This window comes from Tauraco erythrolophus, chromosome 5 (assembly GCF_009769465.1).
Source record: "Tauraco erythrolophus isolate bTauEry1 chromosome 5, bTauEry1.pri, whole genome shotgun sequence".
Taxonomy (NCBI): Eukaryota; Metazoa; Chordata; class Aves; order Musophagiformes; family Musophagidae; genus Tauraco; species Tauraco erythrolophus.
The window spans coordinates 52194565-52415450 of record NC_141469.1 but is presented as its reverse complement, the minus strand read 5'-3'; the positions used below and the strand labels follow the sequence as shown (position 1 = coordinate 52415450).

General features: G+C 39.7%; 6 protein-coding genes across 11 annotated transcripts; 3 read left to right on the top strand and 3 right to left on the bottom strand.

Annotated features, from left to right (window-relative positions):
* Positions 1–5807: 5807 nt before the first annotated feature.
* On the bottom strand, positions 5808–12207 carry EXOC1L (exocyst complex component 1 like). The gene is made up of 3 exons (XM_086612354.1): positions 12087–12207; positions 7889–8019; positions 5808–6071 (listed from the first exon to the last, which is right to left on the bottom strand). The coding sequence occupies exons 1-3, from the start codon at positions 12205–12207 to the stop codon at positions 5808–5810; spliced, it is 516 nt and encodes a 171-aa protein (XP_086468480.1).
* Positions 12208–82551: 70344 nt separating this feature from the next.
* NMU (neuromedin U) lies at positions 82552–100102 on the top strand. Its single transcript, XM_086612321.1, has 9 exons — positions 82552–82693; positions 86350–86408; positions 90209–90256; positions 90355–90414; positions 90948–90977; positions 91084–91134; positions 93197–93271; positions 98719–98772; positions 100067–100102. Exons 1-9 carry the CDS (start codon positions 82552–82554, stop codon positions 100100–100102), a joined length of 555 nt encoding a protein of 184 aa, XP_086468447.1.
* Positions 100103–102480: 2378 nt separating this feature from the next.
* PDCL2 (phosducin like 2) lies at positions 102481–121965 on the top strand. Its single transcript, XM_086612488.1, is given in 9 exon segments — positions 102481–102571; positions 102996–103054; positions 107742–107862; positions 108336–108426; positions 110852–110995; positions 112714–112922; positions 113278–113364; positions 120203–120229; positions 121883–121965. Coding segments are annotated over 9 exon segments (912 nt in total).
* On the top strand, positions 118192–184341 carry CLOCK (clock circadian regulator). 5 transcript variants are annotated; one of them, XM_086612467.1, is made up of 26 exons: positions 118192–118240; positions 128760–128861; positions 130915–130998; positions 133442–133529; positions 136730–136792; positions 150470–150572; positions 153312–153402; positions 154997–155056; positions 155453–155601; positions 160329–160420; positions 161883–161972; positions 163449–163569; positions 164707–164820; positions 168612–168730; positions 172490–172572; positions 172793–172899; positions 173546–173693; positions 173914–173989; positions 174851–174992; positions 175368–175468; positions 176367–176456; positions 177356–177514; positions 179064–179270; positions 179795–180003; positions 180296–180563; positions 182732–184341. In XM_086612467.1, the coding sequence occupies exons 7-26, from the start codon at positions 153383–153385 to the stop codon at positions 182921–182923; spliced, it is 2547 nt and encodes an 848-aa protein (XP_086468593.1). In that variant the 5' UTR covers positions 118192–118240; positions 128760–128861; positions 130915–130998; positions 133442–133529; positions 136730–136792; positions 150470–150572; positions 153312–153382; the 3' UTR covers positions 182924–184341. The 5 variants fall into 5 exon arrangements, with proteins under 5 accessions (XP_086468593.1, XP_086468592.1, XP_086468595.1 ...); XM_086612466.1 differs by lacking the exon at positions 130915–130998 and having other exon boundaries at positions 128763–128861; XM_086612469.1 differs by lacking the exon at positions 130915–130998 and having other exon boundaries at positions 177368–177514.
* An 8968-nt stretch (positions 184342–193309) lies between these two features.
* TMEM165 (transmembrane protein 165) lies at positions 193310–204653 on the bottom strand. Its single transcript, XM_086611795.1, has 6 exons — positions 204471–204653; positions 202776–203001; positions 200099–200274; positions 199057–199239; positions 195888–195993; positions 193310–194377 (listed from the first exon to the last, which is right to left on the bottom strand). The coding sequence occupies exons 1-6, from the start codon at positions 204651–204653 to the stop codon at positions 194301–194303; spliced, it is 951 nt and encodes a 316-aa protein (XP_086467921.1). The 3' UTR covers positions 193310–194300.
* Positions 204654–206739: 2086 nt separating this feature from the next.
* On the bottom strand, positions 206740–213395 carry SRD5A3 (steroid 5 alpha-reductase 3). Of its 2 annotated transcripts, none has more exons than XM_086612068.1 (5): positions 213184–213395; positions 209606–209761; positions 208995–209185; positions 207546–207668; positions 206740–207013 (listed from the first exon to the last, which is right to left on the bottom strand). In XM_086612068.1, exons 1-5 carry the CDS (start codon positions 213393–213395, stop codon positions 206754–206756), a joined length of 942 nt encoding a protein of 313 aa, XP_086468194.1. In that variant the 3' UTR covers positions 206740–206753. The 2 variants fall into 2 exon arrangements, with proteins under 2 accessions (XP_086468194.1, XP_009986232.2); XM_009987930.2 differs by having other exon boundaries at positions 208995–209189; positions 209610–209761.
* Between the last annotated feature and the right edge of the window lie 7491 nt (positions 213396–220886).

Here is a 220886-nt window from a genome sequence, read left to right as displayed (position 1 = left end):
CCCCCCGGGCAGGCTGTGCGCTGTGCCCCTAAAAGCAGTGCCAACCGGCACGTGACACGGTGGGTAGCGCCCCGTGAGGCCTCGGAGCTTCTCCGGTGGTGAAAGGACCCCAGAGGTTGTCTGGCGATGCTGCGGTGAAGGGCACCCGACCGTATCCTGGGCTGCATCCAAAGCAGCGTGGGCAGCAGGTCGAGGGAGGGGATTCTCCTCCTCTACGCCGCTCTCATAAGACCCCACCTGGAATACTGCATTCAGCTCTGGAGTCCCCAACACAAGAAGGGCGTGGAGCTGTGGGAGCGGGTCCAGAGGAGGGCGACGAAGATGATCCGAGGGCTGGAGCACCTCTGCTATGAAGACAGGCTGAGAGAGCTGGGGCTGTTCAGCCTGGAGAAGAGAAGGCTCCGGGACACCTTCCAGCAGCCTTCCAGTACCTAAAGGGGGTCTACAGGAAAGATGGAGAGGGGCTTTTTACAAGTGCACATAGTGATAAGACAAGGAGTGGTGGCTTTAAACTGAAAGAGTGGATTTAGATTAGAACTATCAGGTAAAACCCTTTTCTGTAATTACAAGGTATAAAACAGCAAGAAAAATAATGCAAATATGAACTTCCTGCATTACAACCTGCGAGAGGTGTTTTACATGCCAGTGTGATGAGAGAGCTCTTCCCAACAGAGTTTGTAACAATAGCGAAATGCCATGGGAGATACAACATGGGTTGCACCAAAAGCAAAACGGATGTCAGGTCAACTTGCATCAGATGTCTGTTCTCAGCTGACTTCATGGCAGAGTTACTAAGAAGTTTTATATCTTCTGTGAGACACGTATATTCACAATAAAATGCAAGTATACCTAGGGTTGAAAGATGCATACGATACATTCCAATATGACAGTGTCTTAGAATTTCAAATGACAATGAAGTCCATCTCTCACCGCATGCTTTAATTGAATTTGGCCACAGCATCAGGATTAATATAACTTCTGTGAAAAGCGTTCAGATTTTGGCTTTACCCCTACGCAGAATCACCCTTAGTAACTGACAGTCTTTGACATAAGTGATAATTCAGAGGGAACGGTTACTCTGTGACGAGTGGTCATGAAATTTAGGATTTGGCATCCAACCGTGAGAAATGATTTCCAAATCTGGCTGTAGTGGTTGTAGCCACTGCTGAATTCAGTGCAAACTGGAACTACCTTCCAGTTCAAACTTCACTGTGATGGAGGTTCTCCACATGATTGATACACTTAAACCATTTTTAGCATTATTAATGTAAATTAATATAGTATTTCTTCAATGCCTGCATGCAGAGTTAAGGAAAGGCTGAAATCATTACAGGTTACTTGAACTGTGTGATTTATTCACTAATACATCAGTATGCCTTTAGAGTACGGCTGATAAAATATATCAGCCAGGCCATAACCAATAAAGAACAACAGAAATTTCTTTTCCATGTGACTGTTATAAATTGCAGACTTTTAACATGTAAAACTGTGATTTCATCATTCCTGTATCATTTTTCCACTTGACTGAAAGCATTAAACATTACTGACCAATAGAGCCTTGCTGAAGGTACTTCTATTTTCTGACTTACAAAACAACATGCTGTATACTTCTATAATATATCATTCATGAGGGCCAAGGTTAAAAGAGAAGTTACAGTTTGGTAATTTCTTAATTCAGCCACAAAATGTAACTGTCTCTGGCTAGATCTATAAAGACTGGACAAGGCAGCCATAAAAGATTGGACAAGGTTTCATAAAGCTGCTGTTGTTATTAGTCAACACCCTTCTAGTTTCCTGTCTTTAGCTGTTAGTTCTGCTAAAGGGAAAAAAAACCCCAAAATGTAGTTGTTAATGCTAAATTGTCGTTACACATATTAAAAGTCACATGAAATCATCTTCCAGGATGCACAGTGCCGTTCTCTTCCTTCCTATTTCAGCTTCCCACAGATGCTCTTTAGAAAGGACCTTTGATCTTCCAATAGGGACTTTAGCTCATGACAAAATATTCTTAAATTACGTATTACAAATTATATAACACAATCCTCTGCTTTACTGGAAGAAGATAGATTTATATGCTGAAAGTGGCTGAAAGTATTGGGGAATAGGTAGATGACAGAGGAAGTAGTATAGGCTTCATTGAGGAGAGGTGAGTTACTATACGCATGACTCAAAAGGACAAAGGAGAAGAAGAATGAGAAATAACCCAGAAGGCACAGTCCAGAACAGGCTCCCTGCACTGTTTCACTTCCAGAATTATTTTACAAATTCTGCATTGATCTGTATCTGCTTAATTTAAGATGCAGGAACAGATTAGTTATCCATGAAAGATAAACACACAGAAAAAGAGTCCTGTTTTAAATGGAAGATCATAGATGGTGAAAATTATCTTAAATTCATGAACTCCAGTGGAATTTCACCAGTGTATTTTTTCTTGATATGGAAATACCTTACCTGAATGATGATGTTAAATGCTTTTTGTAGCATGGAGCTGCAAGACACTGATGTATTTTTTTAAGTCCAGAATAAGACAAACACAGTATTGATAAATGCTACATACAAAATATTCTCAAATTATTTTCTTTATTTCTCCCTGTATTCTTCACTCTGATGTTGGTTAAAGACTTTAAAAAACATGCTTCGGAAAAAAACATCTGTCTTTTATGACAGCCTCTATTCTCCTTCTGCCTTTTAAACAAGTGAGCGTGAAGTTCTGTTTGCTCATTATCACTCTTCTTCATTTTCAAGCTGCCATGTTTTTTCTTTTCTCTGGAACAGATATAGCTGATAACAATTCCTGTCTTCTGAAGAAAATCCACATTATATCCACAATCTCAAGTAGTAATTCACTGCATCATTTAGTTGAAACCTTTTATAAGAATGCTACAAATGCATTAGTGATAATCCTTTACTCCTGTAAGTTTCTTCCTGTTCAGTTTTGGAGACGTCTTCCAGGAGAAGCTGATGAATCCCCAGATACTGTATTTAAAACTACATTCTTTATATCCAATGTCAGGAAATGTGACGTAGGAAACAATTCTGCATTAATTGAAAGATGGGCTACTTAGCCTGTCAGGTCTTTTCCATTTATAATTTAGCACGTTCTCTATCGCCTGTGGTGCAGCTGTGCTATACTAACTGTGACAGTCCCCCACACCTCAGGACAAAGACTTTCCACAGTTCGAGCAGGTCAGTCTAGCAATTACACAGTGTCTTGGTGTTTGACATCATACAAAGAACTGTGTAAACGTCAGGAGTCCCTAGATTATGTCCGCAAAGATCTTTTGAAGTATTTTTCGTTTTGATAATAACTGAAATAATTTACCTGGACAATGTCCCTTTTCCTCCTTTCCTTTTATTTAGTCTGATCACTTAATTAAGAATGTCTGAAATATTACGTTATGAGATGGAAGAAACGCCAAACGGATTTTAACTGCATATTATTCCACATAAAATACAGGCTTATTTGTCTTTTAATATAGTCAGTTTAATATTTATACAGTACAAGAATAAAAAGATACAAACTACTGATGAAAGTCCATTAAATATAGTTGAACGTTATAGTAATTTTTAGCTTGTCAGTTTCTAATATTATACAGACAATTATTGGTCAGGAATTCACTATATCTGTACTTCATTTCAAAAGAATGCTCTGAAGTGCTTATTATTAGAGGTTCTATGTGTTTATTACAATGATAAGATGAACGATGGGAGCTTTTCCACACAGGAAATATTTCCTTGTGCCTATTAAGCAAAGAATTTGTAAACATTACAGAAAACACTGTGACCTCCACAGTTAATACACAGTCCAAACAAGTCAATGTATCACAGGTAACTGTAGTCTGAATTATACTTGCTATTGAAGATGGTTTTGTGGAACCTGGATGTTGGGCAAAGAATTCCTGTAGCTATGGTTCAAATGTTACGACACGCACACTTGCACTGGATTATCCCAAAGACATTCTGAAAAGAACAACTGCATTTCATAAAACATTTCTATGGATATAGTCCTTCTCTCTAACAGTATTTAGCTGGCAAATGTAAGACTTAAGTTCTTACAAGTTCCAGAAGATTTGTGTTACCCACATAAACTGCCTTTGCAACTATCAAGATATACAATTACTAAGATTTGGGTTAGAAAGAATGCAATTTACATCATATGCCTAGAATAAACATATAGCTTCTGAAGATTAGCTATTCAGTATGGCCTTTCCTACATACAAGCAATAGGATGACATTTAAAAAGTAAAGTAGAAAGCTGTACATTTTATACAGTTTTTCAAATATATTCTCACTTATTTGATGTTACTTCAATTTTGGATCCAAAGTACATGTACACAAACGTTTTCAAAGGTCAGAGTTCATGTCAAAGACAACAGTGAAGTACGAGTCCCAGTACCCTTGCGTGACTATCCCATTTTACAGATGACAGGTACTTAGAGAGGACATTAACCAGCTCGTGATTTCCTAGGAGCTATATACATCAGTCAGCTTTAGGTACCTAGCTGGTTTAGTCCACAGCTAGTCTCCCTGCACTTCCTTGGCTGCCAAAAGAGAGAGCAAATTTTCTCTTGCAAGACCTTCTGACCAGAAGCTTCTCTTTCTCTGTTGACTATAAGAAAAGCAGCCAGCTAGCTTAGCTGACTGACACTGGGCAATATCACTGTGCTTCCATTGTCAACATCGTTCCTCTTCAGCTCTTGCTCAATACAGCTTTAATTCATCCTCTGTTTCCACTGTAATATAATACTGTCACAAGGTCAGCTGTTATTTTTTGTTACAGGTTTTTGAGATTTTCCAAACCACTTAGTAGACTCCACCCCACGTTAAATATAACTCTTAATATGCATTTAAGTAGTGCACTGAATATGCTAACATATAGCTAGAAAATGGTGAAAATTACTCTCATAATTCTATGAATTTTTAAAAGTCTGTCACTTGCCTACAAAGTAATTGTAGTAGCCAACAACTACTGTTTACATAGTATTCTGTTAACTCTTGGTCCAGAGGTAGAGAAGAGCCATAAACAAACAATTTCTGTTCCCTAACTGGGCCTGTTCATATACACAAGCAACAAAGTGCAAGAAAGATGATGTTAAAGATACAAAAGAAAACATTTCTGAAAGGTCTGACAAATAAAGCAATTCTGCTTCAGAACATTCATTTGCTGTTTCTAAGACAGTACCACAAATTATGGGAAGGCTAAAGGGAGTACTAAATGTTCTGAGAGAAAAAATAATACAACTGCATAGGTGAAAAGTTGGTCCCGTGGTACCTGAATGGAAAACTCCAATTCATCAGGATGAGATTTTGATTCTTGTATTGATGCAGGTGTGATCTCTTAACAGAGTTCTGTATTTCAACACATTTGAAAATGGAAATGTGCATCATTCTCATCCAGAACTCATTTGGTTGCTTTCTTTTTCCTACTTCCAGGATATAAATTAACTGTTAGTGCTCTTAATGCTTTAAAAATATTTCCAGCTATCAATGAAAGATAATTTATACCTCCATGAACATAAGAGCCAATGCTGAACTGTACTGACATAAGCAATCACCACTGACCATGTGAATTACTGGTCCCATGTTGAAGGTCTTATATATTTGTAAGTATTTGCCAGAGTGAGGCCCTCCTAATATATATAAATCAATGGTCAATCGTTTATGTTAAAAGTATGTTCCGTTTTTTACTTATATGTAAAATTAAAAAGCAGATACTGCATATCACTTACTATCTTTTTGATCAGATGATTTATGAAATGCTGGTCAGTGAAAGTCAACCAGTCACCTTAATGTTAGAAAATGCATCTTTAGGACAAGGGACACAGGGAGAGACACAACAGGTTGGAAGCATAGAAGCATATCCTCATAAGTACTAAGCAATCCCTGTTGTTGGATGACCAGATTGAATCATCATTTAGGTAGGTGTCATCAAAGTTGACAATCTTCAAGTCCTTCTTAAGGTATGTTTCATTGAGTTTGTTTAGCGTTCGAGCAAAGGTATATTTAGACGCACAACTATATGCTTCCAGATTGTAGACTTTGTGGAAGTGCATATCAAAATACGGATTATCCTAAAAAAATAGAGAGATAATGAAATTATTACATGCCTTACAGCTGTTAGAATGGCAATCTGTTCTCTGCCCAGCTAACTTTAGGGCTTTTTCTCAGTTCCATGGACTCTAAAGGACTTGCGTATTTCTGCTGTTCATACTAAAGGGTTTTTTAAAACTTTACAAAGTAGCAGTTCATAATTAGCTGCAATTCTTAACCATTAGGAATTTTTCCTGAGTAAAACTTTCAGCGATACGCTGACTTGATTGGGATTATACAATCTTATTTTGAAATGAACCCATTTGTCATGTTGCCTAAAACAAACTATATGAAAAGCACTTGCCTTAGACTATAACTATGTATGCCTGTCAGAAGAAGAATATTGATTGCCTTTCCTGCCTAAATGGTGATTCTCTGTGCTTTTTGGCTCTTTGGCACAATTAATCCTAGCAGCAGCTAAGTTCTGTTGAATTCTGTGGATATGAATAACTATTAGGAATATTTATAGCAGTGTTAATCACCCTGTAATTATGAGTTTGAGGTTCATTTAAGCTTTTCTTTAATCAAAAATGAGACAGATTTTGATCATCCCAGTTGTGGAAGGCTGAATCATCTCTGAGGAATATTTTAGCACAACACTTTAGAAAAAAGCTAAAGTAAATTCATGCAGGCAAGTGATAAGGAAATTCTCTGGCTGCCTTGGCTGGGAAAGGGACAGGAACATCTCCAGAAGCAAGATAACTTGGAGACGGAATGTAAAGGATGGTCAGTTTTGGCTTTTTTTCCCCTCTGGCCTAAACTGCAAAGAGTTCACAGGGCACCGGGATACACTGAACCTGGGCTCACTTCCTCTGTCTCCTGGGTTCCTAGTTTTAGACTTGAGGGCACAGAACAGAAGGAGAGCAACCACAGTTTGTCATTTTCCTTGGACAAGGCTCTGAAACCTTTCTTGTGGTCTCTTGATTTCTGTTTCACTAGGATAATGTAATCTGAATTATATTTTGCATTCATTTGAAAGAACTTTCAAAAGGGAAAAAGTAATTTTTTTCCTGGACTGAGTTTATTACGCCCAGACGACTGTTAAAATGTCTTCTCATACATGCAGTAAGATATTTTCCTTGGCATATTCTTCTGGCTTTTGTAAAATAGGATTTAATTCTACTTTTGGTGTTGTTTTGTATTGTACTACTGCAGCCTCATTTTACCCTTCTGAAGTTGTATCTGAGATATTAGGACTTTTTTTAGCAGTAAGGTCAGCCAGATCTAGCCAAAGCTGTTTTATTTACACACACAAATACTTAATTGATCCAAGCAATGTGAGATTAAGCTACATGAAAGAGGCACAGTTTTGTGAGCTGGTACACCAAACAATGCACTTGCATGGTATTTTACACGTTGTCACAGAGAGAACAGGTTCATACATTCAAATGACAGGGTCACAGTCTCCATAAAAACGTTTAATGAAATTTTGTTTTCAAATACACATTAAAATCTATGGGATTAACTCCAGTTTACACTGGGAGCTGCAGGTAGAGAACTTTTATTCCCAGTTATGATGAACAACTTTGAAAACATCCAGATTGTCCCTCAGATCTCAACTAGAGAGATGAAGAAGATTACAACAAGAAAATCTCTCCTCCCTCCTCCCCCGCAACAATGCAAATGTGATGTGGAGCCTCTCACATGCAATAAAACCAAAATTCCTTGGAGGTTTGATTTATTTTATTCTTTACATAACTTTCTTTTTTAGATAACGTATTTTAATACTTGTATCCCAAATTACAACATGAGAAAAGTATACTCTAATATATGTATTTAATGTATTTAAGATACTTACAGTATCTGCTTCTTTTCCATCAATCATCTCCAGATCTTTCAAAAACCACTTTTCAACTATTTCATATTTCTCCTCTCGATCCACTCGCAAGTGTTTAACCATACATATTTCTACTTCTTCACTTTTAGTCACTGCAAGACAAAAAATAGTTTAGATATATGCAAGCAAGTAATTTCCAAAAGTTCCAATAATAAAAGACTTAATCAAACTATGATTCTATGATTCTATGAAACTACATTTTAGATAATATCTTAAGTGATGACGGGCAGGGCTGTTAGGGCTGTACTGGATTTAACAGTTTTATTTTGTCCAGGTAATAGGAATAGAACCATGTTCTCAGTCCCTGAAACCTGTCGGCTTTTAGTAGATTTAGGACCTACCTTACCTGCCCTGTGAAAAGAGAATCTTGTCTGTGCAAAAGTCTTTCATCTGAATTCACTGGCAATGCAAGGAAAGCATAATTCTGGCAGGGGATCTGTATGGATAATCCACTTATTTTACTTACTTCAAGGGGAAATCTTTTGGGATGCTGGAGTCAGCAAATTGCCAAACCGCTGCCAAGGCTTGGTATTTACATGACTTGTGCTATACTTTCCATTCTCTGGATGGAGTTCTCTTACAAAGACATTACTTTTTTAAAGCAAAACTCTTTATTTCCCAATAAAATATGTTAGTAGGCCACTTAACAAAAATAACATTGAAAATATTTCTTAAAGCTTCAAGTTTCCCAGTGCTATCTCTGTAGAAATTACTACTTCCCAACTTAGGCAGGAAATGAGAGTAAAAAGAGCGCAAAGACACTCTTTGCAGTAACTACCATTATTAATTGATTACATTGAGTGCTGTGTAGAAGATTGGATTTCTGTAACACACAATAATGAGTGTGAAAAGCACCGGAGCCTGAACAATCTCCTGCACATCCAGCATGACGGCTGCAGGGTAGGCCACTTCCCCAAGCCACCCAGTAGCCTAAGGTAAGGGTGAGATGTCACCTCCGTCTGGCAGGGGCATTTCAACGTCACAGCATGAGGCCATAGATGCAGGAGCAAAATTCTTTTGTTTCTAAATACTGCCTCAATTTTTGAAAACCCATTTCAAAACTTGACTAATTTTATCCTATTCCTGTAAAAAGTCTCTTACTTCTCAACTGTTTATAAGAAAACTGTTACTAAATAAAGACAAACAAAGGATATATGTAGGAGATACATCTTGTTTCCATTGCAAAGAAAAACAGTGGAATATATATAAATTTATTATAATCTCCCTCAGTCTATAGCTTCCTTGTCCAGGAAATACAAATCATTGTTGCTTTTTTTTCTGGTCCTATTAGTTATAGTTGCTCGATGATTTTTAACCAAAGGACCACCACTGTGTTATCTTCTATGGAGAAGTTACAATGATTTTTATTTGCAAGCAAATCCAGTAGGCTAATCTTAGAAAGTTCTCTTTGTACTTTCAGTTTCTCCCATTTTGTTTGTTTGTTTGCTCGCTTGTCAGGGAATATGTTGTCTCTTTCAGAGTTAAAACAACAGGAAACAAGCCCAACCTCAAAAGCTCCCAGTCCTGTCAGAAGTACAAGGAGATGTCCCAGTGGCCCCCAGGTCCCACACACTGCCACTTCTCTACCCCTCACACAGGACCAGCAACCGTAAGACATAAGGACAAAGCTCAGATGTGTTAGGAATAACATAGAATCATAGAATGGTTAGGGTTGGAAGGGACCTCAAAGATCATCTAGTTCCCACCCCCCTGCCATGGGCAGGGAAATCCTCCACTACACCAGGTTGCCCAAAGCCTTGTCCAACCTGGCCTTGAACACTTCCAGGGATGGGGCATTCACAACTTCTCTAGGCAACCTGTTCCAACAAAACCGGGAGCAGGTCCTGCCCAATAGTGAAACTTGGGTGGACTGTTTTCAACTGAAAAAAAAATCTTTCTTTTTTTTACTTTTCCTGTATTTTAGATATTGCTGGTTCTTGCACTTAGTTAATAGAGTTAAAGAAAATTTAATTTTTAGTATGAAACACAAGCTCAGATCTACCATGTCATTCTATTAAACTCTAATAAAAGATTTTCTGGCGTCTATGGTGCTATGAGAGCATGGCTATGGCAATGCCTCCATAGAGAACAAACTATTTCTTAAGGTCTTCCATGGACTGAACACCTTTTTCAGATTCTCTGTTGGATAATACGATGTTACCTCTACCATTCTTCTCAGGCATATCAACAGTGGGTTGTGAAAATCCCTAAATGTGGTTACATTTGAGCTTTATGTTCTTATAGGGTTTATAAAGCATTTAGTGAAAGGATGCAATTGCCTTCATGCAAGAAGTCAGACTTGCTTTTGTGAAAAGGAAGGGAAATAATGTTGGGCATATGGCACAAAAATAACATTGTTCAGTTATGCAAAACAAGATCTTTTTGTAATACAAGATTTCAAAAGGCATAGACTTCTACAGTTTATGTCTATAGTTTGACTGATTTTTTTTTTTTTTTTGCTATGGTAATTTGAAATCGACAGCCATATACTGAGTTTGCATTGCAGGGATAAGATTTTAGATAATGTGTTTCACTCCTACAGAATCACAGTAGATTAGAGTAGCTGCTGGCAGCCGGATGCAACGCATCTTTCAGAATCAGGTTTCCACTCTACTCACCACTTACTTGACTGTGCCTGAATATATTAAGAGAGTTTCATATTGGATACTGGAGAGATCCCACTCTTAATACTCCACATAAATTTTCCTTTCTGTCTTCAGAGACTTCCAATCAGCTAATCTGATTAGAGGCTTTCTTTAATGGCTTGTTCTCCTCTACCTTAAAAAGACATTTTTAGTATAGATTTTAAAGGTGCATCATGTTATTTCTCCTCTTTGGATGTTTCGTGACAGTGAACTGTTTAGATCTACCACATGCAACTAAACATGCTTCTACTGGATAGTTTTATAAACTATGAATCAAGCTAGTGTTTCTGTGCATTTAGAAGCTCTGTGACAGTCAGGAATCCATTTCTTAAAACTATTTTCTCAGTTCTAAAATACAAAGCCTGTTCTACTAAAATTACATGAGCGTGGGGAACATAGTTTGCTCTGTATTTCCAGTAATTTGTAAAACGACTTAAATATTCTAAAGCCTTCAGATGTTTAGAAATATAATGATCACAGAATGCAGCTGACATCATCTCATACTGGATGTTAACCCAATCTATGCCTCAAGTACATAGATTATTTCTACCTGTTGTAGGTATTTTGAACCTGGAGAGGAAAGAGACTGGAAGAAACATTCACTTCAACCTAACTAGTTCTGGATGTCAGTACTTCTCTTTTAGAGCATCTTTCAGTGTTGTGAAATAAAAAATAATAATAATTAAAAACCAACCAACCAAACAAACAAAACAAAAAAAAAAAAAAACCAAACAAACAAACCAACCCAAAACCAAACAAGCAAGTTTTTCTCAAACCTTGTTCTAAAAACGTTATGAAACAGATACACTTGAAATCAAATTTAGTAAGGAGCCACATAATTAAGTTTATCACTCACAGCAATCTTGTTTTACTCACTGTTCGTGCTAATTACTAAAGCAAACGTGCGTTTATTAAAACCAGGAGTCTAGCTTATGGTTCCCAAAGTAATCGGGACAATTGTGGGACAGACAGATCGAGACAAGGGATAGTGCAAAAGCTCTAAAAACGACAAATGTTTCCTGCAATGTTAATGTATTGTCATGCTTTCTCATGGGAAACCTAATTAGAACTATACATTAGTTCTAACTAATTAGAACTATATCGCTCTTTTAAAAGCAGATGAGGCACTCGCCGCGCTGCCACGTCCGGAACGCTTCCAGTGCTTGTGCTGGAAGCGTCGCGTTTCTCCGCTGGTATCAAAGCTCAAGCCCGTTATCCATCAGAAATCGGAGAAATCGCCGTTTCCGAAGGCTGCTGGTCGTGCAGGGACAGCGAGCTGGGTTTCGGGCCGTGCTGGGGGAGCTGCTGGAGCTGCGGGCGGCGGGGCGGGCACGGGGCTGCAGCCGAGGAGCTCCCCGCTCCCCGCTCCAGCTCCCCGCTCCCCGCCCCACCACCGCCCAGCCCCGGCCCGGCCCGGCCCCGGCCCCGCTCCCTCGGACACCCTCGCATCCCCACGCACCCACCCGCCCCCCCGCCCGCCTCCCCTCGCACACCCACCCGAGCTGCCCCGGTACCTGCGGCGCACAGGTAGCAGCGCTCGGCGCCCGAGCCCTCCACCTCGATGAACTCGTGCAGCCTCTGCCGCCGGGGGCCGAACAGCCTCCTCGCCAGCTCCTCCTTCACCAGCGAGGACATCGCACCCTTCTACCCACCTCCCCACCTCCGCGGAGCTGCTCAGCGGCGGGTACCGCACCCCCGCGCCCCGCAGCCGCCGCGCCGCGCCGGGCACCGGCGGGGCACCGCGGCCGGGGCTGCCCAGCGGCCGCGCGGGGCCCCCGGGCGCGGGGGCGGCATCGCGGGCGGCGGCCCCCGGCGGGGTCCCGCTCCCCCCCCCGCACCCCTGGCCGGCCCCCTCCTCCGCCGGGGACAGCCGCCGCCGTTAAGGCTCCGGCCGCCGGCGCGGGCAGAGGCCGGGCCGCGGATCTCCCCGCCCCACGCGTGCCCGCCCGCCCTCTCTCCCTCCCTTTCTCTGCCGGCGGGGGCCCGGGGCCGCCCCCGGCGGGACGCTCCGGTCGCAGAGGGCCGGAGCGGGGCCCGAGCGAGGTGCCGGCGGCAGTGGCGGGGCCGACGTGCCGTCGGGGCGCCCGCCCGGGCTGCCTCCCTGCGGGAGGAGGAGAGAACGAACGAGGAAACAAGCAAAGTGATCAGGCTATAGGCGGTTTATGAAAAAAAAAAAACCACAAAACCACAAAAGAAACAAAAAAGAGTTGTTACTGCAATTCTTTTCATCAGTAGATAAAACAGTGAGTAGAAGAGAGTAATTCCTTCTAAAAGAAATCACATAGCCTTATGGCTGCTACTACTGCTACTACACTAATAGCTTTATGGCTATGAATAGAGTTAAGGGGCAAATTACCTTATGCCACTCCTTATAAATAGTAAGTGAAGTCACCTCCATGCAATGGGAGTCATCAGAGGGCAGGTGAAGCCTGGGGACCAGAGGAAGATACCATCTTCATTATATTTATGTATGTGAGGGGCCTGATACGTCAGACATGAGTATATTTGCAGAAATTTTGGGAGTTCCTGCCACTCCGCAGGTGTGTAGGTAAAATTCTCGGGGGCAAGTACTCTTCTAATTCCAATATCTGCAGTAGCTGGTTAGAGTTTTCCCTTTGGACTCGTTCCTGGCTGCTTACAGAAGTTGGATGTTCTCTTCTAATTCTTATGCTTAAGCTTATTATGTGTAAATACCTTATTGGGCTTTTCATTCTTACAGTCTTAATGTAACTTAGAACGGAATCTAACCTTAGAATAAAACTGAGTGCCAAAGTGAAGGTCTACATGGTGCTTTGCTGATGTGAAGCAAAATGGAATCAAGTAAAACGATGTTGATGCAAAATTAGGGAGAATCATCCTCTGCTATAGATACTAAGTAGGTTGACTAGATGAGTGGGAAAGGGACTGAAAAGAAACTAAAAGATTTTGATTTATTCTGTTTCCTTTTGGCTAGTGTGTTTGGAAAAAAAGTTGTGGTTCCTAAGTCTATAAATTTATTTTCATCCCTGCTTTGGGAGAGTAAAGTTACTCTCAGCTTCAAGTTTTGGATATATTTTGTTAGTACAGGGCTTAAGGGCAAATTTAATCCCTTACCTTTAAAGGCTTATTTTAGGAAAAGGGCACAATGCTCACTTCCAAACTGAAACAACTGCATGTTAGGAAAGTGCCTTGGTATGGAGACCTTCCACCAGATAGCTGAGGCTCAGAGATGCCCCGATGCCTGCCCACAACCTTGATGACCTGGCCATGCCTTGAATATGGGGCTGATGTACAAATTGTTTTGCAGTTCACAGTCCCTCTTCTTTTGCCAGCCTTTGGCAGAACCGTCAAGGCCCATGCCCCAGACTTCAGTTCATCACCACCAGTGTTAATAGTGTCATGGCTGTAGGTTTCAGTGTTCGTACTCAGTGCCAGAGTCCTCATTAGGAAACTGGTTTTGACTCAGCCAGGCTGTAGCTCATGTTGCATCTCAGATGCTTGAATGTGTCTGTGCAGTTTTGAAGCAACAAATACACAGACAAAAATATCCTTAGAAAAAAACCTTCAGCTCTGGAAGAATTTTCCATCATTTTTTCCCATGTGAAACATTCATCTGGTCCTGGAGAAACTGCCCAGATGGTGAGTGAAGCATCACTGGCATCTTGGAAGTGATGGAGCTGAGACAAGAGTGGTGTGGAGCTCTGGTCTTTCTTGGGTTAGATTTTTATTTTTCACAGTTTCTTTAAACTCTGAATCATTCTGCTTCAGTTTTCACAACAGTGTGAATATTTGTGTTTGATATAACAATACTCTTAAACTTCTTGTCTTTTTGGGTATTCTTGTGTATTAATATTGTGCCACTCTGGTCGGGGGTACATGACTAGTAGAAATTTGTACATTAACAGAGCTTTACATTGAAAGCCATGATTGGGCTTTAGGTGGGGCTTTAGGGCTGTGTAGCTCCTGTCTGAGCAGTACTAATGAATGTTCAGCTGCCCCTCTACCTCCCACCTTCTTCTGTCTGTGCCTGCTTAGGTTTCCCTGTATGGAAAGAGCATTGCCTGCATACAGACTTGAGCATCTGCTGTACATGCTGGCTCATGGCAAACACATTAATAAATATCTGCGTATTACGTCCCAAACTATGCACTCTTGAAGCACAGACACAGCTAAATTACAGTTTTCATATTTAGAAATCTTCTGGAAAAGGAGCAAAAGTTTTTGATAACATATAATAATTTAAACATTTCTACCTGTCAGATGCAGCTGTCAAAAAAAAAAAAAAAAAAGAAAACTCCTATATGGACTTCGGTAAAAGATTCCTATGGATTTATTTCTGAGCTGTGGTGTAGGCAGATAGTGCTCAGAAGATCCTATCCTGTCATGTAACTATTTTCTTCATACCTCCTTTTAAATCAAATTATATTTCAAAAAGTATTACAGAGATTAAATTACTTCTGCAATATCCTTTAATGTGTTCTCAGATGCTACATTAAACAATCACTCTTGAGTATATAAGTAGAAAGGTGTAATGGTGATTTTGGTGTTGAATATTTTAATAAGAAACGGAAAAATTCTAGTTCACTATTGCTCTTGATTCTTTTGATTCTTTTGATTCTTTTGATTCTTTATCCTCTGTTAGAATGTAACAGAACAGTTTTGGTGCAACTAGTATCAGGACTACCTGTAGTATTTTGGATAATGCCCATAAACATTTTTTTTTTCATATCTACCCTATTCTTCATAGTCTTTTCTCCCTTACTAGATTACAGTGGGGAGAAATGACCGTTCCATTTTGGAGGTGACTCACAAAATCATTTTCTTCCTCTCTATTTCTCTACTACTTTGCTGACTTGGGTGGATGGGAAATAAGGCTTGGTTCCTCTACAGCATGCATAAAGTTAATGTCTCCTTGCTTGCTTGTCAGTATATCAAAAATTTCGAAGGATGATTCTTACAGTAGGTGAAGAGCGCCGGCAGCGCCTGCCCAGAGCTTCTTGCCTACTGCATGTTCTGTCATCTGTTTCCTTGCTCTGTTCCTGTTATCCCTCTTGCTTTTCTTCTGATATTATTACTCTTCTTTCTTTTTTCTTTCATCTTCTGCAACATATGCCTCTTATGGATTTAGAGGCTCTTTTTATGTGACTGATGCAAAAAATAACACAGATTTCAAATACAAAGCTAGAGTTTAACTGAGAGCAGGTAAGCACTGTGTAGGCACCTGTGTAAGCATACTTTCACTGGAAAAGAGGCGTACACAATTTAAGGCTATGATAGGAAATCCTGGTGGTTTGCAATTTGAAGCTCTCCAGGCCACTCAAATTTCTTCCCACTCAAAACCTGCCATTACGTACTTCCTCTTTAATATTTTTTCTTGCTGGTGTGATTATTGCTGAATGGAAAAAAGAAACAGTTTCCTAGAAGCTGAGTGGATATTTTGAGTGATGAGATTTCTGATTCACCTTAGCTGCAATACTGTAAGCCCAAATCCTAACAGTTCATAACTGAAAGCCAACAGCTGGGCAGTAATTTACCCAGCCAGCAAAGACACACTAACCGTAGACCAGGGTCAGCTGCCCATGCTGGCATCCAACACCCAGCTAGCCGTCCCTACCTCAGCTAATTCTGCCCATGAATGTGGATTGTATAGACATAAACCAGAACAAACTAAACTCCTTGTTACCAGGGCCACAGATAAACTTAAATCCAAATTTAACTGGGATTTACCTGTAACTGTCCAGATAGATGAATTACAAATGGTTGTGAAAGCTGCACAACCCCTAAGCCAGGCTCATAGCAGTCTACAAACGAAGACCAAAGGTCTACAACATTTGTTACCAGGGGAGTGTCTTAAACCTCCCTGCTAAATATTAATTACTTCTGGTCCTTTTTGTACCCTGTCTTTTCCCTGCAAACTTTTCCCATGTCCAAATACAGTTTTCCTTACTGTACCCAGGACATTGACTTTAATAGATGTAGTAGCAGGTCCTAAAAGGATAAATCTCTCTAACCTTTGTTGTTTCTCAGTCACACTGTTCTGGTAAAAATCAATTCACCAGCTTTAGAAGCGATATTTATGATGAGTCCCTATACTCCTTTGGATCTACTAATGTGCATTACTATACACGTGTAACTGATTACTTGGAGCTTGATCCAAAACCCATTAAGTCAATAACAGGTTTTCCTTTGATTTTTGTGGGCTTCATTACTGGAACAGCAGAACAGTCACCATGTTTAGGTGAGACTTCACTGCATCCTGCGTGTTGAAGCCCTCCAGAGGATGTACATTTGATATCTCTCTCAAATTCCCAGCAAGAAGCACACCCTTACAAAGCAGTGTTTGCTGGAAGCATCTTTCCCATTGCTCCTTGCTTGACAACGTTACAAAATAAAAAGCAGGAAGGAAAACACAACATTCAGAATGATGTCTCGGAGCCACAAAGGATGCCTGTAGGTTGAAAAACATAATTTACCATTTTATTTAAATTAGGCTTTACTTTCCTATAGCTGTTGTTTCTGTTTGAGGTTTCAGCCAGGCTTGATTTTCTCTATTAACACTTAATTTATTGTGTGTAACTATTCTTCACAGCTTTAGGACTCCAGACTCCTTTTTTTTAACATCATAGGTGAGATTTTAGAATATAAAATAGAAATCATTAAAACCATTCTACAATATTCTGGCTGTATAGAGAGATTTCCGAAGCTGACTTCAGAAAAATCGTTCTGAATGATCATCACCTGTATTTCTCCCTCTTATTATTAATGATTTGCTTTTCTCAGGTCTCTTTTCCCACTGACATTTATAGATGATCTGGCCCATAGTTATGACTAGTTATTTACATGTTCTGATAGCTGTGCCAATAAATTAGATCCTTGTGTAGTGAAGCATAAAACTAGTTAAGTTGTACTGAAAACTCTTTGAAGCAGCAGAGATACCAGTGTTTCACACAGAAGTGCTATTCAGTGAGGTATGGCTTGAGTCACTCAGCTTTAAAGTAGAAGCATAGAAATATGTGCTGGAGAAGACATCAGTTGGTTAAAATGTTTTTGTAGAACTACTTTTCTCCTGAATTCCTTTTGGGATCCCTTTAAAAGAGTCCTCTACCAACCTCAAGATATGGGTGCTCAAACAGAGGATGACTCAAGATCTCGTCAGTTCTGGTAAAGAACACTAAAACCCGAATGTGATTGGTTTCTCTAATAGTATGATGTAATTTCTCAGTTTAAAGAAGTAGTACTCTTCTCTTTTCTTGGAAGAAATGAGATTGAAGAGTTTATTTGATATTTTATTTAACTGAGGCTTGTATTTGTCAGGTTTATACCGAGCACTGTGGTTAATCATCCTCAAAATGTAATCATGACCATCATTTCGATAAATGATGCCACACCATGCCAACATCCCACCAAAAGCTTTCCTTTCAACAGATAGTGCATACTTGTTCTTCATAGGATAGTAACCAGATGCTGTTTGAAGGTTGAAATTTGGAAGCATACTTTGAAATGGAACACATAAGTAGGAAGTATCCAATTCTTCTATGAAGAATTTACACATGTTGAATTTTACACATGTATGAGCTAAAAATTAGGATGAATTAGAGCCATATCTAATTAGTAGCATAAAATCCTGGGTCCAACACTTTGTAATTCAAATATAACCCATTCAATGTCATACAGTTTTCTTTGTGGAGGTAAAAGCCTAAAGACCGTAGTACAGTAAAAAAAAGTTAAAAAAAAATCTTGTCACTTTCTATGCATACAAATAACTGTTAATCTTCTGACAGCTGGAAGCTCTCAAAAGTTTAACTCAGAATTTTGACAGCTCTGTTTAAAACAGTAACTCTGGGTGGTGTGTTTTATAAAAATACAGGGGAGAAAACACAGTAGAGACTTAACGTTGACCAAGAATTCACAAAGTATTTTGATAAATATATTTGAAGTAAATTGGGTTGTGATGCCAACCAAACTACCCTTTTATGTTCACGTTTGCTTGTAAATTTTCTGAAGAAACCCGATTTCTCCTGAAGTATTAGCTGGAGCAACTTTAACAGATAATTCTGTCAAAAGCCTCTTCATGCTTTTTAATAATGATTTTCATCTTTACCTCTGTAGTCTCTAGTAATAAATTTCATTTGTCTTGGCACAAGAACCATTCTCTTCCCTCATAAAAATTGAACATTATTATTAATGTGGATAGTCAATTACTTCAGATTAATGTGGATTTATATTTAAAATCAATACATCAACGTGATGCAAAGCACTCTTAAAACACTATAAACTTCTGCTGGATATCTAATCTATTTTTTAAAAATTCATAAAGAGTCAGGAATCGATACAACTACATAATTTGTATGGATATTGTATTTAGGGGATGAGCACATAGTTGACAGTTGTGTGGCTTAAAATACATTTTATTCTGTAGAGTTCTTTATAAATTCTTACTCTGTCAGTTACTCAAAAAGGTTAATGTCAAATACATTTAGAGAAGAAGTAAAATACAAAAATTTTGAGAGCGATTTTAATCATGAGAAAAAGCTAGTAAGAGAATGGTGGATGTGTCTCCAAATGCTTTCAAAGGTGGATGGCATTGTCAAAGAGTAACTTTAGTCAATTAGAAAGTCCAGGGTACAGTATAAGGATAATTAACTGAAATGAAATGACCTAGCATTTGCAGATTACATGATCTGATCTTAAACTAGTTTCTAGCTTCCTCTTCATAGAGCCAGAAAGATTTTTTGCAATGAATGCAAGTGGCCGTTCTGCATTTTCCAGTTTAGTTCGAGTCCTGGGCATGGAAGAAACTACTCAGAGCTGAAACTATTCACAAGACTAACAGGTCATTCACCTTTCTCAAGGCAGGATCAACCCAATCTAGCTCATTTGTCTGATCCACTTCTAATCAGAGCCACAACTTCTGTAGTGGTTGTAAAGTCTCGTATCTTGCATACCAAACTGCAGCACTTAAAGAACTCTAATACCGCCCTGACATCTTTAGGGCTCTTCAGATGCAGAAAATGAGCATGATTTGATGCAGGGCATTTGAAAGAAAGAGTAGATGTCCAGGGCAAATTCCTGCGTTTTTGACTTGGGAACTTCCTTAACCATTAACCGTCTCCATTTGGTGATGAAAACTTGGATTCATTATGTTTTTTTCTTGGTCTTTATTCAATTCCTAAATATCACCCCATAACTGAAAAAAACCCAAACATATCAGTGTAAGTTCAATAAAATAAAACTACAGGGTTCTTCATCATTTTTCTTGTCTGAATTTTGAGTTAGAACTAGAGAATATTGCACAAAGATGGAAAAAGAGTGGGTCAACCTCTTTTTCTCTCTGCCAGGCCTCAGTTCGTAACCTGGATTACACTTGCAGTATCTATTCCCTCTTGCCTCCTCATGATAGTGAAAGGTCTTGACTGCCTAAGCAATGCTTTTCAGCCTGCTAATCTTACTTACATGCATGGTTAGCATTTTCCTGTAATTATGTTTCATAGCCTCCCTTTCTCTCCTTCTGTGGACAGACATATAATACCTTACTTGTTTTCCTTCCCATTAACATATTGGTTAAGAACTGGATGAAGATATAGAAAGGTCCTTGCCCCATGGAAGTGTAGACACGGATCCTGCACCTGGTTTGGCATGGCTGATCTCTACCCATGAGTGGACACTGCTGATAGCACTGAACCAAATCCATCAACAAGGTGCTGATGGCCTGGGACCATGTAATCAGAAAATCATAGGTCCTGTCCATTGGAAGGTCTGTTACACCTGTGGCATTTACTGTGTGGAAATAGATATATCTGTAAAATCATTATTAAGGAAGAAATTCTTTTGTCCAAATGCGTTTTGTACTGCTACTGGAAAGGCTGCTGCAATCCATGAGACAAAGAGCTTCAGAGAGATCTGCCCTTCAGGAGGCACACCAAAGAGCTACAGCCACAGCTCTAAATTCTTTGGCAAACACGTTTGAATCCTTTTTTTGCTAAGAGACATCCCAAACAGAAAACCCAGCTAGTTTAATCTATCATTGATATGGAAGTTGTTAATGATGCTGTAGTTATGTTACTTCCATTGAAACAAGTACATCTATATTAATTAGTATTAGAAAACACTCACAGACGAGAGCTTTTCTGTAAGAAGCTTGAATGTCCAATTTGGTCATTAAATAATCACCTTGGTTCTCTAGTCTTTATTTCAAGTATATTCAAGTTGTAATAGATGGATGCAGATTTATTGGCCTTACCAGTTTGAGCAACGGGATCAGGTTTTCTAGCTTTCTTCTCTAGTGCGCACAAGTCTCATTTTTCTGCTACTTTGCCTCTTGGGACTCAAAACTATTCAAATTTGTCACCTTTAGAAATACCCACAAATTTGTCATTTTGATGAGAAGGTTCATTGGATTTCACTGTTTAGTCAGTCCAAGCTAGAAACTGCCTTTTTTTTTTTTCATATTTTAGCACATTTTTCCAATAGCCTGGAAACAATACTGAATAAAAATAACAAATACATTCCTCCCTCCATTGCATATTGCAACAGCATAATGAAGTTTCATTGTGTCTGCCAAACAGAAAAACATTTCAGAATCAAGCTTTCTGTTGAACTAATTAAATAATTAATTTATTCTGAAACTAATTAAACTTGTTTTCCAAAGAGCTTCTGCCTAGTGGCTGGTTAATTTTGTAACAGAGTTGCACTGCGGGTGTGTGGAAGCTATTCCTTGCTTAGATGTCAGACCAAGCTGGTGAGAGCTGCTGTGCATGTCCTAACCACAGGAAAAGTTTGGACCGCAATTAATGTCTTATTGGACATCAGAGAATCCACATCACCTCCATTTTGGTTTCTTCTGCAGAAGGTGCTCTGGTAGAGCATGGACTCCTGCTGAAGCACTTACTGGTCTGGATGTGTTCTCTCTTGTGTAGATTTTCAAATGTCTGTCAAGAATATTAACCAAGAGATAGAAAAATCGGGTGTGTGACAATATTGATTGCATGCGTTTGCACATGTGCATTTTGTACGATTGCAGATGCTGCGCTTTCTAGGCTAGAATGTTGCAGGTGGTTATGATGGTTTAAATTATAAATGTACATTTTAAATAATGTACACATAGCAACACACGTGCCTCTGTTTCCTTGGTGTATACAATTTTTTCATTGCTTCATTTTGCTCCCCTCCAGCTGCTTACTCTTGAAACATATAAAAAAATAATCTCATTAGATTAACTGTTCTCATATTTAAAACATATTGAAATTGAGATTTCCCCTTCTTCTCAGTATCCTGCCTCGACTCTGATGCGGAGTATCAGTATGGAAAGAATCTAAGCTGGACCTATGTAGAGTGGTCTTTCCTAAACTCAGCTGACTCCTGGCCATAAATGTCTTAGGAACTTCCTAAGCCTAAGACTGTGTTCAGTCCATTTTCTATTTCCAAACCTGTTGTGTAATTTTATAGGCTTTTATCATATATTTTCCTTTAATCATTTAATTTGTAAACTGAAAGACCCTGACCTGTCTACCCTCTTCTTAGATCTATGGTCAGTCTTGAGGCATTTGCCTCCATTTTTTTCTTGTCCTATCATATGCTTTTGAAGAGGATCTCTCAGCTGAATATAACAGCCCATCAGAAAACCATCTGTTTGTCACTCACTGTCAGCTCTAGATTTGACCAACCTAAGAATTTTTGTTTTCTCAATAAATTTTGTTATCTCATTATTTGTTTCCTTTTCTCTAGCTTGCTTGTCCATATATTGGACAATTTAGGTCCCAATGCAGATCCCTGAAGGACCTGAAGTAACTTTTTTCATCATAAAAACTAACCATATATTTCTGCCTTTTGTTTATTTTCTTTTCCCTGCTCATGGGTCTATGAGAAGAATTCCCTTTTTACCCCATGTCAGCCTTAGCTAGGTCAGTTTTTCTGTTTCTAGTTCCCTTCAGAGACTTTGGTGAGGGCTTGTAGAAATCTCTTTGAAGTCTGTGCGTACTCCATCAGCTGGACATGTCAATATGATTGTTGACTATTTCAGACACTTTAATATGTGTACAACCATGACTTGTCTCTGCAAAGTACATAGTTTATTCCCTAATAGATTGTTTCACCTGTGTTAGTTCTTACTCTGTTAAATATTAGAATTCCTATCAATTTTCATGATATGCAATGTCAGACACAGAACGTTGTCAAGATGTTATCTACTCAAGGAGAATTATTTTTCATTTTACCCATTCAGTCCTCAACTTTGTTGCAATCTGCCTATATGTATTGACCCTGCATACATGTACAGCCTTCTCCACTTACAGGGGATTTGACCAGATGTAGTAATCTGCCTGGACTGATTGCAACACATTCTTTCTGCCTTTTCTTATGTTCTTGAAGTAGCAGTAGAGAAAATAGATCAGACCAGAAAGCTCAACACCTTTCAGATCTGGACTCTGTAGCAGACCAAGCAGGTAGCAAATTAGCTGCTGTACAAAGCTGAAACTCAAAACAGAAGGTTGTAGCTGTTGGCTGTTTTTATTTGTGTGGTAGAAGACATTCAAATAAAACTGTTTTCTGTTAAGCATTTCAGAATCTGTGCATTACTGTATTTTATAAAAAATCTGCTGTATAGATTTAGATGAACTTCAGTACTTTTTCTGAAAAAAAAAAAAAAATTCATATGTCAGATGTTTCCCTATGGCTACTGTAGAAACTTTTGTAATTAAAATATGTTAGGTGTCCACGGGGAAAGATGGCATACAATCCGCATAATTGCAGAGACCATTTGTTTGAGAACAAAGAATTTGACAAGCTTAAGTATTTACTGAATAGTTGCTCCGAGCAAAGAAGTCAGCAAGACTGTAGGCAGGTAAGCAAAATAGATTTCTACTGGTAAATAATTAATCCGGTAATACTGATGCCCCATATACATAACCATTGCATTTATGCAAATATCTTTTAGAAAGAGAAAGAGCACTTGCTTGGAGTGTGCAGCATTATTGATGATTCTGACATTTTAGACTATTTCACTTGAAGCTGTCATTCCTGCCTTGAGTATAAGAGTGCTAATCTAACTGGTATCAGTTTCGTGATCTTGAGGGACCTGCACTTGGCAGTCTTTGCTGTGGTGTGAAAGAAGAGCAGATGACGGTATCGAACACTGGCAATGTGGATACTCTGGGGAAACCTGGCCCTTCAGTATATATTATTAGGCATAAATACTAGAGTACTAAAATATGTTGGTACATTGAGAAAACGGTGACTATTTCTCATATCGAAGCAGAAATTTGAGTTGGGTCTTTGCTATTATTTTACTGGGGGAAACATTCTGCAGAGAGGAAAGAGAAAGAACAAGGGTGACATGAGACAATTAAGGATGCATGAAAACAGTTCTTTGATAACAAGGCAATGAATATTCAAGATTGAATATTTATTTCTGAATACATGAGGGGTTTTTTAGACTTTCAAATTACTTCAAATACAATCTCTATAGAGTTACTGAGTTTTTTCTCACAATTAAGCAGGACAAGAAGGACATAGAGGGACAAGATGTTTTTCTGCATTTTAAGTTTTAATATCCTTATGTAAATAAAGTAATCCTCTTATATACAATAGTAAGAAAAGGAATTTAGATTCCATTTTTTTTTACTGGATACAAAATCAACAGGCTTTTTAGATTTAATAGGTTTTTGTTTAGTTGCAGTAATAGGATAAACCTTTTCTGTAAGCATGAGGCTTGTCTATAGCATTTGACAAATATTGACCAATATTTCCTCCTTTAAGAGACTGCAGCATTGGCTGCCTCATTCATCAGGAAGGTGATTGATAAACTAGATTATTCCTTCTGTAGTGCTGTCAATTTAAAGTTTTTACAAGTCATTTTTTTATCAGTTCATGAAATTGACAGTATAATCACTGTTCTATTCTACTGAATGTTTCTTAATATGGCAAATGTGTTAATGAAGAGAAGTCTCATGGCTCACACTAAAGAGGTAATTTCCAGTTCAGCTCTTGGAGTGTTAGTTAGATAGGCTGCTCTTGGGGATTATTTAGGCTTTTGGACCCGCAAACACTCATTGGAACTCTTTACCTTCAATGTCTGTCATCAGTAACCTGTACTGACAAATGTCTTCATTCCCACAGTAGCAGCCCCACCAGTTTCTTCCTCAGACCTTGGAAAGACTGAGCCTTACTCCACTTTCTTCTTCCAAGAGGCAGACACGGCTGGCATCATCTCTTGTTCCTCTGCTTAGCCATCATGAAGGTTACAACCCTCTTGTTTTCTCTTTTTATTGGAAGGTGGTAGGATGATACGCTCCTGCACTTTGATGAGGGATAGCAATTTGTAGGCTGAATGGCAATGAAGTGGATGTGGCAACAACTATGACAACTGATTCTCCTGTCCCCTTTCACTTCAGATGTGAGATGACCCCTCCCATGGCACCTCGAATCACAGATGGTCAATAATTTCACTGGAAGACCCAGAAGAATAGAACATACTGAGGGTAGTATGAATCCTATTCAAGGAAGCTGAAGGAATGTATGGCGAAAGAGACTTTCAAGAAAGGCAAATGGTTTACTTCTTTATGCAGTGGCTGATATAACAAGAAGAAAAAAAAATAATGAAATGATAGAACTAGCCAAACCTAACACTAACTTTGCAATGGCAGTGACTGAGCCAACAAACATAGCAAAACCAGCGTGCTTTATGGGAGGATATCCTTTAAAATGTTAAAGATGATTATTTAAATTTTTAAATTCTTCAATCTGTTCAAGAAGTTTCCCAACCTCAAGTAGGTTGTCCTACTATCACTCACTTCCCTCCAAAACTTTGTCTAACTTTCAGAGGGTTGTCTTCTTCGGGGCTTATAAAAGCCCATGAATACAGAGCAAAAGCAGTTCTTGCAGTGCAAAAACTAGTCTATTGATAAGCACTGGGAACATGCTAATGAGTCTTGTCTTCAGATCTTGTTTGAGCTCCTTTCTCTCACATTGTGGGATAATATAACACATTTATGCCTAAGCTGTGGTGAGGATAGATGAAGGCTGCATGAGATTGAGCTGGCAGTAAGAGACTGTTAGACTCATAATACCTTCAGACCTAGTAAGTTATTTAATATTTGACATTTTGAATAGCATTTGTGATCCAAGGCATTACAGGGAAACAGATGGGGAGCACATGCCTGCTCTTGCTGCAGACAAGTCACTTCACATTTCTGCTCTGTTCTGCACCAGATAGATCCCAACTGGATCGCTGAGCAACCCCCACTCCACCAGCTATTAACAAATGACTATCGTTAATATTTCTTGTATCATAAGCACATATAATCACGTAATTAACGCTAGTGAATGTCGTGGTTTAACCTCAACTGAAACTAAGCACCGCACAGTCACTCAGTCCCCACCCACTGCAATGGGATAGGGAGGAGAACTGGAAAAAACCTCTTAGACTGAGACAAAAACAATTTAATAGGACAGAAAAAAAACCACCACCAACACCAACGGTAATAAAAGAATATACAAAATAGGTGATGCATAATACGTGCAATACAATTGCTCACCACCTGCTGAATGATGCCCAGCCCATTCTCAAGCAGCGATCGTGCCCATGCCCATGCCCCTGAGGCCAACTCCCCCAGTTTATATACTGAGCATGACATTATATGATATGGAATATCCCATCAGTCAATTTGAGTTAGCTGTCCTGGCTGTGCTCCTTCCCTTCTTCCTGTGCACCAGGTAGAGTATGGGAAGCTGAAAATCCTTGACTGTTTAGCAACAACTGTAAACATCAGTGTAATGTCTGTTTTGTTCTTATACTAAATCTGAAAACACAGCACTATACCAGCCACCCAGAAGAAAACTAGCTCTATCCCAGCTGAAATCAGGACAGAGAATCAGCCTATATCTACCATTCCAGTGTTGTCTAGCCATGAAAAAGTTAAGGTTTGCTTGAATCTGATAAGACTTGAGTCAACAGCCTACTTGCATGTACAGAGTAGCCTGTTTGTGTGTACTTAGATAAAGTAAATATGTACATAATGTTTGAAATCAGGATGATCATCCTTGAATTGTCAAGTAGTCCTCAATAGAAGAACATCCTGGAAAAAATGTATTATTGATGCAAAAATGTACTAGACTTTGTTTCTTTTAAGATAATGAAGGATAGCAGAGGAGCCTTAAAATATACATGAAGAGGAGGACGCACGTCCTTGTGAGTCCAAAACATCTGGCAAGAGTTAATGACTCTGATAGCCGTTAATCACTAAAGAAGGAGTCAAAGCAAGGACTTCAAAGACTGACAAGGAAAACATCTTGTTATGAGAAAGGTTAATGAGATCGGCAGAATACCAGAAATATTAAGTAAGCAAGAAGCAGCGGCAACTGGAGGAAAGGTAATAGTGGCAGGGGGAGATCACAACCACTGCCTCATGGGCCACCTACCCTGAATGTACACCAGACCCAAAGGAAAGGGGCGGAGGCAAAGGACTGAGCATGTGAACTATTTTACATGCTAGCCAAGAGAAAGTTAACCAATTGTTTAAGAGAATAACACTGAACATGCAAATATGCTAATACATACTGTATAAATGTTCATTGAATTTTGGAAGGGGTGTGCTGTATTGGGACAGGCACTCATATTTGCGCAAAAATGTCTCAAAGTGATATCTTGGCTCAATGTGTGCATTGGCTTATTGCACATCAGGTGAATGAACTCTGGTTTTTTTTTGGGAAAACACCAGGATTTATTATGAAAATAAATACATAAGTATACATTTTTAAAGGGTCCATGTATACCTGTCTGCTGATGAGGTCAAAGGGAACTGAGGTGCTCAAGTTCTTTGGAAGACTGCAGTGCCTCCACGATTTTCAGGACCTACTACACTGGAAAATTTGCTCCTTTATAAACATTTCTGAAAGGATGACCTTGCATGTATGACGTGTCAGGACAAAATAAGTTAATTTTGCAATTCTTTGCTATTTCCTTCTTTAGGTCTTTGAAAGATCTTGCAGATCAATTCCTTAGTACAAAAACCAGACTTTTAGAATACTGTGTGCAAAGGTTTTTTTGCGAAAATTGGTATATATGTGTCTAATGTATAATCTCGATTGATGTGTTGGAGAACTGCTCAAGTAAACAGGCATGCAAGTTACTAATCAGGTGCTTTGATATGAATTTGATAGTAATTGTACAGGAGAGGTGCATATGTCAGTGAGTTTGTGAGTTGTTCTGACCCTAGTATGGCATAAAAATAGTCTCACTAGTTGTATAACTCTTCATAAAGTGCCAGTGAGGGAATCTTGTGCTCGATTTTCTAAGAAATGTTCTGATGTTTACATTTTTCTGCCAACATTTTATAATTATTTACTCTAGACGTTGCATCATGTTTAGATTTTTGCTTTTATGTATGTGTCTTTTAGGTGTGAAATTGAAATCATTATTATAAGGCAAGGACACGCACCAAGTGAATACTTTGTAATACTGTTTGGAAAAATCAGAGACAGTGAAAATTTCAAAGCTCAAATTTTGCCTCTGAAATATTATGTAAAGCTGAAGAAGGAGACTTCATAACACTAGGTATGTACATTCAAATTAAAAAAATAATAATTAAAAAGCCCTTAAAATATTTAAGGTTGTGTTTTCAAAGGGAAAGGAGGAAAGTCAGTGTTTTGATAATTATTTGCTATCCTTTTTATTAAAATTTTAATAATATTTACAGTGTCAAAATAGTGGAATCTACACTTCTGTACACGTGAGTGTATGTTGATGATGAAGGATGATGAGTGCTGCCTGATGATTTTGGTGTGCACAGCTTCTATTATGTTGAAATGGAAAACTCATGGAGACAACATTACTGCCTGTGGGACAGCAACATTTGTTCTAAATCTGCAGATATATAAAATATCTATACAGGAAGAAATGGTAAGCTGGGATAGACTTTGTACAAGGAGAAGAAATTTTGAATTTTTCTCATGACAGGAAAAATGCTGTTATAGCAGACAAGGTCTAATTTGAATGCCAACTGCACTACAATTTGTCAAAGAAGTCTTCTTAGAGATAAGGATGAAGATTTAAAATTTTTTGCAAGATTACAGATAGGGAACAATTTTTATTACCCATTCCAGAATTCTTTTTATATTTCTAAACTGTTTACTGAAGACCTAGTCTTCATTCAGAGGATGAGTCCCTGAGGCTAGAAGTCTCTCTAGCTAGTTTTCTAATGTGACTTACTCAGTGTACTCCTGTTCTGATGAAAGCAGTAATTTTATATCATGATGTGCCAGGTACTGGAGTTAATTGGTTACGTTCTCTGCAGGGAACTTTGAAGTAAGAAACTTGATTTCTCTCTGTTGAGAAGGGAGAAATGGGAGAACTTACTGACCCTATTAGAACTTTGCAGCCTGTCTGTAGGATGCTTTGTGGTCTTCAGTGATAGCCCAGAAGTGCTTTTGGTTATTTGTGTGTTTGATGACATACACAGGAAAGCAAGGGGAGACTTCACAGAATTATTTAATGGAATCAAATAATGGTTCTAGATGGGCATAAAAGGTTCTGTATTTTTATTAGACTCTTTTGTCAATACTAAGCAAATAAAAGTCAATATTTAATATTCACAAAGATAGATCAAGCTCTGAATGCTGGTTAAGCTATGCTACTATAATGCAGCTCAAGTTGAAAATGTCAAAGGAAACATTCTGTATGTTTTAGCAAAGTGTAGTGGTTCATGACGGTCATGATTTTGTGGATTTTTTTAAAAAAAAGAACTTAGCCAAAACATCGAAATCTAGTTTCTTGTTCTTTCAAAAACTGCGAAAATAGTAAATGCAAAATAATAATCTTCTGTGCTACCGAATACCCATTAAAGAAATTATGTGTAAGAGTTATTCTATATGTAAATATCGTAGAGAGGAATGGAGAGAGGGAGCACGATTAAGCCACTGACTTGTCTTCACTAGGATGAATAACCAACTACTAATGGTGACAATGAATGAAATGGTTCTGATGTAGACTCTATGTGTGTGATCTCCTACAGGCTGTTATTACTTGGCCTTATCAAGAGATTTTCAATGAGTTTGAGTGGGTATTTATAGGCACAAAGAGTTAGTATCTTATGTAAAGAGTTTCTTTTTTTAACATCGGGAGACTGTATAGTATTCCTAGTAATTAATGGTTCATATAGCCTCTCAATGTATCAATTTTTTTTTGTTTTCACTCTTCCTCTTACTCAGCAGTAGAATTCACATTTTTCAGTGCTGCTAGTTTGTCTATGTGTGTGAATATGTATGGGGAGAAAACAAACAAGTAGATGCAGAAACAGAAAAGTAAGCTGCATCCAGGGGGTGGAAGAGCTTGATGGAAACCCAAAAGAGATCAGAAATTTTGTGAAGACCTTAAGGCACAAAGCAAGCAAACTATCTTTTTCCTTTCCTTCTTTTTTTTTTTTAGAGAAGCAAATTTACATTTTGGAGAATATCATCCTTACTAAACCAGAACATATTTCTCAGTGTTTTGCTCTAAGATTCAAAGTTGTTGGAAAAATTTTTGATTTGAAAAGGCTGGTTGAGACAAAGCTGCTCAAAGGAGCAGAGAATGAGAATCATCTCATTTCAGCATGTAATAGGAATAAGCATGAGAGAGCATCCTGTGTCCTGAGACAAAGGATCATATTTGTATTAATTCACTCCCTTAGTATTAGCTGTTTCAAAGGCGGATAACATTTCTGATTTTACGACCTGAATGCCAAAATCTTTATGCGATCAGCCACAGAAAGAAACATCTCATATACCTTGGAAAACTGGATAGTAAGGGAGAAGTTAATCCAGAAGACAACAGTACTTGCAGAGCTTTCCTTTGCAGATGCCGAGGGTGGGTAAACATCTAGTGTCAAGTAGTGCACCACAGTTAATACTAAAAATGCCTAGTGACTCATTGTCTCTCCAGGCCAACGCAATCTTTCGTCTGTCTTGTAGTACTGTAGCTCCCAGAGGGAAGCTGCCTTGGTTAGTTTTGAGAGCCACATAATAACTCAAAGGCCAGATACTGGCCTGCACAGAACTGTAAATAACTTCCCATGAAGGACAAACTAGGTCTGTATATTTGGAACATAGGTATGGCTTTATTTCTGTGGATCTCTGCTTTGCACTAAGTATATCTGGGAGGAAACCCATCTCCTCAACATCTCCATCTGCTCCTACCCACTCAGTTTTTTCATGTCTGGGTCTAAAAGGCATCTATGCTTTCAGTGGTCCATCTGAGGACAGTGACCATCTTCCACAACCACTGGGATCTCTATCTTCTTTGAAACTCCCATTATGATGAAAGATGCATTTTAAAAGTTTATGTGGCCCTGAGAAAAATCTAACTTTTACAATGTTTTTTTTGTTACATTTATGTAATGTATCTGTTACAGTTATTTAATATGTCTATAGTTAGACAGCAGTATAGCCATTTTAAAGGGATGTTTCCTCTGCTTTCCTTTGCTCCTTATGAATTTCACTATACATATTTTGACTGTGAAGATGGCCTTCAAAACAGAGAGAATGTCTCCTACTCACATGGTAGATGTCCATTTACCTTTTTATGTGTTTTGAATATTATAGAGTCAGCAGGGCTTGTGGTTCTTTGTTTTATAAAGAAAGAGATTGAAGTTTATACACAAATTCTACTTAAGGTAAACTAGGTAATGGAATACAGAAAAAAAATTTAAAAGCCTGCTCAGTTCTTGGGATTTGGCAGTCTAATATGTGGGTAGCTCTTGTAAATGTTTTCTTTTTTCACCTCTTGCATGAATAAACAGCGGCGCAGAAATAAAAAACAAGACTAAACTTCTCCAGTATTTTAGAAACAGCAATTACAGTCAACAGATATATTGTACAGATCCCAAAGCTGTGGCATTTGCTGTAAACTCCCCCTTTTGAAATATTTTGCTACACAATGGTCAGCACTTGGTCAGCACAGGAACAGCTGATACCAATTGCAGTGGAGACTCTGTAATAGTCATAGAATCATAGAATGGTTTGGGTTGGAAGGGACCTCAAAGATCATCTAGTTCCAATCCTCCTGCCATGGGCAGGGACACCCTCCACTTCACCAGATTGCCCAAAGCCTCATCCAACCTGGCCTTGAACACTTCCATGGATGGGGCATCTACAACTTCTCTGGGCAACCTGTTCCGGTGACTCACCACCCACACAGTGAAGTTCTTCCTTATATCTAATATAAATCTACCCTCTTTCAGTCTAAAGAAAAAAAAAAGATTCAGGAAAAGATCAAATTTTGTTTCTTTTATACTAAGTCTCTGTGATAGAAAACTATGTAAAGATTGTTATCACTGAATCACAGAGTAGTTGAGGTTAGAAGGGACCTCTGGAAGTCATCTTGTCCAAATCCCCCAGTCGAGCAGAGCCACTTAGAGCCAGTTGCCCAGGAGTGTGTCCAGACAGCTTTTGAATATCTCCCATGATGGAGACTCCACTACTTCTCTGGAAGTAGTGTCAGTGCTCGGTCATCCTCACAGTAAAAAAGTGTTTCCTGACTTTCAGAGGGAACCTCCTGCGTGTCAGTTTTTGTCCATTGTCTCTGGTCCTGTCACTGGGTACCACTAAAAAGAGCTAGGCTCCGTCCTCTTTGCACCCTCCCTTCATGTATTTATACATGTTGATAAGCCCCCCCGAGCAGCCTCTTCTCAAGGCCAAACAATCCCAGCTCTCTCAGTTTTTCCTTACAGGAGAGGTGCTCCAGTCTCTTAATCATCTTCACGGCCCTTTGTTTGACTCTCTCCAGTATGTCCGTATCTCTTTTGTACTAAAGATCCCAGAACTGGACACAGGACTCAAGATGTGACCTCACCAGTGCTGAGTGGAGGGGAAGGATCATCTCTCTTGACCTGCTGGCAATACTTTCTCTAACACAGCCCAGGATAATATTCACCTTCTTAGCAGCAAGGGGACATTGCTGGCTCGTGTTCAACCTTAAGCAGTGCAAGAACATCCTTTCCTGAACTGTGGTATTCCTGGAGATTACAGGTGCCTGGAGCACACCATCTAGTTTGAGATCCGTATTTGAAGACAAGGAAGGAAAAATCCCAAGGGTCAACAACACTATTATCAGAGATTTAGAAAATCAAATTGTTGAGGAGAAATTTTTTTCACTCTCTCATTGTTTTTTTTTTCTTTGTAGACTAAATAAAACTATCTGCCAGCATATAAAAGCTTTCTGTCAAGACGAGGGTGATGATCTTATTCTTCATGTCATACCTACAATGGATAAAACAAAATGTGCAGCAAGAAGATTTTCATTAAATCGCAAAAACTCACTGTAATGATAGTAAAGCATAAGAACTTGATCCTAGGGAGGATTTTAGAACCAATTTCACTGGATTCTTTTCATAAGGATAAGACAAAACTGCCAGGATGAGCAACTAATTTGATGTTGGAGTTGTGGTGCTGACCACATTGTGATAATGTGATCATTTTCTGCCCTCTGGGTCGATACCCAGAAGCGCTGTATCGTTTGTAATTCTAGATACCAAAGTACTGATCCCTAAACTCCTTCACCCTGCAACCCCAAAGGCAGACCTTTTACTCTTGGCCAAGGCAGTTGCCCAGGGTGTAGGATAGCCTTCTAAAGGGATTTCAAACCATATATGAAATCCTTTTGGGATTAAAATAGAGTATTTCTTAATCCTATTTCAACACCAAATGTTGTCTAAGGAAATTACATGCCTAACTTGGGCTCTGGATTTTCCTGTAGTTAGTCACATGAAGGTCAGACAGTGTCTGTCTCTAGTGTTAAATATCAATCTTCTGTAGCTTTATTTGGCTTATCATTCTTATTACTTCTAAATGTAGTAAGGTATAGAGTATAATTATATTGAATTGACAGTTACTGCAGTAAATGTTTTAACAGTTTATTAATCAGCTGTGTAGATCCCTGAGGTGAATTCTTCAGGAATTCAATTACAAAATTCATAGATGTCTTATGAGATTCATTAAAATAAAACTCTATCATGCTGCCTTAAAATGTAGTTCTGTTTAAAGACATGTAAGAAACATGGAATTTGTAACTCTTGTGCTTTAAATCTCATTTGTAAAGGCATTTCTGGGCCACAATGTCACCTTAACGTACAGTGAATGTTACTTATCTACTGATAAGTAGATAACTGATAAGTTACAAGGTTAGTAACTAGATAACAGACTACATAAGTCACTAGCTTTTCAGTCTTACTGTTGATAAGAACCATCAGCATTTAGCTTAGTTTCTGAATGAAAATGTATTATTTTTTGTTGTCAGTCTTGAAAGTTCTCATGGAAATCTGCATACAAAATTACTTCTTTTTTTGTTGGTATAAGTGTCCCCAATGAAGTTATGTCAATTACAATTATGATCGATATCATAGGTGTGTGATATACATACCTTGTGGTAAAAAATATATGTTTGGAATTTATTTTGAAATACGAACAGGTTGATTCAAAAAAGAATCTTTTATATTCTTCTGTAACTGAATTCATTCGATGGTACTAAAAGCAGTCAAAACATGTTGCCTTTGCATTTTTACTGGTAAGCTGAACAAATGCGATGTAGTAGCTTGCACCAGTACGTAAGATCAGTATCGTGTGATACGAAGGTTTCATTCCTACATAGCCACTTTTCTGACCATAACTGTACTTTAAGTAGTTCCCCACTTGCTGGAAGTGCTGCTGTAATGCATTTTCATCAAGGGGCTTTGAGTTAGACAGCTCATTACTATGTCTGCCTTTTTCAAAATTAGCTCTGATGTGAGATTCTTGCTGCTGTTACCAGAAGTGAATTGTTAAGTCATTATAGGAAGCATTTTGGTTATACTCTCAGCTGCCTGTTTTATGGAGAAGAAACTCCCCTTGCACTGCTTTCTGGGCCTGATGCTGTGAGGGAGGGATGTGCTCGGTATTTTTCAGCCACCGTTAATTTCAGTAGGAGCCGAGAGTTTCAATGCTTTACAGAGCTGGCAAGCTTTTCTCAAACTATCACAGGATTCAGCTTCTTGATTTTGCAAAGAAGGACGTAAATGGGTTTTAAAAATCCAACCTATTGTATGCGTACTTAAAATATATTTATATATTTACTGCAGTACACCAGCCATGATTGGTTCATGGATGTACTACGGGATAACAAAAAGATGCTATAGCATTGAGTCGGTAGGATAATGGCCAATGGCCAATAATGGCCAAGTCTGCACTTGAGATGCATAAGATATGGGTGGTCCATAAAACTTAGGACAACAGCGTTGGTATGTGAGATGAAGAACTGGATCTTTCTGAAACTTGATAAAAGCATTTAAACACAGTGATTATTTTAAAAAGTGAAATTTTTACTATATTATTATTATTATTATTATCTATTTTTACTAAATACAAACATTTATTTCCTTTAATGTCCAGATTTCTCTTTCTAGTTTGGATTAAGTAACGTAATATGGCTGTAACTACTTTAGTTACTTTTTACCCAGATGCTAAGTAATCTGTTTTTTTTTAAAGATTACCTTTTTGAGAAAAAAAATGACAGTTAGCTTGCAATTTCTGGATATTTGGCTGCAGAGCCAGAAACAACAAGGTTCTGGCTCTCTTTCTTTGAAACATTTGGCTCTTCTTTGATCTGCAAAATGCTACTGACTCCTCTTGCTCTGGAAAGAACAGTTCAAGTGCAGAAGCAATTGGAGAATTGTTCTTCATAATCTGTGAATCTTCTAAACTACAGCCAAACCCCACCAGGGAGGAAAAAACTGCCAAAAAAACCCTACAACTATCAATGAGAAATCTTGAAATAAGTCACCCTAGAAAACAAAGTTAAGCAGAATAGAAAACGAATGCAATCTAGAAACTTAAACCCCAAAATCACAAGACAAAAAGTTTTCACTCCTCCAAATGATAAATGCCCCAAACTCCATAAAATTGTTTTTCTTTGTTACTGCTGTTGATTTAATGGCTAAGATACTTGAGTGCTACCACATCTGGCCAAAAGATGTGTTGTGGAACTATGTCTACCTGCTTTACCTTGGTGAGGTTTGGAGACGTAAAATAGGGTTCTCTTCTGCAGTTCTTAGGATGCTTTTACTTAATTTTGCTCAGCTCAGAAGTGAGTTTAGCAAATGGCGTATCTAGCTCAAAATACTTAAATTTAAGATTACAATCTTTGCTGTGAAACCTAACATTTTGTAATGAGTTTAAAGAGAGGATGCCAGAGAGCATTTTCTCTCTTACAAAGTAGGAACCTTCAATAATACATTTTTAAGAGAGTAATTTGTTTAATCCTGAGAGACAGCTACAATAATTTAAGGTCATTTAAGTGAAAAGAAGCTGCAGAGAAAGTCAGAGCAGCGCCACCTGGGTCAGAACAAACATTTAAAGAAGCAGCGTGTTAATACTTAAAGAATTTATTCATGAATTTTTTATAACTTCTAGCTTTTGTAGTTGAATGTAATGAATGGATCTCCAAGAGGTTGAGTCATCATGCCCGTAGCTGATGCCAGTTTCCAGGCATTAACTTTAATTATTGATGCTTTCCCTAATAGACCTGATGGCACATTTTTAAAGTAAAGGTTCTGCCTTACTAAAGGCATGTCCTGCTGCCGGGCACGCTGGCTGTCCCTGGCAGAGGTAATTGTAGAGCTTCCACTTGCTCTTTAAATTAAGACTTTGTTTCTCAGATTTTGTTTTTTAATTACTTGGTGCAGTGCTTTCACCTCTAAGCTAGGTTGTCTTTGAAGAATGTCATAACTGAAGAATCAAACCAAGTGTGAAGGTTTTGAAGGGTCTTTCAAAACCTGTGGAGTTTCTTCAGAAGGCAACATGATGCTCTATTTACGGTTTTGTGAGACTGTTGAGCAGCGGTAACTGAAGAATCAAACCAAGTGTGAAGGTTTTGAAGGGTCTTTCAAAACCTGTGGAGTTTCTTCAGAAGGCAACATGATGCTCTATTTACGGTTTTGTGAGACTGTTGAGCAGCGGTTTCTAGTCTGATGTGTGTGCCCCAAGAATTTTCAGCGACAATGTTCATATGTTTCAGGATTTTTTTAAACTATCTTTTTAGGCAGGTAGCAGGGTGTTCCTTTCATGAGATGGAAGGAACAATGAAGTGAATGGTGCAATGATTCGGATATCAGATTTAGAGGTAAATTTTGAGTTAAAGAATTCTAGGCACAAGTTGAAACCAAATGTATGTCTTAATATATAATTTTACTTAAATCAAAGTGAACTCGCCTGTAAATCCTTTCTTCTTCACCAGCAGCAGAGGTGAGGAGGTGAGAAACAGATGGTGCAGCGTTCTTTCTGGATGTTGCCTGACAACAAATGACTTAATAAAGTAGCTCTTTAATAAAACATAATAAAAAGAGAAATATAGATGGTGAGTAAACACACTTCAGATGCTGGGCATCCCACATTTGTACAGCATCAGACAGATCCTGGATGGATTTTCCCATGGCATGCCATGCAGATCCTCTCCATGGAGAGAGGTTCCTTCTTTCTAGGCATTTGAGCTATCATATACTTTTTTTAAACAAGCTCTATTTATAAAGGGTGTTCACGTGAGAACTTCTTCCTACAGTTTGAGATAAAGGCAAGGTGATGCAGGTGGCATAATTGACAATATCAAGTGGGAGCTGCCTGCAGGTTCAAGTGTTGCAGTGGGGTGGCTGAGGTTGTCCTGCGGCCAAGGGGACACACGCAGCATAGCTCAGCCCAGCCCAGACTGAAGGCCACGCTGGACATCCAGCAGGTTAACTACCTATTCAGGTTTGCTGTCATGTGGATCACTAATTCCTCAATGTAGATTGGTCTCCTGGTCAGGATGGATACACCCTCCTGTCTGGAATAGGTCCTCTTTCAATTTGAGAGTGAATGACCATGTGAAAGCTTTCACCAGCAAGATTCAAAGTGAGTCTCACGTGTTTTGGTTGCAGCATCTTCACGAACAAAACCTGAACCTTGTGTGTAAGCCGTCTCTCTCACTTAGGCATGTTTTTATAAAAGCTGTGAAGAGAAATAGAGTTACAGGAGTATTTTATTGTGTCAGATCAGTCAGGGCACAGTGTAATTTTTTGCTAAAGTTAAAAGTGTGTAGAGAACGGTGATCATGAATGAAATAAGGCAGAAATTCAGCAAAATAAACTGAAAAGGGACTAGATACCCAGGAACTTCCAAATTTTAATCCCAGCATTATACTGTCATCGTAAACAAGCCTTTTAGTATTGTACATCTGTTTCTCATCTTCTTAAAATGAAGTAATTATGGTTCTTCCTTCTGAAAATTGTTGATTTCTTACAAACTCTTCTGGGTACAACTAGTCTACGAGTGGTGGCTACCCAGTGCTGATGAAGGCGTACAATAGCCATGATCTGAGGCTTAATGCATGACACACAGGGATATGTCCACTAGTAATTTAAAATGCACTTCTAGCTGGTTGCAAACAAATGAAAATGGGTAGATTAAGTCCAACTTACAAATATCAGTCACATTAGACTGAATTAAAATTTGCTTTGATTGCATTTTGACTGAACTGGTACAAACTGTTGGAAGAGAAACTTCTATTGGTTTTTAAATGTTCTCATGCCTCTGAAGTTACCAAAAGAAGAGAAGCCAGGTTTTAAACTCAGTTAAGGTTTTCAAGACAACACTTTTCATATTTTTTACCAGAAAAAAAATCCCAATTTTCATTTTCCTTACAGCATAAAGTATACATAAGAAAACAGTCTCTTCTGCACTAATCCATATTCAGAAGTTTTCAAAACTGTCTGTCCTAATATTAAGCCTGTCAGTTCCTGATTTCTGACTTATGCCATCACTTAGGTCTCTACTTTCTTTTGTTGGTTGTGTGAGGGACTCTCAATGAGTAACAGCACTTCCTATTTTTATAATAATATTATGAAAATAAGAATCTGGATACAGTCTACCACATGCCCCTTGTTCCTCTAACTGGGCCTGTGTGCTCTTTTTTACCATAACATCTCGACTACATCACAACATCGTAAACTGCGCGGTATTTAAGACCTGCCGCTCTTCCTGTCACTGAGTGCATCATAAAGGATGGTGCCATTAGCCAGAGATGCCCACAGAAATTTGGTACTAATGTTACGGAATAAATTTGGTTACTCTAATTCTTTTAACTATATTCTTTGTGTTTTGCTTAGAACTGTTAAGAATTGATAGGATTAATAGCCTCGTTTAGCATTAGTAGCAAATTTGCTGAAACCTTAGGCTGCAAGCTGCAAGCTACAACCTAGGAAAGTTGAACTTGAACTCTTGCTTAGTTACATGAAGGGAGGCCCTGAGACCAATGCAAACTGGAAGATAAGGAGGCCATGACTGTTAGCAGAAGCTGCGACTCATCAAGATAAGAAACAACTCACAGCCCGCCTGGAGACAGAGAAAGAATCCAGTAAGGAATAAAGAAGACCCCAGTCCAGAAATTACCATTGGACCAAGAGGTGCGTGCAAGGCACGTGAAGGGTGCATGAAGAATGGGTGCATAGACTGTAAGGGTATAAATGTCCAGGGATTCCTTTGTTCAGGGTCCCTCTCCGGAGGCACCCAGCTCGACCTGTTCTCATTGCTGTACCACTCAATTATTTCTTTTTCTAAATCTGGATTCCTAAATCTGAGACTGCTGCAGGAAACCTAGGACAATGAATTTCTGTAACACTGAGGAGCATGGGTTTTAAATGACAAGAAATACATGGACTCCAAATCTATATAGAAAAAGCAATCTCAAAAAAGTATGTGGCTACCCTAGAGTCAATAATTATTCTTCCTATTTGCTGATGTATTTAGTTATATGCTTTTCAGTTTTTTTCCCCATCTCTTCATTTTTTTAATTCTATATCCCCACATACTACTTTGGTTTGTGCAGTAGCTGCCATAGGTGGCTAACGGTCTGGTTCCAAACCAGTTTTTCCATGTTGTGAAGGCATTGAACTGTGTCTGATGGCAAGATCTGTAAAGCAACAGGATTAGGCAACAAGGTACCAAGGTAACAAAACTGATGAGAAGGTGTTTCCTGAACAACTTCCATGGCCCAACTGCTTGCTTTGGCCTTCAGCTCTTATAGGTAGCTGCTGCTCCTGTTTGATCCCCAAGCACCTCCTTTCACCTAGACAACTGCACCGGCAAATTCTTAGGATGCTTTTATATCCTACAGCATATGCTATGAATCAAAAAGAGTTATGTAGTCTCCGAAGGTGTGAGCCCATTCAGAGTGTTTTTCAAGAGCTAATTCCTGACAATTTTTTCTTTTGCTGAATCTACCTTCTCTTTTTGATACAACTCACCTTCTTTCAGCCTTCTTGAAGTTCGAAATATGTTCTGGACCTTCTTTTGGCAACCTCATATAGAAACGTAGTTGCTGAGGAGCATAAATCACGTCCATCCATAATGCTTAATGTTCCATTACCACATTTGCTCTTTAGTTTTGCTTTTAGATTTAAGCACATTATTAATGTATACTTGTAGATAGAGCCCCAATGTGATGTGGCCTTACTTTTTACAGCTACTCAGTCAACCTTGGCTGAGGGAAAAGGATTTGTTCCCAGCATTATTTTTAGAAATGTGATATGTTGAAACCTATCTTTAGAATTTTTCTATTGTAATTTTTTCTCGAATAGTTCCCTTTTTCTTAAGAAGGTTGGAATATATCAGGCATTTTTGGCAGTAATTTGTGGCTGAACTCTTACATAATTTCTTTTAAAGGCAAAAGATTTGATCAAATAATATTTTGTTTCATGCATAAATATAATTCAAATTCACATTTTATATTAAAAGTAAAATTTTGAAGTAGAATGAAGTCTTCCTTCTTGAATAAGTTTGAGGTTTTTTTGGTATAAGTGATGAAGGATACTAGGAGAGACGCTCAGGTTCTCAGTTGCTGCTGTTACTGATCCATGTCATCCTGTCCAAATTTCTTGACTTGGGTGTTACCAGTATATTTTCCATGTGTAGAGAATTGCTTGTCCTGTCTCTGCAATCTCCCTTGTGCTAGCACAAGTTCGTGTTGGCTGTGCAGGAAACTGAACTGGGGCCTTAGTTCAAGTTGAAGCGGATCCAACATCAGCAGGAAGCAATAACCTCCCCCAACCAGTTTGGCCTCATAGTTGCTTTTGCCAGCAGAAGAAAAGGTTGATGGAGATGCAGGAATGAGCAGCAGCAGCAGGTGAAAAAATTTATTTGATCTTAAAGTAAAAATCTGATGAGCAATCAAGCCCCCAGAAATGGGAGTTTAGAGATTAAATCTTCCGTGTTGATTTGCATAGCACCCTAAACAGAAGAATCCTGACACTTTTAGTTCCTTCTCATTAATGCAAATACATTATATCTTTTGTTTCTTTACTATTTCTAACCACTTTTCCAATACGTTGCCACGTCTTCCGTCCTATTTCCTTCTAGACAACATCAGGTTTATTCTCCTTAGTATTGTTGAAAGATTAAAGAGTTTGAAAAGGGGTTTGTTGCACACTGGGTGTACTCCTTTGTGAGTAGCAAAACAATATTTAGTAGGGGTCAATCTCTTTACTGTGTCTGAACGTGTGTGGGATTCCCAAGAGTTGAGTGGTTTCTTTCCACAAGGTTGCAGTTTTTAATTAGGCAGCTGGTGACATCTGGTGCCGAGATTACAGAAGGGATTTCCCGTGGCAGAGGAAAGCCGGTATCTCTTTCATAACTAGTAAGCAGTGGAAGAAGGCTCATGACTGGAATTATAGCTACGTGTTACAGAATATCCGCAGGCCCTGCTGGGAAGTTCTCTGCTTATTTTTTCTTTACATCTTGTATGTGGTGAAATTTGAGATGGAATGTCTTGTAAATTGTAAAAGGAAATATTCCATGTTTTTTTTCCTCTGTAATTATAATAAACATTAAAATATCACTCTGCACGCTTGTATCTCTTTGCAAAAAGCAGGGCAAATCTTATAATTTTAAGTCAACTTAATTATTTTGAAATAACGCTGTGAAACTGAACAAAAATTAGCTTTACTTGAATCTTAAACTTGTAAGTTGAGGAAAGAAGTTAAATAATTATCCAGGAGACATACTGGGAACTAGCATCAGCCCGGGTCAGAGCCCATGAGAAGCCTTGATCTCACACAGACCTCAGCAAAGTCTGTTCTGCCTTCACCTGGTAGTCAAATTATTTCGGGAGGGGCGGGGGGGGGAAGAAGCAAATCAGTAGCCGAGGTAGGAAATACCCACCAGATGGTGCTACAGGATAGCTAATGGACCCAGGCCAGCGCAGGGAAAGAAAAAACACACCTCTAACTTTGTGAGGTCCTGTTAAAAGGATTACTGATAAGAAAATTACCATGTGTTTGGAACAGGATCCGAAATAATTGCCGAAATGACCACTTTTTTTTTTTTTCTTAGGATTGGCATGGTATTTTATAAGGAAATAATCCAATTTTCTGTGCTTTTTCTCTATTGTCACAAGTCTGCTGGAAGTAGATGTAAACAAAAATGATAACTCTATTGAATAATACATTTAAAAATATTTGCACATTATATAAGCACACAGAAATCTATATTCACTGTTCCATCTCACATCTAAAAGCTGTTATGTATTCATACTTGAGGAGAGAGTTTCTTTCAAAAAAATGTGGCTTATACATGTTTGTATAAATTTCTCACAGGATTTAGCCATTTCAGTATGATAATTTGGACTTGTTAAATCCTAATGATTTTTGTTTAAATACAGATATTCATGTCGATAGCAGAAACCACTGTTGATGCTGGAAGGAATCTGGTGTAATGTATCATCTCAGCATGAACCTTTTAATGTTGCGTTTTGCACCTGCCTCTGCTTTTGACAGATGAATGATGCTGACTCATGTGGCACGTGCCACAGGATCTTACAAGGACCTGAATCAAAAAAAAAGAAAAAACCTTCAAACGCCTCTGGTTAAAAATACCGTCATTTTTCCTGAAGGAAGTAAGAAGAAGGTCATCTGAGGGCATTTTCTATACATCGTCCCTTTCAGATCTCCACTCCCACTTATCCATGGCCTGGTGCTTCAAAGAGACGATGATTTTGCAAAGCTTCAATTTGGAAAGACTTAGGTAGCCTTATACATCCCACTAAAAGCAGGTTGTTGAATTGTTCCCCCTTTCTTTTTTTGTACATAAAGGTCTCATAAAGGACTAGTAAGACCTTGAAGGTTTTGTGATGTCTTGGCATTAACAAGACAAGAAATTGGTAGGCTTGTGGATCTTTTTTTTTGTTGTTGTTCCAAAGAAGTTGGGAGTAACTTTGTCAGCCTTAGACTTGAAAGTTCAAAAATTGATTTTGCAAAATTTCCTCCTTTTTTCCAGTAGAAATTCAACATTCCATGGTAGATTCCTTCATTTTTTTTCAGATTCCCAAATAGTTTTTCTTGCTGAAAGGCACATATATTTGCAAGTCTCTTTGTCACTGATTTTTCATGACATCTGCTTGTGACTAGTTTTTCTCCTGAGGAGAGACATTTTCATTTCAAGATAACTCTTTAGCCTTTTCTCAACTCCCATCACTAGACAGTCAGACTTTCTTTGTCTCCATGTCTACTTTTGCCACGCATTTCTGCGAATTGAGACTTTCCATTTTTTTCAGCACACACGCAAAAAGGAAAGATTTTGACAGTAAGAGTCTTTGTCATGATTAATTTGCCAATCATGTCCTTCCTATCCTACCAAACAAAAAGGCTGCAAAGTTTATCCTTCAGCTAGTGTACCTATATTTAAGTGCTACCGTCTCCCAAGGCTTAATTTTCCCTTGTCCAAAACTTGATTTTCCCTTAACAGTAAGTGTGAGAAAAGAATGTCACAAATTAAGCATTCATTTCATTTATATCCCAAGGCGAATCACTGTATCTGGACTTCCTCCAATCCAACTCTGAATTTTTTGTGAGGTTTTTAATTCTACAAATATTGCAAAATAAAGAATTGAAGAGGAAATCTCACCAAGCTTAATTAATTTTTGAAGTAACTGTGTTGGGTTTAGATAATTTGAAATCAAATCTTCAGTTTAATTTGTTTCTCTAAAATGTTGTCATACTTGGCCAGTCACCCCAAAAACATAATTATTCACACTCTTAGCCATATCTTTTTGCTTTTAGATTCCTTTGACTTTCTTATTTACAATGCACCTTCAGCTTCCTCTTCACCATCCTGCAACTATTTTCTTCTCTACCACCAGGCATCAGCATTGCTCTCACTGTTTTTAGAATACCTCCCAGCTAAGAAATGCTGCTGTTTAACTTCAGCCCCAACAAGGAAATGATTCACTGGTGGAGTCTAAGGCTTCAGTCTGCTTTTCTGTAGCAAATAATCTTGAGGACTCTCAGACCAAAGTTTTAAAGAAAACTCTGGCTGCATAATTAGCTGGTGTCTACTATATATGTGTATTATATTTATAAGATCTGTGTAGTGAAGATACCGAAGAACAGCTGTACTTGGTGGTTTGCAGGGATCAGTTTCCAAAAGTTCAAAACCCAAATGTAAGCAAATTCAAGTGAGGACAGGATTTTAACAGAACAATGAAAATAACAATTAGGAGCCATCCAAGTGCATTTTACAAAACGCTAAACCCGCAATCCAGTGATCAGCAAAACAAAAAAAAAAAAAAGAAAAAAAAGGGTTCTCTGCTATTGTAGAAAATCATAAAGTAAGAATTAAGAAACAATCAGAAAAATATGGGAACATTTCTGGAAAGGTAAAAGGAACAAATCTGAAAGGTCAGAAGGAGTTTTATTTATCTGAATTGTCTGACAATGGTACTGGACCACTTTAGGTGCAATTCATTGAATACTTGATTTTAATCTGGAAAAGGCAGAATTGCTTAGTACGTATTTCTGTTATTTTTTGGGGAAGAGTTCAGCCAGTGGAGATCATAACTTCTGTGATGATGCAGAAATATTTTTCATTCATGGAGTAATTAGGAGGAATTTTAAAAAGAATATGGCCTTGCACCATCACTTCAGAGGTTGTTGGACAACTTGTCTTGACTGAGCAAATGCTAAGGTGTCAACAGAGTCTAAAAATGTTGGAAGAAAGCAAAGAATAACTGAATTACTTGATGATTTGGATACAATTGTTTTATTTTTGTTATAGTACACACACAGCTATGGAGAGCAGGTGGGGCATTTTCAGAGGTTGTTGCGTAGCATCCCAGAAAGTAGCAAAACTGAAGTGCTGCAGCTTTATGATGGATAGCTCACTTATCATGGAATGTCAGGAAGTGTTCCTTAAAATTGAGTGCTATTAATCATTGGAACTACCTGCTTGAGCTCCCTTCTCTGCCAGTGAAAATACTTGCAGCAGAGGTAGAGTTTTTCCTTCTTAAAGATAAGAGTTAATTGAGGCAGGAATTAATTTCCCCATGTGAGAGTTTTTCTATTACAGGTTTTGTTCATTTTGAAAAACAATAAAAGCACTTTAGGTAATTATTTGAAAAACTAAAATATTTGCTCTGTAATTAATTTCTAAATTAAAAAGACTTTGCTTTCAAAAAATTAGTACAATTGTTGTTTTACTAGATATCACTAATGAGTACAAAAATAGACAATTATATTCTCAACACAATAACTGTTTATCATTAAATTTATTCTACTGTTCTTTTCTTTAAATTTACTATTTTGCATGGGAGATGTTTATACTAAGATTTTGTAGTTATTCCACTGTGATTTTTATTGTTATTCCACTGTGATTTTTACATATGTTTAAGTGTAAGTTTTGTCTAATAGTACGTATAACAGTCCTGGTTTTGGCTGAGATTTCTTTTAAGAAATATTTTACTAAGAAACCAATATCTCAGATGATAGTTACATTCTGTCATGTCAACTAATTTTTAGTAATTTGGACAAATTGATTTATGATTTAAAAAGATGGGGTAACTTTAAGCGCAGAAACACTTAAAAGCCTTGACTGAATGCATAGGCAGAAATCTACCTATGCATTAAAACTGACCAGGGACAAGCATCATTCCTTGGTAGATATACAGCCACCAAATACATTTGGTTTGGAAAGAACCTCAATACTTGAATGCACTGTGGATCACTTTAAAGTGTTCATGATAACGGTATTTATGAAAGAATTATGACCTGTGGCACATTTAGCCTTAGTGAATAATGAACTCGTCTATAGGAACTGATGCAGGAACTTGTATTTTCAACCCAACACATCCTCCGCATCGCTCTAACATGTTGTTCCTCGGAAGGATGGTAGCTGTCCATCATAGCACGGCTCTGGGCTTGGGTGGCTATCTGCCCTGCGGGCACAGTCAGTGCTAATCCAGTTACAGGGCTTCTGGACTGCAGTTGGCAAGCAGCTGGCTGGATGTGTGGGCAGAACAAACACTCAGTTGCATCCGTCTGGATAGATTTGTCCTGTGGCACTGAGAAGGGAGGCAGCAGAACAGCCTTCCAGCAGGAGCAGGTGTGGCCAAGCCTTCCCAAACATCTGACTTCACTCTGACTCATATGAAACTTGTTGAGCTGATGACTGGAATGATATGATATCGCTTCCTGATCTTGACGATGAAAGATATCCTCTGTCTTTTGTCCAACAGAATTTGTTCCTATGACTTAGCCGAAGTCAATGGGTTCAAATACAGTGAGAAGAAAGCCTTGGTATTTTTGATGGCACCAACACACATCACAGACTCCCTGCTGCATGATCAAACACAGCTTTTGCTGGAAGCCGGGAAGCTCTTTCAGGGTAACCTCACAGTGGCTTATCAAGGACATGCAAACGTCCAACTAGATTCAGTTACGCACCTAATCGAATGAATTGAATGATATTTTGTTTCTGTATTTCAGAAGAAACCATGGGTAATATTTGTGTATTTATGTGAGAAAGAAAATTAATTTTGCAGCAAAAGGTATGTCTTGAGCTATTCTTTCACAGCAGGCACTTCAAATTTGCCTGTTTCACTGACTACCAAACCGAACATGAAAGTCAAAACACAAAATTACCTCAGTTCAAAAGTCTTGCAGACATAATGGCCTTCTCCAGGGCTGGCTCTGCAGCCCATTTCCACAGCCCGTGAAGGGTGCCTTGGATCACCCTCTCTCTGCACGCTATTTGAAAAGCCTTCTCTGTTCTTCATGCTAAAGCAAGAAGCTTCCCTCTTGTTCTTTCCCACTCTCTCCTGGCTTTTATCTTGCTTTTGGGAGAAAACTGTTTGACTGGAAAGGATGACAGCTTTTCTAACCCAGCTCTTCTGAGCTTCTGATGGTGACACCTTAAAAATAGTCATAGGCTCACTCCTGTTTCCCTCCAGTTGCTACTGTTACCCTCAGAGTCTCCCTTTTTGCCCTATATATGGGGGAGGGATTGCCATGCCATCAACCTTTGCTGATTCCTTTTTGTTCCCATACTGCCAGAAGGACCATTTGTGAAGAATGACACCAGGAAAACTATCAGATTGAGTTGTCATCTCTTTGCAATGTTACACAGTTTTGTTTAGTTAAGCAGCAGATGGATCATGAAATTGGACTTCATAAAGCATTTAGCAGGTCATTTCTAATGTTATTCCATATTTGTCTAATACTTACAGGGAGATTCTCTTCCTTTCCCTGGGTCCAATTTAATTTAGAACAAAAATAGTCTGGATTTTGCAGGACAGAAGCCCTAAAAAATTAAATTTTTTAAGGCTTCTGGATATTAAAAAAAATTGAATCAGTCACCTTATGAGTACATTGGTCCTTCCTCTGCAGATCTCCTTAAATTTGCCATATGACAGTATAATTTCCAGATACTGCTGCTCAGTTGGAAAAGAGTAGATCACATGGAAAACCAACATAGATATAATTATTAACATAGAGAATTTTACTGTGACACCATTACAAAATTTTAATTATAGTCAAATGACTAGGTTTAGCAAATGCAAGCAGTGGAACTTATTATGTTATGCACACAAAGTTTGTGCTATCTATCTCCCCCTTTCTCAGCCTCGTGTTCCCACTGTCCCCCTTCATCCTGACATGGCTGGTTTCAGTAGCAGGGGCAGCTGCGGGGAGCTGTTGGCATCCCAGATCCTGTGCGGAGAGGAGCACGTCTGTGGTGGGTTCTTCCCTCTCACTTCAGGATCTGCTCGGTGTCATTTCTGTACATGCTGTACACCTTCTTCATCCATTCACAAGGCTCATTTTCATCTAAATGAGCTATATAACTGTGTGCTGAGTTGGGTGCTTGGTCTCCTGTAACTTGCACTGCTCCAGGCTGTATTTTTATCCTACAGTCACAGACACTTCTCTCTGCCCAGAGTAACATCTTATTGTCACTATCTGCTAGTTACAGAAATATGTATGTGTTGCACCACACACTGGCACAAAGCAAAAGCTAAAATGAAGTAGGTTATAGTTACCTGGTCATTAGATAATTGCAGCTAGAGCTAGACAAGCTAAAACAGAGCCCCAGGAAGATGAGACAAAGCTGGGGTGGGGTCTGTCCAAATGCCTCTCATGTCTCTGAGCAAAAGCTAGCTGGAGGTGTGGTGAGAGGCATGGTACTGCCTCTGCATTTCAAGCTCAGTTTTTGTTGTTACTTCCTTTATGTATCACGGAAAGACCTGAAGATCCCAATTAAAATGAGTAATTCACTTCTATTTCAGTAAAAATATAAGTTTATCCAAATGCTTCAGAGTACTATGCTCTGAAGGTTTATTAACAAGCATAAAACTCTGTTTTGTTTTTCAACAGAAGGTTCACAGTGCCTTTTACAGACAAAAAAAAAAAAGAGGCTTTCTCATTCACTGCTCCCTGTGGAGATATTACAGACTCTTGTTAGTAAAATGTAACATAACCAAATATTAAAAAAGAATACTTTTTCTTGAAATAGTAGGGAGAATTTAATAACTAGGTGCAACTGTAGCCAGTTCTAATAGTTCAGGAAATCACTGCTCTACAGCATTATTACTGTATTTATCTGCCTTGCTATGCCACCATTACATTGCTAGCATTTTCCTGGATTTATACTGAAGATTCTAGCTTTCCAAGTGCAGTGAAGCTGCTCCTGATTGACGTTGCTCAAAGTGACTGGAGAACAGACTTTTAAAAACTCCACCTGTAACTAAAAAGTGTAACACACAGCTTCTAACACTGCTACACAAGTGAACAGCAGCATGTTTCTAGTCACGAGGCTTCAAATTTTCCCACAAACTGAAAAATATGTTGGAAAAAATAGTTTTCAAGTCAACTTTTTGCAGTCTGCGAAGCACAGAACACATCTCCACGTCTGTGGCATGGCATTGCCCTAAGAAATTTCAGAGATTGCCATCACTGAGGGCTTTGCTTCCCAGAATTTCTATTTTCTCTGCTTTCTTTAGGACAGGAACATGAGTTATCCCAGAAAGCTCAGATGGTCACTGTAGTATCAGTGAGTATATTAAAGATACAGGCTTTCCAGAAGGTACATTTAAGCCATTATTACGCATGGTATTGAGAGCTGCTGTGAGGATGCTAATGAAAAGTCTGACAGCCATGAAACTAAAGAGGGTAATACGTGAATAGAGTAAGCAGCAGAATAGTTACATATTTCAAAGCTCGTGGAAGAGCTTTGCCTCTGCTTGGAAATTGGTAATAAGATGTCGTACCCTTGTTCTGGAGTTCGGGCTCTGGACATGGGCTGTGAGTTGGAGCTTTTCATGTTCTGAGTAGGAGGGGGGAATTTTCAGGGCAATCTGTTGTCTTGGTATCAAAGTGGTGCTAAGCACCCGTTTCCCTAAAGTTTGGGTGCCTTCTGCCAAGCGCAGCCCCAGGGCAGGATCCTGCCCCGCTCCACAAACCACCATGTGAATTAAGTACCTAAACATGACTAGAGGGCTCTGGATTGAGAACAAGGCAGGAGGGAAAGAGGAGAGAAGTGTGCTGAGTTTGCAACTCACCTTCAGGTTTCATAAAGAGTTACTCACTATTTTAAGGCACCACAGACTCAGCAAATCCTACGCTTTCCTGTTCTGTTCCTGGGTGGACTTCTTAAGTTGTGGCTTCTGTTTTACGATAGACCTAAAGCTCCAGCAGGTATACGGAATGTTTATGGTCCATGGTGTGTGTATTCACAGTGACTGGATATTCCCCTTCCCTCTGTCTCTCCTTCCTTCCCTGCACAATTAACTGTTGTGTTGTTGTTATTGTGGGGAACCAAAATCTAAGTGAGCTCTCCAGTCGCATAACGTAGACTGCCCTATGAACTGTCATTTGGATGCACTCCTAGACAGTTGGAGATACAGATTTAAAGTTTCTTAGGCTGAAAGGATCTCCCCTATTTCCATGTTAGTGCATGCACATGAAGTAGCCTCTGCATAGCTCTGTGCAGTCAGGATGCAGGTTTTTGCTCATCTATCCAAAAGCAAAACCACAGGTACTTAGAAGTGTCAGCACGTGGCTACATCTTGCTACTTAGACTTGAAACACTCACTGAAAACTGGCAGTAGATTTAACATCTTAGTAATCAATCGTCAGAGGTTTGTTAACTATGAAGAGTCTTTCAAGGCTGGAAAGATAACTGATGTTCCCTCAAGAGTCATCTGGGAAGCACTGTATGTTTCTAGAGCCAAGACGCATGGCTAAGATTTCATATTCTGATTAAAGGCTGATTAAAGAGCCCAGAGGATGTGAAAGGGAGAGCATCTTCTACAAACATAAAAGTTCTGGGTAATCAGAGCAACCTCAGAATACATTGCTGATACTTGCATGCTATTACTGTAGCTAATATTATACCTTTATTTTCTTCTTCATTTAATTTGTTGAAAAAGAAAGCTATATTCCTTAAAGCAGAACTGTATGGACACCTGCAGTTATTGGGTGAATTCCAACACCTCACAGAGCAGAGTGTCTCATGCAATGTTTTGGGCTGGAGACTCAAATACAAAGCAGAAAGTTTTGTGTTTTTAAAATTGCTAGTAGGGTGCTCGCTTGACCTTCTTGCATGTTGCCACATGAATGCTGATACAATGCATAATTACAATAAACACGATTTATTCAGCTCTAGCCTAGTGCTAACGTGAGCAGTTTGACTGGTTTGAACAGGAAGATGGTCTAGTCAGCTATTGTTGAAATAATGGCTCTTTCTTATGGTGATTGCTTTTTATTGGTTTGCTTCCTTATTTATGTAGAATTGATGTTGTGTATACTGCCAGATAGTGAAAGTGTCTAAGAAATAATATTAAACAAGCAGTACTTAAGCATATTTTGGGTTGGTATGGAAGAATTGTAAAGATGCTAAAGTTGCTAATAAATCTTTAGCCAAAACCAAACAAATACAAATTTTTGGAAAAGAAAAACTTGACTTCAGAAGTCACACAACTATTTGGAATTGATCACACTAATTTTTTGCTTGAATATATAGGGTGAATATATACACCCTATCCTGGTGTTTAAGCTGCAATATTGCACCAAGTTAAATGAGGACATCATGCCTAATTGAAAAACTCATGCCAGAACTTATTTTATTAGAAGCAAATTTAAAAAGTCAGAGAAAATGAATCATTTCCTAAATTGATTAATGCATCACTTGCTAACTGTCATTAAAACCCTGTTAATTTGATCCAGTGACAAAGCTAATTAAGAAGATATATGTGCTTCTAAAAACTAATGAATATTTTAAGCACTTTGTTCCTTTAACATCTTCCTCAATTGGTTTAATAGACAATGGCAGCATCGTGTCATTCTCTGCTGGCCAGAGGAGCCTTTGGTGACCCGGCACAGCGCTGTAATGAGGTGCTGCAGGCAGATCTAATCACAGGCAGCCCTTCTTGGAAGCGACAGCTCTGTTGGAAAGCTGAAGAGTGAAGGCAGAACTTGTGAGCGAGGGCAGATCTTCCTCATCATCATTGGCACATGGCTGAAAGCAGAGACTAGTGATAAGCCTACTAACTTAAATGCAATTATGAAACTATGGAAATAGTGGAAGTCTTGTCGCTCTAATTACCTGTGTAAAATGACCTTGTCAGAGGATTTGTTCTGTTGCCAGCAACACTTTCAACAGGCATGTTTTCATACGGGAAACAAGTTCCTCTCCTGTGCCCAGCCTTATGCTCTTCGATTGCCTTATAAAATATTTCTTTTACCTGTCAAAGTGTACAGTCTGTTTTGGGATGTGTTGTCAGCAATGTAGGTGGAGATTTTACTCTGATATGAATCTCTTTATGTGATTCTTTTCACAAGAATTTTATTATTTTAAAAAACACGAAAAGATCTCATATTCAGTTTCGTAATGTAGCCATGTAGAAATAATACAACTACTAAAAAAAACACAGTCCCCTTTTATTACATTTCTACAATATCTTAAAAGCACATTCCACTATTATTCTTTGCTTACTCTTCTTTTCTTCTCACAAAATAAAAAAAAAAGTCATGTAACCCCTCTCTCCTCTGTCTTAGAAGTGTTACTTATTGCTTCTGGAACCACTTTTAAAAAAGATTGGATATTATTTTGAGCATAACGGTCAAATTGTAGATGTTCTTCACAACATTTTATGTACCCAGAATAGAAGAGAGGTTCTTTCTATACCATATGCTTTCCATCTTGCTGTCATCTTCAGACTCTTAGTCCAAATGGCCTCATTGACACTGACTGTAATGCTTTTTAGCTGGTGGAGATCTCACCACAAAATTTTGTACGTGTGTGTGAGTGTAAGGTGAAGTGGAGGTTTAAGAGAACAGCCTAATACAAAACAGAATAGTATAGGCTGTTCATTATCAAGACAATAATAACAAATTAATATAGCTATTACATATTGAAAACCAGAAAGTTTGGCCATTACTTTACAGACAAAGTCTTCGAGGAAAAAGGTGAATAGTACAACATGATGTAAATAAAATGCAATAGCGAATGGGATCTGAACCCGCTTTGTTGTTTGTGCCATATGACTAGGGCATGGAAACGTCTGACAAATTAAAGTAACTTGACCCTTTTTGGTGTGTCTCACCAGATAAACTTGGAAGTTGCAGAGATGTAGCAGGTCTCTTTGTGCTCTAAATGGAGAGGTCAAGAACATTGCTTCCAAAAGCCAAGGGTAACACCCAGTCAGACTTTGGTCTGACAGTGATCATACTTGTTCTGCTCTCTCTGGAGAGCCTTCCAGCACTTTGCACGCTCGTGGAGGCAGAGGCAGTTCATGAGTAACCTTGCAGAATTAGGGCTTGAACTGTAGGAGCATTCGAGGTTTGCTGCAGACATCGTTTGAACTACAAAGTATATTGTAGGCTATTTCTGTGCTTAGTCATTGGTTTTTGAAAGCACTGGTTTCTACCCCACTAACTTTCTACATTCCACTGTGCAGCATTTTATAAGCCTCTAGAATGCTACCAAGATTGCTGTAAGCCAGAATTTGTGAGATTTTTAGGTTGAAAGCAATTTTGTTTTATTGAGGAGTAAAATAATAAAATGCTTTTTTCCTGCGAAGCTTGTCAGCATGCGTTTAGGCAAATCGGTTTGGAAACTTCTTGGCTCATTAATGGCATGGAAAAAAATGGTTTTAAATGCTCAGCTTTTCATTAATCTGGAGAATCTTTTGTTTTCATGTCATCATAACTGCTTTCACAAAAACAAGTACAGGCTTGATGGATAGGATTTTTAGAGATAATGTCTATGTCCCTGGTGGCTTTAAATGGAAATCTGGCTGCTCTTGGTAGAGCTGAGACTCTGACCACTTCATCCTGCTTCAGAGACTAATACTTCTGTGGGAAAGTAAAGAAAAGAGGCTGGGGTCATACTATTTACTAGACCCTTTATAACATTTGTACACACACACAAGCACAACCACAAATATGCTCAATTTACAAAGACTGAAGTAAAAGCAAATAATATAGTCCTTCTTTTAACAAGCATAAAATAGTGGAGAACAATCACTTCTAGAGACAAAAATTGTAAATAAAATTAATATTTGTTGAATAATTAACATTACATGTATAGAAGGCTGGAAAATAACTGGGTGCCAGACTCACATTATTATGATTGCCATGTCAATCTGTGTATCTTAGCTTTCTTGTTCTCCCTGAGTCTTTTCTGATTTTGTTTTTTGCAATTTTTCACTTTCAAAATGGAAGTGTTTTACTTGCAACAAATCAGCCCTTTCCAACCAAAATAAATATTTGGGGGGGGGAAAAAAAACAAAACCAAAAATAATTGCTTCCTTTCTGATTGTAAACATTTCAGCTATGGAATTTGGTTTTTTGATGCTTATACCAAGTCTTGGACAATTGATCCCTCATCAACAAAAAATAAGGCAGGCTTGAAAATAATAACAGCACATTGAGATACTTCTCCTAAGTCCTCCTGGGTGGGTTGAGGAGCGACTTCTTCAGCTAGTCACCATGACTTCTGCTACCAGTTGTAGGACTTAGGAGAAGTATCTCAATGTGCTAGAGAGAGAGAGGAGCCGGAGACTGTGAATGCTAACTCACACCTTGAACAACACAGCACAAAGCATCATCTGCTGATACATATTTCTTCCTTATATCTAATCTAAATCTGCCCTCTTTCAGTTTAAAGCCATTGCCCCTTGTCCTATCACTACATGCCCTTGTAAAAAGTCCCTCTCCAGCTTTCCTGTAGGCCCCTTTTAAGGACTGGGAATCTGCAATCAGATCACCGCAGAGCCTTCTCTTCTCCAGGCTGAACAGCCCCAACTCTCTCAGACTGTCTTCATAGGAGAGGTGTTCCAGCCCTCGGATCATCTTCGTGGCACTCCTCTGGACCCACTCCAGCAGCTCCATGTCCTTTTTGTGTTGGGAACTCCAGAGCTGAACACAGTATTCCAGGTGGGGTCTCACAAGAGCAGAGTAGAGGGGCAGAATCACCTCCCTCGACCTGCTGGCCACACTCCTTTGGATGCAGTCCGGGATACGGTTGGCTTTCTGGGCTGACAGTGCACATTGCCAGCTCATGTTGAGCTTCTCATCCACCCGCACTCCCAGGTCTTTTTCCTCAGGGCTGCTCTCAATCTATTCTCCGCCCAGCCTGTACTTGTGCTTGGGATTGCCCTGACCCACATGCAGGACCTTCCACTTGGCCTTGTTGAACTTCATTAGGTTCTCACAGGTCCACCTCTCCAGTCTGTTAAGGTCCCTCTGGATGGCATCCCTTCCCTGCAGCGTGTCCACACCACCACATAACTTGGTGTCACTGGCAAACTTGCTGAGGGTGCACTCGATCCCCAAAATAGTGGATTCTTTTCTTGAGAAGTCACTTTAATTCTTTTTTTCCATTAAGAATGATTCCATTCACTTGCCTTAGCAGTTCACTCGAGTTGAAAAGTTATCTTATGGCTACCACCCAGCTGGCCTGTAATTATCTAATTAAGGTTTAGACTCTGCCTACAAAAGGCGGGCCATTTCCTCCTGGCTATGGAAGATGCAACAACATCCTTGGAGACGCAGCCTAGGCTGGTGAGCAACAGTTACCCATCTCACCTGTGGGTTCAAGCCCTGGTGCTTGTGCCCTTCGTGGAAGTTGTAAGACATGAAGCACATGTTGAGTGGTTCTGACATCTGCATAGTTCGTGCATGGAACATAAATAAGTAATGCAGCATCAGACACAGACAGAGGAGTGGCAAAGGGGTTAATTATCTGGTGACTGTCGTTCTCCAAGACACAGTGGGCCAGTGTGTGCTAGTGGCTCCTAGGGATTCAAAACTGGAGCAAGTGGAAGAATAAACGGGAAGCTGATTTCTGAAACCGGCCATTCCCAGCACAATACTGCTGTTTTAACCCTCCCACCGTTGCAGCTGAAAGAGATTGCAGAGTGGACTAAGATTCCAAGTGAGCCTGGAGACTTGCACAGCCCAGCAACCACAAATCAGGCATGAATCACAGCTTCTGGATTCCTGTTGCACCAATCTTCATATCTTTATGTACCTTCAAGGCTCCTTTTTCCTCCTCTGCACTGTGGATGAATAACTGCTCATCCAATTAATGTGGGAAGGGAAATTAAGAACCATCCTACTTCAAAACAACCCTTTCTTTGTTTCCACTCCATCTAGCATTAGCTCAGCCTACCTCTGTAGGGAGCTATAATGCCTTCCTAACCACAATGCCTATGTAAAGTACCTTGCAGTGCTGGTTTAACTTCTCAGATGTTCCACATGCAGTTTGAGATTTCTGTAATGTTGTGTGCTGGATTTCTGAGTTATTTGCTACTTGGCAGGTAAAAATTATTTTGCAATTATATCCCATTTACTATTTTATCTTGTCAGATGTAAAACGTCATTCAAGTGTATTGTAGCCTCTGTCTTCACTGATTCTGACATCCTCAGACTGCATTCTTAGGTTCAGATTCTGTACGTTATGACATTTCAAAGCAGCACTGTGGGAGTCTGGCAATCACTGGGCTATCCTGTCAGAGCAAATTGTCACTGTAATTGGGGGTGTACCTGACTTGCTGAGGTCAGCAACATTTGAGGTAGATCAGAATTTGACCAGAAGTAGTTTGCTGAAATTACTGTAAGTGCACCCATGAAAGCATAGAAGTTGTAAACTGTGATGTGTAGGTATGAACTATGGATAAAATAGTGGATTTTGTCCCAAAATATCTGTGCTATGTGAAAATGCTCATAAAATACCAGTAACTGGAAGTAGAAGCAATTTCTTCCAATGTAAGAAGAGAATATTTCTAAAAAAAAAAAAAAAAAAAAAAAAGACTACTTGTGTGGCTTTCTGAGAGAACACAAAAACTGAAGAGGCTTGCAGTTCAATGTTACTAATACTAGCAGTCCCAATAACAATACAATGAAAATGGAAATAGTAAGAAATGCAAGTAAAAGTTGCCATTTGTGAGGAAACATTTTCAGAATTGGCGAGCTCTACCAAGCCGTCCTGCATCTCACAGGTCAGGCAGGAGACCTGGCAATAGATCATCTGAAATCCTGCTGCACTTGAGCCTGGGAACAAAGGCAGAACAAGAATGTACTCACTAGCATTTTCACACTGGACTGGGATGTCATGGACTGAACAAGTGGGACTCGTTAAGGCCTTGTAATAAGCAGATGGCAGACACAGTGGAGAGCTGGCCTTTGAGGTGCATGCTTTAGTTAACTTTTTTCCTTGAGCACAGACACTGACATTACTTGTTCTAGGTGGAAAAATGCTTTGATTCATTTTGTTTGTGCACCTTGGCTATACTAAGCACCAGAAACTTCACGTTGAAAGATATGAGAGCTAACTGAGGAGTTTATCCACCACTCTGCAGAGACATCCTTTTGCTTCTCATATTGAGCCTATGGTCAGCCCAGCTCGCATCTGTATTAACATCATGGATTAGGCTTTAAGGATTGCCAAGAGTGAAGAAAAAAGGATTACATAAACTTACAAACATTTCCCAAATCTTTAGTATAAGGATGGGAATGCTTGTTCCCCACAGTTGTGGCAATCCTGCAGTTGCAGGGCATATTCACTTGTCTCCTGTAAGCCAAGAACCTACAAAAGGAAAATCTGTGAAGCAGGTCCTGGTTCGTACAATCTGCTTTCCTCAGTCTACTCTGTGATGGATCACTGTAGAGACAACTGATATATAATTCAAGAAGAGGTGAGAGGTGATTTAAAAAAACCCAACAAAACTCTTAACAGTTCCCACACGTCACGTAACTGTCATGTATCGCAAGAGCTGGTTGGAATAGTTGGCTTGAAGAACGACAGAACAAGACAATGGACAACCATCTTCTGATGGCTACAGCACTGGGCTTCTGGCATACTGCCCTGAAATCCAACAGAGCCTAGAGATCCTTGTAGGTAATCCTGGAAATGAAATGCAACCAAGTGGTGTTGGCTCATTTATGAACAAAGCCTGGCCCTGTTTTCCCCTTTGTTTGCTGAAATGTGTAACACGTGCACTTGGGTCTTGTTCTATATGTTCAAAAGAACATGTCTTTCCATTGTTTGGCGGCTTCTTGCACTTCCTGTAGTTTGGCTGCAGTCTGTAGGCCAAGGTTTTTTTTGCGAGCTTGGCTTTAAGTAAGGACAATGCATCTTCCAGCTCAGGGTGGGAGAGGTTTCTGGTCCATCACGGTGAGTGTGAGCATCTTCTTTAGACCGGCCATGAAGGAGGGCTGAGTCCTTCACTGCGGCAGTCCAACTCTGCCCCAAGTTGTGGTCAACAGAAGTACTGGTTTGCTGAGGAATTATACAGCAACCATAGCTCTCAAAATGTATTTGTCTTCTAAAAAAATCTTGGAAAATCTATTTATCCATTTAATTTTCTGCAAAATATTTTTGTCTCTCTCAGGACACAGTAGGGCAGATTCAAAAACGTAAGATACTGAATAAACGAAATTGTTTGTCTTCCTGTTCATGTACTGTCAGTCACAGTTTGAACTAAGTTTTGATTTTGGGGGAAGCTCCTGTCCTTATTTACACCTCCATTTCTGAGGGGCATGTTTTTAAACATGTTGTATCTGGAAAAGATGTAATGAAACAGGTTAGATTTGCAGGAGGAGGAAAGAATAAAAGTCAAATACGTGCTCTAGGTGTAAACTGGAAGGACTTGATACAGCACTATTTAATCTCAGGTAGATGTTTCCAGGATTACATGTTTATTTTAATTATGCTTCAAAGGACAATCAAATATTCTGGTTTTTTAGATTTGAAGGACATGAAGAAAGTGGAAATGCAATGAATTAAAGGTATCCTCTCTTTTTCCAAAACAGGAAAAGAGAGATTTGTGTTAAAATTTGTTGTCATAGAAATGAAGTAGTACTGTAATTAGAATTTGTTGTATAATCTAGATATACAAGAAATTTGTGCATGTTTCTATTTTATTGACGATTTATGCTATTTTCATGGACTATGTATGTTTGTGTGGGGTTTTTTATTTGCTTTACTGTCTTCTTTGAGCAAATCTTCTGCAGCTAGTTTCTCCTGTTGTCAGCAGCTATAATATGACTATAAAATTCCCACACTTGGGAGTTGTCTATACATATATATTCAATGCAATATGTTTATAGTAAGGTGAAAAAATATCCTGAAAAATCATCAGCAAAGATGCTGCGGGGGGTTCCTCTAATATGTTCTGCATAAGCTGTTATTTTATAAAACTTGTATGTATGCTCTCTATACACTGCCTAAATACCATATGTATGCCTTTGAAAATAGTCTTAATTTTTTAGACCTAGTAAACTTCTGTGCGTGCATGTGTATGAAATACAATTTATGAATACAATATTAAATACAACATGAAATACAATTTATGCTAAACTGAGATATAGTTAATAGACCATCATATTTAACTAAAACTCTGGTATTCTTAAACCTGAATAGCCTCTTTTCAGAGCTGAACACAATAGGGTTTTTTTCAGTTATTAATTTTAAACAAACACATGATTTGGAAGGATGCACTGACATAATATTTGCAAGTTGTCTGCACAATTACACCCTTTGTAAAATTCACTCTTCAAAAAAAAAAAGCCTCAAGTGCTATGGCTTGAGTCTCAAAGGCATATACATAAAGATCCTTCCTGGGCTAGGAAGGCACACGCAACTTACAGTTTTCTAATATTCTCAGAAAGCGTGGGATAAACTGCTACCCTGGACGCAGGAACCATGTGAAACCAAGGCTTTTTTATGAAAGGCAGGACAGATACTGGGAGAAAAAACATTCAATTTTCCTCACTGTTAATCAGTCTCTAAAGACTATTACCCCTTAGGAAAGTGAATGAATCTCTTAGCAGCTACTTTATTTTCATTTTTTATGTCATGAAATGAGGACTACAGAGGCTGGAAATGCAGATTCCCTTCCCTCATAATTACCACTCAAAGAATACTCAGATGGAGTTTCAGTTTTTTTAGGCAAATCTACTATCATAGCCAGGGCAAGAGAAAAGTTACATTAAAGGTCCATTAATATGTCCCCAAAGATAATAGCACCACTGAAAAAGAGAGAACTAAATAAAGTCAAATAATTTTTTTTTTCCAATGAGGCACTTGAAGAAATAGACTTAAGGAGTCTAATTCTTTTACAATGTGCCTCTAGAAGTACAAAGTGCCTCTTGAGACTTGTATAATTAAAAAAATTATTCTTACTGTTAAAATATCCCACAGGATCATGCCTGGAATAACAATGAAGAGAGACTGATTGATTAGTGCGATAGCTACTATACTTGCTATGTATGTGTAATGTCCACAGGTGTCTATAAAGAAGACAACCCTAGAGAAAACTATATTAACATATCCAGTCTGCCTGATGGTTTTGTGGTGTATTTGTATCTTGTTTTCGTGTGTGTTTTGGGAAGATATGAGCTGTCTCTTTTGTTAGTGTTGCTTTTGAAGTTGTTTCCCTGCCTGCTTCCGTTGCACTCCATCCTCCTGTAGTCATCCTCTGGTAGTCCCCTCTGTGTCAGAAGTTCAACCACAAAGTGCACCAGTGGCTTGTCCTCCTGTTCAGCTGTGGACTAGCACTGCCATACCTAGAGAGATGCAATAGCTGTGATGGTGCTTGCTGCACCATGGTGTACAACAGGAGGAGGATTTGTGTGGGTACCTCGCTGTTCTTGCATCTTTCCACATTGTGTTCGGTCAGGTCTCATTACAGGTATGGTTTTTGGGGCATCGCACCCAAAATCAGATTGTCCTGTTTGTGTTTTTAAAACAAACCTTTCAGTTAACTGTCTTCAGTGAGGGAATATTAAGAGAATCATAGAATCATAGAATGGTTTGGGTTGGAAGGGACCTTAAAGATCATCTAGTTCCAACCCCCCTGCCATGGGCAGGGACACCTTCCACTAGATCAGGTTGCTCAAAGCCTCATCCAACCTGGCCTTCAACACTTCCAGGGATGGGGCATCCACAACATCTCTGGGCAACCTGTTCCAGTGCCTCACCACTCTCTGAGTGAAAAATTTTCTCCTTAGATCTAATCTACATTTACCCTCTTTCAGTTTAAAACCATTGCCCCTTGTCCTATCACTACATGCCCTTGTAAAAAGTCCCTCCCCAGCTTTCCTGTAGGCCCCTTTTAAGGACTGGAAGGCTGCTAGAAGGTCTCCTCCGGAGCCTTCTCTTCTCCAGGCTGAACAACCCTGACTTCTCAGCCTGTCTTCATAGCAGAGGTGCTCCAGACCTCAGGTCATCTTCGTGGCACTCCTCTGGACCTGCTTCAGCAGCTCCATGTCCTTTTTGTGTTGGGGACTCCAGAGCTGAACACAGTGTTCCAGGTGGGGTCTCATAAGAGCAGAGTAGAGGGGCAGAATCACCTCCCTCGACCTGCTGGCCACGCTCCTTTGGATGCAGCCCAGGATATGGTTGGCTTTCTGGGCTGCAAGTGCATATTGCCGGCTCATGTTGAGCTTCTCGTCAACCAACACCCCCAAGTCCTTTTCCTCAGGGCAGCTCTCAATCTATTCTTCATCCAGCCTGTACTTGTGCTTGGGATTGCCCCGACCCATGTGCAGGACCTTGCACTTGGCCTCATTGAACTTCATGAGGTTCCCACAGGCCCACCTCTCCAACCTGTCAAAGTCCCTTTAGATTGCATCCTGTCCCCACAGTGTGTCAACCACACCGCACAGCTTGGTGTCACTGGCAAACTTGCTGAGGGTGCACTCGATCCCACTGTCCATTTTGCATACAAAGATGATCTTTAAACAAGATGCAGCACAAGGTACTTTGAGAGAGGCTTATCTATTACATATAGTACTTGTTACTGTGCTGTAGTTATTTTTCCATCATGTTTGTATGAGGGAAATTATATTTTAAGTTCATGACTTTAGTCCTCCCAGCTCCCAAAATTAGATATGTATCTCAGCTGTGTCTTGAACCAACAAGGAAAGATAAACTGGCACCGATCCTTCATTTCTGCTGCCTGAGACCTGTGACCTGAGAGAAGCCTGGCCAGGGAGACTGGCAGAGACTCCGACTTCCATAGCCAAGACCAGGACTCTAGTGTTCAAGGGCATAAAGCCAGACTTACACAATTCACAATTGAGATGTCAAAATCCCAAGATCTACCTGGGGAAATTCTCCCAACAGCTAGCTGCACCTTTTTACTCAGCCAATGCTAATAAGAGCTCTACGATTTGACCTTAGGATAGTGATTACATAGCAATTAATTTTAAAGAAGTACTAAAAAGTTCTGCTGAAGTAAAGCTATGAACTCCATGGCTGTGCTTGAGTGTGTTCATGATACAAAACCAATCTTACCTGGGGTCAGATGGACTCTGAGCAGGCTGGCACGGGAGCCGTGCTACAGGGAGCTGCAATGATGACGCCTTCCGAGCTCCAGGGCAAAGCTGGAGAAGTAGGGAAGCATTACAGGAACTTCAATTATTTTGTTCTAATTAGTATTCATGTAATTAGCAAAAGCTCATGCCAGCAGAGTTATTAGAGTGTGGGGTGTGACGAGCGGTGAGCAGTGACAGGAGTGATGGAGGTCCCCACGTGAAGACTGACTGGGTGCTGCTGGGGCAGCTGGTCCTGCTCCTGGGCTTCTGCCATGAAGGGCACCGGGGTCTGCTCCTCTGGCACCCCACAGTGGTGCTCCCACCCAGCGAAATGCTCCCAGCACGGGCACAACATAAGGGAAAGCACAGGAGAGGCTTTCCCAGGCTGGGGAGATGGAAAGCCAGCGGTGAAACAGGTCTCCTTGGGGACCTCTGCACGACAGGCAGGCGGCTGGGTAGCACTGAAACACAGACTTCGGGAGAAAGCTTTTTGAACGTGAACGTTTTACTGCTGGTGCCACGGAGTGTGGATCTGTTATGTTTTATTTGTTTACCGGAAGCAAGTTTATTAGCAGCGACGCAGTGTGTACACAGGAGTGCAACAAAACAGTGAGGGACAAACTGCAAGGGCAAATAGTTCAGGACAACTTTCCTGCTCCGATATGAACCAAACTCTGTTTCCCCCTTGTCATCTTTCTGATTTTCATTATTCAGCACGCTGAGGGCCGTGTTCTGCTCTTAGCTGTAGCAGGAAAAAAAAACAAACCACCAAACCAAGTGTGGGCTGAACTGAAGGCAAAATATTTGGTCTGGATTCTCTGTGCTGTGGTTAGACTCGGGCATAATTCAGCAGAAACCGGCTCCTCGTGTTCTGTCGTTCAGGGCACTTTGCTTCACATGCGAGGCGCTCCTTCAGAGAGAGCTGCGGCACGTTGACTACATGGGTGCATGTAGGGATGCTCCCAGGGGGACAATTCTAGGACTCTCCAGGATTATCCTCCAAGCTGCAGCTCTGGTCAAGTCCTTATATCACTGATTTCTATACTAAATTCACTGCAACCTTTGCTAAATTCTCCAAATCCGGTTGCTTTTCCAGGGATCCTGGACCAGGATCTTTGGGCCCTGAGCCGAAAGCTCTCTAAAAGACATCAGCCCGGCAGACATCTTTAGCAGCACGCCAGGAAAGACGATCTACCCGGTGAACAGGGCTCTCGTGCCCCTAACAGCACATTCGCTGTACGCCATTTCCAATCACTCCGCCCCAGGAGAGCCCTCTTCTCTCTGCCTCCAGGGTCCCAGTAGCTCTTCTCCATCCCACAAATGTCTTTTTTCAGGCTGGTAAGATGTAGGGGCAGTTTTAGGATTTACCATTGCAGTTTTAGGATTACTTCTGCAGTCTGACAGTGACCACACACCAAAGCCTAAAATTTTAGTAGGAATTAATATCTATTGCAGACTGCCATTGATGAAGTATTAAGTATAGAATTGATGAGGCCTTATAAAGCATCTCAGGATGTTCAATGGATAGTTTGCCTCTGAGATACCCTCTCACATGGCATATCAAATTTTCCCTGGGTGTGTAGGGGAATGAGATTTTATTACATTTTCCTCTCTGTGTGAACCTGGAGTTAATTTCATCATCTATAATTTAGAAGATTCTTATCATCATTAAAAACATGTCTGAATATGGCGTAATTTATTTACAAGTTTCAGTGTGGGATTATATTTGTAGGATGGAAAATACCTTACGTTCCTCTCATAAATTAAGTAGTACCCAATTTCTATTCCTTTTTAACCACTTGTCATCTCCAGGACAAAGGGGAAAAGGTGTGAAAGAGAAGCCCATCAAAATCAGTTGAGGAGCATCACACCTCCAAGTATGCTACCTTTTCTAAAAGGATCTGGGGAATACTTATGGTATTAAGCATCACTTGTAGCGTCTCCGCTTCATACATATCATAGTTAGACTGCTTGAAGTAATTTATTAGTAAATTCAGTCACTTGCACCAGTCAGTTTAGGGGAGGCAAAATTTAAGTACTGGCTAATCTTAAAAACCTGGATGTGAGATGCTTGTGGCACAGCGAATTGCAGGAAGATGGTTTTTAACAGTCTAGTTATCTTTGAAGCCAAATTGTACTTAACTAGCTGGGAAAAAGAATCATCACACAGGAAATTTAGGAAATAACAGTTCTTAAGCCAAGTTCTGACATCTGTTGTCCTCTGTTTGAGAAAACTATCTGAAAGAAACTTGGCCTTTATTGCTATATGAAAACCGGCTATTGGAGTAACGTGCAGATGAACTTGTTAGCTGCTGTTCTTGTTAATGATGCACAACTGCTACCACCACACACACAGCATAACAAAAAAGCCATCTTAGCCAAGTGAAGAGAAATTAAATTGACCCATTCTACACTCCTAGTCATTGCACTGTTAAACATTTAGCAGTTTGGTTAGGTGTCATAAAAGGGGAGAACATTAGCCTGGGGAATCATAATGATAGTTTTGAGCTGTTCTTTAGTGTCCTGCAGTTCCAGCTCCAACAACTTAAATTGTTAAAAATGTAAATGGGTTATTGTTAAAATATAAATGTGTTGCTGATATTATGAAATAAAGGAATTCAAAGCAGGCTGAAAATGGTTATTACTTCTATCTGGATCCATTGTTGGTACTACCAAAACCTACAAACAGCCATATAGACAGTCACTTCAGTGTTTGTGCTGCCATACCTGCTTTGTAAATCTTCTCCTAACTAAGCAAGGTAAAGCACACATATCTTTCCTTTCCTTGGAAGTTAACTGAAACCCAGCACAATGCCTTCTGATGGATAACTCTTACTTGCGGTATATAATTTTGTGACATTTGGTTAGAAAAGAGAGGGAAAGCAAGGTTTGCTGGAGAACAAGGAAAGCTCTCCTAGTAACACAGAATTACTCATCTTTGAAGTGTCTTCTGTCACCACAACGTAAGGGGTGTAGGTTGATGCTCTTCAGTGATGTCCTTCATTTACATGCTGACTAACGTGAAGTAACTACTGCAGTACCAGGGTACTGAAAAACAGTGGGGTAGCCTAGTGTGCTGCACAGTCAGAGATGATGCACGTTGGTCTTGTAGTGGTGACCAGTATAAGCACTTCATTTTTCAGCAGAGAGGGAGAGGGTCTCACCTTGCAACTTCATCTGCCTCTGTTTTATTAGTCTGACAGCAGTTCCTGAATGCATAATGCTGAGCATAAATGGTTATTTAGCGACAAATTTACTCCCCTAATCGCAGAGCTGCTGCATCTCTCACTATGTCTCATTTCTACTGACAGCATAAAAACTAGATTGCACGTACCTATGCTGTTCAGTTCCAGTTGGTTTTATTTGACTCTCTGCAGCCCAGAGCATTGGCTCCTATTGCTGGCATCACACCAGAGGTGTCCTTGGAAACTACCTGGTGTGAAAGTGCAAGATTACAGGGCAGTATTAGTTAAAAAAAAAAGCTTTTGGTTTGACAACGGACTAGATTTGGATCTGGTATAAAGGTGCAAAAACAAATATTGGAGTATCCACACTTACTCCATGCATAAATTTAGACCAATTACTCAAGTTTTTTCTTATCTTCTTATCTTTTTCTTTTCAGCAATATTTGTTCTTTTCAATAATAATGCAGTCTTCTTGAAATCAGAGACTTTCACACCTTGCTGTTGTAAACATCACAAGCCAAAAACTGTTTTCTTAATGTCTTAAACATTTATCAGTTATTTGAACAATAAAGATGGGCAAAGTGCTGAGGTTTTCCAACATCCATCTGATTTTGGAGGGAACAGCAGGGAAACTTGTAAAATTAATTCAAGTTCACAAAATTTTGCAAAAAAACAAGAATGTTTTTTCTCATTTCTTTCCTTCCTAAAAGTTATTTATATTTCTTAAAATTAATTTGATTTTTGGAAAAATAAAAAAACTTGTTTTTAAAGTATTAGCAATAAAAAAATCTCATCAGACACATTACACATTATTTTTTAAATGTTCACTGAATTGTTTCCTTAGAACTATATTGAGAATATGAAAGAAAGCAGCTTTTTACTTGCAATAGGTGTGTGGGGTGATTCTCTAGACTGAAATAAAGAGATCACACTTCGTTAACAATATATTAATGGATATTGTCATAATCCCAATTTCCTACTGTTTCTTCCCACAGGTATTACTCACGTATCTGAAATACAATTGAAGTTGAAAAGCCCAATTTAGGGCCGTAGTGCACATCACAAGCCCACAGACCTCGTTTTTTAAATGGCTTGAACACAATGTTATATTCCGTTTCCTTGGGTCTGGACTGTTAACATCCCACTGTCTCCTTGACCAGACAAGGAGTATTAAGCAATGTCCTGCATTCAGAAAGGAAAGCCACAGTGGCAAAGGTGTGTGACAAAAGGCATTTCAAAGACTTAGATCTGCCCAGAGAAATGACGTCAACTCGTGCTTGACTTTTAGGGTCAGCCGAGTTCCAGGGCATAATTTTTAAACTTTTTTTTAATTTTTTTGTAGGATGGAGTTGATGCTGATCACCCTACATGTCTGCAGTAGCAAAAGAAGAAAGATGCGCTTTTACATTGTTACTGCAAGATCAAGAAATTCTCATGACTAATTAGAGGTACCAAGAAAGTAATAGACTTTTTAGAAAATCTAACCTAATTTTTCATATTTCTGGGTACACTTATTTCTAAGACTGTTCTTATTCTAAACAAAGTTTGTCTTCAGATAGTGAAAATTTTTACGTAATGCCTATTGTAGGATGTATTATAATTCAAGATGAATCAGGACCTGTAAACTGAAACAGATAAAGAGGCTGCACAAATCTCTTAAAGCTACTACCTACAATGTATGGAAAATAGTTTGCAGCTATGGAAGACTGTAGCTAGGGACCTATCAAGGGTTCATACATAGCTGGAAACATATCAAAGAATCCCAAAGAGAAGGCTTAGATGTTGGAGACTGGAGAAAGGGATGCTGCCAAGGGGAAAAGGTGGGAATAAAAAAAATCTAAGTAAGGAACATTTATTCTCAAAGAATGAATTTATCATAAAAGAGTATTCCTAGTTTTAGGTATTCTACCTGTTGCACAGGTATAACATACATATTGCAGTTGCTTTATGACAGTTATCAATATATAGATTTAAAAAAAAAAAAAAGAATAAGAGTTTGAGTCATCCGCAGTATATGGAATTAAGCTCATTTGAGCATTAAGATTTCTAAGTGTCCTTCAGCTAGGAAAGATTGTAAGTCTGTCTAATGTACAGAAGCATTTAGAATTTTTCAGAACTCTAATCTGGAAACGTGCGATATGATGTGAATCAATTCAAAATGTCTGGAGGGTGTCAATTTTTGTGGATGATAATATCCCAACTGCTACTTCTGAATCAAACTTGAAAAAGACGGAAAAAGCAGTACTTCAATCCCAAACCAGACCAAAAGAACAAGCCTGACGTTCATGAAATCATGCCCTCCAAAAGGGGAAAATTGCAAATGACAATGATCAGTCGTTCTGCAGAGACAGTCAGGGCATACTAATCACTTGATGTTACCAGGAGTTTCTCATAAGTGCCGCCTGCCCTTCAAACCCTCTTGGAAGTGGCAAAGAGAAAGGTCCTCTCCTCCTTCCTGCATAGGAGCCTCCTGACTGTGTACAGAGCCTTGCACCAGTGGAAGGAAGGAGTTTTTCATCCCTTGTTTCCTTTTTGCCTGCCTGTTTTAGCTATAGCTAACTAACATAGGATGTGTGTTGTGGCTTGTGTCTTCTCTTTTTGTTAATTAGAGGAAGAGTATACACTTGCACGTTTTGAAACAAGAGCCAAGGAATTCAAACCTGGCACAGCTGTCCTTGTTGGCCTTTAGTGAATAATTTCTAGCTTAATTTTCTGTATTTGAGAAAAGTAGGTAATAAATATTCTGTTTACCTTCCTTCTTGGGGGACATCATAAGTAATTAACATTTTCAAGTATCTGTTGCTGTAAAAGTACTATCCTGTATGAACATGTTTGTCACAGACAAAGTTTCAGAAAAATGTAGTCCAGAACAGGAAGCAGAGCATGGCAACATGTCCTTACTCTTTCTTTGAGTGTGTTTGGGTTAAACAGCACTGCTACTTAAGTAATATATTATTAGTAAAGCTTATAAAACTGCCAAATGTGTAACCATGATTCCTTTTTATAAAGGGCTGCTCTTAGTCTTCCCTCAAATATACACCATCATCAATACCTGAAGCCTGTTCCCCATGCTTGGCTGCTCTTTGTAGGCTGATCCCAACTTTCTTCTGCTTCACGTAGAGTTTGACAAATTATATCTCCATTGGAAAGAGAGAAGGAATTAACTTGCAACCTCCCTCAAGGGCCCACTGTCAGCTTGCAGGGTGGAGGAAAAGCAGGGGCACATTAGGGGTGAGTGGGTAGAAGTTTGCAAATGTTTGAGGCGTATGGCCCCGTACTGCACCTGTGCATGGGATGAGTGCACAGGAGATCAGAGGCCAGTTGACTTTCTGCTGTGCATCCTCCTTTGGGGCCTGAACACCAGTCTGTGGGTTGACAGCCCTGTAAATATCTCTTGTGCTGCTTCAGCCAGTGCATTAGTATTATTTGAGTCTTAACTGTATTTGTAATCTTTTAGTAAAAGATCAGATTTACAAATAAACAAGAATTTAATGACAACAGATTGCCCAGGCAATTAGACTACAGAATATTTCCATGCAGCTTCTATGGCATTTGCCTGATACTTTTGTTGGTGAAAAATAATACTTTTAATTTCAGCTTCACAACTTTGGGTTGTTATCACGTTATATAATTTCGTACATGGTGATGACTGCTTAACTAAAGGCTGGTTTGTAATACATGTCAGTTCACCCTGTAGCTGTCCTTGCCCTCGGCTATCTGTCCAACACCTTGGTCAGCGTTAAGTCACCTGCTGCAAATTCCAGTCCGAGACATTAGAGTTGGTGCTGAACACTAAGGAAAGTCAGTGGTGGTGCTCCTTTGCCTTGCTGCATCAGCCTAACAATTTCTGCAGCTATTTGGGAGGAAGATGGAGAAAAACTCTATAGGCAGCATAGAATATTGTATATGCAATATTTAATGAGCAGAATTCTACAAAACCCCTATTGTAAAAAAAAAATACAAAAACTCTATATGAAGCATGTAATATTGTATATGTATCTAGAGAAAAACTCTACATAGATTATTGTATATAGAGCTCAGCCCTGAACAATAGGCATTAAGATCGTCTGGAGCAAAACTTCAGCTAGTGTAAATTCAGATAACTCCACTGATAACTGTCCTCCTTGTAACTGTGTGGTTCATGACAACAGAGCACCTGAAAAAACATTCTCATTTAAATATCTTCAAAAGTCAAACGCTGTCTCTAGTTCAGACCATTCATCACAAAGGACTAATGTCAGGAGCTGTTAGGTCATGTATGTCTAGTGAAATGTCTAGTGAAATGTTAGCTCTCCAACTCCGACATACACTGGAGTGGTAGCTTTAAAATAAAAATGTCCAGAATGGAATATGTTAACTACTGATTGGGCCTCATCGTCTGTTATATCAGTTTCATGTTAGTGTAGCTCCTCTATTTCAGTGCTTCACCTGTGTCACTCTAGATTAACAGAGCAGTGGGTGCTCTTTCACCAGGGACTGACCAACTGATAAATCGATGCCCATATTCTGTGTCTGTCTTCCTAGAACTTCAACTATTTAAGTGGAAATTGTACTCCCATTAAAAAGTCTACTACTGTACTATAGTGCAACAAACATATTTTCATTAATTGCGATCCTCAGTCTCATTCTTTCACTCCTATTGCTTTTTCTTTGGTGACATTTTTTCTTGTCGTGGAAAGGTCATGACATTTCAAGGTGTTCACTTCCTGAAGCATGACTCCTCGAAGTAATGAGATTCGGCTGATCTGTCAGCAAAAATCTGCCATGAATGAAAACAAGGGCAGCAAAAGCAAAGCTCAGAAGCTTCGATTCGTGGTCACTCCCGGTGGGGCTGATGACTGTCCACATCCTCTGTGTTATTACAAGATTGCCCAGAAAGGACAAAAGAAACATGACTGTATGTCACTGAATGCCGTTATTATTTGAACTTTGGTTTTCAAGCATCTTGTTAATTTACATAGTGATTCAAACTCAGACAAACTATGATTTTTTTTAACCTTAGCTAATGTTGCATCAAAAATTGTTGTGAAAAGAACCCTGGTTCTGTAGTGAGCATAAATAGGTATCAGACTGCATATGTTAGGTTGAACTTTCCTGACTGAAATTTTCAGGCCTTTTTAAGGGTAGTTGTTACTCAGGAACGCAACATTGAGGACTTTCATCTCAAAGGTACTTTTTAATGTTGGTGTAGAATCACAGTCATAGAACAGTTTGGGTTGGATGAGACATTAAAGATCATCTAGTTCAAACCCACTTCCGCTACACCAGGTTGCTCAAAGTCTCATCCAACCTGGCCTTGAACACTTCCAGGGATGGGGCAGTGTCATGGGTTAGGCTGAACCTCCCCACACAGCCGGTCACTCCCCCTCCCCCAGCCCCAGGAATGAGGGAGAGAATTAAAGGATAAACGGGAAACCCGTGGGTTGAGATAAGAACAATTTAATACAGATGATTTAATACACAGTGTAGGTGCTCACCACTCCCTCGTATGCGAAGCCCGTCTCGTCCCGAAGCTGCAATCCCGGACGAACACGAGGCCCCGAAATAGAGAGGGGCAGAGAGAGAGAGAGAGTACTCCGAGAGTGGGAGTACTGGGAGAGAGAGAAAAAGAAAAACAATAGAGCAGAAGCGCAGCAAGCACAAAAGAGCAAAAGCGGCGAAAGAGCCAAAGCGCAAAAGCCCTTCTTCCCGGCTGACCCTCACTTTTATACTGGGCATGACGTTGCGTGATATGGAATACTAATTGGCCAGTTTGGCCCTCAATCTTAAGTTCCACCACAAATCACAAGGGGAATTGTGTCCCCCTTGTCCCAGCTATGCTCCCCCCTTATCCTGCCGTGTTTCTGCACTCCGGCCAGGACATGGCACACTGAAAAGTCCTTGGAGTCTCAAACATCAGCTTGCTATCAGCATTCTTCTCAGAGCGAGCATCTGAGTAAAACCAAAACACGGAGCTCTTCTAGCTGTTAAAAACTCTGTCCCAGCTAAAACTAGGACAGGCAGTCACAGCTTCTCTGGGCAACCTTTTCCAGTGCCTCACCACCCTCACAGTGAAGAACTTCTTTATAGGTAATCTAAATCTACCCTCTTTGAGTTTAAAGCCATTGTCCCTTGTCCTATCTCTACATGCCCTTGTAAAAAATCCCTCTCCAGTTTTCTTGTAGGCCCCCTTTAAGTATGAAGGCTGCTCCAAGGTCTCCCTGGAGCCTTCTCTTCTCCAGGCTGAACAGCCCCAACTCTCTCAGACTGTCTTCATAGGAGAGGTGCTCCAGCCCTCGGGTCATATTCGTGACCCTCCTCTGGACCCGCTTCAGCAGCAATATGTCCTTCTTGTGTTGGGGACTCCAGAGCTGAACGCAGTGTTCCAGGTGAGGTCTCACGAGAGCTGAGTAGAGGAGCAGAATGACCTCCCTTGACCTGCTGCCCTCGCTTCTTTTGATGCAGCCCAGGATATGGTCGGCTTTCTGGGCTGCCAGCGCACATTGCCGGCTCATGGTGAGCTTCTCATCAACCAACACCCCCAAGTCCATTTCCTCAGGGCGGCTCTCAATCCATTCTTCATCCAGCCTGTACTTGTTCTTGGGATTGCCCCGACCCACGTGCAGGACCTTGCACTTGGCCTTGTTGAACTTCATGAGGTTCGCACAGGCCCACATCTCCAGCCTGTCAAGGTCCCTCTGGATGGCATCCCGTCCCTCCAACATGTCCACAACACCACACAACTTGGTGTTGTCAGTAAACTTGCTAAGGGTGCACTCAATCCCACTGTCCATGTCACCAACAAAGATGCTAAATAGCACCGGCCCCAGTACTGACCCCTGAGGAACACCACGTGTCACTGGCCTCCATTTGGACATCGAGCCGTTGACCACAACTCTTTGAGTGAGACCATCCAGCCAATTCCTTATCCACCGAGTGGTCCATCTGTCAAATCCATGTTTCTTCAATTTAGAGACAAGAATGTTGTGCAGGACAGTGTCAAATGCTTTGCACGAGTCCAGGTAGATGATGTCAGTTGCTCTTCCCTTATCCACCAATGCTGCAGTCCTGTTGTAGAAGGCCATCAAATTTGTCAGAATGTAAAACCATAGCACAGTAATTTAAAAGTAGATTTGAGCCTGATTCAAATAGTCTATTGATTTCTATCCCAATTTTCTTACTGAAGAAAAATTGCACAGAACTTCCGTTTTGATTTAGCAGTGCTTTGCATTCACTTTTCACCTGGGAAAGGCTGCCTCATGTTACTCTGCAAAACTGCGTTCAGCCCAGGGCAAGTTTGAAACTTTACATCTCTCCTTTGCACCAGTGTATGCAGAAGTGGTAAATCATCTCCTGGAGAAAGAAATGAGCTCTAGCCCTTTTAACCGGTACACAGCCTGCTATCTAGTTGTATTTGTTAAAAAATCCTTGCTGAGAATTTCATTGTGTCTTCTCAAGAAAAGACATAATTCAATTTAATATATATTATAGCCTGTTACGTAGTATATTATATAATATCATAGCCTGCTTCCCTTTTAAATGTTGCACTTTAGACCGATAGTCTTTCTTTTGATTAGTTCCCGTCTGTTTTCAGCCCTTTTAAAAATAAATAAGTTTGCATTTTTAAGTCGGTATTGCTTGAATTAATTTGTTGTTTTGTCTTGGAGCTCCCAATGTCATAGTTTGATTGGAGTAGTTTTGACATCCTCGCTTTCTGCAGTCTTTGTTTCTGATATTCACTGACAGAAATAAATAATAACTTTTTACAAATCTCATGTCACCACTAAAACTGATTTTTTACATAGATTGTGTGTGTGTTTGAGGAGTCCTTTTGCCTGAGAAGACAGCAATATAAAATCAAAAGTCAAAGAATGTAGGAAGGAAAATATCATTAATGTAGATTGGATTGATTTTTCCCTGAAGGATATGACACTGTCATGCTTTTCCTGACAGCTAAAACTTTTGTCCTAAATTTCTAAGTGTAATTAAAGAAAACAAACAAACAAAAAGCACGCCTTTCTCCTGGCTGTCAATTTTCTAATTTTTAAGCTATTAAAGTGTGTTTATCTGCTTTATTCTGCTTCATTCCTTAGTTTTGCCATGTAGCAGGTCTTGATTTTTAGGTGATAGCATGGTGCTCTTTATAATCTCAAATCCAATCCTCTGCTGGGGCAGAACTGCAGCTGGAAGACCACTGCCTGCAGCCTTGATTAACCCACCATGAGTCTCTCCTACACTTCTGCCCATCCTGGGTTAATGTTCTCAATAAATTAACCAGTAGTAGCTTCTCTCATTTGTTTAAATAGTAAGGATGACTAAAATACAGAAAGTGTGCAACATCCGCTGGTAGAGCACAGACAGATGTGATTTTCATGAGCTGGTTACGCATCTGGGAAGTAAAGCCGGAGGCAGACAGCATCTCGCTAAATTGGACTCAGCCTGGAAAACTAATAAAACTGACTGAAAAATCTGGAACCCGCTGCGTTACCTCACTCTTACTTAGCTGAGTGTATGCTTTCTGATGCAAACTGCTTCACTGTGACACACCTGCACAGCAACCAGAAAGCAGAAATGCAAACTGGAGGTACGTTACTGACACTGTTCCCCTTCCACAGCATGATGCCTGCGAGCATCCCCATGTTCTCTGCCAGGAATGTATGCACAACTCGCATCTTATTTGATGTGATGAAAAGCAAACCATGAAATAATTATGAATGTTTCTACTGTCTTTATACGATGTATTTAAACTGGCTAGGCTTCTCTTATCCTAATTAACTTAGAAGAAAATAAAGGAAGATATGAGAATATGAAAGGTCTATTAAATGAGTTGAGTGTGTGTGTGTGTCTGTGTTTTATATATTCATACATACATACAGCTGTATTATGGTCACATAAACCAGACCATAAGTCATTTTTGGAACTTTTACTCTCAATTTTTCATATAAAATGTCTCTAAAATTCTGAAAATAAAAATTTTCTCCAAATGATTTTGACTTTTTCCAGCTGCCGTGATAATTTTGTCTCTTTTTGGCAAGGTATGAAGTTAACAATACCTGCTTTTCTTCGATTTTCTTAGCACTCATGTCAAAATATATTTGTTTCTGTACCAGAATAATCAATTTTGCCATAGCTTTAAGAATAGAAACTTTTAAGTATTTTCCCAAATCCAGCCAACAGTCTTCAGCTCTAGTATGTTCCACTAATACATTACTTATTTAAAGTAATGATCTCAATAAAACACTTTTTTTAAATGAAAAGTACTTGTCTAACTACACATTCCTGCAAAAACATAGTTCTGTGCTCTTAACTCAAACTGCTTGTAAAGGTAAGCACTAGACAGGATCTAATTTTTTTGAACTGAGCATTTGTATGAAAACTCATACCTTTAAGTTTGTGTCGTTTTTATAGCCCTTACAGGCTCATTTCCATAATAAAAATAAGGAATAATAACCCAGGGCTGTCACTTGAGATGTAGAGTGTAACAGTGGTGCAGATAGTTTGGTTTTATTTGCTGTTACAGGGAGAGCTGTAACTCGCATTAGCAGTAATAGCCTGTATTATTCAGCATTCATAACCGTTTTTTTCCTGCTAAAGAGCATTTTTCATGAGGAAAGTAATTTTTTATTTTTCCAGGAGGAACCCAGGTGACCCACCACATATCAGGAGCAGACGGGTTTTTAACGAGAGGATTTTTAACATGCGGTTCATGTAGCTTTCATTTGGACATTTGCTCTGCGGAGTCATTCTTACTACTCATACACTGTAAGTAGTTACGTATATGTCTGCATGTATTTTCGTGCAGATGCTGAAGTACCAGCTAATTATGCAGAGAAAGTGTCCCTTGTTTCTTCCTAAATGTGAGAACTTCCATACAGAGTTAATCTGGCAGCTCTGCTATTCCAGGTAGTCACAGTGCTCAGATGCTATTGAGTAGAGCCAGAAATATGGCTACAGTTTCTCAATGTCAACAAGTGTGGGGTGTCTCGAGTTGGTTGGGGTTTTGTTCTCCTGAATGAAAGAAGAATGAATTATAGCATCATAGAATGGTTTGAGTTGGAACGAACCTTAAAGATCATCTAGTTCCAACCCCCCTGCCGTGGGCAGGGACACCCTTCACTAGACCAGGTTGCTCAAAGCCTCATCCAACCTGGCCTTGAACACTTCCAGGGATGGGGCATCCACAACTCCTCTGGGCAACCTGTTCCAGTGTTTCACCACCTTCATGGTAAAAAATTTCTTCCTTATATCCAATCTATATCTAGCCTCTTTCAGTTTAAAGCCATTGCCCCTTGTTTTATCATTCAATTTAAAGTTTATCACTCCATCTTCCCAATCTGTGATATGTGTAATACATAACCTAAAGAAATACCAGAAATTAGTAGTGTGGTACAGCAAAGAAAGCAATAACTAAGGATAGGGTTGCTACTATGATGTACTTGACATATATATATATATATATATATATATATATATATACCAAGTCCAGGGTGAACAAATCAGCTCAAAGGGCTGCCTCAAACTCTCCCAGGTCAGTCTTGCTCTACTTCTGTAGCTTCTCTTTCTGTTCAAAGACTACTCATAAATTTTGGACTTCTTGTAAATTCATGGCTCCCCATTGCACCGTGGTTCTGGATCACGCTGGGGTCTGAGCGCTAAGCTCACAAGGCATTTGACATGGGACTAGATTCACAAGTCCTGAGTCTTTAAAGACAAGTGTATGTTCCTTGCACGTGGACATCACAAGCATATAGTACTAGAAGGAACTGCAGGGAACGGTGTTTTCAGTTGAATACACACTGTTTTGCAGAATTTAAGTGGATCTGAAGTGAAGCTAGTGACAGCCTGAAGGTCAAAACCTGGCAAAGGGTGGGCAAGGGATGGTGAGCTGATCATCAGTGACATGTTTGAACAGTCTCTACAGAAAGAGATAATTTAAGATTAAAATAATCAAAAAATGTTGTCTATAAAGATCTTTGTCATTTCTAAATTGCTGGTTATCGTTATAAAATCATTGAAAAGTTCATGTGGCAGATCATGCTGTCTGGGATTAGATAGGTAAGGCACATTACAAAACTCTGCTAACGATACTTAATTTTCAAGACATTGCCATATAGGCGTATGACTGCAGTGCAGCTGATCTCAAGAGAAGTCAATAGAAGAACTTGCCTTCCGAAGTCCAACTTTTCAGAGAAAAATGTATTATCTAATAAATTTCAGAGTTAGCACTAGCAATCTCATAAACTCCAAAACTCTAAAACTAAGGAAAGGCAAATTTCTTCAGTTTTGAGATTTGGAGGGCAGGGCTAAAGACTCTACTGATTATTTTTGGCTTTCTTCTGCATTTGGTGATTGGTACAACAAAAAAATAGTAGCAGGCTGTGTCCAGAAATAATGTCCTGTCAGATAAGCTGCATCACTGATTAACCCACAGTAAGAGCAGCTTTGTGGTGCCACGAGAAAAATGAAGGGATTGCTAGAATAGATTTTTGTTTACCATTATTTTGACATGAGAAAACCTATTAATTATTCATCTGTTCCCTGCTCTATTAATAAGCATGACTTCTAAGTAAAATTGAGGTGTACTGAGTGCTCTGGTCTTAGGAAGACAGCAAACAGATAAACAGGCCAAGCAGCAGACTGCTGGGATCCCACTGCTTAACACTTTACACAGAGAATGTCTGAATGATTCAGGCTGGAAAAGACTCAGGGGGTTTTAGTCTATTTTTCCAAACTGTTTCCTTACGTTTTTTTGCTTCAGACTACCAAGTGAATGCTTACATGTTGCATCTATGCAAAGAAATTTCCTGCAGTACAGTCATTTTGCAAATGTTTTCAGCTAAGGTTAAAAAAAAGCCCAGGGCAATATTCAAAAGTGTTTACATCCCTTCATTGTCTTTTTTTTTTTTTCCAGAGAATTATCAGAGTCTAGACAATATATCAAATTCTGTCCTGGTTTGTGATTTTTTCTGAAGGCAATGTGAGTTCAAAACTTTCGGCAAAATATATTGAAGTTTTATGAGCAAAATTTCCAGGATGCCTTTCTTTCCACTGGATTTATGCACATATTGCAAATAAATTAGACTAAGCCACTGCTAGGTCACAGCATCAGTTTGTCTCTCTTTAAAAGATAAATGATCCCATTGTAAAATCGACACGGCTCACAGCTGTGTGGAAGGTGGGATGACATTTTCTAAGTGTCAGTAGTCATCCACCATCATTTCTTTTCTTTCTTGCTTAAGGTCTTTTTAATTATAAAACCTGTAGATTCTGAAAGCAATATCAAGTTTTTATCATTTTATTAATTATGTGTCAATAATCAACAGGGAACTCAAAATCTCGTTTCCCCAGGTACATCTAATCATGCTCTTTTTAAAACAATCATCACGGCTGTTGATGTGGTTTGGTGTGTATTCAAGAAAAGTGAGACATAAGTATCATGAAAATCAGCCTTTTTTGAAACAATTAATATGAACATACCTCTTACATGACTATGATAGTAGGTGATTATTGCATTTCTTTGAATTATTACTCAATTGAATAATATTGAGGTCAATGAATAATATTAAATTATTATTATGGATTATTGCTTTTCTTTAGCTTTTTTTGTACAATCATCAGGACTTAATAAAACAAATAAATGGTTTTGTTTCAAGTCGCGTGTTTTTTATAGAATTAATGAGGAATGTCGGTGAAAAAATCGTAAAATGGTGTAAACAGGGTGGGAAATATTTATCATTTGTGACCAGTTCCACCACTAAAAGAAACGCAAGTCCATGAAAATTACACCCTTCCACTGAGTGTATTTCTTACAAAATCTGCTTACTCCAAAGATGAAGATTAAATATCATGGTCTAGGCAAAGAATGCCTAATGGAATGCAGAGCTTTTTATTTCCATGGGACTGGTTCAGAAAAATCTCAGGATATAATAAATGAGATAGAGTCATGACTTCCAGGTCTCATTCTAAGAATTAGTTAAAAGTAATTCTTCAACTTCTTTCACATTGTTCTTATCTGCAAATGTGTTTATAGAGCTATATTGTATCCCCCTAAAAGTTTTCTCTTTCCACACTGAAGAGTCGCAGTCTTGTCAAATTTACCTTGCACTGAATTTACTACAATTCTCTGCATTTTAATCTTTGTAATTGCAATAGTAGTAATAGTACTTCTTTCCTAGCAATTCGTAACATCTTATTTCACTTTTTTTTTTAGCTTTACTTGGAAGTGAGCTAGTGTCCGTGTAGAAACATCTACGGTGATTCTGGTACCTCTTTTCTACATGCTGGCAGCTCGTATACTGCCTATTGCTGTATAGGTACAATAAGGTACAATTGTATAGGTACAATTTTTCTCCATGTTTATTACTTTTCGCATAGGAACTCTGATCTTTCTGTTAAGACTACAAAAAATGCAGAGATGCAATTCAAAGATCACCTATTCCACCTCTAAGGATTTCTTGCAAACTAGAGGAATGAGGAATTATGCAGTTTGTCCCCGTGCTGTGTGTCTGTGAACAGGAGACTTCGGCCTCACTACACATAGTGAGCCAAATTCAGCCCTAATTTAAACACATATCCACTGTTTCAGAAAGATTATTCCATTTTCACTGAATTTGGTCACTGCCATCTGCTAAGCAAATCCTCTTTAGTCATTAAAGAGCTCAGCCATCTTTCTTTTACACAAAGACCTTTTATACAAAACATTCTGGGACTTTTGAAGAGAGCCCTGAACATTTACTGCAGTCAGGCCCATCACTGTTCTCTAGTGGAGTCTCTCCCAGCCCAGGGGCTGAGGTTTCTGGGCTCATTTCCAGTAGTCCAGTCAAGTTCCCCTCACTAGTTCATTAGAAGCTCCTAAGGTCATTTAAATTTTACTTATTCATAAAGGAAGGGCTGAGGCATTATCCTAGATAAAATAAGAAAAGAATATTCTGAGAAAATAGAGGGCCTATCATGTCTTCTAGGGCTTGGGTTTCGTTATTGCTTGTTTCCTATTTATAGGGAGCTATCCCTAAAGACTTCTACAAAGTCAGCATCTTTTTGGGATAAGTCAACACTAATAAAAGCCCATTCGGAGATGCTGATTCTTGAATTGAGTCTCCAGTGACTTCTCTTTACGGATCTTTTTCTGTTCTGATACAAGCTTCCTGTGCATTATTAGTCAATAATACATAGAGAATACCTAGAAGTGCAATATCTGAACAGGCATTAATTGATTATTGAGACTTGCCTCCCCAAAGTTTTATTCTCCAGAACATCAACAAGTAAGAAGAAAATTTATGTATGCAACTTGTTCATTTCACAGAAGGAGGAAAGATATTAGTGGATCTATCTGAAGCTGTGAGAGACATCAGTATGCTTGCACACACTGACCCGTTTCAAGCACTCTCCAGTAAGCTTGGAATTTTTTGGTGAAGATAGTGCAGTACCGATAAAAAAGCTCTTAGTGCTTAAGTTCAGACGTAGCTGGAATGATTTCTCATCATTTTATTAAAGTCACAGAAAAAACAGTATGCATTGACCTCCTCACAGGCTCTGTGTGTGTGTACGCAGCAAGTGAGTGGATTCAGTGACGTATCTCCAGACCTTGCCTTCGCTGAAGACGAAAGAGATGATGGTTTCACATACTCAACTGTTTGATTTCCTTTCCACTAGTCATAATTACCATTTATTCAAGCAACATTAGGAAGAACATAAATATTTCAAAGAAGCTAATTACAGCATCCAAAACATCCTCCAAGCTATTCGTTTAATGAGGATGCGCTTCGTTCCTGAAACAGTATAACATTAATTTCATCAAGCAATTAAACAAAACAAAACCAGACACAACAGAGAAAGATGTATTCTGTCTCCTGTTTACAAGAACGCTCGCTTACGTTTCAGAGAGTTCCTTGTGTAAAGGTTACCATCATAAGCTCTGTAAACCTCCTATGAACTGAGATTCAAGCTTGGGTGATTTGCTCTGTCAAGATTTGCACAGACTTCAGTAGAAATGTTGTCTTGGTATAATCTTGAGTTTGGGCTGAATGCAAATATACATTTTTCTTAAAAGTTATATTATTTTTTATATTGTTTTTTTCTAGTATATGATTAGGAGGATTACCGTTGTGCCCAAATCAGTTTACCTTATCCATATATCAGGAAATGCAAAACTACACTGATGCTCTTAGTAAAAAGGCATAGTCTATGCAGTTCATACTGGGCTGGAAAACTGGAAAACTGCAGTCTGCTAGGATTCAGATAATGTAACTCAGGACACAAATAGGATTGTGCTTGTGCCCATTAACAGGAATCTGCTGAAAAAAAAATATTCAGGTTTCAGATGAAAGATTATGAAGCAATACAAGTCCAATCATAGAGAGAAGTATTGAATGTTGGATTTTTTTTCCGGTGAATGGAAGACCAGAATTTTTCTACCTGAAAGCTTTTCTCATCATCTTCAAAATCTCTTTTAATATGTTCTCGTGCAAGCAGACTTAGCAAAATTTTTCAGCCTGCAGTATTAAAACACATTGCCCATAAATGCAATTTCTAGGCTAACCAGAACTCTTTCAACCCAAAATAAAGTCTAGTTCAAGATTTATCTTTTTTTTTTAACTATTCTTAAAACACTCTGCATCATTCAATGAGTGCAGAATGTTTATAAGTATCTCACTCTCAAATTATAAAAGACTGTAATTAATTTTATTTCACAATTCACTAAATATTCAACAAGAAGGTAATAAATAAGATGCATAACAAATTAAATTCTTTCTTAGGTCAAGGCTCAGGACACTGATTCATGTATTTGAATTAAGATAGATTAGGGAGATACCTTTCAGCACTGATGACTTCCCGTTTATGATAATGTCTACTGTTTTATTAACAGAAACCAGAACCAAATGCAGTCCCTTGATTTGGATTGTTTTAAAACAACTCTTTTAATTAGGTAGACAGAAATATAATAATACATACAAAATACAGGCTTTAATTTACGTACTGGTCTGGTAACTGGCTTTCCATTGACACAAGGATGGGCTCTGTCCCCAGTTATTTTAAGGGAAGCTTTGCTACCAAATCTGACAGAGAAGATACTTCTGTTGCTAAGAGGATTTTACAGCATCTTATCATGCTGCCTGGCAAAACTTTCGAAATTTTGATGGCCTGTCAAATTGTTGAGAGTGGCAATGCACAACTTGTAGCACATGCAACTGGCAAGAGCAAAGACAAAGAGCAGAGAGCAATGCTATGGTTATAAATCAAAGTTATCTCTTGTTTCACAGTAACGGCCACTGCTCGTCAGGCAGCTTTACTCCACCACCCGCCATTCACCCCTCAGTCAAAACCCACTGAAATGGTCAAAAAGAAATGCATGTTGTTTCGGAAAATAACACTCTAATATTGTACCACTGTCTCATTGCTGAACCATGATGTAGTATTTCTTTTGAAAGTCACAAAAAAAGCAATGAAGCAAAAAAAATAGGAGTGAATGAAAAAAGAAGGGGAAACAAACCATAAAGCTAGACAAAACTGGGAGATTCTGCCCTGAAAGGCTTCCCCATAGCATTTGAGTGCTGGAGCAGCACTTCAGCTGGGCAAGATCTTCCTTGGGGAGATGGTGAAGGAGCAGAGACAGCCAGACACATGCCTTTGGAGAAAGCCATGGTTGCTGCTGAGCTGAGTATGCAGAGCAGGTCAGCACCAGCCTGAGCATCCTGCTGGGAGTGTGCATCTTTGGGTGGCTGGGGCACCCACGGACTTGGGTAGAAGGTCTGGTAAGCCAGGGTTTGCTGTGTTTCAGGGGTGGCTGGACTAAGTTGCCTAAGCATCTTTACGGATTCGGGGTCTGTGTGCTTTTGAATATCTTACAATGTAGTTGCTTTGGCTGTCTACAGGCATAAATAACACTCAAGGACAAGGTCTGCAAATGTATTTTAAGAAAAATTTCTTGCTAAGCACCATATTAGGATTTTAATCCGCAAATATCACTGTATTACCGAGTTCTGTTTCATGGTGTGGCATTTGTGTGTGTGTATTTAAGGCACGGGGAAAGTCAGGAATTGGTCACTCCCCGGCAGCGGGGAGTCCTCCAGAAAACCCAGCAATCTGCGGGTCCCAGGGCACATGGGTGCACGTCCTCAGAGCCCTTTTCCCAGCCACCGACATCCTCTCCCGCATGCTGGCTTGGTAAGTTTTAACTCCCAGGTTCAGTTAGTTGGGGGCAAATCTGCGCAAGATTTCTTCATCTTAAATGATGCCTCTTCTCCCCTCCACGCTGGGGCCAGACAGTGCCTGAACGTTCCCCTTTGCCACCCCCGTGGCCTCACTCTGAACCGTGGAGCACAACGAGGGAGAAGCAGCCCCTTTCATGCCCACCACCGCGGCTGCTACCCGGCTCAGCGTGTTTCACATGTGCGTTTTTAAACCACGGATTTTCCCTATAGAGGGGGCTTAATAAAGGACCTGGCGCCTGCCCAGCCTCTCGCCTCGCTGCCGAGCAGGGGCACCCCCCGCCCCAGCAAGGGTTAGGAGCGGACCTGCCCCCCAGAGCGGGGTCGGCGCTGAGGCGCCAGGAGCCCGGCGGGGGCGGCGGGGGGCGCGGCCCTGCGGGAAGCGGGCAGGGCGGGCCGGGGGAGTCAGCCGGATGCTCGTCCACGTGTCGGGGAGATTTAAAAAGTTTGGACAGGCAGCGAGGGCATGCCCAGAAGAGCGGCTGGCAGGGAGGCGGCACTGGGGACACGGCGGCCATGGGAAACCTCTGCCACCAGCAGCCCCCCGCAGCCACCCCTCGGCGCAGTCAGAGGAAGGCAGCGCACGGCGCGGCGCTGCCGGGGTCCCCGCTGCTCTTCCTCCTAGTCCTCCTCGCCTCCTCCATGTCTGCTTGCAAAGGTGAGGAGCATCCTTCTCGCAAACCCTTCTTGCACTGCCAGCCCTGCGATTATTTTTTTTTTTTGGGGGAGGATGAGGATAGGTGACCCCAGCATCCTGCCAGCCTTGCGAGGGGGCTGCGCAGCAGCCGCTGCCCCGCCGCCGCCCTGGGCCGGGGTCTGGGAGGGATGCAGAGATGCGCAGGGGGCTGCAGCTGCTGGGCACGGGTTGGGGTGGACGGGATGGGGGATGTTGGGGGGCTTCCTCGTGTAGGCTTACTCTGTCCTGGCGAAAACTACACTCCAGCAACTCGGGGAAGTGGCTTTTGTTAAAAGCGATTTAATTTTAAATAGGTTCTACTCTGATTTAAAAGCTCAGAAAAGGGAAATGAGATGTATTGCAGAATTTTAGGGAAATTTAGGACCCTCCGGAAGTCACTTAGCCCAAGCTGAGGCAGTATTTGTTGCATGAGGAATCCCTAGGGTTGAGGTTAAGTGGAAAAGGATAGAGCTGCTTTCAGCACAGAGTTTGATTATCTTGATTTAATTTGAAATGTTGTGTTACACCTGAAAGTTGCCATTTTTTTTAACAGAGAGTGCTTGTCAGAGAAGCACAGTTAATGCACTTCTTAACAAAATATACTCTCTTTCCTATTCTATTTTCCCACTCCAGACAGATTAACTACTTATACCTTGTGAAGTAACATTACAAAATAAATCGCTGTGCAAGGAACAGTTCTATTTTGTTTGTATTATATGTGTGTGTGTGAGTTACTTTCATCAGGAGTTTTTGTTCTGATTCGATGTGTTTTTTTAATATCAAGAATCAAAACATTTAAGTACAGTATATTCTATACTATATTCTATACAGAATATTCCGTTAAAAATAAATTCTGGAGATGTGGAAGAGGAGAGGGAAGGAAAAGGAGGGCAAGGAAGGGCAATGGCACACAGCATTTCATCATTGTTCTTACAGAAATGATTGCCAGGAACTTGTATAGGGAGAGCGGTGGAGGGAAGAGAAGATGTAAGACATGAATCCCAGGTTGAAAAGCGACTGAAACTGTGCAGCTGGCATTCTGCTGCCTTGAAAGAAGTTAAGTTTCTAGAAGTTGGCAGAATTGAAGGATAAGAGAACAAACATATCAAGGACAGTGTCAATTTTGTAGGAGGATTTCCTCCTGTATGTTCCTTTTGGATAGGATTGCTTTCCTCAATAGCACTCTTTCCCCCACACCCCCTTTGGTTATCTTGTGTGAATTACAAAATAACTTATTGTTTCCCTGTATGTGCCATTGTGTATGTGTGTACACGAATGAAATCCTATAGGGACCGCAGCACTGTTCTGGGTGGGGTGATGGAGGGGCACAGCTCGGCACTGGGGGGCACATAGTGCCAGGTGTGAGCACAAAACAGACGGGACTGCACATGAAATAAGAGTTTTGTGAATAAGTGGAGAAGGGTTAAGGAAACTTAGGAGCTGCTGAAATAATTGCATCTTCTCTGTCCAAGAGTTTATGCTGAAGGCAAAAAAAAAAAAAAAAAACAAAACACAACGCAAGCTGTAATATTCAGGCTTTCTTGCTGGCTGCCCTAAACTTTACAGGCTGTTGGGTTTTTTGTGCTTCCCCTGGAAAGCCTTGGGAGCAAGGCAATGGTAGAAACAGTGTTTAGTGACAGGCAGACAAAGGTTTAATGGGGAAAGTGTGTTGATTTGAAGTGTTGCCCAGTTCCACCCTTTGCAACCAGGATACCAGTCCCAGGCAATACTCCAATTTGAATATCCTGATTTAAGAACAGAAAATGGTAAGAGAATTGTAACACCTTTCATTTATTTGGAGTTTTTCCTTGAACTGAAACAAACATCAAAAAAAGCATATTTTTCATTGGAAAACAGTTTTCTTATTATGTGAACCTTCTAGAGATTTCAAAAATACCCCACTTCTGCATAGGGTTACCTCTTCTAATTTTTTTTCCTTTGGGGAAAAACAAGCATTGAAAATAGTTAGCCACCTTAAGTCTGTACCAGTATTGAATTATGGTTTTGGAATCTACCGCTTAATGCCTGGAACTAACTACTATTGTAATTATTGTTATTAGTGGTACTTGTGAAACAAATGGAGATGATGCGCATTCATAACCTGCTCACCTGGCCATTCTAGCTAAGTCTACCATTACCTCTTTTTTGTTTAATTCGGTTCAATTATTTGGAAAAAAAAAAAAGTGACCACAGGTAATTATAGACTGTTTGAGAGGTTATGAAATCTCTATTAGTCTGAAGACTTTAAGTGTATAAACTGGTCAGGCACAGCTCATGGGCAGCAACTTTGGGCAGGAGGATAAATTAGATGACTTTATAGGGTTTCCTGCAGTCCTAGGACTGTACAGATAAAGCACCACCCTCTCCAGCACCAGTTTCCCTCCCAGGTGAGTTACCACACATCCCCACATCAATATGCTTGCATGGTTTCTAATGTACTCACAATTCAGTGCTGCTCATTTCTGTTATTTACAGAGACTCTGGTAACACATTATTATTAGAAATATATTTCCAGATAAAATAACAGTGTGGAAAGGTGGATATTCTGAGTGCTGGGTCAGGAGGGACACAGACACAGTGAATTCCAGGTTTGTAAGCCTTCCAGTACTTAAAGGGGGCCTACAGGAAAGCTGAAGAGGGACTTTTTACAAGGGGGTGTAGTGATAGGACAAGGGGCAACGGATTTAAACTGAAAGATTTAAACTTAAATGGATTTAAACTGAAAGAGGGGAGATTTAGATTACATAAGGAAGAAATTTTTCACTCAGAGGGTGGTGAGGCACTGGAACAGGTTGCCCAGAGAAGTTGTAGATGCCCCATCCCTGGAAGTGTTCAAGGCCAGGTTGGATGAGGCTTTGGGCAACCTGGTGTAGTGGAGGGTTTCCCTGCCCATGGCAGGGGTGTTGGAACTAGATGATCTTTGAGGTCCCTTCCAACCCAAACCATTCTATGATTCTATGTAGCCTGGGTGGGCAGAGATGGAGAAAGGAGTTGCCCCCAAGCCAAGCACCATATCACTGCAGCATTATGCAATTAGTAGCAAATTTAATCTTCAAAGGGACTGAGCTTTTCCACATCGCATAAGCCAGACAGAGGAAACAAAGCCAGTTACACATGTATTGTCTATCACCTCAAAAATGCCATGTTCATGTCACGGGTATTATTCATATGCAAGCATACATGTTTAATTGTTTAACTGTAGCATACAACAAAGCAAGAGGTAGGATCCAGATTCTCAACTTGTGATGCGTGCACTGGAGGTGAGCTGCGGGCTCAGAAAATTCGAGGTTGTAGGTGCTGGAAGGTGTTTTCCTGAGCAGGTCATTGCATTTGAGAGCTGCCACATAAATTTTCTTGCCTGCTGCTTACCGCTGAGAATGGACTAATGCAAGCCTGTCTCCTGGTGAAAGCTGAGTAACTTCCACGCTGTTGATTGCTAAGAGATGTGAGTGTCTGTGTCTGCTGTGAACTTGTGAAGAAACCTCCTGCTGTGTTGCTGACATAGAGCAGGCAGAAACTACTGGACAATGGTAAGTATGCACAATATGTTCAGGGTTTTTATAAAAATCACTGACACAGGATACTTATACAAATGACCTTTGCTGTACAGCATTTCTAAGCACAGTTTGTGCTTCCAGGTGCACCGATGCCATCCCAAGCACTCGAGGCAGATCAGGATTTGCAGCTGTGGAAAGAGGTAAGTATCATCTGCATACTGCCACATGGTATTCTCCATTTCTTCTGTGCCCATCCTTGCTAGTCACACCTCACTCTCCACTACTTCTCTTGCACGAAGTTCAGGTTCTTCTTCCAGTCCTGCTTCTCCTGTACATCTCCTATCCTGACATCAGCATAGAGGGGAAACATCTTATTTTTCAGATTTTCTGAACAGTTGCTCCAGGAGAACATGGAGGCTGGGTGATGAGATGTCGTTCGGGGAAAAAAGCTGTCTTGGCTCAATAGAGAGCTACGTTTGATAAGAGTTGTCATTTCACTGTCAATAACAGTGAAGTGACTCACTGTCCCTGGAAGAAACAGTGTCCCGTCTGGTATTTTTATAGTCTTTACATGACACACAGTAATTGTTTAAACTCGTCCAATCTTACCTTTGGCTGCTTCTGTTCTGCACGCAGGGCCAGGACTCTGTGTTTAATCCTATCCTAGCCTCTCAGTTGACTAAGTCGAGGATAATATATATATATATATGTATAATTATATATATATATATATAATATATATAATTCTATAATGTACTGTGTCAATTAGCCCCTCTAACATTTCACTGCTGATGGCTATCTTAACTTCCACTCTCATCTTTGAAAAGAACATTTGTTTTGGTTCGAGGATGTGACATGTGTGTTAACACAGGCTCTTCCATGCCCTTTTGGAACAGATGGAGTGGCAGGGCATAACACGCAGAGAGGGTTTAGCCTGCAACTCGCATGCCCTGGTGTTGCTGTAACCTTCACGTATTCCCTTGACATTTAATTTTGTAGCTTCTGGTAATGTTAGAAAGCAAGTGACTCACCACGGGTACAGATGTAGAGAGTAAATTTCTTCCTATCGAGGCCATTATAGGAGACACTTCCCTTCCTGCCATTCTCCCCTTAGTTCATTTTGGAAGCGTTGACTCAAATACCAACATTTTCCTAGACTGACACTTGGACAAGCCCTAGTGATATCTATCTGCTGGGAAAAAGTGGCCTCTTGGGAAGTATAAACTCATAAGGCGTTTATGAAATTGAGTTATTTACATTCTGGATTAAAATTGCTGCTTTACACATTTCTGCATTTATTGCTAAGATCTGCTATTTGTAACACAGTATTTGTCCCTACACTGACCGGAGGCAAAGGTAAAGTTTCCAGTGATTTCAGCAAATAAAAAAGTATGCATAAGATACAAAATTCTGGGTAAAATTATGTAACATAAACAATATAACAGTAACTATTATAGCAAGAATAATGCAGGACTGGAGAAAGCCTGAAGAAAGATAATTAGATACATAGGTATATATCCTAAATCAACCTAATTACAGAATCATACTATTTCACCAGAGTTTCTTGGGGTGAAAAGACTCATTTCTTCCCTGTTTGTTACTTTATTAATGGATCATTCAGGAGAAGCCCTGCCTCTAAATTAAACTAGTATTTACCAGGAACAACTCTGAGTTTATAAATATGGGAATTTTGTAACTAAGTATTGTGTTCCTTTCTTTGTCTCTCACATCCTTTCGTTTATGTTATTTAACCACCCCAATGCATCAATGATGATAGGAACTACTAATTCATTATTTTTTTAAAAAAAAATGAATTAACAGAAACTGTGACTTTTCCTCAGCCTTTGCTTTGTCCATGCAGATTTTAGCTGAAAGGCACTGCTTTCTGTTTGACACAGTGCACGGCAAGGTATCTTGTCCTGCTACTGAATTATGGTAGTTCTCTTATTAGTCACCTCCAACTACAAAACAAGCAAATAAACTAAGAAAAAACAACAACAACAAAATCCCTCACCAAGAAGAAACAGTAATTTTGTAACGTAGGCTTCCAAAATGACTTGAGCTTCATTTTACCTCATTCACTACTGATTTCTCCCTCTACATTTTCTTACTCTGGAAGTAGTGAAGCTGAACTAATATACTCGGAGACAAACAAATGCAAGATGAGAGGAGAAGAGAATGTGTTACCAACAAAAGCTATTTGAAAGGAATTCTGTGAGCTATTAGCTTTCCCGCTATCTCTGCGAATGCTTTCTTGTAGATTGTCTCTAGAGAAATGAATCATCTCATGTCTTGAATAACTTGGATATGCATTATTTGTTTATTGCTTTTTTCATTTAATGTTTTCATTGCTGAAGAGTGCCGTTTAGGGCTTTTTACCTGTAATAAAATTGTAAGACCCATTGCATTACTTAGTCTTTATTTAAAAAAAAATTTTTTTAATGCAGTCTATGAACTAGATGATTGGCAAAGCTTTTTGGCATCTAGACAAACAGTATTGAATATTCAATTCCAGAAATGGTGCATACTAGTGCAGCTAGCTATTGATACAATTTTAAAGTTACATAATTAAAAGGTAAGCCTCATTTTTCATTATTATTAAACTATGCAGCTTCTGTTGGAGTACCAAAGATTTTTTTCTTTTCCTTCCAGAACACTTTGAGCTTTCAGTACTGGTAATACTATGTCCATGAATTCAAATGTCCTTCATTCTATTTCTTCTCCCTCCCCAATTAATAACTCCACTAAAAATTATGCAGTCATCTGAGATCTTTTCATCTTGGAAAAGAGACAACAGAAAGAGGATGTAATTAATTGTCTGTACAAGGTCATGAACAGTAGGGAGACGATGGGTAGGAATCACTTATTGATTACTTCTTCCAAGACAAGATCATGATAGCATTGAATGAAGCTAGCTTTGAAAAGACTGATCAAGACAAATGGAAGTGGTATTTCATGCAGTGTTTAGGAAACCTTTACCACAGGACCTTGTGGATGCTAAAAGTTTTCAATAGGTCAGAACAAGCTTGGTCAGATTCACAGCACAGAAATCCACTGTGGTTGGAGAGCATGGGTTTTACTAGACCACTCATCTCTTCTTAGGCTCTTCCCTGGGTGCCAGTGTATGGCCATTTTCGGAGATAAGGCGCAGAGCTAAGCAGACTTTTGTTCTGATCGAGATGAAATGGCTGGTGGGGGTTGGGGCTTCTTGTTTTGGTTTGTGGATTTTTATTTCTGTTTTGGTTTGTGTCTATGTGTGTAACATTCCATTCGTGTCTAAATTCAACAGCAATGACTTCTTCCACAGTGCTCTTTGAGGTTTAGATCTCTTGAAATATATTGACTATATCTCTTACTAGAATTGTGATTTGAGAACCACTTTCTTTAAACAAAATCTTGTAAGGCTCCTCATTTGCCAAAGAAATCAGTGCAAGCCTTGGACATTGGCTGTTTAGTGACTCATACAAATTGACTGGCATGCATAGGATGTGCTGGCACATACCATAATTACTCAAGAGATGCATGTGTCATACACCTGCAGGGATGCTGGAATCCAATTGGAAGAGTGGTGTTTGAGCACTGCTCTTTGAATCACTTGCTTTAGTTTTGTCATTTTGTTCGCAGTTTTGTGTAACCCAAAGATATCACAGAAGAGATGTATGTTCATAGTCTATACCCTAGATGCTTAAAATCATAATTTAAAATACAACTTAGTCTGAGAAGGCTACAAATAGGAGGGACATGAGCGGAGCAAGATAACAAAGGACCCAGATGTGTAGGTGTTCGTTGTGATTAAACATGTATAAGTTTGTTTATTTGGTTAAGGGATTTTTTTTTTTCCTTTAATACAAAATATTTCATCAATGTACCTGTAAGAATTCCTTACAGTAGACAAGCTTGCCATACCTTTGCCTGCACTGAACTGTTTTTGAAAATATACATATTTCACTTGTTTTTATTAATCTGACTTCCTAAAAAAGGACTGTATGAACTTTTACAGGTAGACGATGCCTGTTCTGCTTACCTGTCCACAGATCCTCAGCATCAGGTAAGTCAGATAGAGATTAGTTCATTATTTTGATACTATTTGTTATATGCAGTAGGATTAGAAGTCTGATACGTGAGTTCATGTTTTCTTTGCATTAGGCATCCACTGCACTGGAAGAACTTTGTTTTCTCATCATGGGATTTCTCCAGAAACCACAGGTAACACACATGAAAGACTATTTAGCATTTCTGAAGCTTGATCTCTGTGTGCCAGTGTCCACAATGAATTCTGAGGACCCAGTATCTGAAGTGTCACTCAGTGCTGGAAGAAATACTGTCAGTTCTTACTCTGAAATGCTATGTGTCCTAACTCAACACTGATTCAAGACAACAGTGAGACTCCAATTTTTGGAAAACAATCTCCAGGTTGAATACAAGGTTTCAGGTGTTTTTATTGATTTAGATTAGAAAAATTATGAGCTCTCACTAGAGAAAGAAATTTATTTATGAGAGTCTAGGGATATACAAAGGACCATCCACTAAACCCATCTACTCTTCAGCTGGAGAGTAATCAATGCTCTCTACAGAGTTTGAAAAGAGTCGTTACATTGATCAGCAAAGACATGTAATAGATCTGTCAAGGAAGGATGATATTCCAATCCAGTACTGAAAAGTTTATAATGTAATTGAAATTGTCCATTGCTCTTGTTTTTGACAAATAAAAGCTTCTCTACCGATTATTATTCCTACAGGGTTTAGATGAAAAAGACAACACCAAAAGGGTAAGATTTCTATGTATGTTTTATGATCACACTAAAATTGTCGAGAAAATCATAACACCCGTGCCCTGTTTTGTAGTAAAACCCCACTTTTAATTTTTTTGAACAGTTCTTATTTCATTATTCTAAGACTCATGACTCAGGCAACTCAGACATCATGGTAAGTGGCATAGCACCTCCTTGTGAGTACATGTATGCTTGTACGTAAAAACAAGGTAATGTTCCTTTTTGCAATAGTCTCTCCAACTGTATAGCAAGCTCAGAACTGGCAGTTTCATGTTTAAGATATAAAATGAGTTTAATAACATGGGAGAGGATCATCAATACTCTCCATGTGTGCAAAAAAAATGACCAAACACTCATAGAATACCAGCTGCATCTTAATCTTGTAGTTACAATGCTTAAGCCTAAGATCAAATGCTTGTCTCTGGTACTGGAACATAACACACACAGTGAAACAACGTGGATTTAGAGAAGCTGAGAACATGACCATAAATATCAAGAACTCTTAATGAACTTTTATTAATTATAATTAAATTGTATGTATTTATTTGTGCATGTCATAAATAGGTATCAGGCAAAATAGTATTGAAGTCACACTCAGACTTTGGATTATATTTCAAATGAAAAATATGATTTTAAAAATAGCCTAGTATTGTTGCTATAAAACTATTCTTGTAAGCCAATAACATAAGCCAAACTATGTGTGATCCATCTTTGCTTTTAAAGTGCAAACATAACCTGTTATTTCTGTGCATCTGTGTGTTTTTTTCTGTGCACAATAGGATTTTGAGAAAGTTAAACATATTCATTTTTTCTCATTTCTTAACAATAATTCTTACGTGTTAATGTCCATTTTTGCCTCGTTCTTTAAATTTCCTCAGAAATATGTGATATATTTCCTGGAAAGTTATATTGGTGATATTGAAGTCAGTGTTTTCATGATAGAGTGCTCTGGATGTTTTAATGGTAACCAGGGCATAGTGAAATGAGCTATTTCTGCTGGTGCTCCTGCTTAAGAGGTTACTGCATCTCCCTTTGTCCCCATCCTGAATACCTTTGGCCCTGCCTGCCCCCAGAGATTACTGCTTTCTCACTTCTTCTGGTTTAGCTGTTCACGTGACTATTTTCCAGCATATTATTCAGAGACACTAACTTAGGTGAGATCCATCATTCTTTGGCTTTATGAACCTCTCTGCACTGACTGCAGAGCCCAAGTGGCCAGCCGGGATGCCCTTTAGTTCCTCTGCTACACATCAGACATCTACTTTTTTAGCTACTATGATGCCACATTGCCTACCTTAGGCAGACAGTGCAAAATTGGCTCCACGTAGGCAGGTTCATTTTTACCTATTAAGTACATTAACACTTTGGTAAGTCCAGTTATTCCATATATTACAATTCTCTTCATAGTATTACTTTTCTAAGAAGTATTGTATCAGAAATGCTTTATTTTTGAAATTATATTTATATGAGTTGAAGATTTAAATTGATGAAACATAGTTTTTTCTACTTTATTTCTTATTGTGAACCCCTCTTCACAAGCCCATATGATTGTGTTTTGCCAGGGGGGGCACTAATGCTGTACAAAATGCTACTGTGCTTAACCAGGCTGTCTCCAAGCATCGAGTCTTGTTGAACACAAGGAGTTTTGCAACTCGAGCTTGTCTTTTAGGTAGAGTGACCAGTGCCATGGTTACAAATTTTACTTGAGAATGGAACCCTCCCACACATTGTTTTCTCGAAGGAAAAAAAAAAATCCTGCTGTGATTTAAATTATTTTGAAGTAAAATGAACTTTTCAGTACAATGGAGATTGAAGCTCCTAAATTCCCGTAGTAGATAATCGGCGAAATGTTAGTAGGAGTACTCTGTGGAAATATTCTCTGTACAACTCACAGAGGCTGATCAAAGTCTGAATAATTGCAATTGCCTGGGCAAGAAGTCTGTAAACAGTTCTGAACTTTCAAGGAGTAAAGATGAAAACGCATAGCTTTTCCCTCCATCGCTCTGTGAGTCACATTTGTAATGTAAATATAAATGTTGCTACCTGTTTGTTGTCAAGTCAGGATGTTAAAAAAGTGAGTTTCTCAATTAACATCTTTGGTCCTTTTTTGGTGCATGTTTGGTCCATAAGCCAATACTGCAGGAAGAGACTTTTTTTTTGCATCATAAGGTCGAAATTTCATTGTTGCTCATGTGTCTGTGTTCGTGTCCTCTCAGTCGTCTGTCCTGCATCCTTTGCTGCAACTTGTTCCCCAGCTTAATGAGAGAAGACTGAAGAGACACAAAGTGGACGTATGTAATCTTAAACTCTGCATGCTTGCATTCTCACACTTGGTGATTCGTTAGCTCTTCTAAAAATGTCCTTGTAGACCTTTCTGCTCACAACATATTTATTTTCAACATTTAATATCACACTAGTGTATTTTCATTAGAAATGTGAGGGGTTTATATTCTTAAATGAGTGAAAAATAATCCTGCTGATACTTAATGTTTAAAACAAAAAAAAACACTGATGTGATATATGCCTAACACAGAACAGCAGTAGAACACAAAGCCTATGTATCAAAATGGATCTGTTATAGAACCATAGAATCATAGAATGGTTTGGGTTGGAAGGCACCTCAAAGATCATCTAGTTCCAACCCCCCTGCCATAGGCAGGGAAACCCTCCACTACACCAGGTTGCCCAAAGCCTCATCCAACCTGGCCTTGAACACTTCCAGAGATGGGGCATCCACAACTTCTCTGGGCAACCTGTTCCAGTACCTCACCACCCTCAATGTAAAGAATTTCTTTCTTATATCTAACCTAAATCTGCCCTCTTTCAGTTTAAATCCATTGCCCCTTGTCCTATCACTACACACCCTTGTAAAAAGTCCCTCTCCAGCTTTCCTGTAGGCCTCCTTTAGGTACTGGAAGACTGCTATAAGATCACCCCTGAGCCTTCTCTTCTCCAGGCTGAACAGCCCCAAAATTCTGTTAATTCTTTTATAAAAAGAAAAATACTTTAAATTTTATCTGTACTGTTATATTTCAGTTGAGTTATATTTTCTAAGGAGGGTCTTTTATTCTCCCATTTGGAATTCAAACCATATCTACTCCTTAAATATATATTATTTATGACCTATTGCACTAAGAATTTCCAAGTAATTTTTAGGCAATTTACTGTTTAACTTACAGTGCAGATAAGAAAGTTCTCTGTGGAATTATTTTTCCACAGAAAAATAGTGTGTTTTGGAATAAAAGTTTCACATAGAACAAAATAGCTCAATTGTTTCTAAAATGTCATAAAATTTATATTTTATGGTATATTTGCTGCATATGCAATTTCAAATTTCAAAAATCAAAAAGCAGATGGATAGAAATGTCCATCCCTTTAATGAAGGTGTGCAGAGAAGAGAGAAATGTAGTCTGATATATAAGAATCTTTCTCTATGAGAATACTGAAGATTCCTGTATAACAAAGCGTACTGAAATCAAAGACTCAGACTCTTCCTGTTTTGCATTTACTTCAGCTTAGTTATTCCTTAGATTCATTGATATGATTCCTTATATTCACTAATAAACAATTTAAACTGGGGGTACAAATGTGATACTTATAACCCAGATAGTACCAGACCCAAAAATAGGACTTTTCCTTTATTAATCCAGATAAAGGCTGTGTTTTTAATGCCCAAATTTTCAATGAACTCTTAACCCTATGGTTACGTATGTCAGCTTTCATCTAGTCATGGTTGTGATTGGTAATACTTTCTACTCCTCTCTTTGGATCTCAGCTATATTCCCTAAAACACATTTTTCTTATCCAATGACGGAACCTGGCCACATATAAGAACTTAAAGAGTTGGCATATCTTCTCATGGACTAAAATTGTTATGAAAATTTTAACCCACTACACATCTGAAAGGAAAATACAGGGTAAAATTTACTTTCTGTGATGACATTGATGTGAACTGTATTTATGCTATTGGACTTACATATTGGCAAAGAAAATTCTTGGAATTGCTCTTTGTGCTTTTAAATGGACATACATGTCAACTAAGGCAAAGAATGGGAAGGAAAGTATAAATGAAAGAACACAAAATTGCTGAAAGTGAAAACAAGCTTCCTTTTAATTCCAGTAAAGTCCTTTTGCTAGAATACTTTAGTATCTTGAATTTACTTCCATTGAGGTTGATGGCATAATTAATGGAAATAGAATCCATTAATTAACAGATAATAATCTAAAATTTGTAGCTTATTTGGCATATTCTAACATATTTCAGGCTCTTCATGGCAGTTTTATTTTTAGTGGGCTCAAAAAAGAAAGTATAAAGATATTTTTCCAAGTAGTAATACGAAACTCTGTACAGAGTATATCAGTTAGATCACGTGTCTTTATATATCTATTTAGAGAGTCACTATGCTTATAACAACTCACAAATGAAATTTAATACATCGTTTCTGTTTAAGAGCTGTCAAGCCATCATGTGACAAACAATTTAAGGACTTATATTTTACATCATAGCAACATCAAAGTCCATACTCTACAAATCCTTAGAAAAAAGTTAAAAACTATACTGATATAAAGTGTAAACATATGCTGGTATAAAAAGACCTTTTTTTAAGACAGTGTTTGAAAATATTTCTTCCGAAGGAAAAAAAAAAAAAAAAATTAAAAACCCAGACCAAAAAAATGCTATGGTGTTCGGGAGTGAGCCCAGAGAAGGCTGATATAACTTTATGGCAAAATGCAAACATTTTACCAAGCTTCTTTTTGTAAGGTACCTTATTTTCACCAGATTTTTGAAGTAGAAATGAATGAGTGATGATGAGTATTATGTGTTTCCTTAGTCATCTTTTAAAAACTAGCCACTTGAAAAGATCTGTCTCCTATTATTTGTATTATTGTACTCTTGATAGCAATGGAAATTGCAACAGTTAGAATTCCAACTATTCTGCAGTGTGATAAGTAGTAGTCTTTACTCTGCAATTGTGATGTTATGCATTACGAAGTAATGAAATGGCCAACACTTACAGTATATAGCCATTTAAAAATATTCATATAAATCTAAGGAAACTATGAAAACAGCTCTAAATTGAATTGCATTTTATAGAAAGCAACTTTTTTGGTTTCCTGTTCTCAACTCCTGCTGTGAATACCAGTCACATTGTTAAAGGTGTTATTTACTCCTATACAGTGTACAAACACCAGATGTTTACAAAGTGCTAGCATCTTCTGGAATCAATTTCCTTTGCACACTCTTCTAGTTTTGGTATCTTTGCATGCATTTTATTTGTTTTAATGTCATAATAAATCTTTGAAATTCATTCATATTATATGTATCATATTTGTTTATATGGCAGATTTCAGTGTATTTTAGTATAAGAGTTCAAAATCGTCTCTGACTGTTATTGCTGAGGGCCATACCAGTTTGTAAAAAAAAATACTGAAATAATCTGCCATCCGTAGTAAAATTAGTGCAATTATTCCCTGAATGTGAGAAAGCTATAAATCTATCTTTCCAAGAGACTCTACCAGATGGGCTGATGGGAAAATGGCACAGGTAAACTTTAAAGCCAGCAGAGGATCAGAGCAACCCTGCCTAAGATGTGCAGAGGAGCTCCAATCCTCCATGGAGCAGGAAGCCCTCGTGTTCCCACGGGCTGCCCACCTTTGGTTGGACTATCTGACTCTCGTGTCACTGACTGTGCTTCGGGAAGGGTTAGCTTGCTGCTAATTATTTTTTTCTTTTTCTAATACTGGAAAGAAACCCAGAACCTGCTGTACATAAACACACCCACCTCTCTCCCCAGCGAGACAAGGAATTGAAAAGGTGGATGAGTGAAGGAGGAAACATGCTTTATGAAATTTATGCTTTCTTCCCAGATTGGACTGACACTGGATTTTGTCATGAATTTGATTCCTCTTGAGCTCCATCTTGACTGATATAACATGATCTAAGACAGAAGACACAAGAGCATTTTGTTGGCAAGTCAGTCTAAGAGATTGAACAAGATAACTTTTAGAGGGCAGGCATTAAACTAAATAAACATACTTCTTCATGAATACATGTGTTTCTGTATACATACATACATGCAGGTTTGTGAATATACATGTATGTAGACTACAGAATGTATAAGAGTTTTTTTTAACATCTCCAAACTCTTGGAAGTTATGAGGCAAGTGTTATAATGAAGACAGATTTTAGCTTCAGTCGTCTTCTAATACCAACCTCCTGATATGAAATCAAATCAGGAAACAGTGTAATCTTCTTTAAGAGGTGTCTGGTGCTAAGTAGAGAATGATATACCAAAATGTTGAAAGTCCATAAAATAACTCTTAATTCCATATTACTAATTATACTCTTGACTCCTTAAATGTCCTAGATCAATTTCCTTAACTTGCAACAGCTGCCTATTTTGTTTCTGGTTTTGTATTTGTGCACACATTGAATAGAAAAAGTAGAAAAACAATGAAATATGAATACCTTTAGACACTGTAATGAGAATGTACGGAACTCTACTAAAAGACAAATTTTTAGCCTTTTCAATTTTAAAAAATGTATAGTATTGAATAGATGATAGATCTGAGATGGGTATTTCAAACCTAGGTAATGACAGAATGAGGCAGTCAATAGGAATAAAAATAATTCACGTTTTAGCTACAGTGAAGAAACTGTCTATCATGGTATACCTGATGAAGTGATGTTAAAAATAAATGCAAGACTCAAAAGATAATGTACAATTTAAACCCTACTTCATTTGAAAGCTTTCTTGGATTGAAGCTGCTCCTGTGTTTGGAAGTGATGGGAGCCATCCTGTTTTACACAATTCTTACAGGATTAGAACAGAGCATGGAATGATTGTTTTCTGTGACAACTCTGGGTATAATCATAGCCCAAGAGATCACACAGCCTCAGTTTTTAGTTGAGAAATACCATCATTGCTAAATAAATTCTATCCAAATTTTATGTTCTGCTAAGCACAAGATTAGAACTATTTTGTTTCTGAATTGTCCTATCTCTTCACCTGCAGGACAGACACCTCACCCGTATATCTGGTATTAACACAAGCAGTGAAAATGCTGTCATTAAGTTTGTGTTCTCTGATCACAAAGGTCTCATTAAAGCAACTGGATACTTCATGCTTTGTACTTACTGCATTTAAATGGAATATCTATTTTCCTGATCATTAGTTTCCCCTCCCTTGATATATGGATTAGTTGACAGTTGATTGTCGACGCGTGCAGCACAGACAAGATAAAATATCATAAGCACCGGTCTTTTCTTTGGAAGTTAATCTGAGAAGGACAATCACGATACACCTCTGGAAACAGTCCGAGATCTCATTCCTGGGCTGGAGGCCAAGCATTTCTGGTTTTCGAGCTTCAAAGACCCACTCTGTTTTGTCCACAGAGACTCCGCTACCACGAAGACACTCTGGTTGTGTCTGGGTAATGAAACCTGGAAAGTTGAAGGCAAAGGCTGCTCATTGTTGCTAATACCATTCTAAAGCAATATGAACTGAGCCAAAACTTGAGGTGGAATTTGGCCCTCCTTTGTGTGTTTTCTGCCATTTCTACATGACAATATGAACTTCTTTTTACTGACATGGAGAAATATATATATAAAGCATGCCTTAAGGGGCAAGAATATAGTAGTACTGAACAAATACTTTTATATGTACATAAACAACCTCTCTATATGGATTCACTTACAAGAGCAGATATGATTTAAATTTTTTTTTTTTTTTTCCAGGAAGAACTTCAAGGACCTGGAGGGATTCAAAGTAGAGGCTACTTTTTCTACAGGGTATGGTTTGTTCGACCTTTTTTCTTTTCATTTCATTATGAGTGTTACAAAACAAAAAGTAGAGAAACCAGTAAAAATTACTGTGACGGAGGAAACTTTTTTCAGAAAGAGCATCTTACTGTGTAGAACTACTCAAGATCTGTTCCAGGTATTTTCTTGGATTAAAACAGAATAATAGTAGAAGTTTTTGTACACATCTTAATGTTTGTGTCTAGATGATACCATGCTAAGTGTTAATAAGTCTTTGGTTACTATGTATATCATTCTCGGAGAAAGTTCTAGAAAATATGCCATCTTGGACAACCCTTCTGTTCAATATAGCACTGTTCAATATAGTACGTTCACATGTGATATAAATACAATGCCATGCTTACGTACTGTACCAGAACAGGTACTGGGACTGACCTTCCCATTTTCCTTGTGTTTTGACCAGTAAGATTAGAAACTAGCTACAGAAATTCTCATGAGAACGAAACTACTTTATTCATCTTTGATGCTATAGAGCCTCTTTGTTCCATTTTTGCAAAATTGAGCACGTTAAAGATGGCAAGTCAAACTTAATAATAATTCTCTTGATTTTGGTCAATTTTTTTTTCTGTTTAAATAAGAAAGTGGCTGATGAAAAGAAGGCAAGTTTGTATAGTTATATTTCTTATGTATCAAGAGTGGATCTTTAGAGCTCTTATGACAGGTCAAAGTTATGGGTAATATTAACAACAATGCATTCATGATGCCAGAGTGAAAAGCAAATCCTTATTAAGCCCAGCAAGAGATTTTTTTTTTATCAGCTTTAGTAGACATTGTATCAAGTTCCTTTGTAGTGCAAAATATTTCTGAAATGACCATGGTGAAAAAGGAGAAACTCTTTGCCAATTTTCAAGAACTAAATTTTTTAGTCTAAAAATAAAATCATTGAGTGACATATATTTCTTTGTTAATTACAACAAACATAATGCAATAACAACAACAATCTGGAAGCATATCTTAAGAAAATGCAAAAAGAATGAGGGATAATGGTCTCTTAGAAGGACTTCTTGTGGCTTTCTCCCTGTATAAAATCATACAAGATGGGTATAATTCATTCTTCAATCTGTATACAGTAATTTTTACTGTATAATTCTCCTCCAGAGGTGGATATACATTAAACAATAACTGGTCTCTGGTTTATCTTTAATGATGATCACATTGACAAAACTGAGAAATTTCCCAATTTTTATACATCCCAAGTTGGGTGGGGCTTTGTTACTGAAACCGGTCAGTTTTATAGAGGGCTTATTGGATATCTGTCTTTCAGCCACGCAACGGAAGGAGATCCGTGGATTTTCGCTAAGGAGGTATCTATTTAATGCTTTTAATCACAATCTATATTTAAATTGGTTTATTTTTATACAAATAGAGCACAATATTTATGTTGAGTAGTCTATGAAAGCCTTTAACTGTTTTTGGCAACTTAGATTACTGCAGACAAGCTTCTCCCAGACGTGCTAAATTCACGTATCTTCAGGTCACGTGAATAGAAGCCGTAGGTACTCAGTTCCTCGATCTGAGAACACAGAGCTGTTTCAGGCAGCAAGAAATGGAAAATATCCCAGATCTGTAAACAGTTTGGAAAGCTAATAATGATGATAAGTGTATGTAAGGAAGAACTGATTCGGCTTCCTATCAAACACATACTGATGTCCTGGGTGTAATGCCCCTGTTCTTGCGTAGAAAAAAACCTCACACTCAAACTAAGTACAGACTTCAGGATTTCATTTCAAATCATTCGACTCTTTGGAACGATATAAAAAAGTTTCCCTATGCCAATATTATAATGCTCTGTTTTCTAATAGATCTTACATCTCTATCACATTTTAAGTATTTAGTGTTATATCATACCAACAGCTAAAGCTTTTTCTTATTTTTCAGGATTTTAGATTCCTGACCTAGAACTAATGCTGCAGGAATGCTGAGTACATGGACATACTGTTTTCCTTACAAAAATTATTCGTTACTAGTGTACAATTAAAGATCACTAGAATGTAAATGTTCCTAAATTAGATTCTGTTGAGGATTTAAATGTTTCTTTATTTTTTTGATTACATGAAAATTATGTTTCCTAGTGTTCTGATGTTTACAACTGTATGTAATGAAACTGTAAAAAAGTGACAGTGTATGCATGCAACAGACATTGCCTCTAACAACGCTGTTATGTACGTTCATTTTCCCTTATAAATAAAGGAACTCAGTTAGAGAGTTGTTTTAATGGGAATGTTTGCAACGTAGACTACTGCATTTTTTCAGAATATATTGTGGTTTGTGCAGTCTTTAAAATCACAGCTTATCTAGGCAGGCCAAACAAAAGGTGTGGTTTGCTTTTCAAGAGTATGTTCTCTACCCCTGTAAATCCTTCACTGTAGCCTGTGGACTTCTGGCAGTCTGCAAGGTCATGAGAAGTGCTCTGCAGATGGTCTACAGAACTATATTGATGGCGAAGGCATTGGCAGTCCTCAATAAGCCTTAAGGTTAATAGTGTTTCATTGGCTGAAAAAAAGTGAGAATCTCTATTCCCTTAATGAAAGGAAATCAAGTAAGTGGCATGTTTTGAAGAAATATCTTTACTTAATTCAACTAAAATATGATGACATTTTCTTAGCTATGTCTTTTGTTTAGCTATTAAGAACACCGATGCAGAATGGTTCTCATTCAGAAGGCTTAATTGGGTTATTTACATTCTTCCAGAATTAGGATCCATTTGCAAACTCAAGTGGTTTTGATGTATAACTGAAGCAATTCCACTCAAAAGAACAAGTTAGCCTCACAGTCTTCCTAGCCTCTCTGAGTTGATTTTCACACTGGGATTGTGTTAAAATATGATGTTGAGGTTGTAATCACGCTGAAAGCAACTAACCGTTCCGTGTCGAAGCAGAGTATTGTCCTTAACATTGTGCTGGCTGGTCATGGTTTGAATTGACTTCAGCATTACTGCTCCTGCTTCTGCAAGCTTGGATGAGCAGCTGAACTTCAGAAGGTGGCCTCAGAGGTGGAAACCAGCTTAAGGAGTCCTTTTCCTCTTCTTGCCAACTTGTTTTCACTCTGCAGTTCGCTGTCTCTCCACTCCGACGGGTGCAATTATCTGTGAACTGAGGATCCGGGTTTATACAACCCCTGGTCAGAACTGACGTGTGGCCTTCTGCCCCAAACCCCTTACTGTATGGCATTGCATTAAACGAGGCTATTTGTCTAAGTTCTTCCCACAACTGTCTTACGCCGCGCGACGGGCAGCTCCCCCTCAAGCAGGCGGTGGGATGAGCCGGCGCAGGGAGGGAGAGCGGCCTCCTCCGGTCCCGCCCGGCACCGAACCGCGGCCTAAGGCGGCCCGGACTGAAAGTGCCCGGCGTTTGATACGTTGTTTGGGTTTTTTTTATGTTTCTGAAACGTTTTTAAACAGCCCGCCCGCCCGCCTCCCGCCGCCGCCGCTGGAAGCGGTGAGGGCGGAGCTGCCCCTGCCCCTGCCCCTGCCCCTGCCCCTGCCCCTGCCCCTGCCCCTGCCCCTGCCCCTGCCCCAGCCGCCGTCCTGCCACCGCCCGCTGAGAGCAGTGGCCGCCGTCAGGGGAGGCGCTGCCTTGCGGGGTGCCGTGCAGGTGGGCGCCGGCGGTCACCCCAATCCCGAACTGCCCTGCTGGGGCAGGAGCTGCGGCCGAGGGCGATGAGGGAGTTGGGGCGGGAATGCCGAGAAGACGGAGGAAAGCGCAGGTGGGCAGCGGTCGGAGCCAAGAGAGGCGCTGGGCGCTGCACGAGCCGAGTCGTGCTGCCCGAGGTAACCACCGTGCCCGCTGGGCGAGGAGAAAGGCGAGGAGGGCAGGGGCAGGGGCAGAGCCGGCCGCCGGGAAGGGCTCCCTTCGGCCGCGGGGCAGAGAGCCGCTGCCGCTGCCCTGGCCCCGCGCAGCCTTCCCAGCCCCGGCGGCGGTCCCAAAAAGTAGCAGGTGGGAGAGCAGCTTAGGTGGGTGTTCTTGTGAGAATATGGCAGGAAACTTGGAGTTTCTGACAGTTAAGAATTAACCCTCTAATAAAATACTGCACTTTGCTAGCTGGATGATCATACGTTCGGCATGTTTTAAAAACATCATTGAGAATTTGTTTCATGTCATTTGCAAAAAAAAAAAAACCACCAAAAACCAAACCAAAAAAACCCACAAAAGACCTGCAAATTAAATTTTTCAGAAGTGTTATTTACACTTAAGGATTGAACCCAGCCTTTGGGTTCCCAGACTTGACATACGCATCACCCCTGGCGAAGCAGGTAGTAGTTAACATTATCGTTGGCAGCGGTGAGAAGTGTTAGGAGAAGTTTTGTGGCACTGGATTGTGGCCTGCTAGTAGTCTAACTTCATACTCCAAAAGCAATTTATGTTGGATCACTTTGCACTCTTACCATCTGTTATGGTTTGAAGTTGGGGGGGGAGGTCCGGGTGGCAGAAGCTGCCCATCAGACCGGACTCCCGTCCCCCTCGGGGCTTGAGCCAATCGGCGCCTCTGCGAATTGCCCTATTTACGTCGGACAAAGGAACCGGAAAGGTGTGCCTGTGCCCAGGAGCAAGGAGACGGGAGGAGGGCACGGCCTCGCTCCCGGCTCCCGGCCGGGCCGGCGGCCTGGGCCGGGCCGGGCCCGCTCCGCTCCGTCGAGGATGGCGGCGGCGGAGCCGCTTGGGGAACTCGGGGAGAGCCCCACTGCCGGGGCGCCCACCGGGCCGAGTTCACCCAGAAAGGACTGAAATCTAAGGGAAACGGCCACACGGATAAGAGGTCAGTGAAGATGGGACGGAACAACGTGTGCCGCGGCTGAGTCCCCCTTACCAGCAGCCCCTTTCTAACAGTCCTCGGTGGAGCAAGCAGAGACCCACTCGCAACCAGTGGATGACCCACGTCGGGAAGACATGCCTGAGCCTGAGACTGTTGTGAATCATGGGCACAGGTAGAGACGCATTTTACGCATTTTACGCATTTTACGCATTCAGTCTGTACGGAGACGCATTTAAGGTCGGTATGACGACCCACGCCGGAGCACATTTAAAGTTTGTTGATGACCCACGCCAGAGCGAGTGGCTGCGGCTCCTTAAAAGCCCAGGACTGGTAAAGCCCGCACTTGGGGCAAATCCGATGGGGTAAGGATTTGCTCCCCAGCGGGTAGGATTCACGCTTTCACCGTGAGTAGGGGATCCAGTGGAGCAAGGGACAATGGTGTAAGGACTCCTTTTCCTTTAAGAGAAGCGGCAGTAACAACTTGGAATGAACTGACCTGTACTCCCCCAGTCCCTGCCCCCCTGCGCCGCTGGGGGGAGGAGGTAGAGCCGGAAAGAAGAAGCAAAGGGGGGGGAGTGGTGTTGTTAAGACCTGGCCTTGTTTTCTTGTTATTCTCTCAAGTAACCGTTTTTGTGTGCTTTTCTCTTTCTAGGTAGCTGTTAATAGTTTTGCATTAAGAAAAAGCCTCTTTTGCCCGGGACCGTGGTTGGTGGGTGCTCCTCTGTTCCTGTCTCGATCCTCAGCTCTTTTATTATATTTTTCTCTCTTCTCCATTTTACTGGACTGGGAGAGCTGCGTGGGTTTGGTTGCCGGACTTAGCCTAACCCACGACACCATCAAATACCTTCTGAAGTTTTTGACACACACTTTCATTTATTTAATCTGTGCATATTACTGCAACCTTCAACTAATCACTTAACACTAACTTTTTAAACATTTAATTCAATTTGTTAAAAAACTGTTACAGGTTTTTGCTAGCTTTTGATCTTATTTTCCTTGAGACTGGAGCTTGAATTGGTCAGACACACTTGTTTCTGTCATGTTTACTGCGATCTAGGATTCTTGATCCATTTTTTTTTTTTGCTTTTACATTTTGTAGATATAACAGCATCCATAAAATGTCAAATGTGCAACTGGTTGCACAAACATATTGAATGTTACAAACATTAAATAGAAATTGTATAAAGTACACCATTTAAGTAAAATACTATGGAAGTTACAGAGAACCTAAACTTAGAGAAAAACATAAAATGTTGTCCTGGTTTTAGCTGGGACAGAGTTAGCTCTTCTTTTTAGCAGCTAGAAGAGCTCCGTGTTTTGGTTTTACTCAGAGGCTCGCTCTGAGAAGAATGTTGATAGCAAGTTGATGTTGATAGCAAGCTGATTGTAGTTGGCCAAGGACTTTTCAGTGTGCCATGTCCTGGCCGGAGTGCAGAAGCACGGCAGGATAAGGGGGGGGCATAGCTGGGACAAGGGGGCTGTGATTCCCCTTGTGATTTGTGGTGGAACTGAAGGTTGAGGGCCAAACTGGCCAATTAATATTTCATATCATGCAGCATCATGCCCAGTATAAAAGTGAGGGACAGCCGTAAAGAGGGCTTTTTGCGCTTTGGCTCTTTTGCCACTTTTGCTCTTTCGCGCTTGCTGCGCTTTTGCTCTATTGCCTTTTTTTCCTCTCTCTTCCAGTACTCCCACTCTCGGAGAACTATCTCTTTGTCCCCCTCTCTATTTTGGGGCCTCACGTTCGTCTGGGATTGCAGCTTTGGGACGAGACAGGCTGCGGATAAGAGGGGGTGGTGAGCATCTACACTGTGTATTAAATCATCTGTATTAAATTGTTCTTATCTCAACCCACGGGTTTCCCGTTTATCCTTTAATTCTCTCCCTCATCCCTGGGGCTGGGGGAGGGTGAGTGAACGACTGTGTAGGGTTCAGTTGCCGGAGCAGCCTAACCCATGACAAATGTCAAAATCATTCCTGGCAAAAACTGGCTTATCTCTGAATTACGTACATTCCAATGCTGTTTCAGTTCCTTTTTGTTGGGTGGTTTTGAAATTATTTGTCCGGTTATGATGATGATTTTTATTATGTTTTTTAATGCCTCGTGATTCTTCGTAATCATTCTGCTATGGAGAAGGATTTGCATTCTGTGAAGTAAGGAAATCTGATCCTGACTTAAGTCAGAAAATCATACAGTAAAGCACTTCTGTGGAGGACAAACTGCATGTGTATCACTCATGTTTCTTCAGCGGTTCCCTTGGAGGAGCACTCCTCTTAGTTCTGTGGACTTCTTGATACTCTGAGAGTACCTAAGTCAAAATTCTTTGGTGAAGGGTTGAAAACTTGCAGTAAGACTGGCTGTAAGATTTTATTTTTTTTTTAATGTAAGTGAACCCTGGGGAATTACGCTACAGCAAAATCTCCGTTTGAGTTTTTCCCATTCCAGACCCATAAGTGACCATCTAATTAATTAGTATATATATGGAGCTTCTCTTTTATTTTTGTCCAATGGATTATATCAACTACTTTTCAATGAAAAAGAAAACATCACTTAATTCTTTATATACATTTTCATATGTGGATAAAGTTAAAGTAAGTTTGCTAGTATATTCGAAAGACTCGGTGATGAAATAACCATCATCTTAGAGGTAGAAAGATACAGAAAATAATTTTCCAAATACTATAACTATTTACAATGGAGTTGTCATTTCTAGTCCAAAATCTGGATATTGGAGGTTTGCAGAAGGAATCAATTAAAGTATTCATGTTTGAAATCTCTTCTTTGTCTTAGCAATAAGGCGATAGGTGTTTGCAAAGCCAGAGCTCTCCACTAGCAGTGAATATTGGTAGCAGTACCCTCACCTGGAGTCTGCTGAGCCCATGCAATAGGAGCGTTGGAGGAACTGTCACAAGCTACTGACACTTCCTTTCCACTCCAAACCTTCCAAAACCTCACTTCCTCATGCCAGAGAAACTGGCAGATGTACTTAACCTCCTTGTAAGCGATAGCATGATTCTATTTACTCTCTTTGGGGATTTCCCATATTCTCTTCTAAAATGCAAAGCAATTCTTTTACCTTTGTGAAATTCCTTGAGGCATGTGTAGCATTTGATCTTCATTATACTCATAATAAATTCTGTACAAGAAACTTTTTGAATAAAAATGAGGCATCTGTCAGCTGGAAAGGCCAATGTAGTACTCATGGGCACGGTAGTAATCCAGTGGAAATCCTGGATGTTTCCTCAGGTAAAATTTTTGTAATGTACTTTTTGTTCATCTGATGCTGCTTTATTATGGAATTATGAATATCGCTAAATATTTCTGATATATACATATTTATACAGAGATTTCTTTGTGGAGGTTTTCAAACAAGTCGTTATTTCAGGACCAAAAATACCACACTTTTTGATTAACAAACTGTTTTAAAATCTGCTTTACTACTTCTAATCCATATTCAAGGCTTCCTAATATGTTGCTATTCTACTATTCCAACAGCAGTCCAGTTACAATAAACAGATTCTTTTAATGTGTTAGTTTCAGTAGAAATGAGGTCTTATAAATAACATGCAGTTCCTTCATCTCAACTGTTTAATTAAAATTAGCACAAATGTAGACTTAACATCTACAGAAGTCCTGTGTTATAAACATGGTGTATGAAGTAGCTTATGTTGACGCATTAATATTAATCATTCCTTTAAAATAAAAAAGTCTTTTTCTTCTGATTCTAGGCATACTTTTATATGTTTATGTGTTTATTCACAATGTCAATATCTTATTCTTAGTAGTAACATGAAAATACTGATACAAAAATCTTGCCGGTATAAAGCCGTATTGCTTTAAGTGTGTTTAAGAAAGTGGTGTATAGTTTTGGGTTTCTGAAGTAGGTTCCCATATATCTTTTAAGCAATTTTTAACTCATATTTTGGAGACTGATTAATTTATCTATGTTTAGATTTCGAGTTTTCTTTCTCTCTTATTTTCTTGCCATTTTCTCTTCAGAAGTGAAAATGGCAGATGAAGATTCATGACAGAGAATAGTCCATGAGGGTATTGCAGCCTCTAAGTAATGGTTTCCTTTTGTTACATCCTTAATATATGCCAAAGTGAAAAAGGACTGGTTTTGGTTTTAAAAAGTGCACACAAGACTGATTTGTTGATTTAGTTTAGTTTCATAATATTAAAACAGGATCCAAATGAAGATACTGAATGGAATGACATTCTGAGCCATTTTGGAATTCTTCCTCCGAAATAAAAACTGAAAGATGAAATTGAAGAAATGGTTTTACGCTTGCAGAAAGAAGCAGAAGGCAAGAAGAATTAAAAATACATGCCATTAGTATAAAAAAAAATTGAAAAGTGGAAGTATTTTCAATAATGCTTTTTGTAACTTAAACATTGTACAATAATTATATGTTTATTTTAATTATTTTCACTTGGTTATTTTAAAAAGAATTCTAAATTAAACATACAACAGAGTTAGTGAAAAACATTATGGCATGTAACATGTATGGATAGCTAATTTCCATAATTTCATAAAGGAACTAATCAGTATGACCAAGATTCAAATCCTATATTTCTGTATTTTCCTGTATATAGCTAAATAAATTCAGGTTTTTTTGCTCTCTTACCCAGAGTTATGCCAAAGTTGACTACTTTCTGAAATTGGTACATCTTTTTCTTTCATTAATTCCATGTCTGTGTAATACTTTTCATACATTTAAAATGTTTGTAGACACTTTGGAGAACAAAAGGTGACTGTTTTTTTGTTTGTTGTTTCTAGTGAAACCACATGAAAGAATGAATCTTGAAGAACTGAAGGAAGCTGAAGATGACTTTGATGAGGCCGATAGGAAAGCTGTTGAAATGTACAGGTGTGGTAAGATATTTCTATCCAGATTAACATACACTACTGTACATGTACATGCTCCTGAAAAATTAACTCAGAATCTTTTGAATAGTAATGTCTACTGACTGATACAACTGCATTTCTTCACCTTCCGCTCCTTTGCCAGCAGATAGACAGTGCTCACATTTGGGAGTTAGAGCAATGATGATAAATGTTCAAAGAAAGGAAAAGTTCTCTATCTCATTTTCTCTTGTCATGGTTTGACTCGGCTGGCCACTAAACACCACACAGCCATTCTCTCACCCTCTCCCACCAGGGGAAGGGGAAGAGAATTAAAGGGGAAAAGGGAAGGAGACTCGTGGGTTGAGGTACGAACAATTTAATAATCGAAATAAAGCTAAATAAAAAGTAATAATGATATAAATAATTATAAAAATAATATATGATACTATATTAAAATTATGATAATGTATACAAACAAGTGATGCACAGTGTAATTGCTCACCACCTGCTGAGCAATGCCTGACCTGTCTTGGCTAGTGGTCTTGAAACAGAGAAACACGAAAACCGCAATCCCAGAAGAGCAAGAGCCCTGAGGAGAGATCCCAAGAGTGAGAGAGATTGGAAGAGCGCCAGAGAGAGAGAAGGAAAAAAACTTTCCAGCCAACCCTCATCTATATACTGGGCATGATAATTTATAATTAAATAATTAATCGGAGTGTTACGAGCAAAATATATCTCTGCCTTTTGGATAGCACTCATTTCTAGTACAGTATGCTTTCTAAAGATATTGAAATAAAAATGCAATATAAAATTTATTATGAATTGCAGTTTCACTATATCATACGCTGCAGTGTCTATGCTGGAATGGTAGTAGTTGATAAACTTAGGTGTTTTTGAAATATGTTTATCAAGTCAGCTGTGGGCCCCTAATATACAACTATTGTGTTTGTTTTGCTTCTTATCCAAGATAATTTTAATGGCTTTTCTATTTCTTACTTAATGAAAATATTCATTTAAAGTTTATATTGGAGGAAGGGTCACGGAAGATCTAATCAATGTCTATAAATACCTGAAGGAAGAGTATAAAGCACACAGAGCTGTGGTGTTGCCAGTGGTGCCCAGTGACAGGCCAGAGACAATGGGCACAAACTGAAACACAGGAGGTTCCCTCTGAACATCAGGAAACACCTTTTTACGGTGAGAGTGACTGAGCATTGGCAAGGGTTGCCCAGGGAGGTTGTGGAGTCCCCAGAGATGTTCAGAAGCTGTCTCTGGACATGTTCTTGGACAGCCTGCTCAAGGCTGACCCTGCTTGAGCAGGGCAGTTGAATCAGATGACCTCCAGAGGTCCTTTCCAACCTCAGCCATGCTGCGATGGCCTAATTCTGTGATATCCCATAATACTGTTCTTAGGCATAACTGTGGCACAACCTTATTCAGCTATTTAATAGGAGCACACCAATTGTTTTACTTACAATGCCAAGCAGAGTCAATATATTTTATAAATTCAGGTTCAGAAAACTTTGGCAGCTTCTATGGGGATTTGGTAATTTTAGCTATATTGGACATTCACATATATATTTTTGTAGGTATTTTACAAAGTACTGTGCTGAGTTCTGCAGAGCTTTGTACTCTAACTAAGAAAAATGAGACATGCAGTTTACACAGAATAAAAATGCTAATATGATCAAAAGATTTCCTCTGTCTAGAGTCAACCTGCACTTGCTGCTTCTGCATTGTTAAAATGACTAAAATAATTCAAGTGCTAACACTGTGTATCTAGTGCTGTATTCTCATGGGAAGATAATAATTTACATAATTATGTAGAAGTTGTGAACCTAAATTAACATGCATTGTTGCTAGAGTATAATAACGTTGCATATATATTACTTAATCTTTTTTGAAAAATCCACTTCTACAGTGGCTTTTAATTAGTTAAATTAAGAGCTGCTCTTAGTTCAACAAATCTCAGTGAGGCATTTTCCTGTTCTATCTTGCAAGTATTTTTATAGATGAAGACTGCCACCTATTGTTTTTACATTCCAGTTTTCATGAATTTTAAAATTATCTCATAAATATTAGCGTAAGTACTGGTAGTTCTTCTTCAAACTAATCTCATTTGCAGAATCAGAAAAACAATTAGTATCTGCTTTAAGTTTTTCTCGCTCTTTCTCAAATAGTAAACCCTTCTGCAATACGTTTGATACTTAAGTTTCCTAAATCTAATATTGAGGAACTTAAAACTAAGAAAATTTATTTTAATGTTGTCTTATTGAATAAAGATTAGCATAGAAGCCTTTCTAGCTCTGAAATTACATTAGAAGACCTTGAGCTAAAGGGTTACTCAAAGCATTTTTTAAAGTAATTGAGAGAAATGCACTAGATGTAATTCTAAAATGCATTTAAAATGTTCAAAATGCTTATTTTTATTATTACTTTTCAATTAGGCATTGACGCTTACAAGAATGGAAATGTCTTCAGAGGACGCAAAAGTATGGGGAGCTGAGAGAAACTTGTGGAGAGCAGTATGTAAAAGAAGTTACAAATGTTCCAAAGGATGTTTGGGTTATAATTCATCTTTATCGGTCAAGGTAAATACTTTTTTGTTTAAGATGTTGAATACTTCAAGACAGAGAACTGAACTGCTAATTAAAAAACAATACCAAGAAAAATGAAATACAGTATACTAGTGAAATGGCAATTGTTTGAAGGCCATGGAATCATAGAGCACGGGACCTCCTTGATTTGTTAATGCACGTTGTGAGAGTTAACCGCTTCACTTTTGTTCAATTATATGACAGATTTCTTTTGCTATCTATTCTTATCACCACATACTGAATCTGACTGCGATTTCTGAATTTCACTAAGAAAGTGTCGTCCACTGTCTGTGCTAAGGGAAGTTCCTTTGCAGACTCTCCTCAGCAGGAGTGTTCTAACAGGATTATTCTACCTTTATTTCCCCTTTGACTTGAACAAATCAAAAGCCCAATAGGAAAAGTCTCAGTTATGAGAATTGAGGAAAGCTAGGGCATGTGTTAGGTGATCAGTTGATAAATTCTCTAATGGTAGCAGAAGTTGTGACAGGATCCAGCAGAAATGTCCAAGGACTCCCATGATTAGCATATGTTAGCAACTCTCTTAGATGTTTTTCAAAAGCACTGAGAATTACTTTGGAACGTCTAATGCATTTTTTTAGATTCAGCTCAGCTTTCTCTTTTCCTCTTTTTAAGCCTGTTGGGTGGAAGCTTGTCTGATTCATCTCAGTTGTCAAGAATTGAGTATTATTTCCAGGAGCAATAAGAACAGGTCAATCAAATGAAATTGTTCAAATCACAAGAATTTAAATTTATAGATCTGTAGAAAGAAAATAGCAGCTTTTCATTGTTTTTGTTTACTGGAGAAGCAATTCTGTACTTTTTCATTGCATAAATATGAGTCTGTGAGGAAACTCAAAATTGCTTAGGAACTAATATGATATCTCCAAAGTCTCTTACGGCTAGTAACACCACTGCCTCACCCCTCATCAGCCACCTGAGGGTGCTCCTGGAACTCATCGAGGGTCCCTAGGCTGAATCACAGAATCAGAGTAGTTTTGTTTGGAGGGGACCTTTGAAGGTCATCTAGTCCAATCAGCTTCTTGAACTTCAGTCAGTCACAACAAAGATCCTAAATTTTAAAAGGTTAATGGGCTGGAGGGAACAAAAAAAAACACCATTGTTTTTTGGGGTTGGGTGGGTGTTTTTGGTTGGTTGGTTGGTTGTTTTTTTTTACTGAGGTTTATATAGTGACTGTATTGCAAATAGTATCTATGAAAGTAATGAACAGGCCTATGGTGGTAATATGACTATACAAATGTTTCCCTGACATTCCTTAGGTTTTGCTAAAAGAGTAAAGGAGTAACTAAATGTTAAACTGAAAGCCAGTTCAAGTAAAGTGTGTATTACAGATTAAAAAATCTCATTTAAACTCTACAATAAACAAACAAAAAAAGCTTTAAAATCTTAATGGATAACAAAATTGCAGCACGATGCTTGAAGCATCTGGTAGCTTTACTGATAGATTTTATAGACTGTGCCTATTACATATTTTCACTTGAACAGCTCTTTAAATTACAATGAACTTGGAAGAAGCTAAATAAAAATTGTGGTGCAATTCTTATAACGAATTAAAGTAGAAGCAGACTATAGGAAAAGGTACATTTATTCTTTGAAGGCCTTATTTTTATTAACTTTAGTTATTTTACAAATCATTTACTCCAGAAATGATGATGACACTCCAGTGTCATCACAACTTTCTTATTCTTTTCTAGCATCCCATTGTGTTCCCTGGTTAACGAACACCTTGGCCTGCTAGCCAGAAAGTTTCCAGAAGTCAAGTTTCTCAAAGCCATTGTGAACAGCTGCTTTCAGAATTACCATGACAGATGTTTACCCACAATAATTGTATATAAAACTGGTGAAATACAAGGCAGGTTCATTGGTGTAGCTGAATGTGGGGGAATATTTCTTAAAGTGGAAGGTAGAAATATTTTTAAATAATTCACTTTACAGAAAATCTTATGTTGTTCGCAATCATTAGATCTAAATTTCACTGCTTAAAGGTGGAAAAGATTTTTGAATATTTTTGTAGGAAAAAAGTCTACAAAAAGTAAAGAATTTATTGTAATTCTGTGGTAAGAACATTGGATCAGCACAGATATTTTGCAATTTCGTGATTAGGTATTTTACTGAGATAAATTTGAGTTGTCACAAGGATGGCTTTATTTTTTGTTATTGAGATGGAGTTTGGTCTTTAATAGAAGTCCTTTTTTCTCTTAAGTGAAAATTTATTGCGATTATCAGAATAAATTGTCTTTTTTTTTTTTTTTTTACAGAGCTTGAATGGAAACTAGCAGAAGTTGGAGCAATAGAAACTGACTTAGAAGAAAACCCAAAAAAGGACATTATGGATATGACAGTCAGTAGGAAGTATTTCTGCTCATGAAGACACCAATGCAAAAAGCAGTGATGCAATGAAACTGTGTATCACTTGAGAAAATGTTAATGCAGATCATCTGTTCTGACATAAACTAGCTCAAATAGAATTTTTTACTCCTTTAGTAAGTCTGAAATTATTAAAGAAAAAAAAAAGAGCTTTTGTTTCACTTGTATATTTTTTGGTTTTGATTTGTGGAAGAAAAATCAATGTAGTAAATGAAAGCCATACTTACCTTTGGATACATATAATGGCTGTCATTGACACTGAGAGCCTGGAGTCACCGTTTCTTACAAACTCGCCTTAAACAGAAGGGGAAGGTATTAGCTAGTGGGCTCTAATCCATAGTTTCTTCCTGCTTTTATCCACCATGGGTGCAACATACTCCTCTAATTCTCAGTTAAAGGACTGTAGTGGAACTCTGCTCTGCTAAGTACCTTCTCAGTTCCCCCCTACTGAAAAGCCGACCCAAAGACAATGATGTGTCCAGAGATGTAAAATCAGGATTTGGCCCTGAATCCATTGACTAATATTTCTGTTTGTTTGACAGGTGTTCAAGAATTTTCTCCAGTGTCAAGGATAATCTTCCCACTACTTTATAATACTTGGTTGGATCAGTTGTTCCTTCCTTACAAAAATAAGTATATCCTTAACAAAATAGTTTACAGTACAAACGTAGCTAAGCAAAACTACATGAGTGAATGAAAAGACCATGCTCCTGATTCAGCATTTTTATTTATTATGAGTAGTGAATAAAATTGTATAGTATTAATGTTATTTTCCCAGTGACTCATCATAAAAACCACAGTGTGCTAATAAAGATTTAATTATGTACCATTGACATGGTTTATAGCATCAGGATGCAGAAAGAAAAATGAAACAGAAACAGTTCACTTAACACTTGGCACATAGATACCTAAGAACAAAAAAAATAACAGCCATTTTTTTTCACCCCGCAGCATACAGCTGTGCTATTAGTAGACATTTACTTGTAGATATCACTCCTAGAAACTTCCATTTTGCAGATTCAAAGAGATAACTAGTAGATGCATTTCAGAGATAATGGCTTATCTGCCACTTCAAACCAGAAAGCTAACTACTACTTTTAATTGTAAGTAGGTCATCAGTGACTTTAGATATGATTCTCACAGTCACGTCAGGCGAGTACCAGTGTTGGCTGCTATAAAAGGAGGACTACTAGCCACCTCCTCCTCTCAGCAGTGAACCTCCCTCCTGCTGCTGTGGCTGCCCTGAGCTACTCCAGCAAAACACACAACTGTACAAGCACTAGTTAGATCTATACTACCGGAAGTAGTGTAGATATAACATGAAAGGGCCAGACCTCCCCTTTGGTGACCCTTACTTTGTCCAAGTGAAGCGACCATGTGGTCATGATTACAGCCACCAGACAAGACCAAGCAGCAGCAAAACCTAAGGGAAATCTGCAGGTTAAAAGCAGATGTTTCTGGTTCTTAGTTAGTGGGACCATTTGCAGGAGAAGGGTCTAGGAATGAATGTTAGTAAACATTGCTTTAAAAGGATTGTGGCAAGCTTTAAAGTCTGCATCTTGGTCAAGTCCACTGGTTTTAGCATTCGGGAGTGATGTGAAATTCAGTTTCAAAATCAGCTTCCTCAGATAGATCCTCCTGAATATGCCAGTGAGGCTCAAAAAGGACCATTCTGAGCAGACGCTTGTTCTATGGCTCTGAAGTATACCATGCACAAGATGGTGATGACAGTTCTGCAGGAAACATGGCTATAGTTACTGGAAATGCACTGGAAATTTCTCCATTTCTGGCTCAATCTAGTCCCATCATTCAGTAATTCACAAATGATTTGCTGCTCATAATTTGGCAGTATCTGAAAATCATGTTGGCTGTCATGGAACCTTTGTGGGTGAAACAAAACTATCACTCACATTGACAATAAGAGTCAGAAAAATAGTATTTCTAGGTGGAGAATAGTTTCATAAAACCACCACACCATTTCTAAGCTTTCTAGCCCATTCATTCAGGAGCCTTTAAAATACTTTCAAAACAGAAGCAGCATTAAAAAAACTTCCTGGGCTAGGCCATAACCTTGGCAGAAAATGCAAACGCGTGTGATCTCCAGCACTGTGTTGCCTGTTTTGATCTTGTGAGATCCCAAAACGTAAGATGTGGGAGCCACAAAGACTGATTTGCTACTGCAACACTGCATAAGGCAGGGCTTGCTCTCCCACACCTGCAGGGTGTCAAGCCAGACACTACAGTATCTCTGCTTTGTTCTTCTGAAGAATCACTACCAGTTACTAAAGATCTTGTGGCAAATTTGATACATACCGCTTGGTGTTATTTTTAGCCTCCTGGCTTCTTGGCTCTATTCTAGTTCTGGTAATAACGTATTTTTGTTGAAAATATTCCTGGATTTTCTCCTGGATTTTCCATTCCCTGATATATCCTATTACCTTTACTATATTTTGTCATAGGAGCATGATCATTTGCCTGAGTACCGAAATGATTAGTTTTGTTTTTATCACATTTTCCTCAACTGAAAGCTAGAAATAAAGTATTATGAATCAGTAAGTAAAAAAAATAAGTATTTTTACTAATGCTTTTTAAATTTTTCGCACTGAGCTCACAGTTAGCTCTTTAGCAGCATTACTGCTAAAGAGGTTCCTGTCCCCACACTACCTTTGCCTAAGGCTTTGGTCACAAGGTGATCAAATGGAGGAACTGATCTACCTGAAAAGTAATCCAGAAAGAAAAATCCATGAGATTTTGCAGCCAAGTTCCTCACTTCATTCCAGACACAAACACTAATTAATCTTCTATAGAGACACATTTGCAATTAGGCTTTTAGATATATTGCTGTTTAGGAGATCAACGGAAAAATAAACATCCTTTTAACTGAGAAAGGAATATGAACTGGGAATATTTACATACTATTACCACTGAGCAATGTTTTGTTTTACAGAAAACAGTTCCCTGCTATATTCTGCTGGATGCAGAACAGGTCTACGCTAACAGAATCACTGCACATTGAAGCATACTCCAGTCCTGCAGTACGGCTGGAATCCATCACAGCTGTACATAAAGACTGCACAGTACCAGTTAGCCATCTCTCTGATTAACTCTGATACCTGGTGCTGTTTGTAAATATTAGCTGGGCAGTTTCACACCTTTCTCTGCAAAATCTCTAATACAGACACATCTTACAGTTTTCATAAGCTTTACCAACACACAAACACAAGAATGCTAACTTTTATTAGCAGAGATAGCCCTGCAAATTCCTACTATAGCTGTGTCTTCCTGTGCTGAAATGATACATTTTCTGAACAAATCTACATCTCATCACGGTGTAGTCTGCCTAACAAAAATACTTCAACCCCATACAGGGCACTTCAGTTCATCAAGTTCACAATTACTCTTTTACCTTGCAGCCACACAAAAAAGCCCGCCCAAACTGTAAGGACTGGCAAATAAGAATAGGCTTAAAATGCTGCTTTTCGGTCTGAAAGCAGGAAACATATTTGCTGCGAGCCTTCCATCAGTTTGGTGGTCCAGAAATCTCTCTGACTTCAACAGCTAGTATTAGTACTGTGCAATACAAATTGCACACACTGTGCAATATTAGTACAGTATTTTAAAAGTTGTAAGATTTTATTAGGTGTTAAGATTATAAGCTCAACTAAGGTGATTTCTTCTTTTTAAAGTTAGGTAAGACTATTTTATAAAACCGGTATTAAAGCATCGTACACAGACAAAAGGGCCGAGCTCGTCTCTGTTCTCCGCCACCCCTTTAAGTCTTACCGGTTTATGCACACCGATAAAAGAAAACACCGACCGCCGCCGAGACGGGTTGCTTCTATCCCTAAATAACCTGTGGAGGCACGTCCGCTCCCAGAGAGCATCCGAGATGCTGCTTATTCCCCTCCGGAAACGAACGGATGATCGGGTACCGTGCCATACGCTCAGGAACGGCGGCGTGTACCAGGTTTCGGCAGGGAAGCGGCTCCGTTCAGTGGAATCCTTTCCCAGGGCTCGGCTCCGGGCTCCGCGCCCGCCTCGCAAAACCGGCCCCGGAGCATCGCGTCGGGCAGCGGCGGGAGCCGCTCCGACCGCCGGGCCGCCTCGGCTGTACCGCAAGGCGGCACCGCTCGCAGCCTCCCACGGCGCCGCTGCCCGGAGGCGGAGCGTGGCCGGGCACCGTCCCCGATCCCTGGCTCCCCACCTCGCAGCCCGGCTACCGCCAGCCCGGCGAGCCCTGACGCTTCGAGCCGGAGGCGCGGTGCTGCCGGGTCCCGCCGAGTCGAGCTTCCTCGGTCCCGAGGCGCCCGGACACGACCCCGCGGGATCGCCGCCTCCGGCGGACCGGCGGACGAAGGCCCGCGTCCCGTTCGGTAGGGCAGCTGCCGCCATTTCCTCCCCAGCGGAGCGGAGCAGGGTGAGGCGGGGTGAGGCGAGGCGAGGTGAGCCGAGGTCAGGGAGGCGCGGCGCCCACTGCGCCTGCGCAGGCGCCCCCGCGCTCAGCCCCTTGCAGCCCCGTCGGCCCCGGGGCGGGCGAGCGCGCACGCGCGGAAAGGCGGGAGGAGAGCGGGGGAATCACCTTCCCGCTGCGCTGCGCATGCGCGGCGGCGGCCCCGCGCGAGGGGCCGGGGTGCTTGCGGCTTGCAGTGCGCCCCGGCGCACGCGCGGTGGCGCGAGGCGCCGCGGCTGCCGGCGGCGGGGTCGGCGGCGCAGGCGCGGTGTCGGGGGACTCCCGGGCCCGGCTGCTGGTGCTGCCGCTGGAGGAGGCTCTGTGCCGGCGGCGGGCTCGGGGCTGCGCGCAGGGAGCGGCTTTCGCCGGGAGAGGTCGGGCGGGCAGCGGCCGTGCGGGGCCGGGTAAGGAGTGCGGGGCGGGACGGCTCCGCTGGGCCCGGCTGCGGCGGAGGGGAAGGCGGGGGCACGCTGCGGAGGGGAGCCGTTAAAGTTTGACAGCGCCGGCGGGTCCCCCGCCGCCAGGGCAGCGGCGGCGGGTGGGGAGGGCAGCGGCTGCCCTTGGGCAGGGCGCGGGCGGGGACGGCGGCCGCCAGGGGCGGGGGGCGCTCGCGGGGCACCCGCTAGGCCCGGTGACCCACTTTGCTCCCGTCACAACTCCCGGGCACGTTTGGAGCCGTGCCCGCCTGGCCCGGCGCCCGCCCGGGCCGCTCCCGCCCCCGCCGCCGCCCGGGTTGCGCGCAGGCAGGGCGGGCGCGGGACTCCCTGGCATCCCCCGCCGCCGTGCCGAGCTGAGCCGAGCCGAGCCGCTGGCGACCCTTCAGCGGTGGGGCAGGCAGAGCCGCGGGCGGTGCCGCTCCCCTCCGCGGGTGCCGGAAGGGCTCGCCCGCCCCCGCCGCCTCGCGCGGGGAGAAGCTTTTCCGCGGCGGCCCCGCGCAGCGCGGTGAGCGGGTTTGGGGGGGGGGGGGGCGGGCGGGGGGTGTTCACACGGTGGGCAGGCGGCTGTGCGGGGGCCGCGGCGGGAGGTGCCCGCCCGGCGGCTGGGCCGTGGCGGGGCCCCGGGCCCTCCCCGCGGCGGGACGGCTTTGCGGGGCCTCGGGCTCCAGGCGCTTGGAGCGTGCCCGGCGCTCCTGCGGCGCCGGGTCTCCCTGCGGCAGGTGGACCGGAGCTGCGAGGTAGGCAGCGGAGTTCCGCACTTTGTGGGCTTTTTAAATTTTTCTTCTGATAACTTTATTGTGGTGCCTGCAGCGTGCCGGTGCTCTTAAACGTGAGGACTTCTCAGTAGCCCCCGGTCCTCTCCCGACTTAGGCGCATCCTCATCAGTGTGTTAAATGCCCCATGCGTGCTTGTGTGAAATGTGACCAACGAGGGACTGGAAATCCGCGGTACTTAATTTTTGTGTTTCTGTTAAGGAGCATTTGGATTTTTGGTTGGCTTCTGTTTCAAATTCCTGGTATTTTAGGCTTGGATATAAATTCGAAATGTGGTTGATTTTGTTTTTGTTTTTTTTTTTTTTTTCCATGAGGAGGAGCGTTTGTAAACTAATCAAACGTATTTGTAGTGAGATTTTTATGAGGCTGTTGTTTTCATGTACGTGTTAAAAGTTGACCTACTAAGAGGCACAAGGAAAGACAGATATAGTTCTAGCTAGGCTATAAAGTGGCACGTAGAAGGCAGAGTGGCTGATCATAGATCCTTATCCTCTAAATCCTTCAAGTAAGTTTGGGGTTTTTTGATAGTTTGACATAGTTTGACAAGCAGTGCTTTTGGTGGCAGTGTTGACTTAAACAGGCCTGTCTGCCCCTTGCTCCCGGCTCTCACCTCTTTGCTGCCCTCCTCAGCTGTTGCTAGCAGAATGGCTCATGGAACCCTGTCCCGTAACTGGATTGGGGAAGTGATCCAGGTTAAAATTAACTACCTTTTTTTTTTTTTTTTTAAATAATGTAGTTATATTTAACCTAGATCGCTACTCTGGGTGACAGATGCGCCAGAAGGCAAGAGGATTATTTAGGCAAATACTCTAGTGAAAGAAGTATTTGAGAAATACACCTGTACTGTTGTAGTCCTGGCAAAGCTCAATATGAGCAGTTGCAGTTGTTTCACACTGTTCAATCTTGCAGAAATAAAATCGATTTTGTCTATGAATATCTTTGTGGTTTTGGCTTGTTATCTGAAAGTGGACAGTGTTTGATTGTTACAATAGAGGAATAATTCTTGACAGGACAAATAACTGCCAATTTCTTTTTATAAACGATTTTCATATATATCAATTTAAGATACTTTCTCAAAAGTGTTACAGACACTGCTTTCAGATTACCAAGCATTACATGTTTGGGTTAGAGTTTTTTGGTTGAGTGTGGGTGCTAGCATCTTTAAGGTCTGAGAATATTGTTGGTAAGGCAAGAGTTACCTCTTCTTAAGAAACAGTCCAAACAGGAAAAAAAAAACCCAAACAACCCTCAGGTTGATGTTTACTAGTTTAAGATGTCATTCAGCCATGTCTTGTTTTTTATTTCTTCTGCTTCATGTTCTTACATAGAAAAGTTTAACACATAGGTAAATAAAAAGGATGTGAGGAAAGCAGAGAGTCTTTTATTAATGCTCTAAGGCCCCTATAAACTCTCTGTTGTAGCTAATTTTACACTTTTTGTACTCAGCAGTTTAAAAACTGAGTGATAATTACTTTCAATTTAATTTGTGGTGTTGGGTAATTATCTTGTTAGTGTGGAATTTCACCAAAGTCATGAATCTTCATGCATGGATTGGTCTTGCCAGGGAAGTTGCTGCTTTCGAGAGCTTTGGGCTTTTGCTATTTTTTTTGACTTGGCTTTTGCTATAAATTTATGCAAAAAGTTGAAGATAAAAATTAGCAGTAAAGATACTGAACTCCCCATTCCCCATGTGTTCTTTATATGAAATGTTTTGATCAACTTGAAAAGTTGTGATTTTTTTTTTTTTTACTAAAAATAATAGACTTGTATGGAAAATAGTTGTGAATCAAAAATGCAGTTTTCATCTCAAAGTAATTTCCTCATTTGAAACAGATCCTTTTTTAGTTCTGCACTCCTTCAGGAGAGATGTGTAACTTGCTGTCTAAAGCCTCACAGCTTCAGCCTAATTTTGTAGATTGAAGAATATGGATAGTTCTCATAGAATAGAAAATCAGTACCCTAACACAGTTTTTCATAACAAACACACAATATAATTAGGAAGAAGTGGAATTAAAACTAAGGTGCCTTCCTTTCATCACATTGTAATGAGTTAGTTTTCTTGAGGAAAAAACTTTGGTAGATGTTTGAAGTAAAGAAAAGTGCATTTTAGTGTTTCAGCATTTTTAAAGTACTCATTTCCATATGAATGCTAGAAATTATAAAGGCCAGATGATAAAGTAGATCTAGAAATACTTCTAAGGATAGATAGTATTAGTAGATAGTTGTGTAGCAAATACAGTAATAGTTGTTCCTGCCATTCTTGTCCTATTTATTTATTGTCCTGCCTATTTATTTATTTGCAATGTATTTTTAACCTTTCTGTGTTAATTAAGCTGGTTCACCCTCTAGAAAGCTGTAGCAGCACCACTGAAGGAGTGGCACAAGAACAGGAGAGTTGCCAGGCTACTGGGAGAGCAGTAGTGTTTTAAGGTAGCTTTATCTCTGGAGGGGGAAAAAAATAATCTGTGAGAGTACAGACAGACAGCGGCCAAACCATCCCACTGTCTCTCTCATCTTCTACTAATACTCAATTATTATTAGTTAGTATTGGTATTATTATTTTGAATTTAGTCGTCCTTCAGAGTAGAAAGAGGTGTAGGAAGCACACATTCAGTCCTGTACCAGAGTCTGAAAGGGAAGATTCCAGTATCTGAATGTAACTCTGGCGCAAGCAAATTCGGCTACAGATTGAGAAGGGATCTCATTCACTTCTGTGAGTGATCCACCTGGGGAAAACAGCTTACTACTGCAGTTAGTTCTTTTGTTAACTCAGTTAATGGCAGTCTTTAATAATTTGAAACTGTTTGTCAGACATTCCCGTGTTCATTTGTTGCAGGAGTTAATGATGTGAAATGCAAAATCACGGAAGAGGAAGGAGACTCATGGTTAATGCAGCTGTGTGCTGCCTTAAAGGATTGAATTCTCAACCTCTACTGCTGCCACAAAATTCTTTTGTAATGCAAAGGCCACTGTAATTTTGGCATACCTCGTGCCTGAGTGTTTAATTTTATAGCCTTTATATTCTCTCACCATACTTTGTGTATAATATAAATTATTAATAATAGCCACTTTCAGAATATATAATTATGTACATAAGTTTTGGTGATCTGCGGTTCTCGTATATTTAGTATTATGTGGAAGCAACAAGGCTTCATTGGTTCTCGGATTCTTTCAGCATTTTAGCGTTGCGTACTTTGGACTCTTTCCAATTGTTACATTTGGTCATTAAAATCACTGAATTAATTTTCTTATTTGGTACTGATGTTCTGAGGAGCATTACTGAGTATATTATAAAATCCTCATTAGTTGCATAGTATTTTATTAAATATAGATCCTCAAAAATTAGATATAGCCTACAAAATTCAAGACTGATAAAGACATGTTTAGAGAGTGAATCTTACGAAGCTCAGTAGATACTGTGGGCATTCCTCATCTTCATGATAAAAATGTAGCCAAATTGGGCATAAATGTGGCTACTTAAATGCTTTGTCCTATAATTATGTGCTTAACAATCTCAGATTACGTGAGAAAGCCTGAGTTTTGAAGCTGGTCATAGAATGATAGAAAAAAAAAATTTCTTCCTTATATCTAATCGAAATCTGCCCTCTTTCAGTTTAAAGCCATTGCCCCTTGTCCTATCACTACACGCCCTTGGAAAAAGTCCCTCTCCAGCTTTCCTGTAGGCCCCCTTAGGTACTGGAAAGCTGCTATAAGATCACCCCAGAGCCTTCTCTTCTCCAGGCTGAACAGCCCCAACTCTCTCAACCTGTCTTCATAGCAGAGGTGTTCCAGCCCTCGGATCATCTTCGTGGCTCTCCTCTGGACTCTCTCCAGTAGCTCCATGTCCTCCTTGTGTTGGGGACTCCAGACCTGAACGCAGTATTTTAGGTGGGGTCTCACGAGAGCTGAGTAGAGGGGCAGAATCACTTCCCTCTACCTGCTGGCCACACTTCTTTTAATATTACTTTACTCATAGTGATAGCCTAGTACCACAAGATAAATGGTGCTACAATATTATATTTGTGTTAGAACAGAAAAAAACAGTTTCTGAAGTAAGACAGATGCAAAGTGGATTTTAAAAATAAATATATGTGGCCTTGTTCTTCTGTAGAAGTCCTCTTAGAGTTCCATTAAAAAAGATATTTGCAGGTATCTCTGAAAAGGTTTTTGATATCCATAAAATAATATAGAGGAGTCAAAACTATAATTTAGATGGAATTTGAATATCTGCCCCCAAATAAAATTGTAGCTGTGTTGGCTAAATTTTACAGGTCTCTAGGTTTTCACCAGTAAAGTTTTCTAAACCCCTTGAAATTTTGTTCTCACTCAGATTTTCCATAATCTTGTCACAACTGAGCATCTTGATATCTAAATGTGTTTACTATTCATAAATTAGGCAATCTGTAAATTAGGCATTCACTTGTCCCAAGGCATGTTCAAACCACACCTCAGGCACACACCTATGGGATTGGACTTAGACCAAAACCCTGTGGTGACTCTCCCTTTTGTTCAGAAACACCGAGAGGGAAGGAGGAAGAGGTTTTCTTGATGTCTCCTTAAAAAAACCCCAACAAACAAACAACAAACCGACAAAACCCCAAACCCTAAAAATCCACTTTTCCTTGTGTACAAGATGATAAAAGTCTGATTGGACCAAAGAGAGATACTAGGCCACTTACTTTCTCGGAGAAAAAAGAGGGGAGTACCTGTGTTCCAAAAACTATTTTATATTTTTTTTATATTTAGTATAGCTGATTTCATATTTCCAATTCTGAGAATGCTGCTCTTGCAAATAAAACATAAGTCACCATTTTTACATCTGACTAAAATTTTTAATGACGTAGTAAATATTTGTTTCTGGTATTTAAGAGCATTTGATGTGTTTGGTGGCTATTTTGTTGCATGTTTAATGTCAGAGAATGACTTTTGCCTTTTGAGTTGTTGCTGTTACTGACATGCACCCTGACGGAATAATATTCCATAAATTTGGTGGCTGCTGGTAAGAGGGTAAACTCCTGCTGGTGTAGTAAGGTAGAAAGTTAGTAATTTTTCAAGTGGCTCTTGTTAGAGAAATGCCGAAGGTTTGGATTGTCAGCGATCATGCAAAAGCTTCAAGATATATTAGGGGAAAAACTGTCTTGTTACATGGAGTAACTTTCTCAGACCTTAGTCTCCTAAAGGTATATTTGAAACCTAAGTGTGAAGTTGTAAAAAGTCAAAGAAATGGGAAAATGTTTCACCAAAATCTGCTTATTCCCCTTGGCTCAGTAAACAACCAAGAAATTTTCTTCATTAAAAACTGTAGGGAGTTGCCTTTTTTTAAGCCTGATTTCTTAAGAAAATGTGATTTGTTCCTTTTCCTTGTTTTTCTCTCATTCTTTCTTTACATATTCACCAATAGCTTTTGAAATCATTGACCAACAGCAACCATGTTTGTAGGAGGGATAGAAATCTCAAAGACCGTAATGTTCCTGCAGGTTTGGGGAAAGTATGCAAAATGGGTAGTGAGAAACATGTGTCACTACCTTCTCTTGAGAAGAGGATAAGGCAATGGGAGTTTGGCACTGAACCTGTGGTTTTTCAGCATGTGCTGGGTCCATGTTGGATAGGACAACAGGAGAGGGTTGTACGTGCCAACAGGGCTTGAGTAGATGGGCAGAACATGGGGCTGTTTTGGAAGAGGATGGGAACTGAGAATATCGTGGTGTGTCAGAGGGACAACGGGAGGGAAAGCTGACTTCTCATGGTGGGGGAGAGGAGAGTAGGGCTAGCAGAACTGTGCTTTACTGCCTGCTGAAGAACTCAGTGATAAGCTGGTAAAAGATATTTTGACCCTTAACCAGAGAATTATTGTCCTTATCAGAACTAGATGATACCATGGTTCACTGACTGCAGGGTTGCCTGATTCTTAGTTTGGTTTAGTATGTAAAATAAATTCTTCTGAAATCAAAAATATTATTCATAAGCTGTGATTAAATTAATATTTTCCCTTTTTTTTTTTTTTGATGGGGAATGGTTTTGGTGTATTTCTTTGAAAAGACTAGAAGTTAGACCTCACTGTCAGTAATAAAGAACAGAAAGCATAAGTAGAGCCTAAGAAATAGGACTTTTCTATTTAAAGACCATGACGCTTTTCAGAATGGAGCGATGAAACCGAAAGGGTGCCATCTAAAGATTTCTGTTTATACCAGTTACTGTATGAAATGTCCATTAATAGCCAAAGAATAAGATTTTTCTCTCAACATAAGAACAAAAGATAGTGCCTCCCAGATGGGATTTCCTGTGAACCCTCTCTGCTGTCTTGTAACATGGAGTTATTAGTCGAAAAGCAGGCAGAGCTGAACTTGTCTAGAATGACATTTCTCTGGTTCTTTCCTGTCTTGCCTATATTTGCATGGCCTATTCATTATTGTAAACAGCAGACTGAAATTTACCTTGTTATGTTCAACGCGTAAGGTTTTATCGAGTCTCAGTGGAGAATTGTAGTGTGTCCTGCTGATAGATTTAGATAAACTTCTCATAGACGTAGTAGTGGTGAAAGTGAAGAAAACTTTATTAGCTCACTACTTTCATTTCTAGAGAATTCCCTGCTCGATAATGTCAAATATATTTTTCAAGGCTGCAGTAACCAACTTAATCTTCACAGATTTTATAGTAGTCACAAATTTGAATTCATTAATTTCAAGTTTTAAAATACTTCAGTTTTAAAGTATCATAATAGACCGCAAAATAGCTAGGTGACTTTGACTTCTGCTTATTTTAAAGTAGTTTTCATAGTAACAATAAATATTTGAAAGGAAACCGGATTTTCCTCTGACTGAGTAGAAGAGCAAGTAGCAGCATGAATCACAGCTTCCAAGAACTGTCAGAATAGGAATGCAGATTCTCCCCCACAAAGACACACACTTTCCTCACTATCAATTTTAATGTAGTAATGTGATTTAATAAAGTTTATCTTGCCATCCACAACAGCAACATTCATTATATGTAATCAAGCTAATACTAGCAGTTGCGTGTTTGAGGGTGAAACTAGAGTTTGGAACTAGTATGGTAGTTCCAATGATGACTCTCTAACATCTCAGCAATTTTGCTTAAAATGTATTTTCTGAAAATGTTTTTGTTGTTAAAATACTGTACTTCATTTTTTTCACATTGTTTTTTTCCCATCTCAGAAACATTAGTTAAACATTTGTGCTTCACTAAAGCTTTGCGTGATGTTTCATAGATAATAAGATTCAGTTCCGGCCCTGAAGAGGTTGTGATCTGAATTTCACTGACATAGAAAATAAGGAGAATGACCTCAGAAAGGAGGACAAGGATTCAAATGATTAAGTGAGTCATAGTGAGTGAATTAAACAAGTTGTCGTTCCTAAGAACAGAACGAGGTAGATCAGCAAGGAGGAAAATGAGAATATAGAAGCAAAAGACAGCATTAAAGCAAGTCCAAATAGTATAGAGATTTGAAGGAAAAGAGGGAAAGATGTGTTGTTTTGCAGGACCTGCAAAGCATAATAAAATCAGAAGAATAGTCTGAATCAAGATGAAGAGTAACTAGAAGGTGTTAGGAAATGGGTTAGGATAACATATGTAGAAACTTAGGAGCTATGTTGATGGACTTGGCTTGTATGAAGAAGAAAAAAAGATGAGATGGGAAAAGGATTTGAGAATATGCTGGTTTGTTCAGTTTGGCAGGGAAGTCAGGACACAAATTCTAGTACTAAGAACTTTTTTTCACTTAAGAAATTTAGCTGTCAATTTTACTTGCTTTAAAGTGAATGGCAAAACAGCAGGCGACTCTACCTGAAAAATTCAGTCTCAGCGATTTCATGTTGCTCTGTCAGTGCCTCCTATTACACCCAGTTTTTGTAGAAGCTGGAGGACTTTTTACGAGTTTCACTGCAATTGAGGTGGGGCTATAGAAGCCTCTAACATCAAAGGTAATTGAGGCATTACCACTTTACCCAAGTCAAAAGGATCACCAACTTTTTCATTAAAATCACCAAAATTGCTTTTCAATAATATTTTGGTTAAACAGGTACTACCTTTATATGGACAGTTAAATTTATAGTTGATTTATATTGAGTTGTCAATCTTTGTATTGCTGGCATAAGAAATGAAAGATAGTATCTCGTGAACTTGTATATGTTTTTTTCAAAATGGCACTTAGACAATTTTCCTGTCCTATAGAATATAGTTTGCCATTTCTTATCTATATACTGATATTTGATCCAAAACATTGATTTCTAACAGTATTATATTTCATTTTATTGTACAGAAAAGTAGATAATCATCATCTACCTTTCTTATCCCATTAGGCTTTTCCAGTAGAGCTTCTTCAGACATTGGCGTTCTTCTTCCCCATCTTGACAACTGCTTCTTTCTGTATTTTATGTAGTGAGGGACAAAGTGGAAAAGAGCAGGAGTTGTGAAGTTCCTTTTTTTTTGTTATCTCATGTCAAAGGAAATCTGCCTATCCTTGCCTATGATGGAAGGAAATAGATTTATGTGTACCTCAAAGGATATACTGTGCCACATGTGAGTGCTGAGAAGAAAGTATCAGTAGTGATAACTAACAGTAGTTTTCCAAGCAGGATTGTCAGCAATAAGATTGTATTACCAAATGGGTGCATGCGTATTCAAAATGCAGCACTGTGTGTAGGAATACAGAATTTGTGATCTGTACTGGATGGGGAGCAATTTCTTTATGGAATAAGTAGAGTGTTTGTGTATAGAAATATCTATTGTTAGTTTCTGCTCGATCCAGCTTGCTGAAATTAGTTTTTCATTAGTGAGGAGAAGATCATAGAATCATAGAATAGTTAGGGTTGGAAGGGACCTCAAAGATCATCTAGTTCCAACCCCCCTGCCATGGGCAGGGACACCCTCCCCTACACCAGGTTGCCCAAAGCCTCATCCAGCCTGGCCTTGAACATTTCCAGGGATGGGGCATCTACACTTCTCTGGGCAACCTGTTCCAGTACCTCACCACCCTCTGAGTGAAAAATTTCCTCCTTATATCCAATCTAAATCTCCCCTCTTTCAGTTTAAATCCATTGCCCCTTGTTCTATCACTACATGCCTTTGTAAAAAGTCCCTCTCCAGCTTTCCTATAGTCCCCCTTTAGGTACTGGAAGACTGCTATAAGATGTTTGAGTCTTTCTTATGCTTTTGTGTGCCATGTTCTCTGAGAGTTTTAAACTATGTTCTGAGGTAGATCATGTACTGTTTGAATCATAATATACACACAGAGTTAAGATTGTATTGATGCATTTTCTTTCCAGAAATTTGTCTTATGTGTTATTGATGTTCTGCAAGGTCATAATATACCTCAAAGCAATCGTAATATAATAATTGTCATATTAACGTTTTGCAGGCAGTGTTAGAACTGTAACTTTAACGTTACTAATAGTAAGTAAGTAAATAAGTAAGCAAGCAAGCTGTGGCATTTGTCTCACAGATTTTGGTTTCAGGCAATGCCATAGCTACCTAAAAGGCGACAGGCAATTTTGAAGTAGTTCTTGTGTCGTTACTTCATTATGTTGAGCAAAGAAATTGGAAAGTGAAATTGTGGATGGTTTAGGGATAGAAATAAGGTGACTGAAATGGCAGGAGAGAAAACAGAGACCAGCAGTCAATGGCTTGCTTCGAAACGTTGTTTTGAATGGATTCATCTTTATAGAACTGTGTGGGTTTTTTTTGTTGTTGTTTTTCAGAAGACTGTGCCAAAGAAGACTTTTGTTCAGATGACATCACGTTTGGCCTACTAATGCTATCCACCCACTCTACAAGGCACAATGCATTTCTAGATAATTTAAGTAAGTATGTAGATTTTATTGCTTCTAGAACAGTAATGCTTTAAACAGAAGCATCTCTTTTTCAACCTCAGGCAAGGCAGACGTTCCACTTCAATTTGAGATTGAAATTAATGTTGCATGGGGGCAAGAATAAACTTTAAATAAGCTTTTAATAAGGTTTCATCTTGTGCACTGGTGCATGGAATTAAACAATTGAACTAACTGTACCTGAGCTGCCTTGGAAACTAGAAGGAAAAAAAAGAAACCACTTTGTGATGGCAATGTCCCCAGCAATGAAGTGTGCTAATGTGGCCCTGTGGTTTCTGGAGACTGAAATAGTATCTCTCCCAGGGATGCGTTGCAGTGAACGAGTGTATGTACTGTTGTACTCACAGCTTTTTTGTGTAGGTTGTTTATTTTTTGCGGATGCTCTTGTTAAAGTGAAGATGGGCTTAATACCCCATTAATGTAAGAATATAGAGAAAGCAAAAGAATGCATCTTAATAGGTTCGAGTAGCAATGTCTCTGTTTACATGTCATCTTATTTGTGGAAGAGTTGCATCTCTCCACTTCCCTGATTGGACACAATGTACTCTCCAGCTGAAGATGGGCCAGACACAGATTTTCGTCTTTGCAAGATTAGTCTGACCTTGCAGTAAGGTTACCGATTGTTTTGTACATCCATGGTCACTCAAAGAGAAACACACAACAGACAGGGTAGTTTGTTTAATGTTCATCTTGTAAGTGATGAAGGGGTTTTGATTAGCTATATCATGAGGATCATGGCTGTGGCCCCTGGTAGCCTTCATGTACGTGTTAATATGCTTTATCTTTGTAAATAGTTGTTAAACTTTTTCAGAAGTTCTGTTGGTTTTTTTTTGACTGGTTCACATGACATCCTTGTCTCTAAACTGGAGAGACATGGATTTGATGATGGACCACTCAGTGGATAAGGAATTGGCTGGATGGTCGCACTCAAAGAGTTGTGGTCAACGGTTCAATGTCCAAGTGGAAACCAAGTGATGAGTGGTGTTCCTCTGGGGTCAGTACTAGGACCGGTGCTATTTAACATCTTTGTTGGAGACATGGACAGTGGTATGGAGTCCACCCTTAGCAAGTTTGCAGATGACACCGAGTTGTTGTGTGGTGTTGTGGACACGCAGGAGGGAAGGGATGCCATCCAGAGGGACCTTGACAGACTGGAGAGATGGGTCTGTGAGAACCTCATGAAGTTCAACAAGGCCAAGTGGAAGGTCCTGCAAGTGGATCGGGGCAATCCCAAGCACAAGTACAGGCTGGGTGGAGAATGGATTGAGAGCAGCCCTGAGGAAAAGGACTTGGGAGTGCTGGTTGATGAGAAGCTCACCATGAGCCGGCAAAGTGCACTGGCAGCCCAGAAAGCCAACCGTATCCTGGGCTGCATCCAAAGAAGTGTGGCCAGCAGGTCGAGGGAGGTGATTCTGCCCCTCTACTCAGCTCTCGTGAGACCCCACCTGGAATACTGAGTCCCCAACACAAGGAGGACATGGAGCTACTGGAGCGAGTCCAGAGGAGGGCCACAAAGATGATCCGAGGGCTGGAACACCTCTGCTATGAAGGCAGGCTGAGAGAGTTGGGGCTGTTCAGCCTGGAGAAGAGAAGGCTCTCGGGTGATCTTATAGCAGCTTTCCAGTACTTAAAGGGGGCCTACAGGAAAGCTGGGGAGGGACTTTTTCCAAGGGCGTGTAGTGATAGGACAAGGGGCAATGGCTTTAAACTGAAAGAGGGCAGATTTAGATTAGATATAAGGAAGAAATTCTTCACTCTGAGGGTGGTGAGGCATTGGAACGGTTGCCCAGAGATGTTGTGGATGCCCCATCGCTGGAAGTGCTGAAGGCCAGGTTGGATGGGGCTTTGGGCAACCTGGTGTAGTGGAGGATTTCTCTGCCCATGGCAGAGGGGTTGGAACTAGATGAAACTACATGATCTTTGAGGTCCCTTCCACCGCTAACCATTCTATGATTCTATCATCTGTTTAGCTAGATCAGACATTGTGACAATCGTGCTGAAACTGGATTATTTGTCTTGCTGGCAGAAAGCCTTCCTGTGTTCCTCATGGCTTGTCATGCGTTGGAGAAGTTTTATCATGCATGAAGTTTGGTCATGAATGGAGTTACAGGTAGCAGTGCTTATAGTTAATGATGCTTGACACTTTCTGCTGGAAGACCCTTGCTTTAGTTTCTTATAATTTAGCAAGACTTAAATCATTGAGCAGTAATTCTTTGTGTTACATATCTGCTCCAGCTGAAACTTGACCAAAAGTCAGCTTGTGTCTGAGAATGAGATGAGGGGGAGGAACTTTCTGTTTTCTTGATTCAAAATGCAATTGAAATCTTACCATTGGAAAAATAAAGCACTTGCATATGTTAGAGCAAGCACTCAAGGTTTTAGGAGAAAACTTAAACTGTTATGCTGCAGTATTAGGATATTTATTTTTTTGTGCCATCCCAAACTCTTACGCTAGGCACTATGGTAGATTTCTGAAAATACGGTTCGTACCAGTGCAATGATTTGCCTAAATCCACTTCATCTGTCCAAATCAGATGAGGTAGATACATTCCAAATCCTTTTAGTCGTAACCAGAGCGAGCTACTGAGCATGTCCTGGGTGGACTGTGAGATGTTAACAGGCCTGGTCTCCTCCACTCCATTGTAATATCAGGTTCAAACGCTGAGTAAGGAGACTTTCTTCTGCACTCCTTGTGCTTTTTCTTAACCTCATCCCCCATCTACTGTTGATTCTGTCCTTCAAATGCTGCTTCAGTAGTATATTTCAATAACTTGTCCATTTTTGATTCAACTTTTCTGTATTCTTTGATTTTTCTTCTTTATTGCTGCTCTTATGTTCAAAACAATCTATTTTATTATCATCTGTTTTGAACAATGCATACTGCGTGTGGTTAAAAGTTGCAAAAGACTTCTTTTTGAGCATCCTGAAAACCTAGGCATGTTGTGTATCTTTGGTGTTACTTTTCAAGTAACCTTTTTAGACCATGAGGGCCTGCATTGTTTTGTGAAGAATTTGTGTTTTCCAGGGCATACTTCAGCTTTGTTTACTCCTTGTCTTTCCATGGGTGGTTTTCCTTCACCTCTGCGTTTTCATTAGTCCTTTTGCTTGTGTTTCTTCCTCGGAGCTTTTGTTTTAACTTGTGCTGAAAAATCCTCAGTTTAAAACTGTTCTTAAGTTACAAAACTTTTGCTTTTTTACTTATTTAAAAACATCTTTTGATACTTTTTTTTCCTTAATGTTTTTTGTAGAAGCATGAAAAGCAAATAACTAAATAGAAAATACTTTTGACACTGATTTGTGGAAGTAGAAGAGATACTTGAAAGTTATACTCTTTCTCACTGACTTGTGTGCATGTGTGAGTGCTTGCAGTAGTGCCTCTGCGCTTTTCTGGAAACGTGCCCATGACACTGCTTGTGCAAAACCACATTTATTCAGGAGAACAGTGAAGTTAAACCACTCTCTTATTCAGATTTGTTCCTATACGTCTGCTGTAGAAGTGCAATGATTAAGGAGCAACAGCACAATCAAAGCCCATCCTCAAGGAATGAGAAATGTGATATCGTAGGGCAGTTGTAATTATTTGGGCTGCCCTGCCTACCACAGTGAAGAAAAATTGGAACTCATTAAATCAAAATTTGTTTAATAGATTATAGAGAGCTAATGATCTGAAAATAGTCTCTTGTTTCAAGTGAGATTTAAGGGAAAAAAGATACTATTTCTGAGCAAGCTAAGGGAAAAAAGATACTATTTCTGAGCAAGCTAAGAGATTATTGTAGGTTTTACATTTGGATTTAAGTTAATGAAATAAAGTAGTGGAGTTGCTGACCAAAGGAAAGGTATGCCCTGAGCCAGGCAGAGAGGAGGGAGAGTTGCTGCGTGGGAGAAATCACCACTTTGTCTGAACATTCAATTTATGAAACAGATGAAGACAGACTTGCAAGACAGGCTGGAGACTTCGTGTTCCACTTTCTTTTGCTGAAACTAGAATGTATAGTGTAGAGGATGATCTTAACGTTTCCACCCTTCCCTTTTACTTATTACAGGGCTCCACTGATCTTTCTTTGAAAATATTTTGGGGTTTTTGTGTTGAAGTGACCCAAGAGTGTCTGGTATTCATGAGTTACAGGAAGACGGAAGTTACGGAATTACTCAGTATAGGAGTAATTGGAACGATTTGTTGCTTCTTAGATTTTTATGGATTAAAAATGTACTACTGAATTCATATTAAAATTCTGTAATTCCTTAATAGGGGTTAAAAAAAAAAAATCAATGGAACAAGTTGTATTTAATGTTGATGAAAATTGCTGCTGATTTTTTGTTATTAAAATCAGAATTACTTATGAACTCTGGGTTTTGCTTCGAAGCTCAGTTCCACACAGAAGGAAGCTTCTGGAATGAAGATTGTCATTATACTTAAAATTTTCAATTTGAGTACATATGAAAGTTTTTACAGTGGTGTTTTGTGGTGTTTTTTTTTTTTCTTTTCTTAAAAGACAGTTTTTCTTTAGGAATTGCTTTAAAGAGATCTGATTTTCTTTTCATCTAAATTTTAGCAAATGCAGAGTGAAGCCCATTCTTTCATTTGCAAAACTCTTCAGAAAAATTACTTGGATGCTGTATATTGAATGTCAGTGAAACTAGGTGAGTCTCTGAATGTTTTTATTATTCTAAGCAACTAATGAGTTAATTATGTGTGACAAATTCCTGTTTAACTTACAATGCTAAGAGAAACTCTGGCATTTAACCTAAAATCTCGAAGATTAAATTATTATATAAACAAATGACATAGCTCAGAAAGGAAAAAAAAGGCAAAGATTAAGCAATATATCCCTGGCTTTACTCCTAAGGTAGAAAGCTGTGTATATGCCAAATATATTTTTATCTACTGTTTTTGCCATGAAGTTCTTCCATAACAAAATTGCTTGATTAATTTCCTTTAGCATTTCTGTCAAGGTGTTCCTTTGGCTGTTCTCTGAGATGTATAGAACCACGCTAATTTCAGTCTTATGGAAGACTAATATTCCGGTGTCATTAATCTGCTTTTTCTCAATTCACGTAGTTGCTTAGCACTGGATTTAGAAATCAGTTTGAATGATTGAAGCAAACACATGTTCATCTTTAGCCCTTTTAAATTTTGTTTGAGCTAGGACAAGTTAAATCACAGTGGTAGTGCTTACATGCCTGTCTCAGTCTACACCATCTGAATTTTCAAAGAAAAAACAACACTGACAGCTCTCTCTGGAAGTTCACAGATGCCAGAATCTTCAGTTTTCTCTTGCTGTATTTAATAGCACAAAAATAGGAGGAAGTAAATTTAAAAATAATAGAAAAATATGAAAGAAATAAGGGGGAAACAAGAAAAGAAGTAAAATATTTAATAGAAGGGGGGAAAAAAGGCCATAAAAGATGGAGTGAAGAAATGAAGCAAAGAGAAATGAAGCCAAAGCAAGAGGGATATCCAGTTTTATGTCTTCTGCTGAATTCTGGAATAGAGGAAATAAATTCTTTTTGTGATAGCTAGTGGATTGCCAGGTATTACAGTATCTTTTTTTTTTTTTTTTAATTGTGGTGAGGTGTTACGAATAAAAGCTTACAGAATTTTTCTAGTCTCTATCAGTGCCCCCAAGTATTCTGTTTTGTGAGATAACACCTGCTTTGCTTAGTCTGGTTCAGAAATGTAGGGTACAATTCTACCGTATTCATTACCATTTTGACTTGGATCACTAATACTGTTTTAGAGAAAATGTCTCAATTATCTCCCCTTCCTACATACTTGTTTGCAAAGAACACCCTGAGCATTTCTTTCCCAGAAAACTAGTCTTCAGGTTTTTAAGTTCTGCTTCAGGTGCAAAGTGCTGTTCTCTCTCTACTGGGGACATAGAGGTCTGAATGGATTATTAAATCCCTGGAAAATTTTGAATGGCCTGTGTGATGATGTTTGCTTCTGGAGACCAGGTGAAATCTAATCCAAAATAAACCCTCTTGAACAGCCAGCACAGGAGTGTCAGCACCAGCTGCTTTGATCTACTGATCCATTTCTACTGCTCCAGATTACTTGCTGATGGAGACATAGCCAAAATTGTTCACTTTGGTTATAGGTCAGTAGATGAGGGCAATGAACTTCTATGATATAACTGCATTTGTAGAAGAGATACGTAAGTTTTGGTACTAATATTTACAACTTTCAAAGTGCCACACATGTTCTTTGCAACTTTTATTAATACAAGCTGTCAAGGAAACAAATAAATACTACAAGTCACAGTTAATCGAATGACTAAATCATAACTGCCTTCAGAAATTTTGATTAGTCTGATTTTATTTTCTGCTTATATTCATAAATTGTTAAAAATAAAAATGTTTTCTTTAATTTCATAATTTTATACAGAATTCTAAAATTCTTGTGTTTCCCACCCACGTTTTGCTTGATCTGCGTTAAAAAAACCCAAGTCCAGTGTTTTATTGTAGTCATTAAGTAGGAGCAAGACAGAAAATGAAAGATATGGCATTCACAGATGTTTCCAGTTCTTATGATTTTTCTGTGCATCGAGCTGTCATGTATCAAGACAGTTTGGTTTTTTTTAATCCCCTGATCAGTCCTCAATTTGAAGTTGTAGATGGCAGTTGTTAAGGTTTTGAAAATTTAAGTAATATTTAGTTGCCAATGTTAACTCATTTTATCTTGAAGTAACAATTGTAAGAGTTCACCCTGTCTGCCCTGGGTAATTTTAAATTCAAAGATTCCCAATAATTTTGCACGCTTTCTGCTAGTGTAATATTAATCCTGAGTGTCTAAGCCAATGATTAGGACTAAACTCAGTTGTATTTCTTGTTTATTAGATTTTTGCGGAATCTAGGCCTTAGCTTTCAGCATTTTTTCCAGAAAATTTCCAAGATTCAAGTAAGATTTCTGTTGATAGGGACATTTAAACCAATAGCTCTTTAACATAGTCATTAAAAAAAAAATAAATCTACAGTTGTAGCAACACAAGTATCAGCAGCATTTTGAAGAATTTTTTTTTATTCAGGTTGGTGATTTTTTTCAAACTAAGTTATTTGCAGTGTTATTTAAATTGTTTTTATTCAGTCTACTCCCTCATGTTGTAACTAGTATAAACGTATTTTGAAAGTTAGTATATTTTGTTCTCTTGGGCTTAAGCATCTCTCCATTCAGTTTGTATAATCCTTTCTAAAAGAGTGATTATTATTGCCACATGGGTTTGTAACACTTTAGCTAGCAAAAAGCAATGCATTAAGTAAAAATAAAAATTCAGTACTTAGCTGCTTTATATAGTGGCTTTGGGAGGAGGCCTCATTGAGGCAGGTATAAGCCTCAATTTAAAATGAAGAAAAACGTTGAGAGTCAAAATGTGAGTATTGTAAGCCAGCAAGTTATAGAGAGTCCTCATTGTTTTAAGTAATCTTGTCTTATAAATATTGCCTGTTCTGTTGATGTGTGTATTTCATTCTCACTCTATTCGTTAATCATTCGTTAATGTGTTAGGCATAACTAAACTGTTTCAAACCTTAATGCCTGCTTAAATGCACTACAGCTGTTGTAATTAACCTCTTAGCATGTGGCCTCAATATATAATAAATATTAGTTTCAGGATTTCCTGTGACTATTGATAGCTTTTGGAGACCCCTTCCTCCATACCGGTGTTAAACTGGCTAGTAGCAAGACCCTAGGTCATTGAAACCATATTCACAATGTTCTGAGCAGAAGAGAATTGCCATTGAAAATAAAACCTTATTATAGTTTCACTTTTCGATAACTGATATATCAATTGAAAATCAGAATAACTCTAATGCATTCATAAATACTCTCTTAATGTTACTTTCAGGGCTTAAGTGCTGGATGATCTAAGTCAGGTTCTGTTAAAAAGTGGGAAAAGAACCTGTAAGGGGTGAGTTGCCACATTTGCTTTGCTTTGAAATATTAATTATAAAGTACGTCTAGTGCAACTTGGTTTTTAACTATGTCCTGCTTGCTAGTTGAGATGGCAGTCTTTTAAGCAGTGCTAATCTTAGCATCTTCAGTAATGACCTGGAAGAGAAGACACTAAATGTTTGCAAATAAAATACGATGATGCTAATTTGGGAGGTGTTGAGAACTTCAGAGTGCAGAGAAGGCTTTGAGGGGCAAGACATAAGCATACCAAGACATGTGTTTTGGTAGATAGAAATAGTGTGATCTGATCATTCTGTGAAAGATAAGCTTGAGAAATGATAAAAGAGAAAAAGAAAAAAGCTGAGAAAAATAGTTTAGTCATGTAAATGTAGTGAATATTGTCCCAAGTAGTTGATGTGATTTTGTGTTGAGTATTGTAGATGGTAAAAGGGACTAATAGTTCTGCATAAATGACTTTGAGGACTCATTTGAAACTTTTTAAAGTTTATGTGGAAGTATCAGGACAGAATCTGAATTTCTAAAAATACAAAAAGGAGCTGAATTTGTGACCCTTTTTTTTCCCCCATAACCTAATCTTGAAAATTCTTTTCTCAAATGTGGTAGCAGCTAAGTTTAAAAAAGCTTGGCTTAGAAATTCCTCAGTTATGGTATGTTTTATGTCTTTCAATCAATATCATGATCTTAAAATATTTTTGAAAGAGATGAGGGAGTGGGAAACAGTTGACAGATTTTTTTTTTTGCTATGAGTGTTGAATTAGTTTGCAAGGTTCAGAAACCCTTCATTAAAAAAAATTCTCCATGCTTGAAGAGCAATATTGTCAACATAATTAATCAACTTAATTTACAATCAAGTGGACTGGGCCCAACATTTTGAAGATCATACTGATCTATGGGAACAAGGAATTTATTGGTCTGCTTTTGCTGCTTCTCTGTGACCTTCCAAAGGTGAATTCAGTAGATTTTCTGGATTTGCTTAGTCAGCACAAGCTCTGGAAGTTTCTGCTCGTGTCAGTAGCAAGCCACAGAGGAGGAGTGCGTGCTGCTGCTACTAAGGAGAATAAAGAAAGAATTTGAGCAAATTTGCTATCTATGTAAATTGATAATGTTTTAGAAACAAACACAGAATGCCAAAACTCAGTTGGTTAAATGTTAACAGTGCTACTTCAAACCATAATTTTCCTTTGAACATTGTTTACTGAACGTTCAGAAATTCAGTTGTGTTCAGTGCTTTAATATTTGAATACTTAAGTAAAGATGTTCTTCCTTTTTTTATTTCCATGTGTGTAAGAATATATATGCAGAATGATTACAGTAAAACTACATTAAATTGAGAGTTGACTTGATATGCTTTTTTCTGTTGCCGCATTGCTGTTTCTGCTTAGTTCATATAGTACTATCCCTTTTGTTAGAATAACGTACCATCTTTCCTGCCTGAGCAAGTCCGATTATTGACTAAATGTTGGCTGATGTTCCATTTCCTTTTGATTCTTGCTCATAGCAGGGTGGCAAAAGGATACCTAATTTTTATCCCCAAAGTGGTTACAAAGTGTTCTGCAAAGAGTTTCCAGGAACAAGAAAAATAAAGTCTTTCTGCTTTGGTTTTGTCCGTTCCTTAGCCAAGACAACGGTTAAGACGTTTTCTTTCTGCACCAATTGCAAAACTTTTGTTTTGTTTTTTTCCCTTTCCCGTTAAGGCACTTCTTGCCTATGTAATGTGAAGGACTTGTCCTATATCTCAGGTTTTGCAATCACTGTAATTCCAGTTGAGCCTGGATTGTGATATTGAAAGTTCTGACAAAAAAGCGACTAATTGTTTTTTGTAATGAAATTAAGGAGTAGTGCAATGCAGGGGTTTGGAATTCTGTAACTATAGTATTGAGTTTTTGTTTAATGTGTAAACTTGCTCTTTCTATAACAAGTAGTTGTATTGGGGGGGAAAACTGAAGGAGCTTCTGTCAGATGTTAGAATTGTAGAAAAGTAAGTCTTTTGTTAAATCTTGTTAATCTTACAAACAAAACAGCAAGCATGCTGGTACAGAAGTGTATTTTGTCACATCTTTTTTGAATACACTGAAGTTAGCATTCACTGGCATTTCCTTTATTTTGTTTTGTTTTCTTTCTGCTACCTTTTTTTTTTGTTTTGTTATTACTTTCTGGTCTCCAGGAGGATGTGCAGGTCTTCTAGGGGAAAGAGTTGAGAGGAGGCAGGGAGGAGGAGCTGCCTGTTTGCTAATTTGACTTGGACTGTGCTTCAGTGTTGGATCTTAAAATGTTCCTACTCTCTCATTTAATAGAAACGTGAATGTGAAAGTCTCATTTCTTTCTTTTTGAAGACACTTTCCAGTGAAGTGCACTGCCTACTCCATTCTTCAGGCAGTCAAACAGTCCACTCTTCACAAAAGCTTTACAGAATAATTTAGCTGTGCATGAGTCATCCGTGCTGGGAAATCTAAACATCAGAACTTCCACAGCTGCACAAATCAAGGATTGTGCAATCTACTTGGAAAAAAATGATGCCCATCGCTAAATATTTTTAAAGTGATTTATTTACATGTTTGCGTTTCTACATGAGATGGATAATTAAGTTTCAGATTAAATATTAGCTTTCTGAAACACCTGTCACTTGTTCTTGAGTGTTGCTGTCAGCAACTGTCCTGATCTTTTTTTCTGTATGTCCATTTGGTACACTTGTACAGTTCTAAGAGTTACAAATAGCTGTTGTTGATATAAATCATTCTTTCGTCACATTTTCTTAGTTTCATATTATTCATTTAGATGAATACCCTTGTATAAGTATCCGTATTGAGGATCATCTTAAAACAGTCACAGTTCATGCTAATTAACATGTTATTTGATAGATAGATTAACTACTTAGCAACATGTCAGGTATATGTACTTCTGTGCTTTATGTTTTGCTTGAGTTTCCCATTGAACTCTGAGGCTGAGTTCTTGATATGTTTTTATATCTGGAAGCTAATCCGTGAGTCTGGATCAGTGTATGTAAACAAACCTTATTCTGTCTAGAAATTTCATTTATCATGGGTTGCCACATGAGAAGCAGCAATGCATAGGAGAGAAAGTACAGATGTTTCATTTAAATATGAAGCAGACTTCTCAAGTAATAGCTACTTGTTTCTTTGAGCACGGATTTGAGTCTCGTTTTTCCTAATTTTATTCTCTGGTGGTAATTTACCACATGGTGTAGGTCAGCATGAAAAGGCATTGTTGCCAAAAGATGTCTAACCTGGTGATTGACTGTTTCCCCGTCCCCTGTGCCAAAGCAGCTTTTGAGCAGCCATATGGTGAAATAAATTTAGTTGATTTAGCTGAATGAAACAACATTTGGGTTAGTTTTAGGCTGGACCAGTTCTAAGCTGTGTTGACTCTGCGATCACAGATACTAATGCTAGCAGAAGATAAGGAATTTAATACAGGTATGGAAATGAGTGGTCAAAGTATTGATCAAAGGCTGACATTATGAAAAGTGTCAGCTTGACCAAGGGATTTGGTAAAAGTGCCTACAAATGTAAATAACTGTTAGGATGTGAAGTACACAGTATCTGTAGCCATGTAGTTCCCTGTTATGGTTTATGTGTATGTTGTTCCTGCTATCTTATGTAGAACCATAGAATGGTTAGGGTTGGAAGGGACCTCAAAGATCATTTAGTTCCAGCCCCCCTGCCATGGGCAGAGAAATCCTCCACTACACCAGGTTGCCCAAAGCCTCATCTAACCTGGCCTTGAGCACTTCCAGCGATGGGGCATCCACAACTGCTCTGGGCAACCTGTGCCAGTGCCTCACCACCCTCAATGTAAAAAATTTCTTCCTTATATCCAATCTAAATCTGCCCTCTTTCAGTTTAAAGCCATTGCCCCTTGTCCTATCACTACACACCCTTGTAAAAAGTCCCTCTCCAGCTTTCCTGTAGGCCCCCTTTAAGTACTGGAAAGCTGCTATAAGATCACCCGAGAGCCTTCTCTTCTCCAGGCTGAACAGCCCCAACTCTCTCAGCCTGTCTTCATAGCAGAGGTGCTCCAGCCCTCGGATCATCTTCGTGGCCCTCCTCTGGACTCTCTCCAGTAGCTCCATGTCCTTCTTATGTTGGAGACTCCAGAGCTGAACACAGTATTCTAGGTGGGGTCTCACAAGAGCAGAGTAGAGGGGCAGAATCACCTCCCTCGACCTGCTGGCCCCACTTCTTTGGATGCAGCCCAGGATACGGTTGGCTTTCTGGGCTGCCAGTGCACATTGCCAGCTCATGTTGAGCTTCTCATCCACCAGCACTCCCAAGTCCTTTTCCTCAGGGCTGCTCTCAATCCATTCTCCACCCAGCCTGTACTTGTGCTTGAGATTGCCCCGATCCACTTGCAGGACCTTCCACTTGGCCTTGTTGAACTTCATGAGGTTCTCACAGGCCCATCTCTCCAGCCTGTCAAGGTCCCTCTGGATGGCATCCCTTCCCTCCAGCATGTCCACACCACCACACAACTTGGTGTCATCTGCAAACTTGCTGAGGGTGCGCTCAATCCCACTGTCCGTGTCTCCCACAAAGATGTTAAATAGCACTGGTCCCAGTACTGACCCCTGAGGAACACCACTCATCACTGGCCTCCACTTGGACATAGAACCATTGACCACAACTCTTTGAGTGCGACCATCCAGCCAATTCCTTATCCACTGAGTGGTCCATCCATCAAAACCATGTCTTTCCAGTTTAGAGACAAGGATGTCATGCGGGACAGGATCAAATGCTTTGGATAAGTCCAGGTAGATGATACCAGTTGCTCTTCCCCTATCCATCAATGCTGTAACCTCATCATAGAAGGCCACCAAATTATTCAGGCAGGATTTGCCCGTAGTGAAGACATGTTGGCTGTCACCAATCACCTCCTTATTTTCTATGTGCCTTAGCATAGTGGCCAGGAGGATCTGCTCCATGATCTTGCCGGGCACAGAGGTGAGACTGACTGGCTTGTAGTTCCCTGGGTCTTCTTTTTTCTCCTTTTTAAAGATGGGGGCTATGTTTCCCCTCTTCCAGTCATTGGGAACTTCACCAGATTGTCATGACTTCTGAAGTATGATGGATAGCGGCTTAGCAACTTCATCTGCCAGTTCCCTCAGGACCCACGGATGCACCTCGTTTGGTCCCATCTTCTCCACCTTCAGGTTCTTAAGATGGTCTCGGACCTGATCTTCTCCTACAGTGGGCAGTTCTTCATTGTCACAGTCCCTGCCTTTGCCTTCTGTGACTTGGGCTGTGCCGCTGGAGCTTTTGCTAGTGAAAACTGAGGCAAAGAAATCATTGAGAACCTCAGCCTTCTCCATATTCCAGTTAGCCAGATCTCCTGTTTTCTTCTGGAGAGGGCTTATGTTTTCCCTAGATCTCTTTTTATCAATGACATATCTGTAGAAGTTTTTGTTGTTGCCCTTGATGTCCCTGGCCAGATTTAACTCTATCAGGGCTTTAGCTTTCCTAACCTGATCTCTGGTTGCTTGGACAATCGCTCTGTATTCTTCCCAGGCTACCTGTCCTTGCTTCCACCCCCTATAGGCCTTCTTTTTGTGTTCGAGTTGGTCCAGGAGCTCCTTGTTCATCCATGCAGGCCTCCTGGTGTTCCTACCTGACTTTCTCTTTGTTGGGATGCACAGCTTCTGAGCTTGGAGGAGGTGATCCTTGAATATTAACCAGCTTTCTTGGGCCCCTCTTCCCTTCAGGGCTTGATCCCATTGTACTCTACCGAGGAGATCCCTGAAGAGGCCAAAGTCTGCTCTCCTGAAATCCAGGGTAGTGAGCCTGCTATGCACCCTCCTTGCTTCTCTAAGTATCTTGAATTCTACCATTTCATGATCGCTGCAGCCAAGGCTGTCCTTGAGCGTCACGTTCCCCACCAGCCCTTCTTTGTTGGTGAGAACAAGGTCCAGCGTAGCACCTCTCCTTGTTGGTTCCTGTACCACTTGGAGAAGGAAGTTATCATCCATGCATTCCAGGAACCTCCTGGATTGCCTATGCCTTGCTGTGTGGTAATTCATCACCTGTGGGCTGATTCAGAGGCAGTACTTGGTCTGTTTCTCCCACATCCTAGATGAGTACCCTGTCCATGAGTTAAGAATAAGTTTTTGTCCCCTGTTTAAAAAAATAAATACTTGAGTTCCTTTGATCGAGTTGCCTGGCATGGCATGCCACTTTCCCTCTGCCCCTTCCACCCCTGTTTAAAGTGTGCATAACTGAGAATTGGCAAGCTGTTTCTTGATGTCTGAATGTGCCAGATAATGGTATCTGAAAGGAATCAGTTGTTGATATGAAATATTTGATTGTCCCTTAAAAGCTAAGGTGAATTATAAGTCAAGCAAAACTTTTGCAAGACTCATAGCTATATCCTTAAAATTTCTCCTAAATAGACCGTAAAGGAGTGGAGTGCAGAAATAACTTGCATGACTTAACTTCTTACAGACTCTCTTGGCCATCTGTTGACTTCTTGGATTTCTGAAGATTTTAGAATGATGCAATAGTGAGATATTTAAAAAGCATGAGCGTTTGTTTGGATATGAAAGCTAACAAATCTTTATTGGATAGGTTTTTCCAGTCTAGGATAGAATTTTGGAAAGATTGATCTGTGTGAATTTTAAAAGCTGCTTTTCAGCTACCTTCCCCACCTCAGAACACGCACATGCATGCTAAAACTCTGACAGTTAAGGTGCTCACCTAACCTGTAGGTTCGTGTTTTTCTGCAGGTAATTGTGGATAGCTGAGTGTTTGTTTTTGTCTGGCAGTAATAATAACTGTGAAGTCTCATTTTCTATATTTAAGCATGAGTTTATATCAACCCTGAGCGGAATTTTGCATGGAACAGAAGAAGAATTTGCTTGGGGTTATCTTGTTTTAAATGTGTAATAATGATGTCTGTTCAATTTGGTAATGACTTTTCTCCAGGACAGTTTTCAAAAATTAGTATACTTTCTGTATCTAGGTATTCTTCCCTCTTGTCACTGTAGTAGAGGAAAAACAATCTTTTACTCTTTGATCTGTCTCATTTCTCGGTGAATTTTCATGTATATTTTTCAGTGTAGGAATAAAGTTTAATTTTTCCTCTTTGGTTAAATTTTTTAGTATTTTTAGTATTGTTTATACTCTGAGGAAGATGTGACAAACCATTTTAGACAAATTGTTGTTTAAATTAACATCTGTATCTGATAACAACATTTTCAGATTGCTAATGCTCTGTTTCGTAAGTAAGCACATTTGTAGTTGGATGAATCATTTCAAAGTGTTGTTAACTCCAGAATAGATATCTTGGTACCATATTTGCAAGTGTTTTCCTTAAATTTCTGTTAATACGAGAAATCATCAAGTGAGAACTTTTTTTTTTTTTGTCTGGTAACTATTCTGTAGAAAATAATTGTTTTGTAAGTAGCAGATAATTTTTGGGGATAATCAGTAATATTCATTGGGAATTTAAACTTTTAAGCATATGTGTGTGGTATTTTTTTTCCCCCTTTTGAACTTCTGAAAAAGCCATGTCAATTGCCTACCTTCTCAGTTCTATTTAAGAGGCTGGAAGAAGGAAACTGGGATTTTATTTGTTCATTGTAAAATATAGCAAGTTTAGATGTCTCCTGTGGGAGAGAATAGGACAATCTTCAGATTTTACACCACCTACAGCACTTTTTCTGCCGCACAGTGAGCGTTAATTTAGGATCTGTACTTGAACTGGCTGGCTGTGGGTTGTTTCTGCCCAGAATCACAGTAAAGGAAAGGGAGGTTTACAGAGACGTGAAGATTGTCGATTTTGAGTGTTAACACTAACACGTTAGCTTCTCTTGATTAAAACTCGCATTGTAAAGTACTGGGTTTTTTTGAAGCACCATTTAAAGAGGCAGTAGGTGTATTTTTCAAACAGGCTTGGTTATGAGGTAAATTGCATTGTGTTTGCACATCTAAAATACATACTCTTAAGTCTAACCCATGGTTCTCTGTTACAGATGTGGCAGTGGAAGATGTAGTTTTACTCCTTTGCAGGAGGAGTATTGTTCCTCAGCTATGCTAATTTTCAAAGAAACCACACTTTTTAATAAGAACGAGATAATAAAGATTGTGTTTAAAACTGTGTGATATGTGGGTTCTTTTGACACATCGTTTCACAAACCTGCCTCAGCAAATGGCTGGAGCTGAAAGGCTGCACTCCTTCAGAAAAAGCCATGAAAGGTGGCAAGTAGCAGGGTGGAGTCTTATAAATAAAAGTGGATGCAAGTGGAATCATAACATGTAGACACAGTCCTTCCCTTATACAGACTAGTTTCACAGGAATTACAGGTGATATTTCTGCCACACTTATGGTTTTGTTAGTGAAGAAAGGGGATCTCCAGTAAGGAACTGTGAATACAATGGACTGAGAAAGTATTTTAAATGAGAACATGAAAGAATAGCTGTTTCTTCTTATGGCCAGATCATTAAACACTGCCTTCTGAATTTATCTTATAAACTTAGGTTTGTACTGGTTCTTGATTATCCTTTACAATTTTCTGAAACATGGAGAGTGTTCACTGACAAACTCTGAAAAACAGTATTATAATTACTTTCTTTTAATAATCTTTGTTAATAATTTGAAGGGAGTGCATAAGCAACATCTCGGGTATCTCCAAAAGTAGTTAATTTGAATCCTAGAAGGCAGAGATAATAGAAGCAGCCTGGAAAAGTATGGAGAGGGGGAAAAAAGCCTGGCAAGTGCTTCAGCACCACACTGTCAAGGGCCAGTTTTGTTAGAAGCCTGGCAACCTGCTGAGCACTTTCCTGATCCCTCACAGGGAGTGGAGGGGCAGGCTGCTCCTAGGGGAGGGCAGCCAGGCTCGGGCAAGTGCCCAGATTGCCAGCAAGTTCCTGGTGAGGAGGCAGATGCGAGGACAAGCTGGGAAGTCAAATCAGTGAGTCAGAGGCCGGATCTGTGGGGTACATGACCAGGCATGGGCCAGGCTTCAATGTAGCCCAGGCGAAGAGTCAGAGGCTTCTTACAGCTTTCCTGCCCATATCTTCACTGCAATCTGAACTAAGATGCATCCTATCAGGGAGGGAGCTGTGGGCTTGTCTCCATGGTGAGGAAGGGGAAGAAGATGCAAACTCCTAAGAAAAGTGGAAGGGTGGTATCAGAACAGCTGGTCAAGCAGAGATCAGCCCAAATGATCTGGAACAGAACAGTAGTGGGCAGAGCTGTGTTTCCTCTAACCATGAGCCAGGGAGAAGGAAATTGCGAACTGCTTTCAGTCCCAAGTTATGGAGCAAAGTTCTCTCCTGATGGCAGGACGGTGTAATACATGAAGAATGCATTGCTTTTTCCTCTAATCCTCATCATCCATATTTCTATGAGGATGTTACTTACAATGACTTTCAGCCAGACTTGTTAGAAGAGCTTGCTTAGGTCTGTTACCTTTGCAGGGAGTAGACAAGGACATACCCGTGTGAGACACCATTTCTAAGGATTGTTACGTTGTTCTCTTCCACTCATGATGATCTGTAGATTCTTCCAGCTGCTGCTGTTTGTTTGGACTATGTACAAACAGATCTGTGGGCAAATAGTACGCATTCCCTCAAGTGCTATTGTAACTCGACTAAGTCTGTGATATCTCTGACCACTGCCACAATAGGCCTTCTACCAGGCAGTTCATCTCTTCTATAGGCTGCTTGGACTTACCTTCTTTCCCAAAAGCCCCACAGGAACAGACTTGAGACTGGATGAGTTATTCTGATAATGGCAACCCACACCACTAGTCATCTGTCCTACTGCTCTTTCTTCATTATGTTGCCCACAGATGTGTCCTTGTCTACTCCCAGCAAAGGTAACAGACCTAAGCAAGCTGCTGTGCCAGAGCAGGTTACTCGTGTCCGCTCGCAAATTTTCCTATTAAAAGGCCATCTGGGATCAAGTTATGTGGATGTCTGGGCTAGAAGCAGCCCTCTCCTACTCTGTTTTCCTGTGAAGCAGGTGAAGATGTACACTGTTACAGCTTGTTTGTTTACAGAAAATGACATTTCTGGGACATGTCAGCTCTTCTGCACTAAGTACAGACCAAGATTACAGTTGGTTTGTTGACATGGTAGGGAAAAGGTTGCAATATATGACTATACCCAGCTGCTAGAATAATCTTTTCAGCTGCAAAGTTTGGACAATGTTTCTTGAAATTCTTTTCAGACCTATATTTTGATATGTATATATGTTTGTTTGTTTGTTTGTTTTTTATTTTGAGGTAGAAAATGAGAAAGATATAGTCAGTTTTCAAAACATAGTATTTTAACAGATAGTCTTTGATTAGCGAGAAGGGATCAATCAGTCATTACCCTAATTTGCTTTCGGTTGGTGTGTATACCATTGCAAGCAGAGGAGCAAGTATCTAGAAACCTGCTAGTTTGTTCTATTAGACCAAATCATATCTGATTAGAGAGCAAGTTGGTTTACCTGTCTAAAGATCTCTTGCTCTCTACAATAGTCTATGATTACTAGAGACTAAAGCAATGTAAATTCTCTCCCTTCTCCTCCCCTCTACCCCACCTCAAATAAAAGGGAAAATTTAAAGAGAAGAATGGTTGGACTGGGGGGAAATCTATGCAGCAAAGAGCAAAATGGAAAACACCAGTGGTAGTTCTGGGCGTGAGATAATGGATAGATCTCTGCCTATTATGGTGGAATGTCCCAGTAGAGTAAAACCCCAGAAGTTCTTAATCCAAGTTAGAGTTAATTAGAAAGGAGTATCACAAAGGTTCATGATTGTCCTCAGAAACTGTGTAATGGACATGGTGTTTGGTGCTGTGCTTATGTTGGGAGTCATGATCTGGCTCAGCTGTTTGCTCACGGTGTGATTTTTCTGCCCCTTGGTTTGCTTACCCTGGTATGTAACTAGTGTTAGAGCTCTTCTGGGTCATCAGGTGCTGTGGAAGCGCAGACTGGTGTGCTGTGATTTTGATTCTTTAAACAAGATCTTCTTTAAAGCTAATCCTCAGTGATTATAATAACTAGTTTGTTCCCCTGGCAAAATAGGATTATGGCACAGAGATCAGGTTGTATTAAAGAAGTTAATCTGTTTCTGTTTGCAGAAACTGTAGTGTTGGAAAACTATATTGTTTCTTATATTTTTTCTGTGATCTTTCCTGGATGAAATTATTTGTCTTAATAATACATGTCACCTCACATTAATTCTGTCTGAGGGCTGTAATCTGTAAAGTCATGAAAATATTATTTATAAAATCAAGATATTTATATAAAAACCTTTTTTACGATAAAAGGGCAATGCTGATTCTTCCTCAAAAGTATTTTAACAATGTTACCATTAAGGCGAAGTGCTGGAGACTAAGGGTTTCAGTCACTGACTATACATAATTAAGTACGGGCAGCGCGCTGACTATTGTCCCATCCATTTTTCAGTCCAGTCCTGACAGAACATGTCATGAGCAAGACTGTAGTGTAATTTCAGAGTTTGTTCTCAAATTTTGAATTTGTTTCTAAGATTTAATATCTCCAACGTGCACACGAATATTGACGATAAAATTAGACTGAAGGCACTGAAATTCTCTTGATCTAAAACCTGGAATGTTTTATTGGATGGTGTGAACTTTTCACTATTACCTTGGGTTTGATTGTGGCTTTTTACCCTGTGGCTTATTCAGAACCTTGTTTCTTTGGCTAAGCAATAACTTGGCACCCGGTAACTTGTTGCCTGTCTGTGAGTGGTAAGTCAGCATAGTGCAGAAGTTGCAGCGTTGCTAGTTTTTGTGATTTTGCTACAGATTCAGCAACGTTGTGTATTAATAGTTTATATATGCATGACAGCAGCTAAGGTTTTTGATTGAGGACTTCAGCTTTCTTAAAGATAGTAAGTTTATAGCCTTGGTTGCAGAAAAGTTTGAAAACATGCACTGAATATGTAAAAAAGACGTAGATCTAGAGATAAATACACATGATTCATTGTATTTAAAAAAACCTTATGGATTGTGCAGACAGACCCATGACCTTTGAACACTTGTGGCTGATAATGCTGGCGTGTGGGCGTCTTAACCTTTCTGCTGGCTTTCACAGGCATGCCAGTTCTACTGAGTTAGAGATCTATGTGGTTTTCGTTACAAAAGCTTTTCCACTGTGATTAACTTTCCTTTTGCTCTGGTTTAAGCTTCCTTATGTTCATTTATGACCTAAACATATTTCTTTTCTCCTTGTCTTAAAATTCCTTTTTAAAATATCCTTTAAAACTTCCCTTTTTTTTATTGCGTTTTACATAGTATCAAATATGGGTTTGTGATTAAGTCCTGTAGTTCTTAAGTGTTTAATTGTGATTTTTTTAAAAAACCACACCTCTACATGCTGCAGAGATGAGGTCTAAAATTTTCCTCATTAGAAATCTGTTAGGAGCTGGGTGAGAGTTGGCAGAGTTGTTCGCCTCCGAGGAGTTTAAAAACACAGGTTTCATGTTGCAGTCTCTGTAACCTAGACTTCCATGGGACTCTTTGTCACTATTAATGTTTGCACTTGTCAAACGGAACAAAACAGAATAGGAGAGGAGGCTGTAAGCACCTGAAAAAGTAGGTCAATGGGCCAGCAGGTTATTTGGCTAGAAAAGAACGAGTGGCTTCAGGGAATCATGCTGTAATTGTTTTTCCTCCTGTTGGCAGATTGTTCTGCTGTGCTTTAACTTTCTATGTTAATGTTCGTATCTGTATTTTAACTACTTGAGAGCCTCTGTTAGATGCAGGAGAAGGAGAAACTTAACTTTTCTAATCAAATAAGAGATAATTCTGTTGTTTTCCATAAAATCCATTAATGAATTTAAAAGTAGTATATGCTTAGTTTTTAGATCCCAGCCTCCTTTTAAAAATTTAATATGCTTTAAAATAAAACTTTTTGGAGGTGGTACAAGTACATTGTATAGCGAATACGTTTTACTTTAAGAACAGTAAGCAAGGCAGAAACGGGATAAAGATAGGAGAAAAAAACAATTTCAATTAACTTAATGTAGAAAATAGCATGGTTCAAGGGAAGACACTGTATAAATGAAAAGTAATGATATCAAGAGACTGGAAGTTGGTGATGACTTATACATGGTGCTGAGTTTTTTTTTCATGGAAAAAGTGCATTTGTGAACTACGTTTGGAATACATTCTTGAAAGTATTTTTGAAGTGGGTTTTGAAAGAAGGGAGGTTAATGGCTATGTCTGAGGGAGTAGCAAAAATGCAGCTGGGCAACTCTTGCTAGTTGTCAGCAGCAGTGTTCTACACATTCTGGAGTCCTGAGTGGCAATTTTGGAGACTAGGAGAGGAAAAGATGTAACTGAGAAAGCCAGTGGAGGCCTAAGTAATAGTTTAGAAAAGATGTTGAAATAATGGCATAAAGATATACTTTGAAGGTAGCAAGTGGAAGTGAAGTTACAGAATTCAAAAGTTAAAATGGCATCAAGATTAAAAATTGGCATACAGTGATAGTTTAAAGGAAATATGAATTTCAGAATATTCATTTTATCAAGAAGAGCTTTAAATCAAGGTGAATTTGGATAGTGAAATACTTGGGATATTTTTAGTAAGCAGAATGTGGCATTTATAAATTACTGTTGTTGGAATGATTACTTCTCTTTGATTAAAAAAAGAAACCACAAATAAGCAATCATTTTAAAACTTCTCCTTTTTATTTTTTTTACAGTTCAGAATTTAATGCCTTTCTGCAGAAGAGGATACATTGTTCTTCAAAGGAACGAGGTTTCATCTCTAAACCTCACACTTTAACAAGTCCCAAAGTGTAAAAGGTAAAATTATACTCTTGCAATTAATAAGATTCCTGTGGCTTTCAGTCATCAACACTGAATGGCTGAGTAGCAGTGTTAAGTAGTGTCTTTTGTTCTGCAGAAAATGACTGAATTTGGTTCTTGGAAATAGACACAGTCCTTGATTTCTGTAGTGTTGGCTTTAAACTTGACTGATTTCATTGGAATTATCTCTGCAACTTTACCCATTGGCATGTATAAGCGCTGAGAATGCTTAGCGTATTGCAGATTTGGATACAAAGACAGAAGGATCAGATGTTGAAGAGAGAGAAGCAAATGTGCTACAGCTGCATTTCCTATAGTCTTTTAAGGTCTTTTAACTATTTGTTTTGCATATCAAACCTACTAAATCCGAGTTGCTAGTTCTGACATATGACCTGTATACTGTAACAAGTGAACGAATTGGTGGAATTCCATAAATTGAGTGCTTTGTTAAAGTGAAAATTTTGACTCTTAAATTCTGTTTCTGCGTGATGATGTCTGTTGTGTCACAGGTAAAAAGTTTTTTGTGTTTAGCTGTACGTGTATTTTTCTTTTGCATATTAATGGAACAATGTATCATTTGCCCTACAGAATTTCATATTACTCTTGATCCCTATAATGTTAGGCACTGAATTAATTTAAAAATTAACACAGGGCTAAAAATGTAATAAGTACATACCTGTATTAGTGCATACTACCTAAGCTAAATGAAAACAAGTTTCTAATTGATGTCTTCATTTTAAATCTAATTCCATGCCAGTGATGGTAATTCGCTTTTACTGCTGAGTAACCTGTCTGTTGTTCCTTGCTTTTGACAAAAATTTGAACAAACATGTCTTAATTTACTTTCCTCCTACCATTTCTGGCTGGTTTTCAAACAGTGCAACTCTGTTAGTTTATAAAACTTGGCCAACTAATTTGTGGAATTTAATTTGTCAGTATGGCCACTGCAATGGTTATTTTGAAGAATTGGAGTGAAGGAATGGTTTGCGTCCAGTGTCTCTTCAGGGCACTAGATTTTGGAGAATAAAGGCAAGACAAAGTTGGGCCTTACTAATTGAAGAAGTGAGTTAAAGGGCTCATGGGGAACTTGGGCAAAACTGCATGCACACCTTGTGATGCACCTTGAAAGAGATTGTCCTGCTGCACTCAAGTTATGAAACCTTGTGGGTAAAAATCCTAGTCTTGTGAAGCAAACCTGCACAGTATGTGACTGTTGTAGATCCTGAGACAATTTGGTGGAAACATAAGCTTTGTTCTTCAGTTTCCCCTTCTATTCAACAACTGGGATGCAAGTTTTTTAACAAGGACATGTAGTGATAGGACTAGGGGCAATGGATTTAAACTGGAAGAGGGTATAAGGAAGAAATTTTTTACCATGAGGGTGGTGAGGCACTGGAACAGGTTGCCCAGTGGAGTTATGGATGCCCCATCCCTGGAGGTGTTCAAGGCCAGGCTGGATGAGGCTTTGAGCAACCTGATCTAGTGGAAGGTGTCCCTGCCCATGGCAGGGGGGTTTGGAACTAGATAGTCTTTAAGGTCCCTTCCAACCCAGACCATTCTATGATTCTGCGATAAGTTTCCTGGAACATTTTCCAGACTGTCTAGATCATGAAGTTGCAGCTGCCATATTTCTTGTGGTACTAACACTGCAAGTTCCACTGGATTTGGCACTTTCAGAAAGAAACAAATCCTTTCTTCTCAGAAACCGTGAGTCACTAAAGTGACTAAACCCATCTCCTTTGATATAAATGCAATACTTTTTTACTATTAAGTTTGTAACATAGTAAAAATTCCAGAAGATCTGCAAGTTCAGCTCATATCAAACTCCTTGCTGCATGCAGTTGTTCCTTAATCACTGACAATGTTACAGTCCTGCTGCTCCCTTCGAGCAGCCTCTGACATCTGACTTTTCTATATCAAAGAGAAAGACTTAATTGCATTGTTTTATGTTTTCATAAACATTTCAGCCTTTCCATACAGTCATATAATTTCGGGGTACCTGAAAGTAAGTACTTGTTGGTTTAAATAGTTATTTGAATTTTATATTCCTTCTCTCACTGTTAATATTTCATTCACGTTCTTTATTCAAAATCATATGTACACTTGAAAAAACAAAAACTTCATACTGAACCTTTGTAATGAGTAAATGACTGCTTTAAGAAACGTCCAGGTTAACTATAACTTTCTCACAGTATGGAGATCACATTCGAATAGGTATCTTACTGTTACCATTTCACGTGTGTATGGTAACAATGTGCTCAAGAAAAAAAATAGAGTAAGAAATAAATAATAGCTGTAAAGTACTATATCTCAAATGCTTTCAGTTTGCACAATTTATAAATAGAATGTATTACTACTGAGGAGTGTGTTTTACATCTGTTCAACCTTCAAAATTATGAGTCTTTTAGGGTAAAAGTTCAAATAAAAATGAAAAGCTGTATCTGAATTCAGAGTCAGAAAAAGGGTTGTATTGATTTAGTCCAGGCTTATTTATCATCATATTTAATAAAACAATGTTCTCTTGAACTGTCTGTCATGTAAAATGAGATACTAAAGTCCAGGTTACGATAGTAATGGAGACCGTATTAGAGAAGGTAGGAGTGCAGAGCAGAAGGGTGGAAGAGAGGGGAAGATGAAGAGCCTTTTATAGAGCAAATAAAAACTTCAGTATGCTCTAATGAAGAACATGTTTGTTCCTCCAGAGTCACATTTTGATGTTTTTTTCTTCTCTTACAGGCAAACGTACAAATGTCTACTACAAGACTAAAGTGTGATATGTTACGTTTTTTACCATAAGCACCCATAAAATGAGCTCCATTGCAGACAGGTATGTTAATAGACACTAAGAGTTTTGGGGGAATTACTGTTCAGTGCTTTCTTTAATAATGTTTTATTATGGTTACTGCACAGAGTATAGTAATTTATGCAAAAAATAAGAGGAGTGAGGTTTTCGTTGTTTTGGTAGTTGTTAGATGTGTTGTTTTGTAGTAATTGGAAATAGTGACTTGCATAGTTTGAGATGAGTCTTAAAATGTGTTACTTGTCTTCAGCCATGGAATAGCATCTGTTCAATTTGAGCTGATTTTTAATGTTTATTTGATTTTTTTTTGAGTGTTTCAATATTTAGTTAAGGAAAACAAATACATTTAAACAATTAGTGGTGCTGCTGATGATAGTGAAGTGACCTGCTAACCTATTTCAAGGGAAAAGTAATAGCTGAGACATGGTTTCTACTTGATTCCTTGAGCTGGACTTTCTATAGCAGCTAAAGTGAACATCTGTCCTTAATGTTCTGTGTTTTATCATTTTCGAGACTTCAGGAAATGAAACTTGCATCAAATTTACAGAAAGTTAAACCCGTTTTAGATAAATGACAATAAAAGCAAAGGGTAAAACTTTTTAAATGCGTGTCCGAGTTCTCGATTCTTTTAGTGAAGTTTTGTGGCATTTCACTGGAACTTCAGCCTTTTGAATATACAAATGCCTTTTAAAAGCTTTATGTTTATGTAATAGCGTACAAAATAAATACTTGATGATGGTTACTTATGTTAAGGGAAGGAAACGTTAGAATAAAAAAATTAAGAGTGGACACAGAAAGGTCAGTATGGACAACACTGAATAGACTGAAAGCAGACAGAAGTTAGGGAAGTAAAATAAGAATATCCATTATACAACAGTTTTGGAAACCAAAACGACAGTTTTGACTTGACTTGTAAAATGAAATGAAATGAAACGAAGGTGCTGTATGAAGTATACTGAGGCATCTTCAGAGGAAAACCTGTTCTCATTTTGATATTTTAACACCTCTTTAGCGTACATGGACAGTTGTCAATTGAAGAATATGTGTGTGATACTTGGTTAGGAAGCAAGTATAACGAATAATTACCATTACTGTTTAATGTTTATATTAATTGTATATTTATAAAATTACATACATGGATGAAGTATAGTCTATTAATGATACTTCAGTATTTAAGAAAAATGTGCATTCTTACTATAAATATTTCCAGTAATTGTGATAGAAGTTGCCAATAAGTAAAAATAAATTATATTTGTCCTCTTATGTTTTCAAAAGGATAAGGTAATGAAAATAATCAAGAAGATAGAAAAATAAAATTAAGTAGTGTTCAATTAAGTTTTTGCATAGGATTGTAAGTTTTCATTAGAAATAGTCTGAAAATCCTTTGAGCTGTCAGAAATGTAAGGTTTTTGCTTTCTGTTTAGTCTGTTTAGTCCCTGCAAGAAGAACTTATAGCAGACTTGGCTTCAGATAATTGATGATATTCTTTGTGAGACATCACAGTAAAACAGAGCTTCAGCGTTTTGATGTAATGGAGATGATGAATAATATTTGTTTTCCTTTGTGGTGGTTGGACTCTACAAGAGAGAAATTTTATACTCTTAACATTTATTTCTTTCAGAAATGATGGAAGCATTTTTGATGGGCTGGTGGAAGAAGATGACAAAGATAAAGCAAAAAGGTAAGTTTTTATGTTATTTAAAGTTAAGAAATGTCCTACACTTGCTCTCTTGGGCTTACCAGGGAGATTTATAAACAATAAAAGATAAATAACCATATTATTCAAAAGCATTAATTTTACTGTCATTATTCAGGTACCTTGTGTATTTATAATTATGGTTCAATTATTTGTATTTTTGTCAAAGGATGCTTTATTCCAAAGACTTAGCTGCAACCCTTCATGAGAAGGAGGAAACCATTTTTCAAAAATAGTGTTAAAGATTTGGAGTAGGTGTTTTTGTGACAGTTCTCACAGCGGAGATTCTTAAGGGGCTGTTTGCATCAGGAACTTGGCAGTAGTATGCAGCTTATTATAAGAAGGTGTCATAGTTGTTATAAAACATTTTCTGTTTTTCAGAGTGTCTAGAAACAAGTCTGAAAAGAAACGTCGGGATCAGTTCAATGTACTTATCAAAGAGCTGGGTTCCATGCTTCCAGGTAATGCTCGGAAGATGGATAAATCCACTGTACTGCAGAAGAGCATTGACTTTTTACGGAAGCACAAAGGTAATCATTTGTAAAAATAAATTGTAATTTTGAATTATTTTAATGATACTCACTTAGTACATAAAACATTAATAATTTTGCAGCTCCTTTAAGGATATTGTAAAAAAATGTAAAGAGTTCCCAAACAAATATATTTTTAAGATCCTAATTTAGGTAGCAGAGATATTAGTATGTTATTGCTAATATTTCGCAAAAGCCAGTGCTAATATTTTTTGTCCCGTAGTTGTCAAGTCTGTTTCACGAAGAGAAGTATTTATTTTTGAAATAACCTTTGTTGTGGACAGGTTACCTTTAGAAAATAGTTGCTTCAGAAGATGCAAATTGTCAAAGGTTTGCTTCACAGGAAGACTCTGCTGATCCATTTCAGTGGAAGCGTTTGCCGGAAGTACTTATTTTGATATTTAGATAAAGACTGGTTTGAACCATTGGTTTGTCTTACTAGTTTCCACATAAAGCAAGATAAATCACTGAAAAAGCTAGTCTGAGGGAACTAAATACTCCCTCCCTTCATGTCCAATATCTACACAACTGGCTGCTTTAACAAAGATGGTAAGATAGTAGGGCGTTGCGGTCTCTAGCAAGTGTTACTGGGTAGGTTGTTTGATGAAAGAGGGTGACATGCAGACCAGGAGCATGGGTATTTTCTTTTTTCCTTTTAGCTGGAAAAAAACCTAGAAAATCTATAAATACTTTTAACTGAACTTTCTAATTTTCAGGACATATCCACTGATGTATAAGCCAATGAGTGTGTGTGTGTGTTGTTTTGTAAACCATCATGTGAAATCTCAAAATGATGAATGTCTTTGAACATCCTTACTATGTTTTGTTTCTCTGGTTGTTTGCATCAGCTGATGGTGGGATATACCTAGATATGTTGTACTGAAGTTCATTACAGATCGTTATTTCTGTCAAGAAAAAATTCTTCCACCAAGTGCACGCTTATTTATGACTGTTAGATACTTCTGTATATAAAAAAATCCCTGTTAGTGTTCCTACACTTGTTCTTAATATGGCACCTTGTGGTTCACACTGCCAAAAACGAGATTAAAAATTCAAGAAAATGAGCTCTTTCACTAGTTAACCTGTTTCCCTGAGTAATTTCTGACCATGTATACTGACTGGAAAGCAGTAGGGACAAAAGAAGCAGCTATTAAGTTAGAGAATAAAATAAATAAAGCTATTAAGTGGATAGATAGATATGTATTTATCAACACTATGTGTGTCAATTTAAGGTATGTTAAGGTATGATAAATATTTTTCCATGCCCTAACACCAAGTAGCAGCAGATGTGAACTGAATACCACTGTTAAAAGGTAAACATAACAATTGGAAAGGGAGGGGGAATAATTTGTGCAAGAATTCATAGATTTGGGGTTTTTTTGCCAATGAAATATTGATTGTTGTTTTAATTCTCATAACAAAAAGAAAAACAGTATGAAGACTCCTTTTCTGTGAAAGTTAGTTCTATAGGTTCTAAGGCTTTTCTGAAAATTGGTTCTGTTTCAAAATCACTTTTATTGATGGTTCCTATCATTAAATATAGAGTGTAGAGTGAACATGTGTCAGCCAGCCAGCAGCACCAGCCATACTTTTTTCTTCGAAGTGCTTTCTGAGATTATTTTTTAAAATTAATTTTATTTTTTTTAGGATAAAAGAGGAAGAAAGCAGCTCTGGAGACGGTTGCCTTTTAGGGCATGGTGCTTTTGTCCTTCACCTGGTGGGACAGAGCATAGCTTTGTGTGACTGCACATATCGTATTAAGGTCTCTAAAGCTCTGTCTGACAGTGCTCACTAGCTTTGCTCTGCACCAGTTTACATTAAAATCTTTTGGACAAAATGTTGGCAAAGGTCAGAAGCATGTTTGCCTCCTGAGGTGCTTGGATCTCTCTGATACAATAAAGCAGAGTGACCCTAGCAATAAATGAAATTTTCAGCAATCATTAGCTGTTTTATTGTTGAAAATCCTACTGTGTTCAGCCACCAAGTTTTGATTAACTGCATTGCTTCTGGTTCTTTCTGGACCATTTGGACCCAACTGCAGTACTGCGTCCAGCTCTGGAGTCCTCAGCACAGGAAGGACATGGATCTGTTGGAGCAGGTCCAGAGGAGGGCTACAAAAATGATCAGAGGGATGGAAGACCTCTCCTATGAAGATAGGCTGAGAGAGTTGGGGTTTTTCAGTCTGGGAAGACAAGGCTCCGGGGAGACCTTATTGCAGCCTTCCAGTACTTAAAGGGGGCCAATAAGGAAGACGGGGACAAAATTTTCAGCAGGCCTTGTTGCAGCAGAACAAAGGGTAATGGTTTTAAACTAAAAGAGGGTAGATTCAGACTAGATATAAGGAAGAAATTTTTTACAGTCAGGGTGGTGAAATACTGGAAAAGGTTGCCCAGAGCAGTGGTAGATGCTCCATTCCTGGAAACATTCAAGGTCAGGTTGGAGGGGGCTCTGAGCAACCTGATCTACTTGAAGATGTCCCTGCTCACTGCAGGGGGGGTTGGACTAGATGACCTTTAAAGGTCCCTTCTGACCCAAGCTATTCTGTGATTGTGTGATTCATTTCCACGTTGGCCAGGCTTGGTACTCTGGCAGCAGCTCCAGATGAACTATCTGAGCTGATGATTGGCCAATATGGATTCTGTTTCTCCTTGGGAAAAAACAGCAGGGTAAGCACACTGAAATTGTATTACTGAGAGCTTTTCACTTGCTAATACTGCCTGTCATCTTCCTTTGAATTTTTAAAAAAGAAATTTTTGAAAATTATGAAATACTAAATAATTTTGCTTTTTATGATTACAACTAGTAGACTGATATTCATACAGCCCACAAATAAATGGCACAGATCTTGGCCCAGCTGGCAGTTTCTTTTGAGGATGCTCAGTGCTGATGCCGAGTTGTTTCAGATCCACAATTTGAAGGCTGGATGAGTTTAGTGTTCACGCTCAGTTACGCTTCTTTGTCAGGTGTCTAACTCAGGAACGTGACCTTGATGTCATTTGTCTTTGAATGCAACCTTCTTTTAAGCATTTTTCTAAAGTACCAAGTGGAACAAATTTTTCCTTGTTACTTCAGCTCTGTTTTCCAATATCATACTTGTTGCTCTGATAACAGGAAATGTAAAAGAACACCCGTACTTGGGGTAAGATAATTCAGAATGCTTCATTAACGGCATGAACTTCAGCTTTTCTTTAGTATAAATCCTTTCTATTGTCAAAGCCAGGTTGACCTTTTCTTTTTCTTTTTTTTTTAATTATGAAGTAGGATGGTTATATGGACCAAAATGAGCCAATGAATTGGACTTTTTCAGTTCTAAAATGGAGATTATTTGTGTCCTGTGGATTGAAGTTCCTTGAGTTTTGCCTCTACTTTGATGGCAGAGCTTTTCATTTCCACATCCTTTGACTTCGCCCTCAGTGCTTAATGTTTGTTCTGACTGAAAAGTTAGGCTTGGGGGTTATTCTTATGTTACCCTTATTCTGCAGCCCACTCTTACTGCTTTGTGATACCATTTCCAAACAGATAGCAAAAGCTTGATCAATTTATGACTTTTGGGAGATCTGATCACTGGAAATTCTGGTCCATCTTATTTGTTGGTATTTTTTTCCCTTCTCCTTGCAGCTCTCCACTTGCTGTTTTTTTGCATGACACTGCTGTTGTTTACTGTTCTTTTAGTTAAGTTTAAAGCTCTTTCGTAAAGCTTTCCCCCTTCAGTCTGGGAAGCAAAGTTCTGAACTGTTCCAGCCCTTTGCGTATTTAACTCAATTCCATTTTTTTTATTCTCTTTGAGCCATATGAGCTAACAAATTAGCTTATGGCCTTTGTACAGACTTGTCCTTTAGAAATCAAAAAGCCTTAAAGACATAGTTTGGTTCTTCTGGTTCGTCTAAATGCTTGATTCACGATTACTTGTTCAAGGTTGTTCTTACAACCAGTGCTTCTGTGATGCCCTTGTCACTCATAAAAGTACTCACTAAAGTACTATGCGGCCTTGCTTCTTGTTTCAGTTATCAGTTGACAAGGAAGCATCAGCTTTCAGAACCTGGGGTCTGGTTTTGCTTAGCAGCCATTGTTTCTCACCTATATATGGAAAGTTAATCTATATGTTTGTCTTAAGTCCTACAGGAATCTCTATTCAAAATTCGTCTCCGTGTATGAATCAGTAATTCTGCTGTGGAGTCTGTCATACAGCTCTTAACAGTCTGTTGCAAACTAAATCTTTTTTAAATGTAACCTTATTTCTTTACAGAAAAGGGAAGGAAGAAAAGAAAGGACAGTGACAGTTTTTAGTGCAAAAGTTAGAATGACCAGAATTGGCCAAGATGCTTGAGGATAGGCATTTATTTTAATGACCTACAGCGATCAGGAATTTTGGCTTTCTAAATCTTTGAAAACAACATTCTCAATAAAACATTATATTATAGTCTCAGAGGAAAGAGTATTTTTTCCATTGTCAAAATCCATTACTTACTGTCATTAACTTCAGCATTAGCTTGAAGTCTGGCAGGACTGTAGCACAAAGTGGTAGAAGGAAAGAGAAGGCAAATCTCGTTATGACATAGGGGAGAAGGCATTCATTTTCCTTTTAGGGAACAACATCTAAATGTAATGAATGAAGAAGAGGAGACTGGAGAAGCGTCTGCTGTTTCCTGCTGTGTATATCCAACGTAGTGGTAAAATAAGGGCTTTGGAAATGTGAATCCTTATTTTGTATATATGTTTGATTGTAGAAATTACTGCACAATCAGATGCCAGTGAGATTCGACAGGACTGGAAACCGACATTCCTTAGTAATGAAGAGTTCACACAGTTAATGTTAGAGGTATATTATTTTTCTTTCTCTGGGAGTAGAATATTTTCTCATAGAGAATGATTCCATTATAAAATTTTTCAGTTTCATGACTTCATTTTTTATTTTCATATTTTAGTTGCAACTATATTTTTTCATGCAGGTAAACAGTTGAAATTGCTATGTATGCAGCATAATGCAAAATAGTTTTTCTTTTAACTGCATTTTCAATTACATGAAACATGATAACAGAGCAAGTCCGTAAGAGAACATACTGTCAAAGTAAAGTGAATATTTTAAATTATCGACATAAGGAAAGTACTAGTCAAATAAAGAATTGAAATTAAAATCTTAATTATAAAAAAAGGCTCAATACATCCATGTAACTTGCGAGCAATAAAGTGTTTAATTTCTTTGCTTGTTACACTTTCCAGAAGTGGTGTGTGAGCATTGCTTTGCTACAGAAGATGACATGAATAGTCGGATTACTACTAGAAATAAACTTTCAGTATAACCTGTCACTTCCTTGGAAATGAGAATAATTCATTTGTATCTTGTTAGTGAAACAATTTCTAGTAATAGTTGAATGAAAAATACTAAAGTAAATGAGCAAGCATGTTTTATTTTCATTGTGTAGTTAAACCTGTTCTTTGAGATACAGGTTTAAAAAGTAAAAAGTTCTGATTTTTTTTGTACTTAAAAATTTTCACAAAATTCTCCATGGTGAATTTGCATATTTTTTCCAACAAGTTGGTGAAGTAGTTGTTTCGGGTTTTTTTGTAGCTGTTTCTGGTGTTTCTCAAGTCCTCTTACAAAATAATGTATCCAAGCTAGTGATGGTAAAGCTAGGACAATATGATACAAGAATGTTTTTCAAAGACATGAGCTTTAAAATTTCCTGTTTAAAAATACAGTTCTGTCATGCTTTTGTGTTTGGTAGTGTTCAACTAGAAGATAGTCGTGTTATGTTCAGTGGAAATAAGTTTGAGTTAAGTAGAAGATAAGGCAGTCAGAACTGTATCTCACAGTTTTCACGTCTCAGTAAAATACTGCTGTGAGTTTCTTTTGAGATTAGGAATACTGAGATTTTAAATACCGAATTCATTGATTTCACCACCTCTTTTACTTCTTTTCTTTTTTCCACCACTTCTTGCTTTTGTCTCTAGCTAATTTTTCTAAGTTTTCTGATGTTTAAAATGACGATGAAATTAAAAATAACAGGCAGGCAGAGTGGGAGATGGGGGAAGCAGTGGCTACCTGTATTTGGACTGAAGTCTTGCTTCTGAAACCACAGATTGTTTAAGAACAGAACAGTATGGGAATTGTAATACTCGTAGTGTAAAAACAAGACTAAGAAGTTTTAGTAGTGAAAGGCATTATTGTTTTTATCATAAACTAAACTAAAATTGGTCTAAATTTCCATGTTGAATATAGCTTAACTTTTTTAATACTCTTTGTTTCTTTTTGTTTAACTGCTCATTATGTTTAATTTCAGGCTCTTGATGGTTTTTTTTTAGCAATTATGACAGATGGAAATATAATATATGTGTCTGAAAGTATAACTCCCTTACTTGAACATTTGCCAGTAAGTACAAATTGCTTTCAGACTTGTTATCAGTTTGTCTGTCGATGGTGTTCTGCTGTGATTATTAATTAATCATTAGCCTTTTTGGCGTTATAGACCAAATGTATGCTTTGTTTTAGTGCTTCTACTTTTTGCTTCAGCACAACTCCTTGCTACTGGTCTGTCTGCTACATTAAACATTTCCTTTGGAAATAGAGAATGCAGTCGGCACTCTGTTAGGCAGGATTATGAAGTGCCAGACTAGCATCAGTTTCTCTTCAACCTAACTTAAATAACAGAGTTGACTGCAGGAGATGCTTTAGAGTTCACACCTATCACAGCCTTTACATGAATGAGAAGAGTATTGCTGAAGAGCTGTGTCCTTGGAATTTTTTTAAACTACTTCTAACTCCTTTCTTGCCAAAGAAATTGTAAGAAATTATAAGAAATAGATTGCTGCTGGTTCTGCTAGGTACACACTTTGGGTTTTATCCTGTTCACTTATCTTTAATCTTTGGTGGCATTGATCAGTGGTGAATGTTACATTTGAGTTTTTTGAAGTTACCTGTGAATAATGTTTTTTTCTGAAATGAGGCAAATTAGTAGTCAAAAATGCAAACAATTGATGAGTGGAACAATTAGCTATTTTTTAGAGAGAGAGACAAGTTATTTTTACAGGTCAGCTGTCTTACCGTGGTAAAGAGTATTTTGTAAAACTTGGAGTGACATATTTAAAAATGATTCTGCAAAACACAGATTTCACTAAAGTATGCATAACTTCAGCTTTGAGAATTTTGAAAAATGTACGAGTAATTGTGATTGTTTTTAAAAAGTAGAATTTACTAAGTTCTTGGAGGTACATTTGTCCTTTGCTTTTAGGTGTGTTTCATATATTTGAAACATACATTCTATGATCCCTCTTTCCTGAATACTTAATCAAATGCATTTATGCATATAATCAGTTGTTCAGTTTTATTGCATTCATCTCTGTTGGTCCCAGTTTTGTGTACATAGTTGCAGAACTGATTGTAAAATTTATTCATAAAATTAATTGCAATTGAATGTAGTTACTGGTAGCATAGTAACCTATATGACGTAGGAGGCAACTATCTTTTTTTCCAAGATATCATTTCAGTGTATTGGATGCCACTGACAGGTTACAGTACCCTGAGCAACGCCCTGTAATTTCTAACTAAAATGCTCCTTTACTTGAAATGGTTGCATCCCAGGGAGGTTAATACGAGCTTCGTTGTACTTAAATGTGTTTGTATATCTGGTGCGTTCATGGTGGTTTTCGTTAAGTGGTTTGCAGTGTCAAAATGAAGATGGATCAAAGAGAGATTTTTTTCTTGCAAAATACTCATGTATATTCCAGCAGGTGGCTTTGTTGAGTCAGTAATGTTCTGAACTGTGGAACTGTTTTGTGTTAAAATAGTAGGCTTTGTGACATTGTGCATCTTTCATTATTTTAATGCTTATTAAATCTTTTTCTTTCAGTCTGATCTTGTGGATCAGAGTGTATTTAATTTTATCCCAGAGGGGGAACATTCAGAAATTTATAAAATATTGTCTTCTCATCTGCTGGAAAGTGATTCATTGACACCAGAATACTTAAAATGTAAGTAGTTATTGTGGGTTAACGCCAGTAGGCAGCTCAGCCCCACAGAGCCATTCACTCACTCCCTGCAGTGGGATGGGGAAAGAATCAGAAGGGCAAGAGTGAGAAAACTCATGGGTTGAGATAAAAAGCAAAAACTGCATGCACAAGCAATGCTGCTTCCCATTGGCATGCAGGTGTTTAGCCATTTCCAGGAAAGCAGGGCTCCATCATGTGTAATAGTTACTTGGGAAGACAAACACCATAAGCACAAATGTCTCTCCCTTCCTCCTTCTTTCCCCAGCTTTTATTGCTGAGCATGATGTCGTATGGTATGGGATATCTCTTAGGTCAGCTGTCCCGGCTGTGTCCCCTCTCAGCTTCTTGTGCACTCCCAGCCTGCCCGCTGGGAGCGGGAGAAGCAGTGGCCTTGAGTCTGTGTAAGCGCTGCTCAGGCATTGCTAAAACATCCCTGTGTCGTCAGTGCTGTTTTAGTCACAAATCCAAAGCACAGCAGCATATGAGCTGCTATGAAGAAAATTAACTCTATCCCAGACAAAACCCATATGGTAGTTGTGTTAAAAATAATCTGCTCTGTATCACATGTGATCAGTTCTTTTCTTCCAGTGTTATTTAAGCAGAAACATATGGGTGAGCTCTGAAGAACAGAAGCACTTTTTTGTGGGTTCCACACACTGCCCCCCCCCCCCCCCCCCCCCCCCCAAAAGAGGAAAATTTTCAGCATTGTATTGGATTTCACTTTATGACTTTCCCATGTATTAGAAATGTTTATCTAGTTTATATAGCTCCTGTTTAGACAGTTATAGCAGTTGGGAAGAATAAAAACATAGTAGCCTAATGGGTTTTGGAGGTGCATGTTTTAGTAAACTAGGGCAGCTGTTTCTTTAAAATAGCTCTAGTTTTCAGAGGTGTTCTGTGTCATTAGCATTGAGGCCCTTCACGCACCAATTCTTTAAGTTCTTTTCTTTAAGTTAGTTAATATCACATTGATTAAAAGCAGAGGCTGTAGCCATTTGTGATCACAACATTTACAGTGTCTCAATAAGTATGCAGCTTGATTATTCCTGCTTTCTATTTCATGTTGCCTGTGAGCTTCGTCAAGCATGTAGCCTTTTAATTTGTTTATTCTTTTCTCAGCAAAAAATCAACTAGAATTCTGTTGCCATATGCTGCGAGGAACAATAGATCCAAAAGAGCAACCTACATATGAATATGTAAAATTTATAGGAAATTTCAAGTGTTTGAATAATGGTAAGTAATTTCAGTGATGTTAGAGTGAAATACTTAGGCAGCTTCACAGCTAAACAGGCTTGGGACCATTGTGCAAAACTTAACGATGAACAAAAATCAGTCTTTCAAAAGAAGAACTTGAAGCAGAGTTGTATCAATTCTATATTGTTTTAACGAAAAAGAAGAAAAACTGCCTGTCAGGTATTACATGTCTGTGTGCTGGAATGCAAGACTTATTAATTATGGTTAATGCTTTCAATTAAAGAAAACTAGTATCTTGTAAAACATTTTTTAAAAGGATTTAAGAGAAATTTAAGCAAACACTTCAAAATGAACAGCCTGAAGTTAGTTAAGCATAATCCATAGTTAAGCAGGTGACTAAGAAACTTGAAGATCAGTGGTACTGAGTATCTGCAGTTCTCAATATGCAGTGAGCTGGGAAGTAAAATGTAGGTTTTCCCCCCTTTCAATTTTGTGCTTTCACTGACAGGAGTTACCACTCAGATGAGTGGATGGGCCATTACAGTTGTCTGCACCAAGTTAACGTCTCCTTTCCATTGAAGCTATTTTTGTTAGTGTCGTGGTTTTAGGCTGATCCAGCAACTAAAACTCACACAGTCTCTCCTTCTCCAATAAAGTAGAGAGGAGAGAAAAAAAAAAAAACAAAAGGACTGAGGGTTGAGGCAAGAACAGAGGGAGCACCCACCAACCATGGTCCTGGGCAAAACAGGCAGCGCTTTTCTCAAAGCAAAACAGTTTATTAATGATTACTTAGAAGGACAAAGGGAAATAAAAACCGATTACTTGAGAGGACAGAAAGAAACAAAACCAGATCTTAAAACCGACACCTTCTCCCCCCCCCACCTTCCTTTTCCTCCCGGCTCTACCTCCTCCCCCCAGCAGCACAGGGGGCAGGGACTGGGGGAGTGCAGGTCAGTTCATTCCGTGCTGTTACTGCTGCTTCTTTCTTAAAGGAGAAGGAGTCCTTACACCCTTTTCCCCTGCTCCAATGGATCCCCTACCCACGAGGAAAAATCCACAAACTTCTCCAACGTGAGTCCAGCCCACTGGAAACAATCCTTCCCCACAGATTGCTCCGGTGTGGGCTATACCACAGTCTCGGGTACTTAGGGAGCTGCAGCCACTCGCTCCGGCGTGGGTCGTCACGAAGACTCCAGATGCCTCTCTGCCTTGCCGTGCCCCCAACACGACCATCCTCGGGCTCAGGCATCTTCTCCCCACGGGCTGCGAGTGGGTCGCTGCTCCACCGAGGCCGTCCTGGTTGCAGGGGGGCAGCCTGCTATCTCACCATCAGCCGCAGGGGAAACTCGGCTCCGGCACACCTCCTCCCGCTCCATCCTCACTGACCTGCTGTCGATGCAGCTGTTTCTCTCAGATCTCAGTCCTCTCCAGGTGAACTCAGCCCAGTGGGCACCCTGGGAGTGGGGTGCCCCCGAGTTCCCCAGCTGGCTCCGCCGCCGCCATTCTCCGTGGGCGGCGCCGGCCCGACGCAGGCAGCCGCCCGGCCGGGAGCCAGGGAGCGGGGGCAGTGCCCTCCTCCCTTCTCTGGTCGATCCTGGGCGAAGCACCTTTTCCGGTTCCCTTGTCCTGACTTAAATAGGGCAATTCGCAGAGGCGCCCTATTGGCTCAACCCCGAGGGGGATGGCAGTCTGATCCGGTGGCCAGAACTAAGCCTAACCCGGATCCAAAACCGGGGAGGTCGCAGGGAGCAAAATCCCTCTCCTGCCACCAGAACCACCCCCCCCTCCACATCAAACCATGACAGTTAGTTATGTACAAATATTATTCCTTTGTACTATATCTCTAATCTATTTTGCCAGTCTATGCTGACTGTTTACTTGAGAGGCATGTTTATTTGGTCAGCCAGACAAATGGGTTGTGCAGTGTGGTCAGTAGTAGATTTTCCTAAAGATTACCCCCCAAAATATCATCAAAAACAGTATATTGTAAATAAACCTATGGGTTTTTATGTGATACCAGTATTTTTCTCACAAAATGGGGAGAGGTCAAGTCTTAGTGCCAAATGCAGGTATATAATATTATAGGAAAGACAAGAAACAGGCCTGAAAAAGCCAAATACGGTGCTGGTCTTGGAAACAGGAGGAGTTGGGTTGCAATTCAATACTGGGAAATATTCCAGAAGAAATAATTAAACTATATGTGAGCTTCAGGAAGCTAGCAGGGAATTGAGCAGCAACCATTGTGGATTTTTTGGGTAGAAATCAAATCAATTCAGTTTCCTCTACCAAAATGTAACACACTGTGTGGATAAGAGGACAAAGCACAAATAAATTATGGACTCTTTTAATATGCTTTTGATAATTATCATATTCTGTTCTCACAAACATTTAAGGGAAGCACATGTTAATTGAAATTGCTGGAGAGTAGCTGCAGAAACTGTTTGGAGAGGTTATCAGTGTTTACCATCAAAATAGAGTTTTAATGCCCTTCTGGATTTGATCAGTATTTTCATTAATGTTATGAATAATGGAACATAGCTTGCAATCATGAAATGATGCAAGAACACTAAAACCAGGGTAAGAATTCTGTCGCATATTTAGAAAATATATTATTTTGAGGAAGAAGACCAGACAAATTGACTAAGAACAAATGCAAATTACTACATTCAGGGATAATAAACTGTATGAACAGGGAAAAAGGTTGCAGTCAGCTAAATAGCAGTCCTTTAGAAAAAGGAGTTACTGTGGAATGTAAACTGAACATGACCAAGTCACCATGACCAGTCACCAAATTGTGAAAATGCAAAAGTCTTTCTAAAATATAGTCTAAGCCACATGAAATAATTCCTCTGCACTTCTTAGCACCCATATGTCCTCATCCAGTTTTTGACACTCTTTTTTGGGAGTAAGTAAAGCAGTGGAAAGAGTTCAGAGTAGAGCAATTAAAGCAATCAGAAATTTAAAAATCTAACTTACAAGGCAAGATAAACACTGAGGAACAACAGAGAAGGGATAAGATAAAAAGGAAGGAAATCACCTGTTTTCTTTCTGATGGAAGGAGCAAGGAGCTGTAAGCTTAAATTGCGTGAAGAAACTTCAGTAGAAGTTCAAATCTATTTGGAGTTGAACTAGAACCAGTTAGGCTTCTAAGAGCCTGAGAGCATTTTAGAGTCACCATTATTAGAGCTTAATAAAGGTAAACTAAATTGATACCTGCTGGTAATGAAAGATAAGGTGAATCTGTAGTCCATCCTTTGCCCACTTGTGATTCCATCCATCTCTGTGATTCAGTAAGTGGAATCTGTTTGTTCTCAGCTAGGTGTCCTGATTCTTCCATGCATATAGTTGTTGTGCCTTTGACTGTTTTGTTACTCAGTTTTGTCTTCAGCTCATGTCATTTGAATGTAATGCAAGCCTAGAAAAGAAATACCTCAGAGTTCAAAAGAAAATGTTAGCAAAAGCTGATACAAAGACAAACTTTAAAGATGTTTTTGAAGATGATGTGCTCCGGTCATTTTTAGTAGTTACCAAAAAGGATTAGGATTGTTGTTAGTTTCTTAAAACTGCTTTGTCACAGATAATATGATGTTAACTGTAATTCTAGTTCTTCGAGAAAGTTACTTGATGATGATTGTGTTCCCATTACTACTATACAGCTACTATTCCTGTGCATATATGTGTCTATATTATGTGTAGCATATTTCTTGATACATGTTAGGTTATAAGCAAACTGCGTTAGATAAATATTAGGCCATTTATCTTGTGATATTGCTGCCATTTCCTTCATGCTTATATTGTAGTCTGTGTTGACCTCGTCTATTTTCCCTCAGTTCCCAACTCAGCGCACAACGGTTTTGAAGGAACTATTCAGCGATCACACCGGCCTTCATATGAAGACAAAGTTTGCTTTGTAGCCACAGTTAGATTAGCAACACCTCAGTTTATCAAGGTATGTACAAATGAAATCACTTTTATATCATTTTTAAATATACTTGGAACAGGAAAACTTCAGAGAGAACACACACAACACTTCAACTACTATTAATGAAAACCATAAGGCATTTTATTAGATGAAACTGAAAGTGTCTGTTTTTCTTACTTCACATACAAATAGATCGAATGTTGTGCAGAGATCAAATACAGTTGCTATGGTGAATGCCATTTCTAAATAGCCATATAAAATAGTAATGTGCAAGAAATAAATTTCAAAGTCCATAAGAATATAATTTACCAAATTTAACTTCAACACAATAAAAGGTAACACTGAGATTCCGCTTTCACTGGAAAAAATAGTAAGTTTAGTTGACACTTGGATATGAATTTTATGCTGCTGCTGCTGATCTTGCAGTAGTTTGACACAGAAGCAAATCATTTAAGACTTAATGAAAGCTTAAACTATTTGTCAGCAACTGAGGGTCAGGTTTGAGGTAATAAAGATCTTTCGTTCTGTTTCAGTGCTGTTTGTTAATAACTCAGTTGTTTCAAAAGAAAGTTTTACTTCACTGCTAATGCACAGTGAAGATATCTTTACAAGTTTAGAATTGGATGTGTGTGGAATTTATAGACTTTACTAAGTATAAACTTGTTCCTCACCAAAAGGAATCAAAAGAAATACTCAGGATACAGTATAGGATAGTCTGTGATTGTGACTCAGATCATGTTTTCTACAAAGACAATAATCAAGGTACAGGATAGTCTACTATCAAACATTTGTTCTTAGAATTCAGTTGTAAAGAAATGCCATGACATGTATATGGCACATCGTTAAGCTGCTGTTTTTCATGCAGAACTCTTTGAACATTTAAATATTCTGCATGTGAGTTGAATGCACAGGTGTCTTAAGATGAAGATTCTTGGTGGTATCCTCCGAAGACATGGTCTACATACTTGGCACTTTGAAAGTGTAGTAGAGGGCCTGTGGAGAAATCATATACACTTCTTCAGCTCTGTCAGGCTGAGTAGCAGTTGGGTTTCTCCAGACTGCATACCAGAGAGAGTTTGTTGTCTGTTTTTCCTGAAGCCATGGAGATCTTTCATCTGACACTTTTCTTCCCTTGTGAGTCTAAATGATGTTCTTCCTGTTACACCTACAGAGTTGGTAGAGATGTTATGTGTGATTTCTGCTTTGTGAAATACTTGGAGAAAAAAGACCAACCTGACATTATTTGCAAATATTTTTATCTTTTAAAGTGAGACAGTTTAGAATGTACTATAGTAAAACATTTGTGTTTCCTACTTCTGGAACAGGACATTTGGAAGTTGAGAAACATCCCTTTATGGTCTTTAAAGTCTCAGTCTCCTGAGGGTGAAAGCCTTACAGATTATACTCTGGCCAAACTTTCATTCCTCTTTGCCTGAACTTCTGAGCCCCTAGTGCCTAAGGAAGCTTTCGTGTTACGGAGGTTTTAAGATCCTCTCAAGGATTTTGACTAGTGCTGTTCATCTGAGAAATATTCTCGTGAAGAAGACTAACATTAGAGTGGAGACTTGTAATCTGACAGTACTTGTTCATACTCTTTTGATACCTTTTGTTAGTATCGAGGCTAGCATTGACTAGGCTCTAGCAAGTAAGTGTTATGTCAGTAACTTTACTAACAGATGTGTGACTCAGCCAGTAATAAGGTGTATTTTAGTGCTGGATTCCCTTATTTGAGGTAGAACCTGCCTGCTCATCTGCCACTTTTTCTCTGTACTTCAGATGGTATACAGTTCTGGTTTGTTTGTTGTTGGTTTTTTTTTACCTAGAATGTAATTTCTCAAGGATATATAGTGCTTTTGCAGAAAGCCATAGTATTTTTGAGAATAATATCTGAAAGTTCACTTTTTATTTTCTACATATGACGCCACCGCTTTTGTAACAAACCATGCCACAAATTTTGCTCCTCAGTGGACGGATTTGGCTCTACACATTTTTTAAAACATTTGTCTTGCATTCTGGCTGGTAAATGATTGAATCCTATAAAGAAAGCAGGATTAATGCCCCAGGGGTATTTTACAGTGGAATATCTGTAAATCATTAATATCAATGCATTGAGTAATCAGATACTAACCTGCTTCCAGCTTCGCTCTAAAATGGTGGTTTTACTGGGATTTTACAGCTAGCACTTAAGTTACTTTTACTTGTGTTTCGACTTGTGCCAAAATAATTAGATTAAAAGAAACAGCAAATCAAAAGTATATCTCAAGGATATACACTTGCTCTGTTATTTCTTTTACTCTGCTATGAGTGGTACTTTATTAAATGCTGTAATCTTAGGAAAGTAGATGAGCTTTGGGTTTTAGGAGTAGTTTCAGTTTTGAAGTTCAAGTCGTGCTAACCAGAAGTCACGCCAAGAGTCACAAATTTGTGCCAAGTGATTTTGTTCATTGCCTCCATCATATCATCATATAACTCGCTTGCTCGTCATTGTCTTCAGATTTTACACCAATGAAAGTGAGGAAAAAACATTGTCTTCTAGAAATGTTAACTTTTTTCTTTAATAGAAAAAAAACTTAAAGTATCTTTTTAAAGAACTGCAAAACATCCACTTAAACTCTTTGTATTATAACCTGAAAGAATGAAAAGGAAGGTGGTACGTTTGTAGGAGCAACAGTTAGTAGTCTTCTGTAGTTTTCCACAGGACTATTTTAGTTATAGATGTTTGTAGAGCAGCAGTGTGCTTGTCTGTCCACATCTGTCATGAATATTATGTCAGTGCAAGCAGTGGCTTCCATACTGTGGTCTTTAGGAAACTGTTTCGGTATCTGATCATCGATAGATTCTACTGCGTTCCTGACAATGGGAATACCATGGCAAGCTCCTACAAGCGTGACAAACGTGTACAGGTGTCCAAAAGGAAACATTTACTGATCTCTGATTTTATTGTAATTCTTTGAGGGGTGTATTTGTATGTATGTATGTATTTCGTCATCCATCTTTCTTCTCGTAAGGCAGTACTAGAGGAGTTTGCAAAAGAGCCAGCTGGCTTGGGCTGCTTAGCTTCGCTACTGTCTCAGCATGAGGCACGGTACTTGGTGCCTCTCTGGCACGTCTTTGCCTCTCTGGAAGGGGACAGCAGAAATTGACTGACATGCACTGATTGCAGATAGGTCTGAGCAGAATACATTTAGAATGATGTACAGAATACCTTGAGGATTTGTTGTAATAGTGGAAATACAATCATTCTGTTACTGTTCATGAGTTCTAAATGTAAGAATAGCATGTTATTTATAGTACATGTCTGTGCCCTCAAGGCAAAGTGATTTGGAGTACTCTGTATTCACTAAATGGAAGAATCCTATTCCTAAAGTCAGAATAATGTGACCATCTTGCTAATGTTGCTTTTTACACATGATAAGCATGTACTGTAATCAGAGTGTCTGGTGCGAGTGTTTCATCTCGTCTTTTGCTTGTTACAAGTTAAAAGCATAATTGCAGGACCTATTGATTCCTGCTTGTACTGCTGTGTTTCTAGATACTGAGTTTGAGCTTAATCTCATGCTGTGGTTGTTCCATTTAAGTCAACTGAATGTCAACCTGGCACAGCTGAGATTAGATTCTGCCTCAGTACTATGCATCTAAACAAGCAAAAACAATGAAGCCATCTAAAAATAACATTACAACTGCTGTAGAGTTGTCAACTAACTTTAGGTAAGTCTGAATTTCGAAAGAGTTTATGCATTAGAATAGAGCAGTTTTGAGAGAGATTTTTATTTTTTTACCTTTTAGGAAATGTGCACTGTTGAAGAACCCAATGAAGAGTTCACATCTAGACATAGCTTAGAATGGAAGTTCCTATTCTTGGATCACAGGTGCAATTCCTTCTATGTATAGCAGCAATAGTAGCTTGAATCACAGTGGTGGCTGTAATATTTGGAGTTCATTAATCAGCATTAACTACTCATAGCTTGTGTTGGGTTTAATTTTTGATTTTTTTCAGAGCACATACTGTAAACAAGAAAAGTTATATAATAATTTTTGGTTGGGTTTTTTGTATGAAAATAAAATGACGTTAATTTTTGTATTAATTAGGGCACCTCCGATAATAGGTTATCTTCCATTTGAAGTTTTGGGAACATCAGGCTATGATTATTATCATGTGGATGATCTAGATAATCTGGCAAAATGTCATGAGCATTGTGAGTATGACTAAGTTGCTACAATGAACGAATTTGCCTTATAGATGTCGGTTTAAAGTTTGTTAAATTGTACAAATGTTGCAGTGAAATTTTGTGATATATTTGACTGAAGTGTCTTTACTCCCATTCATTTAGCATTATTATCCTGCTCATCTTCATCTTTTTTCTTTAGATACAGAACTACAAAACAGTTTTAACTTACAACGTAGAGTTTTCATTGTGGCAAATTGGAGTGCACAACACTGACTAATACTTCTCCAGTTCTTCCAATAGCATTGAAAAGATTCTGTGATGTTTAATAAATGTAAAAATTGTTTAAACCTGTAATAGAATAAGTTTGATGTTTGGCCGTGGTTTTCTTTATAAAGCTGTATTTAAATTTTTTGCACATGAATTTTACACAATATGTAAAAGAAACCCAAGAAAAATGGAAATTTGAATTCTACAGTTCTCTGAAAAATGCAGCGTAAATTTTTTTGGAAGAAAGCTACGGTTTAAAACCTATTTTTAGTCATTATCATAATACTCGATTTAGATGTGGTTTCAGGCCATATGAAGCTAGGAAATAATGTTTATTATGTAATTGCAGACTTGAGATATTTACAGACTTGAAAGACAGCAAACTTTTTATTCTTCACTTTTATAGTAATGCAATATGGGAAAGGGAAGTCATGTTACTACAGGTTCCTTACAAAGGGACAACAGTGGATTTGGCTGCAAACACATTACTATATCACGTATCACCAGTGGAATTCTAGGCCAGAGTTTATTGTCTGTACGCACACTGTTGTAAGGTAAGTTATCTTTTAAAAATCTGTATTAGAGAAATTCTAATGGCATGGGAGCGGTATTGCTGGTATTTTGGAGGTATAGAAATCATAGCGGTTTTAAAGAATCATTGGAAAACTTCCTGGAATACTTTGTAAGCCAGGCACCTCTGAGGAGTTTTTTATTTGAGATATGGTTTTTACATCATCCAAGAATATAGCAATCATATTTGGTTTGTTCTTCTAGTTATGCAGAAGTTAGAGCGGAAAGACGACGAGAACTTGGTATTGAGGAGTCTCTTCCAGAGATAACAGCAGATAAAGTGAGTGTCTTACATAATTTTATTTTATCTCTTCTTTTTCTCATACTGAAAATAATATGTAAGGCCGTACACAGCAGCAAGAAGTGTTTTGTCCTGTTACAGATAAAGTAATTATTTTCATCTCTAAATGGCATGACTATTTAAAATGATCAAAGAAGTCTAGGAAGAGTACTTGTTTAACCATATTCTGCCCTGAACCCTTCTCTTGTCAGGAGTTCACGTGCATTTAGTTACAACATAGCAACATCCGTAAGTCCTTACTAAGATCTGATTCCTGCAGAGTTTGATTCATAAATAAATGTTCTAAACTCATAATCTGAAAAACCAAGGTCAACACACAAAGATGGCTTAAAGAAATTCACAAGAGGAAAGCAGGAGCTGTTCCTTTGTGTGACTCTGTCCCAGTTCTTAGAAGCATACAAAATTCATTTTGAATTAATGTCCTTGGAAGCTCAGTGGCTCTTAGGTAAGCCAGCTCGTGCAGATGCTCTGTTGTGCATTTTTCAGTGCTTCTTCTAGTGGATTTAACTCATCCTTCCTCAAAAGAATAAGTGGTTCATTATTACACAGGTGTTCAGAGTGAACTGAGTTGCTAGAGAAGGAGGAGGCCACAGTTTGTGGCCTGTGTCTGCATGCATTTTGGTTTCTAGGCTTATATGGCCTTGGTTTGTTTTCTTTTCCAAGGATAAAAGCTGCAAATGGAAACTGAGCTTAAAAATACCAACCAGGCCACTACTTCTGCACAGTCACCTGTATAAGAGGGTTGATGAGACACAGAATGATCTTAGATATTTGCTAACAGAAATGTATGTTGTGTGCTGAATTAGATAAAATAGTTGTTGGTTTTGTGTGTCTCTTCAGAGTCAGGACTCTGGGTCTGACAATCACATAAACACAGTGAGTCTCAAAGAAGCACTGGAAAGGTTTGATACCAGCCCCACACCTTCTGCTTCCTCCCGAAGTTCAAGAAAATCTTCACATACTGCAGTATCGGATCATTCATGTAAGCACCAACTGTTGACAATGTAATTGCCTTCCTAGTGAAGGCATTTTCTACTTTGCTTACTTTAATTAAATGCGTAACTAGCAGTTAATCATAATTTTTTAAAAAGCGTGCACATGAAAACATCCTTTTTGATGGTTCAGAGGTCTGCTGACCTCTCAGATTTTCAGGTTGTATAGAGACTTGTAAAGGAAAAGAGCAGCCTATTTCAGTCCATCAGGTTGCATTATTGTTGGATAGTCAGGATTAAAAAAAGAGTCCAAGCCTTAAGATTTTTTTTGTTCATGAAAAGCTTCCTGTGGTTTGATTATTGCGTTGTAGAATTGAGATTACTATTAACCTGTCTCTTTCTGTTGTAACTCTATACATTGTCAGCAACACCAACTAAAATGACGGTGGACACTAGCACTCCTCCAAGGCAAAGCTTATCTGGTCATGAAAAGGCTGCGCAACGAAGATCATCTCTGAGTAGTCAGGTAACTCTTCAGAGAAAAATTTTGTACTTAATCAGTGTAATTCACCTTTAAAAGGTATTATTAAATCCGTATGACCTTTGTTTTCTTTCTTCTTAAACACATAATTTAAACTGTAACAGTTTCACTTGGGATAGGTGACTATCAGAATTGTATCATCAATATGCAACATGGGTATGCTACATTTTAAGGAACACAATAATTAAGCATATAAGTATTTTTTGGCATTAGAATTTGCAAGGTTGTGTATGAATCTCTGCTTTCACTCACACATAACTTCTTTCTAGATTCTACATTTTTAATATGTATATAAGCAATTATATGTATAAAAAAATTGCCAATGTAATGCTGTGTATGCCTGTAGAGAATTCATGTAGATTTATGACTCTAGGAATATTAGTGAATACTGTCATATAGTTTCTGAAATCTTAGTAACATGATAAAATGTTATGCCTCATGTACTTGGTGCTCATGTTCCAGTTGAACTAATACATTTACTTCAAAAATAGAACGCTTATTAAAATTAACATTTTAAAAAATTATTAGTTTAAGAATAAATCAAGGTGTCAACTTCCAAACTTGTTGAAAAAGTTTTTCCTTACTAGAAATAAAGCTTTTAAAACAGTTGTAATTGTTAATTTTTGTTTTTCCTGTTTTATACCTACTGCTTTTATATTTTTAGCAGTGGAAAAGTTACATATATATCATGTTTATAATCAAATGTTCTCGTGTTCTTAATTCTCTAGTATTTAAGGTTAGATATTTCAGGAAACGTTTACTTGTTTTTATCAAATGTTCATATGATGCTATTTTGGAATTGACACTTGATGTAAAGAACTATTTTCATGTCAAGTATGAAGTTCATTCTCTTCCAGTTATGGAACAATTTTTTAAATCCTAGTCTTTAAGCTCCCAGTCTCTTGGACAACCAGTAGCACAGCCAACGATGTCTCAGCCCGCGACTTTACAGCTCCAATCTGGCATGTCTCAGGTATGGATTAAGTTGTTTTATTGTTTATTATTTGTTAAACAGTCTTGTTCTGAATATAAGGTTAATTTCTCTTTCAGAAATTGAGTTCTTGGGCCAAAGTCACCTTTAACATTATTTTCTTGAAATGAGCAGATTCCTCAATTTGACACTTTTCCTTTATGTTTTTCGTCCTGTTACTTATGTAGATATAGTTTTCAGCCTTGGCCATTAGAAGCATAGATAACACAAGATACAATATTTTAGGATATGAATTTAAAAATCCATCTACTATACCATTAACTTTCTGCACCTATGCTTGTAACGTAGAGCAACTTAGTCTTTGAAGCAGTTTTGTGAAATAAGAACAGCGGTATCAAGTCCAACTGGAGATCTATGTCCTGTAGATAGGGTATAAGTATCAAAAGATTGTATTGACTTCTTGCCTGTAGCAGATGTCTAGGGAAGAATAGAAGTGGTAAACACAGTTTCTCTGTGAGCTCAGCCTTCAACAGTTTGTGATTCAGGGTATTCCCAAGTTATTTGCACGTTTTAGCTCTGGGTGAACTTTTTGGTAAACTGGTACAATGCTAATTTTTAACCTGAGAGAGCTTTAACACCTGCAGTACCATGTAAATTACTAAGGCATTTTATAGAGTCTTGGTGATTTGGACACCAGTCAATTTCTTTGGCTATGGATTTTTTTTTAGTTCACCAATTCTGATGCATCAATTAAATGTGACATCAATTAAGTGCAAGTTCTGTGATATTTTCATACTAATAAATTTGTCCTCATATTATGGTTATTAGCAGTTTAAAAAGCATTTCTTGATCTCTTTGCTATTGTGGAGGAGTGTGTTTACTGCTTGTAAATAAAAGGTCATTATTTTTGCTCAGCTTTTAATTTATTCATTGCACAACAGCCTGTGTTTCAGTTTTCAGCTCAATTGGGAGCTATGCAGCATCTAAAGGACCAGCTAGAGCAAAGAACACGCATGATAGAGGCAAATATTCATCGGCAGCAGGAAGAGTTGCGTAAGATTCAAGAACAGCTTCAAATTGTCCAGGGTCACGGAATCCAGGTGAGTTAGTGTAACTCTTTCAGGTTTGATCTGTAGAAAATCTCAGTGTCCAAAATGAGACTCGGGCACTTAATTCCATAAGGTAATCCTCCCTATCCCCTGTCAGCTGCCATCTGGACCTAATGTGCCTAAAATCCATAGCATCTGAAGCTACCATTCCTGAGGTACCTGCCTTTTTGGTTCTGAATGTATCTGGAAGTGCCCCAGTGTATCTTTTCAGTGTTGAGCAGCTCAAGCCTAGCTTATGCCTAGACCTAGATGTAAAAGGATGCAGTGGTTGTTACTTTTTGCATAGTTTTGCAGCCATTAGAATATTCATCCCAAATCTGCAAGATAAGCATTTATTTCACCCTCAAGGGTGTCAGATTCATACCTTTTGTTTCCTAGACTATCCTAAATATCAGGCTGTGGTCCTCCTACATCACCCTTCTGGTGAAGGGGTTCCACTTTGTGTGGTGTACTGAAGTAGTTACTAAGCTAGAAAATCAAGAAGTCTGGAGGATGCATTACTAAGTCTAGCAACTGACTGCCTGATTTCTGTACTTTAACCAGTATATTTTTTTCCAATTTTGCCATTCTCTTTTCAGCACCTATCTTTGGAAGAAACGAATGAGCCTATTGGATTTTTCTAGTTAAAAAAAAAAAACACAAGCAAACAACCAAACAAAAAAATACAATGCACCTTAAGGAAAGCATATAAATATTTTCGGTGTGAACTGTGAATAAAGAGTAGAAAAATTTACTTTCTGGAAGTATTGAGTATGTAGCTTAAATTCTGTTGAAGAATAGGAGTTTCTGACATGTGCCATTTTCAGTGTTGTGCTGTATCAAGCATAAGCCTGCCAGCAGTAGACTGCCTTGTAGAGGTCTTACAGATGCCTCAAAAGGAGAGATTCACAGCTCTCTTCCCTTGCACTGTGGAGGGACCTTATTTAGGACTGTGGAAACTAGGGAAAAATATCCCAGTGCTGCACATCCTGCCTTATTACACTGTCTCGTTGTGGTCTTGGGCCTAACTTTCTGTAAAGACTCAAATATTTTTGTGCTGAATTCAGTTTGTTACAGTGATGTTGGAAAATTCAGTATAATCATTATGATTTCTTGGTTGCCAAGAAAAATTACATTCTTGGTGCTATGCCAATGGATCTATTGATTCTGAGATTTTCTTCATTTGAATTAGTTTCAGTGCTGGAGATCCTACAAATAGAAATGTGATCTCAAATACATTTTGTCTTTAGGTAGTTGTAGACTACATTAGACATTAATCTCTAAACAGTACTTTTTCTTTAAGAACAAATATTTAACAATGTTTACGGCTCTAGAAATCAGGATTCTTATACTTACTGGTTACAGTGGAGTCCCTGAATACTGACCCTATATGGGAGTTGGGCCTCTTGCCCTTGATGGTTGAAATGCTATTTCAACACCTCTAATATCTAAGATGAAACTTACATTAATTTAAAATAATTAATTTTAGTTTCTCTAAAACATCTTGAACAATTAGCAGATGTTTCTTAAAAGCTAACTTATGGATTTATTTTTTTTTAAGATGTTCTTGCAGCAATCAACTTCTGGACTCAACTTCGGTTCTGTGCAGCTTGCTTCTGGAAATTCTTCAAATGTTCAGCAGCTTACACCAATAAACATGCAAGGTCAAGTTGTTCAGACTAATCAGACTCAAAGTGGGATGAACACAGGCCATATAAGTACTCCACACATGATACAGCAACAGCCTTTGCAGAGTACTGCAACTCAGGTAAAATTCTCCTTACTGATTTTTCTGGATAGAATATATACTCAAAACCATAGCTGAAACACAACAGCAGCTTCCCTGACATTCTTCTCTCAAATTTTTTTGAACAATGTCCTCTGAATCATATTAATTTCTTCATGTTCCAAGTTTTACAATTAAAATGCATTTCTGTTCTTGCTAATGTGTTTTTATTTTAAGATTTAGGCATGTAAATAACTAATAACAAGTATCAGGAAAAGTTTTAGCTTGCCTCTTGAACAAACAGTATGCAAGTAGCTGTAAAAATCAGAAAAAAATATAACCTGAAGAGGAGAAGACGTTAACCTAATAGATTTTCAGATGCCTGAGAGTCAGTCCCACTTCCAGATCCTCAGCTGGTAGAAATACCTGTCAACTTTAAATTAAGAATTCATTTTTAATAGAAAAATATTGGCAGTTGTGAAGTATGGGCAATGACAGTGAGGAGGACAGCTGTAGTACCTGGCTGTTTTGAAATTACTATCTCATAAAATATTTTCTCTTTTCAGCATAATCAACAAAATGTGCTTAGTGGACACAGTCAACAGTCTTCTCTTGCCAGTCAGTCACAGAACACAGTCTCAGCACCTTTGTATAACACTATGGTGATTTCTCAGCCAACAACAGGAAACGTGGTCCAGGTTCCTTCTAGCTTACCACAGAACAATAACCAGAATGCCGCTGCAGTAACCACTTTTACACAGGACAGACAAATCAGGTAAATATTCAGGTGACTTGCTATAATGATATGCTTACATAGCTACATCATATACAAAAGGAACTAAAGTAGCATTAAAAAAATCACGTGATATATTATTTTAATTATATATGGATACAACTGTTAAACTAAACTTTGCCCAAAATAACATGTTTGGAGGCTTCTCAAAGCCCACGTTGTTATAGCAAAGTATAAACCTGACAAATCTGCGTTTCTCAAGTGCTCGTGGTGCTTGATTTTTTTTTTTTCTTCCTAGAGGGACTCCAAATGTCTTTTTCCATTTTTCCAACAGATTTTCTCAAGGTCAGCAGCTTGTAACAAAACTCGTCACGGCCCCAGTAGCATGTGGAGCGGTGATGGTACCGAGTACGATGTTTATGGGACAGGTGGTGACAGCTTATCCCACTTTCGCTGCCCAACAGCAGCAGCCGCAGACTTTGTCAATAACGCAACAACAACAGCAGCAGCAGCAAAGTCAGCAAGACCACCAGCAGCAGCTCACCACAGTTCAGCAACCAGCTCAGCCGCAGCTGACCCAGCACCCCCAGCAGTTCCTACAGGTAATGAAGCATTCACTACACGTTTTTCAAAGTCCTGACACTTTCTTCATTACTAATTTGTCCTGGCGATGCTTTATGTGAAAAAGGTGCTTGAAATAGTAACCTATGAACAAGCCTGATGCATAAGTTTATTCTATAGGTGTTCTCTGAAATCTTGCTACTAGGTAATCTTTCCTGCAATTTAACTCTATGCTTGATCCTGTTTTATATCTTCCTTTGAATTGCTGCTCTTGATTGAGCATGGGATGAAGAAACAGATGTTTGCCTTTAAAACAGCTTGCATTTGCTTTGCATTTGCATGTTAATGCAAGAAGGTGTGAGATGATCTCAAACAGAATTGGTTGATCTGGAAGGCACCATGCAGCCCACAGCAAGACATGGCCCTGTAAGGTGAGGCATGAACATCTGTCTAGGCTACTGGGGAGGCTGAGCAGCAAGTAACCTTGTAAGAAGAGAGTAGAGAAGAACCTTGGTTTAGTGAAGAAAGAAGAGAGATTGGATCAAAAGAGAAGGAAGGTAAAAATTAAGGAGTTTAGAGACAGGAAATGCCTGTGAAAAGAAAGGAATCAGAAGGCAGAAAGAATTGATGGGGAAATCTGTTGCCATTTGTTGATTCCAATTAATGGCTGGCACATAGCTAACCCAGCAGGTGATGTTGGTGAGGGAGGTGTAGCTAGAACGCTAGAAGAGAAGTGCCTCCAAGAAGGTGTGAGTTAAAAAAAAAATCTTAATTTGGCCTCTGATGTTGCCTCCTCCAAAGAAAGATAAAGTCTATGTAACTATCACAGTATAGTTTGTGCACATACGTAACATTCTTTAACTACTCTGGGAATGTAAATTAATTTTTTTTTACTCTTTAAGAGCATACATAATTAAAAATCTTTATTTTGCAATTATTTCTTCTTTATTACTATCTGTGGTCTCCCATTTGCACTAAATGAGGGATCCTGTGCACAGGTGGAACATATGCAAATGCAGTAAGTAATTGGAGGCTTAACCTGCGTATTTATGCAGAAGGAATGGCTAGGGTTCTGTTTAGGGCTGAGTGAAATTTTCTTTCACTAGGTCTTTGACAGAATGAAAAATCTTTCATGGAAGCATACCAATTTCAGTCATGCATCAGGCAAAGGCTTTTCAGATGCAAGTGGACTCTTGAGAGCTGAAGAATACCTAGTGATTTGAATTTCAGCACTCATTTATGTAGTGGGGGACTCTTGAACTGAGTCAAACCTCGGATAACCTTTCATTTGAATGTGTTCCCTGACAACTCAGATAAATAGTGTAACAACAATGCTGTTTAGCAGGTAGTGTCTGTAGCTGTTTCGCAATGAAAAAGCTTGTACAATTTTGACTTAATTCTGGTGAAAAACAGAAGACTTCTGAAAGATTAAGATCTCCTAAGGTCTGTTCCTGTCCTAGAATTTCTTTCTAGGCAAAAGTTTAGTGTTTTTAATACGATCTATTGAAGTGTTAGAATTTGAAGTGAAGCAAATGCATTTTAAAAATGGAGAAAAGGAGCAGTGCTTTCCCTGCCTTTGCTCACTGGGGCTTCTTACAGTCTGATTCTGTGGGTTCAGCAGGCGATGTAGCTTACTTTCTGCTGCAGAACGTGTTTCTGGATTGAGACGTCCAAATGCGTTTGTACCCATCCTTTATTGCTTTTCGTCGGTAACCGTCATCTTTCAGTTCTAAGAAAATTAATATTAAAACTAAGTACCATTTCCAACAGCGATTAATCCCCTTCAAAGGAGATGTTTGGGTCTGCGAATGCAGCAGTTTCTTTGATCGTTCATTTTGTCCATGGGGGATACCCGTGACCTGTGCCAAGTCGTGCACTGTTTTTTTGTTTGACTGCAATGACAGCCACCTGCCCTTCTCAGTCCTTAAACCTTGTTATGCTCTTGTGGTTTGAAACGGAGACAAATTGCCATGTGTTCCTACTCATTGTCACGGGAAATTACAAAGACCAGTTACAGCTGCTTTATTAATTGGTCAGATGATCTAGTTAGCTTGATTAGTACAAACTAATCTTTGCATTGTTTGCTCAGCTTAAGTGAGCAGATCAGAAGTTTATTTTGATTGAACCCTTGTGAAAAGTTAAAAAGCAGCTAGGCCTGTGTTTCTCTGTGCAGCGGGAAAAATAATCTTTTCCTATTTGCATGTTTTAGACATCCAGGTTACTTCATGGAAATCAGTCAGCTCAGCTTATCCTCTCTGCTGCTTTCCCACTACAACAAAGCACTTTTACTCAGTCCCACCACCAGCAGCATCAGTCTCAGCAGCAGCAGCAGCAGCAGCAGCAACTTTCGCGACACAGAACTGACAAGATGACTGATCCTTCCAAAGTTCAGCCCCAGTAGTGTGGGACTCTGCCTCTTTTTGAAGCAAACAGCCAAGAGGGGGCTGCTCCACAAAGAGTTGCACTGAGGCTACAGAGGTAGTAGTAAGAAGGCTTTCTAACACCACAGTGTTGAGATCTACTTCTGACTTCTGGAATCTGTTGAGAAAAGCCACAAGATGATGATGGGGGCATGGCCAACTTTGATAGTTGCCCCGCTTTCTGTGTTCTAAAGGATTTGCTGCCATGTGTTATTTTGTCCAGGTGAAATCTCAAAATGTGACTGAAATGAGAGGGATGCTGAAAATATTGGTATTTTTATCAATCCTGTACATTTTTAAAGTATTGAAATGGACATGGAGCAATTGTTTGAATTAGCAGAAAAAAATGCCAGGAATATAGTCCAAAAACCATCTAATTTTTTTCAGATGATTATGGGACAGTAAATATTTTGAAAATGTTGTGTGAAATCCAGTTCTCTGTTGTACAGATGCTGTAAAATATTGTGTATATGTCTGCATAAAAGGAGAAAGAGCAGAATATTTTATATGATGCATGAAAATGTAATCTGTTATTTGTAGGTTTGAACATGTTTCCCTAAATTCTCACGCCATACTCAGACTAATGTTTTCCTCTGTTCTACCCTTTTGTTTACAACATGATGCATCATTATTTTCACCCTTAATGTGGGCACAAGTCTCTTGTTTGTGCTTTGTCTGTGATGTCAGGGTTTGTTCGGTGAGGTATAGTGTGTTGGTTAGTTGACTTCTCGAGGTTAAATTGTTGATGAAGCTGTTTGAACTGGTGATCATGCATCAGGGTTCAGGACATTCAGATTCATTAATATCATCCATCATTTCATAATTAATTCGTAATTTTATTTGAAAAATAGGAATTTGCACTGCTTTCTTGCGGATGGTTTGGAATTTTATTCCCCAAAGCTATCTTTTGATATAGTTCATAGTTGGAAATATTTATGTAAAAGGTTTAAAAAAAAAAAAAGACAGTAATTTTCAAGAATGTTTCAGTTATAGGAGTAATTTGCACAAAAATATATTTACATTTAATAACCTTTTGGGCACTTTTTAACCACTTTCTCTGTGGTGAGAATTGTAACTTGTTAAAATATGTTGGAATCTTTTTATTCTCCTTCAAAAATCAGTCAGAACTAATTCAGGGTCATTTTAACAACAACAACAAAACCCATAGTGCCTTGATTTTAATTCAGGTGATAATGTTGAACATCTTGAATTACAACGTCTTCAATCTGTAACCATTTTCAATTTTGAAGTCTTAGTACATTGTCAGCCAAACATACATTGTGTATCTACTTCATAGCTTTTTCTGTATCGTGTTGATTTTAATAATGATCCGAGTTGGGAACATGAGCATTTTTGAGTGGTGCTCCCCCTTGAACACTAGCCAGAAACAGAGGAGTCTCCAAAATCTCAGACCTTGAAGGTAATACTCTTAAAAGATGAAAAAAATCTGAAAGTATAGATTACTCATTTTGCAGGAGGAGGAATAGTAAGATGATTTTTTTCTTCTTTTTTTTTTTTAATCATTTTCATAGCGTTTCAAGTGTGTGTTGGGGGAGATCATAATTGCATTTAACACTACCAGGCGATTGATTTAAGAGAGATCACTGAACTAAGACTTCAGAAGGCAACTTCACTTTATAAAGAAAATAAAAAGTTCCAACAGATACGATGTGCTATTTTAAGTAAATGTTCAGTAGGTTTTTATGGTACTAGTTTGTGGAAATCAGAACTTCGGAGGAAAATGAAAAAATGCTGATAGATCTGATAATTAAAAAGAAAAACAGTAAAAGCAGTTAAAATTAGTACTAGGGAGAGAAAGCTGGATTAATCTTGAATACTGAGGAGGAGTTGAATGAATGTAACCAAATGGTGATGGGCTATTTTGTACTATGGAACAGTTTGATTGTATTGCTGGATGAACCAAACCGACAGGAAGGTAATACCTGTTTAGCCAAGAGTTCGATGCCGTTGGTGGCGTTTTGAGGCTGGCCTTCGCCTCTGCACCTGTCCCACCATTGGATCTTTGTGATTCCCCAGTTACAAAGCAAGAGTTGGGCACCAGAAGGCACAGTAGTGAACAAGGAAGGGGAGTGTGAGAACACAGTACCAAAGAGAATCAGATTGCTTTCTGCTCCAAGAAGCCTCTCGCAACCTGGAGCAAGGAACAGATGCCAGTACCGAGCATAGCAAGGAACACATCGCCTTCTTTAAAGGGATTTCTGGCATTCGCTGGGCGGGAATAATTGTCAGAAAACCTGTTTCTGTAAAGTTCTGTGTAAAGAAATCCTGCCTTGCTCTGTAATCCCTACCATGCCATTGCACCTGTTCCTAACTTAAGCTGCGTTGACTAGAGGTCTGTGCTATCGGTACTTTTGCTTAATGGAAAATAGGTTAGATACATTTTTTTTAACCAATTACAATAATAATATAGCACTAAAAAAGAAAACTGGGAGAGCTTTAATAGTGCTGTTAGAACTATTGAATAGGGGTAAATTAGGTTTATTAAGCTATTATACTGAGAATTACAGAAAATGGAGATACCAGCCAGCCAGTTAATGATGCAGCTTTTTATATAAAGCTTCATTTAAACTTCACTTCCCATTTCCCCCTTCCCGAATACTCTGGGGTGTGCTGCTATAGGTCTGTCAGTAAAAAGGCTAAACTAGGTGAGAGAGAAATTAGATGATGACAATAGTGTGGCTGTTGAAAGAGAACTGTAGAAATGTCCGCTTTGATCGAGAAGCTTTTTGTAACCTCAGAGAGAGGTCATTCAATTAACAGAACTACCAGCTAGTAGAGAAAGTGTAGACTGTGGGGAAATCCAAAGAAACTGGAAAAATATAGCACGCGTTTGAAAAATTCCTGCCATGAAATCAGGCAAACTTCTTACAAAAGCGATTATGTAGAACTTGGTCCAGATTCTGTGCAAGGATGCAGATGCTTTGTTTCACAGCTAATGACTAAAAAGTGTACATTTAAAGGGTCTGCAGCTTCCCCTGCTGCTGAATCAATTGCTGAACTGTCCTTGATTTTTAGCAGGAAGAGGACCAGGCTATTGCCTCTTTCTTAATCAGCATTTTGCTTCTGCCTGACTCGTTTACTACAGTCATAGATTTATTTGCAACATCCTAATAAATAGCATGATAATGAATGCTGCGATGCTGCAGGTTCTGGAGCATAAACGTTACAGAATGAATCCGACAGAAGGGAAGGAGTCTGTTAAGGAGAGGATTGTCTTTATGAAGAAATGGGCTGGTGATACATAGTGGAGTGAAAAAAGGCGGCATAGTTGCATGGAATTTAGGAGACAGACGTCATTTGCCTGCTATGGGTGAGGATTTGAAGAAAAGCTTCTAGGATAACTTCAGAGAAAAAGAATATAGCTATTTTTATATTATATTTAATATATATTATATTTGTATATAAATATGAAAGGATTCTAGTAGGAGCTCTCCATATGCCTTCCATTTCATCTAGAAGGTTTACCTTCTGCACTACGGTTCCAGTGTGTCACCACCTTCTGTGGGCATCTTGCCTACTGCCAAACACCAAAATTAGTAACCCAGTATCCTTACAAGAGATAGGTTTCATTTCAGCTTTATGTAAAAATGAATAAAATAAAGCTATATCAGGCAGTTTTTCACAGAAAAAGAAATTCTCTTAAGACTCAAATAGCACTTTGTCTTTTTTTTTTTTTTGAGTAATAACAAGCACTTTACTGAAAAGACTATTTGAAAAAACAATTTATTTCTTTAGTCAGTGAAACTGTTAAAAGGGGGGGGGGGCGGGCATCAAGGAATAACATGCATAAAACTGTCACAAGAGACATTTCTGGAAAATGTTTCTTTAATATGGTGATCCTTTGAGGCTCAAAGTGCAAGATTAAAAAGGCTTCTAAAACCAGTTGGCTTTGTGTTTTATATGGCCAGGGGAACGGATTACTGATGAGAGCTTCCTTGGAAGGAGACTTTTTAAGTTGCACAGTTGCCTATGAGAGAGAATCATCTGGAGGCTCGTTTGCCTGCTCAGTAATTCTAAGTGTCCCTTAGGATTATAATTTGTGCGAAAATGTTCTGAAGGTTTGAAGATGTGGCCTTTTGCAAATGGTGAAGTTGATTCAAGAAGCGTTTATATTTTCTGAGATTTAACCCAGGTATTGTTAAGAGTGTTTTAAATGTCGTGGCATCGGGAGATGTCAAACATGTCAGATTCTTAAGTTTCTCTATTTGAAATCATCATTAAAATCAGATGTACAGTCAGAGGGCTGGAAAATGGTTATTTTGATTAAAAGGGAAAAGAGACTAGTTTTAATAATTAACCTCTTATTTTTTTACTTATCCCTGGTGGAAAAAGTTGAAGAGAACTAAGTGAATTTGGATTAAATAAGACATATTTAAACAAATCATAGTAGATGAGACAACTGTGAGAGAATATTTGAATTGTCTCGGTTGTCCACAAGACTAGATAGTTGCTTTTTCACTATCAGAAATTTTTAACACTACATTCCTTGTCTTTTTTTTTTAAACAGGTGATTTTAAGCTCTGCTATGCTTCATGCTGTGTCATCTGCATGAACTTTGCCAGCATGATATGCTATATTCAAAGAAATTGTACCTAAATAAATGGGGAGGGGGAGGGAACACAAAAGAAAACACTGTGTCTGAAAAAAATACTGTATGGCCTAATACAGAGACCCCAGCTGAGACTGAGAGATGCTGCATTAATAGACAATCAATGGGTAATTATTTATGAAACACTTCTGGGAATGGTCTTATAAAGATGTTACTGCTTTGAAAGCAGGTGGCGAGTTGTCTTTTTTTAAACAGGAAAGGTGAAAATTATTTATTTTCAAATATATCAGATTGAATTTTGAGTTTTTAAGCAGTGTTGATTTCACAGTGTCTTGGGTTTCAGTTTTGTTTTGTATTTTTTTAACTGGCATTAGATTTGTATACGTAAAAGAAAACAAACAGGAAAACCCTAGTGCCGCTCATACTGATGTCAGGAAATGTAGATACAGTTCCCTGGTGTTCATGTGACCATTACTAACTGTCAATTTTTTAACTGAATAAATGTTAACTCCTTTAAAATTTTGCTTTTTGTAGCTTCTAAGGTTCCAGAAGTTTTTTTTTCCTGAGTTGCTTGATGTCAGTTTTGTCCAAGTTTCACAGTGAAGTGCTCTCTTACCCTTCCCACGACTGTAACGAAGGCACTCTCTCCTCCCCACCCACAGAACCGACTTGTGAGAAGTTGCTTGATGTCCATTTTATCTTCTCTCCCCTACCCAGACAAATGACTTGTGAGATTTCAGTAAAAAAAAAAATGCATACTGTATTTTTTTTTCCCTTGGTCTTCTCTCTGTATCTTTCTATAAATTGATGCCCCACTCCGAAGGCTAGAGACCTTTGATTTGTGTATTTACATTTCTGCCTTGGAACACACTCACACAGCACTTGTCTGAACGTGCCCAGCAACTTAAAACTACTTTTCCATCTTGGTGTGTACAGTTCCTGCTCTCTCCAAATGATGGAGCAGCACTGCAGTGCTTGTGTCATAGCCCTTCCCTCACCTTCTGGCACAGGCAAAACACCCTTTAATTCTTTCAACTCCCCTCCATTGGTATTTCTGCTGCTGGTGAATTGTCAAAGAATAATATTTTTAAAGGAACAGAGATGATCTGAAACATCAGCTATGCCACTGGGAAAGGAAGGGGAGAATTGCATTTAGCTGAGAGCACACAGTTACTGCTTTGAAGAGCTGTGTGATAACACACAACCTGTCAGGGTGGTCTGACCCCTTTCTCCCTGATCCTTTTGCCCTGATCAAAGTGTGAACATCAATAATGAGAACTGAGTAATTTGAAATTAATTAAATGTTCAAGGAAAAGGGGGAGGGAAGCAAATCCTGTAATTGAAGCTGAATGCCTGGAGAAAATGATAAATATGTTCACCTGTTTTTACAGTCTGCAGTTCTTTCTGTAGTATCACAGTGGATCCCCATGTGGAGATACCTATCTTGTGCCTTTGGGAATTAAATAATACTTGTGCAAGTTGTATACAACTTCTGACTGCCATGAACCCCCTGTGCACCAGGAGTCATAACAGAATTAGCTACAGAAGTGCAGCAGTTCTCTCAACACCCACTAATGATAAGACTTACAGCATGTAAATCAGTAAAGCAAGATTATCAGTTTTCTTAATATTCAACTTTTGGAAATACCAATATATTTTTCCATAAACTTACCAAGAAGAGGAGCTATTATTGTGACTGCAGCCACACCTGAAGCAATGCTGGTCAATGGCATTTTGCTGTCATGCAAACTTAGGAACAAAACCAGGCTTATATGAGAATGCAACTGTGAAGTAGATGCAAAGATTAGCAATCCAAAGGTTAGTTGCACTCCTGAGTCTGGGGCATTAGGGATAAATTCCAAAAGATTTCAGCTGTTCAAAGGTAACATATAATAACAAAAATTTCCAGAGTCTTGGTAGCTACCTTTGTAGCACGCAGCCCCTATGCCTGTCACAGCCCTTTGGCACTTATATTTTCACTTGGGAAATAAACGTAAATCATGCAGAAGACACACACATCTACAGTACATGCTGCATACAGATGGATATAGCCTTTAGGAAAAGGTTATGGATTAAATTTAACATGTATCTACATCAGCAAAAGCCTGTAGCTGTAACTTGCTGGAGTGGTGACTTACGGGGCCATATGAGGTCATCTATGGAAAAAAATGCCACGTCAGTGCAGTACACTGTTATTTCCCTATCTCGGAAATTAAGAATAATTTGGATTATATTAGGTTGAAACTGCACAATCCGTGTCACTCAAGACCTGAGATACTTTTTTTAACATACAAGACCTGGGACTAACACACAGACAGGCTCGACCACCAACCCCTTTCTAGAAATGCGTTGTAAAACCACTCACGTGAATTCCGTGGCAGCGTTCCAGCTGCCACACAGCCTGCCCGGAGCTGGAGGTGCAGCTGAGGTGAGGGGAAGCCTGTGGAGCAGCAGGCTGCCTCTGACAGCCCTCACTGAACAGAGCCCCTCAGTAACTTCCAAGTTTCCAGACTTGGTGTCCAACTGTTCTATCTCAAAAGATCAAGGCCAGCACCAGCCCAGCACACACACGCCCAGTCGCGTTGTTCTAGGAGGGGCAGCTTGGCTTGTGAGCTGGACCTGTGCTTCTCCACACTCAGTTTCCTTTGAAATCTTTGTCCTGGCAGGACAGAAGATTACAAGTTCACCTTAATCTTTGCTGATTGCACTTTGCCACATACAACGTAATGAGACTGGGTTTACCTAAGAAGTGGGAATAGGCACCTTCAAAAATAACAAGCACAGGCTCTTTCTCATTTTAAACATCTCCCTTGATGTGAGACTTTTTTCCATCCCAGTAGAACTAACCATCATCATGTCCATTTTGTTTCGGTTCCCAGGAAATGAGTATTCTGGGCAGTGCGCACTTTTAAGCCTCTACCATGTGTACACGCAGTCAGAGATGCAATCCTTGCTTTAGACAGAGCTTTGGAGGATAGAGCACTATTATTTAAAACTTTTTCTATGTTTTTTTCCTGAAAAGCCAGGCCACCCCTGGCTAACATACCAACCAGCTCCTTCCCTGAAAGTACCACCATCTAGGAAGTGCGTGCACTTCGTGCCTCACGACAGAAGCACTAACAAAGCCACGTGGGGTACATTTCCCCACCAGTACAGCATCAAGCCTGCCCTGCCATCCTGAAACTTGAGATCTCGCAATTCCCAGCCTTGCAAACGCTCCTCCAACCTACTTGAGAGCACCTCAAGCACTGCCTCTGCAGGACTGAACTACAGGTGCCATTGCGTTTCTTCCACGTGAGACCTGATGTGGCCAAAAGCACCAAACCAGCCTCCCCCAAGTACTACTCTGCAATTTCATAGCTTGAGCATCTCTGTAACATCCCATCTTGTCCCCCCCTCAATCTGGTCATCCACAGACTCAGTTCAGCCTTGGTGCTTTAACACACAGGCTTAATGTTCCTGCGAGTTGGTAAACACCTTGTCAGGTCAGTACCTCAGAGGAGAGGCAGCCAGTGCTACAGGGTGGCTGCTGAAAAGACGAAATAATCCATTCCCCTATGCCCACCTCTGCTGCTAAAACATGTTTTGGCTCATTGAGGATCTTGAAGGAAAAAGATGAAGGTGCAGCACGTGAGCCTACTGTAGTGCATAGCTCATTCAGACAGACATCCCATGGTTCCTACTTTCTCTCTTGGAGAAGTAAGTGAGACAGTTTCTTTTACTAAGAGATCAGTAACTTCCACTTAGGGCATCAGGTGGGGAAAGGAGAGGCAGGGATTGAATTACTGCTCACATCCATCAGCATCTCAAGCATCAAAACGGCAGCTTTCAGCTCCCCACCCTCTGAACGCAGACGGCATCACGAGCCACTGCAGTGTCACTCCCCGTCTTCTCATGTTCTGCTGCCTTCAACATATGCAACTGGGTGTTTCAGCCCTGTGGCCAGTCACCCACCCAGCTCACCAGCTCTCCCAGAATGTTACAACTCTAGTAATCAGACTTATTTCACCTTACCAACACCACACCTACCTCTTCAATGAAGACCCGCTACTTTAAGGGAAGCACGGACAAAGGAAAGGCTTTAACACGATCTGGAAGTTTTTGATGCAAACTCACCCTAAAGGGTAAGTCACTTTTATTTTTATATATATATGTATGTACGTATGTGTGCACACACTTACACACTCAAGATATTACCTGTATCTCAAGTATCCAGGTGCTTTGAGACAGAACAGTGTCACACACCTCTCCAGTGGCAACATACCAGAAATACAAGTATGATGAAAGCTGCCAAAATCCCAGCCCTGAACCAGCCAACAGTCGAGCGAGACAGCCGGGGTGTGAGTGCTTTGAGACACTGTGGCAGGACACCATTTGTGTGCTAGTGACAGTGCCCGGGACTCTGCACTGCTAAAAATACGTCAGTGGAGCCCTCCATCACCTTCGTCAGGCTTCGGTTACATCCCAAATAGATTCTTTTAATTGTGAAAAATTCCAACAGGCACTTGACGACATTAAATCACTGTAATTAGTAGCAACTACTAAAGCACCTTTCAAAACTTTTACTAAAATTTCAGGAGCTATCTGATTTTGTAATACAGTTTCCAAGGATAAGTCAATGTTTGTGCTTTTAAAAAAATTTTAAAAAAGCAAGACCATTGTTCAAACTAACTCCTACTGGCCTAGGTAGCATTAGAGAGCAGCCAAATACATTGCTGCGACTGGTCAAAAGCCATACTTGGCATCACGTGTAGGTTTGTAACACACAAGCGTGGAAGTTGTAGAGACTTGTTCTGCAACTTCATGCTCACCTCTACAAAGAGCACAATAAAGAGCTTTGTTTTTCTGTTGACATTAATTGTTTTCATATCAAAACAAACAGCTTTAAGCAGTACATATAAAGCTTGGAGAGCTTCTACATTAGAATGTAGCCAACTGGTTTGGCTTTTTCGATTTTGAGCAAGAACTTTCAGCAGGCACCACAGATACTTTATCCGGGACACATCCATATAAGCGTACTGTAGCTCAGCAGCACTTTTCATTAATACAAGCAGTTGTCCAGTAAACAGTTAAAAGTTTAGGCTCTTCCCCATTTTGAGTTCCCAGTTCTTGCTGTATTTTAACATGATCTCTGCTACAAATCCCTCCCACACAGGAGTAGAAACACACCAGGGACAGTGTGTGTTTCCAGGCTGTGGGAAAGAAGAGGCTGCAGGTTTTGGCTACACTATTTGGTTGAAAAAAAAGAAAAGGGAAAAAACCCTCAAACAACACTAAACGAAAAAACTCACCACCAAACCCACAAAACTCAACAAAAAAAACATAGCCCAAAAAACCACATCACCAAACCACCACAGTGCCTCACCTAGTAATTAGCGACGATACCACCAGCAGCACCCTCCCTTCAGGCCAAGAGATGAACATTTAGACCTGGAGCCTGAAACTGCAGCCTGTTTTCATACCACTGGGCTTGAAAGGCATCGCGCCGCTGCGGTTAACTCAGAGTTTGAGAAATGTGGCATTAAGGGGTTTTCCGGGCAGAGAAACAGAAGAGAAGGATTAGGGACTGCTCTGTGAGCTACAAATGGAATGGTCAAATTTGTAATGTTCCATATTACTTCAGCTTCAGTAAGAAGCTGATTCATAATATTAGAAACCGTACATTCTGTTTTACAAGACTGCTACTGAGTAGATCCTAGTGGGTTATTTAAGCCACTAGCTCAGAATCCAAATTATCACTGAAGAGCAAAGCATGTACTTCTGCAACCCATGTACCTTCAGTGGTCAACGTTTTCAAAGTCTTTTTAACACTGGCATTTATCAGGATCCAAAACAAATTTAGTAAAAGCTTTCCTCACCTTAAGTACATAATCACTAGGTAAGCCTTTGCGGCAGGAATTATGGGAACCATCAAAAACAATACTGAAAATAACCCAAACGGAGACACTATGTTTATTAATACTCTTCCAGATTACATTTCTATTCCTAAAAAGAAAAGCAGGAGCACACCTAAGTCTAAGAATTCCATTACTGTTCAATCTTGGGAATGGAACATCGTAAAGTTGGACCATTTTATTACTTTCAGTATACTTTAATATTTCAAAATAAAAAAAAAGTCAAATAATACTAGCTCCAGACAGATTGCATATTGAACATGGTAGGTTTTTAAGTCATCACACATCAATTTTCTGATAAAAATCCCTGATTAAGAAGTTTTCCCTCTAAATTAAGTTTATAAAATTCTCTGTTGGTGGCTCAGCCACTCAATGGTATAGGAACTGCTCCCAGGTTTCTTGTTGCTTAGATTATCCAGCCTCGGGTGCACCCTGGAACCAAAGTCTTTGGAGGTGGAGCCAGCAGTTTTCTCCTTAACGCCTTCTGTTGAGCAACATGGAACATGACACAGTCTGCTTCAAGAAGCCTTAAGAATCGGCTCTTGAAGAAACAGGAAAGGTGGCCATGTGTAACGGAGGAAGAAAAGAGGAAGCCTCAATACTTATGAGGGTAGATTCCCAGAACTCAGCCGAGCCAGGTCCAGCAAGCAAGAAAACCACACAAATCCCACCAAGGGAGCGGGCACCATGGAGTAAACAAACCAGACAACAAGCAGATGTCCACTGCAGAAGCTGGCCATAAATGCGTCAGTCCTATGAATCATTTGCTATAAAAAGTTCAGTGTCTCATCTTCAGTGCTTCTTTAGCTATAATTCTGTACATTATATACAAAAATGCACAAGGACAGCTGCTTGATGCTTCCAATCCTTGTTCTTTTGCAGTGATGAAAAATTTTAAAAACCAGAGTCTGGACTTATAAATAGTGCAGAAAACGCAAACGCTAAGAAGACAATGCCTCCTATGATTGTCACTGGAAAGAAAAAAACAAACCAAAGAGAAGTTAGGTACTGAAAGTTAAATATATTCTGTGACACATTACAGAGTTGTTCTGCTGTTTTTTTTGTTTGTTGTTTTTTTTTAAAAAAAACACAAAACGTTCCAATTCCCAAATAATCTTACTTTAAAATTTATGCTGCAAAAAGTGGATATTGTTTCTAGCTCAGTGTCAGGATGCCCACATGCCATCCCTTTGTCTAACTGCATCTATAAGAATATATTCTGGTCCTTAGAAGGAAGCTTTGGTTCACCCTTATTACTCTGGCTAGTGTAAAACCAAGGCCAACTCCTGCTGTTGAATATTTGGCTGTATGGGGGAAAATAAAGTACAATATTCTCTTGCTGGAGCGAGCCATCAGTTAAGAGTAACAAACTAACTAGCATTTTTTGCACAGTTGAGGTAACTATACTGAAAGAGACAATAACAAAAACATTAACTGCTCGCAATGGCCACAATCTGCTAGAGGCTGGGACAGTATTCCAGGAAAGCATCACTGTATTTGGAACATTATCCTACCTTTCTCTAACAAGCTAACTGGCTAGGTGGACCTTTGGTCTAACCTAATAGGCTATTCCTGTGGCCAAAGATGCATGTTGAGCTTATTAGGAGAACATTAAATCATTGTTAGATTAGCACCTCATCACCAACTTCCTTGGCAAAGGACAGAACACACATTTCACTGTTTGCAGTGAAGTTGGTTTTTTTACAGCCTCTGCAACTACAGAACAAATATTCTGAATGAACATTTATAGGAAGCAGCTTCACAGAATCCTTCCTGGGAGCAAGAAATCTCACTGCATCACAGGACTGACAGTTGAAACAAGCTGCAACCTAATCTACACAGAAAAAAAAAACAACCCCATGTAACCTTACTGGTACTTCCTGTTACAGATAGCAGGTATGAAAAACATTTATGCCACACACACAGTAGCTTTCAAAGCTTTTGTATGGCTGGCATAACTTGTAAGTATGCAGTTCTCTTGCTCACCTGAATGTCTGCACTCAGTATTATGAGAGAATTTCCATTATCCGCTGCTGAACAATACATACAGACTAGTCAAAATACTGTATTTCTTACCTCTGGTTTCCTACAAGCTAGCTAATAGCGAAGCATGTTTTGCTTCACTTGTGCTCATCTTTAAACCTGGAGCTACAACACCCATTTTGATTCCTTAAATTAGAGTTGTCTACTACCGGTAAAGTTCAATTACAGCGGGACCCTTTAGAAGCACCCTGCACAGGATGGTGGCACATGCTCAGACTCTGCCTGGCAGGAAGGACATGTAGCCCAGGGAACAGCACAGGGTCACCTCCTGCAAGGGGAGCTGACTAAAGGATGAGGAAGACACAGACTTAAAAAAACAAAAGTTTTTGGGTTTTCCTAAACTTTTGAGAAACACCGTTCCCAAGTATATAGTCATTTACACCACAGACAATACCAACATTAGCGCATTTTGTTTGGCCAGAGTGAGTTTTCACTTACCAGTTCTAACAGAAATTTTTTGTGCTATCATTCTCCCTCCAATAACTGCTAAACCAGTGCACAGGCAATGTCCCACTGTTCCTCCTACCGCCACACCATAGGGGTCCTGAGGAAAAAAAACACAGAGGGAAACATCAGCACAGTTGAAAACTCACTAGTCCTACAACCACCTCCTGCCGTGAAGGAGCAACGCCTCGATTCCCTGGTTGCACACTGTCAAGCAGAGAGTTTGCTCTGCTCTGCTGTCTGTCACTGCCTTAAGGACCAGTAAGAGCGCAGGTCAGCTAGCAAGATGGGCTTAAATCTAAATCTGACTAATACAGGAGCATATGGCATGTTTCAACCAAGAATCGTCTTCAAGTTCTTAAATACAGATCCAGAAATTGCTCTGCTGTACTTTATAAAAAAAAGCAACCTCTAGAGGGAAGGTGGCAGCTGTTGAGAAACACAATATGAATCAGCTGGAAGAACAGCAATCTAACTATAGAGAAAAATAAATCCATGAATTGCAGATGAAAATTTTCAGCAGCTAAAAAAATTTCAACTCCTTTGTCCAGCTTCACAAGCTTGTGCTCTACACTCTCCTCCCACCCCAAATCATCCCAAGAGGGAAGTATGAAAGAATTTAAGTCCAAAGGATAATAAACTATTTTCAAAGTTCAGTGCCAATGACAGCTTTCACAACACCATGTAACAAGAAGCTACTTCAATACATGAACAAATCTACTATGTAAGGAGGTTTCTCAGATCTACCTACAAATTACACACTTAAGCGCAGCATATGTATTGAACACCTCATAAAATAGGAGAGTTCAGCACCAGAAACAGAAAACTGTCTTTTAATGATGGATAAAGAAGGCAAGGTAGGAGCATGACTTTCTGCTGAACACAGATGAATGAGGGAAAGTGGAGTTGAGTTACCTGCACATCTCTAAGTGAGACATTAGCTCCAAGAAGAAACAAAAAAGCTGCTGCCTTCACATGAGGAAAGCATGAAATCTTTAACAGGCAAACAGCAAAACAGTCTAGGAAATCACATGGTATGAAGAAAAGACATAGTTTAACGTAGTTTCCCTCCAGCATTTCCGAGTTACACAGTAACACAACTCCTTTGCATGTCTCTCTGGAAACTTTTTTTTTTAGTGGTTTCTGCAACAGTGAAAGAGGGAAGCAGAGTCTGAAGATGTCACGGTCAGCCTGCCTGGCTCAATGCCACCAGATCCAACCACTGTGTACTGCATATCCTGCCCACTCCTCATAGACGACACTGACTAGCCAAGAGAACCAAAACCACACGCCAGTGAGAAAAGGTGGCGAGCACCAAGCAGAGGACACGTAGGAAACCACCAAAACGCACAGGTAGAAAGCAGAGCTGTGCCAGCAGAATACACTTGCCTCCAGGATCAGGAAATCCCTGTTTCCCTGCGGTCAGCAGTTACCTGTACAACCCCCACTGGCAGAGGGTCGATCTCACCCCCCTAACTCCATTGCCTCGGGCTGTCCCTGGAAGGTAATAAGTTTTGACAGCTTCCCTCAGCCTTGTGTCTTCCTAGAAGCAGAAGTGCTCAGATGCAGCAGCTGAGGCAAAGCCAGTCTAGTAGGCCACTATGGAGCTTCCTTTTCCATTTCCTTAAGCAGATGAACAATTCTTACACAGAGTAAACTACTAAGGTGTAAAATCAAGTTCTTAAGAACTGTTGTCAGGACTAGGTTCATTAAAACAGGTTTAACTCATGCCCCTCGTGTATGCACTGAGACAGCCTAATCATCACCCTTTTTTTTTTCCTCCAAAGGAGTCCTGTTTGTTTGTTGTGACAGGATGGACACGACTTGCATAATGAACAGTCATTTCAGTATTTTGTTTTCTTTTCACTGAAGAATGTACGGTCACAGTTGACTTACCACACTGCTCAAATCTCCATATAAAGATAATTTATTTCCTCATAAGCATTTCTGCAATGATCCTGCTATATATCTTAGTACTTCACAAATAAGGATTCATCTGAATATATTATAAAACAAAGGGGTATAAAACATTCCCACAGATAAAATGAAAAAAGATCCAGATCACACTCATTCACTGATTTTAAAAGTCAAGATGAAGATATCTTCAATTTATTTTTTGTAGTATTTGTTTTTGTAGCACTTACACAAACACTTATTATGCTAAAGGCACAACATCCCACAGTCTTTAGTCGCAATGCTCAGCACTTCACAGACCAGAATGCAGAGTCTGATGCACACTTCCTAACAGGACACTCAGAAAATGTAAACCAGAAGCCAACAACCACCTGTGCAAAGATGGGCTTAAGCAATTTGCCTAGCACTTGAGCAGAGGCAGCAATGATTCCTTGTTTTCCAAGATGGCACGTAACTGCCTGAACAATCAGATCCTTCTCTCATCCTGCCATTCCCTGCCTGTCACTTCTAAGCACCTTCCCTGCACCGTAATAAAGACGAGAGGCTCCTACAGACTATAGCCTCCTTCATTACGCAGCCCTGATTTATCCCTAGGGAAGGTCTGAAAGTGCACTGAAAGAAGCGTTAAGTCCTAGTGAAAAAAATTAAATTATCTCAATGCATAAAAGAGCACAGGTAAGCTACTTACATTTATTAAAAGGTTGACTATAAGCCTTAATTTTCCTTTAAATATAATAGTTATATACATTCCAATCATGATGCTGAGTATCTTTTCATTTACAGTATTACTTACTGCATTGCAGTTTAAAGTTTATTTTAGCTCTATACATTGTACTATATTCACTTAGATTTTTAAAAAGAGGTTATCTTCTTAACAGCTTTAAGTTTGCTGGCATGAAGGTCTCTTTTTAAAGCTACTGTGTTAAAACTGTAGGACCACACAGATCAAAGAAAAGAGGTTCTGTAACATCTCCCTACTCTGTAACAAAAACCAATTGTATTCAGATGCATAATATAAACTATTTCCAGAAATGCCTGTGCAGTCCCAATCATGTAACAACAGTTGTAATACTACACAGAGCTTCAGTGCATTTATTTTCAGGTCTCGGCACAGCTGTAACACTAACTGAGGCACAGCAAGGCAGCGGGTGTGAACCTGATACCTCCTGCAAGTGTATTTTGTCTCTCCCACTTCTCTGCAGGCAACCCAAAGAGGTCAGAAGAGCAGCGGGCACTCTGCAGCACTCACCTCTCTGGCAGCCAAGACGATGGTTGTTAATTGGGAACGATCACCCCATTCTGCTAAAAACGTTAAAGTAAAAGCCTGAACAAAGATTGGAGAAATAAAATGTAGCCACTTCTTCTGAGGTATAGTGGTGCCTGGCCCGGATTCCACATCTCCTGGCCCATTTAACAGTTTAGTTCTCTGAAGCTGTGGAGGACAAGGAAAAAAACAAAACAAAACAAAACACAACACAACCATAAGATTAGAAATGTCACCTAAACAACCCAAACAGAATACTTAAACTGCAAAGCTAGCCATTTAGTATCTGGAATGTTATTAGCCACTGACTGCTGCATTATCAATGTATTATTTATATTGGACACCATTTAAAGAAACTAGCTACATATATGCACACACGTATACACTTGTAATCAATCACCTGTAACCTCCAGTTATTATCCATCTTGTACTGCTTGCACTTACACAGCAGTTTCAGTAGCAACAACACCAGGCAGGTTTCTAACCACAGACTTTCTTCTATTTTTAAAGCAAGAATCCTCCTCTTCCCAAGTAGTGGCTCTCAAATTAGGATTTGATAAAAAAAAATTAAAAAAATATATCTTAAAAGAAATAAGATTAATACTCCACACTAATCCTTAGAAGTGGACTATTATATTTAGAAAGTTATTATAACAGGGACTTTTGCTGCAACACTACAAGGCTCAGCATTATTCTGCCTGACCATAAAAAGAAATAAAAGTAGAGGCAACAGCAAACTGTTGATGTCCTCTCTGCTAGCAATGCACTGAAAAAAAAAGCAAAACCAACCAACCAAATCCACTATGGAGAAAGTAGTTTTTCTCCTGAGAAGCCAGGCTTGTCACAGAACTGGAATCACCTGTTGGAACAGCCTCTAGGGGCCACTTCCATCCCATTTACCACACGTTTTCTGTGTTGGATTATCAATCACAGACACAGCTGAACACCCCAAACAGGACAGTGCCGTTCTGCAGCTTCATGGCTGGCTGCTATTTCATCAGCACTATTCACAGAAAGTTTTACTTACTTCCTCGTCTTTTTTTTTAATTTCTGCTTGAACTTCCTCCAGCTCTTCCTGACCCTCATCTGGACTCATTTTCAAGCCTTCCCGAAGCATTCGGATGCCAAAAATTGCAAACAGTGCCGTTGACACATAATATGTGTACACCCGAGGAATAACTGTGGTGGCATAGCCAAACAAAACTGAAAAGAAAACAAATGCATCATTTAAAAAAAATAAGCATGAGGATAATTGTTTTTCCCACATCTAAGAAATGCTTGCTAGCAAAGTCTGTGAGTCAAATATCCACTGATAAGTAAATATTACATCTTTTGTTAGCTTTATATGTATTTTTCTTTCAAGACAGCAACACTCTAGAAACGCCAACCATTATTGGTCATACCAGAGACCGAAGTCTATTTGCAGACAAGGTACACCAGGCAAAGCTGATGTGCTGCTATTCCCAAGAGCCAGTGCAAGCAACATTATCTTTCGCATCAAGAACTATGCAAATCCTGGCTTTCTCCAAGCATGCCATGAAACCATAACCTGTAATCATGTTAGATTAGTCACAGTGTATACCAGTTAATTCCATTGTTATTTATGACTGCATGTTGGACAGTATCCCTTTCCAATAATTTCCTTTATCTGATTAAGTCAGAATTCAATTTTCTACAAGTTAAATCTACTAGACGTAGCCATAAGTTATCCAGCTGCGTAAATCCATGTCTGTCTTCTTTTGCCAAGTGCAAATACCTGCACATTACTATTCCCTTCCCTCCCACACTCCCTACAAACACACAACGTGACCAACATTGATAGTCCCTTAATTTTAAAGCACTGATCACACTCAGAGACCAAAAAGCTACCTCCACAGTGCATCTACTTTTATGGGTATCAAAGGCAATCAAACTAAGCCAAAACTAGTTCTCAAACAATAAGAAATACATATCCAGGACGAAGTACTTACTTCTTCACAAAGTAACACTGGTTAGCACTTTTGGAAAAAAAAAAAAACTGCGTAGATGAGAGGAAATTAAAACTCCACACCTAACATTCAAGGCTGCTTGGACCATGCACTCACAACTGTCTCTGTTGTTTTACTTCACATGCAACTAGTTAAAGGAAGCACATTGCCATGTGTGTTTTCTTGCACACACTTTCTTAGCTGAAAAATGCACTTATAATCTGGAAGTTAATTCACACTGCCATTACCAAAAGTAAGACTGTGACCAAAATTAATCAGGCTGTACTATTAGTAAACACTGCACACACATACATGAACAACAGTATTAGTTGCATAGCTAAATAAAACAGAAGGAGTTAAACTAAATTTTTTAATACTGAAAATACTAAAGTAAAGCAATACAAGAAACTTTACAAAAAGATATTTTTTTCTAGCATTACTTGCATATACAAGCATAGAAACAATGAAATAATCAGGATGGTAAGGCACTTATTTTGTCAAGCACAGCTTGAAAAAACACCCCATGTAGTGATTACTTGGAGCTAGCGAGTTTAAGTGAGCAGGTTTTCATGAAATCAAGGTGGACAACCCCCCCAGGAATTTCCGGACACAGCTTGTATAAAGCAAGGGCTGGAGAAGGGGGGGGGGCAGTATGGAGAAGGGACGGGGAAAAAAAAAGGCTCCTTTCAGAAAAGGAAGAAATAGTTGGGAATCTCTAAACTGGGGGATAAAGCAGAAAAGAAAGCTTTTACGAAAAAGCATCCAGACAAATCTGAAGAATGACTTAGTATAGGAAAAGGGAGAGCCATAACTGGCAGAAGAAAAGAGATCGCAAGACTTACAGAATAGCGCATCACCTGTGGTACTAAGTAACATTAAATGAAGCAAGCAGTACCGAAGTGGAAGAAGAGCCAAAAACTATTACATTACTGCAATAATAATCACAGTAACCTATATAGCAATCGCTACACAGCCAAAAACCATTCACAGAAACACCCGCCGAGAAGCCTGAAGCCAGTTCATCAGCTGTCTCCAGCATATATACACCAACGAACCCGATTTCAATTATTTCTGAAACGGGTATGGTCAGAAGCGAGTACACATACAACAAAATCTATGCTGCACCTGCTATACCGGAAGGCTGCTCCATTTTACGGTCGCAGCTATGTAAGCACCCACAGCTACAGGTTCCTCAAGTGCAACCTGACACCTCACTCCCCCCCCTCCCCCCAGCACTCGGCTCTGTCAGTACCACCCATCCCAAAGGATCACAACAGAACAACCATTTACACATCTCCCAGCACAAATCCAAACAGCTACACATACAAGGACGCAGGTCAGACGAGGGAAATTCGTCATCATAGTAAGAATCTTTCGCCTTAGGAGGAAAACCAGAAGTCACTCCCACATTCCCTTTAGGCAAGCTAATTTAACAGGAGCTAAAAATAAAAAGGAAACTAGTGGCTCAAAACCCAAAGTGCTTAGCCTTCCAATTCCATTCCTCTTCTTTAAACTCATATTGAGCTCTAGAGCTCCCTAGGGAGTGCAAATACCTCATTAGAGGTAAGAGCCTGAAAATTCAATCTGAGCCATGGTCCCCAGGAAAACCTGCACTCTCTCCTCAAAACAGAAAACCGCATATACCTGCTACCTTCATTATAATTTCACTTAAGATTAATTGATAAATATGTACCCAGCACATTTTAAGAGACCAAACAAAAAGAAAAGAGCGCTAACCTGATAAACATGTCATCAGTCCCAAGGCAAGCATAGCACCAGCCAGTACAGTCAAACGGTTGTACCGCATCGCCATGATGGCTGCGATGAAGAAGGTCTTATCCCCCAGTTCTGATACAATGATGACCGATATAGCAGCCACAAACGCGTGAATGAAGCCCAAATTAGTCTTGTCAGCTGATTCTTCATTGACAACATGAACTGGAGCAACTGGCGAGGACCCCTTCTGTAAAAGGGGGGGGGGAACGGGGGGACAACAACAACAACAAAAAACCCACTAGTTAATTAGGCTTGAATAGTTGGGTCACAGAAGTGCTGAGCCTTGTGTTTCTCCTGTCATATCATACTGCATAGCATGACATTTTAAGTATACACCTCTCAGGCAGCATTAATGATCATTAACCAGTTACTGGCTGCCACCAACATGGAATTGCTACTTAGGCAGTTGGCAAAAAGATCAGATCATGCACTGATTATTAAGGCAGTACTTCACCATGCACATTATTACCAGAACACGAGAACCCCTATAACAACAAAACACAGTGAAAGCTGCTTTAGTTCAGCTCTAATATTGCTTTCTATACAATCCCTGGCTATTTACTTTATGACCTTGACCAAATATGTAAGTTCCTGATACAAAGAATTAAACTCTTCAAACTAAAACTGAGCTACTAAGATAGTTTAGGAGAAATACACAGTCATTTCAAAAATTGTCAGAATCAGAATCGCATTCCCTTGCAGAATCTTTGCATCTCAGCTGAATTAATTTTTCATACAAGTTTTCATCAGCTTTTTCTGTACATGCTCTATGTCTGTTGAAAACTAGTTTTAAGACTTTCCAGCAGTCAAACCAGACGACCACATTCCAGATCTCACTGAAGTGTTTACTTTTACACAAACTTAGATAAGTACAGTCAAAATCAAGGCCCAAAACAAGGAAGTCAACGTTCACATGCTTGAGCAGAGATGGCTAGGAAAGCTTGTTTCAGCACATCTACCAGCAGAGACAGAGCACAACATGTTTTAACACAGTGGCTTCCCAGCATTCCACTGAAATTTTTTGGGTTTGATATTTAAAAGTTTCCATGCTCTATATGGTACACAGCGACTTCCCAGAGAGTTCCTTCACCTTCAGCAGTGCTGTAAATTTTTGGTTTTGATAGTTAAAACTTGGCATGCTCTGCATGCTACTCCAAGCCATATGTTAGCAATTTTTTCATCCCGCTGCGTGATCATCCGGCACCAGAACACCCTAACCAAGAACACCATCTAAAAAGTTTTAATGCAAAGAAATTAATCTTAAATACTGAGGAAAAAAACGGCAAGTTTCGAGTCGCAACGAAGCCCGCTTCCATCTGCTTCTGTGAGGAAGACCTGGAGAGGTCAATTCCTCCCCTCTGCACGTAAAAAGCGGGGCACAAGAATATTTATCTGGTGAAATAAAGTATTAGTTCATTTCTCACAATGGACCTGAATTCGCCACTGGCCCTGCAGCTTTCCCCTTTTTCTGCTCAAAGAGGAGAATTCAGGAGCCCAATGGCCTCCGAAAGGCGAGGCGTCCTGCAGGCCAGGCCCGCCCCGCCGGCTGAGAGCTGCCACAGGGGGCGACCGGGCCGCTCCCGCCCCCACGGCCCGGCTGAGAGGGGTGTGGGGTTGTGCCGGCAGCCGGCCCGGCCTGGCCCCGCCTCGCCTCACCTCAGCCCGCGGTTCTGCTCCCTGCGCCGCCGGCGCTGGCGGCGGCGGCGGCGGCTCCTTTTTCCTGCCGGGCTCTTCCTCCGGAGCGGCGCGCAGCCCCGCCGGGGCCGCCAACAACAGCGACGCCGCCAGCAAGAGCGCAGCAGCCCACGGGAGCGGCGGCGAAGGCGGCGGCGAGCCCATGGCGGCCGAGCGCGGCGGCGAGGGGCCGGGGGGGAGCGAGCGGCGCGGCGCGCGCGGAGGCTCTCTTAAAGGCGCCGCGTCACCGCCCGGCCCCGCGGCGCCCCAGCCGCGCTGCCCCGCAACCGCCCCCCAGCCGCTTCCTGCAACGGCCGGGGCCGGGGCGGGGGGAGGGGGAGGGGGGCGCCGCGCCACGCCGATTGGCTGAGGCCGCCGTGACGACACCTCGCCCCGCCCCGCCGCCTACCGGAGCGGGAGGGGGACCCGCGGCCGGGATGGGCCGCCTGCGAGTCTCGGTACGCAGGGCCGCAGCAGCGGCCATGGGGCGCAGGCGGTAGTTTCTAACCCCCTGCTCCGGCTCCGGGTGTCGTAGAGGGGACGGACGGGGCGGCTCTGCGGCTTTCCCGGGGGAGCGAGCGAGTTGAGGCGCGTCCCTCCGCCGTTGGGAGTTGCTTACGGGCAGGGAAAGGGCTGCTGAGGGACGGAGAGCGAAACGGCTGGCTAAGAAGGCAGAAATAAATTGCAGGGAAATGGCCCGGGCACATCCAGGCTTTCCGAAGCGCGATCCGAGGAGGCCTGCGCGCCCCGGTGCTCTGCCCCCGGGACCCCAGGAGGGCTGCGCGCCCCGAGGCTTTCCCCAGGGCAAGGACAGGAATGTGCTGCCCGAGAAGCAATTAACAGCCTAGTAAACAGGACCAAGAATGGTGGTGACCCGGGAGATGCTTGGAGGCGGGCTCAAGGATCGTCCCGAGCATCACTAAAAAAAAAAATAATACAGAAAGACGCAGTCCCAGGAGAGGGTTATGTTCCACAGTGAACAGAAGCTATGGAAGTGTCAGTGAAGAGAGGGTTGCGAGAGCCAAGAGAGGCAGAACATTTCGTGCAAAGTAATTGCTCATGTTTTGCAAATACATAGCTCAGTTTTGAAAAATGATACAAAATGGAGATAGAAGGTGTAATAAACCATTTTAATTAGAGAATTCATAAGATATCCTTCAGTGTATAAAAATTCTTCTCATATGCAAAATAACATATGCATGTAAGTAGAAAACATGGTGAAGCACCAGCATCCATATGCTACATCACACAAACTGATCACTTACTCCAGTGTCATGAAAACGACCGAAATTTTCAATGGTTAAGTGCAAAAAAAAAAAATCCGTGCTGAGTGACATCATCTCCCCACTAAAGGATTTCTTTGTAACACTTGTCAGGTACCGGTTTCGCTATGTTCTCTGCCTCGGCAGCTCATTGCATCTGCTCTCACAGGTTGTTTAAAAACCAGTGTAACCGTGGTTACGGTCATCCTGCATAACTTCCTCCTCTAAAACACGAGGGATTCCAATGACCTGCTATAAAGATGGCAGAACTGTGACCAAGAACATTAATTTTCTGCAAATTCTATTCCACTGTCTCTCTAGATAGAGAACTTTCCATGACTTTCTCAGCTTAGGGATAAACAGAGTTTTCATCAATGAATCCTGACTTTAGTGCAGAAGAGAGAATGCAGAGAATGGGTCTGTTTATCTCCACTGCTGAGCATGAGTCATTCCTCCACCTCAGCTTTCTCCGCCAGCTTTTGTGCTTGCAGTTATAAAGCAGTGGCTGGTTTTCATTAGCAACAGGGAAGCACAGAAAGACAATATACAATTTGCCTCCCTCTGATGTGATTCAAAGCAAAGAGACTAGGAACAAAATATGCTTAAAAATCAGACAAGGGAGGAAATACAGTAGTTCAAATGATTCCCTGCACCCTCCTTTAACCACACAGTTTTCCTCTGTATGTATTTTGGCATGCTGCACAACAGCAAACATTTTATGCATAAGATATAATCAAAAAACAGAAAAGAGCCACTTAGCATCTCTTCAGTTTGAGTTAAGGTCTTCAGCAAATCTTTTTTTAGGTTGTACAATATGCAGAGATCTTACATTTCCCCACATAAATTGGTAACATGGATGAGATTATCATTAAAATGATGAGTTTTTAAAATAGAATTAGAGAAAATGTGCAATCTTCCCTTGGCTTTAGTAAAATGTAAATCTCTTATTCTCTTACAGAAAACACTTCCCAGTTTGCATTAAAGATATTTTAGAAGAAATACTCTAAAAAACAAACGGTATAAATGCTTTTCGATGCTTTGGGTAGGAGCTAAAGTTTTTCTGATAGAACTCGTGACACAACACAGCAGCCAGTGCCTGGTTAAAAAGAACACACATCACTACACACCACCACGTCACGTTGTGAAATCCAAGCGTGATAGCCAGAGATACATATATCAGGAGTTCTGCAAAATAATGAGGGCAGGAAACTCTCTCAAACCAGTCTCCGAAAGGAATACTGTGGCTCAGGCTTACGACCTTTCCTGCAAACAAACAGAAAGAAATTAGTTGAGAACATGCTTTAAACAACCTTTTTTCTTCTACTTACAATTATAAAGCAACATGCTCATTAAAATTATCATCATCATCCACCTCCATCTGATCTGGCAGCTTCGCACTTCTTAATGAAATAAGATGCCACCTCTGGCTGTTTGCACAAATAGAGAGTAAGGAAACCTATTTTTAGCCCACATGGAGACAGAAGAGAGGTCCCTGAGGAGCAGCACAAGTCCTAAGCATTAGCATGTGTCTGTCCTTAGGATACTAGAAGCTAGACCTTCATTTTAAGTTCTATAAAACTATATATACAGACACAGAGACACCCCCGCCCCCAATCACCATCCGATCTCTCTTCCAAACAGCTTTACTTAATCTACTGAAAGTCTTACAGAGAGCACCTCACGACACAAACTGAAAAATACTCATGTTTTAAGGTATTAGAAGCTACAGAAGTCTCTTGAAACAAACAGGAAAAATTTAGCTAAGTAAAGGGTTGGCAAAAATGAAACATCTTACCTGATTTACTTTTTCTAAGATTAGCTAGAATCACGAGACATCTGTGTTGGTGAAGAGAGGCCCAAATGTACATCACTACTCCTACGATGTGATACCAGGAGATCTGCACAGAAAGCTCTTTTCCTGAATGAAATATGTTTCATTAATATATGGCCAGGAAATACCTTCCCAAGCATCATCACAAAATATTGTATACATTTTTAAAATGTTGCTGTCTTACAAAACTCTAGTAGTGAGCCTCTAATCGCTTGAAAGATGCTTTTAAATCCTGCATCATTTAAGTGCTCAGCTGGTAGTTCATTTGCCTTAACCACTCTGCACTAAAAATATCTAGTTTTTAATCCAGTAGCTTGAGGTACACCACGGTGTACAACCAATACATAATTGACAGTCTAAGACCTCAATATTCAACACTCTTTTTATTTCTTATCATCCTCATTAAATATGTTGTCATGGCTCAGGTCAACATATAAATACACAGCTGTTTGTCTTGTTCAGAGTGAATGACATACGTACATACGTAACCTACACACATGCACAGTGTGAACCATTAGGCCTTCAAAAATATTTTAACTATATTAAGGATGAGTTCCAATGTACAAGCCAATACACCATCTCTGAGAATCTACAAGATGTGAAAAGTAGAAAATAGGTCCAGAAAGAAAAAGGCTTTATCTACATGTAGGAGACCTGAAGGTTATTTTTAAAAAAATCATTGGATTAAACTAGAGTTGATGTGGTTGGAAGTGGTTAAAAGCTTCACTAATATTACATTACTTGGTAATGACTACCTTACAAAAATTAGTCATGGGAGAAGTGCTACAACCAGCTCATGGTTCATCTGTGAAAGGGAATAGCAGCTCAGTTGTGAAATTCAGTGGAATTTGCTGGCAGAAACAAGTCATGTAATTCAAATTTCTGCTATATTAATGAAGACATTACAGTCCCAAGGGAAAGAAGTGACTGACTGATGCAAGGCAGAGCAGTGGCGAGTTCTAATGGAAAACACAGGAGGTGCCTACGACAGCCTTGCAGACGGACCTTGCAGGAAAGCTTACAACAAAAAAAACGAACTCCAGTTTGAAGTTGCGTAGTGGCATTTGAGAACTGCTACCTATTACTGTCCTTCATAAAGCATATGTATCTCAATGCAAAACGGATCAGAAATGATCCTGGAAGTATCTATGTGAGATGCCTTTCAGGAAATAACAGTGGTGGTTAACATGAAAGCGTGGTTCAGTGTCTGCAGGTATGTATGTATGCTGGTTGATGATGTGATATAATGAAATGTAGTTACTTTGAACTATGCCACTAAGTATTTTTACATCCCATCAGTTAATATACTTCTCACACAAGCAGCCCTCTACGAGACCGAGTGAACCATTTGCCACAATGGAAACAAACGGGAAAAAAAAACGCATCTTTGGTAGTAACTAAGCAGGCACACACCATTCCTGATGTTAGCAGGCACTTGACATAGCACAGTTGAGCCAACAGCAACATAGTAGGCAAGTCCAAAGCAATACTGCACGATATGAATGACGCCATCGGAAAACACACTGGTCCAGAGGCATTCTGCAAGTCTTCGACAGCTATGCAGCCAAAGCAGCAGGAGAACCAGGAGCGCAGAGAAGTGCTCACTATCTGCTTGCAGGTAAAAAATAGCAACTTTGAGACAGATAGGAACAATTTAACTCCAACAGTGCTTCAAAAAGGCTATTTTTTCCCCTCCCCACAGGAAAATCTTACCCGAATTTTAAATTAACTGAGCGCTGGGAAAAATATTTGTACATCTGAGGCACTGCTGACCATAGCAAGATTCCTTCTAGAAGGTGCTAATGGCCGTTTCTGCTAAAAGGACTGCAGAAAGCCAACACATCCATAAACTAGAATGATTTCTACCTTGAATAATGACAAAGGGACTTGGTATTCCAGGAAAGTAATTTGGAAGCCAGTTTAAGAGCAGCTGATGAAGTAGAACCTGAAGAATATAAATTAGGCATAGGATGGTAGTGCAGCTTTCTAATATTTATATGGCTGCTTCATAATAGCTGGAATACTTGCCCATGTCCTTGCCACGACAATCTTTGCCAAAAGCACGGTGCACGTGCTGAATCCAGGATGGGAGCGACCCTCCAAGGAACTTTTCTTGGAAAAGCCAGATTAGCAGAAAGCCGTTCCAGAGCACAGAAACCACATAAAAGTGAGTAAACCACCTGTAGGAACAAAAAGGGTCTTCATTAATGTGCTTATCACTCCTCAGTTGGAAACGTAGCTGCAGGACACACTCGCGTGATGGTGAGTACAGTCCCATCTGGTCCCCATATCAATGAGTAGAGAATTCAGGATTCCAATGGTACCAAGCAGGAATAACTCTTAATGCCTTCTTTCCCCAGTGAAATGCTGTCTGGAATAACCTCTAACTTAGCTTACCACACTAACCATAGCTGCACTAAAGAGGAGAAAGTGTAAACCACACATTGCAAAGGTATTCCTCAATGCTTACAAATAACCATGACGTGCACATCTTCATAATTTACACCACTAAAAGAACATCCAAATTAATTTTCTGGGCATTTCCATGCTGTTGTGCCTAGCAGCACTTCCCCTTCCCTCAGTTCTAGTGCATGCATTATATGACATGTTAAAGTTCACAAATGACTTGATGGTAAAAGGCACCCAGAAGTAACTACTCAGCTATACACTAAAATATCTTATCCCTCTGCAAATTCAAGGTCTGTAACAAACATGTAGAGAAAAGAAGACCATCAATACCACCAGGTGATTACAAGGCAGTACCACATGCTGCTTTGAAGAAAACAATCTCCCAGCCCCATAATGCACTTACGAAAGTGCATTATGCATTACTGAAACACAAGACTTTATGGTCCAGATAGGTAAATGAATGGAGTTAAAACAGTCTAGATGTCCAGCTCAAAACAGGTGATCCAGTATTCCTTTTGCTTTGTTGTGGTTTACCCTCAGGCAGCAACTAAGCAGCACACAGTGCCCCAGTGTGGAGTTCTCCATGGACTGTAGATGCATCTCTTTGCCACCATCAATCTCCAGCAGCGTGGGGTCCTTTCCCACAGGAGACCGTCCTCTACAAACTCCTCTTAGGCACAAGCATCTCTGCTCGTGTGGGATCCTCTACAGGCTGCGGGTGGATCTCTGCTCCACCGTTAATCTCCACGGGCAGGGGGATCACTTGCCATCTCACCATGGGCTGCAGGGCAATCCCAGCTCCGGCACACCTCCTCCCACTCCATCTTCACTGACCTGGTGTCTGTGTGGCTGTTTCTCTCAGGTCTCAGTCCTCTCTCTGCTGCAGCCGCACTGGGCCTGATGAACCTCAGCAGTCCCAGTAGGATGAACTACACTCAGAGGGCACCCCAAGAGTAGGGTGCTTTGGAGCTTTCCAAGCTGCACCACCATGGCCATCTCCAATTGAGTGGCAGCAGCCCAGCGTGGGCAGCTGCCTGCCCAGGAGGCCAAGGGCCAGGCCCACCACCTTCCCCCTCTCTTCACTGCAGGTCCCGCACGGCACAGGTTCCTTTCTCCCCTTCTTAAGAATGTTTATTCACAGAGGTGTTGACTGGCTCAGCCCTGGCCAGAGGCGGGTCCGACTTGGAGCTGGGAAAGCTTCTCACAGCTCCTTACAGGGGCTATCCCTGTAGCCCCTCCCCTGCTACCAAAATCCCACCACATAAACTCAGCACAGTTTTTAAAACTAAAGTCCTTCTGGCTATGAATAAAAATGGAGACCTCTGGAAACACCTGCAAAGAGATGAATACGCACAATAGGAAGACGCTAACAGCCTTCTCTTGGCAGCACAACTATCGGTACTAGGATACAACTGTATAATCAGAGAAGACTGTATTTCTCTGGAATGGTCCAACTTTTATTTTGGGGTAGTGTAGGGCTAAGAAGACAACATCCTTAGTTAGTGAAACCAAATAGAGTGGTCCCCTCCCAAAGCAGCTCAGGAATCTCTCAACAGCAATACAGAGGCCAGGTCAGAACGCCAGAGGTAGCGAGCATCCCTGCACGTGCCGAGCGCCTTGCCCATTAGCAGCTGGTGGCCCCTTCGGGCGTTCACTTCTCCTCAGTTCCTTCTCCTATCAAGCAAACAGACAGTAACATTCACTTTGCTGATAAGCAACAGCAGAAGTAAAATTTACCCCTTCTCCCCCATTTTCTGCTTAGAAAACAAACAGAACTTGCATATTGATAAAAACTCATTGTCACCTCCCAGTCTCAAACTCTTTCCTGCCGTCCTGTTACTCAGTAGACTTCTGTCTCACCACTCACCAGAGAACTTTCTCCACACACATTGCTTTTTGCTACCAGCACACAAACAAGCCCTGCCAGCTTAGCAGAGATATGCCCTGCGAGCTTTCAGCAATCTCAGTTATGCTGGGGATGTATCTGACCTACAGAGCGATCCAGCACTGCAGTAAGTACATTTATCATCCCTCAAGGACAGGAATGTTCAGTATTTGCCAAACCAACCCGAAATGAATCATAACATTTGACAAGATGGAATGGTAAAGTTAAAAACAAGCCCAGGCTAGTGAAAATGCAATGCTTGTTTGGAAACAAGACGCACATGAATGGAAATAGAAAATGCCTCAACGTTTACCTTCAGGATCTTCTCTATTCTTTCAGCTAGCAGGGTTACAAGTTCACTACTTGAGTAACAGAATCACTTTGTAGATGTTGAGAGCTTGAGACCATCAAGTTCACTGTATTATATCACCATTATCACCATCAATCACACTGTATTATAACCTTTGCATGAATAATATGCTGTGTTGCAAAACTTTTTACCATTTTGTTTGAAAGCTACGTACATGAAACGTGTCAGTGATAACAAGATCATTACATTAGGGACGACTGGACCTTTGGGTTAAGCAGCCTCCTGGTCCTGTCCTGCTGGCCTGGCAAGATCCTGGGATGCCTTTGTTCAACGTAAAGGATATTTCTAGTCACAAATCTCAGCTCATCAAAACCAATGAGACCCCAGTAACGTATAGAAAGCTTTAAAGGTTTTTTCTCTTTTCCCTCTTTTATCCTACTAAACATCTATGCAGAGGTGTGTTTGGGTAACACAGCAGTTCTTTTGCTGTATTAGAAGCTGTTCACACAGGATCCAGACAGCTATGTTAACATGCTGTTATTAGTATCCTATGTTCTATTTAAAAAAAAAAAACGACCTTGAAGAAAGAAGACAACAACAGAGAATCGGTTTAAGACCGCAAACCTGCAGCATATTTGCACAGTCACAGTTACAGTCAGGAGTCCATATTCTCAGGTCCCTAACAGGACTCTGGCAGGAAGGTGTGTTTTGCAGATGGGACTGGGATTCAAGGGATTAGGCTTTTATTCCACATTGGGACATATGGACTCTGTACGATCAAAGTCACTACATTCCCCAACTCCCCATCAGTAAACACAAGAGCAAAACTGACACAAAAAAAATGAGCCCAACCCCATAAAAATACGCAATGCTATTTGCATATGCCATTATTTACTTTCTGCGTCTCCAGCTGAGTTAACTGAGGCGCCCCCGACAAGCAGCGGCGGCAGCTCCCCGCCCCGCAGGGCGGAGCAGAGCCCCCCGCGCCGCCTCCTCACCTCTTGGGCACCTGGAGCAGGCGCAGCCAGGCCGGCCGCTGCCCGCAGCCGCCCTTCGTCTTCCCGTAGCGGATGAGATCCTGGAAGAGGCCGGAGACGACGCCGCCGCCGAGCCGCCGCTCCGGGGCCCGCCGCAGCAGCAGCAGCAGCAGCAGCGCTGACAGGAAGGCGGCGGCCAGCAGCGCCCAGGCGGCGGCCAGCAGCGCCGGCATGGCCCGCGCCACCGGCCCCGCCCCGCCCACCGCCGCGCAGGGCGGCCGCAGCCTGGCGGCGGCGGCGGCGCTTCCCCTTCCTCTTCCCGCCCTCGGGAAAAGCGGGGCCCGCCCAGCCGGGGGCCGGGTGGGACCCGGGGCACCGGGAGGAGCTGGGGACGCAGGAGGCGCGGTCGCTTCGTTCTGTCCCTTGCGGCTGGCGCCCGAAACAGCGCGGGGCGGGGGGGAGGCTGTGTTTGTAACGCTGCCCTGTGCGTCTTGCAGCACTTGGGCTGCGCCATCGTCTGTGCTCGTTCCGGTTCAGCGGCGGTAGGGAACCTGCCGCGGGTTTAACAGCGCTGGGGAGAGACGGGCCTGCGAGTTGCGCCGTGGGTTCCTCCGGTAACCCAGAAACAACTTCCCTGCGGCTCCTGTTGGCTCCCCGAGTTCCATTCCGGGGCTCATCTCAATTGCTCGCTTACCCATCAGCTGTCTCCTTTATGTTACATATGTGTGGGGTCCCATATTCAGAATTTTATAGTTCTGTCATGACAAGAAAAGACAGGCTTTCATTTGCCCTTGGGAAGCCAAAACAGCTTGGCACCAAAAGGAAATGGTGCACTCTGACCCCTGGTCAATAACGTCTTGCCCATATCCTGCTTGGACCCACATGGGACTGTGGGACAAGCCTTGCCTTCATAAGAGAAACTCAAGTGTTACCTGGCAGATGTTCAGGTGTTGGTTTATCTGACCAAATAGCACTGAGTCAATTATCTGACTCACTGCCTCTGAGGAGATACAGAAAGATATTTCAAACTTTTCATAATCTATTTGAGAAAAGTGGTGATGTTTAACATGGGCATAGTTGTGCTAGTACTTGTTAATGCTCTGCATTCTCAGGAAAAAAAATAATTGAACTGTATTTCCATGTCTTTAAATACAGAACAACCTGATTTTATCAGTCTTTAGGGCTACTTCAAACCATCATGGAGTCAATACGTTAAGCGAATAAAGCAGTGGCCACCAGCTTGCAGCTCACTGAGATTTAGGCCTGAAGTAAATGCAGGTTTTTGACTTCAGGAGAAACTTCTGTTGATACCTGTGTGCTTCCACAACACCAGTGTGGCTGCCTTTATAGTGGTACCTTCCAAGGTATCTTTAAAGGTGTTGATGACTTTTTCCTGTGTGATTGAATTATGTCATAAGCACTTTAATTGCATCACTATCAGCTACCAACCCCATATAGTATAATTTTTTTGGTGTAAATGAAGCTTGATTGAAAGAAGATTTTTACCTATGTACTTTCCTAAACAGAGGTATAAACCCTCCCTAAATTATTTTGACATGTATGACTGTGTTAATCAATCCTATCAGTGAATCCCGCAAAGGAGGATATGCTCAGCTGTGGCACTCATGACATCAATAACATTGCTTTGGGAAAAAAAGACATTTGAGTTCACATTTTCTGTTAAAATGTGTGTTGGTAGCTCTCTGGTTATATCTGCAAAATGTGTTGCAATAAATATTTTAAAGTCAATACAGTTTATGTCAAGGTTTAGAGCTCAGTCTAGTTCTCTTGTCAATTCAGTGTAACTGAATCATAAAACTGTTTCGTGGATTTCATGGCTAATTGTTTGGGGTAATTAGCAGGAGATGAAGATACCAGGCAGGTGGGGGGACATTTCTGGGGAGTGGGAGGGAGGGAGCAGGCGATGTGCAGGTAATCCCATGGCTGGTGAGAGCAGTGGGCAGGAGAACGTGCCCGGGCAGCGCTGGGGAGGAAGGAGGAGTGCTGCCATCGCTGCTCCCCAGCCTTGTGCCCCAGGGAGCTCAGACAGCAGCCGCTCTGCTGTGGCCGCCCTTGTCCTGGGGAGCAGGCAGGCAGGCACGTATTTCTGCCTCCCACATGGCCATGTTTCGAAAGCGCTGCTGCGGTGACTGGTTTGGGCAGAGCAGGCCATACGTAAGCTGGGAGCAGCCACGTCTGCTTCGCAAGCAGGGATGGCACGGGAGCCCGTTGCAGCAGCCCCAGGGTCGCTGCAGCCCCAGGATCACGGCAGCCATGTGTTCCTGCAGGTCCTGACCTGAGGCACCATGTCCTCTAGTGCTGCGCATTCCTTATGGCTGCAGGTTGTCTGCTCTTGCAGCATGTCTCTCTGAAGCACAGCAGATGTGCTTCTTTCTTTTCAACCTCAGCTCCTCTCTGAAACGGCAGGATACGCCCCGCAGCCTTGTCTCTGCTGGCTGCTCCTTATGCAGCTTTCACAAGACAGATAAAGTAAGGGGGAGCAACGATCTGGTCCATAAAAGGGTCTGTCCTTTGTCCGAACAGTAAACTTTTAAAACTTAAACCTGCTTTCCTTGGCAATTTTGGTGGCCAGTGTGGATGCCATTTTCATGAAATGGTCTGGAGACGCGTGGTTGGGTGTATGGCGTGGTCCGACAGCATACTGAGCAGGTCCTTGGCTTCCACTGGGCCCAAGTTATATTTTTCTGTGCAGTTTGGGCTTTGTGGGTGTTTGTAAAGTGAAGGATAAAGAATGTGGCTGTTACAGTGCCCATAAGACAGGAGCAGCCCGGAGGCCCACAGGCATGCTGCTGGGGAATGGAGCTGCTGAACAACAGCAGAACTCAGGCAGGATGGTCACGAGCACCCAGAGACACGCAGTGCATCGTGCCGTGTTCCCCTTCGAGGTGACAGGTACCCAACTTTTTGGCATTTTGGTCATCTCAAAAATGAGATGACTGGAGCCTCAAGAGGCGCAGCTGTCACGGAGGTCAGCAAACTAGCAGATGGTCAGTATCAAATACTCTTCTGTCAGTTAACCTTTGTTTAAGGAACCAAGAACAGAAAGGCTCTGTGCATGGGTCCGTAGTGCAGGGTAGGATCGAGGCACCGTTTTTCCTTGGCACCTTGTGTCACCATTTGCGTTGCATTGACTGCAATGTCACTAGTAAAGCCAGGCAAAGAGGGATTTAGTTGGCATGAGCCAAGTCTTGTTCTGCAGTCTACCAGGATTTATAGGTGGGAAGGCAGAGAAGTGAGTGTCTGAGAAGCACAGCTGTAACAGACAGAGCAGATCCCCATCAGTATCTGTCTTATTCCTTGGCTCCAGCACTGCTACCACATGGGGTTTCCTGTGGTGCAAGTAACAGCCACAGCATGAATGCCATGCCCACAGACCAGCCCATGGCAGGGACCGTGTGCAGCAGCTTAAGGGTGAGAAAAGCACTGCTTTGGTGAACACTTGCTTAAAAATTACTTCAACCTACTGTGAAAGAGCTGCAGAGTCCACCCATCAGCAACTCCGCACCAGTCTCGCAGCATCCCCATGACATACCATCACCACTGTAGCTACCACTGTGAACCATAAGTTGTAGGTGACAGATTTAATGGTGGAAGAAAGAAGGTGAATTATATTTTTGCACCAATCATTCGTTTGCATGTGAGTGCTGGTTCTGCTCCTTCTATCAAGCAGAACAGTTTTAAGTGACATGGGCAGATGCCAGGTGGGTCATTTGGCAATGATTTGGGGGTGCTAGGTGGGTCATTCATGAAAGTGGGCAATCAGTACAGAGCTGCGAAGTTGCATCCCCAAGGCTTTCTTGGCTGCGCAGTCGGTGCTTCCTGAACACCCAAGGCACCCCCCTGCCAGCAGGCTCCAGCCGTGGCCAGTGCTACAGCAGCACAGAGGAGTGGGATCTGACCTCCAGATGTGGTCAGTTTGCCAGCTATTTCCTCAGAGTTCAGATAATTGGAGGAAGAAGGGAAGGAATACAGCTGTGAGACTGTGAAATGGTTTGAAGGAGAGAGGAATCAATCTTACAATCATAGAATGGTTTTGGTTGGAAGAGACCTTAAAGGTCATCTAGTCCCAACTCCTCTGCCATGGGCAGGGACACCTTCCACTAGATCCGGTTGCTCAAAGCCTCATCCAACCTGGCCTTGAACACTTCCAGGGATGGGGCATCCGGAACTCCTCTGGGCAACCTGTGCCACTGCCTTACCACCCTCATAATGAAGAATTTCTTCCTTGTATTTGATCTAGATCTACCTTCTTTCAGTTTAAAGCCATTACCACATGTCTTCTTACTACCGCCCTTGTAAAATGTAAGAAGTCCCTCTCCAGCTTTCTTGTAGGCCTCCTTTAGGTACTGGAAGGCTGCTGGAAGGTCTCCCCAGGGCCTGGTCTTCTCCAGACTGAACAGCCCCAACTCTCTCAGCCTGTCTTCATAGGAGAGGTGTTTCAGCCCTCGGATCATCTTTGTGGCCCTCCTCTGGACCCGCTCCAACAGCTCCATGTCCTTCTTGTGTTGGGGGCCCCAGAGCTGAATGCAGTATTCCAGGTGAGGTCTCACAAGAGCAGAGTAGAGGGGCAGAATCACTTCCCTCGACTTGCTGGCCACGCTTCTTTGGATGCAGCCCAGGATACAGTTGGATTCCTACATGGACTGTGAATGTAATGCCTTGGGAAACTTCAAAAAGTGGAAATATGCAAATAAAAATAATTACCTTTTTCGCTATTGAAAGAAAAATTATAAGGTTGTGTGCCACCAGCTAGGAATGCCTTCTGGTGAGTTACTCATGGCCACCTACAGCAGACAGTCAGACATTCTATTCCTGGCTTCTGCACTCTTTCTGATTTGGTCCCTTCCAGCACCTATTTCTGTCTTATAAATTCTTCGAAAGGCAAAATGAAGCCACTTCAAAGTCTTGATACTTCTCCTCCACAACAGTCATTTGGTTAAAACTGCTGAGAGGGAGATCAGGAATTGATTGTCTTAAATATACCTTCTGTATTTATATTTGCAAGTTATGTTGAGGACAAGATGTAAGTTATACTCTGCTGCTTCTCTGTGTATAGGTTTTACACAGCAGCAAGAGCCCTTCTGCCCAGGAATTTTCTTTCCCCAGTGCTGTAAATCTGCAGCACATTATATCACCTGTGTTCGGTAATAATTTTCGCGCATTTTTGGCAAATGGTTCCCTCTAGGTGGCACCAGCACTCTTCGGTTCCCCCGAAGTCCGCCCGCCCTGTGTTGGGCTGCGGCGCCTGCTGCCCGGGGCGCCCGGCAGGTCCCGAGCATCCTTCGAACATCTGTCGGATATCCTTCCGGCATCCTTCGAGTATCCTTCGGGCATCCTTCGAGCATCCTTTGGGCAACCTTCGGGCATCCTTCGAGTATCTTTTGGGCATCCTTTGAGTATCCTTCGGACATCCTTCAGGCATCCTTCAGGCATCCTTCCCCGAGCAGCACTGCAGGGCTCTCACCTCGCAGTCCCTCCTGACTTTAGTGATTTGTAACAGTCAATATACTGGTAGCATTTGTAGGCTTTGTAATTTTACAGTTGCAAACGTTTGTGGTTGTGTGTTAGCTTCTCATGGCAAATATTTGCTCCCAGCTCTGTGACACTTGTTCCATCTTAATGGGTTGAGTTCAACCTACCTAACCTTACTCATCTAAAAATTAACTATCTAGCTGTAACTAGTTAGGTGGATTCCTAGTATAACTGATGGAGACAGTTTTTTTCTTCCTAAATATGAATGTGTCTCAGCTGTTGAGCTGCATTTTCCTCCCTGGTGAAGATCTTCCTGGTGGAAAGAGAATCTTAAAGGATCCAGAATAAAAATAGGTATAAATTCTTTATCGTCCTGGATCTACAGTTGGTTAGATGAATGTTATGCAAAGAGGCTTTCACCTTGATAAAAAAACCCCACTTTTTCACAAAGACTCGGGCCATGCAAGAGAGTTATTTGGAAATGTAACTGCTTCATGTTTCCTGCCTATTAAAGGAGACCCACTGGGACAGTTTATAGCCTGCTGTGAGACATCACTTACAGCAAAACTTATTCACCAAGGAGAATGGAGAGAGAGCCTGAAAAGATGCTGTGCAAAAGGTGAGAAGGAGAGTTAAGGCTTGGCCGAACCACATAGAAAATTCTGGAGTGAACAGATGAGAGCTCAAATTTATGTACCATGACTCATGGGGACCACTATGGACCATGATGTCTGACAGCACTTCATGAAATGCCTGTAGGGCTGGGAGAGCAAAGGTCTTCTTTGGAGATTTCCAACTCAGACCATCATATTATTCAAGGAATTTATCTTTGTGACAGGCAAAAATCAGCATTGATTACTGGGTAGCCCAGAGCAGATTTCACAGCAAGTCTGGACTTAATAGACCTACCTACTGATTTTATGTGGTGACTTTGGTTTGGCTTTTTAATTTATAAGGGAGAATAGGGAAATTATTCGGTTACTCAGATACTGTTTACTGGTTGATTTATTCAGACTTTTTCCCAAAGGAGATTTTTTTTTTTTTTTTGCTAACCAAGCCCGAAAAGCTTTGTGAGTAAAAGACCTCCAGGTGGGTGTCTTGGTGATCTCTGTGAGACAGGATTTGATGTGAAGTTAGGAGGAGGGCAACCTTGAAAGTACGAATTGAGGCCACTATCCTTCAGACCTTTATGAACATTCATAAAGCCAACATGATTGAAGACCCTAAAATCTAGATACTCAGTTATGGGACATGATAATCTATGCTAACTAAGTTGGTTGATACCAGTGAGTCTAGGAACTTAAATTAGGAAAGCATTCTTTGAATCAGCTAATTAGCATAATTAGAAGTCACACACTTCTGTGATTTGTGGGAAAATAAACCAAGAAAGCCAACAGACTGTTACATTTTGAAGGTTAAAAGACTAGCCTGTGCTCTACTGGTTTTAATAATTGAAAGATAATACTGAGATACTGGGGCCAAGAAAACATAAATCACAGAGCCCAAAAAAGTGTACTTAGGGATGTGAGGAACTTGCACTGAAACGCATTTCCCACCATTCAAGGATCACTACGTGCCCTTGGCTTTCAAATTAGAATATCTGAGTGTTTCCACTAGCTGACGGAAAGCAGGAATTACTCTCTGATAAGACGAGAGCTCCTGTGTAGGACTGGTGCCGTACTCCTGGGATAAACACAGTTACGCATAGCTCTTAATGCATAACTCATACATGTGAAACCATAGACTTTGAGATGTGACTTTGACATCTCAGAGCCATGATATTAAGACACATGATTAGTTCAGTATTCAGCTACATTATTTGCTGATTTTTCACTGGTCGCAGCTACCAAGTGTCTGGCCAACAGTCAACTTGGAATCTGAAACAGTCTGGAGTTTCACCCCGGGGAATAAAAGCAGCTTTATTACAGCTTGTATGATACAGTACTGATCACGGGCTGGTCACGTGCTGTGAAGGCTAAGTCTGGGCAAGCTGATGTTTGCTATATGAATCTGTATTTTTAAAAAACTATCATTATCTAAGGAGCTTTATAAGGGAGAAAACTACCTAAAGCTCATAATTATCACTTGAATCATTTTGATTTGTGGAATAGCTTAAAGAGAAATAAATACACCTTTAGTTAAGATTATAGTTAAGTTATGGTTAAAATGAGAGCAGGGAAGATGACTTAAAATTCCCAGGGATGCATCATTAATACTTTCTTTGTCAAAGA

Bases quoted from the DNA above. Each gene is read 5' to 3' on its own strand.
- EXOC1L (XM_086612354.1), bottom strand. From the start codon at position 12,207: ATGTCCTCGCTGGTGAAGGAGGAGCTGGCGAGGAGGCTGTTCGGCCCC. The intron at 8,020-12,086 runs GTACCGGGGCAG...TTTGTCTTGCAG, and splicing joins CTGCTACCTGTGCGCCGCAG to TGACTAAAAGTGAAGAAGTA. The intron at 6,072-7,888 runs GTAAGTATCTTA...CTATTTTTTTAG, and splicing joins ATGGAAAAGAAGCAGATACT to GATAATCCGTATTTTGATAT.
- NMU (XM_086612321.1), top strand. From the start codon at position 82,552: ATGGGAAACCTCTGCCACCAGCAGCCCCCCGCAGCCACCCCTCGGCGC. The intron at 82,694-86,349 runs GTGAGGAGCATC...TTGTGCTTCCAG, and splicing joins CTCCATGTCTGCTTGCAAAG to GTGCACCGATGCCATCCCAA. The intron at 98,773-100,066 runs GTATGGTTTGTT...TCTGTCTTTCAG, and splicing joins GAGGCTACTTTTTCTACAGG to CCACGCAACGGAAGGAGATC.
- CLOCK (XM_086612466.1), top strand. From the start codon at position 153,383: ATGAGCTCCATTGCAGACAG. The intron at 163,570-164,706 runs GTAAGTAGTTAT...TTCTTTTCTCAG, and splicing joins GACACCAGAATACTTAAAAT to CAAAAAATCAACTAGAATTC. The intron at 164,821-168,611 runs GTAAGTAATTTC...ATTTTCCCTCAG, and splicing joins TTTCAAGTGTTTGAATAATG to TTCCCAACTCAGCGCACAAC.
- TMEM165 (XM_086611795.1), bottom strand. From the start codon at position 204,653: ATGGGCTCGCCGCCGCCTTCGCCGCCGCTCCCGTGGGCTGCTGCGCTC. The intron at 203,002-204,470 runs GTGAGGCGAGGC...CCCCTTTTACAG, and splicing joins GAGCAGAACCGCGGGCTGAG to AAGGGGTCCTCGCCAGTTGC. The intron at 199,240-200,098 runs GTAAGTAAAACT...TGTCCTCCACAG, and splicing joins TTAAAAAAAAAGACGAGGAA to CTTCAGAGAACTAAACTGTT.
- SRD5A3 (XM_086612068.1), bottom strand. From the start codon at position 213,395: ATGCCGGCGCTGCTGGCCGCCGCCTGGGCGCTGCTGGCCGCCGCCTTC. The intron at 209,186-209,605 runs GTATTCCAGCTA...GCAAGCAGATAG, and splicing joins CGTGGCAAGGACATGGGCAA to TGAGCACTTCTCTGCGCTCC. The intron at 207,669-208,994 runs GTGTGTGCCTGC...TATTTCATTCAG, and splicing joins GCCTGCTAACATCAGGAATG to GAAAAGAGCTTTCTGTGCAG.